General features: G+C 39.6%; 1 protein-coding gene and 1 long non-coding RNA gene across 8 annotated transcripts; one reads left to right on the top strand and one right to left on the bottom strand.

Moving 5' to 3' along the window:
• Window positions 1–51,584: 51,584 nt before the first annotated feature.
• Window positions 51,585–252,660, bottom strand: CCDC85A (coiled-coil domain containing 85A). Of its 7 annotated transcripts, XM_043603430.1 has the most exons (7): window positions 252,389–252,660; window positions 244,809–245,757; window positions 90,599–90,675; window positions 64,246–64,380; window positions 61,100–61,219; window positions 57,437–57,535; window positions 51,585–53,399 (listed from the first exon to the last, which is right to left on the bottom strand). In XM_043603430.1, exons 1-7 carry the CDS (start codon window positions 252,653–252,655, stop codon window positions 53,310–53,312), a joined length of 1,737 nt encoding a protein of 578 aa, XP_043459365.1. In that variant the 5' UTR covers window positions 252,656–252,660; the 3' UTR covers window positions 51,585–53,309. The 7 variants fall into 7 exon arrangements, with proteins under 7 accessions (XP_043459365.1, XP_043459361.1, XP_043459366.1 ...); XM_043603426.1 differs by lacking the exon at window positions 57,437–57,535; XM_043603431.1 differs by lacking the exon at window positions 64,246–64,380.
• Window positions 129,389–132,928, top strand: LOC122496868. The gene is made up of 2 exons (XR_006300973.1): window positions 129,389–130,416; window positions 132,586–132,928. It is a non-coding gene; the product is annotated as an uncharacterized LOC122496868 (long non-coding RNA).
• Window positions 252,661–288,358: the final 35,698 nt, after the last annotated feature.

The following is a 288,358-nucleotide window of genomic DNA, read 5'->3' as shown; positions in this document are numbered from 1 at the left end:
GGGAGCTCACTTTCTTGACCTCAGGAGCACTATACAACTTCCTCTTTGGGGAAGAAAATGATGATGATGACAATGACATGGCAATAATGTAGGAATATTAGTAACCTTACTTTCTTTGAGATACTCAGAAAAATTTATTAAAAGAAGACATTCGCACACAAACACGGGATTTTAAAGAACCTATAATTATCTGGACCAACCCTCTAATTTTACATACGAAGAAACTAGGACTCAGAAAAGTGAACTGACTGGGGTGCCTGGGTGGCTCAGTCAGTTGAGCGTCGGACTTCAGCCAGGTCACGATCTCACAGTCCGTGAATTCGAGCCCCGCATCAGGCTCTGGGCTGATGGCTTGGAGCCTGCTTCTGATTCTGTGTCTCCCTCTCTCTCTGCCCCTCCCCCGTTCATGCTCTGTCTCAAAAATAAATAAATGTTAAAAAAAAAATTTTTTTTAAATAATAAAAAAAAGGGGAGCCTAGGTGGCGCAGTCGGTTAAGCGTCTGACTTCAGCCAGGTCACGATCTCGCGGTCCATGAGTTCCAGCCCCGCGTCAGGCTCTGGGCTGATGGTTCAGAGGCTGGAGCCTGTTTCCGATTCTGTGTCTCCCTCTCTCTCTGCCCCTCCCCCGTTCATGCTCTGTCTCTCTCTGTCCCAAAAATAAATAAACATTGAAAAAAAAATCTTTTTAAATAATAAAAAAAGAGAAAAGTGAACTGAATTGCTCAATTTTACATATATACAATACATCTGAATACAAGTGTGGCCCTATGGGATAGGTTCAAATGCGTGTTATGAAGCTCTGCATCTGATTGCTACAGAGTCACATGACTCAAGTAGTTAAGGCTTATCTCCTGTCCCAAGTGGGATAAGGACTGATGTATTTCCTCCCTCAGTCAGGAATTCCACCTGAGATAGAGCTCATATGTATGTCTGCCTGTAGAGACATTTGTGAGGATCTGGGGAAGACAAATATATAAACTCAGAGAGAAGTTGATGGCAACAAGGGAGCCAACTTAGAGGATCCAATTATCCATAGCATGCTGATGGCATCAGTCAGGTGGAAGAAAGACTCCCATTCTTTTCCAGTTGGAAAATAATGTTCTTCCTTAAAGACAAGACTAGTCATTTTGCTCTAAGCCAACTATCTGCAATCACGTTTTCTCAGATCTGAGGGTGCAGTGGAATTCTGTGGCTAGGATGAGGCACCTGTCACTGGCACCGGCACAGGGATTTTTAGTACTTGGCCTGAAGAGTCATCTATTAAACAGCTGAATATTGAAGCCAGGACCATCCAGCTGGAAAGTATCATCTCTTTCCTATTCTTTTTAACATGGAGACACGTGGCTCCCCAATAACGCAGATATTTAAAGAAAATCGTGTCTTTAAAAGGCAGTGACTGTTAACCATGAAAATGATTTCATTCACTTTTGTTCTGGAAATATTTTAACATTTATTCATACTCAATAATATTTAATACTTACGTGTGCCTCCCGCAATATCAGAACTCAGTAGGTGTTTTTTTTTAAATTTTACGATAAGATAATGCGTTTGGTGGCAAAAAAGATGAACAAAACTCTGTTTGCCCTAAATGTGTTTACAAGCTACTACTAATAATATTTTACACATACAAACTGGTAAAATGAAAGAGGAACCCAATCTAGGGGGATCTGAGTTTGTTAAAGGCACATAAAGCATAAATATGTGTTTCTAACTATCTAGTGTTCAGTTCTTAGTATCTTCTTTGTGTGGGAGGGCTGGAAACATGTATAGGTACTGGGGACATTTTGTATCTGGATCCAGTCTTTAGCTATTATTTCCTTGTTTCTCTCAGCCTTTGAGCTTTACTGAGGATATGTAAAAGTCAAGGAAGAGATATAAGGGGTAATTCAGACCATCTTCCATCAATATATTTTTAAGTACTTGTTTTTACTCTGAAGTACATACTTTTTGCCCCACATTTTTCACAATCACCCTACAAGATAGGTATATGTCTTACATCCATTTCATAACTCAGGCTTAGATATGCTATGTGACTTGCCCAAGGCTAGTCAGTCAGAAAGTGATAGAGGTGGGACTTAAGTCCAGCTCTGCCTCTCTCCAAAGCAGTACTCCAGAACATCATATGTTACCTCCTGCTGCAACTAGCCACCTACCGACTCCTTTGTCCTGATGTGGTATGAGGAGTGGAAGTAGAAGAGGAGAATTGTTCCAGTTTGAACCAAAAATTACAGAATTAGGATATTCCCCGGCATGTCCACAAAACTGGTGGGATGGGCACTCTAGACATAGATGACAGAAAGCTAATTTGCTATGATTATTGACTCTTGGGGGATTTTGAAAAGCCCCACGTTAAATTCACAAAATGCTTTTTACAAATTCACAAGGCTCAGATATCCACTGCAATGTGTTCAGACCCAGGCAGGGCCCACAGACTTAGTTTAAGAATGTCAGTTCGGAGCGCCTGGGTGGCTTGGTCGGTTAAGCGTCCGACTTCGGCTCAGGTCATGATCTCATGGTCCAGTGAGTTCGAGCTGACAGCTCAGAGCCTGGAGCCTGTTTCAGATTCTGTGTCTCCCTCTCTCTGACCCTCCCCCATTCATGCTCTGTCTCTCTCTGTCTCAAAAATAAATAAACGTTAAAAAAAAAAAAGAATGTCAGTTCTAGGGGCACCTGGGTGGCTTAATTGGTTAAGCATCAGACTCGGTTTCAGCTCAGATCATGATCTCATGGTTCCTGAGTTTGAGCACACGACAGGCTCTATGCTGCCGGTGCAGAGCTGTTTGGGATTCTGTCTCTCTCCCTCTCTCTCTGACTCTCCCCTGCTCATGGGCTCTCTCTCTATCTCTCTCTCAAAATAAATAAACGAACTTAAAAAAAAGACTGTCATTTCTAAGGGAAAAAGGCAAGCTTTACACATTAAGCAAATCTTAAGCATAGTGTGGTATCTCCTACTCAATTTTGTCTGCAGCCCCAGCTGCGATCCACTCCAATTCCATGGTAGTGACTGTTGAAAGGGGGGAGAAGAGGGAAAGAGTAAACCCTTATAAGGAATTGGGATTTAACACAAGTTACTTTTGTGTAACAGAGAAAACCACACACATAAGATGAGAGTGCCAAAGCCTACCTCATTTAATCCTAAACCCCACAGAACTTTGGTACATTAAATGAGAAATTTGAGAAGTGGTATTGGGGTTTTTCATCATGAAATAACTGGCGTGATCTGCTAGACTTCCAGGAAAAATTTCAGAGTTGGTCCTATAGAAGGAGAGAGACACAAGAGCCTTCACAATAGTCACAAAACACACACACACGTGTGTATACACACACCAGAAATAATAATAATATTATTTGCTGTTTGCACAACTTTGGAAGGGGAATTGAAAATGAAGAAGGCTTGACTTAGCTGTGAAAAAAGAAGTGGTTCATTCCAGGTAAGAAGACTGCTATGTGAAGAGATGAATGATATAACTGTTATCCAATATGATCAAAGACCAAAAGCACCACTTTAAAAATAAAAAGACTTGCGTATCTTATAATAACTCCCCTTTTTTCCTCTTTTGTAGAGGACCCTCTGAATTCGAATGAAGCTACACAAAATGCATTTCTCAATGGATTGCTTCTCTAAAACCGTGAATGTATCATGTAAGAGCCTCGTATTCTTTATTATAATTTGAATAACTGTCAAAATAAAATGTTAGTTGCTTCTGTAGTCAGAACAGTCCCTTTAGACTGTGAAAGAAATGATAATTAAAGACAATCCCTGCTGGATGCCATTGATCTTTCACTCAGGATTGAAATCTTTCTGTAGGAAATCAGAACCGACATAATCAGTTAACATGTGCATATAAAGTGTCAGTATGCTATGAGTATTTAATTTCAAATGCTGATAGAAAAAATAGACTGTAGCATTTAAAAATTTTTTTCATGTTTTTATTTATTTTTGAGACAGAGACAGAGCATGAACAGGGGAGGGGCAGAGAGAGAGGGAGACACAGAATCTGAAGCAGGCTCCAGGCTCTGAGCCGTCAGCACAGAGCATGATGCGGGCTTGAACTCACAGGCTGTGAGATCATGACCTGAGCTGAAGTCGGACGCCTAACTGAGCCACCCAGGTGCCCCGATTATAGCATTTTTAAAAGCATTAGTACTTATTAATTTGTTCCTTCTTTGCTATAAATTATTTAATTTTAATGTATTTTCTTTTTTTAATGTTTATTTCTTTTTGAGAGAGAGAGAGAGAGACTGAGAGACAGAGCGCAAGCTGGGGAGGGACAGAGAGAGAGGGAAACACAGAATCTGAAGCAGGTTCCAGGCTCTGAGCTGTCAGCACAGAGCCCCATTCGGGGCTCGAACTCACGAGTTGTGAGATCGTGACCTGAGCCAAAGGTGGACGCTTAACTAACTGAGCCACCCAGGTGCCCCTAAATGGCTTAAGTTTAAAATGAGTAGAATGTATAGCTGTATATAGATTACTTTCTTTTTTATAGTTATATATATATATATATAATCACCTGTATGCTACAAAATTTTATTTGTTATGTTTTTCTGTGGTCTGGGAGTAGTTCTGATGTTGTTTTTATAGGTTTATATCATAAGCTAGAAAGTGAACATCTTGCCATGGAAATATTTTCTATAGGAGAATTTACAATGTAAATCAACAGCTATAGTGATAAAACACTATGGCAGCACGACGATGGATGGAGTTTTGTTGTCCCTTGTTGTTGTTGTTTATTGGTTATATAGGATTTTGTTTCTGTTCTTATCAGTTTAGTTTCTTTGCTTTTGGCCACTGGAAAGGTTTTATCTAACTCCAGTTCCATTGACTTCTTTTGGACACACCTTGCTCTTTTGTCTGCTATGTTAATTTTAACTGTTATTTTGCAGTTGATATTTTAAAAAATCTACTTGGAGACCACAATAATTAATTTGTTCATCAAAAAACCCCACCTATTAGGCACCTATCACATTCCAGGCACTGTTTTGGGCACTCAGGACACAAACAGGAAAAGACTGTTGAGTTCATGAGCTTATATTTTATATACAACCTAGTAAATAAAAAGTAAATGGTAGGTTAGTATGCAAAAAAGATGATTAGTGCTATGATCAAAGTAATAAAATGGGGCACAGAAAAGTGGAACAAGAGTGGATGCAGTTGCAATTGTACACAGGGTGGGGAGGAGAGGCCTCATCGTGGTGACCTTTGAGGAAAGAATCAAAGGACTCAAAGAAGTTAGCAGGGGGAATGCCATAGAAAGGAGCACTCTCGGAGACATCTAGTACAAGTGCCCTAAGGTAGAATTATGTCTCCGGAGCTCAAGGAAGAGAAAGAAGGCTGGTGCTCCTATAATGGAGTGGGCGAGGGGACAAGGAAGAGAAGAAAGGGTCAGAAGATAATGGGGGGACTTGCAAGCCCCCACAAGTGGTTTGGATTTTACTCTTAGGAGGACAGAAAGCCTTTGGACATTTTTGAAGCAAAGAGTGACGTGATCTAACTTAAGTCATAATGGCTTCACTCTGGCTGCTCTGTGGTGACAACAGAAAGGGCAAGGCTCCAAGGAAGGTCAGATGGAAAGCTGCTGACACGTTCAGGTGTGAGAACATGGTGGCACAGATCAGACAAGTAGCTGTGGAAACAATAAGTGCTGGGATAATAGATACGTTTAAAGGTAATGCTGTGGGATTTGCTGATAGGTTGAGGCAAAGAAAAAAGAAAGAGAAGTCAAAGACAGGCCTGAGGGTCTTGGCATAAGCAACCAGCAGGATGGAGATGTCATCACATGTACAACACGTAGCCAAAGAGTAGATTTCAATGGAGCAAGAAGTCTAATAAAAAGTGGAGATTGGGCTTCTGGTTTCTTATCTGGCATGTAAGAAGCTCAGAAATCAGCACTCCATTACAAGTAAAAAGCTAAACCAGCTGAAAAATCAACAACTCTTCTTATATCCACTAGGGATGCAAGGTCACAGGGCAAAGAGATGCACTCAAAATTGGGGAGACAGACAGATGAATACACAGAATCACAACTCACTGGAGAAGAAATCCATGAACAGAAGCACCGTGGGAACCAGTGCCAGTGTAAGAAAACCTGACCTGCAATTGATGAATTGCTGGAGGCTCAGGGCAGGCAAGTTTGAGTTTAAAACGTCTGGGGACCCAGTCATGGGGTACCCACACACTTGTGTGAGTTTTACTTCCAGGAACTTACCAGGTTCTCACAGTAAACATCAGAGAAAAATCCCTTTGTGCTTTCAGCAGGGAAGGAGAAAGGGAACATTTTTAAATACACCAGAGCATTCTGCTCTTAATAAGGCTTGCCTTTAGGGAAAACTATTTCACTAGAGCCTAACCTGCTGGGGTTTTATCACAGCACAGCCTATTGGAGGAAGGGGAATACCCAACTACTCCCTCTAGCTATTCTGTCTCACCTAAGGGAAGAACTATGTTGAGAAGTGCTGGTAAAATTCATAGTCGAAGGCTCAGGCTCACTGTAAGTCTGAGACCTATTCATAGACCTTAGGCTGCTTACCCTCCCCCTCACACCTCACTACCACATTACTAAAGGCTTTTTATCTAGTACATCATGTTCAGCTTTCAACAACAAAAAAAGAATTACAAGACATACTAAAAGAAAAACAACAACAACAGTTTTGAAGAGACTGAACAAACATTAGAACCAGTCAGAAAGGACAGGAATGTTAGAAGTACTAGACGAGGAATTAAAAAACAAACAATGATTAGCATGCTAAGGGATTTAATGCAAAAAGTAGAAAACATACAAGAAAAGATGGATAATGTGAACACAGAGATATGGAATTCTATAAAAGAATAAAAAATAAATACTAGTTATCAAAAACACTGTAACAGAAATGAAGAATACCTTTGATGGGTTCATTAGTAAACTTGATACAGCTGAGGAAAGAATCTCTGTGCTTGAGAATAGGACAATAAAAATTTCCAAAACTGAAAAGGAAAGGTGAAAATCCAGGTCATATCACCTGGTAAGCCACCTGGACTAGCAGAAATACTAGTTAAGATTGAGAGGAATTTAAAATATGTGATTGAGGAAAAAGATAATGAAAATCAACCACAGTCTTGGGACCTACTGCAGCCATAAGGGTGGTAGCTCATTCTGTTAATTCTTGTAAATTTTTCCCTAGAAATTATGATGACCACCATCTCGAAAAAGCTGTGACTTAAATGTTAGATGCAAATGATCAGAACAATGCAGAGGATGCAACACTAGTGGAAATTGTTCATGTTATACCCAGATCCTGTTTGGATCCCTTTATCATTTCTGTCTGCCCACCTTCCAGCTTTTATGCAATTTCACCTCCAGTGGGCTATACCTGTGACACTTCTTTGGCCTGCTCTCCTTGGGCTCCCAGCGTCACTTGTGCAGAAAGCTAGAAGTATCTGGACTTTACATTGTCCCCCTCACCATGCCTGCACCCTTGTTCCATATCTGCTCCTTCACAAGGGACAGATGGTGTGGCAGGATGAAAGTCCAGCTTACCTGCCTTGGCTCAGGACACACTTTAAGGTGTGATTTATATTCCAGAATTCCCCTGCAGCATTAGGCTAAAGGTACCTCCAGAAATTATGCCCTTGCTTGTTTTCTTCTCCCTTCTTCTCATGTCTCCTTCATTTAATTCCTGGTTACCCTGCAGAGCACTTCCTTTATACAACAATTCTTAGCTTAGAGTCTGCTTCTGGGATGCTTAACCTAAAACATTTTGCTGTAAGCTTTCATTGCACTTTGCACTTCTACTTCACAATACTCAACACATGGGCAATCGCTTAGTCAAAATCTATCTTTCTACTAGTGTACAAACTGCTTAATGGGGGGACTGGGTTGTCCCTACTGCTGCATTCCTATGTCTAACCTAGTTTGCGGCACATAGATTCAAATACATGCTGAATTATGAATGAACAAACCAAGAGGGTCAATATTAATTAATGAGAATTAATGACATGTAAGTTTTTTAAAGGAAACAATGCCCTTTTAAAAAAGTAGATTCAGTGAAATAAGATAGACACACAAGAGTTATTACTGAAAAATAGAAGGCCTTAGGAATATGCTTGTCAGTTTTCAACCTTCTCAGCATTCTTTATATTGTCTATTCTGATCACTTTCCTTAAAAGAGAAGACAGTATCAAGATAGGAGCCAAGCAGCTACCCAATCACACTGGGTACCAAAGTTATTCTAGTCGTTCTTCCCCTTAGGTTCCATCCTTATAGCTACAATAAACTAAAGGATGTTCAGAATATCTGATTATTTGAGCAACATCAGCAAGACATAACACATGGTGAGAGCCCCAAGTCACCACTGCTGCTGCTCATGTCTGCTGAGCGAGGCCTCAGCAAATGGTTCAGGTCATTAGAGCAGTAAATACAGGAGAGAAAACCTGTACATTAACTGACACACAGGGAGCTCTTCATTGGACAGAAAAGGACCTGACAATCTCTTGGTGTGTGTTCTCAGTCATTTAATGACACCATATTGCTGCAAGTGGGTTTCCTGAATAATTTTAAGGCAAAGAATACAGAAGAGAAGGACACATGGAAAAAAAATCAGTCAGTTCTCTCCACTAGCCTGTCTAGAATTTTAACTACTAAACTAAGCCAATTTGAATTCTTTGTTTTTTAAATCTTTTTTCAAGTCCTCTTCCTCCTCTGTGAAATGAATACACTTCATGCAATATAAATGCCATTTTTGAGCTGTCACATGGAAAAAGATGTATTCATTAATCATGGGATCTTGGCTCCAACTTGCACCATCTTCCTTTGGAAGCCAAAGAAACTTTGCTAAGATAAAAGAAATTAGGGTCCCTGCTGCAAGTTGAACAGTATTAGGGAGGAAAAAGTCATTGTATATTGTCTGTGAAGATATATTCTTTATAAAAGCCTCACGCTAACATTTTAGAAATAGCTATCCAGCTAAGAAAAGAATGAAGACTATGCTTGACTTTACCCACTAAAAGAAAAGACAACTCAGTTAATTTTTAACTCAGTAATCAAATCTTTATTCAAGTATAAATACAAATTAATTGTATTAAAAATATATAATTTGCGTGTTCCAAACTTCAGATGAAATGTTTGTTCGTAGAAGCAAATGTAAAAAGGAAATAAAATCCTATAGTTCTTAGCAGTGCTGTCCTATTTTTGATTTGCTTTCATTGTGGTTGATTTGGAAGTTCCTTAATGCTGCTCCTGTGGCTTGATGGTCATTTGATAAAGGCAGCCTGATGTTTAAGTTTTTAAATTCTTGAATTTATACTACAGTTCTGTCAAAAATAGTCAATGAGCTTAAAAAAGAAGACACTGGAAAGGTTAATAGACATTAATAAATCAGGAGAGGAAAATAAGGATGAGAAAAAAATAAGAATTCAAAGATGCTAACAGTAGTGGTTAATGTTATATGACTGAACTTCTAAACTTGGATCTAGACTTCTTGACAGGCAGACAAAAGGTAAGTTTAAACACACCAAATAAGAGAGGGGGGAAAAAATCTTTAACTAATTCATTATATGAGACAGAAGCATCTTCCAATTATAAATTTTAGACTGAATTTTTCATCTGAGATTGTATATAAGAGATCCTATTTGATCAGTGGACATTATGGTTGGTAACATTTTTATAGCTAACACATTGTCATTTCACAAAGCCATACTTGGTTATTTAATGCAATGGAGTGAAGGTGATTCTATGAACCAAGCTTATATGGCAAGTTCTGGTGATCTAATTTGTCTTACTAACAGTTTAAAATTACCAAAAATAGAGAATATTTTATTTTTCTTAAGTGTAAATTTTCTCAGCCAGGCTTTTGTTTAGAGCTAGATGAGAGAAAAATTTGATTATACTGACTAGTGATTTAAAAGCAAATTTCTATACTGACTGTGCATTGAAGAAAGTTCCCCATTTTTTGGAAACCAAATGAGCAGGTGGATAAACTGATCTTTTCTTATAGCTACTGATGGACAACCTACCATTTGTCTTTTGATTATGTGATTAAGTGATGCCCACAGGTGAGCTTTTGTTAGAAAACCAATAAGTCTTGTTAGGAAAAGATTTTAGATCTCATCCAATACTTAAATAAGCCATGGAATTTGATGCTCTTACTTTGCAAGACATGATGTTAGCTTACAGAACTTTTTCTTTTTCAGAAACTACAGTGACGCCAGTGATAGCATTTTCCATTGCTACATGATCCTGTATGCTTTAGCTATAACAACAAGAATAGTAATGATAATAGCATTATTTATTGCAAACTTACTTGTGGAGCATAGTTTCCAGCATTTTACAAATAACTCATATAATCTTCAAAAAAAATACATGAATCAGACATTATTATCTCCATTATACAGGTGAAAATACTGAAGTAGGAAGCTCAAGGTCACTAAGGCTAATAAGGAGTTGGCGCTCAGGCAGTGTAATTTCAAGACTGTGCTCTTAACCACTATGTTTAAAAAGAACAGCTATAAGAATTAGAATGGGAAAAACACACTTATCATGTAATACTTATCATATAATCACATGACTGTCTACAATGGAAATTCAACAGGATACACAAATTAAGCATTCTCCAGGGCTACTTTCTAAAAGATCAACAGAGGAAAATAAACGGTGCTCTTATACCTCTGTAATAACCACCCAAAAAAAATGTAATAGAAATGAACATCTCATCCATAAAATCAACAAAAACTGTAGGGCATCTAGGAATAGATGCAACAAAAGATGTGTAAGACCTTCATGAATAAAACTGCAAAGCATTATGAAAAGATATAAACAAATCTAAATGAAATCAAGGAGTCATGGGTGGGGAAACTTAATGCTCTATTTTAGATGGCTAGATCAATCCAACTCAATTCTAATCAAACTCTGAAGCAGGATTACTTATAAATGTTGATAAATTAACCTCTAAAACTCCTATAGGAGAGAGTCAAGATTGAAGAAAAACAAGATATCAAGATATAAGGAAGATGCCGCAATTTTAAATAATACAGTGAGTATTGGAGGAGGTCAAGGAGAGGATGTGACCTCTGGTTGATCCCAGAGCTGAACCTGGCAATTGGAGGCTCCTCTGCAGCCCCCCAGCACTGTTCCCACAGTTGGATCCATTTTCAAGTACTGTAGCTTTGAGAGAGAAATGTGCTATTGAGAGCATCTGGATGGAACACGTGACTCGCCCAATTAAGGCCTCTTTATAAAATCCTAAGAGTCGAGCAGGCAGGTGTGAAGATCTACCTAGTCTGCAGCCACCCAGGACAAGTCTTGTAAGTTCTCTTGCTTATTAAAATTGACACTTAACAGTTTGAAGTGTCCTGCCCCTTTCTTCTGTCTTTCTGTGTGTGAAGCCAGTTTCAGATTTCACTCAGGGATTTTCAGAGACTGCAGACAAACAACTAGGGACCTGGCAAAGAAATCAGAGGAATGGGTCTTGGGGAAAAAGGGGTCTTGGAGGGAAATCCTGAGTTGGGTTTTGACCTCTGTGTAGGGAGGGGTGGCTGGTACGTTAGATGCTTATGGATCCCCACATGAGTAGAGGAATGTCTCAAAAATGCCAGTTGGTCTAATGTGCTAGTGTGAGGAAAGCAGAGAGAGTGTTGTGCAGGGAAGGGAAACTAAGGGAAGCTGCAGCGAGCTGGGCTTTCCTGTGGGCAGGAGGCTGAAACTTGTGTTGGAAAGCTAGAAGAAGAGCTGAGGTTAGAGAAGGACTTGCATACGTCCGCTACTTTCCTTTGGGGCTACTAGACAAGGTAGGAGAGCAGGATAACTTGGAGACCTTCGCATGCCTTTTTATAGAATGAGGAGGGTGCTCAAGCTGCCCCAGATTAAGGTCTGAGTGCTTGTGACAAAGACTGATTGGGATGCAGAGAGGTGGAGCCCCTGGGAAAGTGAGGAGAGTGAACAGGAGGATGTTGTGTTGATGGTGAAACAGATAAAATGTGACATGCTGTCCCATCCCTGATGCAAAGGAAAGCAAGAGCAGCAACAATAACAACAACCCCAGCTAGCAGGCAACCCCCAATGCAGACGCCATTCGTGATGAGAGAATATATGCCTGCTGAATTTAAGGATACAGAAGCCAAGTTCCAGGAAAAGGCCAGGATCTCACATGCCCAGAGAGTTCCCCTTCAAGGGTCAAACTTCTCTACAGGCTAGAATAATCCAATCCATAAGGAATGAGTACCTTGAACTCCCCTCTCCTCACCCCAGCACCCTGCAGACACTGCCTTCAGGAAGGATGTGTGGTCATTTTCTTGTCCCTCTACACTGTCAGAGAAAGCCCATTTTCCACCCAATATCCCATAGGCACACAAACCAAACCTGGATACACAACCTGGCCTTTTGCTGGAAATATATGTGAGGAAGGGGGTGGGCATTGAACCCACAGAAAATTCAATTCCCAGGCACTATCTTCACGTTTTGGGGAGTCATTAGGTTGGATAAGATGTGCATTGTTCCAGAAGCTGTAATTTGTTGACCAAGAAAAGAGGCAGAGCTATAATAAAGCATTTATTTTGGGGTCTCAGAATTGTAATTCAGGGAACACAGATTTTGGACAATACTCCAAATAATCCTCCCCCTGCCTCATGCTGGGGGAAAAAAAGTCAAGGGTTCTTAAAGACAAAAGGGAATGCTATGTTGTATGTTATTTACAAAGAATTTTGATTGGTATTGGTGGCAGAAAACTAATCTTGATTGAATATAATTGGTTGCTAAGACTATCACTAAGCAAAGTCTCCTACTGTAGCAAGTTGCTTTGTGTTTAGGCTGTGTCCTTGGAATATTTGCAGTTTGGTTCGGTTTGAAAGATCGTGGTTCCTCTGGTGAGGAAGTGCATAAAGCTCATCTTATTAGTGGTCTTCTAGCTCCATTTAAAAATTATTTAAATTCAAGTTAGTTGACATACAGTGTTGTGTTGGTTTCAGGAGTAGAACCCAGTGATTCATTACTTATATATAACAACCAGCCTTCATTCCAACAAGTGACCTCCTTAATGCCCATCTGCCCACCTACCTCCCTTCCAGCAACCCTCAGTCCTGGCTCCATTTTAAAACCCCATGACATAAATGACCCCAAACTATCACCTTTCACATCTCCCCCTTTTGATCAAGATCTTTCTTGGAAAACGTCTGATCAACTACTTATTTAGTCCCATGTCACTGGAATGGACCTGTCCAAGGAAGTCCTATCCCACATCAGGAGGATTTTTAAACGTTGAATGGTTTGTTTTAAAGAGTCACTGTCATTAGAGTCAGACCACATTGAGCAACAATGTGGTAATCAGAAAATGGTTCTTTGGAAGTGTCCTCATCTAGGGCTTCGTTAAGGTGCCTGGAGGTTTAGGTGAATCAAATCATGGAGTGACCATAATCAGATCTTTCTTAGCAAGGTGATGAACATGAGAGCAATTAGCAATAATCTAAAAACACTGCGGACAACAGGCATCAATCTAGGGTGTTAAGAATGTTTGCTTATTAAATATCTAAAGACTCAGTAGATTTCAGTGTGATAGAGCAAATCTAAGGAAGTAAAACGTCATGTCAATTGCTGGCAAGTTGGCGAAGCCAGTACAAATTCATACTTTGCATTTTAATAAGATTCGGCCCAAAGTAAAAAATGGAGTCATTGGCAACTCTTTTCACATATTTTTCCTCTTTGCTTATGATTTCCTGGAGAACACCTCAATTCTTTGAGGCCAGAATGGTTTCCTTACCAGTTCCAGTCCATTTAGTCCCTTGGTGGGGGTCAGGGGTGGGGCAGGGGGAGTCTTGGGGGAAAAAGCCAACTGCTAATTCCTTCAATTCTTTTGGTTCATATCCATCCTGATGAAAAGCGTTTAATTTGGTCATCTGTGTAAACATAAGCTGTGCAGTTGGGGGAGTTACAGCAGTAATTACAACTTTTAGTAAGCCTTTTATTAACCTAACAATACATATTAAGATTAATAGTAGTAGGGACTCCTGGCTGGCTCAGTCTGTTGTGTCTGTTGATTTCAGCTCCGGTCATGATCTCACAGTTTGTGGATTGAGCCCCGCATTGGGTTTGAAATAAATAAACATTTAAAAAAAGATTAATAGTAATAAACCAGTTTGTGCCATCCTTCTTAACCATGATCCTATTCCTGATGATAATCAACTAAAAAGGTAGAAATAATCTCCAAATCCTGGCATGTGCTTTGCCACAGCTAATAGGTTGATAATACCCGTTACATTTTTTAGTTCTTGTGTTATTTTGCCAGATTAACATTAAAAACATTTTTTTTAAGTTTATTTACTTTGAGAGAGAGAAAGAGCAGGGGAGTGGCAGAGAGAGGGAGAGAGAGAATGCCAAGCAGGCTCCATGCTGTCAGCATAGAGACCCACGTGGGGCTTGATCCCACAAATGGTAAGATCATGACCTGAGCCAAATCAGGAGTCAGAAACCTAATCAAGTGAGCCACCCAAGTGGCCCAAAACAGAATTCTTCTAAAGGGGCACAAGTATATCTTTGTTGGGCCATTATGATAACAAGTGCACTTCTATTTTTTAAGACAAATTTTATAAGACAACTTCTGCCATGCTATCAATTTGAGTTTGTTGTTACTCAAATGGTTGAACAGAAACACTAAATGTGGCAGCCATAATTATGGACAGGTTTTATACTGCCTTCCCAAGTTTGATACTCCAATCCAAGGAGAGAAGTCTTGGGCAGGGGCATGACCAAGGCCCTTTCTGTCTACAGTTGGGTTATTGGTTGACATCCATCCAAAAGTATAACCTTTGCAGCTTTTCCAAAGCCTTTTGGATTAATAAGAAAAGGATCTCCTATTTTGTATATGAGCAGTAGAAGGAAGAGTCTAATGATGGCATCAGGGGCAACCCCAACACACTTTTTCCATATAATAGAAAGATTGGAGTAAATATTGGTGCACAGAAATCCCAATAGAAATACCAGAACCTTTGGGTAACAAGGCATAAGTGGGTTCTTCTGACCACTCTTATATCAGTTTCAAAGAAAGAAATGTCATGATCAAAAATGTAATCATCCTTATAGTACATAATAAGATTTATTAGAATCATGTGAGTGATTGTAGGAGCATCTTCTATTTCTATGTACTTGAAGTAATAAATGAGTTTGATTCTTGGGAGTCAGATTTGGGGTAAGATATGGGCTGTTTCCAGGAAAAAGTTAAGTGGAATTAAGCTGCTACCATTTTTCAGATTTCTGATTAATTCTCCCTATTGTCCATTAAGGGGAGCACATCTGCTTCCCAATATCTAGTTCCTTTATAAATTTCATTTCTCCATCATAAGGATACATTAAAAGAAACTACATAGCAGTTGTGTAGACTTCAATGTGGAGTGAATTCATGATCATCTGAATTCTATAAAAACCAACTGTTCAAGGGAAGATAACCTAATGTCCTACCAATGCCATTTTTATTTTTAAAACATGAGGAAAGATCATTAGTCAATGTCCAGATTTGAGAGGTACTCTTATAAGCAAGGGTAGCCCAGTGGAAGGCAATTATATCTGAGGCATGTTTTCCAGACAGAAGTTGGTAAGTATTTTCAAAGACTAGGGGACAAGGACAGGCCACTCCAAGATGAGCCACTTTGATGTGAAGATTATTTTGAGTTGAAGGCGATTCACTCTGTAGGCCCAAGAGAAACTTTTTGTCCCCTCTTAACTACATAGAAGAAGAATCTAAATTGGGGGTATTCCACAGAATAGTGGCTATTACCAGAGATAAATTTTATGGATTACCCATTTGCATGGCAAAACAAACACCTAGTTACCACACATCTGTTTTTCTTATCATCTGAGAGTTGTATTCCTTACCTTCAAAGTCCTAGACTCCTACTCCCTTTCCTTAGTTCAGGATGACGTATGTATATTTCATTTTGCCTGACTATCTTTGGAATCTCCATGTCCGTGTGGATTCCCTGTACACGGGAAATTAGATTTTCTCCTGTTAATTGTCTTAGGCCAATTTTATTCTTAGTCCAGTAGAAGGACCTAGAAGGGGACAGGAAATTCTTCCTGACTGTTAAGATACTTTAACCCACTAGACACTGCCACAACTGAGAGATCCTTGGGGCATCTGACATACAGCTAGCAGAAGGTAAGATTTCTTACCAAGTCAGTGTCCCTCAATCTGTGTGAGTTTGATGGAGTGACAGTGTTGAGAGTCTTTTTCGCTAAAGTTAGGTTAGCAGGAGAAAATACTTGTGGAACTAGTTCCTCGGGCTTAAAGACTATGGTTAAATATGGTAGAGTACTCTCTGGCCACTGATCCATTTTCTTCCAGAGATGGTCTTTGTTTTTCTTTGTGTCTTCTAGGTCTGTGATAATGTGAATAGGAGATAATGGACCTCTTGGAAGCCAAAGCCACAAAACTGGTGAGCACTGGTTGAACACTTAAAAGGTGTTAGAAAACTTGCCAACTACTTATAGTTAGTTAGGGTAAATTGGACATGGAATGGATTAGATTGACACTAGGTCATCTGCCAACCTTAAGAAAACTTTCGTGCATAGAAATACACTGTGAAGCAACACACAATCCCCAACCCCACAGGACATCCTTCTCGGTGTTGGTTTAGCTCTGAGAGATGCAAGCTCTGAGAGATGCAAGGCTTCAATAAAGCTGTTAATGTGTATATACCAGATGATAAGATTTTTCTTTTTGTCTCGCTCATGTTCTAAGAGCTTGGTTTTGTGACTACTGAAAATAATCTCTCTAGTCTGCACCATCTGGAGAGGGTACTTACTGGGGTGTACCTTGGTGGCCAGTTGAATAGAATGGAGGTCTGAGTCTAGCCATACTAGTTATCAGAAGACTGTCATGAGAAGTCCCAGCCCTTAGGAACTTTCATTGCCTGTTAGTGCTGGAAAATATCACTTGCCTGGTGTACAGCATTAGCAGGTGGGTGAGACTGAAGGTGTCTGACATTTTCACAGACCAGACCTCCATTTTCACTGCATCATCCTTACTGCCTGTACAAAAAGGGCCTTTGCTTTTCAGATGTTGCCATGTGAACTGGGGATATCTTTGGCCCTGAGGCCTCAACGTAGCCCATCCCAAAGATGTTGGCAAAAGCCCTTGGAATCATCAAGACAAAGAATTCAAGGACCAACAAAACACAATGGATAAATAACACAAGCAGGAAAGTTTATTAAAATGAAAAGTACACTCTCTCAACCTTGCCTATTCTCATATCCTGAGAGCGTGAGAGCAAGAGAGAGAACAACCTCCATGCCCTGGGTTTTGAGTTTCTATCTTTTATTGACAGTTGTTAACTAGGGGATGAAATATTCACTACTTGGGGTGGTAATTTCTTAGAAGCAGGGTTTCATGCCTTCCCCCCCCCCCCCTCTTATTTGGTCAGGGATTTCTGGACTACTTTGTCAGCCATCTTGTGCCTGTGTGGTTTGATCTGGCTTCTTGTGGCTCTGTTTGAGAGTGCTGCCAGGACAGACCTCTGACTTTCCCAATGACTGGCTCTGACTTCTTTGCCGGCTTCATGGTGTCCTGGGAGAACCTAACTACCTCTAACACAGACTAATTTTGGAAGTAAACTTTTGGATCATGGGGCTGCATCATCTATGCTCTCTCTGGATACTTCTTGTGGTTTTGGTTAAGTCATTAAAAGACTTAATGGTTTGAGTTACTATTGAAATTAATAAGATCCTACTTTTCAATGGCCAAATGATGGATCCTTTAAATTGGCAGTATTTAAAATATATATTTTTATAAAGAGCTCTAAATTGTCTTATTAGTACTATAGCAAGCCTTAGGGACTCCCTTGACAAGATAAAAGAACAGAAATTAAACTTAAGATAAAAAATGTCCATATCCAATGTAAAATCCCCTTCTTAAAACCTAGCCTCATCTTGCCTTTTCCTACAAGATTTGCAGAGATATTATTTGACTGTATTCACAATCTTCCCTTCACAGCAGAAATAGGTGACCAAAATTTCTCTTGGGCCTTCCTACAGAAATGATCAGTGGAAGACCAGTATTCATGGGGTAAAAGAAGCTAAGTTTGAATTGTATATCCAAAAAAAAAAAAAGTCTTTTGTTATAAACCTGACAAAGGTACAAATCTTTTTGATTCTCATTTTAGGTAAAAAATCTACCCCGCTATAAAGAAGCAGATTTAGTTTAAAAAGACCTGCCCCTTAATATTCAGGCTGTAATCCAGGTCTCTGGGGAAATAGAAACAACAGTCTTTTTCGTAAAAATCCCTACACAACCAGAAATACAACTCTAGAAACTAATCCAAAGCCCACCTATCTTTACTAATCTCGAAATCTCACCTGTTCCTCTCAAAATGTTTGCGGATATCATAAAAGATCAGGATACTGGAACAAAATTGTCCTATTTAAGGGGAAAAGGATGAATTTTAAATAGAAATTACCCTGACTCCCTAGAGGGATTTTTTTTTTTACATTCTTTATCTCTTGAAATTACAAACCTCGCCTTTGAAATCGCCCACAATTACCTGAGGCTGATGGAAGAAAAAAAGGTGGGAAGAGGCCTTATTAAAATACAAACTGCTAAAAGGGCTCTTGTGCCCAGGCTGGAGCACCTCTGATAAGAGGTAGATTTGTCCAGTTATGCACCTTGGAGAAAACTTAGATACTCTCTCTGTGCCTTGTGATGTAAATTTTCTACCCCTCCCCTATCTTCTCTAGGACCTAAGAACCATTTCTTGAAATGCAAATTTAGAAGTTTTTCATCAGGGGGAAAAAAAAGGTATTGGAAAATGGAGCCTGCAATGTCATCTCCACAAATTAAAACAAAAGCTCTAAGATTTTGTTAGCATTGTGCCCGTGTATTTGTATGTGTGTCCATGTACATACATTGTAAGTGTGATTTTTCTCTACCTCCAGATGGTGTTGCTAAAATTAATTTGGAAAAGAGTTTTATTTAGTTGGTTTGAGGGCAAGGTTACTTGTAAAGTTTGGGTATTCTAAAATTCAGAAAGATGAAAACAACCTAAATGTTTTTCAAGTTCATGTGATCTGAGAACTCAGCACTAATGCTAATTGAAGGTTGTGGGTTTAATTAAAATAGACCTGTTTTAGGGTTATCAGCATTAAATATAAAACTTATTCAGCATATGTTCACAGAAATTCAAACAAGTTCAGGTTATCTCTGTTGTAAAATTTGTCAGGAAAAAATTTAGAATGTTAAACTGCTTAATGTCCAATAGGTTTGTGGGTAGTGTAAACATAATTAAGAACAAACAAATAAAACAAAAAGGTCCATAGGCAAACTTTTAAATGGCTTCCAAAATTCAAACTGTAAAGTTTTGCTGAGTTAAAAATCAGTAAGGTTAAATTCACTAAATATCTATCTCCTTTCTAAATAAAGACTTAATGTTTCATTATTTTATCTCAACATAAGTTTATCTACTTTCATCTTACTACAGAAAAACTAAAGGTAAATCTGTGTCTGCTAGTACATTCTTTCAATGTGCCATAAAACAGGTTTACTATGAAAAAGCACATGGTTCTACAGTTTGAATATATTTGTATATTTGCTAATCTAAAGAATTCTGATGACACATAGTTCACAATTGTTTATTTGGTTTTCTTTAGAAAATAAGAGTCTCTAAGCATTAAGAAATCTAATAAATGTAGTTAAGATTACTGAAAATAATCGAACTCTATGCAAGTAAAGTTAAGAGTTTATAGCAAGAAAGTATGAGGAATATATTTTTGAGGATCAAAAAAAAATTTTTGGTCCTAAAATGAGACTGATTATTTATTTAAAGAAGGAAAACTTAGAACAAAATCTGAATGTGAAAAAAGTTTTAGAAGGTTTATGGAGAAAGTATATTTTGAAAGAAATCTTACGTGTGATTAGTACTGGCTAAGATTGGGAAAAATTTAAGTAAATTAGTTTTAATATCAAAAGTACACTGGTATAAAATTGTTTTTGTTAAAAGAACAAACTTGAACTATTGATATGCTTTTAAGATATTCTAAACAAAAATTTTTCTTTACCTTTTAAGTTATCTGACAAAAAAAAAAAAGGATTCTATGTTTTTCCAAAACTTCCTGTTTGTCAGGTCTTTGATTATTTAAAAAACAAACAAACAAAACCTGAGTCTTAATATTAAAAGAACTAAAGTTTGCTTACAACTATGCAACCTTCTGTATTTGCCTTTGATATCTTTTACTGTCACTTTGGTTAAATGGAAAATTATTTCATAATCTGTAATCAATTTAATCAAATGTTCCAAAACTTCTAATATTTTTAACTGTTTTCCAAAATTCTAAAAGTCTTTTGACCACAATCTAATGTGTTCCAAAGGGCCTATGAAACATTTCAAAAATTTCATGATAGGGGCATCTAGGTAGCTCAGTTGGTTAAGTTTCCAACTTGAACTCAGGTCATGATATCACAGTTTGAGTTCAAGCCCCATGTCTGGCTCTGTGCTGACAGCTCAGAGCTTGCAACCTGCTTCTGATTCTGTGTCTCCTCTCTCTCAGCCCCTTCCCTGCTCATTCTCTGTCTCTCTCTCAAAAATAAAGGAACATAAAACTTTTTTAAAAAATTTCATGGGAAACTAAATGAAACATGCTCTAAAAGCTATATAAAAGTTTTTTTACAAATGTGCTTCAGTGATCCTCAAGGAGGGAAAAAAAACTGAGCACAGCTTTCTGATAACATTAAAAATATAAAACTCAGGGCACATGGGTGGCTCCATTAAGCATCTTCTGGCTCTTGATTTCAGCTCAGGTCATGATTTCAGTTTGTGGGTTTGATCCCTGCATCAGGCTCTGCACTGACAGCAGTCTGCTTGTGATTCATTCTCTCTCCCTCTGCCTCCCTCCCTCCCTCTCTCCCCTTCCCTCTCCACCTCTACATCCCTCCCTCTGTGCATGTTCTCTCTCTCTCAAAATAAATAAGCATTAAAATTATAAAACTCAATTAAGTAAAAAAAAAAATTTTTCCAGAAGTAGTGGAAAAACTGGATTCAAACAAAACAAGAATTAATAACATGGGACTTAATAAACTAAGGAGGATAATTCTAGTTTTTATGCTGTTTGAAACCTGGCAGACTTAAAAACAAACAAACAAACAAACTTGTTTTTCCAGATTTAAGAACATCTTCTTTTAAGCTAACTTCTTCTAAGCAATTTGGTTAAAATACACCTTTGTGAATAAATTGAAATCATTCTGAGCCCTCCAGAATTCAGAAAGTGAATATTCTTAGATTTTTATGGTAGTATATTTGCATAAGTTCAATAAGAATCGGTTTTCCTTATGACAGGACACAACTGAAAACATTATCAAAGTTTTGATTACAATGTCCTATTTGAGAGAGACCTGTATAGACTCAGATATGGCCAGACAGATTGAAGGAACTAAGGTTGACTTTATGAAGCTGATAAATCCTCTTGGAAATATCAGTCTGATGCCTTTCGTACAGGGTTTCCAGCAGCCTTATTTGGTGCGTAAAGAAGGTCAGTTCCTGGCAGGTGCAAGAACCTCGAGATATGAGGGACCTTGAGACAAAATGAATTTATGGCAAGTATTTGGCTTGGATTTTGGCCTTGAGAGGCTATTAAAAAGTTCAGTCTAGAGATTCCTTATGAAAAGTTCCAGCAGAGCAGCTTTGAAAGAGCCTATACGATCAATTGCTCTTCTTGCTGGGCTCAAATAATCAAAGTGTTTCTTTTGAGACTAGACTTATTTTGCAAACAATTAATCTGGCTATTTTGGGTAGAAATGAGGATGATTTTAGGGAGAAAATGTAACACCTTTTGTCAGTATTACATTTTAGTACTGTTTCTTATAAAGTAGACTGGATCCTAATTTCTTCTAGTGTTTTCCGAAGCCTGGCTGCAACTCTAAATACTAACGTTTAAAATTTTTCTCCTACATTTCTGACTTGGAATCATCTGAGAACTAAAACTGCCCTTTTTTTTCTGAAGCCCTGTGAGATGAGTACTAAGTAATATAAACTTGAGACAAATCACCACGATAGCTTAGTATAGGCCATCTTTGGGTTTATTGCTCTGTAGGCCACTCGAAGATCACCAGAGACCTTGAACTATAAATAAGGAAGATCAGATTGCCACTGCCTGCCCTCACTGTAGCTGAAGATGCTTCAGGCTTGACCTCTACAAGCTTCTTGACTGGCTCCCCTGAGAACTCAAACTGGTTTATAATTTGAGCCAATCATAAACCATTGCTTTGTTTCCATAGAAATACATCTTATTTAATACCTGATTGCTTGAAAACACACCTGAAAGGAGATCAAACTAAACTGAAGTATTGTCAACACTGTTTCATCTTACTGAACCAAGCTCCTGGCTTAAATTTTAATGAGAAACTTCAGGGAAGTTTCATAGAAGGGAACTGTGGGGGCACAGGGTAGGCCACCTTTGACATTGGGATTATTTTGAGCTCATTAAAGGCAATGAGTCCTCTGCTGTCTCAAGAGAAACTTTGTATCCCTCCCTTAACTCCATAGAAGAGTTCCCATTGGGGGTCTTTCTCAGAATTATAATTATTACCAGAGACAAATTTTATCTGAGTGACCCATCTCTATAGCAAGACAAGTACTGAATTACCCAACATCTTCTTTTCTTATTGCCTGGAAATTTTATTCCTTCTCTTCAAAGTCTCAGACACTTATCCCCTTAGTTTACAATGACCTACCTCATTTTGCCTGCCTTTGGAATTTCCTTGTCTGTATGGATTCTCTATATGTATTAAATTTTATTTTCTCCTGTTAATCTGTCTCCTGGCAATTTGATTCTTAGTCCAATAAGAAGGAGCTTGAAGGGGGAAAATCCTTCTGACAACAGCAAAGGAGAATCTTACATTTTTGATGGCTAAATTTTCCATCCCTCTAGGGATTGAGGCCAGCCTATTATTCAGGCGTTTCATAAATATGATTTTTCTCTTGCACAAATCCAACATTTAGGTTTGTAAAATCAAAGTTTTTGCAGGGTAGGGACAAAAGGATATAATAAGGCTTAACCATGAGTAATGAAGGTCACATGAAAAATTGTTAATCCAGTGACTAAAATTAGTCCTAACAACAGAGGCCTTTGTAAGAAAAACTTGAGGAAAAAGATATGTTGGCTAAGAGGAGTTCCAGGCAGGACAGAGCAACAAAAAGTATTAGATTCAGTTTATGGGGCAAATAACCAATAGGAAAGTAGTAAGTTCTTCTAATATTATAAGACTTTATCAATTAAGGAGGCCTCATATGTATAATGTAGCAAAAAGTATTAGGATACTGATTAGGACAAACTCAGATCCATCAACAGTTCTTAATGACTAATTTCTCTAAGAATCTTAGGGTGCTCTCCAAGTTAAAATGCAAAGCACAAACCCATTCTTGGCATTCTTCATTTCAGGCAAAGAGGTCTAAAAGGAGTACAAGAATACATGTAACCATTGACATCCTATTTCTTCAGAGAAAAGCTGACTAAAGAGCTTTCCCAGTAAGATAAGGAAAAAGGGTTATAAAGACAATAAGTTAATCTTCTAAAAAACAATATGGAAATACACAGGACTGGTCCATTGTTTTGGGGAAGGTGTCTCCCAACATGTCCTCTGCTTCAACTCTGGGTCAGTTTGAGTTTTAGGTCTGTTATAGGTTCTGATGCCCAGTGTAGGGATGGAGCTTTCTTTAAATGAGAAATATGAATCCATGCCTTTGAGTTTAGCTGCATAAGGGTTAGTTAAGAGTACCCGGTAGGGTCCTTTCCATTAGTGTTATAAGGCAACTTTGTGGTGATGTCTTTTCAGTATACAAAATCTGATGTTTTCATCTCCCTGGAGCATGCCAAGAAAAGATTTTTCTCCAAAGTGTATGTAAGGAGGAAAATAGTCTTTCTTTACCCTTCAAAGTCTTCCAGATGGATGAAAAATTAAATTTAAATGAGACTGATTAACAGGAGAAAAACCCAAAGGTTTACTGTGTGCATATAGATGTCCAATAATGAAACTGAGACCTAAAGAAATGAGACTGTTTTTATACTTTTTTAGACAGTGGCAATAAACCTTTGAAGAATCAACAGGACAAAGCATTTAATGTTAGGAGCTTCAATTGCTAAGAAATTCTAAACAGAATTTGGGCTGTGGCAGTAAATTAGTAAAAACTAACAAGTATTGCTTATACAGCCTTCTGGACCCTGAATTCCTTTTGTTTGGTGATAAGGATGTCTCTTTACCTCCTGGTACAGGGAGGGAAACTTATTTTTTTTTCAGGGGGTATAGAGAAGGGTCTGATGTCCTTCCTGCACAGACTAGATCTTAAGGACTTTGACTTGAAATAATACACCAAAGTGGCACGTTTTAGGTGGCCTGCCTTTGGCCCCAACTTTCCTGGAAGTTTGAGTTGGTAGATTGTTCTGTCTCATTGAACCATTCTTTTAGTTCTCACAATAGGTAAGTTCCATTAAATTCATCAGGAAATGGTGATACAAGTGTGTTCTCAAATTTAGGCTTGTGGTTCAAATAATCAGGTATTAAATAAGAGGTATTTCTATGGAAACAAAAGAAAACCAATGGTTAATAGTTGGATTAAATTTAAAAACCAGTTTTGGAGTTCTGAGCATTAAGCCAGTCAGGAAGATTTTTAGATGTCAGGCTTGAAACAGCTTCAGATAGATTTGGATGAATTCCTTTCTTCTCAGGTCCCCCAGATATCCTGAAGTTCTTGCACCTGCTAGGCAGAGACCTCCTTTACACTTCTGATAAAGTTCCAGGAAACCCTGTGTAGAGACCAAAGGCAGACCACCCTAAGATGGGCTACTTTGGCTTGAACATTATTTTGAGTTAAAAGCATCCAAATGGAGCAGAATCAGGAAATCTTTTTACCTCCCCCTCAACTGCCTGCTTGTACCAGGAAAAGAGCTATTAACAGAGTCCTCATGACCTAAGAAACTTCTCTGCATAATAGAGCACCTTTGTTTTCCAAACATCTCCTTTCCTCTCTTGCTAAGGGTCTTTCTCCTCTCTGTATCCTCAAACCCATACCCCTCTCTTTAGCTCACATAGGATCATGTTGCTTCACTGTCTTTGGAATTTCCATGTATGTGTGGATTCCCCAATATGTCCACTCTTAAATTTGATTTTCTCCTGCTAATCTGTCTCATGTCAATTTGATTCTTTATCCAGCTTAGAAGGACCTTGAAGGGTAAAGGGAGTTCTTCCTCCCCAACACTTGTAAGCAAGGTATAAGGTTGTTTTTCCAAGAGGATTTATTGATTCCATACAGTCAACCTTAGTTCCTAAAAACTGTCTAGTCATATCTCCTCAAATATGGCACTCATGTCAAAGCCTTGATAATATAATGAATGTTTTCAATTGTGTCCAATCATAAGAACAGATTTTTACTGAAATATAATAAATATATTGTCATGAAAATACAAGAATATTCATGGAGAGTTTCTGAATTTTGGAGAGATCAGTTGTGAATATACCTATTCACAAAGGTATATTTTATCAAATTGCTGTAAGTCATAGTTAAGAGAAAAAGTTTTCTTAAATCTGGAAAACCAAAACATTAAAAAAATAAGCAGTATTTCAAACAAAAATGTTATAAAAACTATCCTCCTCCTTGGAGGATGTTACTCATGTTACTAATTCTTGTTCTGCTTGAGTTTAACTGTTTCACTAGTTTTAGAAATTCTTACCTACTTTAGTTTTATGATCTAAAGGTTATCACAAACCTGTACTTGGAGTTCTTTCTGTAAGTCTCACTGAAGAGGAAACATATTTGTAGGAAGCTGTTGTAAAGCATCTCAGTGAAAGTATAACCATCTGTAAATGATAAAAGACTTAAAATGGCCACACAGATGTGATTAGAATTCATCACAAAGCAATTGACAAAGAAATTTGGTTATTTCTGTGACACAACTTATAAGATAGTAACATACCAGGAACTCTCAGATTTCTAGGAGTTGCATACAATTTTTAGAACACTTATTTTACTGCACTTACAGAAATATAATGTAAGAGGGTTTAGTATCACTTATTCAACAATGCCTCCCTTGTAATTTAGCATAACAACTAAGCAGAATTATTTTAATATCTCTCTTTAATTATGAGAAACAATCTTCAAAATACTCAAGTGATCTTCTGCAATATTTCAGTTATATTGTGGTCAAAAGGTTTTATTTTAGAACATGATTTTGGAAAGTTTATTTTAAAAAATTGAAAGATTTGAACATTTGACTAAATCAGATCACAGATAATTATGAAAAAATGTTTATTTAACCAAAGTGCCAGTCAAGGATTTTAAAGGCAAAACAAAAGGTTATATAGTTGTGACTAAAACTTAGCTCTTTTAATATTAAGAAGACTCAAGTTTCTTTGAATAATCAAAGATCTGATAAAGACAAAAAGCACAGAATCCTTGTTTTCTAGGTAGATTACATTAAACATAAGAAAAGCTTTGTTCATAATTTCTTGTAAACTGAAACTAATAATCTGGAAACTTTTTTAACAGAAAAACTGAATTCTTATTTCGCACCAGTGTATTTTTTAAATTGTTTCTAACTTCAATTCCAGTACAGTTAACATACAGTGTTATATTAGTTTTGGGTGTACAATATAGTGTATCAATGATTCCATACGTCACCCAGTGCTCATCATGACAAGTGCACTTCTTAATCTCCATCACCTATTTTACCCATTCGTTCCCCACCTCCCCTCTGGTAACTGTCAGTTCTCTGTAGTTAGGAGTTTATTTTTTGGCTTATCACTCTTTGTCCCCCCTCTGTTCATTTGTTTCTTCAATTCCACATATGAGTGAAATTGTATGGTATTTGTCTTTCTCTGGCTGACTTATTTCACTTACCATTATACTCTAGTTCCATTCATGTTGTTGCAAATGGCAAGATTTCATTCTTTTTGTGGCTGAATAGTATTCCATTGTATATATATATACACCATATCTTCTTCATCCATTTATCAATTTATAGATACTTGGGCTGCTTCCCTGATATGGCTGTTGTAAAAATGCTGCAATAAACATAGGGATGCATATATCCTTTCAAATTAGTATTTTTGTATTCTTTGAGTAAATTCTCAGTAGTACAATTACTGGATCATAGGGTAATTCTATTTTTAATTTTCTGAGGAACATCCAGACTGTTTCCAATAGTGGCTGTACCAGTTTGCATTCCACCAACAGTGCACAAGGATTCATTTTCTCCACAACTGCTCCAATATTTCCTGTTTCTTGTGTTGTTGATTTTAGGCATTCTGACAGGAGTGAGGTGATATCTCACTGTAGTTTTCATTTGTATTTCCCCAATGATGAGTGATGTTAAGCACATTTTCATGTGTCTGCTGGCCATCTGTATGTCTTCTTTGGAGAAATGTCTGTTCATATCTTCTGCTCATTTATTAATTAGATGATTTGTTTTTTGGTTGTTGAGTTTTATAAGTTCTTTAAATATTTAGGATATTAACTCTTTATCAGATACATCATTTGCAAATGTCTTAGTAGGTTGTCTTTCAGTTTTGTTGATTGTTTCCTTCACTGTGCAGAAGTCTTTTATTTTGATGTAGTCCCAATAGTTAATTTCTGCTTTATCTTTAGTTTCTCTGTAATAAGGAAGTCAAAAGTAGGTAAACCTATGTTAAATAGTTAAAGTTTATGATTTATCTTGTTTAGAAACGACCTAGATACTCAATGAATTCAACCTAATTCCACCTAACTCATCACTTAGCAAAACTTCAGGATTTTAGGTTACCAAAATGATTTGGAAAGCTGTTTTAAAAATCTATCTAAAAATTTATTTCTTACTACGCCTGTTTAATTTACTTGTTCTTAACAATTATGCTTAGATTATCCATAAAAACTTTAAGAGACCTCAAAGTCAGTCATCTTCCCATGCTAATATTTCTTTTAAACATTTTGTAAACATTACAGTAACAATAGTAACTTTAAACCTAGGCAAAGTAAAAGGTTTTATTTAAGTTTTAATTTTAAGGCTGATAACTTTGAAGACATGTCTATTTTAATTAAACCAACAACCTTAAATTAGGTTTAATATTGAACAGTTTTTCAGATTACATGAACTTGAAAAACATTTGGGTTTGTTTCTTAGAGTTTTAGAATGCCTGATCGTTATTACAGCTTGCCTTTAAATCAACTAAGTAGAGCTCTTGTACAAGTGAATTTTAATAATACCATACAGAAATAGAGAAAATAATCTTACATTTACAACATATATATGGGCATATATGGGCGTATATGAAACACACGGGCATATACAAACCAAAATTTTATGCCTTTTGTTTTTAACTAATATTTGTGAAGACAGCAGTATAGATCTGATTTCCAAATACCTTTCTCTTTTTTCTAACACCTTAAGGTCCATATTTCAAAGAATGGCTCTTAGGTCTTAGAGAAAATAAGGGTAGAAAATTTGCATTATAAAGGCATAGGGGGAAAGTATCTGAAGTTTTTCCAGGGAGAATTTTTTGGAACAAATTGGCTTCTAATTAGAGGTGGTAAGCCTGGGAATAAGAATACCTTTATCAGTTTGTGTTTTAAAAAGGCCTCTCCTTCCTCATCCCCTTTTTAACTTCAGTCTTGGGTGGTTTAGGTTGTGTTTATATTTCAAAAACATGAAATAATGTATAGCGATAAGCAACAAAGAAAAAAGATGCACTTTTAAAAAAAAGATTTGGGATGATTGCTATTAAAATTTTTTTTCTCTTGGGGCGCCTGGGTGGCGCAGTCGGTTAAGCGTCCGACTTCAGCCAGGTCACGATCTCGCGGTCCGGGAGTTCGAGCCCCGCATCAGGCTCTGGGCTGATGGGTCAGAGCCTGGAGCCTGTTTCCGATTCTGTGTCTCCCTCTCTCTCTGCCCCTCCCCCGTTCATGCTCTGTCTCTCTCTGTCCCAAAAATAAATAAACGTTGAAAAATTTTTTTTCTCTTCAGTACAAGGTAATTTTGTTCCAATATCCTGATCATTTGTAATATGTATAAGCATTTTTGAGAAGAAAAGGTGAGGTTTTGAAATTAGTGAAGATAGGTGGGTCAGATTTGTTTTCAGAGTTACATTTCTGGTTTTGCAGAGATTTGCAAGACAAAGTCATGTTTTTCATAATTTTGTTCAAAGAACCAGATTACGTGCTGAATATGAAGGGATTGACTCACTTTTTTTTCCTTGGTGTAAGCATAATGTTATCTTTTTACTTCATTTTTTTCCCCAGTGTTCCATTAGTTTCAGGTGTATAATATAGTGATTCAATAATTCTATACATCACCTGGGGCTCATCACAAGTGTGTTCTTTTAAAAAATTTTTTTAATGTTTATTCATTTTTTGAGAGAGACAGAGCACGAGCAGGGGGCGGGGAAGAGAGAGAGGGAGAGACAGAATCCAAAGCAGGCTCCAGGCCCGAGCTATCAGCACAGACCCCAGCGAGGGTCTGGAATCCATGAACCGCGAGATCATGACCTGAGCCAGAGTCAGAAGCCTAACCACCTGAGCCACCAACGCACCCCAACAAGTGCGCTCTTTAATCGCTATCACTTAATTAACCCAACCTCCTACACTTCCCCTCTGGTAACCATGAGTTTGTTCTCTGTAGTTAAGAGTCTATTTCTTGGTTTGCCTTTCTGTTGCTCTTTTTTTTCCTTTTGCTCATTTGTTTTGTTTCTTAAATTTCACTTGGGAATGAAATCATAGGATGTTTGTCTTTCTCTGGCTATTTTGCTGAACATTGTACTTTCAAGTTCCATCCATGTTGTTGCAAATGGCAAGATTTCATTTCTTTTTGTGGCTGTATACTATTCCAGTGTGTGTGTGTGTGTGTGTGTGTGTGTGTGCGTGTGTGTGTGTATATACACATATGTGTGTGTGTGTGTGTATACACACACACACACACACATCTTTATCCATTCATCAATCAATGGACACTTGGGCTGCATTCATATCTTGGCTATTGTAAATACTGTTGCTATAAACATATGGGTGCGTGTATCCCTATGAATTAGTTTTTTTATATCCTTGGGGTAAGTACCTAGTAGCACTTACTGGATCCTAGGATAGTTCTAATTTTAACTTCTTGAGGAAACTCCATACCATTTTTCACAGAGGCTGCACCAGTTCACATTCCCATGAGGGTTCCTTTTTCTCCACATGCTTAGCAACACCTATTGTATCTTTTTTATTTTAACCATTCTGACAGGTATGAGCTGATATCCCATTGTAGATTTGATTTGCATATCTCTGATAGTAAAAGATGATGAACATCTTTTCATGAGTCTGGCCATGTGAATATCTCCTTGGAGAAATGTCCGTTCATATCTTCTGCCCATTTTTTAATTGGATTATTTGTTTTTTGGTTGTTGAGTTGTATAAGTTATTTATATATTTTGGAAACTAACCCTTTATTGGATATGTCATTTGCAAATATTTTCTCCCATTCTATAGGTTACCTTTCAGTTTTATTGGTTTTCTGCTTCGCTGTGCAGAAGATTTTTGTTTTGATGAAGTCCAAATAGTTTATCTTTGCTTGTTTCCCTTTCCTCCAGAGACATATTTAGAAAAAGTTGCTAGGGGTGCCTAGGTGGCTCAGTCAGTTAAGCGTCCGACTTCGGCTCAGGTCATGATCTCGTGGTCCGTGAGTTCGAGCCCTGCGTCCGGCTCTGTGCTGACAGCTCAGAGCCTGGAGCCTGCTTCAGATTCTGTGTCTCCCTCTCTCTCTGACCCTCCCCCGTTCATGCTCTGTCTCTGTCTCAAAAATAAATAAACATTAAAACAAATTAAAAAAAAAGTTGCTATAGCCAATGGCAAAAAGGTTACTGCCTGTATTCTTTTCTAGGATTTTTGTGGTTTCAGGTCTCATGTATAGGTCTTTAATCTATTTGAATTTATTTTTGTGTATGGTATAAAAAGTTCAGTTTCTTTCTTTTGCATGTTGCTGTTCAGTTTTCCCAACACCATTTGTTGAACAGATTATCCTTTTCCCATTGGATATTCTTTCCTGCTTTGTCAAAGGTTAATTGACCATATAGTTGTGGATTTATTTCTGGGTTTTCTATTCTGTTCTGTTGATCACTGTGTCTATTTTTGTGCCAGTTTTATACTCTTTTGGTTACCACGGCTTTGTAATGTAACCTGAAGTCTGGAATTGTGATGCCTCCAGCCTGGCTTTTTTTTTTTTTTTCAAAATTGCTTTGGCTATTTGGTGTTGTTTGTGGTTTCATACAGATTTTAGAATCGTTTGTTCTAGTTCTGTGAAAAATGCTGTTGGTGTTTTGATAGGGATTGCATTAAATGTGTAGATTGCTTTGAGTAATAAAGACTTTTTTTTGAGAGAGAGGGAGAGAGAAAATCCCAAGCAGACTCCATGCTCAGCACAGAGCCTGATGTGGGGCTTTATCCCACAACCACGAGATCATGGCCCAAGCCAATAAGAGTCAGACACTTTACCAACTGAGCCACCCAGGCACCTCAGTGTAGACATTTTAACAATATTTGTTCTTTCAATCCATGAGCATGGAATGTCTCCATTTCTTTGTGTCATCTTCAATACCTTTCATCAGTGTTTTATAGTTTTCAGAGTACAGATCTTTTCACCCCTTTGGTTAGGTTTATCCCTAGATATTTTATTCTTTTTGATGTAATTATAAATGAAATTTTCTTCTTAATTTCTCTTTCTGTTGCTTCATTATTAGTGTATAGAAATGCAACAATTTTCTGTACACTGATTTTGTATCTTGCAACTTTACTGAATTCATTTATCAGTTCTGGGAGTTTTTTGATGGTGTCTTTAGGTTTTTCTGTATGTAGCATTATGTCATCTGCAAATAGTGAAAGTTTTATTTCTTCCTTACCGATTTGGATGCCTTTGATTTCTTTTTGTTATCTGATTGCTGTGGCTAGGACTTACGGTACTATATTAAATAAATGTGGTGAGAATGGAAATCTTTGACATCTTTGTCTTGTTCCTGACCTTAAGAGAAAAGCTCTGTTTTTCCCCATTGAACATAATGTTAGCTGTAGGTTTTTCATATATGGACTTTATTATGTTCAGGTATGTTCCCTCTAAACTTACTTTGTTAAGGGGTTTTATCGTGAATGGATGTTATACTTTCTCAAATGCTTTTTTTGCATATATTGAAATGATCATATGGTTCCTATCTTTTATTGATGTGATTTATCATGTTGATTGATTTGCAAATATTGAACCATCAGGGTGAATGATTTTTTAAATATATGGTTGGATTCAGCTTGCTAATATTTTGTTGAGGATTTTTGCATCTGTGTTCATCAGAGATAAGGACCTATAGTTATTTATTTTTTTGTGATGTGTTTATCTGGTTTTGGTATCAGGGTAATGCTGGCCTCATACAATGAGATTGGAATTTTATTTCCTATTCTATTTTTTGGAAAAGTTAGAGAAAAATAGGTATCAACTCTTCTTTCAATATTTGGTAGAATTCACCTGTGAAGCCGCCTGTTCCTGGAATTTTGCTTGTTGGAAGTTTTTTGATTACTGATTTAATTTAATTGGTAGCAATCAATCTGTTCAAATTTTCTATTTCTTTCTTCTTCAGTTTTGGTAGGTTATATGTTTCTAGGAATTTATCCATTTTTTCTAGGTTGTCTAATTGTCGGTATATAGCGTTTCATATATTCTCTTGTATTTGTGTGTGTGTTTTGATGTTGCTTGTTATTTCTCCTCTCTCACAGGTGATTTTGAGTCCTTTTTCTTTTTTTCTTGATAAGTCTTGCTAGAAATTTATCAATATAACTGGTTTTTTTCAAAGAACTACTGGATTCATTGATCTATGATTTTTTTACTTCCTGTATCATTTGTTTTTGCTCTTACCTTTATTACTTCTTTCTTCTACTCATTTGGGGTTTTGTTTGTTCTTGTTTTTCTAGGCTCTTTACATATAAGGTTAGGTTGTTTATTTGAGATTTTACTTGTTTCTTGACATAGGCCTGTATGGCTTAAACCTTCCCTCTTAGAACCCCTTTTGCTGCATCCCAAATATTTTGGACCATTGTGTTTTATTTTCATTTCTCTCAAGGTAAATTGTTATTTCTTCTTTGCTTTCTTGATATATCATGCATTCTTTAGCATGTTATTTACCCTCCATGTATTTGTGTTCTTTCCTGATTTTTTTTCCCTGTGGTTGACGTCTATTATGTGTTTCATAATGGTATAGTTGGAAAAGATGTATCTAATGGCATCCATCTTTTTAAATTTGTTGAGACTTGTGGACTAATATGTGATCTCTATTCTGGAGAATGTTCCATGTGCACTTGACAAGAATGTGTATTCTACTGTTTTAGGATAGAATGTTGTGGATCTATCTGTTAAATCTAGCTGGTCCATTGTGTCATTCAAAGCCATTGTTTCCTTGTTGTTTCTGTTTGGATGATCTGCCCATCAACATTAGTAGAGTGTTAAACTCTTGTATTATTACTGTATTACTATCAGTTACTTCCTTTGAGTTTGTTATTAACTGCTTTAGGTATTTTGGTGCTTTCATATTTGGTGCATAAATACTTACTATTTTATAATTTCTTTTTGGCTTGTCCCCTTTATTAGCATATATTATCCCTCTTTCTCTCTTGTTACAGTCTTTTTAGTCACACCTGTGCCTTTGAATGGAGCATTTAGTCCATTGACATTGAAATTATTGAGAGGTATGTTTTTATCGCCATTTTGTTCTTGTTTTGTGGTTGTTTGGTTGTTTTTGTTCTCCAATCCTTTCATCTCTTGCTTCTTTTATGGGTTATTGGCTTTTTTGGTGATATACTTGGATTCCTTTCTCTTTATGGTTTGAGATCAGTTACTGGTTTTAGATTTGCAGTTACCATTTGGTTTCTATATAACAATTTCTGCATATAGCAGTCTATATTAAGTTATCATTTTTTCTTTTTTTAAATGATGTATTTATTTTTTAAATTTACATCCAAGTTAGTTAGCATATAGTGCAACGATGATTTCAGGAGTAGATTCCTTAATGCCCCTTAACCATTTAGCCCATCCCCCCTCCCACACCCCCTCCAGTAACCTTCTGTTTGTTCTCCATATTTAAGAGTCTCTTATATTTTGTCTTCCTCCCTGTTTTTATATTATTTTTTCTACCCTTCCCATATGTTCATCTGTTTTGTATCTTAAAGTCCTCATATGAGTGAAGTCATATGATACTTGTTTTTTCTTTTTTCTTTTTTTAAAAGTTTTTTTTTTAATGTTTTTATTTATTTTTGAGACAGAGAGAGACAGAGCATGAGCAGGGGAGGGGCAGAGAGAGAGGGAGACACAGAATCTGAGGCAGGCTCCAGGCTCTGAGCTGTCAGCACAGAGCCCGACGTGGGGCTCGAACTCACAGAGTGTGAGATCATGACCTGAGCTGAAGTCGGATGCTAACTGACTGAGCCACCCAGGTGCCCCTGATATTTGTTTTTCTCTGACTAATTTCCCTTACCGTAATAACCTCTAGTTCCATCCATGTAGTTGCAAATGGCAAGATTTCATTCTTTTTGATTGCCGAGTAATACTCCATTGTATGTACATACCACATCTTCTTTATCCATTCATCCGTTGATAGACATTTGGGCTCTTGTTATACTTTGGCTATTGTTGATACTGCTGCTATAAACATTGGGGTGCATGTGTCCCTTCAAAACAGCATACCTGTGTCCCTTGGATAAATACCTAATAGTGCATTTTCTCAGTCATACGGTAGTTCTATTTTTAATTTTTGAGGAACCTCCATACTGTTTTCCAGAGTGGCTGCACCAGTCTGCATTCCCACCAGTAGTGCAAAAGAGATCCTCTTTCTCTGCATCCTCGTCAACATCTGTTGTTACCTGAGTTATTAATGTTAGCCATTCTGACAGATGGGAGGTGGTATCTCATTGTGGTTTTTGTTTGTATTCCCCTGATGATGAGTGATGTTGAGCATTTTTTTTCATGAGTCAGTTGGCCATCTGGATGTCTTCTTTGGAGAAGTGTCTATTCATGTTTTTTGCCCATTTCTTCATAGGATTACTTGTAGATTTTGGTTACCAAGCCTTTATCTGATAGGTCATTTGTAAATATCTTCTCCCATTCCATTCGTTGCCTTTGGTTTTGCTGATTGTTTCTTTTGCTGTGCAAAAGCTTTTTATTTTAATGAGGTGCCAATAGTTCATTTTTGCTTTAGTTTCTCTTGCCTCTGGAGATGAGTAAGAACCTGCTGCAGTGAAGGTCAAAGAGGTTTATGCCAGCTTTCTCCTCGAGGATTTTGATGGCTTCCTGTCTCAACATTAGGTATTTCATCCATTTTGGGTTTATTTTTGTGTATGCTGTAAGAAAGTGATCCAGGTTCATCTTTCTGGATGTCACTGTCCAATTTTCCCAGCACCACTTGCTGAAAAGACTGTCTTTATGCCATTGGATATTCTTTCCTGCTTTGTCAAAGATTAGTTGGCCATACGTGTGTGGGTCCATTTCTGGGTTCTCTATTCTGTTCCATTGATCTGAGTGTCTGGTTTTGTGCCAGTACTATACTGTCTTGATGATTACAGTTTTGTAATACAGCTTGAAGTCTGGGAGTGTGATGCCTCCAGCTTCGGTTTCCTTTTTCAAGATTGCTGTGGCTATTCAGGGTCTTTTCTGGTTCCATACAAACTTTAGGGTTATTTGTTCTAGCTCTGTGAAGAATGCTGGTGTTATTTTGATAGGGATTGCATTGAATATGTAGATTGCTTTGGGTAGTATCGACATTTCAACAATGTTTGTTCTTCCTATCCAGGAGCATGGAATCTGTTTCCATTTTTGTTGTGTCTTCTTCAATTTGTTTCATAAGCTTTCTATAGTTTTCAGTGTATAGGTTTGTCACCTCTTTGGTTAGATTTATTCATAGGTATTTTCTGGTTTTTGGTGCAACTGCAAATGGGATCGATTCCTTGATTTCTCTTTCTGTAGCTTCATTGTTGGTGTATAAGAATCCAACCGATGTCCTGTGCGTTGATTTTATATCTTGCAACTTTGCTGAATTCATGAATCAATTCTAGAAGTTTTTGGTAGAATCTTTTGGGTTTTCCATATAGAGTATCATGTCATCTGCAAAGAGTGAAAGTTTGACCTCCTCCTGGCCTATTTGGATGCCTTTTATTTCTTTGTGTTGTCTGACTGCAGAGGCTAAGTCTTCCAATACTATGTTGAATAACAGTGGTGAGAGTGGATATCCCTGTCTTGTTCCTGACCTTAGGGGGAAAGTTGTCAGGTTTTCCCCATTGAGGATGATATTAGCATTGGGTCGTTCATATATGGCGTTTATGATCTCCAGGTAGGCTCCTTCTATCCCTACTTTCTTGAGGGTTTTTATCAAGAAAGGATGCTGTATTTTGTCAAGTGCTTTCTCTGCATCTATTGAGAGGATCATATGGGTCTTGTCCTTTCTTTTATTGATGTGATGAATCACGTTAATTGTTTTATGGATATTGAACCAGCCCTGCATCCCAGGTATAAATCCCACGTGGTCGTGGTGATTAATTTTCTTAATGTATTGTTGGATCTGGTTGGCTAATATCTTGTTGAGGATTTTTGCATCCATGTTCATCAGGGAAATTGCTCTATAGTTCTCCTTTTTAATGGGGTCTCTGTCTGGTTTTGCAATCAAGGTAATGCTGGCTTCATAGAAAGAGTTTGGAAGTGTTCCTTCCATTTCTATTTTTTGCAATACCTTTAAGAGAATAGATGTTAAGTCTTCTTAAATGTTTGGTAGAATTCCCCTGGAAAGCCATCTGGCCCTGGACTCTTGTTTTTGGGAGATTTTTGATTATTAATTTGATTTCCTTACTGGTTATGGGTCTGTTCAAATTTTCTATTCCTGTTTCAGTTTTGGTTGTGTATATGTTTCTAGGAATTTGTCCATTTCTTCCAGCTTGCCCATGTTATTGCATATAATTGCTCATAATACTCTTATTATTGTTTTTTTTAATTTTTTTAACGTTTATTTATTTTTGAGACAGAGAGAGACAGAGCATGAACAGGGAAGGGTCAGAGAGAGGGGGACACTGAATCTGAAACAGGCTCCAGGCTCTGAGCTGTCAGCACAGAGCCTGACGCGGGGCTCGAACTCACTGACCGCGAGATCATGACCTGAGCCTAAGTCAGCCGCTTAACCGACTGAGCCACCCAGGCGCCCCCTCTTATTATTGTTTTTATTTCTGTTGTGTTGTTTGCAATCTCTCCTCTTTCATTCTTGATTTTATTTGGGTCCTTTCCTTTTTCTTTTTGATCAAACTGGATAGTGGTTTATCAATTTTGTTAATTCTTTCAAAGAACCAGCTTCTGGTTTCATTGATCTGTTCCACTTTTTTGTTTGTTTGTTTGAATAGCATTAATTTCTGCTCTAATCTTTATTATTTCCTGTCTTCTTCTGGTTTGGGGTTGTATTTGCTGTTCTTTTTCCAGCTCCTTAAGGTGTAAGGTTAGGTTGTGCATCTGATATCTTTCTTCCTTCTTTAGGAAGGCCTGGATTGCTATATACTTCCCTCTTACCACCACCTTTGCTGTGTCCCAGAGGTTTGGAGCTGTGGTATTATCATTTTCATTGGCTTCCATGTACTTCTTAATTTCCTCTTTAACTTCTTGGTTAGCCCATTCATTCTTTAGTAGGATGTTCTTCAGTCTCCAAGTATTTGTTACCTTTCCAAATTTTTTCTTGTGTCTGATTTCAAGTTTCATAGTGTTGTGGTCTGAAAATATGCACGGTATGATCTCAATCTTTTCGTACTTGTTGAGGGCTGATTTGTGTCCCAGTATGTGATCTATTCTAGAGAACGTTCCATGTGCACTGGAGAAGAATGTGTATTCTGCTGTTTTAGAATGAAATGTTTTGAATATATCTGTTAAGTCCATCTGGTTCAGTATGTCATTCAAAGCCATGGTTTGCTTGTTGATTTTCTGTTTAGATGATCTGTCCATTGCTGTGATTGGGGTGTCGAAGTTCCCTACTATTATGGTATTATTATCAATGAATTTCTTTATGTTTGTCATCAATTGATTTATATAATTGCATTCCACCACATTTGGAACATAAATGTTTACAATTGTTAGGTCTTCCTGATGGATAGACCCCTTCATTATGATATAACGCCCTTCTTCATCTCTTGTTACAGTCTTTATTTTTAGTTCTAGATTGTCTGATATAAGTATGGCTACTCCTACTTTCTTTTGGTGACCGCTAGCCTGGTAGATGGTTCTCCACCCCTTTTATTTCAATCTGAAGGTGCCTTTAGGTCTAAACTGGGTCTCTGGTAAACAGCATATAGATGGATCTTGTTTTCTTATCCATTCTGTTACCCTATATCTTTTAATTGGAGCAATTAGTCCATTGACATTTAGAGTGAATACTGAAAGAGGAAATTATTGCCATTATGTTGCCTATAGAGTTGGAATTTCTGGTGGTGTTCTCTGGTCCTTTCTAGTCTTTGTTGCTTTTGGTCTCCCCCGCCCCCTGTCTTTTCTCCCCTCAGAGAGTCCCACTTAAAGTTTCTGGTTTACTGGTCATGGACTCCCTTAATTTTTGTTTGGGAAACTTTTAATCTCTACTTCTATTTTGAATGACAGCCTTGCTGGATAAAGAATTCTTGGCTGCATATTTTTCCAATTCAACACATTAAATGTATCCTGTCATTCCTTTCTGGCCTGCCACGTTTCTGTGAATAGGTCTACTGCAAACCTGATCTGTCTTCCCTTGTAGGTTAAGGACATTTTTTCCCTTGCTGCTTTCATGATTCTTTCCTTGCATGAGTGTTTTTTTAATTTGACTATGATATGCCTTGTTGATGGTCAGTTTTTGTTAAATCTAATGGGAGTCCTCTGTGCTTCCTGGATTTTAACGGCTGTGCCTTTTCCCATGTTAGGAAAGTTTTCCACTATGATTTGCTCACATAACCCTTCTACCCCTTTTTCTCTCTTCATCTTCTGGGATCCATATGATTCTGATGTTATTCCTTTTTAATGAGTCACTGATTTCTCTAATTCGTAAATTGTGCTCTTTTGCCTTAGTCTCCCTCTTTTGTCGGCTTCATTATTCTCCATAAGTTTGTCCTGTATATCGTTGATTCGCTGCTCTGCCTCATCCATCCTTACCGCTGTGGCACCATTTGAGACTGCAGTTAAATTATAGCATTGTTTAATTTCATCCTGACTAGGTTTTACTTCTTTTATCTCTGTAGAAAGGGATTCTAATCTATTTTCAACCCCACCTAGTGTTCTTATTCTAAATTCTAAATTCTGTTTCAGACATCTTGCTTGTATCTCTGTTGATTAAGTTCCTGGCTGTCATTTCTTCCTGTTGTTTCTTTTAGGGTGAATTCCTTCATTTTGTCATTCTGAAGGAAGTAAAGGAATTAATAAAATTTTTAAAAATTAAAATTAAAAAATTAAAAACACACAAAAAACTTAAATGATGCTACATTCTAGGTGTGTTTTGGTCTGGTTGTTGAAAGGAGCTTGATAGATTGGAGAATAAAGGAAAAGATAAGAAATGAAAAAAAAGAAAACAATTTGAAATACTGAAAAAAATAATACAATGAAATAGAATAAAATGAAAAGATGGAAGTAAAGCAGAATTTGAAAATTTACCAAAAAAAGTAAAAAATAGAATAGATAAAAAAATAAAGAAAAATATTTTTAATAAAAATGGCGAATAAAAATGATTTTTTTCTCTTCTGTATTCAAGAATAAGAAAAGAAAAAGCAAAAAAAAATTCAATAGATGGGCCAGCGAACAGACTGTAATACGATTGAAATCACATCGGTTTCCCCTAGACATCAAACTCTGAAGCACTTTATACTCCATAAGCTAAGCAGGTGGAGAGATGTGTGGTGTTCCTGAAGAGCAACATTGGCCCAACTGCGAGGGGTTTAGGGTAACAGCTCCGTTCTCCACTAGATGACGCTGCTTAGCTTACTGGGGTGGATTGTTGTGGTGCTTGTAGGGGTGTATGCTCATGTACGGGAGGGATGAAAATGGCATCACCCAGCTACCCAGTCTCTAGTATCAGAACTCTGTTCTCCCTGACCAGTAATTACTCACCCCTCCTTTGTCTCTGGCTTCCGTCTACTCCCCTTTTACTGTCCATGACCAGTCCGTCAGGTTTCCAGGCAGCATCTCCCTCTTGAGTTTTTTCTCAGATGTGGCTGTGTTTCCCAACTCCTCACTTCTGAGGGACTGCAGCTTTGACCCATTCTGACTCTCTTGGGGAGAGCCTGACTGAGAAATGGCCATGTGCCCGACCACCCCCAGGAACGTTCTCAGCACCGTGCTGCTGCTGATGCCCAGAGACTGTGGCTGGGTGCCAGCCTGCCCCAGAAAAAGTTCACATGATTGTGTAGCAGCAGCATTTCAGGGATTATGGTAAATCACAACACATGTCTGGCACCAGGCTTCCCACTTAACGTCCTTGTTCCAGAACCAGTGAATGTGGTTGTTCTCCAGGATCCACTGGGACCTTTGCCTGTGGGGTGGCCACACAGCCTCCACCAGATGTCCTCCCAGGAAGGGAACTGCCTCCCCCCTTGTGGCCCGAGGAACTCTTGAACCTCACTGTCTGCTCTTGGGGATTCGCCCTTTCCACAGAGCACTGCCAGGTATTGAGCTGCAGAGTGTCAAACTCTGCACTCCCCTTGTTTATAGAGTCTTAATGGAATTTAAATCTTTTCCTTTCTCTTTTCTCCCTTTTTTTTGTTGAGTCCCTTGTGTGTTCTTTCTTTTCTCTCTAGCTGCTTTCAGGCAGGGGGATGCTTTCCCATACTCTCCCCGCCCCCATCTCCATCCTCTCTCCACAAGCAAAAACATCTCCCTGCCCTCCGTGGCTTCTCTCTGCCCCAGTTCATTTCTCTGTGCCAGATATCTGCTGAATTCTGTGGTTCAGGTTATGCAGATTGTTGTGTTAATCCTCAAATCAGTTTTCTAGGTGTGCGGGATGGTTTGTGTTGATCTGGCTATATTTCAGAGACAAGAGACACAAAAAAACCCTTTCATGCTGTTCTGCCATCTTGGCCCCTCCCTCTTACATGGATGATCATTTACATTTGAACTCATTCTTTTCTCCTTCCCACGTTTTAGGTATATGGGGTCTTATTTTACATCCATTTATTTTGTGAGTTCCTTGGCTGATATTTTATAAAAATATTCATTTTGACTGCTTTTGTGCTTCCTACTTTCCTACTGTCATTTTTGCACTTTCCTTCCCACCCAAAAAGTCCCCTGTAATATTTCTTGCAGGGCTAGTTTAGCAGTCATGAATTCCTTTAGATTTTGTTTGTCCGGGAAACTCTTTATCTCCCCTTCTATTTTGAATGACAACCTTGCTGGATAGAGGGTTCTTGGCTAAAGAATTTTTCCTATTCAGCACTTTGAATATATCATGCCACTTCCTTCTTGCTTGGAAACCTGCTTAAAAAAAATCCATTGATAGCCTTATGGCGTTTCCCTTTTATGTAACTGTCGTCTTTTGTCTTGGTGCTCTTAAATATTTTTATCTCTATTTTGCCATTTTAATCATAATATGTCTTGGCGTGGATCTGCTTTTCTTGATTTTGTTGGGGGCTCTCTGTACCTCTTGGATCAGTATATCTGCTTCCTTCCCCAGATTAGTGGAGTTTTCATCTATTATCTCCTCAAATAAATTGTCTACCCTCTTTTCTCTTTCTTCTTCTAGGATTCATGAAATGGTAATGTTATTATGTGTCATGGAGTCATTGAGATCCCTATGTCTATTCTCATTCTGTATAATTCTTTTTCTCCCTTTTGTTCAGCTTTATTACTTTCCATTACTTTGTCTTATAGGTTATTAATTCATTCCTCCTCTTCAGCCAGCTGTTTATTCCATCAGGCATGTTTTTCATTTTGTCTATTAAGCCCTTTATCTCTCTTATGTTGCTCCTTATCTCTGTATTAAGGATCTTATTCATTTTTTCAACTCTTTCCTCAAATCCAGTGACTGTCTTTGTGATCATTGGTTTAAATTCCCTATCAGGCATGTTACTTACGTCTGTTTCACTTAGATCTCTTGCCATGGCTTTGTCCTCTTCTTTCGTTTGGAACAAATTCTTCTGTCTTCTAATTTTGCCTAAGTCTCTGTGCCTGCTTCTCTGTGTTAGGAAAGTCTGCTAGTTCTTTTGTTCTTGATGGTAATGGCCTTATGAAGAAGAGGTCCTATTGTGCCCTTCAATGTAGTGTCCCCTATTCCCCAGGGCCTGGCACTTCAGGGAGTGTCTCCTATGCATGCTGGCATCTCGTGCTATTATGTCTTCGTTGCCTTATTTTTCAGGCCTGTTGTCTGCAGTGGCTGTCTTTACCTGTTGTGGGCAGTATTTGGTCCCTGTGGTGTTAGTTGACAACTCCAGGGCCACCTTGGGCTTCAGTTTAGTCAGACCAGTGGTTTGCCACAGATGCATTAGCACCAAATTGCAGGGCACTTTCCTCATGTTGCCTCTTGAGAAGTTTTCTTTGGTGAATAGGCCCTAATATCAGACTCCTAAAGTGCAGGAAGGCAGGGCTTTGTCTAAGCAATGTTGGGTAGTGAATGTTGGCACTCAACTGGTTCCTACAGGCGTCCATGTATTTATGCTTGGGTGGGGCATGGATGGGGGTGGTGAGAAGATAAATGGCACCTGCTAGCTCCTTTTTTTCCTGCAGAAGTCCCTCAGGGAACTCTGCCCCTCCCAGATAGGCTCTAAGTTTAGAAAATAATTCTCCCTCCCATATGCCCAAGCACTTTCCAAACTGCTGCTTCTATGCTCTATCTCCCATGGCTGTTTGTGATGCTGTCTCTTTAAGGGTAAGGACTCAGTTCCCTCTTGCCTTTTGGGCTCCTCAGAACTGAGTCTACTGATGTTTAAAATTCCCAGCTTAAGTCCCACTAGTTGTAAGAATTCACTTACACTTCTATTTGCCACTTCTAGTTTTCAAAGGCAAATGTTATGAGGATTTGTCTTCCCCTTGCAGGCTCCCTGGTGTGACGGTCTATTTGTCTCTCTTCTTTGTGCCTGTGTCTTTGTCCCTACTTCAAATGGTCCCACAGGTCCTTTAGCTCCTGACTGTATCTCTGTCCTTCCTATCCTCTTCTCTAGCTTTTTGGTTGTGGAGTTTGTACTGCCAGGCTTTGGGTCATTTTCTGGGTTATTTACACCGATGTGAGTGTTATCTACTTGTATCTATGGGACAAGGTGAGCTTAAGGTCCTTCTACTCCACCATCTTCCCAGCCTTCTCTAGGTCTTGTTTTTGTATCCATTCAGTTACCCTATGTCTTTTGATTGGAGCATTGAGTCCATTTACATTTAAAGTAATTACTGATCATGATGTACTATTGCCATTTTGTTACTTATTTTCTGGTTGTTTTTTTGGTGGTTCTCTGTCACTTTCTTCTTCTCTTGCACTCTTCCCTTTTGGTTTGATGGCTTTCTTTAGTGCTATGCTTGGATTCCTTCCTCTTTATTTTTTGTATATTGTTGATTTTTGATTTGTGGTTACCATTAGGTTCATATGTAACATCTAGTATGTATTGCACTCTATATTAGTTGATGGTTGTTTAAGGTCAAATACAACGTGAAAACACTAAATTTTTCCTCCCTCTCCACATTTTATGTATCTCTATTGCAGTCTATATTAGTTAATGGTTGTTTAAGGTCAAACACATTGTGAAAGCACTAAACTTTTATTCCCCTGTCCACATTTATGTATATGATGTCATATTTTACATCTTGTCATATGATGTATTCTTTGACTAGTTGTGGTAGATGCCATTGACTTTACTGCTTTTGTGTTTTAAACTCTTAGGATTGCCCTACCTTTATTACATGTTTGATTTTACATAGGAAATGTTTTCCTTTTATCCTTTTCTTATTTCTAGTTATGGTCTTTTCTTTTCACTGAAAGAGTTCCCTTAACATTTCTTGTATGGCTGACTTAGTGGTGCTAAACTCCGTTAGCTTTTGTTTGTCTGAGAAACTCTTTATCTCTCTTCAATTCTGAATGATAACCTTGCTGGTAGGCATATTCTTGGTTGTAGATTTTTTTTCCATTCAGCACTTTGAATATATCATGCCACTCTGTTCTGGCCTGCAAACTTTCTGCTGAACAATTAGCTGATAGCCTTAATGGTGGGGGGGTGGCAGGGGGGTTCTTCTCTTATATGTAACTGTTTGATTTTCTCTTGCTGCTTTTAATATTCTCTCTTTGTCATTATTTTTTTCTGCCATTTTAATAATTATGTGTCTTGGTGTAAACCTTCTTGGCCTTACCTTGGCTCTTTGAATCCTGGACCTGGATGCCTATTCCTTTCTCCAGATTAGGGAAGTTTTCAGCTATTACTTCTTCAAGTAAATTTTCTGCCCCCTTGTTTCTATTTCCTTTTTCTGGGATCCCTATAATGCAGATGTCACTATGTTTGTCATTTTTCACTTTTTTTTTTCCTGTTCAGCTTGGTTTCATTACCCTGTCTTACAAATCACTGATCCATTCTTCTGCATCCTCTAATCTGCTGTTGATTCCCTTTAGTGTATTTTACATTTCATTTGTTGTATTCTTCCTCTCTGACTGTTTTTTTTTTTTTTTATCTCCTGTTGGATTTCTTACTGAGTTTATCTACTCTTTTCTCAAGTCAGGAGAGTATCTTTATGGCCGTTACTTTGAACTTTTTATCAGGCATATTGTTTATCCCAATTTCATTTAGTTTTTTCCTGTGATTTTTGTCTTATTTCATTTGGGACATATTCCTCTGTCTCTTTATTTTGCCTAATCCTCTGTGTTTATTTCTGTATACTAGGTAGATAGTTATGTCTCTGATCTTGAAAATAGTGGTCTGGTATAGAAGAGCTCCTGTAATGCCCTGTATTACAAATCCCACCTTGTTTACCAAGACCAGATGCTCCAGAGATAGCCCATTGGTATGCTGTAGGCACCCTCCTATTGTGGTTAAGCACAATTCCTATGGACATGCTGGTGGTGTGGACTGGCCCTCAGCCCAGCTGGCTGCAATGATCTTCTTTGCTTGCTGTGGGCACACTGGGCAAGGGTTGATTGCTGAACTGTTGAGAGACCTAGCTGCAGCCTCTGTAAGCTTCCTGGTGGGCAGGGCTGGAATTCAGCCTAGCTGTCTACATTTAGCTCCTGGGACAACTGTAGTACACCAAAGGGCAGGGCTTTCTCCCTACATGGCATGCTAGAAGGCTCAGCAACAGGAAATTCAGGCATATTGATGTGAGGGATTATCTCCCCTGCTCCCCAAGGTAGGTGTCACTTTGGAATGGTGCCATCCCTCCAGGGCTGTCTGTCAGGTCTGGTGGGGCAGGAACTGTTTTGGAGCCCACGTGTCTGGGCAGGCTTTTTGGGTGGGATGGGTCTGCAAGGAGATACCCAAGAGGGTCACTGAGGTGCTAGGAAGTTAAATAGTGTTAGAACTAGTTCCTGCAAGGGTGTGGTGTGTGTGTGTGTGTGTGTGTGTGTGTGTGTGTGTGTGTGTGTATCTATCTATCTATCTATCTATATATATATATATCTAACTAACCCTTGGTTAGTTGTACTGGGGGTTTGGTTTCTGACTATGTCTCTGCCCCCCCTACCCCTTTTGATGTGGCCTTCTCTTTTTGACTGGTTGTGGAAGATCTGTAATAGATACAGTTGTTGCTTCATTATGTCTATGAAACTAGGTGAGCTCAAGATCTTTCTACTCTTCCATTTTTCTTGGATATCCCTGTATATCTTATTTATAAAGCATTTTGTCTGATGTTCATGAAACAAAACTAATCTTGACTGAATATAATTTGTTGCTAAGACTGTCACTAAGCAAAGTCTCCTATTGTAGAATTGTGCAGATTTTGCAGATTCTGGAGTCTTTGGAATACTGTGGTTTGGCCCATTTCAAAAATTCATAGTTTCCCTGGTGAGGACTTGCATAAGGCCCATCTCCTTAAGGACCCCCTGGCTCCATTTTAAAACACCTCTTGCCATGAACGATCCTATTTCATTTCATCTTTTACATATTGATAAGGTACAAGCTTATCCAACCCTGACATAGAAAAGGTGCAAGACTGTAGGCTCTGAGTTCTTTGGATAACTTCTGTCTTCCACTTGGCACAGTGCTGTTTTACCCTTATACTGTCTGATCAAGTAAGAGCACATGTGGGACTGGGGATCATAGCAAGCCACATTTGAGAAGGCAAAAATACTTAAGAAGTAGATTAAAGTTCTGGGCATCCCCCAAGCAGGACCACCCTCTGAGTTAGATGTACCCATGACTCTGAAAGGTATGGGTTAGGTACTGTGGCAGAGGACAACAGAAATAGAAGAGTACCCTTAGGGTTTTGGTCCTGGCTTTGGAAGGGGGCAGAAACCTTGTACATCTATAGAGCAACATCTGTAGATGCATCCTAGCAGTGTGCATTCCTCCAGTAGAGCTACTCAGGAAGGAACAGGTAGGAAGTTCTCTTCCAATCAATATGTGGGTTGAGAATATATTTTATCCACTCACCTCTCCCATGGCTCAAACCCCACTTTGACAATGTGGCATGCCTGTTTGTAGCAGGGGAGCACCATGTTTGCCAGCTTACTGTCTTTAGAAATGCTAGTGCTATTAGACACTGTAAATGCCCACACACCTATTTCTAATGTGGCCCCTATGGCCTGTAGAGAGGGAATAGGGGAAATTCCAACACATGTCTACAAACGGATTCAGTTGAGGCAACCTGACCTTATGGAGTGCAGTTACTCTTCTGCCTAATACTGACACGATCTAGGTGGAAACCAGAATGGACCACAGCAGCCAGTGGGCTGAACTCAGAACTGTTTGGCTGATGATCACTCATGAGTCCTGGTTGTTAACGCTTTGCATTGATAGCTGGGCTATTCTAAGTGATTAACCCTATGGCTTGGACAATGGGAAACTAAGGGGTGGATGATCATGATTAAGCCCTTGTGGAGTCAGGGTATATGGAAAGACATTTGAGTTGCCTGTAAGAGCCTAAGGCAGTCCTCACTGCCTTCCATGTCCTGGCTCATAAGGCACTGAAACTCACTGGCAATCAGGAAATTGGTGCCCCAGCCCAGGTATGAGCCCTAGGAATTGACATTTCAATAGACACAGCAAATACAGACATATAGAAAGTGTCCACCATAGCAGCTAGGTGGGATGGCATGTTACCAAGGATGCCAGATTACTGTTGAAGTACAGTGACTTGGTTAATGGACTAATAGCATGTCCAATGTGTTCTAAATGATGCTTAAGGTAACTATCAAAAGAGTCTGAGTCCATCCACCAGAGTTCCCAACTGGTGAGGGATTGGTAGATTGATTACATTGACTATCTTCCTCTAAGTGAGGGTTCTAAATTATCTTGGTTTGTGTGGACACTGTATCTGGCATAATCCAAGCTTTCTCCTATTGTCATACAAACCAGGCTGCCACTATTAGGGGAATAGACAAGCTGAGCACCGTGTGTGGATACTTTCATCAAATAGACAGTGATCAGGGGCACATTTCAAAGTCATGATATATAAGATCGGGCAGTCTTCCCTTTCTGCTGAGATTTCGCCTCAGAACTATTTCACCATTTTGTCCAGATGAATTGGAGGATGGGAAAGGTTTGGAGAACAGTGGAAAAATAGATGGAAAATAAGTAAAAGGAATGCCGAGGCTAAGAAGCTCCTCTTGCTAATTTCTTTTTATTTTATCACATAAAGAGAAAATAGAACTTCTTTATTTGTGACAGTAGTCAAAGCCTGTTTAAAGTTGTTTAGACACACTCTTTATTTCAGTAAAACTAAGCCATTGTTGTATTCTCTAATTTGCTGTATTAGGAGACCATATATCCAAGTCATGGCATATAAAGTGTACAATTTTATTAAGTCTGTAGCAGAATCCCAAATCAAACAATTTTATAAGAATAAGGAAAAATTGAATCTACTTGAGAGTCCAAACTCAGAGTGGACTCCAGACAAGGTATAATCAATGTTCCAGCCACCTTTCTCCACTATGCTCTTGACTCTACCTTTCCCTGCGTGTGTTCTCCTCAGGATGACTATTCTAATGATGCCCAATATGACTGGAGGCAATAGAAAACCCTTAGCACATCCAACACTAGACAGGAAAAAAACCTCTTCTCTACCCGTGAAATAAAATTTCTTCCAAGAGTTTAAATGAGTCTTGTTAGGTGTAGTTGCTACAACTGGACCATAGGAATGCCATATGTTGATTGGCTCAAGACTGGCTTCTTGAGCCAATTATTAGCAAGTAGGATGAGACGATGAAGGCAAGCTTGGAGTCTGGGCATTAATCAAAATGCAGCTCTGGAGCTGGAAATTGCTTCTCTAGATTCACTTGAACAGTGTGTGTGTGTGTGGGGGGGGTATGTTTCTAAAGCAAAGGAGGGCTTTCTTAGGAGGAAAAGAAAAATTAATCCTTGGTAACCAATCATTGTGTTCACTATGTGAACACAACGGTTAGACTTAGCCTGGGGAATGGTGATGGTATAAAAAGAATACCCTACAGACTTATTTGGCCTGTCAGAAACCCATTCCTACATTTCCCAGATTATTACAATGGGAAAACATTTTTTTTAATCTAAAATGCCATGTGAAACTTATGTAGCTTGGCCCAAATCCAACAATAAATCCATAGACTCAAAGGCCACTTCCAGATACTTTCTGCTGCTTTTAGCATATGAGTCTGTTGCTATGGCCGTTATGATGTTATATATTGTAAGCTATCACTTGAGAACAGGATCTAGAAAACTAAAAGTCCTGGGATAGGAAAGGGAAATTCTTCGTGGTAATGAGACCAGATGAAATAATTACTTGGGCATGAAAACTATGAAAAGCACTACTGTAAAAATGAGAGGATCTTGTGAGACTAGTATTTTATCCTTCCAAATGATTTTGAGATAGCCTTTGACATTACAACTTAAAATAGGACAATTATAAAACAACTGGGGGGGGCACCTGGGTGGCTCAGTCAGTTAAGTGTCCAACTTTTGGTTTTGGCTCAGGTCATGACTCACAGTTCATGGGTTTGAGCCCTGTGTTGGGCTCTGTGCTGATAGTGCAGAGGCAGAGCCTGCTTAGGATTTTCTCTCCCCCACTTGCTCTGCCCCACCCTCTCTCTCTTCCTTGCTCTCAAAATAAACTTAAAAAAAAACTAGGAAGAGAAGGGTGGAAGAATGAAGGGAAATGGTAGAGTAAGTGAGAGAGAAAGCACTGTGGGAACAATAGTCGCCATTTCTCTTAACTTTCAGATTTTTAAAAATCTGAATTCTGGCAAAATTTCTTGGCTTCAAACCTGCAAAATTGCTCTCAGCGGTGTCCTTTCCACTGTATAACCAATATATTGAGTTTTCACACTAACATTGTATTCCCAAGATGTGAAATTCTTTATAATGAATGCAATATTTACCATCTTTTTTGAGAATACTGGTCCTACTTCTGAAGTTCTCTTAATTATTTTCATTTGTACAGATTTAATTTTTGTGCCTCTGATTCAAAGTTGAGTGGCTTCCCTCCAATGTTGGGTGCTATTTGTATACCTTAGTATTGAAATTTCATCATGAACCGCCTGTGTTTCCCATACATCTTGCTTGAAGAAATAGGTCAGGGTGCTGGGTTTGTGAGATAGTTGAGTCTGAGGTGTAAGGGAGATGGTGGGACAAACTTGTAGGCAGGCTGTGTTAGTAGCTAATGATCTGGACACAGAGTATCCTTTTTCCTCTGGGTGTTAAGAAACTGAAGACTTTGCTCTGTGTCTCCAATTCAAATATCCTTACTCTCTGCTCTGGCCTAGGAGAAATTATGTTTTGTTCTCTTCCTGATTCAAGGAGGGAGAGCATACGCAGGAGTCAAAATGCATAGCTACTGTAAGTCCCCCAGGATCCCAGGCATTGCAGGTTCAAACTTTGTCTTGTTTGGAGCATCCTTGAAGCCATTCTGCATGTTCAACAATACCCTTCCTCATGTATTTTGAATAATGAATTCATTTTTCAACTGGATACTGTGTCTATCATTTTTTAAGAATTTATCTTAATTGATGGTCCCCAGAGTACACTATTTGTTGTTTTCTAGTGGGATTATAAATTTATTAAATCTCTTTTCAATCATTTTTAGAGTTTAAGGCAAAAGGAGGGAGCTACAGCAGATAATCTGCCATTTTAAGTAAAAGTCTTTATTCTTATTTCTTTGTTTATTCTTGTATTCTATGTTTTCACAGTAATATGGAATTAAGTAGTTGTGGAATTTTTTTCAAACATATCATTCCTATGAGAACCAGATAAATATCTTTTTGTTTTCCTCCATTTTCACAATTACCATCTGTGATTGACCATGATAAGGCCTGCAGTAGGCTGAGAACAGAGCTTGAAAGTGCGAACTATGCAGCTAGAATCTTTTTATGTGTTTAATAAACCTTTCATGTTGATGTAGTTCCCTCTCCCAGCCTAATGGTCTAATAACATTGTCACAGCTCATCGCTGGCTCCTATGTCTTGGAAGACTTGCCATTGTTTCTTGTGGATTGCCAAGACCATGAGCTTTGGAACTATAGAGGCTCTCAAGAACCTTAAAACACTTCCATAGATGTTGTCTCCTTTCAGCATGTCAGGACACAGAGGCTCAGCAACATTAAGTTGTTCAAACTTGCAGAGCTAATTATAGTGTTGAATGCTGAACTTGCTGGCTCAAAGTCTGCTTTGCTAAGCCAAAGAACCTTTATTCAATGCCATACTTAGTAAAGATACTTTACATTGGCTCCCGCCAATGTGATGTATGATACCCTCACATCCAATGATGTATTACTAGATATCACATAAGATCTGAATTTTCTATAATGCCTTGAGCATGTGCTAGAAACTTAAAAGGCACTCATTTAAAAAGCTTAGATTCTGATTGTCTGTCATCTTCAAGGCTGGAAAAAATATTCTTCCAAGATGTGTAAATTAACCTTTGTTCCAGAGAAAATAAGACCATAAACTGGTCACATGAGAGAATGATGCACATTTTTATTGATAAATATATCAGGCAATGGCAAGACTCAGGTCCTGGACTATCTAGTATGTCATTTAAAGTTGGGTCTAAAGCTCAGTGTAGGAAGCTTTATTCCAGAGTCTTATTAGTAGTTTCTCAGAAGTATGTGTGTTCTCTGAGCATGTGTATAATGTGTGTTTTCCAGTTTATGTCTTAGTCATATATGTAGATTACATCTTCCCCCACTAATGTATGTTAACTCTACAGTATTTCCCCTTAGTATTTTCCCTCCTGATGACTGCTTTAACAATAGCTGAATTAAATTTAATTTTAATCTATATGAATTTAACAAGTGAAAGGTTTTATAACACTGATTTTTAAACATTCCTAAATACCATTCTAAATTTTTAACTACATTATAATGGAGAATGGTGTGAATGGAGGAACCTGAATGTTAAATATAAAACAAAATGTTTTTAAATATGCTCATAATGAGGGATTTAAGATAATCATCTGGATTACCATCATTAATACCATCATCTAGGAACAATATGATATTTAGCAACTGACTATTAGAAATCTACTCAATTTAGGAAAAAAAATTTGAAGGAAAAAACACTGAGATTAAATAATTTATTACCATTGCTAAGATGAACACATATGTGATACTCGATTTTATGCAGGACTTTAAAAAAATAGTTTTAATACAGTATCAAAATTTACACAAGTATTTTGTCAAAAGACCAGTGTTCCTTGTATTAGCTTCTGCAGTCTCTACTGCAGGCACAAAAACTTGTTTTAAATGTCTTCAGAGCGTAGGAATACAACAATTTAAGGATGAAAGCTTTTCTACGAGAGAAGGTGTAAATATAGCAAGCAATTTTCTTTTACAGAGTAATAATATAACATTTCAAAAGAAAGATAAGCTTAACTGGTAACCCAATTTCAGTAATTAGATAATTCTATAGTAAATTAATTCTATAGTAAATTAATTCATAAATATTTTCTGAAAACAGAGGGCTGTTTTTTCATCATAGTAACATTTAAAAAAGTATAACGAAATACCTTCACATTCCTTGACCAATGACAATTAATATACTATAATGAGTCCATTATGAAAACAACAGCAATGATGAATATCTGCAATGAATCCAATCTGAGTAATTGAGAAGAACTCTAAAAACTGGGAATTGTTGCATTCCTACTTTTATAATCTTAAACTACAATAAAAACTTAGCATTCTGTCACAGGCCTCTTGCACATTCATACAAGAAACTATCATTGCATTTGAAAAACACAAAATACCTATCATAGCATTTCCAATACACACAGTCTAATATTATATATATATACCAAAAATAAGAAACTAAGCAAAGCTAGCACACCTCTTTTTCAAACCTCAAGCAATCTGAACAAGAGCTTTTAGCCTCAATAATGAAAGACATGCGTCAGTTTCATAAAACGTTAGCTGCTGTAGGCAAAGAAAGCTTTTTCATAAATGCAGTGCAATATTTTAAAGTTTACATAAAGTTTATTAAATATAACAGCAGATCTAGAAACTAAATTGTAGAAATTGACATCTCACAGCTGGAAACACTTAGAAAAATTATGTTTGCTTGTTCTTTAATTGGAATTAATATTAACATCAATGGCTACATTGAATGAATATGGAAGTAGATATGCCCCCAAGATGTGTCTTCATGAATATAGCAAGATTAAAAGAAAAGCTATATTTATCTTGATCACTTGAAATAAATGGTACTCTCTGATAAGCACTCTACAAAAAATCTTGCTACCCTTCTGGCTGGTAGAGAATTTATGGGGTAGTTTTAGCACCTCAAAAGTCAAAACAGAATCCCAGAAATCTAATCTTGCCTTACATCCAAATTAATTATGCATCAGGAACTCATAATTTTTTGACTATAATACAAGAAATAGGTGCCCAACTCTCAGATTTGGAAAGCTGGAACCCACCTCTTCCTCAACACATCATGGTAGAAAACTCCCACCATTCTGTGCAATGAGTCAACTCTATGAAAACCACTGAGGCCCTACTGGACTCTTCTAATCTTAGATCTTAGGAGTCAAAAACATTTTAACTCTAATGAAAATATTGGTACCAAAACGGTGATTTTCAAAGCTGTTTTAAATTAACTCGAGATGGGCTACTGTGGACATGGAAACCAGAGACATGACATACAGCATACTGAAAGTGTTAGAGGGAAAATATGTGCAATGTACAATCACTCCATGTTATTCAAAGAGTCCAGGTGTGCAGAAACCCACTTTTTTCTTCTTTTATCTCTCTCTGGCAGTGGTGACCTCCTGTTTGAAAGAGTGCCTTTCACATTGGTCCTTTGTACTGGTTTCCAGACAAATGTTGCCTAATTCCAGGACAGGAACCGGCAGCATCTCCAAGTTTCCTCCATACAACCTTAAAAAAGGTAAAAATTAAAAAAAATAATAAAAATAAACATCTTAATTGCCTTTTCCACAAAGAGATTTGTGGTTTTTAAAGGGGGATCTATGAGAGGGGCAAAGAGGAATGTGAAGACAAGAGACAAAATAACCCCATGAATGAGCTCAAACATGATGAAATGTGATGGAAGTTTCTAAATCACAAGAGTTACTCAGTAGAGGGAACTACAATGCTTTGTAATAATCAGGGCCAAAATTAAAGAATGATGTGCCAACTGACATGAGTGGTCCTCAACTTGGGCTGTACACGATGCACTTGAAGAACCTTAAACAGTAACTCCAATTCTCAGATTGACTGCATGGTAAAGGGGAGGCATGTTCATCTGTATTTTTTCTTAAGGCTTCCAATATAATTCTGTATAGCCAGAATTAAGAACATGTGAACAAAATCATCTTGGTTCTTCTATACATCTTGAACACAAGGGATACCAAAATGTTTAATCCACTAAGGAAAATGGAGTTTTTGTTCTTGAGTTATTATTAAGCCCTGAGCTGGTAGGACTTAGGGCCACTAGTAAATTTCCATAGTTTTCCCTACAGAGCAGGGGCCTCAGTCATAGCTACTGAGTTAGCTACCAAACTGTACTACCTCTCAGATTATCAAAGCAGAGAGCAACCAAATGCAGGAAAAAGAGAAGAATAAAATCAAGAATCCCCCCAATAGATATAATACATAAAAATGGGGCCATTTTAGAGGGAAAGTAGCAAAAGGTAAGGTTACGAAAAACGTAAAGCCACTGAATTCATCAGTGATACACCAATATGCTAATGTGAACTGGAAAATGCACATACACCCCCTCCCCCCCCCACGTGGAAAACAGTAACCCTTCTTGTGTTTCACAATAAGGATTAATTTCGGATTGATTCATTCCCTAAAAATTTACATTGCTCTTACATGAACACAAAACTGTTGGTTCATTAATTATTGATAGACTTTTTTTTGTTTTTGAATTTTTAAAAAATAGATCCTCTAGGGAAACCTAATACTAGTCATGGTAATATATAAGAATATAGGATTCTGTCTACCTTCATTTCTAAGCCAATGAAACCATTAGTCTCTCTTTTGATGGACACCACTAGGCAGTAGAAATAACCTGTTCTATTTGAAAAGAGTTGTACTGATGGTCTTTCAATATTAGAAAAGGAATGCTCTAGCAACAGATGGCTCAAGCTGTCCACAAGGAAGGTAGGAATGTCCCATTTCTTAATAAATAGACTGAAAAAATGCAAACACTGAATCAAGGGGTCCAAGGATGCTCTGGACCTTGCTTTCTAGCCCTTACATGGTATCTACACCTGCCCCGAATGTTTTGAATGTCTCATTGAGAAGCAGAGGATAGACTCAAAGACCTGAACAAAGCATAGACAAAAAGCATTAGAGGGTTACAACTCCAAAGTGCAAGCCCTCCTCAAGTACTCAAACATAGAATACCATGGGCCTTAACCCTGAAATTGCTATGTAGTGAAAGAGTCAGAGAAGGCAAAACTCTGAAACGAGCCAATGGTACTAAGGTGGACACAGAGTAGTGACTTAGTATTGACTAAAAGAACAGAATAGGAAAAAAAACCAGAATAGGTGGGTGTCTGAGGTAACCAGTCAACTTGTTCAGCTCTTCCCAGGGAATTTACAAAAGCCAAACAGACCTAAGATAAATATGCTGCACTATAAGAAATAGTAAATGTATTTTTGTGGCACAGTTTGGGAAGAGAATGAAAGCACTTCTTACTAACCACTAATTACTAATCAACACGATGATGCTAACAGTCACTTCATTGTACACTGGTTGACAACTGATCTCCAGAAGGAACACCAGAAACTGAGACCAAACTTATTATCCTAAATTCTACCTGAGTCTTATAACTGATCTCACATTATAAGAAAACTTTACATTTCTATTAAATTGTTACAAAAGCACATAGTTTCTGGAATAGGTTTTATAACTTGAGCTAGTTTCTAAGAAATTATCTATGAAAATACCTCACAATTCGTATTTCTCGTTGCTCTCTAGTATGCACGGAGTTCAATGTTCATATAATTTATAATGGTAACACAAACATTTTAAACCAACACTTTTTTCTCTTGGCTTTTAAATAGTTTCCAAATATGAGAGTGCTAATTATCAGATTTGGCCTCACTTGTATTTTTTTCTTCAAATTTTGGGACTCAGACAAAAGTAGATAAGTAAAAGGAACTTTTAGGAAGGCAAGCTTTTGGCTTCCTGAAAATAGCTCCTGCATGGAAAAACACCACTACCACTGCATATGATCTTTTGAAGCATTTTTGAAACATTTTTGGAAATCTAGGCAAACAAAGATCAACACGAGCTAATCAAGACCCATTTCATTAGTATGTCTCTTGTGTGACTAAGAAATGAATTTTCTAGTTCAGAAGTCTTGTATCTAAAACGAAAAGGCAAGAAAATAATCCTAGCATGTGTTTTTACAGAAATTCAGGCAATTATGCAAAAAGGAGAGGGTCCCCTCTGGAAGATGCTTTGCTTTTAGAAGTCCCCAGATTCACCACACTTGGGAAAGGGGTGATTGCTAGGACTCAAGAGGAGATTGGGGTATCGTCCTGACTTCCTTAAAGAAAAAATTGATCGAGCAATTTTATTTTGGGAATTCAGTCTCTTCTAATATAAAAGGCAAGTGTGGAGATGGTACCCAGGGCTTCCTATATCCAAATTCCCCAGGGGCTGGGGTGAAACCTAGACATCTGGATTACAGAGGACACCCATGTACTACTTGGGAGAATTGCTGTGGGAGGATCTTCTCTGTGGTCTCTTCTGGCTCTACAATTCCTCATGTCTCAACTTTAGTTCTCATTCCATAATCAACAGATGAGAAGCAACAGGCATGTTTAAGGTATGTAGCTTAAATTTTTGAATGTATCTGAAGGAAATATTCAAACGTAAAACTTAAGAATAGGCTGAACAGCTACAGAAGGTGAAGAGTGGTGGGAAATTATGACTTCCAGAACTAATGACCTCTTGAAAATAGACAAAAATAGATATGCAGAAAAGAAAAAAACCAGCAGACTAAAACTGTGGCCCCACCACATATAAAATGCCCACAGGACTTAAAACATTTACCGGATTCCAAGAACATCTCAACGAGGTAGATACATGAGAATATTTGGTTCTAATAGCTTAAAGGTAATTCTAGTCAATTTTGATATCCTAATGGACAAAGAATAGGAGGATAAAAGTACAACATAGAGCCTATTAAAATCAGTGCTTAATCTATGATTTTTATTTGAACAAATGGCTTCCTCTATAATATTTAGCTTTTTAACAACTTCACCAATTATATTCTTGATTAAATGATATATCCATGCATATTACTCAAAATTTAGCCAGGGATTAATAATAAATACAAATCACATTCTTGATTAGATATGTATCATGAAAATAGCATGTCAATTCTTTTACTGTGTTTCTCTAATTTCATAGATTTCTATGTGTATCTCTTAAGTTCATATTTATTTCTAAATTTCTGAGCTTTCATCAACACTGAAAGGTAAAGCTACTACTTTGCAAAACAGGCAGCGCACATATCATATGAAGAACCAAGAAAATGTTACCTAGTAAGATGATTTTTCCCCCAAGTATAGCTGTAAATAAGTCTGAAGAAGGCTGTGTTTTATCACAGGCTTTTAAACTGAGTTTTTGGTACCTCTTAAAAGTATGAAACAGAAACCCATTTATCAAAACTAGCAACACAATATCTTCAACAGTAAATTATGTAAAAATGTTCCTGGATCATTCTGGAATACAGAATTGGCTGATTATCGGTTACCTGAATATTTTATGACTGTTAATAAAGCTGCAATAAAATATGTTAAAGATCCAAACAAGGGGAATTGGTTTTATTTTAATATAAAAATATCAAGGCATTTGGCCAGCATTATAAAAAGTAGGTATTCATAAAATGATAACTAAGCTGCAATGGGGCTTTCAACACAGAATACACAATAAAGCACATTAAACTTACATTGCACATTTCTCTGACTATAGCTTTTTCTGTCTCACTAAGGTCATTTTCATACTCTTTACCCTGTTGACGATCTATAGTTTCCTGAACATCCAAGACCTGGATATGTTGAAAAAGAAAAGCAAATTTCACATGGAAAAAAACTTGTTAGTTTAGTTTATGAATTAAACCATAAAGGAGGTCCACTTTGCAAAACCTTTTGGTTTTCCCCGTCTCTGCATATCAGAGTGGATTAGTACATGGCACAATCTTTTAAAATGATTGTTATGAAACCTACTAGGAATCAATTCTCGATTTTCAAATGGTCTTTAAAAGCAATCTATTGTATCACTAGTAGTCAATTGAATTCACTAATATCTAAAATAATTAGATGCCTTAATTAATTTGGTCATTAAGATAACTTGCCTGTGTCAACCATTTGCAGAAAGTCAGTAATTCTTGCTCCATTGTAAAGATGAGCAATATAATTAATTTTATGCCAAATAATCCAAATGATATGTAGACATGGCCTATAGAAAAGACTAAAAGAGATTGTAGTCAAAACCCAGGAATATGTACGTAAGAACTCGAGGTAACATTAGCACTACTAACTTCACAGTTCTTGCCTGGACATGTTCCCAGGGACTAGAAAAGGACTACGGAGATGGTTCTTAGATAATATCAAAGAGAAAAACTGGCTCCTTGTGAAAATATTTGAGCAACACTTTCAGCATTTTTCATTAGAGCAGTGTTGGGATGAGATGCTTTTAAGCAATCTTAGAGGCATGAGATTCCACTTCTCTAAGTTATCTCTAAATGGATTCAAAATAATATTTCTTGAAATATGCCTGTAGAATTTTCATGCCATACTTTCTATAGGTCAAAGGGGAGAAAACTTTGGTTTTGAGTGTTGTCTGTTATTTTTTTCTGTATCAGCTGGTAAGCCAAAGCACTAATGTAGCAAAAAGACAACCCAAAACAAAGAAAAAAAAAACACAGAAAAAAAATGCTTTTCTAAAAGCTCTTCTATGAATCCCACTGGACTGCGACATTGCTAACCTCCTTGGTTCTGTGGTCATCACGGTCAATGCTGATGGCCACACCTAAAGGTATTACCTGAGAATTGGCACTAATGAACAGTTGAGCCAAAATAAATGATTTAAACATGAAGTGGACCCTTCATGTCAAGTTCATACATAGTCTATATGGATTATTTACTAGTATTCAATCCTGAAATAATCTAACTCACAAACTACTCCCTTATTAACTCAAAATGTCTAGCCATTATTACTATGTAGGTACTTTAAAAGAGGATATCACGGTAGTAAATGAAAGCCTCATCCTGGTACTCAACTTAGAGTCAGTTCACATTCTTTATATACTTACAGGAAATCACTGCCTATGCTCAGTGAATATTCATAGAAAACTTAATTCCTGGAACAAGCTCATTTGCCTACAAATTCAATGTCTAATGCACCTAAGACAAGTGTACTTCAAATCAGTTAATTTCTACTAAATGAAGTGAAGCTCCAATTAATAGGATGAATTTTAAAGCAAGATAAATGTGGTGTTATTACAAGTGGGCTAATTTCTCAGAGTGATTTACAGCACTTTCCTCCCAAACCATGACCACAGAGTTTATCAAAGCCTAGAGATTTTTTTTTTTGGAGATGTATCAGAAGATGAGAAACTGAACCATTGTTCTAATTAATCCTTTTACAACAGAAAAATTTTATGACCTAAATCAGCTCTAGATCTGTGGGCTTTTAAAAACAAAACATATTGAATGGTTCCATTTCTTCTTTTGCACTGAGATTTCCCTAAGATGCATTTCCCACAGGCATTATTTTCCCTAGGCACATATTTCTGTTTCACGACACAGTTAACTCACGGAAGCAAACATACTCTGTATTCAAGAGCCTCCACTTATCCAAGAAAGATGCTTCAGTTGCTTGGTGTTACCCATTTGCCAACTGAGGGCACTTAACGTATTCTGATTATAACATAATATCTTCCTTTCTTGAGATAAAATTTTATATGAAAATTAGAAAATGAATTCAGAGAAAATTGAAGAGCTCCTCCTTGCCCTTCCCTTCCTTTTAGGCCATAGGAACACAGCTGCATTGACAAATTTGGGAAAGATTGCAAGGCTATCCTCTATGCTGATCTGATTCAAATTACACTTGCCATTTAATAAGGCATCAGGCCGAAACAGTTTTCAGTTTGAAAAGTAGAGCAATGTGTTGCTTTTGGAGTATGTGCAGACACAAACACTACAGGATTGAAGCCACTCTCATTTTTTATTTCTAAGATGCTTTTCAGATAGCGTCTGGTTCATGCTCAAATAACAGCATGTTTAGCATGCTGTTCATGCTTAACAGCATCCAAATGCTGTTGCAGAGAGCAAGATGTTGGTCAGGTGATAAATCAGCAGCCACCAGATGCAGGGCGGAGCCCCTCATTCGGGTAGGCCTTCCCAGGTAAATTCCTCTTGGTTGTTCACTTGGTGAGTTATTCCAACCAAGACAGAAAATGCCAAGTGCATTGCACTGGCCACCAGCACAGTGCTGCTACCTTCACTCAGGAGCAATCAGTATGTGCTTGGGAGGAGCAACTCATTTCATTAAAGTTATAGCAAAATATAATGAGGGGGCTCAATCTTCTGCTAAAATCACATCAAATAAATATTTTAAATTTCTCCTCTACTTGCTTTCTGCATGCCAGAGAAAAGTGTGGCCCATTCCAAAAGAGTGAATCTTCAGGTTATTATTGATAAATCATTCTAAAACCAAAACACTTTTTAGTAAAGTTGTGAAATTCTTGTGGCAAGAGCAGGACTGAAGCATGCTACCTACTTTATGGCTCAGAAAGGTTTCACCAAGGCTACCTGTTAGGAATTACAGATAATCTGAGGGACAGGATTTCATACCTTGGAAATGATAAAACTTGAAGGGACTGTCTCAATTTTTAAGGTAATGTTTATTGCCTACATCAGTTTCTCCTCTTAGATAATATTTATATTGTTATTAATTTTACTTATGGCACTTATTTATGGGAAAGCTCATTATTGGTAAAGAAAATAAATGATACATTTCAGCTAAATCTTTTTTGAAATTATCACAGAATCTGAAGTAAAAGATAAAAGTAGCTTTATGAAGAAGACCACCTATTTTCTAATACTCTACGGAAGAGCATTAACTCAACTTTGAACATCTAACTTCTATTTAATGGAGGATAGAGTAGGTTTTTTATTTCAATGTCTTTCAAGTTGCACAATGTACCTCAATTGCATAAAGAAAGAAAAATATGATAACCTTCCTTATTTTGCCTATTAACTTTCTATATTTGAAGACATGCATACTATAAACACCGCACATAAAATACCCAGAACAATATTTTACACAAATGGATATACATGCACATCAGACTTCAACTTCGATGCAGATTGATATGAATCACATTACTCAAGACAAAATGATAAAACCAGAGATTCAACCATAAGCACTCAAACCCGTTGTCAATTTAAAAACAAGTACACTTCAAAAATTAAAAGAGTTACACCATAAGGGGGTCAAAAAATAAAGTATCTATGGTTAAAACAAGACTGTGAGGACTACCAGACTAAAGCAAACAAGCCACAACACAACTGAAGTTCTGGATAAACGGTTGTACACAGTTGGTTACCTTAAGAGAATGTACCACAGGTTCAGGCTGCTGAGAAGGTGTGGTATGTCCACTGAAGCTAGCTGGAGAGGTGGGTGGACTGTTACTCCCATCAGCCCCTGATGACAACCTAAAAGAACCCTTAGTAGAAAATCAACAACTTTGTTATTAAAACAAAAGTCGTTTAGAACTGCATAGATGTCATTCAGTATTCAATTTCACTGCCAAATGAAAATTAGCTAGTTTGTTCATTTTTTTCTAGCCTGTCCTAAGATGCTATCAACCTGTTAACTAGAATACACTCGCTGCTTGACCAGCAAGAACACTTAACCAAGAGCCATCACGATGCATGTCCAGATGTCATTTCTGATTTGCCAAAGAGAGCAATGCCCCCTAAGGAATGCCCATTAAGAATATTTCAGGAATGATTCTTGAAACTTAAAGATGCTCAAGAGTAGGGAATTTGTGAGTTAGCAGCTGAGTTAAACATGCTCACTCAGCAAGACAAATGCTATATTCCATATGTCTCCGAAAATTCGGACACATCACATTCTGGCATTGGAGAAATGGTGTGTCTTATAAAACCCTTCTTTGAAGTAAAGACCTACAGTGGAGCATTTTTCAAAGAGATTCATCCAAATTCAACATTTTCTTTAAGGAAAAAAATATTTTTGGTTTTTTAAAAAATGAAAAACAAAACAGGTCACAAATTAGATATTTGTACTTTAGTGACTCTTTGACTTAATTGCTGAAAAACCAGAACTTAGGCCCTATTAATTTGGCCTGTGAGGGTTGCAGTCACCCATACAGTAACTGGGAAAAAGTAAAACTTCAGTTACTTCCCCTCCTAGAAAAAAGCAGCCAAATGGAAAGTCTCCAAACCTGTTTTTAGGGTGATCATTACACCCAAAGGGCCTGAGAGATTTTAATTTCTGTCCATCAACGAATCTGATTTTTTCATGCCTAATAGATTAATAACTGCTCCATTTCACTCAATCCTAGGACTCTAATACCCTGAGAAGGAGACACTGAAGGTACATGTGTGGATTCACAAACGCAGGAAACTGCGATGAGACGTTTATTTTCCAGCACCCACAGAAGTGTTTCTGTGTTGTGCACTTTAGTGATGGGAGGGAGAATCTGAGAGCAGCAACAGTGAGAAATATGGGTTTTATGCAAACCATACCATTTGTAGAGAATCTGACAATCCCCTTCAATTTTTACAAAAATTATAATCTACGCAATTTGGAGTACCTTCCCCCTTCCCTGGTCACTTCCTTTCTTCCCGTGTTCTTGAAGGCTATCCTTGCCACCTCATAAGCCAACTGAAGCCATGTTCTTTTCCTTGCTCAAAGAGTTATACAATCAAAGCAGGTCCTGCCCCCGACCCTCACTAATCAACGGGGAGAGGAAGCTGTGGGATATGACGTTTAGGGGACTTCCCCAGTCTGTCCTCCATTGCTACTAATGATTACATTAATAGCAGGTGATGACACAGGAAAGCCAATTATAATAGCCCTAACCCCCTCTGGGGATAAAGTGTATAGGTTTTCCTGTATTTGTAATTCAGATCAAATCAGACAAACAATAGAAGGGAACTTAGTAGAAACTTAAAGACGGTTAAGGGGCATACCATTCCCCCCACAACTTGACCACCAAATTGTGGTCATCCTCATCCTCTGTAGAGATGCAAGTTTTCCAAAATGAAGGAGTTATAAAGGAAGCTATTCTCCGAATAGCTCTGGTCTTCTACTATTCTCTTTCCCCACTGCTACCACCGTTATGAACAGTTTTGAAAAGGCTTCTGAGGTTATGCAGAGTTCACTTCAAACTTCTCATTTAGGACCCACTACTGCAGTACAGTTTTCCCTCTGACTGGTAATCTAACTGGGCAGCCTATAATACTCCCCCTCTGGGCTTCCCTCCTTCCAGTTCTTCCTTTCAAACCTCATGCTGCCCAGCCCTTCTGTTTCAAATGTTAGCTTCCCAGACCTGGCAAAATGGCAGACATATAATCCTAGCATGCTTTTACTTGGGCAAGGGGCCTCTATCTTTCAGGGCTTTTGGTTTTAGAGAATTTCTAAGATCAATGAGAAGTAGCTTCCCTAAACCAAATCCTCTGGGCAATTTAGCACTGTTTAAACTTAAAGCGAGTCCTGCTCTACCTTTAAACACTCTTTTATCTCAATAATAATAATAATAATAGCTAAAATAGGACCTGCACAGTGGGGAAAACTCATTCATGAATTAAAGTTGTCCTTCAAATGTGCTTAGTAAGCCAAGGACTAGTAATTACAAGAAAGTTCAAGGTTCATATTTTATGTGGTTTTTGTAAAGTTGCAAAGGTAAGCAAGTGCCTGGTAAAGTTGTCCACCAACAGGTGCTCAATAGTTTTCTAGATTATAACACAACAAGCACTTCCTTCTATCCTGTCTCATTTAGTTACCATAAAATAAAAGGTTATATATCTATGTGCTTAGTAGAATCAGACCAATATTTGGAGAGTTACCTAGGTTCAATCCATACATACTCTCAGTTGACTAGTACATTTTCACAGAAATGTTTTTTACAATGTGCCGAGTGAAATACTAGTAAAACAAATGATTTTAAACAGTCTCTTCAAATTTATTACAATAACATTAAGTCTATTTATTTAAATTGTAACCTGACTGGCTCAGGAGATAGGGAACTTAAAAAGAAGAAAATCTTAATAAAATTGGAAACATGACTCAAGGTAACTGGTTTTCAAACCACACATGATCACAAAGTGCATGCACCACCTCTTGGGTGGGCAATTGATTTTCACAGGCAAGGAATAATTTTCTGGGCTGGTCTACAGACAGTTCCTTTTCATGGCCCCGGACCTTTTAAACTCCTTCTTATGAAAGGTGCAGGGTCCCTTTGATCTTCTCCAATGCTTGGGGTTACTCAACTTTCAACCCCAACCATGTTCGGTGGGGGTGGGCGGGGGAAGGACGGACACTGACAGTAACCATTTAGGAAATGAAAGGCTCTACTCCCAGCTTCCCTTCCCAGACTCAGACACACACAACAACTTTCTTTTGTGTGTACAGACTTGTTCTCTCCCCCCAGTGTAACTTTGTCTCTAGCAACAGAAGCCATCTGTATGCACAAGCAAATGCCGCAGCTGGCTCGTCTTCACTCACCGGGAGAGTGGGCAGGCATCGTCCTATTCCTCGGCACCCTTGCCACCACTGCAAGACCCGCCGGGCTCTGGGCCCCCAGCCTTTCTCCATATTTGAGCTGTTTCTAGTTGGAGGTTGCCTTCTATTCTGGGTGGCCTTATATTTGGAACAATATAGTACAATCACTCAGAAAAATACTGTTTCCCAGGTCTCAAGAAAGCAGATAGAACAAGAAGCTTAATGAAATGAACCACAATGACCACAATGGCAAGCTGTAACATGCACCTCAAACTAGGGGAAAAAATGAAAATAAAAATAAATTGTCTATTAGAACTAATTCTTAAGCTATCAAAAAGAAGTAGATGATATTGCCAAAATTATAAGGAAAAAAACCTAAGTGATTTAGACAACTTTGTTTATTGGTTTTACTTTGAGAAATACAGAATTAACTGCAAGGCTTCCATGTATTTTAAATTGTGTAACCTCAGAACTTAACAGAAATTATTTGAAACGTAATTGGGAGCACTATGCTCTTTTGTTAAGACACACAAGGTAGGTCGATATATTCGATAATACTTAGAAAAACTGACAGCGTGTCAAATTCTCAGCAAAATTTCTGCACATTGAAGAGTATGTAATGAATTAAGAGGTCATCATTGCATTAAAATAACTGTTTTACAAGGGACATATACATCATTATCAAAATTTCTATTAAACAGTTAATCTCCAAATTTCTACACTGGTTAGAACTAGAGATAGCAGATAAATAAATTTTTCCCCTAATTTCAGTTTTTTTCAGCATAATTCTACTCAAATCATCAGAAGCAAAATGAACTTACTTGAACATAATTTCCTCTCCCTAACAACTTTCTCTAAGACCTTTATCTAAGTGTGTCATGTCCTAAGGAATAAGACAATTTTTTTTTTTTTAACTATAGAGAGGCACCTAGGTGACTATTAGTTGAGTGACCAACTCTTGGTTTCAGCTCAGGTCATGATCTCACAATTTCATGGGTTCAAACCCTGCTTTGGGCTCTGTGCTGGCAGCATGAAGCCCACATGGGATTCTCTCCCTCTCCCTCTCTCTCTGTCCCTCCCTCACTCACACTGTCTCTGTCTCTCTCAAAATAAATAAAATAAAAAATTTAAGATATATAAAATTCAGGGGTGCCTGGGTGTCTCCGTCAGTTAAGCATTCAACTCTTGATTTCGGCTCAGGTCATGATCTTGCAGTTCATGAGTTTGAGCCCCGCAATGGGCTCTTCATTGACAGTGTGAAACCCGCTTGGGACTCTCTCTCCCTCTCCTCTCTGCCTCTCCCCTGCTCGCTTGCTCTCTCTCTCTTTCTCTCTCAAAAATAAATAATAAACTTAAAACGTAAAATAAAATATAGAAAATTCACAATAGTCCCAAAATTCTAGTGTCTGAATGTTTAAATTTAGGAGGCTGAAGAATGTTTTTCAGTCATAATTTTTCAGTTCTCACTGATCTCTTCTCTTCCAAGTGTGTACTGTGTTGTGAACAGCACTGGTCTGTCACCCTTCTTTAACATTTGGGAGCTGAGCAATAAAGAAAATGTGCCATGGTCTTAAGTAAAGTGAAAAAGAGGAGTGGTACTCACAAATCTCTCTTCTGAATCTATGGAATCAGTACCAGTTACCTGTTAAACAAGTCAGCTACACATACTCCTCATATATAACAGAGAAAATTATACATTTGGACTATGACAATCACTTCATTGTAGCAACACAGATTTGAAAGTGGCTCTTTCAGTAATCATTTCATGTGTCAGTGTCTAATTTCTTTCCATCCCCAAAAGAATTCTATCCAATTATTTATAATATGGTTTATGGCTTAAAATCCACCTCTCACCCCAATGTGTAGAGTTCTAATTCTGAGATGGTCATCAAAAAGTACCATAGATTTTTTTTTTAATGTTTATTTATTTTTGAGACACAGAGAGAGAGACAGAGCATGAACAGGGGAGGGTCAGAGAGAGAGGGAGACACAGAATCCGAAGCAGGCTCCAGGCTCCGAGCAGTCAGCAAAGAGCCCAACGTGGGGCTCCAACTCACGGACTGTGAGATCATGACCTGAGCTGAAGCCGGAAGCTCAACTGACTAAGCCACCCAGGCGCCCCCTAAAAAGTACCATAGATTTTTTACGAACAAGTCTTAGCTCCATTGGTTCCCTTCATGACTTATGCATCTCTCAGATCTTGTGTTTTCGGATTCAATGACTGAGTAAGACATAGCCAGAGTCCCACTTTCATTCTTCCTTAATGTGTAGTGAGATCGAACCTCTATGCCTCTCCATTGTACTAAGCTTATTATCATAACCATGAAATCTAAGGTAACATCTCTAACCATGTAGAAGCGTGCTGGAAAGAGTAGCCGTTTCACTATAAAATTTCCCTACTTTTGGAAAGTAGATACAACATGAAATAATAGCTGTGCCTTTTAGCATCTTGCAAAGGGTTCCTTTAAAACAAATTAAATATAGACTGCATAGTATTATTAAATCTCATAGGAGGGAGCAATATACATGGACCAGATTTTTGTGGAAGTATAACCTAGTTGATGGTATAACCATTTCTAAGGGAAAGATACTCTTAGAATCAGGATTATTGACTTTCTACTCCTGTTGGGAGCTTTTTAAAAAATTTTCCAGGTCATGGAAAAATGTGTTCTGGACTGGCCATCATGCTAGCCTTCAAATAAACTGAATGGTATTTATGTACTAATGAAGGCTTGGCTCTTTGCTAGCTCTACAATTGTCAGCCGTGCTATTTTCTGAAGACTGTTTCATAAAACATAGTAAGTAAGCCTTCAGTACCTCCGTATACAGAGTTGTTTCTGGCAACTTCAGAGATTCAAGTCGGGGAACCCAGATCTGGCTATCAACCAGGACAGTTCCAAACCTTAAAAAAGTCACTTTCTATTTTCTGACAAGTTCGCTTTTGCTTAATTTTGTTTGCTGTGGTTTCCCAAAATTCCAAATTCATAAACGATGCTTGAATGACCTTACTATTTCAGTAGAAGTCTGTGTACTCAGCAGCCACTGTATATACAGGTACGTGGGGTAACCCATAAATTAATTTAGGTATCATGATGGACCACTCTAAATGCTATGGCAAAGTAATGCTCTGCATCAAGACTGTGTGGGAGGTAGATTACAGATCACTTACTATGTGGTAAGTACTCATTATAGAAATCATGAATTCTAATGCTGTAAGCAAACTCCTAGATCAAGAAACAAAATTATCCCTCACTATCACTGAAGAAGATAAAATATATTGGTACTGTTATGCCTTTTATCACATGATATGGAAGACATTTTCCAAGAAAATTGAGATTTGGGATATTTTCTAGTATTGTCCTTATAATAATAGACTTCTTCAGAATTAAGGGGAAAAAAGCCACTCAAATTTTTTAAAAGATCATCTAAACAATAAGAAAATGTATTACTTAGGGCTTTGCTGAGTAAAATTATTATAATTAATAATATGAATTTTAAGAGAACCAGCAAGATGAAGCAATTGTGATTAAGTGGTCTTCTTGCTATTTTATGGTTATATTTTATATATTGTTATTTTAATTAACACTCTGGAAGTTTCTATTCTTTTGCTTTACAAAAGAACATATTAAAGTCTCTAACACACAAAATGTAATGTTTTTATATTTTATCACACAAAATGCAGGCTTGCCACTTAGATATAAATCAGATGCAATGCATTTGTAACAAACTTTGGAGCTCAACCCTCCTATCTATTATAGGAAGCCAACTATGGAAAGCTAAACATTGATCAGCTAAAATGGTTTCCTGTTAGTTAAAGATGTTCAATTTTTAATAAGTTCTGAAGCTAGGTCAAACTATCACATAGTGCATCATGCCTCATCAGAATGCATACCTAGTTTGGGAGGAAGGATGGATTTTCTCTCCTTATTATGAGGCAAGGGCGGCTGCTTTGCTAATCTCATCAGGAAAATAATTTGTTCAGTTTGACCAGTCTTTATTCTGAAATACTACAACATTTCACTAGCACACAAACAGAAGCTTACGAGAAACTGTAGAGGTAACCCTGACAAACTTTTTCTAAAACATTCCTGTGAATCAGTTTCAAAGTACTAAGACACCCTCAGCTTTGCCCTAATACATGATATTCAGTTGACTGTATTCAAAGAAAAGCATGTTTTTAAATTTTAAATTAACTAAATAAGGGATCTATTCAATACTGATTTAAAATGTTATATAATTGCCTGGCTTTTTAGATATTCATTTATTCACTTAACTAATTTACTAAGCACTTACCAAAGGTAATAGCCCATGCTATGCCACGTAGGTATCTAATCCAGTAACTTTTTGTTTAAAGAGTTGCACAGTAAATTCAAATAATTGACTCTAGGGTCACACTGCCTGGGTTCAGAGTCTTGATTGGACACTTGGCCTCAGTGTCCAGTGGCTCAGGAAACTGAGCCTCAGTTTCCTCATCTGTAAAGTGTGGCTAATAATGGTACAATGGTCCCTCCCTCTACGAGGTTACTTATATGAAAAGAGCTCTTAAAACAGCATCTGGCCCACATTAAATGTTCTGCAAGTACTTGCTGTCATTATCATGAATGTGTTTGCTAATCAACACATTTTATAACTTATTTGTCAATCGACTTTCACATATTTATTATTGACAGCAGTAATTCTCAACCTGGGGCAAGTTGGCCTTCCAGCGGAGACATTTGGCAAAAATGCAGACATTTTTAGTTGTTTAAACTGGGTGATTTCTTTTTTAATGTTTATTTATTTTTGAGAGAGAGAGAGACAGAGACAAAGAGGGAGAGAGAGTGTGTGAGCAGAAGGGCAGAGAGAGATGGAGACACAGGACAGAAGCAGAAGCAGGCTCCAGGCTCTGAGCTGTCAGCACAGAGCCTGATGTGGGGCTCGAATTCATGAACCACAAGATCAAAACCTGAGTGCAAGTTGGCCGCTTAACCGACTAAGCCACCCAGGCTCCCAAAACTGGGTGATTTCTATGGGTATTTACGGGTAGAGGCCAAGGATGCTGCTGAATGCCTGATGATGCACAAGACCCTCCCCACAACAAAGAATTATCCAGCCCCAAATGTCAATAGTGCTGAAATTGAGAGACTGATTTAGAGAAGAACTGTGTTGGAAAACTATAAAGCAAAATTTCTGGTGACAGCTCCATAGCAGACTTTGCATATGAGGACAAGTAGCCCATGTGATCTGGATGGAGCTTGTGATGATTTTAAAGGAAATTCACTAAGCTTCACCCCTCAAGTGGTCTAAGTATAAAGACATCCATATCTCCACCCCAAGTAGGAAATTACTCTTTTTAACAAAAGGATAAGAATTAAAAATACCCCAAACATCCTACTGTTAACAACGCTAGCAGAAACAAAATACAAATGGGTAGCACAGGGCAGTGGTCCAAAGAACAAAGAGCTCCCTGAGTGGAGAGGAGAGCATGCTGCAAGCACCTTAAAAATCAAGACACCAATCCCACAGAGAGTAAAATTGGCAGAAGGTGCTTTGTGGAAATTATGAAAGAAGATAAAGCTTCCTTAGCAATACAACAGGTAAAGATTCTGCAATCAATTTTAAGCAGTCACACCAGGAAAGAATACAATTGCCAGAAAATAGAAATGAAAGCCCTCACACGTGAAGCATCCCAGTGCAGAGAGAAAGCATTGTGTGACGTGCAGAGGGAAATCAGAAATCCAGACATGAACGGCGACCATTTTTTCCTTCACACACGGCTAAGGGTTGTACTCTGTTTACATGTTTGTCTCCTCAGTAGGTAGAAGACTCCTTGAGGGTGTGTCTGAGTCCTAACAGTACTTGGTTACTAAGCTCCTACTACCTACTACCTGCTAGGACTTTCCTAAATGCTGTAATTTACAAGATTATTAAGACTAGCTAAGATGAGCTCCTACTACATGTTAATACCTATCAAGACACTAACTGTTGGCCTGGTGCTATTCTCAATAATTTATGTTCCATAATTTTGTTGTTGTTGTTGTTGTTTATTTGTTTGATTGGGATCCTGGAGATCTCCTTCTGTTCTGTGTACCCACTGATTAGCTCCTGGGCTGCAAGGAGATTCTGGCGAGGATCAGGTTGTCTGGAATGGCCCATGGTCTTGGCGGGAGCTGTGAATATAAATAACTGATACAGATGAACTGGTGTTTGCCAGCTGAACATCAGCTCCGTGTTCATTTGACTTTCTCCATTTAAGGTACGTAACTGTGGCCACAACAGTTACATAAAATCTGCATCTAGAATAATACCCAAGGATTTTGAAACTTGGGATTTTATCAAAGTCTCCTAGAGAATTTGTTGAGAATTACTGACAATTCACTTTGGAATACTATAGGAGTCATGCTATAAATGAAACACAGTAGGGCTCCAGATAAACACAGTTATTAAGAGAATAGTTTATTTCCTCTTCTAACTTTCTTGAGTTTGGGTTTCTGTAATACTTTTCTGGATCTGTCTTTCTTGTCCTATCCCAGTGTGATCCAGGATGTCACTCCCTTCATTCTGGTTCATATTCATTCATATTCATATCCTCTCTCCATCTCTAATACTGGAATAGGTATCTTGAAAAGTTGCTTAATTCTTGGTTCCACTAATGAACAAGTAATGACCATGTGAACTTTACTTTCACTGTTTAACAGATGAGTATAAGTGTTACTCTGACCACTCCCCTTCAGATGAGCTGACAAAACTCTTGTTCATAGCTCAATGTTAAGCCCTATCACATTTTACAGTACTATTTCATATATCTTGGAGCTCCTTAAGGTCACTGTACTTTGTAATCATGATGATTAGCACCCTATCTGCACACAGTAGTTGCTCAATAAACTTTGTGTTATAGGATGGTCAAAATCTATGTGTGAGACTGTGTGGCTTTTCCTTTGTCATTACAAAAATAAGTGTATAAATGCTTTACTTGTGTGTCCATACACTTGGTAATCAGAAGATACTCAACTACTTGTCAAGTAACTAAAGCACACTTGTAGAGTGCTAGCATGGCCTGAAAAAAGTGAAAGGCCATTTTTGTGATGGTCTGTATTTTGGCAAGTCAACACAAGTTAAACCCCACCTAAATTCCCATTATTTTCTTCCCCTCATTACCCAGTTACTCATATTTGAGCAAAATAAATTTATCCTGAAAGTATTAAATTACTTCTATTTCTAAAGCCACAGTAAAGCTCAAATATGTTAAAACAGTAACTGGACAGATCACTAGAGACACTTAGTAGACCAAAAGTAGAAAAAGACTTTATTACCAGGGCATCCAAAGTATATGCTGATTCTCACCACAATGATTACGTAATGAGAAACATGAAGTGGTGAAAACAAAATATCATCAAAAGAGATGCTATCCTTAACTTCATTAAGGGTAGGCCAATCTGTAAGTATCCAAGTGTTCCCAGCTAGGGAAACCCAGAAGGTAATATGTATTCACTCATTCTTCATTTCTATGCCAAATAATGGCTAAGATTGAGGTCTGTGGAGTCACAGAAGATGTGACAAAGAACTTTAAGGCAAAGAATCTGAAATTTTAGACATCACCATGTTCAGGGAAACAGAAGTGGTTCAGAAGGATGTGAGGGACAGAGTGGCAAGAACTGAGGCTGACATGAAAGGCAGGAGGTTCATGGAGAACCTTTTATACCATAGGAAAGATTTACAGTTTATTCCACACAGAGGCATGAGCTGTGACAAGACCTGATTTGTGTTTTATAGATCTGTCTAGTAATGACGTGGAGAATGATCTGGATGGGACAAGACTAGCTGGGATGAAGTCCAATTAGGACATTGAAAGAGAAGTTCAAGTGAAAACTGAGCAATGACTACTCATTGCTCATTAGCCAATGGCAGAAGGAATGAAAAGGATAATATTGACAGACTAAAGGGCAGGACCCTAGGAGCCTTAGTGTTGATTTGAATGTATGCAGTAAGACTGAAAGAGGAATCAGGGATGGCTCCCAGCTTTCTGGCTGGGCACCAGCTAAATGGCCATGCTGTTAACCAGGCTAGAAAATGCCTGCAGAAGTAATGGATCTAACTCCATCAGATTTGAAAATCAAGATCAAAGAGGTAATTAACAATATAAAGCCCCAAAACATCTTTCTCACAGATACTCCCACAATGTTTTTCTTCTGACATGTGAGGGTTTGTAAAATATTTAAATTGTAAAGGATTTTAACTTCATGTCAGGATGAGAATATCCCATGAAGTGATATCATGTTCTTGGGAGAATAACAAAGTAATTTTTAAATACCTGTGACTCCAGGTGAAAGTTGCAGATATATAAATATAGTCCCTCCCCCCCCAAATAAGTGAATGAAAGTAATTACAGAAGTTAACAGGATACTTTTTTACAAGAATCAGAGAGGGCAAACCCCAGAAAAAAGGGATCTTGAAAGGGCTAAGACAGCAAATACCCTGTGTCTCTGTACTCTGTAGCCAGAATGACGGTAGACAAAGAATAACAATGAAGGCCTGGTTTAAAAAAAAAAATAGCTGTTAAACAATAGGTAGGAAATGTGAACAATTATATTTACGTACATTCGGTTTCTAAGTAATGAGCTTATGTGCTTAATTTTTCTCTTTTTGTTAACCATACAATCCCCAGTGAGAAACACGGAAATTTCCAGGAAAAATAAGAATGATACATTTAAATGGCTTTTCAATCAGGTTGATGTTAATTAAACAGTGAAAATTGGCGGTATGTCTGTTGAGAAAAACATATCTGAATACTTCCAGGCATGTAAGAATGGGGGTCGAGGAGGCCCGAGTGGGACAGAGAGGGCACGGAGCTGAATTGCCAGGATATACGCAGAGGCTAAAAAGGAACGCTGCTGGACACTGCATTTGGCTTGCAGAGCAGAGCCAATTAATGATTGCGTTAAATACCTCAGCACTACCCCCTCAGAGCCCAGTAAAGACATGAGCAGAGCTAGGGCCCCAGGGACTAAACAACTATCTATTTAAGATAAATTCTTGTTGAGTTGACTAAGAAATATTACTCTGTGGGGTGATGCTTGCTGCCCTGCCTTTGGCAAAAGGAAGGATCTTTTTCTTCAAGGAGTGTTCCAGTACGCAAAGCTCACACACAAAGTGGGAAAGTCAAGATGAGAGAGAGGAGGACGGAGAGGCAGAGTCAGCTTCCTCCAAGGGCAGCTACCTCTCTCGAATCCATATTAATACTACAATAAGTGAGGCTGCCTGTTGGCCTGTGGTTCTGCGCATGCCATTTGTTGGAGGCTCTCTTGTGGAGTATTCACAATGATTTCATGCTTCAAGTCTTACAAAAACAAGACTGGCCACAATGAATACAGGCAGTGTAACCTCTGCCTACATGGTGGTAATAAAATCTCTAGCAGGGAGCAGTGAAATCTCCCATTAGAGAGAACACCATCAGAGCACAAAAGGAAGCTTCTAGAAAGCATGAGCCCTTTTTCAGACACAGTACTTACTAGGAAGAAAGATAACGAGGGACTTAAAAATTAGATTCATCTGTGCCCTACCTCATAACAGATAATTTATGGTGAAAACCAAGAGTTTTGGATTCGAATTATAAATGCTCATTTAAGTAGATAATATTCCGAAAGGTAGGTTGAGGAACCAACCATTATAGAGTTCAAGTATAAAACAACTTTGCAGAATTAGTACACAAGTCGGTTCACAAATCATCTGTAATTCTGGGAGATTAAAAACAGTTGAATGAGCCTCTCCTTCCAGTCTGCATTGTACTCTCTCCTTCCCTATCTTTAAACTTCAGAGTGTCCCAGGGCACAGCCCACAAACATCTTTTTTCTCAGCACTCATTCAACAGGAAGTCCTAATTCAGTCCCCTAGCCACATATTCTTACAAATTTGTATCTCCAGCCCTGACCTCTCCCCTGACTTTCAGATGTATACATCTAACTCTGCAGGTGACACCCCCTCATGGATGTCCATCTCAAATGTAACCTGTCCAACACAGAACCTGTTCCCCCAGTCTTCTGCACCTCCATAAACACCACCACCGATCATACAGTCACTTAGATCAAAATCCAAGAAGTCATTCTTAATTCTTCGTGGGGCTCCCACCCTGTACTACCACTAGGCTGCCAGTCACTGTACAGCCTGTGTAAACACTTCCTCCTGGGGTTCTCAGGGTCCAAACTATGAAGCCATATGCAGCCTCTTTCTCTTATGTTCCAGATCCAACCTATCGTCAAGCACTCTCAACTCCACCTCAAAATATTCTGTCAATGCAACGCTGCCTCACCATCTCCACCCTACCTCTTAGTTCAAGCTGCCACTAGCCTCTTACACTACCAACCTAGCTCACTAATGAGTATCCCTATGTCCTCTTCCCCTGCCTCTACCTTCTTCAGTCTGGTCTTTACCCAATATTCACAGTGACCTTCTGATAATGTAATTAGATATATCACACCCTTGCTCTATTCCTCCAATGGCTCTCTGTGAACTCAGACCCAAATCCAAACACTTGACTTTGGTCAACAAAGCCCACAGCATCTGTTACATGCCTGTCTCTGACCTCACCTCCTGTTATTCTCGGTCTCGTTCTGTTCTAACCACACTAGCTTTCTTGCTCCTGTTTCCTCATGCATGCCTAGCTCACTCCCACCGCAGGCCCTTGCTGTTCTTACTTCCTGCGATGTTCTCCCATACTCCTATTGGTCCCTCCAGATGTTATGTCCTCAAAGAGTCTTCTTCTAACTCCATGTAAAATACCCTCTTTCACTCCAGTTGCTCACCAATGCTGTGCCCTGCTTTTGTTTCCTTCACAGTGATTATTACTTCTACATATTACATATTTATCATTTTTAAATAATATCCCACTAAAATGTAAGCTGCATGAATTTCTTATTCAGGGCTGTATCCCCATTGCCTAAAACAGTATCTGTATACAAGAGGTGCTCAAAAAATATCTGAAGGGTAACTATTGAAAGAATGGTCAATATGAGCAACCGGCCTTTCATGGCCTACAGAAATCCCATTCCATATTTGTTGGTGGTCATTTTGGTTATACTGAGAAAAGCAGGGGAAGGCCACTAATCACCTATCGTTGAATGAATAACCCTGCATTAATCTGACAATAACTGTCAACGTTTCTCATTCCAAATAGCAAGGTCACTGCTTTTGTCTAACCTCTATGAGATCCTGGGGATACAAGATAGCATAAATAGCTGATATTGAAAATGGTTTCCCCTCATCCATGCATACAAACTCTGACCACAGCTAATGCCACAAACCAAGTCTGCCTGGTTAAAAATTTTTATTTTTCCTGAAGTCTCTAGTCCCAAAATTCTGACAGCATCACCCAAGTAAAGGACCTGGCTGAACCTTAAAATGCATAGCTAAAATTTCGGGGGAAGTTGTGAAAAGTGACCTCATGAAGCTTTAGAAAAGGCAAATTTTAAAAAGAAATTTTTAAAAGTTAGAATTTTTACCAGAGTATCATCCTGGAAAACAATCAGGTTAACCAATAATAAGTTTTACTAAGCTACCCAGAGCAGTCTTAAAAAAAAAAAAAAAGTCAAAAGTCTTTTGCTAGCTCAAGAAATGACCCAGAGACTAATAAGCTCCATAAGCTACCCACTGCCTGACCCTCAGCAAGTCACTTGTCCTCAGTGGAGAGTCTTATCAATTAGCTTCATGTGGTGGCAGTGAAGGGTGACTAATAAACTTGATTGCAAGGCACTTGGAAAACATTAAGTGCTATAGAGAAGCTTCATAATTGCCAGATTGCCATCAGTTACCATGAAAGCAATGAGAATGCATCTGGCTTTTTTTAAGCTGCTTTCCACCCCTTGGCTCTTCTGATGTCAACGAATCCTAGTGATAAAGACAAAAGGATCAACGAGGATTCTTCTCACCTTCCTGTAGGTCTCCTCCTGATCCACAGGAGACATGATGGAGATGCAAACTCGCCTTTGCACTCCTTTGTTCCTTCCAAAGAACCTTGCAGATCCCCATGAAGAGAGACTGCATGAATGGCCAGTTGAAGGCCTTTCCTGTTTGTCCTTTTCAAGCATAACACAGACCATCATTAAAAACCAAGTATTTGACAAAGATCATGGAAGAAGAAAATATTAAAATACAGAAAAATACAGAATTCACTTTATTCTGACTAGCAATCTCCCAATTTCTCATTCTATTATGCAATGTCCTCACTTAAAGAAAAAGGGAGATTAATTGGTTTCTGACCTCCTTTGAAGCCAGAAATGGTTTTCCTCATTCATGATAGGGTTTTAGAATTTCACTTGTCTGCAAAGGGCTATATAGCAATTCGTGTTTTTCCCAAGCCACCAGCCATGGGGTATCTATTTTAAAAACAACCCTGCTCCATATTATCTTTCCAGCAATATAAGACATGCAAGGACACAAAAGTAATATAATCAATCACTCACCAAAGTACAGCTTCAATCATCAGACATATGTGTTTCAGAGTACAGACTTCCTCTCCATTAGTATCACAAGTGTCCTTCCTATAGGGGAGGGCTTGCCTTTTCAAGTCAAATGCAAGCATCTTGATCTCCAACAAATTTTCCTCCCAAAACTAAGTGGTTTGTTGGAAAGAACATCTTTGTCTCTTCTCAACTGCTCCTCTGGTTTACTCACAGCACTTTTCAAATCCCAGATATTGATAATTTAGGGCAGGTTTGGGGCTGATAGGACAAAGGAACTTGAAACAATGAAAATATAATACTTAGAGGAAAAATTCTTTGTATTTAATAAATTCTTTATGTACAAGTGATAATTTCCATAACAAACAATAGAATAGACTAATTTAAAAAATTTTTAAGAAGGGCAGCTCCATAGGTTGAGCTTCTGCTTTCGGCTCAAGTCATGATCCACTGTTGGTGGGTTTGAGGTCCGCGTTGGGCTCTGTACTGACAGCTCAGAGCCTGGAGCCTGTTTCGTGTTCTGTGCGTCCCTCTCTCTCTCTCTGCCCCTCCCCTGTACATGCTCGCACTCACTCTCTCAAAAATAAACATTAAAAAAATTTTAAATATTAAGAGATGACCCAAGCTATTAACAAGTTATTTCAGGGTAGTCCAGGGGTCAGCAAATTACTGCCCTTTAAATCCAGACTCTTTTACCTGTTTTATCAGTGGTTTATTAGAACACAGCCACACCATTTAGTTACTCTGTTTTCAGCTATTCTGGTGGTACAGTGGCAGACATGAGTAGTTGCAAAACACCATATGGCTCACAAGTTGGAAAATATTTACCAACTGGCCCTTAATTTAAAAAGCACCAAGCCCTAGTATAGAGGATAAGAAAGTCATTACAGATTGGAATAGTCTGGGAACTTTTTGGAAAAAGAGGCAAGTGGCTTACAGAGAAACTATAATTGAACCAGAAGTGATAAGTGTTAAGTAGACAAATATTCTTTCCCGACTAATCAGTTATCTGAGGACTAGAAATGTCCTTAAGATTAATAAAAGAACGAGATTTTCCCATGCTGAGAAAACCATTATCAGAGCAATGAAATCTCTCAGTGAATAGTAAAACAGATGAACTCAAAACTAAACTGTGTTTCTTGGCTAATGCCCAATTCAGACCCCAATGATACCATACCAAAGGTACATTATGGATGGTGATGGTGAAGTTAGTGGTGGTGATTGGTGGTGTTTTCATCACTATCTTGCTTCAGAAGAAACATTTGCCATGCGACGAGTTTCAGCAAAATGGGAAGAACGTTAGGTTAGTAGTAATGGAAAATCTGGGCACAAACCTTGCCTCTGCCCACGAGTGAACATTCTCTTACCTGCAAAACAGAGGTCATCCTAGGGGCCAGGGTCAGACGGGAATCAGCATCAAGATGGACTCAGTGTTAGTCCGATACACAGGACCTCAGGTGACACTCAGGATGTGGTTACAGTGCTTGTGACAGCAACAAGACTCGAGAGTAGAATGGATGACTCAACCACCCTCATCCTGTGTGCTGTCTGCACCGTGAAGCAGACTCAACTGGAAGGGTCACAGATTCTTGTAAATCATGCATTTTGCTGTGGCCCAAGCTGTATTTCTCACAGGAAGAAAGGTCCATTTTAGGCTGCAGCCCCATCATTTCAGAGCTTATAAAAATAAAAGAATAGGGCACTATCCCTTTCATGACCTACAATGTCTCTCCTTGGGCCCTGAAGATTTAAGATTCTGGACACTTAAGACCAATAGGATTGATGCCTTCAAACAGAATGAACACAAAAGATATATCTAAAAAGCATAATTTAATAAGGTGATAAAGTATTAAAAATCAATGTGATAGCAACACTGGACATTTTCTACGCTTAAAGAGCAAAGTTCTATTGATTAGTAAGTCACTAGAACATCATTTACAGCCCTGAGAGACCACCCAGAGTTGAGAGCTGTCTTAGGACACTCTCATGACTGATTCTGAAGAACTTTGTCGATATCAAGATCATGAGCAGGGTACTTGTTTTAAGTGAAAAACGCTGGAGAGGTAACTGCCTTTACTTGCCATCACATCCATCTTGATCTCGTTCTCAAATGTTAAAGGCTCAGTATAACTGGTTTCGCTCACCAAGAGAATCCTCTTCAGCAAAATGAATGCCCATGATGCCACATGAGCCACCCTCTTCACAAGTGAGCATTTCGAGGGTCCAGTCTTAAATCGACCTCTCTAAAGTTCTTTTCAACTGGCAAAGAACCTGACCTGCCGAGACCGACTACTGTACCGTTTGCTGAACTCATCAACAAAGTGCGTGAATTTTGCTGGCTTAAGGGCTCATGCATTAATAGCAGTGGGACAGGAACAGGGAATGGAAAGTGAATGGGGCTGGTTCCAAACAAAGTAACAAATTTCCAAATGTAAAGTTGCTGAAGCCTCCTCCATCTAAAACTCTTTGTCAAACAGATGTCAGCCAAATTCAAATTGTCGCTTCTGTTAACTTTTGGCACTCAATACATGCTTGCCACCCAAAAGGATAAAGACCTAACATTCCCACACAATTTATTTGCAATTAAGTTTACTGTAGTTGTCATTTATTTCTGAGTGTGTATTTTATGTCTTTCTTGTATGAGACTCCTATAGTTATAGATATAAAATTTTCTAGCATATGAAAATATTTCAATAAATTATCTTTTTGACATTAAGATACACCTGCCTTGGGTGTCAAAAAACAGCTGAAATATCTTGGCTATTAAAAAACCTCCTTTCTTGGAGCCAGCTTTTATGTAAGTCCAGGATGGCTCCCAGCTGGTCCTAGGTTTATTAGTTATTTGTTATCTGTCAAACATTAGAACTTAATGTCTTGCATGTTGTTCTGTTGCAAATGAGAGGCATTTTAGGTCAAAAAAAATGGTACCAAATTTGTTTATTTGTCACACTATATTTGAGTCAGATTTGTATTTCTCTTTGATTCTTATGTTTCTATATGCAATCTTTTTTCCTAATAAACTGCTAAGAGTAGCAGCTAGATTCATAAAACTAGCAAAATAATAATTAGTCCAAGAGTTTTAAGCAAGGTGATTAGCGATCTCCTTTTGTGTTTAATTTTTTTTTTAATATTAATTCAAAAGTTGCTTCTATTCCACTAACCTACATTACGAAAGTTAGAAAAATCTTAAAGAGGGTAAAAATTCTGAAAGAGGGCTTGGTTATTTGTGTGTCTTGACTAAGTGCTCCTGAATCACAAATATCTAAGTTGAGTCCATTTTTTTGAGGTTACTGATAAACTTGAGGACAGGAAAGTCTCCCAAAGGAAAGAATTAGACCAGAGAGAGACCCTTGAGTAAAGAGTAATGGAGTACTTTGAGAAGGGAGGAACACTTTTTGAATAGATTGGTCCTTCATTAATAGTAACTCTTCTTCCCCACCTTCATTTCTGGGTTTAACGCTAAAACCTGTGGGGGTGGGGGAGTATTTTCTCTTAGGCTTTGGGTCTGGAACAAGGTAGAACCCAAGCAGGAGTGGGGGGATTTTCTGAGCCCAGACATGTTGGGAGCCAGGGGAATGGCCAGGACATCATTATACCAGTAAGTCAACAGTCAAAGTCAGGAACAGACTTAGGAGGACAGGTGAAAACCCATATACTTGAAGGTAAGCTGAGAGACTTGGATTCCATCTGTCTGACCCCAATCTGCGCTGGTGTGGCCTGAGGAAACACAATCTTCTGTTACTTCTCTTCAGTAATGCAGCATCTACAAATGTGGGTGATTGTTTTCAAAACACTCCACTGCTTATTGACGTAGAAACCACTTTATAGAAGTTTACTGTACAGAATGAATCCAATTATCAGATATCCTTTGAAAAAAGTATTTTTTTCTTTCTCTAGACATTGTTCCTTCCATGTATCACAAGTCTAGCTGTGATTCATATGCAAGTCCTCTTGTTTTTCTCCTTGGCCTATTGTACCGCAAAAATAGTAACACGTGATATATCAGGTCTCTGTCCTGTCTTTTCCACAATTTTGACTTATCTCAGAATTGAATTCCTGACAAGTAGGTTACATTTAAAAATAAAGAATACAGATTGTTTCTGCAGAAATTGCAGGTAAATAAAAGTTAACTTTTTAACATTTCTTCTATTGGTATTCCTTCATCATAATTAAAAAAAATTCTCTCTGAAATGTCAGGTCTCTGTTTATTCTATGAAATCCTTGAAAATATTTTTAAATGTGATTTTGAAAAATGTTTACATTAGTGGATGTGCTCAGGAAAGAATATCCTAAGTTCAGGTGATCTCTCACTATCACTTGTACCAACTTTTTATTATTTTATTATTATTATTTTAATGTTTATTTTTGAGAGAGAAAGTGAGCATGAGCAGAGGAGGGACAGAGAGAGGGAGATACAAAATCCGAAGCAGGCTCCAGGCTCTGAGCTATTAGCACAGGGCCTGACATGGGGCTCAAACCCACAAACGATAAGATCATGACCTGAGCTGAAGTTAGATGCTTAACCAACTGAGCCACCCAGGCACCTCTTTTTTATACCAACTTTTAAAAGGTAAGTCTGCAAGTAATAATACAGAATACGTAAACCACACCTAATATGAATATTCATACTTTTGGGCTCTCTTCGAAATGTTGTGTTCATACAGTCACACACTGGATTTATTTATTTATTTTTAATTTTCTGTTTTTAATCTTTATTTATTTTTGAGAGAGAGAGAGAGACAGACAGAGTGCGAGCAGGGCAGGAACAGAGAGACAGGGAGACACAGAATCCGAAGCAGGCTCCAGGCTCTGAGCTGTCAGCACAGAGCCCGACAAGGGGCTCGAACCCACGAACCATGAGATCATGACCTGAGCCGAAGTCAGACGCCTGACTGAGCCACCCAGGCTCACCATTCACACAGTGGATTTAAAGTACAGCTCCACCATGCTTGCAGGACAGCACAGAGAGCATGGCAGAGGAAGGGTGCTGTGCCCTCTGGAAATGACTGATAGTCCATCCATACCTCCTATTAGTTTCTCTTTACAACTGGCAGAACCAACTCAACCTTCACTGTATTATTTCTCCATCTGTGCTTGACTGAAGACCCCTTCATTCTAGGACTGGGACACAATCTTTTTCTTTTTCTCCCCCTAGAGCTCAGAATGATCAGGGCTGGAAGGAACCACACTTACCAATGAAGAAACACATGCCTTTGTACCTGACCAGAGAGAAATCTATAAGCATTTAAATACTCATCTTGTTGGGGCGCCTGGGTGGCGCAGTCGGTTAAGCGTCCGACTTCAGCCAGGTCACGATCTCGCGGTGTGTGAGTTCGAGCCCCGCATCAGGCTCTGGGCTGATGGCTCAGAGCCTGGAGCCTGTTTCTGATTCTGTGTCTCCCTCTCTCTCTGCCCCTCCCCCGTTCATGCTCTGTCTCTCTCTGTCCCAAAAATAAATAAACGTTGAAAAAAAAATTAAAAAAAAAAGAATAAAAATGAACACGAAGGGACACTAACGTATCTCATCTCTCAAACTACACCTAAGCTCACACAACTCAGACTGGTATGTGAGCTCCTCTATATGCATATTAATGTGATAGGAGCCTCGAAGACAGATACCCTTGACTATTACTTAAATAGCTATCTGATGAAATTCTATTAACTTTAGAACCCAATGAGGTAGAATAACCCACAGTGACATGAATATGCACCTATAAATAAAAGACCCAGTGTTGTAAAAAGTTGTAGTTTGAGGGAATTTTTAAAATCAAAATAAAAAGGACATGCCTATTTTGTGTATATATTACACATATATGCAAACTTTGTCTGGATAAAAAGTCATGGATTTGCAGAGCTGAGCAGAACCTTCCATATCACCAATGGTAATACTCTGTTACTCAAAGCGTATTAAGTTCACAAAGGTTAAGACCTATCATCTTGGTCCAACGCTAATTATGCTGAGTCCTAGCTCTTCTAATTCCTATTCTCTGTTCTTGCATATTCATGGGGACTCCTTTAATTACTTGGTAACTAACAGAGTCCAAAGTCACAGCTGACTATATCTCAGCTTTCTAAAATTAACTCAGTTATGTTTTGCTTATTTTTCACACTATCCTAGCTTAAATATAATTTAGGAAAGTTTCAAATAACTTTGAAATTTATTTACTTAAACTGTCCTATTTTATCAAAGAACAATTATTTGCCTATACTAGAGTTATTATCTATATTCTAGTTAGGCAATATGGATATTTCCTGTATTACATTTCTATTTGTCTACTATACATTTACAAGATAATATTAAGAGGCACCAAGTTTAATTTTTAAGGTGTTATAAGCACATTGATCCCTTTGCTCAGGCTGCAGCAAAAACAAACAAATTAGAAGTAGAGACTTTTAAATGAAAAATGCCTGAATCCACCTGTAGGAAAGGTCTGCACCAAAAAGAAGGATGGGGCAGATGGATCCCTGTTAGAGAGGTAGTGACCTCCAGTAGGAAATGGAGATCAAAGTGAGGTTTCTCAAATGGGAATCTTCACTTCTTTACAAGCTTCAATTAGACTCAAGTTTTCACAGTTTAATGTATTATATATATATATATAATATATATAATATATATAATATATATAATATATATATATATCTCCACATTTCATTCCCATATCAAATACTATACAATTTTTTCTATCTTCTTTTTATTTTTTGAGAGAGAAAGAAAGTGCCAGCTAGGAAGGGGCAGAGAGAGAGAGAGAGAGAGACAGACAGACAGACAGACAGACAGACAAGTCCAAGCCGGCTCTGCACTGTCAGCGCAAAGCCCGACTTGGGGCTCTATCTCATGGTAGAGCTCTATCAGATCATCACCTGAGCCAAGGTCAAGAGTCAGGTGCTTAACAGACTGAGCCACCCAGGTGCCCCTCTTTTCTATCACTTTCTAGGAGACTGTTTCCTTACCATAGTAGGAAAGAAAAGACTGTTCCATCTTTTTTAATTTTTCACTTTATTTTGGATTTAAAAAAAAAGAATAGAAAGCCATTTCTCCACGGCAACATTAATTTCTCTTATAGTTCCATCTCAAGTTTTCCCCAAATATTCCTCCATATTGCTTCTCATTCAAATATCTATGATTCTAGTTGATATTACTACACAGCAAAAATTTTTGCTGTGAGAGTCTTATTTTCTTTTGTGACAAATTCTGCCAAGGACAGGTAACCAAAATGCTGTTTTTATGGCTATTCCAAATTTAAAAAAAATTTTCATATGCCCTAGTGGTACATTATCATGCCAGTATAGATAGAAAAAGGCAGTACTGTTAAATAAGAATGGATATCATAGTCCCTAATAATTGAGTGTCTTTTAAATTCAATAATTCTCTTAATAAGTTTAATAAGTGGCATAGCTGTATTTTGTTGCATTTCTATTTCATCTATTTTCTCTCATTAGCATGAAAACTTCTCATCATATATCCAAGATTATCAAACAAGATCCCTCAAGCATGGGGGGGGGGTCACAAAAGAATGCTATAAACCCCCTCCCATGATTTAGATGTTTTTCCTATGAATTTCACTCTCTTCAATATTTTCACTCATAGATTTTAGCTTTTCCCTAATCCAGGCTCTATTGATTCAGGTTCTCCAATGTGACTTTTCCCCTATAAATGTATTTTCCATATCTATTTGTCTCTTTTTTTCCAATACACCCACACCACTTGGGTAGCTCCTGTCTGCCCTCTGAAAACTCCATTGAACTATACATAAAAGCTTTTTTTCCCCTTTCTTTACTTCTATAAATCATGGTGATTTAGAGAAAATGGCAATCCACAAGCATTCTTCCTCTGGTGGAGTCCATTTTTTCCCAAATAGGACTCCAGCAGCAACCAAGCATTAATGGATTTAACTAATTTCTTCTATCAGTAGCATCCAGATTCACCTCTGGTTGTGTAACAACATACAGTTGTATCTATGAGAAAAAATTTTTTTTTGCACAAATTACTCCTCAGGAGTGTCAGAATGGTAATTTCCATGCAAGTAGCAATGGAAGAACAGGAGCACCACTTGCTTTAAGCACCTGTAAAGCACTATTCTGTCAAAGCCTGTTTTTTGTGCAGTAGTGGCTATTTTTTTTTGTCAGAACAACTCCAAACCCTAGAAGAGCCAGATATTTATGGCTCTAGAAGACAAAAATGACTTGAAAAACAGAGTTAGAAAATGTGAAAAAGAGAGAGAGCAACAAAATAAATATCTCCATGGCGAGAAAAAGGAAAAGCTTATGAGGGAAATCTCTGTGTCAGGAAGAATCCTCATTTCTGTCCAGGACACTGGTCCTCTGCATTGGCACACAGGTGAGGGAACTTTTCTTCGGGGATGTGATGCTGGACCTGGGTCGTGTTGCCATGGAAGTGACAAGCTCAATTTCTTTAGAGCCCTCCTCAGCACTTCTGGCAATGGTGACAGATTCTTTTCCTTTGTTCAGAAATTGCTCTGCAAACGGCCCTGCCTCCTTCCCAATGCATTGCATTGTGAAGCCACACTGTAACCAAATTACACGAGAAGATTTTTCATTTCCAGTCCTAAAATTAGACTCTTCTGTGTGTGCTAGCACAACAGAAATAGAAACACTTGCTGAAAGGAGCCCACACAGTGGTGATCCGAGTTGCCACGCCTTTCAAAACAGTTACTGAGCACACAGCACATGGACAGTCATCGGACATTAGACACGTCAGGGTGCCTTTACCGATTCTAGAAAATCTGTCAAAAGTTACTCTCAAGAGGTGGGCAATTTGTTTTGCTGAGGAACTCTGGGCACAAAGGATGCAGAGTGCTTTCCAGGTAGACGTTGGTGCCGAAGCATTTGATGAAAAAGAACAGATTTCCCAGTAGGATTTTTCACAAATGTACTTAATTGACTTTAGAATCACAGCAAACTGCTGGTTTCTTGTCCCTTCTTGATGCAAAATCCACGCTACATCCACAAAATAGGTGAGAAGAGTTTAAAAATAATAAATAATAATTTTTACCTGATGGTTACATCTGAATGTGGACTGATTTCTTCAAAGGACAGTTTTATTTATAATAAAATCATCAGATAGGTGTTCTCTACCATTCACTTGAAGATATTTTCTGGCTGAGTAGACCTCATTGCAGATATAGCACATAAATATATTAGCTGGGTCTGGATTAAAAATCCTTATGACCATCAAGGACAATGGAATGAGAGATCCAAGCAAGATTTTTGAATTTGAGCTAAAATAATAAATTTCGTGGGTACCTTCAAAACCACTACTAGAATTCTTTGTTCCCCTACCCACCTAGCTCCAATTCACTCTGAACAGAAAGGCCCTCTCTTATCACACTCTGTTACGTATGAATCTCTCACACAGGTATGGGTGGGTATGTCTGTACAAAACTATGATTCTGAAGTATTTTGGAAATGTGTCAGGGAGGAGAAGACTCTGTAAAAGAATAGAGTGTCTAATAAATCTTAGATGGCTAAGCAAATCCAACATTAATTTTAAAGTATTTAAAAGAAGAATTTGACGATAAGACAAAAACAGATTTAGCAGCTTAATTACACTGGATGCCATTCATTGCATTAAATGATTAAAGGAGGTGCTATGTATATGCTAGAAAAAACACTGAATTGGCCTACATCTTAGCTCGAGTCCGTCCTTTAATAGCTGTCTGATCAAGTACTCCTAACATTCTGTGACTCTTGTATGCTTTACTTAAAAAATGGGGTTGTCCAATATGATATATTAGGTTCTATCCAGCTTTGAAAATCTAGGACTTTTTTATCCACACAAAGTTTGTGTTTATGTATAAATGTCCATATGCAAAATAGGTGTGTTCCTTTTAAATTTGATATAAAATTCCTTACAACTACTTTATACTACATGGGGTATTTTACGTGTAAATATCTATCTATGTCATGTGGGTGACTCTACCTCATTAGATTTAAAAGTTATTAATAAAAGTTCATAGACAGCAGTTACTCTTATTAAATACACAATCTTCACATGGGTTTATATCATATTAAATATGTTCCCAGTGGAGATCACAGACCAGTCTAAGCAGTAGCATTCTGTGTATTATGAGAGGTTAGTTGCAACCCTATAGTTTTTATATGTAACCAGTAAAAAAATGTTCACATTAGTTTATTTGTTCAAGAAAGAATATCCCAAATTCAGGTGATCTTTAATGATCATTTATACCAACTTTCAAAAAAACATTTTTAAGATTCACACATGTTGTCACATATGGCAAGATTTCCTTCTTTTTTTAATGGAATGACATTCCATTATATGTATATACCACATTTTCTTTATCCATCTCTGGATGGACATTTAGGTTGCTTCTATACCTTGGCTTCTATGAACAGTACTGCAATGAACATAAGAGTGCTAATATGTCTTTGAGATCCCGATTTCAATTCTCTTGGGTAAATATCCAGAAGGGGGACTGCTGGATCATATGGTAATGATCACTTGGTAATATGCCAAGTGAAATAAGACAGTCATGAAAGGAACAAATACCACATGATTCCACTTACATGAGTTATTTAAAATACTCAAACTCATAAAAGCAAAGAATAGAATGGCAGTGGCGAGAGGTGGAGGGGAAGAGGAGATGGGGTGTTACTAATCACTGTGTAAAAAATATCATCAGATATGGAGGATGAATTAAGTTCTAGAGATCTAATGTATATCATCATGCCTATAAATAATTGTTATACATTTAAAAGCTATTAGGAGGGTAGAATTCACATTGTCTTCCTACCAAAATAAAGACTTACATAAAGACATTTTCTTTTCAAGTAATCCCTAGCAAATAATACTGCATTTTCTGAAAATAGTAAGACTGTTATTACTTTACGATTCCTTTGAAATATTGTGTTCACTAACTAGATTTTGCTCGGTGATTCTCATGAGATATTGTAGAAACCATGCAGAGCAAAGAGCTACATGCTCACATGGTGTCCGTACTAATATTCCAACCACACCTTCTGTGGTTCCTCTTCACCACTGGATAGAACTGATTCTATCTTCACTGCATTTTTCTATTTTCTCTGGAATAAAAAAAACCTTCAGTCTGGGACTTGGTAACTTGGCTTAGATACAAAACTGGGCCCAAGCTTTATTTATACTTAGGCCTACGAGAAGCTAGGAGGAACTGTGTCATTTATAAATTAAGAAATTGAAGGCTTTGCATCTAACCAGAGAGAAATCCATAAGCACTTATTACACTCATCTTGTTGACTTTTAAATACGTATTGGTAGGGTGAAGTTGTGGCTCTCAGCTAATTACATACAATTTTATATAAAGAATAAAATAAGCATCAAGGAGATTTCTTCCTCCAGGAAAATGCTGTACATAATTAGTCTAAACACTCAACTATCAGCAAAGAATCTGGTCACAGCCACAAAAGGTATCCGATACACTTGGAATTCCAATTGCCAGCTATGTTCTTACTCCTGTTTATCTAAAGTCAAGAGGATATATTTTTTATGAGCTTGATAGTAAAAAAAGAATACCGTCTAATAAAGGCACAGGGAGCAAGTTCTTACAATGGAAAAATCAAGTGTTCAGACTCAGATCAAGTGCTGAGACTAATTTATGCAGGGATGTCATCTTGTCACATTGAATTGACCTTGCAAAGCAGCTAACATCATGCAGTCAGAAACAGTTTCTGCAGTGAAATCACGTAATTGTTTGTAATAGTACCAATAACATCCAAGAATAAGTTGTATATGCCTTTGTGTTATCCCATCCAAATCTTAGCCTGCCACGAGTATAGAATTCTCACTGCTCTGAGATTCTTTCGCTGTTTTCCGTCCTCACATCTCCTCCATTGCCTGCTCATTTCAGTTGTATTTATACAAGTACTTGCAACTGGTGGTCCTATCATATCTATCTTAGCTATAAATGAAGGCAACACTCTCAGATACACAAGTTTAACAGAAATCTTGTTTTTGAACTGCATTCTTTGCATATTTCAAACAATGGATTTTCTTTCCATTAAAGTACAATGGACATGTAAAGAGCCGTTTAATTATAAAGCATTGTCTTTCCATTTTAACATCTCTGAAATCAGCAAGAATCTGACATGGTATAATTGACAACATCTTTTTTCTTTCTTAGTGCCACAAATGATAATGGTGCATCCCACATCAATGACATCTTAACATCGTCTTTCCTAGCCATTTTTTATGGAGAATAAAGAAAAAACCTTTTTTTTCATAGAAAATAGCAATACATTTAAAAACACATGTTTTGACACTGAAAAGTTGCTCAATTTCTTCTACTTCTGAACTATGCAAGTACTATGTATTTAAATATGTATATACCTGATATAATAAGTACAGCTGAAGACTCTTCTGATTTCTCTTCAAGACCTCTAATATAGTTTCACAGATTTTTAAAAATCAATCTTGCAATCATTTTCATATTTGTTGTGCCTCTTCTTAAATAAGATAGCACACATGCTAGCATTTCAATGTTTGACATGAGCCTCAATTCTCACTCAGAGAGAAACTAAGACACAGATCTTTTTCTTTTCCCCCTCTTTTCGTTTACATTCCCAGTTGCCTCAGAGATGGTATAACCATATAGAACACTCACAATAAACTAATTATATTTTTAAGTTTCTTGGAACAGAAAGAAGTTAGATGTTTTCAGTCAAAGGCCCTGGCGTCATACTGTGAATCCAATATAAAAGAACAAATGGCAAAGGAAATTTTAAAAATGGAAAGTAGAGAAGAGCAAAGAGAAAACTACCAGCAGTATCTTATTTTATGATGCAAATAATCCCTTCTGTCAACACGAGTATTGACATATGTCTCAATTGACATACGAGATGGGAGAGAAGTAGATTCATTTCATTTAATCTCATAATTTGTAGCCAGATGGCTGGCCAGTGGAAGAAAGAGAAAGACATTCTTACATGCAGTACCTGACAGACCAAATCATCATTAATGAGCAAAAGTGGTTTAAAAACAAAATAAGATTTAAAATATCTTCACAAAGCATTAATGCTTATGTATCTTCTCCTGAATTATAACCAGTCTCTGTTTTTTTTCATTTAAACTACTATTTACTTAGTTTTTTTAGGGTTTAATTTTCCCTTAGTCACTTATGAGATAGAAATAATCACCAGAATGTGGAAAGAACACTAGCGACTAAATGCTTAGAAAACTCCTTTTATAAAATATTAGATTACTGCCTACATGTCTGTAAAGAAAATCAACCTAGATTCAGGAGATTTGCTCAACTCCTCAAAATTTCCCAAGAACCACCGCCTCAACCGACATCATTCTCACCAAGATACTTCAGCCCATAGAAATAATTTTATAAGTAAAATATATGGCAAGGCATTAAATCCCAGAAAAAGTACCACTTTATATCCACCAGGGGAAACAAAGTAAGCCCCAAAGTAAAACTGTCAATTACTGTCATTGCGTTGTTGCACTGAAAGAGTTTAATCATATCATGAAGAATTTTAGCAAGTACTAATTTAATTAATACGTGAAATCTTTAAACTACCTGCAGCTTCCCTTAGCTCATAAATTAGCAAATTTTTTTATTTAAATAAGAGTCCCTTCCCTATATTCACCAACTACGTGCATGATGTATCTGAATAGTCCTATGCAAGCATTTTCTACTTCTCTTCATTTTCTCTTTCTCTTGTTTTCTTCTTTCAAAGTTACTTTGCATTCTTTTTTCAGACATCTGCATCCTTTGGTATCACACTTAAGAATCCAGAGAATATGATGGTCATTATGGAAAGCAATCACACTCTACATTGATGAATGACTATTTACAAAATGATTTCTATCATTTAAAGGAAAGAATGTAATTGAGACTTTAAATTCCAGATAAAATGCTACAACTCAAATGACACTGACTAGCTATGAGCTACTGGAAGTCACCCACCTGGGGCAGCATGCGATTTTCTTCCTCCAGCTGTCTTACTCTTGCCTCCAGCTGCCTAACATAGGACAAGGTTGATTCTAAAATTAAAAAGAAAGAACTCACATTATACACACAGGTCTTGTTTGGTGCACTGTCAGGATATTTCTGGTTCGATTTATTCACATCAGGCAGTGACTGCATAGTTTAAAAAAAAAAAAAAGATTTCTCCCCAGAAAAACAGGAACACAAGCCATTGAAACCACGAGCACTTTGAACAATTGTGCAACGTTAAGGACAGTTAGGGGAAGTTATAGGCGGTGAGATGGCAGGCTTTTGTACACTGTGCAACCCTCAGAATGTTAGACATCTTGAAGACACTTACTCCCCTTTCTACTTACTTTGTGCATTTTGAGCTTTCAGTGAGCTGTCCCCCATGTAAGACTTTTTATAATGTTAATTATAACCAAAATAAATTATAAGTCATATTAAAAACAAAATAAAAAATATTTCCAACACCCAGCTCCCTTCATTTTCCCAAATAAATACTTCAAGTCTTAAGAGCAACATTTATTCTTCTCACCAAACTATAGGTATTAGGACTATAATCCAGAGAACCGCTACAAAAGGGCTAAGTGGAATTGAAGCTACATTTTGACTTTGTTTGGCAGAGTGTGGCATAGATCCAAGCTTTCACCAAATCTTTAGGTAAGCCAGGGGGGCCGACTTTAAAACTCCTTCTTGTTTTCATTTCTTCACAAGCTCAGGTGTGTACTGAAAGGTAAGAATCAGCATCATGCTTAGAGTCTGTCCCATGTGAACTCCAAAGTTTATACCTTTTTACCTCAGGAAAGGGCTCATAGGCAAAGGAAAGAGGAGTTTCATTCTGAGGAACAATCTGACAATAACTCTTCTTCATTAAAGCAAAAATATTCATGCGGATCATATAGCAACATAGTAGCCATTGATTCATGAACCAAGAACAAACCTATTTCAGGAATAGTAAAATGTACCTGATGATAGAATTCCTCCAGCATATTTCCATAGTTAATGTGAAACCTCAGTGCATGTTCTTCAGCTTCAGAAACATAAAACGGCAAGAAGCAAGACCAAGACGGTAGCGCATTTAAACGGTAAATATTTGGTGCCCCTAACAATCTGAAGTTAGAATGGATATTGATGCAAATTAATACCTTGATCTGAAATTCATCACGGAAACTCTGCTTTATAATTTTTATATGGAAATTGGTTATATGAACTCAATTCCATTTTTGTGACCTTCAAAGCAGTAAGATAGCATTTAATTTTTCTAAAATACAGAAGAAACTTTAGTCTTTAATTTGTAAATGTAACAATTAAGCTCATCCCTGACTGGTTTACAGCATGCCTGTTTTCACAAATATTTGCAGAAAGTCCCTATCACTGATGTTAATATAACAACCCACTGATTTTCCACCAATGGACAAGACTTAGCTTTAAGCATCCCTCATACAAGACAGAAACACAAGATAAAGGCAACTGAAGACATTTCCTAGAAATATGCTCTCATTTTTTTAGATCAATGAAATGTTAAATGTTTGCTTTATGGACTCTTCCAAATGGCAAACAAATAAATAAATACATAAAGCATAAATGAATAACAAACATATTGATTTCATGAATCTACTTTAGCAAATGAATAACTGATCTGCAGATCATCAAAATATGAATGTATATTGCCTGATTTACACAGTTTTGTAAGCCTCACTCTCTACTCTAGAAAAACAACCACTTGAGAAGGGCTATCCAGGTGAAAGTTTGCTCAGAAATGTTCTGCTTAAACCATGAACAAGCGTAATTCTTTTCTCCTTTGTTCATAATTTATACCTTATCTTTATTGTCCCTATACTGCACTATCCCCAAAGCAGCTGAAATGACTCTATACAGAGTGACTCAGGTGACATTTGAAAATGCCACTGAATACATTTTAATTCAGTAACTATCTTCAGTCACTTTAATCTACTCCTCTTTTTAAGTTTTTTCAGTTTACATATTTGATGGCTTCACTAGGCGTCTACCTATATTATGAATGTCTCATCATGTCACTTCAAAATAAACAGGGTAGATTCCTGATTTGGAAAACAGTCCTTAACTCCAATTTTTAATGTCAAGTTACAACAGATGAAGTTCACATCTTTGTTTCCAAGCATTCACTGCAAATATGGGCTGGGACAGGAAAAGTTAGCAAACATTTTTAGAGAGGTAAAATAATCTTCAAAAGTTAGCTGTATAAGATAAAGGCAAAGCTAAGGAGAGTTGGGAGTTCATTCACTCAACACATACTTACTGTGTCACTGATTTGTGTCAGGCACTATTCTAGGTTTGGGATGAAGAGAAGGCCGGTTATTGCAAGACTTACTACATTTCTCAGAATACAAATTCTGTTTTAGGATTACATGCCCACATTGTTCTGTGTTCCAGAAGGCCCTGTTGTTCCAGGCGGTCTCTGTTACAATTTTTACCTAACAGTGAATGGATACCACAATGAGAAAATTCCTCAGGGGATGGGGGTGGGGGGAGAAGGAAGCATAGCTGATGTGCAGGCATAAATGAGAGAATTCCTGCTGTTCGTTCTTTCATTCATCAAAAACCTAATTACATAGTTCCTTAACGAGAATGGAATAGGCAAACATTTTTTTCTGGAGCATCTCTGGTCCTCAAGTCACTATATAAAAAGCCATTGAAGAAACTACCCAATCCTTCCACTGTGACATGAAAGAAAAATAAGCATTCGTTTTGTTAAGCTTTTAGGATCGCAAGGTTTACTTGTTACTGATCCATAGGCTAGCCAAACCTGATTACTAGTACATAGCAAATACTGGGACAGTAAACATTTTAAAAATAAGACATAATAGGATTGAGTATAAGAAACTCCATTTTTTTTTTGAAACTCCATACTTTTAAAATACATCACATTCTACATCCCAATTCCGGCTGAGCACTAGGAAAAACACTATAATCTTATAAGAAAGAAAAGAAGCCCCTTTTATGCCACAATGTATTTGGCCGCGTTGCTATAACCCCTTCCCCAGGCTGCTTCTTCCCTTTGCTTCCTCATTCAAGGGACTTCCAAAATGGCATCAACTATAAAATAAGCTGGTTTTCCATTACATGCAGGGAATGAGGACTATAGTTGAGTGTTGACCTAAGAGAAGTATCTGACAAATATTGGCATTCCTTTCTTTTCAATTGAGGTATAGTTGACATACGATGTTCTATTAGTTTCAGGTGACAGCATAGTGATTCCCCAACTCTAGACATTATGCTGGGCTCATGGTGTTTTCCATTATAAAGTGATACCTGTACACACACACACACACACACACACACACACACACCCCTGCATTAGAATATACTATAATTTGAATTGATCACCCACATTTTATACCAGTGGCTGAGGCTGTTAGAACTTAGATTTCAGAATGTCATTTTGGATTTCAGAGCTCAGGAGGCTCCTGAAAAACAGCCAAGCACTATGCCATACTCTACACAGATCTACAATGTGTTCCGGAAGGATCCTGCCTTTCAAAAGTATATAACCACTTGTGCGGGGGGAAAGAAAAATAAAGGAAATGGTAAGGTAATATGAAATTCAGTGCTAAATCATGTGAAACATAAACACAGAAAGAGATCAAAATTGGTTGCAGTTCTTACGAAAGAGAAACTTGAGCTTAATGCATCAACGGAAGTTTGACAGGCCAGAGAGATCCAAGTGTAGCCACAGGATGGACAAGGACCAGAAGCCAAGAATGATAGTGTTGTAAACAGGGAAGAGAGAAAGGAGTCACACGGAGGAAGAAAGAGGGACATACTGGGGAGAAGGAGGAAAGGCCAAGCTGCTTCCCACAATCAAGGATATGAAAAGCTAATATCAAAACAGTTATGCAGATGATGATTTGCTTTCAACGTCCCCCCCCCAAAAAAAGAAAGATATTTTCTCTTTGCACCATGGGAAACCAAGAACATCTATACACGAGAAAAGCGAGGTTAAGCAAATATACCAATGTGAAAACCCTATGACATTGTCTAGATGTTCTCCAGGTAAACCTTGGGTGTACTTCCAAGCAGAAACAATTTATTTCCATGTATCTTACTTTTCTTTGAAACTACATGTAAAAGTTCACAGCACCTCCCATGATAAACCAAGTGTAAGAACCAGTCAACAGTCACAAAACTTCCACCAAATTCTTATCTTCTAAATGGTTCCAATTTTCAAACTGGAATGTGCCGTAGAGGTTTCCAAGTTCAGCCTATCCCTGATCCCCTGACTCATTAGGCAGATAAGAGAACAAAACCCAGAGGGTAGTAAACTTGGCCCCTAACAATGGGGATTAAATACATTCAGAAGAATTTGTTCCATTGCTGGGGCATCACGGTGATGGCCATCTTGGATCTTCTAATTATTAAGTGATACCAAGCTTCTTACATAGATAAATTCCAAGTTCTCCTTTTTTTTCTTCCTGATTTTATTTTTTTCGGGACAGAGAGAGACAGAGCATGAACGGGCGAGGGGCAGAGAGAGAGGGAGACACAGAATCGGAAACAGGCTCCAGGCTCTGAGCCATCAGCCCAGAGCCCGACGCAGGGCTCGAACTCACGGACCGCGAGATCGTGACCTGGCTGAAGTCGGACGCTTAACCGACTGCGCCACCCAGGCGCCCCTCTTCCTGATTTTAAATATTCTAGATGGATCTTTACTGAAAATAAGTTGGTGTCTTCCTTGAACAATATCCTGGACTTGATTTCACTTCATTTTGCCTGAAATACATTCAATCATATAAAGTAGCTGGTCTTCTAGTTTGAAAATACGCTGATCAAAATGTTAAACCCTCTCACTTCCCCCTGCTTTCTAAAGCAGTGTTTCTCTCCCTAGGGGAACACCCACCCTTGAAATCACCCACGATTTATTCTGATTATTGTACATGAAGGTTTATTGTTTGTAGTTGCTACAGTCTAAGGTTTATCAACCTTCTGAGTGGTTTTGATTAGATGAAGTGCCATTGTGTCTCCAAAATTTCAGGGTAGAAAATAAAATCTAGTGATAGTCCATTCTAAGACAAATTATAGCATTTGGAAGAGTGCACACAGGAGGAAAATCACTTGGAAGACCATTGTGACCATGGGCAGATAAGATGGTAGCTTCTCAGAGGCTCTCCCAGACTTAACCCCTTTCAGCCAGAGAGTCAAACGGCCACGTGATTTCAAATCTGGAGGCAATCTCTCCAAGAAAACCCAACTTCTAAAGACGCTGCTTGGATTAGTTCCAAATTAATCCACCATCCACAGGCTTTTGCACATTCTTAAGGAAATTACTTCAGAACTATATTTTTAAAAAATTATTACTGTTCTGACTAGAATTGTTTCTCTTTCTTCCTCAGGCAAGCAAAGGTCAGCCTCCTACTTAGAATTTATATTAGCTCCAGAAGTATAAGTGATTGCATTTCTCACTATAATTTGATGTTTTTCTTATTTAAAAAATCTTGTTGGAATCAGCATTTTTGGATTTGCCTGGATATTTCACTCAGACTACCTTATTCATGGGCAGAAACAGGATTTTGGTTTTTTCATTGGGAGGCTTAATTGTCCGAAATAAGTAAAAAATGATGTCAGGTCTTGCTCTACTCCGTTACCTATGAAGCTAATTTTACTCTTCTCAGACCCTTCCTTCTGTGCCAACCTGAAAGACATAGGAAATATTTTCTATCCTGTTCCTCCCATGTAGAAACTTGGTCACTGGTTATTCAATGGCCCCATGTTCCCTTAGGTCTGAGTCTCTGACACCTTCCCTTGGCCAATAACTCACTCCACTCTGCCTAGTGCAATACTCTTTATTCTTCTGTGCATGATATGAAAAGTAGCTCTCTAACTATTAGAATACCCCAAGATTGGAGTATATTGCTTTATATGATAATGGGCTTCATGTTAGTGGAGGTGTTTGGAGAAAGTAAGATGCCACAGAGATTTCTACCAGTGGCTAGAAATCCACTGTTTGAAGTGGCTGTTTGAAGTTCAGTAATCCTAAATTTTTAAATTCTTCCCATTCCATGAATCTCTTTTAGTTTCACTTCTTCTCACCTCATTCGCTAATGATTCAGGTATTGAGTGTTGTGTGACTTCTCTTTACCTACTTGCTTGTGTTATTTCATGTTTTCATTTTTTGCCCAAATATGCTACACGAAAATATTCCCTAAACTTTGCACAGCGACTGGTAGTCTTCCCTGCAGGGGTTTAATACAGACTTGTTGAGTTACTTCAATATCAAGACTTGTTTGCCTGTGCCAGATGCTGTCCTAAATACCAGGGATATGGCAGCAAGACAAAGTGCGAAGAGTCTGTGCATTCATGAAGTTTGCATTCCGGTGGGGAAGACAGGCAATGAAAAGCAAACGCGATGTTTTTTGAAGGAGACGTGTGCAAGGAAGACAAGACAGAGTACTGGTGTCGGGAGATTCAGGGATGTGCAGCTATGGTAGGGAGCAGGGCTTGGGAAGATCTCTGAGGACCGGGACCTATGAACAAACCAAGTATGCAAAGACCTTGGAGTTTTAGACATGAGGTAAGTTGAGTACACAGGCCCAGGCTGGGAACACCTTTGTTCTGGAACCTGGCTGTGAAGGGGGAAGTAATAGGCAACGAGACGGATCTGTTTGTTTGGTCACCTTCCTCCACTGTCTAAGTTTTTCAAACCTTGTCCTCTTTTTGGCTGTTGACCTCTGAGGCCTAGACTTAAACCTTTTGGCCATCAGGCTTTCCCTGTGACAAAAACCTCTGCAGTGTGTTTGGTTCCATGCTCTCACACACCCCAGTTCTTACCTACTCAGAAATTCTATTGACCCTCCCCTCCCCTCTGCCCCCAGAATAGACTGAAAACCCAACCTCACTGTGGTCTTTTAGCAAGGTTCCTGTTTCTACTCTTGCCTCCTCTCCCAGGTTCATTTTCATTCAAATTCTTTTTCAACCCACAGCAGCCAGGGTTTCCTTTCCAAAATGCTAAGACTGGTCACCTCCACTTTGATCACTTCTTTCTCTACTCAAAACTTTGCAGTAACTCACCATTTTGCTCCACATAAAAGGCAAAGTCCTTAGAGGGGCGCCTGGATGGCTCAGTCAGTTAAGCGTCTGGCTCTTGATTTTGGCTCAGGTCATGATCTCCTGGTTTGTGGGATTGAGCCCCACATTGGGCTCTGTGCTGACTACACGAGGCCTGCTTGGAATTCTCTCTCTTCCGCCACCCCTGCCCTCTCTCTGTGTGTCTCTCTCTCAAAATAAATAAATATTTTTTTTAAAAAGGGCTAAGTCCTTAGGAAGTCCAGCAGGGCCCCACATGATCTGGCCTGGCCACCTGGGAGCCGTCCCCTTCATGCCAGTACACCCTCTGTTCCAGCCATGAAGCTTCCTGTCCTGAACACCCCAGGCATGCTTTTGATTTTGTCCCCACTTTCTGGAATGCTCTTCCCCCAGACAGCTGCTTGACTGACTTCCTCACTTCCCGCAGGTCTTGTCCAAACTTCAGCTTCTCAGTGTGATTCACCCAGTTCACCGCATTTAATCCTGCCACTGGCCCCCACCTCCACCCCACAGTCCTGATCCCCAAGCCTGTTGGACATTTTTCCAAACACTTCATCACCTTCTAGCATATAACTTAACTTGTACACATGTTATCTCTCTTGTAGAAGTTCTGTCTCTCCCCATCAGAATGTAAACTCCACATAGGGACCTTTATGTGTTGAGTGATGCCTTCCAAGTGCCTAGAATAGTGTCTAGTCCAATAAATATTTATTGGCTGTGCCAACCAGTTATGCAGACAGTGCCCTGAAAGGGAATTACTTCATAGTACAGGTCTACACTTTACAATCACTCCAGGAGAGACAGGATTTGTATTTAATATCAATTAAATCAGAATCAATATCAGAAACAGAATCAATATCAATTCTGTTGTGCCATTTGAGACAACATATGGTATGTTGAGAAACATACCATAGGACACTAAACTTTGGATGAAAACTCTGCAGGGTTCTCAAATTATGTCATAACAAATCATTGGTGGGTAACTTCAATAAGAGGATCTGTGCTTTCATCAGGCAGGTAAAAAGTGTGTGTGTGTGTGTGTGTGTGTGTGTGTGTGTGTGTGTGTGTATGCGTGCGTGTGTTAGGGGATTGGAGAGGAAGGGAGAACAGGAAAGAGGAAAAGACGGAAAGAAAAGGAAAGAGAGGGGATAGAGACAAAGAATAGAGAGACAGAATAACAGCTGTGGGGATATACAAAAATGGACCATGTCTACCACTAACATCTTAGAATATAAATGTCCTTCAGCTGGAAATCTGCTTTAGTAAGTAAGGTTGCCTTTTGTTTAGAATGGCACCTTCCCAGGAACATCTCCTCCCGGCCCCTCCCAGCAAGGGGCATCCTGAGGGTGCAGGAGCACGCATACTTTGGAGGCACCAGCAGGTGTCAGCTGAACCTGAGTGAGGGGCTCCAAGCTGTCAGAGAGCAGCTGGAGGAGGGCGGTGGGCAGTGGTCCATATCAAAACAGGCTATGTTTCTTTGAGAAGGGAAAAACCTGTCATTCCAAAGTTAAAGCAAACAGAGCAACGTGCTCTCCTGCTTATTTCAATTAGAATGAAGGCTGAAAATACTGCATCTTTTTCCAAGAACGCTTTGACAGAAAACATCATGAGTGCTATTTTCCCAGTGCCATCTGAGTGCTGTGTTTTTTTGAACGAGTCCAGATTTTGTCATCCTTTTCCTATAAAAGAGTAAATAGTTAAATGGATATTGAAACCTGATGATTTGTACATAAGTCAATTTAGAAATCAGAAAAAAATTATCGGGGGTCTATATCCTAACTTTTCTACCAGAAAATAATCACCATAAATTTGTTCTAGTCTCTCCTCTTCCCAACTGAAAGTGTCTTTAAAGTGGGAGAAAATGGCATTTGTTGAATATTTGCTGTCATCCACCTGGCCTATTCCTTGGTAATTGGCACCTGGTTGTTTCTGCCTCCATTTCTCTCTCAATAGAAGGTGGAGGCTTCATGTAGCAAAGTCTTGCCTTTATAGTTCTTTTCTGAGCTGCCTTATGACTAGCACAGAGCTATGTGCTACAAGGTGTTCAATAACTTATTGCTCAACGAAAGAAAGAATGAATGAATGAATGAATGAATGAATGGCCCATGATTTTGGTCCCAAGCACTCTGGCTGCTACTCAAAGTTTGTGCTCCCAGGATAGTCTGAAGCATTTAACTCAAAATGCAGTCAGATTTGCTCCTAGAAAACAGAATAATATGCAGGGCGCCTGGGTGGCTCAGTTGGTCAAGCGTCCGACTCTTGGGTTTTGGCCCTACTCATGATCTCATGGTTTGTGAGTTTAAGCTCCACATCAGACTCCAAGCTGACAGTGAGTAACCTGCTTGGGATTTTCTCTCTCCCTCTCTCTCTGCCCCTCTCCCTCCCTCCCTCCCTCCCTCCTTCTCTATCTCTCAAAATAAATAAATACACTTTTAAAATATTTATAGAAAACATGATAACATGTAATCTAAGCTGAAGTCTGGCTCAGAGGAACTTTTTGTGCCCTAAAATTATTTTCACTTTTACTATTGCCTCTGAAAGCATCAGCCCCACAAAGGAGGTACAAGGTAAATAGCAGTAAATGGGGCAAAAGGAATGGGGACTACATGGAAAATATTTCAAACTCTAAAGAGCTGTTTAGCATGAGTACCATTTTAACAGCTATTCAGGGTTAAAACGTGTCTTACTTTCCATGTTACGTTGCTGCTGATCCTGTCATTTCCCAGAGAAAAGAACCACCTTTTCCCAATGCCAGAGGACAAAAAAGAATGTCATTTTAATAAATGTAACCACTTTCTTTAATGTATGTATTCCCCTTGTAAGTGTATCTTGTCAGTATTGTCAATGCATGTGCAAGGAAGTACATCTGTAAAAAAAAAAATTTACAAAAGACAATAAAACCCTCAAAAATGTTCCTTTCTCTTCAAATAATTACTTTCCCTTTTTTGTGTATATTGAGATATTTTTAGAAGCCTATATATGGTTGTTTCCACTGTCACACTTGTCAACAAAATAAAAGTTTTACCAAATTATACAGCAAAGCATCATTAATTTGGATCCCATCATTTGGGAATTCATAAAACCTTTATTCCATTTAGCCTATAGATGCTCTCCACCCTGGCTATGAAACAGCTGGGAAAACCACTCACAGTATGACAATTAAGGAATAGTGGGCTTACATAAGAAAAGCTAAGTTTTCACCATGTTTTAGCATTATCTATGCACAAAGTGATGCAGACAGATAATGGATGAATCTAGGTAGATAATGGATAGCTTAGATAAACAAAATTGGAAAGATCACATACTTAGGAACATTTTTTTGTATGTTAGCTATTTTGGTTTATTTATCAAAAAGCACTTTTTTTTTCATTTAAACTCAAGTTAGTTAACATACAGTGTAGTCTTGGCTTCAGGAGTAGAATCCAGTGATTCATCTCTTACATATGACACCCAGGGCTCATCCCTAAAAGTGCCCTTAATGTCCTTCACCCATTTAACCCATCCCCCACCTACTTCTCCTCCAGCACCCCTCATTTTGTTCTCTGTATGTAAGAGTCTCTTATGCTTTGTCTCCCTCTTTTTATCTTATTTTTTCCTTCCCTTCCCCTATGTTCATCTGTTTTGTTTTTTAAATTCCACCTATGAGTGAAATCATATGATGTTTGTCTTTCTTTGACTTATTTGATTAGCATAATAACCTCTTTGTATTCACAAGTCAGTTAACAGGTATTTGAGAACTATGTGCTAAACACTCATGTGCTACAGACACTCATTGAAAACAAACAAAAAGGGTTCCTCCTCTCAATGAACATTCTAATATGGAGGACAGACTTGCATACACAGACACATAAATAACTACAGTGCTCTCCCAGACACTCTCAACCATTTTATCTTAGACCTAGATCATCTGAGAATATCTGTGGCATCGGAGCTAAAACTTGAATTTGCAAAGTCAAGTTGGACTGGAGTTGAATTGGAGGTACTCAAAAGCAAAAAGAATGCTTGGCCAAAGCCAGGTGAAGAAGCTAAGGGGAGAGGAAAGAGTTTCACGCTGGCATAGAAGGAGACCGGATGCACAGTGTGCGTCAGGATTTTGTACTGTTTTCAGTGAGAAGGCATTACCGAAAGGAGCTTTGCAACTATAATGTCACACAACTGATTTACTTTCAAATCATCTTCCTGGCTGCTTTGTGGAGAAGAGAAGAATGTGGGTAAAGGTGGAATGATGGCAGAGGGGGCTTCTAGGTGTGTACGGAGAGGACTGTGTGTTGCAAATGAGCTATAGCAGTGGTACAGAGAGCGCTGGCTGCATTCATCACGTCTCCTAGAGGCGGTGGCCACACAGCATGCTCATAGAGTAGAGGTGAGGTATTATGGGAGAAAAGGGATCAAAGACATGGCTACAGTTTTGACATGAATGGAGATGGCAGTGGCAATCATGGGACTGCCTGTAGTAGGAACACGATTGGGGTGTTAAATCAAGAAGTTTATTTTGTTCATGTTAGGCTTAACATTTAAACCAGAAATTAGGTAAAATATAGAGTGGGTACTTAAATGCATAAGTCTGGAGCTCTGAGAAGACACTTTGGGTTTTGGTATAAACGTGATAGTCAATAGCAGAGAGCCCTTGTCAAAAGGAAGCCTGAATGTTGGAGCCTGGTCTGAATACAGAAGCCTGGTAGAGGCAGAGCCACAGGGCAGACACCCCTCCACAATCCCCCCTCTCTCCCCAGCCCTTTGCCTCAGAAAGCTGAGCACCACCCAGTCTCCCTGGTAGACACGGCCTGATCTTCCACATGGGTACATTTTAAGGAAATGTCTTTATCCATCTTCACTCTCACCTCTGTTTGATTCCTAAATCATTCCTCCCACATTCTTTTTGATCTCCTTCAACTCCATTTAGCATGCTGCCCCTCATTTTTTTTTTTTAACCATCTTGGCCCCTTGCCCTCCCACAGTAATTTTTGGAAGGAGCAAAGTAGAGCACAGTGGCTAGGAGTGATAGCTCTGAGGATTTTAATTTTCCCTCATCAAACATAGATATTGAAGAACGTGATCTTTAAGACTCTTTAAGCCTCACCATTCCTTCGATCCCATTTGCAACTGCACCAAAAAACAAAAGATAACTAGGAATAAACGTAACTAAAGACAGTCTGAAAACTATAGAACACTTATAAAAGAAATTGAAGAGGACACAAAGAAATGGAAAAGCATTCCATGCTCATCGACTGGAAGAACAAACATTGTTAAAATGTCTATTTTACCCAAAGCAATTTACATTTAATGCAATCTCTATCAAATTACCACCAGCATTTTTTGCAAAGCTTGAACAAACAATCCTAAAACCTGTATGGAATTGAAAAGACCCCGAAGAGTCAAAGCAATCCTGAATAAGAAAAAACTGGAGGCACCAAAATTCCAGATCTCAAGCTATATTACAAAGCTGTAGTCATCAAGACAATATAGTTCTGGCACAAAAACAGATGCATAAATCAATGGAACAGAATAGAAAACCCAGAAATAGACCAACAACTATATGGTCAACTCATCTTGAACAAACTACTAAAGAATATCTAAAGGAAAAAGGACCGTTTCTTCAGCAAATGGCGCTGGGAAAACTGGACAGCAACATGCAGAACAATGAAAGTGGACCACTTTCTTACACCATACACAAAAATAAATTCAAAGTGGATGAAACACCTAAATGTGAATCACAAAACCATCAAAATCTACAGGAGAACATAGGCAGCAACCTCTTTGACCTCGGCTGGAGCAACTTCTTACTAGACACATCACCAAAGGCAAGGGAAACAAAAGCAAACATGAACTATTGGGACCTCATCAAGATAAAAAGTTTCTGCACAGTGAAGGAAACAAAACTAAATGGCAGCCTATGGAACGGGAGAAGATATTTGCAAATGATATATCTGATAAAGGGTTACTATCCAAAATCTATAAAGAACTTATGAAACTCAACACCCAAAAAACAAACAACCCAGTTAAGAAATGGGAAGAAGACATGAATAGACACTTTTCCAAAGAAGACATTCAGATGGCTAACAGACATGAAAAGATGCTCAACATCAATCATCATCAGGGAAATACAAAGCAAAACCATGATGAGATATCACCTAATACTTGTCAAAACGGCTAAAATTAACAACTCAGGAAATAAGAGATGTTGGTGAGGATGCAGAGAAAGGGGAACAATTTTGCACTGTTGGTGGGAATGCAAACTGGAGCAGCCACTCTGGACAACAGTATGGAGGTTCTTCAAGAAACCAAAAATAGAACTACCCTATAATCCAGCAATCCAGTAAACACTATTAAGTATTTACAAAAATACAGATTTGAACCCCATGAACAGACATGCATCCCAATGTCTATAGCAGCATTATCCACAATAGCCAAACTATGGAGAGAGCCCAAATATCCACTGATTGATGAGTAGATAAAGAAGAGGTGGTATATTTATACAATGGAACATTACCCAGCCATAAAAAAGAATGAAATCTTGCCATTGCAATGACATGGAGTTAGAATGTATTATGCTAAGCGAAATGTCAATCAGAGAAATACCATATGATTTCACTCATATATGTAATATAAGAAAAAAACAGATGAATGTACGGGAAGGGGGGGAAGGAAGAGAGGGAAACAAAGGACAAAAGACTCTTACTGATAGAGAACAAACTGTGAGTTGATGGAGGGAGGTGGGTGGGAGACAGGCTAGTTGGTCATGGGCATGAAGGAAGGTATTTGTTATCATGAGCCCTGGGTATTGTATGTAAGGGATGAATCACTGAATTTTACTCTTGAAACCAGTATTGCATGGTATGTTAACTAAAATTTAAATTAAAAAAAAAAGAGGGGAAAAAAGGTAGATTAAAGCTCAAAACAAATGAAAGTAGATTAGAGGTAAAAAAAAAAAAAAAAAGACCCACCACTCCTAGGTAACAATTATCCAGCATTTAAAACTAATCCTTACTAATGGTTTAACCACTAAAGGCAGACAAGGTAGGATTTCTAACAGTAGATGTGTATTTCTGTTGTTTCATTTATTCATTAAATACACATTTATGGAATATCTACCATGCATAAGATCTTGAAGAAGAAGAGAATATTTAAGGCAATGTTGTAGTGTTCTTTTTTTTTTAAGTTTATTATTTTTGAGAGAGAGAGAGACACAGAGTGCACAAGTGGAGGAGGGGCAGAGAGAGAGGGAGAGAGAATTCCAAGCAGGCTCCTCCATGCTGTCAGTATGGAGCCTGACACGGGGCTTGAACCCACCCACAAACCATGATAAGAGATCATGACCTGAGCCAAAACAAAGAGCTGGCCACTTAGCCGACCGAGACATCCAGGCATCCTGACAATGTTGTAATATTCTGAGAAATGGAATAAAGCACACCCATGTGATAGATGCATACCAGTTCTGATTATGGCAGCTAAATATGCTTGAGGCTTGTTTACATTTTCAAATACTATTCTTTAAGAATACCTCCTTACAGATTTCAATTCTAACTCTGTATACTTAAAAACTCCTTCTACTAAAGAAAATCAGCAGGTTAAGAAAAAACCATCTTCACATAATGGAATATTCGTTGATGCCATTGATGAGAACAAAATACTGAATGTGTGCAAAAACAGGGAGTCAAAAAACTATAAAAGCACTACTTAGTCTAAATAAAATGATAGTATTCTCTAGATAAACTTCAGATAACAATTTTTTCTGCCAAAGATAAAATTGATATAGGAAATATATTCCAAAAGTCCTACTGAATACAACCAATGCAGAGCAACTTGAACATATTCATCCTGTTTTTTACGTCCTTTTGATTTAAAATTTTTTTTTCAACGTTTTTTATTTATTTTTGGGACAGAGAGAGACAGAGCATGAACGGGGGAGGGGCAGAGAGAGAGAGGGAGACACAGAGTCGGAAACAGGCTCCAGGCTCCGAGCCATCAGCCCAGAGCCTGACACGGGGCTCGAACTCACGGACCGCGAGATCGTGACCTGGCTGAAGTTGGACACTTAACCGACTGCGCCACCCAGGCACCCCAGTCCTTTTGATTTTAGATACACTTTACCATAATAAAATAGGGACCAGTAGGGTGATGGCATTCTAGCTAGGAATATTCCTGCTGACCTCAAAGTTCATTTGAGCTCTTCTAGATTCACGAGTATTCAATCATTTTGTCTTCACTAAACAGTTGCTAGGCAACAACAGACTAAGCAATTTGGCCGAGCAAGTAAATCAGATGATACAAATAATGGCTAATAACTTTAACTTGATTTATCATGTATCAAACACTTTGCTAAAAAGGCGTATGTATTTTTCACATGCATTAATGCATTTAATCCTCCGGCAAAACTACAAAGCTGGTGTTATTATCCCCATCTTAGAGATGAAAGACTAAAGGCTTAATGATGTTTAGTAACTCCTCAAAGTCACGAAGCTAGTGAGTGAACTCTGGACCTCCACCTGAGATCTGCCCCAACAAAGCTCACATCTGCAGCATCATGAATACTCCTCTTTGCTAGAGAACACAGGTCCTGTGGAGACACAGAGTGAAGGCTAAATAAAGCAATTATCAAAGAATTTAGCCAGCACCAGTACAGTCTGATTTAAATTCTCTTATAATTGAGCACTACACCGTCACTCAGCTGATGCATTTATTGACAAAATGAAAGCTATTTTCCCTAAGATGCAAATAAGTGCATCACCTCTTTGGTTCATATGGTGATGCCTTCAAGTAAATAAGAGTTAGCCAAAGTGGAGACAGTAAGTTTCACAGTCAACAAAACCACCAAAGCATCCCAAGCTAAGTGCCTGGATATGCTAAGTCATCAGTGTACTTAATACATGCAGATGCCATTTACAATGCAATCTTGAAACTTTCACAAACTTCTTAAACTCAAAGTCTCAGAAATCTTCAGTCTTGAAAGAAAATGACGACAAACACTAAGGACAGTCTCTTCTGGCTTGTAAATATCTAATTTTTGTTTCCTGAATCTCTCCTGGATCCTCTTCTGAACAGCTGGACAATCCAATAAAATGTTCACTCTGCTTAATTTAATGTAACTGCTATCAAAGCTGCTAACATTCTTCCTGGTGATAACAAGAGATAATTTGATATAAATCACCTAACAGAAGTAATCACAGGCATTTGGAAAAAGTTTGGTCATTCCTCCAAATCAAATATCTCAATGCACTGTTTTTAATGTAATCATCCTTGTCCACAAAATCCTATGGACTCTGGAATTATGTATCAATATTTATGCTACATGAAAAATGAGTTGGTACATTAAACTTCTATACCTAAAATAAGTGTAATCTTCAAATAGTGATTTCTCAATCTCTGTATAGCCCAAAATTATACATACCACAATCAAAGGGATATTTTAAATTCATCTTTTGCCATACAATGAATCTATTAAATTCTGTTCTGCTTACACTAATTTTCAGATTGATTATGTATTACCCAAGAAATGTTATGTACTGTATTATAAAATGACATTCTTAAGTCAATGATTTTTATTCATGCTCACAAAACACAAGAGTACTTCCTTAATCTTCAAAGCAGATAGAACTGAAACTCTTGAAGGTTTCACTGAGTTACTTCTTGTCAGTGCCTAGTCATCCTAACTGTTCAGGGAAAACCTTAAATTATAAATAAAAAAATAGACTTATAAATTAATAAAAATTGAAGAAGAAATAAATCCTAAAATGGACTGTGAACTCTACGTTCCTCAGGGAAGGTACTGTGTGTTATTCATCTTTATAACTCAAATCTGGCACCGACATTAAACTCTAAATAGTTACTATACTAATGTGCATGTTTCTTCAACATGGAAACAATGACCTTTGAGTATTTTGAGAGTTAAAAATGTCTCGGGACACCTGGGCATCTCAGTTGGTTAAGTGTCCGACTTCGGCTCAGGTCATGATCTTATGGTTGTGAATTGAGGCCCTAGTCGGGCTCCACGCTGACAGGCGGAACCTGCTTGGGATTCTCTCTCTCTCTCCCTCTCTCTCTCTACTCCTTCCCTGCCTGCATACTCTTCTCATGCTCTTTCTCTCAAAATAAATCAACTTAATAAAACATATTTAAAAATTTAAGAAGTAATGTTTTTATACTTTTGGGAAAATTCTATTCAAATAAGATATCTCAGGGCATGCTGGGTAGAGGGAGGTTGGCCAAAGAGGTATCTCCTGCCTGTGTATCCCCCTTCAGTTAATAATTAACATCACTCTATCCTGGCTCCTCTAGGAGTACACAGCTATGGGGACACCATCATTGTGCGAAGCGAATTACAAGTCTATTTGTTCTCTGAGAATAAAAGTTATGCAATAACTTAAAATGATGCATTAAAGTAGAGGGTCTGCTAACAGAATTGCTTATAAATACATCTCTCTCTCTCTCCTCTGTGTATGGCTCAGCTTTCTGCCATTAGCAACAAAAACCCAAATGGGACTTCTGTTTGAGGCTACTGGCTTGGCAGATTTACTGAGAAAGAACTTCTTTAAATCATCACATTAGACTCAAGAATGGGACAAGATTAATTGTTTTTAATTTCCAGTCTGTCCTTAAGAAGTATCCAGGAACATTAAGGTAGAATACAACAATATTCTGTGCCCCGTGTATATTCAAATCTATAAAAAATGATGGCTACCTCTTATATTTACAAATATATCTTTTCATAATGACCATTTTAATGAACTGATCTATAGGTAGATTAATCTTCTCTGTCTAAATAACAACTCACTTGAAATTTATTTTCCTATTGCTGTCTATGCAGGGATGACAGAGAAGTCAATCTATCATTGAGAGACACCAACTTCTCCTATTCTATCACTCCTATCAAGCTAAGAATTTAGCTCCTAATATACATGGAGAAAAATGAACTGCTTGGAAGGAGTGCATATAATAATTCTAAAGACTGTGACCCTCAATTCTATGTAAATAAGATAAAATCAGTCTTATTTTTATAGAGGCTTAGAAATATAATTGCTTTGTGATCACCACCATCACTGCATATTATATATATATATATATACACACACACACACACACACACACACACACATACAGGGAGAGAGAGAGAGAGAGAGAGAGAGAGAGAGAGAGAGAGAGAGAGAGAGACATGCAAAAAAAAGTTTCAAAGCTTAGCCAACTCCTCCACATCAGATCAGAGAAGGTTCTAGCCCAGGAAGGGAATAGCAGATGGAACTTTCTCAAACCCACACAGGGTCAGGAAATGCCTGTTACTATCTTCTGCTCACTCTGATCTAAACAGCAAGAGGCTGCACAGTATCCCCAAAGTTAACTTCAACACAGAGCCTCCCTGGAGCCCTGACCCAGCCTCCTTCCCAGTGGCTGGACTCGGTCTCCATTTCTTACATTGTCAAAAGCTAAGTTCTGTCTTGCTGTTCAGTCTCTCGGCACTGAGGTCTAAGCTCACTGCCCAGTGACTCTGTGTGTGGGGTCCAGTGAACTCCCGAGCCAATTTCCAGTACATTTCACAGGGTCTGGTCTTTGGCTCTTGGGTCTTCTGCATGACTTCAGCATCATAGTGGCATTAGCTGTGTCCATTGTTTAATCTGTTGTGTTTTGCAAAGATCTTACTCCATTTTCATCAGCACTTGGAAAGTGCACACAATATTTGTTTTAAAACAGCATTTACCAATGATGCGTTCTTTTAACTGGCATTTAAAAAAATTTTAATGTTTATTTTTGAGAGAGAGAGAGAGAGAGAGAGTGAGTGAGCATGGGTTGGGGAGGGGTAGAGAGAGAGAGAGGGAGAGACACAGACTCCAAAGCAGGCTCCAGGCTCTGAGCTGTCAGCACAGAGCCTGATGCTGCGCTCGAACCCACAACTGTGAGATCATGACCTGAGCCGAAGTCAGCAACTCGGCCAAATGAGCCACCCAAGTGCCCCTAGACTTTGAGTTTTAATCCTGGCTCTCCCAGCTTCCCTGTGGTCTTGATGGAGTTATTAAACTCTTGTGTCTCAGTTTCCCCATTTGTAGAATAGATTAATAATACCATCTACCTCCTAGGAGGAAGATCAAGTTACTGTGTGTGTGTAAGACACCTAGGACAGTATATACCCTAGCTGTTATTATTACAAGCCTCCCCTCTAGCACCAAATGTGGTTGGCTGGCTCACCACCACTGGCTCTCTCCAATGGAATCTATTACTTGCTTTGCTCTACCCTCCTACTTCAGTGCCATGATGGCAGAAAGAACTACGTTCAACATTTGTGTAATCTTCTGTGCCAATGCATTCCACATACATGATGTTCAGCCTAGCTTTCTTATCTTAGACCTTCATGGGCAGCTGTGTCAGCCATCCACACTAACATTGGCAAGTAATAGCAACTTTCATTGAGTGCACCTTAACTACTGCATCGAGCACTGAACATCCGCAGAGGGAATCTGTGAAATGGGAGTGAAAATCAGATGAATACAAATAGGTAAAATTAAAAAGAAAGTAAACGCCTATGCTTTTGAAACAGCACTGATTAAATGGCTAAATGTGCCTGAAATTTCTTTGCCAATTGTTAGTGAACTGACAAATTACACCCTGGTTGTTAATGAACACTGTGTTTAGGTCAAAACAAAGGTCACATATAAGTAGATTTATATATTCAATAAATATTTGACAGTTCCAGATACTGGGGTATGGGAGAAAGCAAACTAGATAATAACAGATAAGAAGAAAATAAATGAATTAATGTCAAACATGTTAAGGGGAATGAAAGAATGATCAGATCGTCAAGGAAGGCCTCTCTGAGGAATGGGCATTTAAATTGACAAATACTAAATGAATGAGAGGCAGACATAGCTACAGGATAAACATTCTAGACAGAAGGGGCAGCATATGCAAAGACCCTGTGGTGGAAATGAGCAAAGTTTTTTTGTTTTGTTTTATTTTGTTTTTTAATTGAGAGTATAATTAGAAGAGTATTAAGAATGAAGTCGGCATCTGCCTCAAACCAGCTTGGTCATTAGGGTCATGTGATCTCTTCCACCTCTAAAGTTCTGTAAACCTCTATGAGAAGTGATGTATCCATAGGTACAGATTATATTGGCTCTAGCACTTTGGTCTGACTATGCAAAAATGCCAGAGGAAGGCATTTCAGTAGATGATCTACACAGCAGTCATCAGCCTTCATTAGAAGAATAAAGATGATGGACTGGATTTTAGAAACTTTGTGGTGATCTAGTCAGCCTGAGAGCACAATAGTATGAGAATCCCACACCTTCATCTCAGAAGGACCACAGGACTCAGGATGAAGGTGATGTGGATAACGTGGAACTAGAGATTACATAGCAATAGGCAAGCAGATCCACAAACCACTTGGAATTTTATTTTAATTCCTTTTCGTCAGCTGAGAGAGATTTTAAAAAGTTTAAACTCCAAAGATTATTCAAGAACATCAGTCAGACTACCCTGCTGGGGGTTTGAAACAAACACCCTTTTCAAGTTCCTTCCGGAAAACTCATTTCCTATTATGAAAACAACTCCAGTATTTCAGGTAAAATTTCCTCTTAATGAGGAAAGAGACGAGTCTGGGGACAGATGAACTGAGTTGCTTGGCTAAGTATTTAATTTCCCACTTAGCTTTGCAAGTCAAGATAGACAGCCTTAATTCAAACATTAATATTCATGAAAAAATGGCATAATGTTTCATTTGGAAAAAAGATTTGGGGGAGATGCTGTATCCAGCAATGCCAGCTGACTTTCTGAACTGCAACATGCTACTATAGGTGTGTTCTTTAATACAGAAGGAAAACTCCAATTAACGTAGAATTTATTTTGTGAAAATATCTTTACAGATAAATTGCTCAAATGGATGGCTAGGAAACCATAGCAACTATGTATTTTAATTAAAGTTTGCTGCTTCAAAGGAAAATCTTATATAATTGGTACCTACACATCTTTGCTGAATTGGCTTAGCTATGGGAAATACAGGCTTTTAATAACAGGAAAAGAAAAATCTTGCACTTTACGATCTTCCATTTACTATGTGCATCTTTTAAACTCTTATGAGATAGCCTGAGTTAATTCTCCAATATAGCTAAAATTTGCCCTATGAATAGAAAGTCCACTTGAACACAAAACAGAAAAAAAATATAGAATTCTAATTTAAGAATGGATTTCCAGCCATGGATAACACACAAAAAAAGACATTTAAAAACCCTTTTGACAACTATTATTATTAATACTTTCAATTTATTGACTGTCAATGACATCTGCGTACTATAGAAAAGTGCCATTTTGCGAATAACTGCCTGAAACAGTGGTGGGAATCTTTAACCACACATTTATTTAACAAACACTTATGGGCAGTCAACCATGTGCCTGTACTGAAAAACACAAAATCCTAACAGAGCATATTTAATAGAACATTCCCTTACTAAGTGCTTTCAGGACACTTTGTGTTTTACCCCCATGATAGTATCATCACTATTCAACAGATAGGGTGGGTAGGATCTAGCAAAGATTAGTGACTCTTTCCAAGTCAAGTACGATGATTGTGTCTACACCAGCAAGCTAGTTCAAGCCTTCAAAGGAACTGAGCAGTTAGCTTCATTAACAGCTCTCAATTTTTGTCAATAAAAACAAAGCCAAAAACAAAGCTCAGGTGAATCACTGGGCTGATCTTTCTATGCACTCAGCAGGACCAAAGGGCCTTTGTGGAGGTCCTTGGACCCAGTCAAAAGCAGAACTACAATGCCAAGGCTTTGTCTAACTAAATATGTAAGAGAAAAAAATGCAAGATGGGATTGGATCATTTTGTCTCTGAAATCCAAGAACAGGTTATAAAAGATTCATATGACTTGTCCGTATAACTATATAAGTGTCCTGGCAAAGATTAACGGTTAAAAGCTACCCAAGCCAAATTTGGCACGGGGACAGTTCTTAGGATGATTCCAAATGAAAACTGCCAACATTTTATTGAAGGGTATAATTTCATTAGCAATCAAGTAATCCAAATCTCTATCTATGTTCTTTTAACAAATACATCTCAGGGATGTATTAGTTATTAGGATTACTTTATTGTCAACAGTACATTCCCCTGTCACCACTCAATTCTGGTCCCAGGTCTCCCAACACTGAGCCCACCACTGAGCAGACTCCTTCTAGCTTATCTGCCTGAGTCCACCAAGTCTGCTTGTCCACCAAGCTGGGACAGTTCCAACTTAACCCTAAGCTGGGAAGCTGGATTTGTTATTCTTTCAGTCTGCAGTTACTCTGTTGACACACATTCATCTTCCCAGGTCCTACCTATCCACCTGCCACCTCAAAGAAGGAGTTCTCAGTATCCTCTCCAGGACATAATGCACTTCCTAGCACACAGCAGGGTTTCCAAAGTATTGTATTTGAGGAGGTTTGATTTGCTTATGCATTTGCCCATGTAAATATTGTCCCTTTTCTTTGCAAATCTACAAATTCCACCTAGTTTTCAATAGCTGGCTCTCAAGCCCTTTCATCTTAGCAGTGCCACCCTTCCCCAAGTTGGCCTGTAGTGGTCACTTCCATCTCTGAATTCCTACCACAGTTTCCCTTAACTCAGTGACATGCTATGTCAATCAATACTGGATTCCATTCTAATGTATCCATATAGTGGTCTTACCTCCCCAATTGCATACATTCCTTGAGGGCAGGAGCTTGGTTGACACCCCACTGTGTCTGGCACAATGTTAGACATGTGGTATAAATGGCATAAGTGCTTGCTGAGTACATATTGTCAGTCTTAATGTCATTACCGTAAGTAGATTCATTCACTAAAAAATAGTCACGTTTACTTCCGCCATTTATCTTATGAAATTTTCCCAATCCCAAAAGGCTGCTGGGAAAAAAAGTCAAGCTGTTCTTGAGTTATGTATACAAAATGCAGGCTGATGAAACAATTAGTATTTTTTCCTCCTCTTGATTACAAAATGTTTAACCAGATTGTATTTAAGGAATTACCTCAGCCAACCCCATGGGAGGTGGGGTGATAGGCAGAATTCCAAAAGCTTATTTGTAAATCAGTTGTTTAGAAAGAGGAAAACACTTTCCCAGTGAAAGAAATGCTCTAGGTGGGGGGTGAGTTTTTCGGAAGTCCCTAAGAGATGAAGTAAAAGGGGCTGGAAGAGAAGCAGATCTGGGGAGGCTGACTTTATGCCCAACACCAAGGCCCTGAGAGGGGAAGGAGGAACAATTACAGGCACTCTCCACACCCCTTCCTCTGTGCTGTGATCTGGGAAACAGGGACCAACGTTCCTCTGCTGGGGGACAGGAAATCCCTAACAACAGTGGAGTCCCAACAGGAAGATTCAAGAGGAGAGAATGAAGGAAAAACCAAGTTAAAATTCAATGGAAGGAGCCATTTGTGGCTACCCAATTGGACAGGCCATTTGTGTTATCAGTGGCCTTATAAATGAATGGTAGACATACCTGAAGGTATGCTCAAACAGCAGGCATCTGAGAAATCACTGAGACCAGTCTTTCTCAAATTGTGAGTTTCCAAACTCTAGATCCCCTCACCAAGTCAACAGCTGCTCTGGGGAAAAGACATTCCACGGTCCATCAGTTTGAGAACCACCAGACTAAACAGAAATCAATCATGGATCATCATTGGCCGCTTTAAGATAATAATGAACGTTGTAAATCTTGGCAGTGTTAGAGGGAGCTCTACTATGCAGCATCCCCCAAACTATTTTAACACAGAGTGCTTTTTGTAAAAGATAATACTCTGCAGGCTAGAGGTTAGAAAATGCACATCAACCTATCCATCCTCTGCATTTTACACATGAGGAAATGGAGATCAAGAGAAGCAAAATAATTTCTTGACATGGCAAGGTTAATATGTGGAAGAGCAAGGGACCAGAACTTGGAACTTTCCTATTCCAGGTCACTCCTCTTTCTCCTATAGCAGCACACAGCTGCTAACTCCAGGTCTGACCCAGGTTCACTTCTTGCAGGCAGCTGTCCCTCAGCTACACTTCTCTCCTTGTGATTGGAGGACCTGCCTTCCTCCTCCCTCCATGGCTAAATGCCCAAACTCATTCAAGACTACCCTTGACTACTGTCCCTAATCTATTCTTCTTATACCAGATCCAGTCTCAACTGCCAGCTACCTGGATCTCTGCAGATTACCTGCCTCCAGAATCCCCATCACAACGTGGCTGATCATCAGCCAAAACACAGCTGCTGCCCTTAATGGACCTCTTCAGTAATGGTTACTGCTTGCAGCAATACGATCTCCTCATACTACGCACTCCCTTCACAGGCCCAGCCCTAACTATCGGCCTAGAATGCTCCCTCCTACCCCTGTAGCCTCTGCTGGGTCTAACCAAAGTCCCTGCCCTCCCTGTGACTATCTGGTACTCACATTCCACCCCTGTTCCTCTGCCACCCGCCCACCGAGCTATTTGTTGCCACAGGCAACATCCTGTACAGTGCCTGGAGGACAACCTTCTGCCATAGCAAGTATCCATGGCAACCAGATGGGGCCAGCAAATAGAATTCAAGTCCACAGACAATTCCCCAAAGTTAGCTTAGCCAATAGATGATTTATCAGAGCAGTGTATGTTTGGCAAAACTGAGCGTAGTGGCCTCCAAATCCCCTTTGTAGCACCATGGTCTGCTGGGCAACGACATGCTTTAAAGTGAGAGCCTGGAAAGGACAGGCAGCAGTCCTAGCCTTGCCTGGCCTGGAGAAAAAAAACACCGCCTAGTAAAGGAAGCAAATAGGGCAGGATGCAAATCATGTTATCAGTCCTCCTTATTCCCACTTCAGCTTCAACTAAATGTATTAAGGGTCTATGATGTGCCAGGTAATATAAGGAATATAAAGAAATATAACACACATGAGATTTGCACAGGCTAGATAGAAAAATAAAACCTGTATGGGCAAAAAGATACACATGCTTGCAATGACTGGCAAAAATAGAGGACAAAGTTATCACAAAAGGGAGCAAGATTAATTGGCTACCGGCTCGTACAAACAATAGCAGCTATGAATATTCAGAGAAGTAATGCCAATTCCTCATAGATGAACATAATAAAAGACTTTCAGAATGCAAAGGGCAATAAGATCAGCTGACGCATCCATCTTTCCTTAAAATGGGCATGTTAAGACTTAATGCATGAGAGGATGAAATAAGATGGTATAGAGGAAGCATTTTGGAAGCACAAAGAACTCTACAACTTAGCCAACACACTTCTGTGTTTCAGGATCAAACCACAGACGCACAAGTCTATCTTTTTGGTACAATACTCCAGAAATAATACACTGGCTCCATTGAGGGACTTGTGAATATTGTCAGATTTTCAAAATTCAAGATGAATGTAATTAGTATGTAGAAGGCACTCAGTATCAAGTAAATGTTAAAATGCAAGGGCTGTGCAGATAGTCTTTCCTTTTGCAAAGTTGAAATCCTTAAAATCACTTGATGACGTGGATGCTCATAAAGCAAATCATCATTCCCACTGAGACTGTACTATAACTGGATGTTTGTTTCTGACCAAAGGTCTGGTATTACAGCTGTCACAAATAGGATCTACAGTCTCGTGAAAGCAAAGATAAAATAATCATAAATCTTGACAATCATGCAAAGTAATAAAGTTATTCTTCAAACCCTATGATATGGGCATCATTCATGGTACACACTGATTATACAAAGGACCTCAATGCATTATAAATTGTACCTCCATCACAAAACACAATGCAGTGCTATTATATTATAAATTCAAACCCAAGCAACTGTGGTAACTACAACAAACAAACATTTAATTATCAATGCTTTTTCTTGCCTTTTCAGCACTGCCTCCAGGTATTCAAACATAGTCCTAGAAATTCTGATTTAGGCTCCCATTTTCTCCTGAACCAGGCATGCCTCATAACAAATAGAGGCTTTTTTAATTTTAATATTTATATTTGAGAGAGAGACAGAGAGAGAGCATGCATGCATGAGCGGGAAAGGGGCAGAGAGAGAGGGAGACAGAGAAATCTGAAGCAGGCTTCAGGTTTTGAGCTGTCAGCACAGAGCCCAATGCAGAACTGGAACTCACAAGCAGTGAGATGGTGACCTGAGCCAAAGTTGGATGCTTAACTGACTGAGCCAACCGACTAAGCCACCCACGTGCCCTGTGAGGCTTTCTTAATCATTTTATCAACTAAGAGCTGTCATTGAAGAAAAGGGTAGCTTGCCACTGGTTGGAATGCAAACTGATACAACCACTCAGGAAAACAGGTTCCTCAAAAAGTTAAAAATAGAACGACCCTATAACCCAACAATTGCACTACTAGGTATTTATCCAAGGGATACAGGTGTGCTGTTTGGAAGGGACACATGCACCTCAATGTTTATAGCAGCACTATTGACAATAGCTAAAGCACAGAAAGAGCCTAAATATTCATGGAAAGATAAATGGATAAAGAATATGTGAGATTTATATATGTATATATATATATATGTGTGTGTGTATACACACACACAGACACACACACACACACACATATAAAATGTGTATTACTCGTCAATCAAAAAGAATGAAATCTTGCTATCTGCAACAGTGTGGATGCAACTAGAGGGTATTAAGCAAAATTAGAGAAAGATAAATATCATATGACTTCACTCATGTGGAATTCAATATATAACATAAGGGATAGATAAACATAAGGGATAAATAGATAAACATAAGGGAAGGGAAGGGAAGCAAAAATAATATAAAAACTGGGAGGGGGACAAAACATAAGAGACTGTTAAATATAGAGAACTGAGGGTTGCTGGAGAGGTTGTGGGTGCAGGGATGGGCTACGTGGGTAAAGGGCATTAAGGAAGACACTTGTTGGGATAAGCACTGGGTGTTATACATAGGGGATGAATCACTGGAATATATTCCTGAAATCATTATTATACTATATGCTAACTAACTTGATATAAATTTAAAAATTAAAATTAAAAAACATGTTAAAAAAAAAACTGAAGTGGACAGGTTTCAGGAGGATTCAGTAATGCACCCAGAACTGTCCACCTTGGAAATGGCTGAATCAGGATGTGAACTCTCTGGTAGGTCCTTCCTTGCTACCCAGGAGCTGCGCTCTACGTGTGTCAGAGGCTGGTGCATAATAAGTACTCAGTAAATGTGATTCTTTGATGAGTTAAAAGTAAATATATAAATAAAAATTTACTCCTTGGCCTAGCAAAAAAAATAAAATAAATAATAAAGAGGAAAAAATGAAGAAAATGGTGCTTGGCAGATATTTGCTATTGATAAGAATAGAAATGGTGGTGTTTCTACACCTCATAAATTAGTCTATAGGTCACTGTTACGGCAACACTGTTCTTCCTGTTCTTCTACTTCCTGCTTTCGTCAAGGTAGAAAAGCAGATGCCCAACACTACACCTGAACGGTGCCACCAGGAAACCAGTGCCCTTGACCTCCTTTATGTCCTGCAGTCTCCAGTTTATTTCAGCTTCTGAGTAAAGCAGTGCTTTTCAAACGTGAACCTGTATTCAAATCACCTATGGATTTCCTTGAACTGTAGATTTTGGCTCAGTAGTTGTGGGCTGGGCTGGCACTCTTGCTGCTACTCTGCGGACTACCCTCTGAGAGGCAAGGGGTTAGGGTACCACGGATGCTGGAATCCCTGCTCCGCCCTGCAGCCGCTCTGAGAGCCTGATCAAGTAACACAGCCTTCAGATTGGTTTTTTATCTGCAAAAGGGAAATTCTACTGCTGCGTTTGTGGAATGATAATAAAGATAAACTGAACTCACATAAAAGCTCCTAACACAGTGCCTGACACATAGATTCTCATCAAATATTAGTTACCTTCCCTTTATTGCAAAGTCATTAAAAACAACCACAACCACAATGATTAGCAGATCATTAGCTTGAGCTTTTAGAAGCAGTCTGGAAGCAACTGTCAGCAAAATTGCTAAAAGACACCAAATGTCAACATCTTACGTTTAACAACTGACGAAAAGTGTCAAATGGGGAAAGGCATTGAGACCCACGGAATAGTATGAATTATGCAGATGAATGAGGGCAGGAGAAAAACAGGAAGCAGTCACAGAGGAAGGTTACGCCCAGTGACTGACACCAGAGTTTGGGACATTCAAGTTTGTGTTCTCTTTCTCGCTCAACCTCATCACCAGAGATTACCAAGAATTCTGAAGAATGTTTAAGAGTGAAAATATAAATCAAAATTATTCTTTCCTTCCTTGTGTTGCAAGTCAAAACACCGGCACGTAACAGTAATGTATCCATGGAAATGGATAAGGACACTACCACTGAACTTACAGGATATTTAGGTGGAAAAGGTCCTAGTTCACATTTTCTTCCTGAAAGTCACCAGCATTGCAAGGATCAAGAGTTTCTTGAAGATCTGAATTCAAGAGAGAGACCAGGGCTTAAGCTGTGGAATAGGGATTCTGTCGTCTTTGTTTTCAGTCTCTCCAGACCTACAGATTTGAAGTAGAAAATCAAATAGAACTAATCCTGTCTTCCTGAAAAGCATGGGCAGTTGCCCTCACAAACTTGCTTCCATTTTGCTTCCTGGAAGAATTCCTGGCTGCTTCTTTTTCTCAATGGTTTAGAGTGCTAGAAGTCCCTACCCAGTTAAACGTTATGGGGACAGTGGTAACAACAGAGATCCCATTTTTCTTTATCCATTGTTGGGACAATTCTTAAATGGGCATTCTCAGATGCAGTCACATAAAGATTTAAAAAAATTAATAATCAGAGTAATGCTGAAATCAATTAATAGTGTGTTCAGATGATCCATTAAAATTGAAGAAGATCAATTTTTTTGTTCCTTTGCTTGATTAGTCTGGTTGAATTGATTTAGTTCTTAATATAGAATCATCATGGTGGTCCAACTTTACAAAGGCCTTGTTATAAGTTAGAATAGAGGAAATCCATTTTGCCTAAAAAGAATTGTTCTCAAGTTTCTGCTACATCCTAGATAAATACTGGGATTTCTTATTGCTTCTGGTAGTGGCAGTTGACAGGAATAACAGAAAGCTATTTTCCACCCAAGAACATGTGTTAACCTCCTCAGGATCCTAACCCTGTCCTTGGTCCATCAGAAAACTGCTTCTTATATTTGGGGGTAGCCCTCTTCTCTGGACTTCCTTACCACCTTTGTCAAAATAAGCAAACACTGTTCAACACTCAGCTGCCCCTGTCTCCCCCAAGACTGTAAGTATGGGTTAAACTGGCTGAAACTAGAGAAAGCAAATGACTCTAACCCTGTCACAGTTGGATGGGACTAGAAGTATGTAATTTCTTCAGGCCTCTAGTTTTTCATATGTCATAAGGGACAAAATGAGACCAAAGTTGATGATGTGAATAGTATGACTTCTCCAGGGCTTTGTACAAATGTTTCAAGGGCCAAAAACTGAAGGAGAAAGAAAAACAGTATTTTTCTCTATTAGGCAAAACGCCCATTACGTTATAACAACTTAACAAGCAGCCATAGGGGTGCCTGGATGGCTTGGTCAGCTAAGCATCTGTCCAACTCTTGATTTCAGCTCGGGTCATGAGCTCACAGCTCTTGAGTTCAGGCCCCACATTGAACTCCAAGCTGACAGTGTGGAGCATGCTTTGGGATTCTCTCTCTCTCTCTCTTTCCCTCTCTCTGTGCCTCCCTCCTTTCCTCCCTCCCCCTCTAATACACTTTAAAAAAAAGGCAGCCATAAAGTCTAGGCATAGAGCTGACATTCAGCCAACTGTGGTACAGTGAAGCCAGCCTCAAACCCCATCACCATCCTTTTGGGCCCTCATCTAGTATAATGGTCAAAGTCAATGCCAACCTTTCACCTTGGGATACTCCATAGCTTCTTTATTTGTTCAAGTCCTTCCTGAAGCTGTTGTCTAAATGTGACCATCAAAAGATGAACCATTAACAAGCAGATTCCTTTTTCTAGTTCACCAAACTCCCCCCAAGTTTATTTTCAAAATCATTTCCGTTGTTAATCAGACGTTACACACAACCTCACTACCTCTCACATCAGCATTACTATTACTTTCTGAGCAATATCTTACACTGTGGCATTAAGGAAGCCATCATGATAGAATAAAACATTTTAGACACCAAGCCCATAATGCCAACTAGGGTCTGTGAAGCTTTTGTGATAATTAAGCAGGCAGAGTCACTTTCTGGGTGGCAAGCTGAAGCTCTTAAAACATATTTACAAAAGTGCTATGCTATGATCTGTGTAACTGCCTGTCAGATTTAAAAGCGGAGACTGAGGTCAAGAAAAATTTATTTTTAACCATTATGAGGACTCATGTCATAAACCACTTATTTTCTTCTGAATAGTGCCTGAACAAGAAATAAAATCTAAAATCTTATGCTGTAATTATTTTCCTATGGAAAAGTTTTGTTACATAAGTTCATATATTATGTTTTCTATATTTCTTTTATTCATAGAAGGAATGCCTAGGTACCCATCTGACCAAAACAAATCTCTAACTCTAAACACAAAATTATCATATTAATAATACTTTCTCAAATTCTGTAGGAAGCAGTTTTAAGATCCAGCTGACAGTTTGGAACTTTGGAAGCTAGGGAACCCGCCTTTCCATTCCACCCTCGAAAGGAAGTTCTGGTTTCTACAGAAGACTCCCCACATTCTTCCCAAAGGTGCATCATTCTTTCCCTCCCTGAAATAGCCTGTAAATTACAAGGCTGGATTCCATCTTAAGTCTGTAGGACTCCAAAGCCATACAGAAAGATCCAGAAGCTGGCTTTGGAGTACAGTATGCATGCATACAGATTAAATGAGACAGTGCCTGGGGCGCCTGGGTGGCGCAGTCTTAAGCGTCCGACTTCAGCCAGGTCACGATCTCGCGGTACGTGAGTTCGAGCCCCACGTCAGGCTCTGGGCTGATGGCTCGGAGCCTGGAGCCTGTTTCCGATTCTGTGTCTCCCTCTCTCTCTCTGTTCCTCCCCCGTTCATGCTCTGTCTCTCTCTGTCCCAAAAATAAAATAAACGTTGAAAAAAAAATTTTTTTTAATAAATGAGACAGTGCCTGATGTATATCTGCCAAAAGACTCGGCTCAGTCAACATCCAATAAATACATACAAGTTCTGTTTCCTCTTACTCACAAATCAATGCCATTCAGGCTGAAGCCCCTACTTTGCTTGCAGTAAATGTTAGTATCGACAAAGAGAGAACCTTACAAGTAACATAGTGGGCATTATTAAGTTCACTTTTCCAGTTGAGGGAAACTGAAGCTCAGAGAAATTTAATCTCTCCATCCCACATCAGTATTCACACAGCTAGAAGGAAGCACAGCCAGGATTTGAATCTAGGTCCTTCTGAGTCCAAAAGAAAGCTCAGTCTTGCTAAATCCCATCTTAGGTAGATCTTCACAGCTTCACGGTGCGCTAAGGAAAACCCACTCCCTAAAATGACATTGGTTGAATCCAAAACCCTTGGATAAATCTATTGATGAGAGTTCCCTCAACACTGCCCTCCATTTGAGTCCAAAAGTAGAGGTAGGGGAGTAAGGGGGAGTTCTCTCTACAGAGGTAGAGACAGCTTAAACTATGGGCTTCAGAAGAGGAACATTTTGATGAATGTAAATCTCTCTCTTGTGGAAGTAGGTGAGATGTCCTTCAGTAAGTGAATGAATAAACAATCAGTGGCACATCCAGACAATGAAATAATACTCAATGCTAAAAACAAAATGAATTATCGAGCCATGAAAAGACATGGAGGAATCTTAAATGCATATTGTTAAGTTAAAGAGGCCAATCTGAAAAGGCTACATACTGTAGAAGTCCTACTATAGGACATTCTGGATAAGGCAAAACAATAAAGGCAGTAATAAGATCAGTGGTTTCCAGGAGGGGGGTGGAATGATCAAGAGTCAGAGCACAGGATTTTTAGGACAGTGAAAATAACCCATATGACATCATAAAGATGGGTATCTGTCATTATACTTTTGTCCAAACCCACAGAATCTACTATACCAAGAATGGACCTAAAGTAAGCTATGGACTTTGGTGATTATGCTGTGTCCATGTGGGTTCATCATTTGTAAACAATGTACCACTCTGGTGAGGGGTATTTATAATGAGGGAAGCTATGCATGTGCTGGGGCGAGAGTTAAATGGGAAAACTCTATACCTTCCTCTCCATTTTGCTGTATTTTTAAAGCATCTTTAAAAAAATAATGTCTTAAAAAAAAGTCTTGCTGAAAATAAAAAATGTCTGAAAATGGTGAACTACATTGGCTTCTCATGACTAGTTCAGGGAAATGTCAAGATGTACCCAAGATGGTCTGGCCTGTGCTCAAACTGCCAGGTCAAACATCCTCCTTAAATATTTAGTCATGCTACAAGAATACAAACAGGATGATCTTGGAGTGAATGAACTTTAGGATGGGAATGACTCATATAAAATGTACTTCCTAAAGACACTGAACTGTTTGCTGTTGACAATGATGTCATCACGGCTGTGTCCAGAAAGGCCTTTCTTTCCTGCACTGTTACAATCCAGCTTACCTCAGTTGTCTATAGCCACTGCTGAAAGCACTCAAGAACTCAGTTCTCCGTATGAATCCTGTCCACCTGTCTGTATAGAACAGATGTATTTGGAAAAGATTTGCCTATGTAAATCAAAGTTTCTATATGTCAAATCATTTTATAACAGGCTTGCTTTAGTCTTATGTATTATATCTTCCTCAGCAATGCCAGAAGCAGATAGGAACATCGTGGTATCGAAAGAAGTAGAACTAAGTATCAACCACTACAGGCTTTTCCATCAACTCTGCCCCCTGCAGGCCAATGCTGGAATACCCATTGGCTCTGTGTGCAACCTAAGCTATCACTGGATCCACCATCTTGCCTCCCTAAGGTAGACAGTCTAGTGTGTGAACAAGGTATAGGCTTTGAAGCCATGGAGACATTGGTTCTATTCCTGATGCTGTTGACTATTAGGAACACTACTTTGGGCAGTCTTTAGTTGCCTTCAGGTTCCTCATCTGCAAAATGAAGATATCAATAGCTTGTAGAATTACAGTCAGAATAAGAAATGAATAACTGGCACAAAATAAACAAATCAATGGCATGTCAATTATTATTACTTTTATATGAAGACCTTGGTAAAGAAGGACAAATTCAGTTTTCATACATGTCAGTCAGTATAAGAAAAGGGGCCATTTATTCAATAAATACTAGTTCATTAAATTTCTATGCTACCTCTCATCATTGATTTAGGAACTAGGGTTACTCCTGTGAATTAGGCCTCCATGGAGCTTAACTCCAGGAGAAAACTGATCTGACTGCACTTTACTTGAACCCAGTTTTTGTTGTTGTTGTTGCTTTCAAATATAGATAATTTCTGCACTATGGAGTTAATACATTTCATCATGGTAAAGTTCATCATGTATCATTTTTCTTGCTTTGCACACTTACAAGTAGGCAATCCTTTTAACTGGGAAAATTATAACAGGTAATAACATTAAGAAAAATGAGTTAAACATTTATTATGATATAGTATTTATTTATACAGACTCCAGTTTTGGGGCACGGGGTGGCTCAGTCAGTTGACCATCTGACTTTAGCTCAGGTCATGATCTCACAGTTCACAAGTTCCAGACCCACACTGGGCTCCGTGCTCATGGCTCAGAACCTGGAGCCTGCTTTGGATTTTGTCTCCCTCTCTCTCTGCCCCTACCCTGCTCATGCTCTATCCCTCTCTCTCTCTGTCTCTCAAACATTTTAAAAAATTAAAATGATAACAAAAAAGACTCCAATTTCTTCTACAAAGTGCTAGAAGTAAATTATAAAGATAATCCCCTAGATTTCTTCAGTTTAGGCTACAGCTGAACTATTTTTGTTTAAATGCTTAACTTTATCTCCAGCTTAAAAATCTAAATTATTAAAAGAATTGCATACATTTTGAATCTAGCAAAACCACTCCTGAATTTTCCATTAACCTGAGCTAGGCAAAATGCCTCCCTAACATAAGAACAGTTAGGAAAGGAAAAATACAACCTTCTTTGGGCAATAATCTCATTAAGTCTCACAGTATCCCACTGTATATGTAACATCTTGTCCAGAAAGACAGGAGTTAAACTTTGCTCACTGCCCTAACCCAGCACTGGGCCTGAGCCTGACACATAGTAGACATTCAATAAATATCTTTGCCTAACCAAGTGGCAAACATGCTTACTTAAAATTTCAGTATCTCTGGCAGATCTCCAGCTAGAAATGTATGGCTCATGCTATGGGTTGAATGTTCATGTTCCCTCAAATCCCTATGGTGAAGCCCTATCCCTCGAAGGGATGGTATCTGGAGGCAGGGCCTTTGAGTGGCAATTACGTCATGAGGGTGGAGCCCTCATGAATGGGATTAGTACCCTTATAAGAAAAAAACATGAGATCATCTCCCTCTCCCTCCATCATGTAAGGATATGCCAACCAGAAAGAGGGCCCTCCCCAAAACACGATCATGTGAGCATGCTCATTCTAGATTTCCAGTCTCCAGAACTGTGAGAAATAGAGGGATGCTGTTAAGCCACCCAGTCTATGATGTTTTGTGAGAGTAGCACAAGCTAAGGCCACGGCAGGGGTGAATAAACATAAAGAAATCCTTTCTAATTCATATCTTTTACTAACTTAAACTTATAGCACCACAATGTTTCTGATTAAACTGGAAGTAGGATTGTATAAGTGGTTGCATAAAGAGTTAAACTTTGAAGATTTCTATGTAACATTTTCTTTTTAATTTTTTTTTAATATTTGTTTATTTTTGAAACAATGCGAGAAACAGAGTGCAAGCAGCGGAGGGGCAGACAGAGGGAGACACAGAATCTGAAGCGGGCTCCAGGCTCTGAGCTGTCAGCCCAGAACCCCACGCGGGGCTAGAACTCGTGAACCGTGAGATCATGACCTGAGCCAAAGTCGGATGCTTAACTGAATGAGCCACTCAGGCGCCCCAAAGATTTCCATATAACATTTTCAACCCAACTGAACAATTGCTGTTTAGGAAGATGTACCTTCTTGTTGTTCTGTAAACCTCACTTACAGTACATGGGAGAGGCTACGGTCTTCCTGTTCACGATCATTGTTGCAACCATAACATTTTGTATAGCTCTGGCACCTGGCAAGCATTTAATACAATTTTTGTGAAGAAAGTGAAAAGAGAAAAAGAGCAAGAGACAAGGAGGAAGTTTCTTTTTGGAAAAACGTTATACTTCAATTGAAAAATGCATCAATCTTCAAATTGTCATTTTTGGTACCTAATGTCATTATCTGGGAAACAAGAGTACTTGATGATTAGATCAGAAATGCTGATTACAGAATCAGAAGTACTCTATGCTGAATTAAATTCAGCAATTAATCAGCCAATGTGCCTGCTTGTAAATATCAATATTGAATTTTAAGCATATAAGCCAGCCAATCAATTAAAACCAACACCATGACTTTGATCAGTGAACGTTGAGATACACCTTGCTGAATTGTGCAGGTAATGAAACTTAAGTCATTGTTGCAGCCTGATAAAAGGTAAAACTGAGGCAAATTAAAATTTTGAAAAGTTTATTTGCGCAAACATCAACCGAAATCAGGCAGCATCAAACCAAAAGTGGTTAGGAGAGCTCCACCAACAGGAACTAGGAGTAAGGTTTTTATAGTGAAGATGTGGAAGCAAAGCAAAGAAGTTATTTGATTGCTTAAGCAGTTGCTTTATTTGGCCAATTCCAGTTGGCTGTTTGTAAACAGCTGTTCATGAGTTTTGCTTTCTTATATTCAGCTGTATTGACTCTGATTTAGGTTTTGGTTCACTTCTGTAACTGACCAAGGCATCAGAGGTACTTGAGTCTAATGGTCTCCTCCTTTAAAAACCTTAACAAGCTTGATCTTACTCACTTTGAGACAGATACTGATATTACAGAATCTTTTGGAGTCATTATCTACTGGCTGTGCCCTTGGTTTTTGAATAAATCTGGAAGTAGAAGTTGTGTACTACAGAGATTATGCTCTCAACTGCAAACACAGAGCAGTATAGTTAGTGTTTAAAAGCACAGCAACCAAGAAACAAGTGTTGGCAAGGGTGTTGAGAAAAAAGAACCCTCGTGCACTGTTGATAGGAATGCAAACTGGTACAGCCACTATGGACAACAGTATGGAGGTTCCTCAAAAAGTTAAAAATAAAAATGCTATATGATCCAATAATTCTACTACTGGCTATCCACCCGAAGAATACAAAAATACCAATTACAATATCATTATGGCATCATTTACAATAGCCATATTATGGAAGCAGCCAAGTGTCCATTGATAGATTGATGAAGAAAGAGGATGTGATGTATACATACAATGGAATATTACTCAGCCATAAAAAGAATGAAATCTTGCCATTTGCAACAACATGGATAGATCTAGGGAGTAGAGTATTAAGTGAAATGTCAGAGAAAGATAAATACCATATGATTTCACCCTTAAGTGGGATTTAAGAAATAAACCAAATGAACAAAGAGAAAAAAGAGGCAAACCAAAAAACAGACTTAACTCTAGAGAACAAATAAGTGATTACCAGAGGAGAGCTGGGGCAAGGGGGTAGGTGAAATAGGTGAAGAAGATTGGAGTACACTTAGTTTGATGAGCACTGAGTAATATTGAATGGCTAATATAGAATCACTATATTGTACACCTGACACTAATTTAACACTGTATGTTAACTATACTGGAATTAAAATTAAAAAGTAAGTACATGAGAGAAGATGTTTTGTTGCAGCCAGTATTGTCAATTCTTTGACAACTCTTTTAACGATATGTGAATTAAACACAGGAATAGAGACTGCCCAAGTTCAAATCCCAACTCCACTACTTACCATCTGTGTGACCTAAGGCAGGTTACTTGACATCTCTGTGCTTCAATAAAATGGGGATAATATCTACTTCACAAACTTGTTGGAAAATCAGTAAGTTAATACCTGTGAAACACTGAAAATACTATCTACTAAATTGTAACTGTTCAGTAAATGTTAGCCATTACTAAAAAACCTATGTATTCATTTCCATTCCTTAAAGTGATAATATGTCAGTAGCATTATGTACTAAATATTCGTGACAACCATTATTATTTTCTTATTTTCTTTTTTAAAAATTTTTTTTAACGTTTATTTATTTTGAGACAGAGAGAGAGCATGAATGGGGGAGGGTCAGAGAGAGGGAGACACAGAATCTGAAACAGGCTCCAGGCTCTGAGCTGTCAGCACAGAGCCCGACGCGGGGCTCGAACTCACCGACCACAAGATCATGACCTGAGCCGGAGTCGGCCACTCAACCGACTGAGCCACCCCGGCGCCCCTCTTTTTTATTTTCTAAATAATCCTGAAGGTAATCTTCCATGGATTGTGAAAACAAACATTTAAAAGCAATTTTAAACATTTTTAAAGGAAGCTTAACTGGGGCGCCAGGGTGGCTCAGTCGGTGAAGTATCCAGCTTTTGATTTCTGCTCAGATCATCATCTCATGGTTCATGAGATTGAACCTTGGGTCGGGCCTTGTGCTGACAGCACGGAGCCTGCTTGGGATTCTCTCTCTCCCTCCCTGTCTGTCCCTCCCTTGTATTCTCTCTCTCTCTCAAAATAAATAAACATTTTTTTTTTAAAAAGCTAAATTGAAGTTAGATATTTTCTTTAAAGTATTTGAGATGTGTTTCTATTTCATAGATTCCTAGATTCTCCCATGGGTAAAACTTAGAGTGAGAATCAGGTGAATTTATTTATTGTTTGTACACTTGCTATTTTAACATTTCTGAGTTTCATTTTCATCACAACGTTATTACGGTCATCCCGACAGTTCTTCCCATAATTTGAATTTCCTATTGTGCTACCAGCACAGATGCAAATAAAATCGCAAGTGTTCTTTCACCTCATAATTAAGTCTATGTGGCCTGGTGAACTCTTGTATAAATGCACCAGTCCTAGAGGAAATCAGCGATGCCACTGCACAAAAGTCAAGCTTGCTTGCATATCCTATTCCTCAGATTTAAAATTCATCTCAGAGCCCATCTCAGTGCCATTGTTTAGTGTTGAGCATGATAGTGTTTCAAAAACATTATGTGTTTGAAAAATCAGTTTTATGCATTCTTCTGAAGTCTAAAAAGCCCCCCAAAAAAGGTGCTATCTTCAATTAAAACTGCAGAATCAAAGGTGACTCTTGCTATCAATGCACTGGTCATGAAATGGGATAGAATTCCCCATAACATGCCTATTTCCTAATGAGAATGCACCTACAACAGCCCAGTTCATAGCAATGCAAGGAACCATCACAACTGCTACTTAATTGAAATAACTTGTGTAACCGATTTCATTTGATGAAAACCACCAGGAGACAGAGATCTAGCATCCATGCTTTCCTCTTTGTGTTCCAATCTTTATCTCTTTCACAGCTTCCCCTGGCTTTACTTGATAGGATGAACTTCCTCAACTCTTAATAATGTCAGTTCCCCAAAATGTCCTTGCAGATTGTTAGCTTCTAAGCAACCTTCATTAGGACTCGTATCAACAAACAGATTGCTTATCCATTAATGATGCCAGAACAGAACAGTGTAAACCATACTTTACACTTACCAAATAATTGCTCTTTGCATTTGACAAAGACAGTTCAAAACTTTTGTGGATAGAATTTTCTTCCATTAGCCCAAAAAAAAAAAAAAAAAAAAAAAAAAAAAAAAAGCTCATGGTGGTTTCTCATCTGCACTATGAACACATCAATCATTCAGAGGGGAAAAATAATAGCTCAGTTCCTGTAAAGACAAACTTGGTATTTTCCCAAATTTTTTGCTTAAAGCCATTACCACCCTTAGAATGCCTTTACTGCTTGCTACCCTTCAAAAAAAGCCCTACTTAATCTTCTGGGGTCAAGGGTCAAATTGAGCTCTTCCCTACTTGTAGAAGTCCTTGCTGACCTTCCTTCTTGTCTTCATGCAACAAATACTGATTAAGCCTGTACTCTATGTCAGGTCTCGAACCAAGAATTGAGGGTGCAACAGAGAGGAAAACAACTGATGCCCTCTGGGTTCCTGTAGTCTCCTACTGTGTCTTTTGAACTATTTTTAGCTTAACCACAAAAATCATGTGCATGCTTTCATCTAAACATTACATTATGATTACTTACTACGTGCCAGGGTGTGGGGGATACAGGGTATAGAGATGATGTAACCTTAGGCCTGAGGCAGTTTACTCTGAGTCTAGCACAGGGAATAGACAAGTAAAGAATTACAATGCGATGAGATGCAAACGTTTCTGTGTTGAGGAGACCAGAGATGACTTCACAGTGGCAGCACACAGACAAAGGTCAAGGGCCCTGTACTGTGATGAGAGAGCAATGGCAGAGACACAAGGGAGCAAAAGCAGTGCCAGGGAAGTGGCAGAGAGGCCAGCAATATGGGCAGAGGCCAGAAGATGAAGAATCCCTGCCTCTCTTTATCAGGTCCTTTGGCCAGGGCAATGGAGAGCCACTGAAGAGTAATAAATGGAAGAAGACTAGACCAGATTGCAGGCTAAGGATACAACAAGTTAAGAAACTAGTGCAATACTTAAGAGGACAGTATAATTCTTTAAGTAGCTGATGAGAAGGAAGAGAAAAATATTTGGAGAACTGAATGATCTGAGGACAGAGTCCACACGAGGGGTGAAGGAGGAAGATACTGAACGTGAGAGATCTGCATTCCCATCTATGCTTTACCTTCCTTGATGGTGAGTGCCAGGTTTCAAACCACCTTTGTATCACTATGCTCATGGACTGCAAGACAGCACATAGAAGCGGGCTTCCATACAGTTAGCCAATTGATTGTTTAAGAAAACAAACCAGCAAAATGTTTAACTGGTTTGAGCTAGATCTGGAGAAAAAAAACAAAAGAACTAAGATACGATGAAATAGAAATGAGGAAAATCAATTTTACTAATAAGATATTGAGTAGTAATATCACTTCCAAATGATTGAAATTTTATTTTAAATGGGGAAGAAATTATTCCCTGGAAAGTTTAAATCTCTTTCCCTATTTTTAGCCCTACAACATGTACATTAAAAAAAAAATGTTGTAAGCTTTTTGGGATCTGTGATTTAGAATCCTATATATGCCCAAAATGCCTCATATGTGGAAATTACTATATATACATACACATATATATGTATATGTATATGTATATATACATATAGTATATGTGTAGATATATAGTATATGTAGATATATAGTATATATATATGTATATATATGTATATATATATATATGTGTATACACACACAGTATATGAAAAGAAACATTTCTTTGACAGTGCAATTATCAGAAAAAGATTCAATCAAAAATCTCTAAGCCCACTAAAAATCACCCACTTTGCAATCATCAGCCTGTCCTATGAGTTAGATACTACAATCAGCCTCTCAGAAGACAGACCATACACTTCAGAGTCACACAAGAGAATGAAGGCCCAGTGAGAGTTCACATTAGTAATATTTTATTACATCCTAGACAGCCCTAAACAAACTTCTTGGTTTTTCTTCACCTTCCCTGAGCCCTGTGCTATCTTCTGTGTTACTTATCACTTCTGGACTTCTGTTTATCTCCAAAATGAGGACAGAAATAGTTCTTACTTCATAAGGTTAATATAAGGATTAAATAAGTCAATATGTATAAGGTGATTAAAAAACAGTTTAAGTGTTCAATACTTCCTATAATTATTATTATTTTTTTGATGGACCTAATCCTATGACAAAAGTCCAAAGAATGTTGAAGCTCTGAATTTTGTGAGAAATCTCTGACTGGGAACCCAATTGCCATTGTTTCTAGCAGTCTACAGGCTTTCCACTTGTGTCAAGGACAGAATATTCCTGGAGTTCCAGGATAGAAATCAGCAGGTCCACCCAAAGGAGGCATGGAGTGTGAAGAGGAAAAGCCCTGGCCTAGGAATCTGGAAGCCTGGCCTGACTCCTCCCATCTTAGCTATGCTTGACAGGGAGCACATGGCCGAACTTCTCCCCAGCTGGGGTTCTCAGCTCAAATGCTCTAACAAAGCCTGTTTGTTTCACTTACCTCACAGGGTTCATAGGAGCATCAAATGAGAGGAAAAGGATGGAAATGCAATTTACTAAAATTCTGTTCTTAGTTCTCAGAACTGGGCTGGCTACAGAGAATGGGGAAGAGGAGGGCTTAGGGGAGCTGACCTAACAGACACGGATAAACCTGATGCACATGCACACTGTGAATCTCACACATATTTGTAAAAACGAGCTTTATGGCCAAATTATGGTATTACTCTAAGCTTAGGTTTACACCAGAGAACAGTAGAAACAAAGATATCTTTGTATTGGAAAGATGGTATCTAAATACCTTAATCTCTGTCCAGATCTCTCTGTACTAAGCAAATGTACAAAACCAAATGTATTTCTCCCAGACTATTTTCCTCCTGTGATCAAGTGGTTAGTTTCTCTGGCCCAAACTTCCGGAGGCCACACCTTTTTTATTTTCTGACAGGTGGGAAAGAGGAAGGAAATCTCTATGGGCCGAAGTATCATGTGTTACTTACTCTCAGTGGTTTACAACCCTGTCTCCTTCTGGCCTACCACCTCAACAGCAGTCAATTTCTCTTGGTAGCCCCTCCTTATATGTTGCCTCATCTTATCTATCCAAGTATCTTCTTCTCCTGCCCTAGGTGAAGCAAAGCCTTCATTCTGAAGGAGATCTATTTACTTTCTTTTAGATTCTACCTTTCGTGTGAGTCCTTCTTTATGCATAAAAGAGCCATTTTGTGTTTCAGCACCTAGAAAAATTCAGATTCCACACTGTCTGTAAAGTTTCTCAACACCTCGACCACCATCTCCAATGACCTTTCCCTTTCTCACTTCCTATTCACCTGGGGCTTGTTAGGATGTCCTCGGAACCACAGTAGAGGGGACGGCCATCTTGCCAGTGCAACCCAAAAGCCCCGAGTAGCGTGCCAGAAGGAATTGGAGGTCAACCAATCACCTAGCAACAGCACGACCTGACGCAAAAAGGCCCACCTGGACCTAAACCCGGAACCCTTGCAGTTTAAAAACCCCACCCCACCACACCTGGGGGCGACTTCCTTGACTCTCCTCCTCTCTCTCTCTCTCTCTCTCTCTCTCTCTCTCTCTCTCTCTCTCTCTCTCCCTCTCCCTCTCTTCCCCCTGAGTCACGGAACCTCACCCAAGACCTTAGTTCCCAAATAAAGCCTTTGACTGCTAAAATTTTTTAGCCTCTGACTCCTATCTTTACCTGCCTTACGCCTGACCCTAACATTTGGTGCCAAAACCCGGGGAGAGGTAGTAGCTCGCTTCCCTTGGCTGAGCTTCCTCCTCGCCAAGCCAGACGCCAACCACCCCACTCCCAAGCGCCTACAGAAGCCGGTAGTAGGACAGACCCCTCCTTCCCTCCTCCAACTACGGCTGATACCCATGAGAGACTTCTCGCAAGTCAGTCTCCTTTCCTCCCCACGCCGCAAGGCCCACACGCCAATAGGCCCCTTATTGCAGCGCGAGGGACGCCTCGCCCTGCCAGCCAATGGGGAGTAACGAGTCTAAACCGCCTCGATCTCTTACCACCCCCCCCCCCCCCCCAATGTCTGTTAAAAAACTTCCAGCTCCTGGGCTTACAAGGCGAACTTTGTCATAGCCGACTCATCCGCCTTTGCACTGTAGTCTGGCCTCAGTACAAATTAGATAATGATTCTCAATGGCCACCCGAGGAGTCTTTTCAATACCAAATCTTAACCGATCTGGACAATTTCTGCCATCGCCGGGGCAAATGGGGAGAAATACCCTACGTCATGGCCTTTTGGGACCTCAGGTCTCGCCCCAACCTATGTTCCTCCTGCCCCTCTGCACGCATGCTTCTTGCCCGCCCACAACCTTGCCTTACGCCTGACCCTAACAATGTTAATCACCTATTGTCCACAAAACGATTATTTAGCCAGATACCTATCCCCTGTGTATCAGAATCATGGGTGGCAGGAATGGATGGAGATTCCCAGACTCTAGTCTTAAGAAATTCTGATGTGGGAAGATGTGGCCAAAGAAAGTATTTTAACCAGCACTCTAGGTGATTCTGTCTCAAGTAGGAGGACAGTCATGCTCCGAGAAAGTGTGCTGCCACAAGTTCATCCTTAAACAGAACTTTGCACTCTCACGTGTGCACACACACTCAAACACATTCAACACACCTACATAGCACATTTAGTGACCACTCAGTAATTTGATTTGCCTCTGAAAGATTTCATGCAAGTATTATTTTGAGTGGAAAATATTTCTAGTGTAGAACTTTTTATTATTTCAGTAAAAGCAGCATCCAAAGTCTATAGGTTCCTGATTCAGGGCAGGTAGGACTGGCTATTGTCCTTTCTAATCTGCAAGGCAGCTGGAGCCTCATCTTCTGGGTCAGACAGACGGTAACTGACCACCCTCCGTTGCTAGGATTTTTTTTTCTCCTGTTCACGCTGCTCATCCAACCATCAGCCAAATTGCCAGGAAATTTGTTTCCAGTGGCAAAGCTAGAAAACAAAAGACGTCTTTGCGCTCCAGAAAAGAGTGCAGCCTTGGGATACCAAGCAGAGATTATGAATTTTAATTCTCCACTGCAGCTCAGGCGCTCTCAGGCAAGAACATTAGAAAAGGCTAATCAAGGAAGAAATCAGCAGGGGGCATGTGTGCCGTGGATCACTGATAGCACTCTAAACTTAGCACTGCCAAGGCTAATAGCCTCCTTATATCCTCTCCTCCCATTAAAGATGCCCTGAAAATAAGATACCAAAGACTACTGCTGCAGTTATCACAGTTAGCAAATTGGCAGGTGATATTCGCTAAGTGCACTAGGCCAAGAGTTGAGGATTTCCTGTGTACCCTTTACTCTTTCAAACTGAGTGCAGTTCTAAGAGGAGTAAGAGCAGAGGTACAAGCATAAATAATGCATGAGAACTATAGGTGTGGCAAGCTTTATTCTGACCCTCCACGCTAATGCATGCCTAAGCCTGGTGTTTGCTACAATGTGACTGGATTTGCTACTCTGTGCTTCCAAAAAGGTTAATGAGAATGCCAGAATTGAGAAAGAATCTGAACCTGTGATCCAGTCCTTAGCCTCTCCCCAGCTGTTCTGGACACACTCCGTTACAGACCCTCCCAGGTTGCTCTTAGCCAGACCTTTGAAATTTGGCTAGTTAATAAAATCACAGCATTTCAAAATCCAAAAAAAAAAGTAAATAGAACTTATTGTATGTGTTTAAACACTCTGCTAGTAAGATCCCAAATGTCCAACCTTGCAAAGCTTTGTTCCCAGTTAAATTAGTAGCCTCTCCTGTTCTCCAACTGTCCTCAAATCTAGGGTAGTGATGTCACCATAGACCATTCAAATGATCTCTGGACTCAAGTTGTTTCAGAAAGAGTTGAAGAAAATCTCAAACTGGAAAAGGGATGGTAGCCTTAAAACATTTTCCACCAACTCTTCACATCCTCAGAGAATACACGATATCATATATATTGAATCCATTTTCCTTAAGATTTCTGAATTAAGGAAGATTCAGCTGAGCTCCAAAACAGAATTCAATCTAAATACTGAAAACGGTGCTCCTGGGTGGCTCAGTCGTTAAGCATCAACTTTGGCTCAGGTCATGATCTTGCGGTTTACAAGTTCAAGCCCCACGTGGGGCTCTGTGCTGACAGCTCAGAGCCTGGAGTCTGCTTCAGATTCTGTGTCTTCCTCTCTCTCTGCCCTTTCCCCACTCATTCTCTCTCTCTCTCTCTCTCTCTCTCTCTCTCAAAAATAAATTAAACATTTAAAGAATACTTACTGAAAGTATTAATATTCTCCTTTAACTAAATGCGGACCAAAAATCACTTTTTCTCCATAATGCAGCCTATCATGTGCTTGAAATGACAGCTCTCATGCATTTAGGTTTCTTTTAGATCTGAAATTCCATGAGGCCCCCCAGGCCAGGGGGGTGTCTTTCTAGAACTTATTCACACACAAGAACCCTCACTTCTGCAATTACCTCTGTATGTAACTCAGAGCATTGGGTATCAGTTTGGTGCAACTCAGTCAGCTTCAAATTACCAGAAAATATCTCCTTAGAACAAGATGCAATTCAGCTACTGCATCCATAAACAAGGAATCATCTTTTCTCAACATAACATCAACCTCAGGAAGGTTCCATGGTTATGCAAGATGGTTCTGGTACCCGGGGCATGACCTTGTAAATCTCTTCTGCAGTCTGTGTGCAATGCCACAGCTGGAGAATCACAGCTCAAACCTTTCCTAGAGAGGAGTATGGGGTTGACAGTACATCACAAAGTCTCAAATATGGAACAGGCTGGCAGGTATTACCATTTCACAGCCCCCCCCCCTTTTTTATTACACAGCCCTAAACACTTCCAGTGGTTGGTGCCATGCTCCAGCTAACCATCTGCCGAGTGCATCCCAATTTGGCCAAGTGGCTGACGCTTAAAGTAGCTCAGGATCCAGTTTTGAGCACCATCACCCAAGGCCACCAAATTATCTCAAGCAGCAAGCTCTGACACTCACCTGGATTTAGTGAACACAGATTTTTCTAGCCAGTTTCTGCTATTGAAATGGACTGAGTATAGGCCATACCCTCGTCCTTTGGGACGTCACTGCCTAACACAAAAAGCCTACCCATCAGGGGCCACTTTCCATGGCCCTCCACTGTGATTCCACTCTAAATATATCATCATTCAGTCAATGAACTCTTGTTTGTTAAGTAGCTACATCACAAATGCCCCAACTCTTGGCCCCAAAACTTGAACAACTTGAATACATGCTTTGGAGACAAAAACATACCTACGTCATACAGAGGTCACAAATGGGAAACAGGCTAATACAAAGGCTGGTGTCCACAAGACCTAAGAGAAGAACATGGTTTTCTAAGCACAGAGACAGAAGAGAAGCATTGCCTGTCTGTTGTCCTGAGTAAGTTTCTCCAACGCATCCACACTCCACTTAACATGCAGGTAAGAATCCAGTTCAATGAAGCAACCTCGTCTGGCGGGCTCCTCACTTCCCTTGATCATTTTAGTACCACTGTGGGAAGCATTTGTAATGCGCTTCCAGACCCAGGCCCCCACCTCTCAACAAATAAGTATTTCCTCCGTAAATCCCAGAGAGAGTGCACTCTAGGAAAAGCAGTGCTTGCAAAACATCTGTTCATTTTTCAGAATTCAGAATGAAGTGACTAACCCCTGATATACAATAAAAATGATTAAATGCAAACACTACTGAGACTCTGTAATAAATATTTTATGTATTAATATGTTTTCAAAAGTCTTATTTCATTTTTACTACTTTTCTGTACGGCATTATTCTATTTTAGAATATGCAATGAAATGATCTTCCATGAAAAAAAAAAGTAGGCATTTCTGTCCCATTTTAGATAAGCAAATGGATAATTATTGTGCTATTAATTTGTTATGTAAATTGTTTAAATTGCTAACTCTTTCCTCTTTCCATTATTAGATAGCATTCATTCCTTCCCAAGGAAAATGGAAAATTCTCTTCCAAAGTAAACTGTTTCCTCACTCATCCCCAAGATATACAATCCAAGTACTCTTAGGATTATTTTACAAAAGCAGCCATAAGCTTTAATAAAAGCATTCAGTATAGTGACTGCTTAATGTTCATTCAAAGTAAAAATCACCTAATATCCCTTCCCTAATCCAGAACCGCCCTCTTGCTTTAGGAACAAGCACCGGGTGGAGACTACCTGAATGCCTCCATATAATAACATCCAGTGCCTGGCGATCTTGAACTGCCTTCTCCTTCAACAGGCTTAGGTATGTTTCAGTATCTCTTTTTCTCATTTACATTTGCTGTTTATGGAAAAAGGGAAGCAGAAAACTACTGCATTCCAGAGAGTTCTCAGTAGGTAGGTTATAGTTTCATAACATCCTGGCACAGTTCAGCAAAAATAAATCTTTTTCTAAACTATTAATGACTCCTCCGGATAAACCTTTTACACAGGTGCTGTTATGGTAGCCAAGGTGGCACACCTGGTTGTCAGACACGTGTTTAGAAGTTTCAAGTAAGTGGGAAATATTGAGGAGGAGAATAAAGAGAGGCAATGAAAACAATACCCATGAGATCCTGACGGTGTGCTAAAAGTTCCTGATGTTATTTTCACATAGAGGAAAGGAAAATTGCTGCTTGTAGGTTACACATTTTAGAAATTGACTTCTTTTTCATTTTTCAGGCTGCCTGCCTCCCCTTCCTTATCGATAAGAAAGATGTCAACACTTTACAGACTTAATTAGAAAGTAGTAGAATACACCGTCAGATTTGCAGAATCCTGACACAGAAATCCACAGCACCTGGGCAGTGACACTGGCAGCTTTGCACCCCACCCTCTACCAGGCCTTTGTCTGAATCTAAAAGCTAGTATGGTGTGGGACTAAGAGATTCCCCCACGCACCTCCTTCTTATTCTATCCCTCAAAGAGTCCCCTGCCATTACATAATGATGCGAAAGCTCATGGGAACAAGTTACTACACAGACACCATCTTCTTCATTTGGACAGAAATGATTTGGAACAAGAGTGAGGGGCAGCAGAATTCCTCACTCCCAGAGAGAGGGCTCACTTCTCTTTATTGGAGCCAGGTACTTGGCAAACACACAGATCACCAGCTCAGTGAGGGCCCTTAGGGTGGACTCCAGCAGCTTCCTTTAGAAAGAGGTCAACTTCCTTGCCTTTAACCACATGGAGGCGGAGTTTCTTCACCACAGAGAGTGCAAAGCTTCAGCGCGCTATTCATCAGTTATGCTTATGTTACTGCCCATGAGTAAGAGCTGGCACTTTGTAAAGAAACCAACCCATCTTGGAAAATCACAGTTTAACAAACACAAAGGGAACCCTTGGTTTTAGGTCTCATTACATGAAAGGGAAAACAGTTCAGAATAAAGATCAGAAGTAAATCTTAAAAATAAGTATAAGAGAAAAGCTAATTTAATAATTGTGCTTATCAACTGACTTTTTTAGAGGCTATGAGGTTTTTTTGTTTTTTGTTTGCTTGTTTGTTTGGGGGCAGTGGCATTTAGGGAGGTATCTGTTTCATTCAACAACCACCAAAAGAAAAAAAGAGAAAACCGATAAATTTTTAAAAGCGTGGGTAGGAAAAACAAACTTAGCAACTAATATCTGACACACTCCTTCAGCAGTCTGGACACCATAAATATGATGTTTTGAATCCTACAGTCACAACAGATAATGCACATGATTCAATGACTCAGGTTCCTGCTCTGCTGTGTTTAGTCCTCATGACTGCCAAATTCCTGTAATTATCACTTCCCCAAACCCCACCAACCCCTCCTGGGTATTCCAGTACCTAGCAATTGGAGGTACTGCCTTAGGAACCACCATGTATTTCCTCACAGCTCAAACTCTCTTTGAAACAAGTCTTATGTTGGACTTAGGGTCTTAACTGTGGGGTTTTCCAGACGTTCTCTCCTCCTGCCCAGCAATGTGGACACATTATCACCCATTCATATATAAATCTCCACATATGGAAGATGCTTAGGTATGTGTTTTATCTGTCATCATCAGTCAGTCCCTGCATGATTATATAGCAAGTGACTGGGCAGGGGGAAAACAAAAAGATGTGAATCCTGAATTTTGAATAGTTACCTCATTGGGATGAGCAATTAATTCCATGAGGCAACTCCCAGATTGAGGTGACGTGTCAGGGACTGGATGCCACTGGCTATAACTAGGCCTACAGAATAAAAAACAAAACAAACAGAAAACAACAACAACAGCAAAACACCATGACCTGGGAAACTAATTTTAAAGTTCCATCTCTCGTATACCCTTAGCTTTTCTCTTCATAGAATCCTCCAGACTAGCACATTCCAACTGGTGCACCTGGTGGGCAGCAAATGGGTCACTAACACACCACAGATATTATTCCCCTCCCCCACTGGAGCAGCTGTCCAGTGCCCACGGGGGCTAAGTTCTGACTCTGGTCTTCTCCAGCTAGGGGTGATCTGGGCCACTCACTCCACTGTGCTCTACAAATACACATTTTCTATGTGTGCCATGACACCAAAAGGCTGCAGTGCTGTTCTGTTCTGCACTCCTCCCCTCCCACTGGGCTATCAACTGGGTTCATAGGGTTATCCGTTCTTTTTTAAAAATCTGGGGAAAGATACACCTTTATAGACTTGCACACTACCTCATTTTTAGCTTCTTTTTATAGACGATTTCATCAATGTTAGCCATAATAGGATGGGAGAATATCTAGCCAGGAACCAATATACTCAATGCCTATATCCTGTCTTCTATGTCAGTGCCTCCACAGCTTTCTTTGGAAAACAGATGCATAAATGGCATATCTAAGGAAACTGTGCACCAAATGTGCACCTGGTAACACGGAATGGGTCACATGAAGTATTTTTATTTTTTGCCTAGGCTTGAGGTGGGGTCATGTGGCCTACAATGACACAAGCAGGCCAGAACAGTTTCCTATTTCCTCATCCTACCTTAAATCCAACAGGTTATTCACATCACCTTTTCTTCTCAGGGGACTACAATGGAGTTGTGGAAAGTAGAAGGATCTGTAACTCCCTCTGAAGGGCAAAATGGCAAGGTTTAGACTAGAGGGAAATGAGAAAAAAAGAAGGTTGATCCTTTCTCAAGTTTAGAATTACACCCCAATGCAAAAATGTGTCTTTGCTGCAACAGTAACCGTTATTACTGAGGCACTGGTTTTACTGAAACATGGCCTCAATCTGCCTAATCCTTGCCATCTCCATAAGCATCACCACAGTCCATGCTAGCTTTTGCCATCTCTCACCTGGACCTGCACCAGCCTCCAACTGGCCTCTATGCTTCTGCTCCTTCCCCTACAATTCTGTGTTCAGGAATCAGCGTGGGCTTCCAACATGCAAATCCGGTTATGTCACCCCTCTTCTTAAAACCCTGCAAAGGTTTCCCTTTTTGCTTTGAATAAAAGCTAAAGAGGGAACTCAGTCTGCATGGTCTGACACGTTCCATCTACATTTCCAACCTCATTTCATGCAATGCAACTATTAGTCTGCAAACCTCCAACGACATTGGCCTCTGAAGGCGCTTCAAATATTCGTCTCCACTTAAGGGCCATTGTACTTATTGGTCCTCTGATCTTCTCCCAGATTTTCAAGGGAATATATCATCTTTTCATCCTTGAAGTTTCAGCCTAAACATCATCTACTCAGAGAGGCCTTCTGTGACAACACTAGCCAGAACAGCCCCACCTATTATTACCTCTCACAGTCATTGTCTCTTCACAGCACTTACCACCTGCTGTTTTCATTATCATGGATGTATTCAGCCCCTTATATCTCTACCCCATTCATTAATGCCCTGTTGTTCACTATTATGTGCCTAGCACCATGCTTCAGAGTGAAGGACCCTCTCAGAACTTGCCGAATGACTGATACAGGAATAAATGAGTATCCACAATATGCATATTTTGTTGCTGTTGAGCCTCTACTCAGGCTCAAACTCAAGATTAAGACATCAAGATTTTTTAATTTTCTATTTTACTGTACTTATCAAATTTGTCTCTAAGAAAGCAATACATTTAAAATTTCAAGACAAGAATTTCCCAATTTATCATCAGTTGTGCTAATAATGACTACTATACAACCCACAACATTAGTTCTAACAATTATCCCCTCAAAAAGAGAGACATGATCAAAAGAATCTAGGAAACACTCCATGTTATTTCCTTTTTCGCCTTGGAAATTCACAATGCACATTAGCATATTAAAGGCTCCAAAAGAATGATAGTAAAGAAGCCTGATTAACTTTGTCTAACCCAAGATTTTCCATACTTACTTGACAGCAGAACCTTTTTTTTCTTACCACTACAATTAATATCCCTAAGAACTAGTATGTTTTTAATGTTTATTTCTTTTTTGAGAGAGAGAGGGAGCACAAGTGGGGGAGGGACAGAGAGAAAGAGGGAGACACAGAATTCTAAGCAGGCTCCAGGCTCAGAGCTGTCAGCACAGAGCCCAATGCAGGGCTCAAACTCACAAGCCATGAGATCATGACCTGAGCCGAGGTTGTACACTTAGCTGACTGAGCCACCCAGGTGCCCCAAGAACTAGTATTTCAAAGAAAACAACTTGCAAACAAATTTCAAACAAATATATAGAATAAAATGCTAAATGTAGTGTTTTTAAGAGACCTTCACTAGGTTCAAGATAAAGATACTGGTGATAAGAATTTGAAACACTAACAATGATAGTTAAAAGTCATGATCTCTACACCAGAAGATAATTACATAATTATATACCATAATCACATGAAAATTATCTACACTATTTACATCTTCTGTTTATCTTCTTGACAGTTAAATTGGTCACCTTCAGTGACATGTTACTAGTTTAACCCAGCGCTAAGTAAGTCTGGAAGCATTATACAGCAAAATTGCACCGTGAATGCAAATATAATTCATTTGACCTCATTTGCCATAGCATAGCTGAGAGGCAAAGAGTCATGCATATTTAATCATAAACACAGGAAATGACAAAAAGCTTTTCTTTCCACCCACCACAAAAGATGGATTTTCATAGGGCCCCTCCCAGCAAAACCAGAAAGAAAAGAGAGATGTCACGTTAGCATTAACATGGATTATATAGTTAATAATTAAGAACCAAAATAGCTAGAATGACAGAAAGATAATGGATTAAATCTAAGACTGATCTTTGAGTGATTATAGACAGAGATTAAGAACTCACTACAACTGAAATGTCAGCACTGATACAAGAACAAGAGAGGGGTACTATAGAAGGACGTGACCCACAGAAATGCGAAGCAGAGCAGACAAGAGAGTAACTCAGAACCAGATAACAGCCGGGAATGAGGGTCTGGCTGAGAACCAGTTCAATCACTACCCCCGACTCCTGTGGAATAAGGTCTCACTGCTAACCTGCTACAAAATAAGTTCTTCAACTTGATCTATAGTTGAAATATGAACTATTAATACAGAAAGCACCTGACAAAGAGATTATATTTTACCACTAGCATGTTCTTATAGGACTAAAAAGAATGTCATGGTCGCCTTTAAGCTTATCCCTTCAAAAATAAAATTGTTAAACTTCGCTACTTGAGAATTCGTGACAATTCACACAAGAGAGCTGAAGTTTACCACAAGCTCTTTACAGAGCATGTAAACAAACGAGCAGGGGGAAGGAAATGGCAGAGATGCCAGAGGAGGGTTCTTCAGGGTCTGGTGTGTGCTTACACCCAGACCCACCTCCCACTGTCCCGGACTGTCACCTTTACCCGTTTAGGACTTTATACTCTGAGCATCCCAAACTACGTTGTTTCCCAAACATGCCATGTTCTCTCAGGATGCTCCCTCTGCTCAGAATGCCTTTCTACCATCCAGATCACCTCCTCTTGCCCAGCTAAATCCTACTTATCTTACAGGGCTCAGCTCACAGGCCTTCTATGAGCTCCCTTTTCAGTCTGGGTTAAGTGCTTCTCCCAGGCCTTACACAACTATATCAGAATATTTATACTATGTTGTATCATCGATTTTACTTAGCAATTTATTTGTCAGGTGTATATCCTCAGTGTCTGCCATAGTGAATATTCAGTAGTGACTGATAAATATAGGTAGAATGAATACATGAAAAAATACATTTGTAAAAGAAGACAGAGAGTGATAATCTGAAACTGAATTCAGCCGATATTCAGAAATCATGGGTTCTGGTGACTGCTGACTTACGAATAAACATTCGATATGCTAATTACAGTTTGGGCAGCCTATACCCAGGAACCCAGCTCTATATCCCAGGCCTCAATGTCTTCCCAGTGATACTCTTATACCATCTCTACTTACTACTGACACACTTAATGCTATGTTAGTGAAACTTTCAGCAACTAAAAGGTCACCATATATGGGCACAAGGCTCTTGGCACACAGACCGTTAGAAATAATGATCACTTTTCCACTGCAAAGAGCAATGGCCCCCCACAAGTCACTTGAACTATTAGTGCAGACACTAAACTACAATTTGCAAGGTTCACTGACTAGGAAAATGGTGTTAATTGTGGTGCTCTGGTTTTAGGATCTACAATTTAGGCACAACCAGATTTGTCCTAAATGTATATGTGTATATATACATATACATATATATATATATATATATATATATATATTCCATATACACATATATATTTACTTTACTTTAATGATGGTAGGGGGAAGCAGAAACAGAGCCCCAGGAGATGAAATGTGTTTCTCTACCGGCATGTTCTGCAATATGCCACTAAACTTGGTTCTGAAAATGTCATTTTCATGCCAAATTAAAAGTAAACATAATTATGTGTAATACTTCAAAAGTACCTAATTAAAACACTGAGGCTAAAATATGCAGACAGACATAACTAATTCTAACTTCATAATAATTTCATTATTTACTTATTGAAAAGTGTCAGTCAAAAACATTAAACTAGTTTGTGTTTATAAAAAGAGCTTAAAAACTAGCAGTGATTTTCATTATAATTCATTCCTGATTTTCTGCTTTGGGAAATATATAAGCATCTGATTATTTTGGTACCAAAAGGGAGAAAAAAAACAAAGGCAATTTTAAGTATGGAAAGGTGGTGAATGAAGATAACCCTGGTGAGTCATGATGAGCTTGCTCCAAATAAAAACACTGATATTGTGACCAGATATAAAACTATCCATCACACTAATATAAAGACTTCAATCTCCCTCAGTCCACTCCATGCCTCCACAATGAATAATTACCATGGCATTAGTGCCCTCTCCCAGGTGTGAGGTGTCAATCATCCCCAAAGACACTGTATTCATAACTGAGGCTGACGCCAGGCTCTGTAACAGAGTCTCCAAGAAGGGCTACAAGGAGATAGGGGCTTAAAGCTTCCACAGTGAATCCCTGCTATGATTCACGGAAGTTCTGTGGGTAAAAGAGAAAACCAGAAGATAATAGAAAGGAACTTAAGAGGCTTAGAGTCCTGCTCCAAATTGGGAAGAAAACTTCACACTCTCAAAAGTATTTCACTTTTATATGCACACAACACCGTATGTTACATGCTACAATATCCCTTTTAATAAAACCAGGCAAACAATAAAAAATGAAAGAATTTGAAAAGGCAAGAAAAGGAGAAATAATAGGGTTGGATCCAAGAAGAGCCACATAACTACTGGGTCCGAAAGTTGAGCTCATCATATATCTGGTAGAAGAGGAATGTAGGATGACACAGAATCAGTCATAGAACTCTAACATGCTTTCCACAGGGAATGTTCCGTCTACTTCTAGTTATGACAGAATATATTGGAACTGGAGTTGTCCTCCTGGCATAAACTAAAATGTTAGATGGAATACTGGCAATTGTTTCCAGACTAAGACAACAGAAAATGAAAAAAAGTAGTCTCTGAGAGAAGGGTAGGCCGCAAGGTGAGCTCACGTTTGCCCTGGCTTTATACCTGGGAGAACTTTCTGGAATTGGCACAGGGAGCCAAAACCCAAGCAAAGCACTGTATCCCTGAGCTGGGGAGATGGAGATTGGAGCTTGTGGCCACTCAGGCAACTGGACTTTGTGGGGCTGGGAACTGGGGAGGAAGGTGCTTCCTAGGGTATTACCCAGAAGTTTGGAGTTCTCTCATCATCCTTGACTCACCACTGGGTTGTACAAGTGTGGAGTAAGGCAGTGTCAGGACTAGAAGAGAGTAGTTGTTGCCAGGTTGAAACATGAGCAAAGTTTCCAGATGCTGGCCTGTGCTGAAAGACAGCGGAGCCCTGCTATGGCCAGGGCAGAGGAACCTCACCGAATGACTCAGCATTCAGTTAAGGCCACAGAAGGGCCATACCTGTGGAGAAAAAGAAACACTCCCTAAAGTAAGGAGCCAGGCCTGTTCTGACTAATAACAAAATCTAAACTAGACCAGTACCCACAGAGAAGAAAACCAATTCCCACAAGATCTAGAGAATCTACCAGTAAATTAACCACTGGCCAGAAAAGACAATCTCCTTCAAAGAAGACCATGTACTTAATAGTTCCTACAAGAATTATCCTAGTTGTGCAATATATATAATAAAAAAAATTACAAGTCATATACAGAAGTAGAAAAATGTGACTCATAATAAAGAAAACCAAGCATTCAATATAAAGACACCCAGAGATGACCCAGATGTAGGAATGAGTAGACAGGATTTTAAAATAGTTATTTTAAATATGTTCAAGGACTTACAGGAAACTATGGACATATGAGTGAACAGATGGAAAATCTCACCAGATATACAAAAAATAAAGAAAACCAATTCTACTACTGCAATGTAATAAATTTAAAATTAAAAATTCACCAAATGGGCTTAATAGCATATTGGAGACTAAAGACTAGAGGATCAGTGAACTTGAAGATAGACCAATAGAAATTATCCAATTTGAAGAACATAGATAAAAGTCCTGGAAAAATAAAATATTGCCTCAGTGGAGACAATCTCAATAATACCAATGGTCTAACGTGTAATTGTTGGAAGAAAAGAGAAACAACAGGGCAGAAAAAATATTTAAGGAAATAATAGCTGAATATTTTCCATTTTGATAAAAAACATCTACCTACAGATTCAAGAAGCTCAGGAACCACAAACAGATAAACACAAAAAAATTACAACTAGCCACGCAATGTTAAACTGCTGAAAACCAAAGATAGAGCAAAAATTATAAAAGCACTCAGAGAAAAACAAAGACCCTACTTACACAAAGGAACAATGATTCAAATTGCAGCTGACTTTTCATCAGAAACACTGAAGACCAAACAACAATAAAACAGCCACCTTTACACTTTTTTTGGAGGGGGGGGGGAGAGAAAACCTTCTAAATCCATAATTCTATACCCAGTAAATATATCATTCAAAGTGGGGGTGTAAGAAAGACCTGCAGCAAAGAGAAAATCTAAGAGGATTCATCTCCAAAAGACCTGCGCTACCAAAAGATATTTCTGCAGGCTAAAAGAAAATACCAGTTCAAAACTCACAACACAGGAAGGAAAGGAGAGCACCACAAATGGTGAACATGTAGGTAAATACAAAATACAACCTTCCTTTCTTAGTTTCATTAAAATAAAACTTTTTAAAGGCAAAATAATGCCCTATGCCACATGGTTTACAATGCCTGAAGAGGTAAAATATGGGACACAACACAAAGGACAAGCAGATAAATGTAATTATATGATCAACAATTTCTTACATTGTGCATGAAGTGTATAGTATAGATTCTGAGAAGACTGATAAATTCAGTAGGTATAGTATAATTCTCAGAGCAATGATTTAAAAATATAAAAGGGTAAAGCTAAACATTTTGATTAATGGTAAATTAAATATTAAGTAAAAATGAAGCAAAGGGAAAAGAGAAAAAAAGTAATATTGGACAAATAGAAAGTTATGGATTTGCAACTACGTTGATGGAACTGGAGGGTATTATGCTAAGTGAAATGAGTCAGAGAAAGACAAATATCATATAACTTCACTCATATGAGGACTTTAAGAGACAAAACAGATGAACATAAGGGAAGGGAAACAAAAATAATATAAAAACAGGGAGGGGGACAAAACAGAAGAGACTCATAAATATGGAGAAGAGGTTTACTGGAGGGGTTGTGGGAGGGCGGATGGGCTAAATGGGCAAGGGGCACTAAGGAATCTACTCCTGAAATCATTGTGGCACTATATGCTAATTTGGATGTAAATTAAAAAATAAAATTAAATTAAAGAAAAATAAATAAAACATAAATAAATAAATAAATAAATAAATACAAGAAAAAGAAAACAGTTATGGGGTGACTGGGTGGCTTAGTGGGTTGAGCGTCAGACTCCTGATTTTGGCTCAGGTCATAATCTCACTATTCTTGAAACTGACCCCCATAACAAGCTCTGCGCTGACAGTGTGGAGCCTGCTTGGGATTCTCTCTCTCTGCCCCCCGCTGCATGCTCTCTCTCAAAATAAAATAAACTAAAAAAAACCTTAAAAAACAAAAAGGAAACAAATGGTTTTTCTCAACCCAATCATGTAAAAATACATTGAAATGAAATTAACAAAATATTTTAATTAAAAAGTAGAGACTTCCAGATTGAAAAACCAAAATTCAAAGATATGCTACCAGGGGCGCCTGGGTGGCTCAGTCGGTTGAGCGTCCGACTTCAGCTCAGGTCACGATCTCACGGTCCGTGAGTTCGAGCCCCACGTCGGGCTCTGGGCTGATGGCTCAGAGCCTGGAGCCTGTTTCCGATTCTGTGTCTCCCTCTCTCTCTCTGCCCCTCCCCCGTTCATGCTCTGTCTCTCTCTGTCTCAAAAATAAATAAACGTTAAAAAAAAAAATTTAACAAAGATATGCTACCAGAAAGGGACTAAAATAAAAATGTATGAGGTCGAAGTAAAAGAACAGAAAAACATACACCATGCAAATGATATGGATTTAAAAAAGATGGTGTGAATATATTAACAATAACAAAAGACTTCAAGTCAAGGAATAATACTACAGATAAAGGATAATTCATAGGGACAAAAGGTAGGTTTGTCAGAAAGAAAGAACAGTTATAAATACTTATGTGCATAATAATAGTACTTCAAAATAAGGGAAGAAAGAGGTTATAGTACAAAGAGGGAGAGAGAGAGACAAATGCAGAATCATAGTTCAATATCCCAACACACCTCTGTCAGTAATTGACAAAACAGTAAACCAAAAATTAGTAAGGATTTAGGCATTTTGAACATTATCAACTAATGAACATTTAAAAACCATTATATCCATAAATGTCAGAATTCACATTCTTTTCATGTGCAAATTCTCTAGAAAGATCAATTAAAGTCAAAATAAATTTCAAATTGTTGAAATATTAAAGATATATATATCAAACAGAATTAAATTAGAAGTCAATGCAAATATCTAGAAATTCCTCAGTATTTAAAAACTAAAGACACTTGTAAATAACCTGTTTATTAAACAGAGTTTATTAAACTGTATCACAGAGAAAACTGAAATTAATGAATGATAGCACACACTATATCACCATGTGTGGGATACAGGTAAAGCAGTGCTTAGAGGGAAATGCAGAGCTTTAAATACCTAGTAGAGATAAAAGGCTTAAAGTCCATTATCTACATTTCAAGAAGCTAGACAAAGTGAAATAAAAATTAGACCCAAAATAATTAGAAGGAAATGATAAAGGTAACAAAATAAAATCAAAAATAAAGAAAAACAAGCTAAATGTTGTTTATTGAAAAGATTACTCTAACTGATAAACCTTTATCAATACAGATTTAAAAAAGAGGGAAACACAAATGGCAAACATCAGAAGGGAAAGATGTAAGATTCTATAGATCCTACAGATACAGAAACCACATACCAGTAATTTTAAAATTTTAGATGAAATAGACCTACTCCTTGAAAAACACAAATTACCAATATTGATTCAAGAAGTACTAGCATAACTCTGATGTCAAAATCAAACAATCATTTTTTAAAAGTTGCATACCAAAGTTCTTCATAAAAATAGGCTAAACATTTTTAAATAAAATATCCTAACCCAGCAAGATGTAGGAAAAAAAAGGCATGCGTAAGTAGGTTTATTCCAAATACACATTTGGTCTAATAGTCAAAAATCAATGTAACTCACTTTAAGAGAATAAGAAAAAACCTATCATCTCAATACACACAGAAGAAATATTTGACATAATTAACACCCATAGATGATGAAAACTCAGGAAACTGAACAGATAGGTACAGGATTATAAAGGACATCTACAAAAAAGTGACAAGGTGATGGAATAACTCAGATTCACATGCAAGAAAAGGAATCTAGACACAGACTTTACATCCTTCACGACAATTCAAAATGCATTACAGACCTAAACATAAAATGCAATACTATAAAACTCAGACCATTAACATGGGAAAAAAACTAGCAGAACGTGAGTATGGTGATGACTATTTAGATACAACATCCAAGACATGAACCACGAAAAAGCAATTGATAATCTGGACTTCATTAAAAACGTCTGCCCTGGAAAAGATGGTGTCAAAAAAAGACAAGCCACAGACTAGGAGAAAGTATTTGCAAGAGACACATCTGATAAGGGGCTATGCTCTAAAATATACAAAGAACCTTTACAACTCAACAATAAGAAAAAAAATAACCAGATTTGTTTTTATAAAGGGCCGAAGATCTTAACAGATACATCATCAAAGAAGGTAGCAAATAAGCACATGGAAAAATGTTCCACATCATATATATGTCATCAGGGAAATGCAAATTAAAACAATGAGATACTACCACATTCCTGCTAGAATGGCCAAAATCCAAGATGCTGGAACAACAGGAAATCTCATTCATTGTTTGTGGTAATGGAAAATGGTACAGCCACTTTTGAAGACAATTTGGCAAGTCCTACAAAATTAATATTCTTACAATACCATCCAGCACGAACAGTCCTTGGTGTTTGCCTAGGGAAGCTGAAAACCTGTGTCCACACAAAAACCTGCACATATATATTTACAGCACTTTTATTCATAACTGCCATCACTTAGAAATAATCCATTACATCCTTCAATAGGTGAAGTGATAAACTGGTACGCCCAGACAATGGAATACTATTCAACACTAAAAACAAATGTGATATCTAGTCACAAAAAAGGCATGGAGGAAACATAAATGCATATTACAGAGTGAAAGAAGACAATCTGAAAAGACTACATACTGTATGATCACGACTACAGGACATTAACAAAAAGGAAATACAATGGAGAAGCGGAAAAGATAAGTGGTTGCCAAGGGCTTGGGAGTGGGGGAAGGAATACAGAATAGATGGAGCACAGAGGATGTTTGGGACAATGAAACTAATATCAATTTTGCTATCTGGTAATTCTATTATGGTTATGGGGTGGGGCGGGGTGGGGGGTGGGGGAGTCCTTACTTCTCCTAGATCTGAGAGATACACTATATACATATATACTTTACACCAGGGATTTCCTTTAAAAAACTCTAGAATAATACTTCTAAATAACTTTTGCAGTGAAAATGTAAAGGATAAAAAGACAGCTAACCATTTCAAGATTTGAGGTTACAGTCCCATAGGATTTGAGGACTGATAGTTTTCCATCTTTTAGAACTCTAAAAATCACCTCCTGTTATGTGGCAAAGGTTATTTCAGCAATGTATGTAACTGGCTCACACACACACAAAAATACTAGTGGTGAATAATAAATGTCACAAAACAGACAAAATTAGTTAGATGACAAAAGAGAAATTAAAAAACCTCAATCACACTAAAAAAAACAGTGACAGGTAGTAGTAGAATATTGAATGCTTTCCCTCTAAGATGAGAAAGGACTCCACCATTTCTTTACTTTTAAAAAATTTTTTTTTACATTTATTCATTTTTGAGAGACAGAGACAGAGCGTGAGCAGGGAAGGGACAGAGAGAGAGGGAGACAAAGAATCCGAAGCAGGCTCCAGGCTCCAAGCTGCCAGCACAGAGCCCGATGCAGGGCTTGACCCCACGAACTGTGAGATCATTACTTTAGCCAAAGTGGGAGTCTTAACCGACTGAGGCATCCAGGCACCCCAGGACTCTATCATTTCTATTCAACATGATACCTGAATTCCTAGCATGTACATTAAGGCCATAAAAATGAATAATATAAATTAAAAAGAGATACAAATGTCTTCATTTGTATATCATTTATCTTACACAAAAATTCTAAATATTTTACTATACTACTAGAATAAGAGAATTTAATTGTCACAGGATACAAGGTTAACATACAAAAGTCAACTATATTTCTCTATACTTACAGAAAAAAAAGAAAATATTTTAATGGCATTAACAATACTATAAAAAATCTTCAAGAATATATTGAAGAAAAGATTTGCAAGACCATTATTTTGAAAAATACAAAAAAAAAACTGCTAAGAGAAATCAAAGAAGCCTAAATAAACAGAGGGTAAAAAGAATGGCTCAGTAGCATTAAGATATATACATTCAACACAACCTAAATCAAAATCCTATCAGACTTCTTTTAAAGATAAACTGATAAATTGATTCTGAAATATATTTGACTTCAAATGAACAAAATAATCTGAATCAAAACAACAAAGTTTAGAGAATTCACACTACCTGATTCCAAGACTTATTATAAAGCTACAGTTATCAAGACATTGTTGTATTAATAGAAGAATAGACAAACTGAACAGAGTCCAGAATAAGAACTATACAAATATTGTCAATTGATCTTTGACAGAGATGCCACAGTAATTCAATGGAGAAACAAAAGTCTTTAATAAATTGTGCCGGGGTGTGTGGGTGGCTCAGTCCGTTAAGTGTCCGACTTTGGCTCAGGTCATGATCTCACTGTTCACGAGTTCAAGCCCGGCGTTGGTCTCTATGCTGACAGCTCAGAGCCTGGAGCCTGCTTTGGATTTTTCGTCTCCCACTCTCTGTTCTTCCCTGCTCGTACTGTCTCTGTCTCTCAAAAAATGAGTGTTAAAAAAAATATTTATAAACACATACATAAATACATACATACATACATGCATGCATGCATACACAAATTGTGCCAGAACCTGGATATTCATATGAGGGGGAAAAGAAGAAAAATCTACCTTATGTTTTCTTTTATGACATAAGGAAAGGTTTAACTTGAAATAGATCACAGATCTAAAGGTAAAATCTAAAATGATAGTTCTATTTAAATACATAGGGGATAACATTTACAATCTCAGAGTAGGCAAAGATTTCTTAGAAAGGATAAAGTGCAAACCAAAAAACATGTTTAAATTGATATACTAAACTTGATAAAAATTAAGGTTTCTTGTTCATCTATTAAGAATATTATTATTACATTATCGAAGAAAATGACAAGTCAAGGCTGAAAAAAATTTGCTATATATACATGTCAAATACACATGTCCTATATCTGTTACACACATGCCACAGAACTACAGACTATAAGAACTACAACTCACTAAAAAAGATGGAACAGTCCAATAAATAGGGCAAAATACACCAACAGACACTTCACTAAAAAGATACACAAATGCCCAATCCTCACAACGTCAAGTCTTTGACATCATTATTCACCAGAAGAATGGAAATGAAAACTCCAAGTGACGATTATAAACCCGCCAGAATGGCTACAACTAAGAAGCCTGAAACTACCACATGTTTATGAGGATGTGGAACAACTGGAGCTCTCAGACCCTGATGACAATAGCATGAAAGGGCATAACTTCCAGAAATCATCTACCGATTTTTGCAAAACTAAATTCCAACACACACCTACCCTATGACCTACAATTTTACTCCTAGGTATTTACTCAAAATAAATGATAACATAGGTCCACAAAACACGTTGCACATGGCTTTATTTGTGGACTAAAACTGGAAACACAAAAACCAAAGAATACAATCATGTATAAACAGATTGTGTTATATTTATATACCTGAACAGACACATATTGTTTAAAAAAAAAAAAAGAGTGAACTGACGATACACACATCAACATGGCTTAACCTCAGAAACATGTTTAGTGAAAGACTGCAGACGCAGGAGTAGATACTACATAACTGTACTTATTTGAAGCCCCCCAAAAGGCAAATCTAGTCTCTGGTGCTATAATAAGAACAGTGGTTGTCCAGATGGTTTAGGAATTGAATGTAAGGGGGGACAAGGTTACTTTCGGGGGTGATGGAAATGTCCTACATCTTCACTGAAGCATTGGTTCCACGCAAATACCCTTTTTCAAAACTCATCAAATTACACACTCGTGATACATGGATTTCACTCTTCAAATTGTTACCTAACAGAGGTCAGAATATAGGACATCTTAAAAATACTAATTTTTAATGCTACAGGAAAATGTAAAGTTTCATTAGTTCGTCATTGTACCTAGTTAATAACACAGCTTGATTAGGACATTGTACTACCTCTTCACCAAACGTTTGTGTGTCATGTGTAGGAGAGAATGAGAGAGAGAGAGAATGGACCAGAAACAGCTTCTCTGTTAGATGTATTTGCTAACATTATTGCCTCTCTCCCCCACATCATCCACATCATTCTTCACTGATAATGTCTAACACTTAAGAGGGAAACAAGGATCTTCTCAGTGGCTGCATCCTGATTCCTATCACTCTTAGCAAACTGCTTGGATCTTTAAGCATCTCACTCTCTTTGACAAAGAAGTGGCCCACCCAAAGGCATGAAACATTTTCAAACACTAAGTTACACTGCACTTGAGAGGTCTTTAAACACGATCTAAATTGCTCAGTCTATGGATGAGAAAACTGAAGTCCAGAAAGGATAATGACTCTAACTAAACCATATAACCTCGGGGTTAAGAATGAAGTGCCTTGCGCAGCTGGCTCAAGGCGGAGCCAATTCCAAATGCCAGGCCAGTGAAACTGCATGAACCATCAAATTCTGCAGAAGTGAATGGAAAATGCTGCACAGAGCAAAAAGGTTCTAAGAAAGGATGACAGACACCATGTTTTAAATAAATGCATGCCTTGTGTCAAGAGGGGTTGAAGACAGTTGCAAAGTAGTTTAAAAGGGATTTTAAAACTTTGGGATTAATTTTTCTTTCAGGTTTTGGATTTAAGGTTTAGGGGTTGATATCAGCAAAATTGCAACATAGGAATTTCTAGTACTCATCCCTCCTCCCCAGAAATATTTATTTGAATTGTCTGCACAAGAAAATACCTTCACAGGAACGAAGGATTGCCAAGTGAGGGATTACAGCACCTGGTCAAGAACAGGAACAAGAAAAGCATATTCAATAAGGTAGAAAAGATAAATTCAACCTACCCACATCACCCCTCCTCTAAGCCCAGGCAGACCAACACACAGAGAGACACACTCCCTGCAGAAGGAGAGTGAAGTCAGTGCTTGACATCACCATGGATCCCAGAGCCAACCCACCTCAGCAACAGGTCAGCTCCTACAGTCACAAGTAGTATCATAGGAGCTCTCATAAACCCAGCACCCCAGCTCAACCCTAAGTGTGCATTTCTGTTCAATGAACAAGAAAACAAGTCATCTGAAATCACATCCACTCACAGGAACAAAAAGAAAAGAAAATGGAAAGAATGAGGGAAGCCTATGTGAATTATGGGATACCATTAAAAGAAACAATCTATGCATTACTGGAGTTCCAAAAGAAGATAGGGAGAAAGGAGCAGAAAACTAATTTAAGAAATAATAGGGGCACCTGTGTGGCTCAGTCAGTTAAGCGTTGAACTTCAGCTCAGGTCATGATCTCACCGTTTGTGTGTTCGAACCCTGTGTCGGGTTCTGTGCTGACAGCCCAGAGGCTGGAGCCTGCTTCAGATTCTGTGTCTCCCTCTCTTTCTGCCCCTCCCCTGCTCATGTTCTGTCTCTCTCTCTGTCAAAAATAAATAAACATATTTTTTTTTATAAAGAAAGAAATAATATCTGTGAACTTACCAAATCTGGGAAGAAATTCAGACTTCCAAGTTATTGAAGCACCCCAAAGACACATTATAATAAAACTGTCTAAAATCAAAGACAAAAACAATTTTAAAAACAGTAAGAGAAAATTAATTTCTCCCTCTTCAGGCTACAAGCGTATTTCTCAGTAGAAACCTTGCAGGCTAAGATGAAACAGGATGATATATTCAAAGTATGAGACAGAAGACAGACACACACATGCACACATGCATGCACACACAAACCCTGACAACCAAGAATACTTTACCCAGAAAAGAGTTCTTTCAAGGATGAAGACTGATTGAGGCTTTCTCAAACAAACCAAAGCTATGGCAGAGTTCATCACCCTGCCTTACAAAACATGCCCGAAGTTCTTCAAGTTTAAATGAAAGCACGATAATTAACGATATGAAAACATATAAAAATATCAAACACAATGTCAAATGTAAGTATATAGTCAAATTCAGCATACTCTAATACAGGAATATGGTAGAATGTTAATCACTTAACTCTAGTATGAAGGTTTAAGGTACAAAGGAATTAAAAAGAACTAGAGTTACAATAGTTTGTTAGTGAATACACAATGTAAAAAGAAGTAAATTATGACATTACAGAAGTAAAATATGAGAGGGGGAGAAAGGGTAGAATTTTTATATGTGATCAAAGGTAAGTTGTTACCAGTTTAAAATAGATTGCTGTAATTATAAGATGTTTTATGTAAGCCTCATAGTAAGTACAAAGCAAAAGCCTAAAGTGTATACATAATAGAAAGAGATGGGAAACAAAGCTAACCACTATGGAAAATTCACAAGAATGTCAGCAAAAGAGAAAGAAAAGAACAAAGGAACTATAGTCAGAAAACAATTAATTAGATGGTATTATTAGTACTCACCCATCAATAATCACTTTAAATGTAAACAGATTAAATTGATCAAAAGCATCAAGTGGCGGAATGGATTAAAAGAAAAAGTCTCAACTATATGCTGCCTATAAGAGACTCATGTTAGTTCTAAGAACACACATAAGTTCAAAGTGAAGGGATGGAAAAAGATATTCCATGCAAATGGAAAACAAAAGAGAACAGGGGGTAGCTATGATATTACCAGACAAAAATAGACTCTAAGTCAAAAACTATAATAAGAGATATGATGATAAAGGGGTCAATTCATCAAGAAGGTTTAACACCATAAACATACATGCATCTAACACTGAAACAACTAAATATAGTAAGTAAATATTAAAAGATCTGAAGGCAGAAATAGATAGCAATGCAATACTAGTATGGGTCTTTATTATCCACTTTTAACAACAGATAGATTATACAGACAGAAAATAAGGAAACACTGGACATGAACTCTACCTTAGATCAACTGGACCTAATATATACAGAACATCCCTCCTAAAAGAATACAAATCCTTCTCAAGTAAACACAGAATAGTCTCCAGAATAGATCAAATATTATGTCATAAAACAAGCTTTAACATAATATTAAAATCACACCAAGTATCTTTTTTTAACCATAATGGTATAAATTTCAAAATCAGTAACAGAATGAAAAATGTAAAATTCAAAAATTTGGATATTAACACACTCCTGAATGCACAGTAAGTCAAAGGAGAAATCAAAAAATATCTTCAAAGAAATAAAATGGAAACACAATATACCAAAACTTATGGGATGCAAAAAAGTTCAAAGTGAAAAAACACCTGCAGTAAGGAAAAAGAAAGTTCACAAATAAACAACCTAATTTATACCTCCAGGAACTATAAAAAGAATAACAAAGTCCAAAATAGGCTGAAGAAAGAAAATAAAGATAAGGCAGAAATTAACAAAGTAGAGATCAGAAAAACAACAGAAAAGACCAATGAAACTAAGAACTGGTTTTGGGAAAAGATAAAATAGAAAATCTCTTAGCTACACTAAGAAAAAATAGACAAGCCTCAAATAAAATCAGAAATGAAAGAGACATCACAACTGACAACGGAGTTAAAAATAATCATGAGATGACTATAAACAATTATATGCCAAAAATTTTGATAACCTAACAGAAATGGATCAATTTCTAGAACATACAAACTACCAAGAGTGAATCATGAAGAAACAGAAAATTTGAACATATTGATTACGAGAAAGGAGACTGAAACTGTTATCAAAAACCTACCAAAGAAAAGCCTCGGACTGGAAGACTTTACTGATCAATTATATCAAAGATTTAAAGAACTAACATCAATTTTTTTCCAACTGTTCCAAAAAAGTAAAGAGGAGAGAACACTTTCAAACTCATTTTACTACACCAGCATTACCCTGAGTCAAAAGCCAGAAAAGAACACTACAGGGAAACTACAAACCAGTATCCTTGATGAATATAAATGCAAAAATGCTCAAGAAAATACTAGCAAACCAAATTCAACAACACATTAGAAGGATTATATATCCTGGTCAAGTGGAATTTATTCCAGGGATTCATGAATGGTCCCACATACACAAATCAATAAATGTGACACAGCACAATGCCAGAATAAAAGATTAAATTCATAGGATTCTTCTTAATAGGTGAAAAAACATCTGATAAAATTCAAAAACCCTTCATGATAAAATGTCTCACAAAAGTAGGTATAGAAGGAATGCACCTCAACATAATAAAGGCTATAAATGACAAATCCACAGCCAACATCATACTCACCAAAGGTCAAAAACTTGGCCATTAAGATCAGAAACAAGATAACGATGTCCATTCTCTCCACTCCTTTTCAGCATAGTACTGGGAGTCCTAGCCAGAGCAATTAGGCAAGGAAAAGAAATAAGAGGCATCTAAATTGGAACAAAAAAAAGGAAAATTCTGTTTGCAGACGATATTATCTTATATATAGAAAACCTTAAAGATTCCACCAAAAAACTGTTACAATTATTAAATGAATTGAGTAAAGCACAGGATACAAAATCAACATACAAAAACCAGTTGTTTCTATGCAATAACGAGGAACTCTCCGAGGAAGAAATAAAGAAAATGATTCCATTTACAAGCATCAAAAACAATATTGAGGAATAAGTTTAACCAAGGAGGTAAGAGATGTATACATTGAAAGTTGAACATGACAAAAATAAATGGAAAAATAGTCCATGCTCATGGATTAGAAGAATATTGTTAAAATATCCACACTATCCAAAGTGATCTATAGATGTAATGCAATTCTTTCAAAATTATAATGGAATTTTTCACAAAAATAGATCAACCCTAAAATTTTATGGAAGCTTAAAAGATCCCCCAAGTGATCCTGTAAAATAGAATGAAACTGGAGGCATCATAATTCCTGATATTAAACTTTATTACAATGCTATAGTAATTAAAACCATATGGTATTAGCTTAAAAACAGACACACAAACCAATGGAACAGAATAAACAGCCCAGAAATAGATCCACGTGTATACAGTCAACTAGTATTTGACAAGAGAGCCAAAAATACTCAGTGGAGAAAAGATGGTCTCTTCAATAAATAGTGCTGGGAAAATTGGATATTCACACGCAAAATGAAATTGGATGCCTTTCTTATACCACTCACAAAAATCAGCTCTGGGTTAAAGACTTAAATAGAAGACCTGAAACTAAAAAACTACTGGAAGAAAACACAGGGACAAAAGCTCCTTGACATCGTGGCTTAGCAAAAATTTTTTGGATAGGACACCAAAAGTGCAAGCAACAAAAGCAAAACAAACAAGTGAAAAGTGCATCAAACTAAAAAGTGTCTGCACAGAACAATCACCAAAATGAAAGTCAACCTATGGAATAGGAGAAAATACTTGCAAACCAACTGATAAGGGGTTAATCTCTAAATACATAGAGAACTCATACAACTCAATTGAAAAGAAATCCAATTAAAAAATGGGCAAAGGGCTAAGAAAGCAGAATATGTCCCTCCCATGCCAAGCCCCTGAGACCGAGTGTTGGGCACTGTTTAAAAGGACAGAAATGAGGTGAGCCTCAAGCCAATCATCAGCTTGAAGAATTCAGCAGAACAAGACTCAAGAGCACTTTCTTAGATATCTCTAAGTGGCCAGAAAGCTCCATGATTACCCAAGTTATTATTAAAAGAGCAGTTCAACATAGCATGTTTGAAGGCTGTGATTAGAGAAAAATTAAACCATTTCATCTATGTACTCTGTCCTGTTCAATTCAAATAATCAGTTTATGTTATGAAGAAATCATTTTCTTGGTTTTCTTCTTCAAAGGTTGAGGAGAACAAATAACCAAACCAACAGAGAATCTGGAAATTGGCATGGTGGAAAAACATAAAAGATACAGAGGTTCTAATGACACTACACAGACAGTCACCTACTAAGCCTCCAGCCAGAGTGGATGTCCTGAGCTCCTGACTATATATCCACCTGTCTACTGGACATGTCACTCCAGTTTTTTTTTAAAGCTCCCCACACTCAGCATATTCAAGACTGAAACTGTTGTCATCTACCCTCACCTCACATTCTCCTGTCCTCAGTTGATCCAAGCATGTAGCTCCAGTGCCCTTCCCAGCCTTCATTAGCTCTCACCCAGCCTGCTGCTTTCCCTCAAACTCTCCCTCCTCCCAGCTGCTCCTCTCAGTCATCGTCCATGCTCCCATCACACTGATACTGCCCAAAGGCAAATAAGATTACATTATACCCATACAATCCTTCAAAAACTTCCTGGTACCTTCTTCGGCATCCAAGGTCCTTCAAGATAGGGGCCATGCCTACCTCCCCAGCTGCATCTCCCACATGTCCTCACATGCTTCTCTAACCCCACCAAGCTGTTTGGATCCCCACGACCTCTCGTGAGATACTTCTCTTGTATGTTGTTGCCTCTCCAGTGTCTTTTCATACTATCTTGTCTGAGTTACTTCAACTCACCTTCCTAAAATCAGAGAAGAGTTACCACATCTCAGAAACCTAGCTGAGCTATGTGCTATTATCACTACATTACAATGTTTCCAAAGAAAAGACTATACAGGGTAGCTCCTTAGGAGACTAGACTGACAGTCTAGAACCTTTTCTTGCTCAGGTTAGCACATTCTATGCTGAGCAGAGAGACTTGTACACTGAAGGTGCTTAATAAATGTTAGCTGAAAGAATAAAGACATGAACGAACCAACAAAGATATGGATTCTGTCAAGAATGTCTTCCAGAAAATGCTGAAATGTAATATATGAGGCAATTATCATTAAGCAAGGTAAGCTTTGAATCCTGCCTATGACTTTACACAGGTCACGTGAATTTTTTATGCTCCCCTGTCTCCACTGCCAAATGGAGAGATTGGTTAAATAATCTTTAAGGTATTATTCTCAACTTTAAAATTCTATAGTGCTATGATTCTGTTAACACAGAATCAATAAGGAATTTAAAGCAAGAGAGATTTCAGTTGGACATAAGAAAGAACGTCTTAAGAAAATGAGGATTTTCTGTTCCCAGAGTTTTCAGGAGAAAACCAAACAACCATCTGCACTTTTAAGAGGTTTAATCATGCCCTGAAAATGAGAAACCATGTGAGATGATTTTTAAATTTTACCTCCTTTCCCACTTTGTAATTTTAGGATACAGACATCAAAGGTACAGGTAGAAGTTCCCAATTAGGGAAGACCAGGGGAAATTTTATTCAAGAACTGCCACACGGGACCAGGATCCAGCTTCTTCATTTGAGCTGCTGAGCTATCATGAAAGAATCAAAACAGTCATTGAAGGCAGAAAGACATGTCAAAATGAGAGGACTGTGTGGCCTTAGAGCAACCTAGCAACTCAGAGCATTTGTCTGCCCTTAGAAGGTCTGTAGACTATATTCCCTGCTCCTTGGATTGTATGATAATTCTGAGACCTTAGGGTTCTTTTGAAACAGGATGATGCTTGCCCAAGCGGTCACTGGTTTGGAATTGCAATCCAGATGTACATCAACCTTCAAGTTAAAATACACTCATTAAGACTTAAAAACTGCCTGGGTCTCTCTAATCACTTAGCCTCAGGATGCAGTGTATCAGGAGCCAGTAAGCAAAATGAAAAGCACTAACAAAAAAAAAATAATTCCTAGGTCCATAACCTTGAAACCCAATCCATGCATATTCCTGGGAATAATTCTACATTTACACCCAAAATCTTAAGTTAAAAGAAAAAAAGAAAAAAAATTAATGAGTTTCTAAATTTACCTAATAGGAATATAAGAAGGGGAGGTGCCCTATATCTGTTTCATATAGTGTGAAATTGTCTCTAAGCTATCAATCTCACTAAACTGATTAAGTGTGAAATAGTTCTTTCCTGAACCAAATTTAAGGAGAACCCTACAGAGGATGAGGAAACATCATGAGGCTAGACCACAAGATCTTAGTTTTTCCATCCTATTGTCTCAGAGTCTATTCTCCCAAATTGCAAAACTAGACATACATATGGTCCCCAAACAGAAGGACAGATTTAATAAGAAGTTTCGTGATGAACTTTTGCCTCCTGTTTCCCAGAAAGGAGAACCAACTTCTATTTTGTTTGCTACCAAGTGAATTGTGTTCCCCCAAATTCTTATATTGAAACCTTAACCACTCATATAATGGTATCGGAGGATGGGGCCTTTGGGAGATAACAAGCTTTAGATGAGGTCATAAGGGTCACTTATGATGGGATTCGTGCCCTAATAAGATGAAACTCCAGAGAGCTGGCTTTTTCTCTCTCCTTGTCCGAATGCACACTCCCAAGGAAAGACCACATGAAGACACAGCGACAAAGTAGCCATCTGCAATCCAAGGACAGAGATTTCACCAGACATCTAATTCTGTTGGCACCTTGATCTTGGACTTCTGGTCTCTTGAAACATGAGAAATAGGGGCGCCTGGGTGGCTCAGTCGGTTAAGCGGCCGACTTCGGCTCGGGTCATGATCTCGTGGTCCGTGAGTTCGAGCCCCACGTCGGGCTCTGTGCTGACAGCTCAGAGCCTGAAGCCTGTTTTGGATTCTGTGTCTCCCTCTCTCTGACCCTCCCCCGTTCATGCTCTGTCTCTCTCTGTCTCAAAAATAAATAAACGTTAAAAAAATTAAAAAATAAAAATAAAAAAAAAAAGAAACATGAGAAATAAACTCCTTTGTTTAAGCCATCTCATCTATGGTATTTTGTTATGGCAGACCAAAATAAGACACAGATTATGCTCAACAGATTGTGATAGTTAACGTCCTTTGTCAATATGGCTGAGTTATGGCACTCAGATACTTAATCAAACACTAGCCTAGATGTTTCTATGAAGGTATTTGTGGAAGTGATTAGTCTTTGCAATCAGTAGACTTTTATGTAAAGCAGGTTATCCTCTACAATGTGGATCCAATCAATTGAAGACACAGAGAACAAAGACTGTAGTTTCTCAATAAAGCAGCAATTATGCCTCAAGACTACAACAAACTTTGCCTGAGTTTCCAGCCTATTAGTCTGCTCACATTTTATACTTGAACTCACATTACCTAAATTTCCAGTCCGCTGATCTGCCCTATAAACTTCAGTCTTGTCACTTCTCCCCAAATGTTCCTTAAAATAAATATCTCTATTTCTTTTTTTCCATGTGTATATGCATAGATAGATAGAACACACACATATATACATACACACACACACACGTCCATATATGCTCTTTGATTCTGTTTCTCTGTAGAACCCTGCCTAATACACAAGTCAAGCAGAATGGTGTAACACAAACACAGAATAAATAATCAGTGATGGGGTAGAGTGGGGTAGGGAATAAGAAGAAAGAAAACAACACATGGATCTTTCCAAAGTTATCCACAAGGATTAAGGTAATTATAGAGTTTACTGAAATATAGGATAGTATTTTAGACTTAACTGATTTCACTGATAAGCAATGATAGTTAAAATAAAATTTAGTATTATCTACTCTGATATGTTTACTTTAACTTTGTGTTTTGCTTAGAAATAATAATGGCCCAGTTTTCTTACTTGCAGTTTTCAATTCATTTAGCTTTAGTATTTGCCATCAGGTGTGCCATATGCCTGACAGAAGATCTGGGCTGCTCCAATAAGTAAACATCAGATATTCTGTCAACTCCATTTTTTTTTCTTCTGGAGTCTTCCCTCACCATACATTATGTCCCCGTCACCCTACACCTAGGGCTAGCTCTGCTACACAGCTGTCATCCTGGGACTTCCTTTCTTCTTTCTCCAACATTGCATTGTCTTTTTTTTTTTTTTTCCTGGAAGGCACAGCCTCCTCTAGATTTATTCATTCATTTTGTTGAAGAGCATCCTTAAGTGACTTTCCAAGAAAGTTTAGATGGAAGGTATACTTTTAAATACTTTTATTTCTAAAAGTATTATTTTACTTCACACTTGATTGATCATTTGCTTGAGTATGAAATATTAAGTAGAAGATAATGCCCCCTCTATTTTAAAGGTATTATTGGGGCGCCTGGGTGGCTCAATCGGTTGAGCGTCTGACTTCAGCTCAGGTCATGATCTGATGGTTCATGGGTTCGAGCCCTGCGGCGGGCTCTGTGCTGACAGCTCAGAGCCTGGAGACTGCTTTGGATTCTATGTCTCTCTCTCTCTCTGCCCCTTATCCACTCGCATTGTGTCTCTGTCTCTCTCGAAAATAAACATTTAAAAAATTAAAAAAAAATAAAGGTATTATTCCTTTGTGTTCCAGAATCTAGTGTTGTTACTGAAAAATCTGACTCCAATTCCTTTCTGTTTTTCTTTATTTTGTCTACCATACTGTGGAATTCCACAATGGTTTTCTTTGGTCTAGGCTTTACCCCCATATACTAAGGCACTCAGTGCACCCTTTAGAAGTGCATGTCTTTGTGCATTTTGAGGTGTTCAAAAACACAGGTCTTCATATTTTTTAAAAAATCCTTCTTTGTTGATTTCCTTCCCTCTTTTTTGTGGTCTCTTTCTAGAATTTATATGGGATTTGGCCTTCACAAACAGATCTCCTATCTCCCTATCTTTCATCACTATTTTCAAGGTTTTTCTTTTTATTATTGTCCAAATCTTCCTTTGACTTTATTTTGACTAAGTACATTTTTATGTATAAGATCTCTGGTCTATTCTTTCATTATTCCTTTATCATCGCATTCTTTTAGTTCATAAATTCAACACTATCCCAATACTCTTTAGGAGATGGTTATTTTGACATTTTCTTATTTCCATTTTCTTTATTTCCTTTTTTTTTTCTTTTTTCAATTTGTTCGTATCAGTTTCTCTCACTCTGAAAGTTTTCCTCTAATGCTCTCTAAACTTTGCTGCATATTCACACTTACAAGTTAAGGCACAAAAAATTCTCTGTGGATGGTTAGAATATATGGGCTGGTACTTTGCCTTGGAGTCTTCAATGAAGAGCAATCAACCAGAGACAAGTTTTTTGTTTGTTTGTTTGAGAGGCTCTCAAATATAAGGATCTGGAAACCTCTTCATCCAGGAATCATTCTGTTTCTGAAGACACTAATTTTCTACTCTCCTGCCTCAGAAGTAGAACCTTGTAGATTTATTGAATCTCCTTGTTGTTCAGTCCTTTGACTTATCTTAGTCCTCTGTGTTATATGTGATATTCCTGAGCGTGGAGCTTCCCAGTTAATTTCTCCAAAGAAAACTCAGCTCTAGGGTCTAGTACATAGGGATGGGAGGCTGATGAGAAGAGTATCATGTGACTATATCATGTGGAGAGGTAGCCAAAGATCCAAGTTCACCCTCCCCCCACCATTCCTTATGAAACTTCTGAATAAATGTATTTTGGTAGCTTTCAAACCTATCTCACTGCCACCTTCTGTGGTACCTGTTACTTCTAAGACCATTAGAGACTGTATAAGTTGCATGTACTTGCTATTGGTTAGTGGACCCCTCTCAAAGATGGTACTACCATAGCTTCCTTTGTTTTGCTAAGTTGGTGACTTCTCTTCTTGCTGCTTTTTACCTTGCTACACTTTACTGAAAGCTACTACCCACTGGTACCCATTTTCTTTAACCTTGGGGAGTGATAACGCTTAATGAGTTTACTATTGTTTGGTAGTATTTTGGGTAAAGAAGGAGAGAAGAGAAAAGCAAGTGGTCAATTTGTCATATTAAATTATGTACAAAGGGGTGCCCTGGTGGTTCAGTTGGTTAAGCATCAACTCTTGATTTCAGCTCAGGTCATGATATCATGATTTATGAGTGTGAGCCCCCCATCAGGCTCTGTGCTGACAGCCTTCAGCCTGGTTCAGACACTGTCTCTCTCTCTTCCTCTCTCTTCCCATCCCTTGCTTGCGTGCTCTTTCTAAAAATAAACATTTAAAAAATATTTAAATTATGTCCAAAGCCCCAGACTATCTTATTAGTCTCATGATATAGCCAGATGACATATTTGGAAGTGAACACTACCAACCTACCCCTACCTTCACACCACTTGACTTTCCACCAGGGTCCTTGTTCTAGGCAGACAAGAGGCCTGGAGGGAAGCTTACAAATCCAAATGCTGCAAAACATGAGCCTCTACCCTTCACCTCATGAATGCTGTAATTTCTCAGACAGCAAGGACTGGGACAGGTAGGGCCTGCCACTGACAGAAGAGCCAAGATTGGATATATTTCTGCCCCCGAGTGTACGATCTTTATGCTATATCTGAAGCAGCCCAGCCCTTGACCTGATCTAAGGCTTCTCTCTTTCCCAGACACAGAGGAAAGGCTTTTCCCTTTTTCTCTGCCTCATCTCCCATCAGGCATGGAGAGCTGTCCAGCAACACAGACCTTCTAATTAGTCCAAACTTTTGGGATAGAATCATGAATCAGGAGCAGCCTGAAAGGGAGGAGGAAAGAAACTAAAGGACTTGATAACCCTGGCCTGTTTCTTAATAAGGCAACCTTTAGCATCTTTGCCCTGAAACTCACTCACATACATCTGATACTGTTGTGCAATGTTGTGCAACCTGTTGTGGGAAAGCAAAGGCCGCATAAAACAGGGCAGGGAACAGTTCTGGTTCATATACGATACCTCCCACTTCCAGTTAATGCTCTTGCCTTCTTGGCATCTGAGCCCTGCCAGCCTAGCCCGTCAGACATGTCTGATCCTCTCCACCATAGCTTAGCTGTCTGGATCCAATCCTGTGCTTTCCCTAAACACACACACAGAGTCTACCAACTCTCCCACAGTGCACTGCCCAATGGTAATCCATTACTCCAATTCTTCTCTCTACTGAAGACCAGTTCTTGGCCCAAATCTATAGCTCCTCAGAATTGATCATCTGACTCTAGCCTCTTAACTCCAGTCTAGGAAATCCTAAAGGAGAGGCGATGTAGTATAATAGTAACAGATGACACACTGGAGCCAGACAGACTTGGGTTTAACGCCAGCACTGCCATTCATTAGCTGTGGGATCCTGGGCAAGTTATTGCATCTCCTTGAGCCTATTTCCTTATCTGGAAAATGGAGATATTAATAAATTCTAATTCAGAAAGTTGTGAGGATTCAAGGAAATAATATAGCAACTATCAATTAACAGAGTACATGAAACAGACCAAGGACGTGATAATTATTAATCCGTCCCATCAAAGCTAACTTGAAATAGTAGCAAATTCAGTGTTTTCCCCATGGTGGACTGCACAGACTGTCTGCAAAGCATCACATGGACCCTGCTTGCCTTGAGTTCCTACGTTAATTACCTTTATCTTTAGTGCTGATTTCTGGATGCCTCTAAATCCCTCGACCTTCAAATACACAAGCAAAGCCAATCTTTTGGATCCACTACAATGTAAGATAGCAAAAACATAAAAATGGGAGTTTATTAGTTAATTTGAACTTGAAAAATCACCACAAAAATAACTGCTCTAGGTTTAACAGTTCTTGATTTAAATGGAAAATCAGCTATGCTCAGGGGTACACAGTAATTGATATAATACCGCAGATATCCACAAAGTATCTATTCCATTTCATCCCAGGTGTTTAAATGGGTGTCAGATACTATTCCATTCAAAGCTTTTCTTGTTCTTCAGTATTTTCTGATCACATTTTCTTTGGAGATCTGAATAGTACCAACACTCTACCCAATCACCCAGGACTTCTTTTAAAAGTCAGCCTTCAAAGATACCTTACGAATTAATAGCATAAACTTTTTTAGGTATTGTTATTTGCTATCAAACTACACAATTATATGAATAATACTTAAGAAAATGATGCTAATTCTTCCACAATTCCTAAAGTTGTCAATTTCCAATCAACAGAATAAATCAAACCTTTCTGAAACATACCTATAATAATTAGTATAACAGAAATGTACAAATCAGACAATCTGGATTGACACAAATACATGTATAAATTCACCAGCCAAGATCTTCATAATTCCTGCAGTGGAATGAAAACAGCTGGGGCATACATGACAGACTATTTCTGCACAATATGAAACTGCCACTCACTTAGTCTGACAATGCCATTACTATGGGAAAGCATTTAGCAGCTCAGGCTCCTAACAGCATTCCAACTGACAGATATGCATACCCCACGATGAGTATAAAATAAAAATCACCAGCAAAGCTAATGTGGAAGGAAAATATAATAGTGCTGTTTATGATAATGGATCCTCAGAGATAATACAAGGGAATGAATGGGTGTTAACTCCCAACTCCCATCTTGTACCCAGAGTCAGCATAACATTTGCATATCCTCACTTAAAAAAAAAATTAATAACAGCTTTCTTTCCTGGTACCTTTTCAGCAAGGAGGAGGGTAGTGCTAATGGGGAGGAGTGGGACAGCCTCAATTAAACACAAAGGGACTTTCAATCACATGCTTAAATTATGAGAACTGAATGTGACCCTGGGGATAGGAGTTGGAGAGACAAAGTGCCACACTGTTTCTCTGGAGAGCACTCTTGGTGACAGATTTGATGAATCATCAATACATATTAGATAAGGCAGATTTACTGTGACTGTAACAAAGCTTAAGCTTTAGGACTCTCACTTTCATGGGCCTCTTTCAACAACCTGGGAGAAGTTCTACCCATGTGTTTGTTCAGATTTATGTTTCTGTAAATTCTATACAAGTGAGATGCATTACCACTACCATGAAGATGGTTTCCTTCTATTCCTTTCTCCTCCAAACACCCTGTGAGACACAGGCACATGCACCCTTCCAGGTGGCATGGTAACATCTATGGGCATTTGGAATACAGCTAAGGAGCAGTTGAGTTGGAAGTACATTTAGTTGGCACTTAACGCTTCTACGTGAGCTAAGCTATTGCTTGGTGTGCAGGTGGAGAAATGGCTTCCAGGAATGCTCCTGTCCTAATTCTCCCTGTGTCATGACCCAAAGATACAGGGCCAGAAATGGCAAAATAAACTTCCCAGGACCAAAAAGGAAATAGAGTGGGGAAGGAGAAAACAAGACTTGAAATAAATGTTCAGAACCAGAAACCAGCCTATTGCAATGACTTTCAAATCTTACAGAAAGATAATTCACAGTGAAAGAAACTTGATGGAGTTTCCCAATTTAACAGCAATGCTGAAAACTGTATATGACACTATTAATAAAATGTAAAATTTTCCTCAACTAGCAATAAAAAAAGTCCAATCAACAGAGAGAAAACAATTATATTTCTAATCTCTCTGTAGAGAATATTACAGAAGCCACTGTTGTATGAAGTGATCAAAGACCATGCAGCCAAAAGTATTTTTTCAAATGACAGACAATGGAGCCATTTAATTAAAATATTGCATAATTTTTCTGGATATATATGATAATAGTATTTCTCAGTTTTTAAAAATATGTCATTTGCTGTGATTTCTTTTCTGATTCTAAATATTCTACTTTACCCAGTATCTTTTGTTCTCCTTTAAGATGCCCTCCAAAATTCCATGTTTTAGGCACCACAAAACCTGGGTCTGCCTTTGCATCTTAGATCTTTGTCTTCAACATTCCATAGGATGAGTAGCACTCCTGATACATATGTGGAAGCCCCAGGAACTTAGAAACTTGACTTGGTGTTAATTTGAATAGTTCATGTAAGTCTTCTAAAAATATATAATACAATAACCAAAATGTATTAAAGGCAAAATTTGATGTATATTTTTCTCTATTTTGCACATCAAGCTTCAAGGGCATGATTTACCCATCACACAGAAGATGTCAAAGTCTAGGAGATTTATCCCCTTGAAATTAATCTTAAGAAAAATTATTATCATAGGCTTTCTAAGGCTAGCAAACTTCACACCAGACATTAGCTGTTACACCACTGCCCATTTAGCCTTTTTCCCTAAATTACGTTCATGGAGAAATTCTAGATGTTTCTAAACTCTGGTTATTAGATATTGGTTAATTAAGTTTATATCAGTGATTTGGTGGGAGGAGGGATTCAAAATAGTCCTGAATTACACTAAACCCAGCTCTCTAGTGTTTCTAGTGAAATATGGGTCTACTTGGCTATCTTCTGAGGTTAACATAGCCAGTTTTATACTTTATGAGGGTTGTAAGCACTCAAAAACCCTGCTCAAAAGCCCCCCAGGCTCACCCTGGATACCAGCATGCCAGAGCCAAATCCCATCTGGTCCCAGTCAGAATGAATGCAAGGTTCTATGCACTATGATGAACGCACCAATTACCTTTCTGAAGGAGAACCAAAAAAAGTACATGGATAAAAACAGATTAAAATTATTTAGGTATAGACCATATGTAAAAAAAAAAAAAAAAAAAAAAAAGCACTTGAAACACTATCATTCCCAAAAGGTTTAATCAATCTTTTTTCACAGATTTGAGTTTTTGTGTCAAAAAAAGAAAAAAAGGCATCAGAAATAGCAATACTGGTTGTTAACGAGCTCTGCCTAGGGAGCTGGCTTGAATCCTGTTCTGTAGCCTTGGCCAGGGATGGTGAGAACTGGCAGGAAAGTGGGGTCTGGGGGGTGGAGGAGGAGAAGTTGATCTCTATTTTTAGGGCCAGTGAAAATCGTTCCATTTTAGAACAGTTTCTACTTCGCAGTTGGAAATACCACAGACCAAGCCCATGAACATATTTCATGGTCCGTAAGTACATACTACACTAAGCTTTACATGGCAGCTTAAAAAAAAACGGTATCTTCATGTGTGCAAGAAGATTCACAAATTAAAAACATCTTCAAAGATCCTGTTCTCAGCAGGGAATGGGTCCTACAGCTACTCACTTTTTCTGCATAGCTAACCCTCCTCCACTGCCTGCCCCCACCCCTAATGTTAATGGCCCTCCATCATGTTCTTCATAGAACAGCAGTAGAGAAGTTTTCATTAACTGCCAATATATTTTAAATATCCTCATTTGTAGAAAGTGCTAATAATCCTTCTTAATGAAGAGGATATCACTGAGGGTCAGGGCTTTAACTAGGTGACAATAACAGCCACAGAGAGGGAAAGGGACAGAGTCACAACAGGCAACAGGAAGCTGTTAACCCATGTAAGACTGAAAATACAAAGCCATGAAGGCTAAATTGTAAATGTTAAGGCTCTCTTCAATTCTTTTCATATAAATCATGGTTAATCTTTGCTAGTAGCTGTGTTGCGATGACTGTTCTCCACAGAAGAAATTAATAAGCTGGTTCAAGTGTAGGCAACTTTGACACTGAGGCAAAGAGGCATCAGAAAGGAGGACAGCTTTTCTTTCTATGGTGGGTCCTTCCCCCTATCAATGCCTTCTTTCTCCCTGTCTGGCTCCCTACTCCTTGGGCTTGTTGGTGGCATGCATGAGCAATGGTTGCCTGAGTCTCCCTCCACCCCCAGCAATGACACTCTGGTTAAGTCACACAGTTATATGCACTATGGAGAAAAATAAAGGAAATTAAGAGGCAGAGATAACGCTTGTATGAGGAGGCTATTATTGTGCTATTTTATACAGGCAAGTCCAGAAAGGTCTCCTTAAAGAGGAGACATTTTACCAGAGATCTGAATTTATAATGGTCTAACCATACACCATACCTGAAGTTGAAAGGCGAGGGAACAGTAGGTGCAAAAGCCCTGAGGCAAAAGCACACAGGGTGTGAATGTAAGGATGACCTGGAGAGGAGGAAGGGGAAGCTTGCTGGGAGAGGAGGTCAGAGAGAAACAGGGCCAGATCACAGAAGGCTGACCTCTTTAGTCCTGTCAGGACTTGTGCTTTCAGACTGTAAGAAGGAAGCAGTTAGGAGGGTTGTGAATAGCAGTATGGCCCAAGGACAGGATCGTGCTGGGTGCCATGAGAAGGATGGTTGGGAGCATAGGTTTCAGCAGGGACCCCAGGTAGGAGCTGACACAATGACCCCAGAGACAAAAGATGGCACCTGAGACCAGAGAACAAGTAGGGGGAGGGGCGGGGAGAGGGCAGTTCTGGATAGGTTTTGAAAGCAGAGCCAATAGTGTTTGCTGGTATTTTGGTTATGAAATTTCAGAACTTGACATGATGTGGGAGTCATGGGTGACCTAGGTTCCCGGTCTGGGAAATGAAAAAGAGGACGTTACTAACTACAAAGACTGATTGGGTAATGGGAGAAGCAGGCTTTGTGGGGACTAGGATATTACAAGTTTGGTTCAGGACATGTTAACTTTGAAAACCTACTGGATAGTCCAGAAAAAGTATCAAGTAAGCAGATATAAAACTCTGGAGTTCTGGAGGGAGGTGAAGGCTATAGACAGAATTTGAAAGTCAAGAGCACAGACCCAATGTATAAACTCACTGTATAAACATGTGAGACCAGATGATATCACCCAGGAACGAGTGGAATCAGAAAAGGGAAGAGCGTCAAGGATTCAAACTCTGGGCAGTCCAATGTTTTATTTTGTAAGTTGGAAGCAATAAAAATAAATCAGGAAAAAGGGCTGAGAAGGAGTCCCTCATAAACTGTCCTGTTTACCCCATTGTAAAAGGAGAATGAATCAGTTCACGGTTTTCAAGAGCCAAACTCTCTACTGTAGGAAGAAGGCTGCTAACGTGTCTACACCGTCCCACTCATCACTTTCCAACACAGACTGCTCCCATACGCACAGGCATACTCTCTCACTCTCAAGAACACACATTCACACACACCCTCACATCCAGGTTGCACCTCTACAGGACAAGCCCAAAATACAGCTCAAGCACAAACTTAGGAGAACATACTAGGGGTTATTCTGGCTAGGGCTCCACAGAGGCAGGACACCCTCAGAGCAACACTTTACTCACCAGAGTTGGGGGAAGGGATCAGGGAAAACTCACTGGCAACTTCAAGGTCCTGTCCCAATTGCATTATACAGAATGTTTTCCCAAAGGGAACAAAACTTGAAAAGAAAATTATTCCACCTGTCCCCAAACATTCATTCAAGTTTAAATGAAGAATTTGTATCTTAATAAACTTTAGTACTTAATAAACCTTAGTACTTTAGTACTATCTTTAAGTACTAAAGATAGTAAAAGCCACTATCTAGAAGCTCTCTCTAAGTGTGTATGGAGTACAAGACAAAGAAGTCCAGGGTATCAACTCCCCTCATGCATCAAGACTTCAGCAATCCCTGAGGGTGCTGGGCCTCCATGAGGGAAGTCTGTACCTCTGGATTACACTGCATTTCTACAAGATATCACAGTGCCCAAGAAAGGTCAAGTTTTACACACTCTAATTAAGTACTTTCACTTGCTTTGTGCTGCTTGCAGTATTCCTAGTGCTATTCTGATCTAAGCATTCATTTGGTCCCTGCTGGTCTCTTTGTTAATCAACGCTCTAAGTGGTCTTGAAAAAAAATGTTCTGAGGCACCTCTTATCTTCCAAGCAACGTAATTGAAGCTGCAGTCATCCTCTGCCAAAGTCAGAGATCCAATGTGGGGAAAAGTGGGTAAACCAAATGCCCTGTTTAGAGGCATGTGGCTAAGCACTTAAATTTTTGATTTGGGAACTACTATGCTGGCATCAGATGGATATTCTCTGTGCTATGGAGCTTGCCTGTGAGGACTTCATTGGAAAGCATAAAACTGAGAAGAGACAGTGATGCCCTGCCTTAACCTTACTTTGAACACAAGGTCTGGCCCTGCTGCAGTCTCTCACAAATACAACTGCTGCTAGTTACTAGACAGCACAGAGAACTTAATGAACCCTTAGCAACGTGTGGATTGTTTATTGATGGCCACCACTGGGGATGAGAATCTCCCTATGCGGTGAAGACAACTCTTGATTATCTGGAGATACTTGAGTTACACCAGTTTACCCAGCAGTACTTAATGGCCCAATCCCGGCCTTCTCAGCAGGAAGGGGGGGAAAAAAACCACACAAACCAACCTTACAAAACAAGGAAAGTGGAGTAAAAGCCAATTTTACATTAGACTGAAAGAGAGAGACATTTCCAGCAATTAATTACAGGAAAGAGTCAAACAAGTCTTTATGAGCAAACCTTATTATTCGGTTTGAAATAAATAAATCCCCTATACATCTGATGCACTCCTTCATACCACATTTAAAAAACAAAAAAATCCAAAATCAACATTAGGTTAATTTGGAATAACCCAAATTAACCCTTCTGTTATCCAAACCTCAAAGAAGCCCTTAAAGAATCAGTTTAGGGGTGCCTGGGGTAGTTTAGTCGGTTAAGAATCCAACTTCAACCCAGGTCGTGATCTCACAGGTTCGTTGAGTTAGAGCCCCACATTGTGCTCTCTGCCATCAGCGCAGAGCCCCTTTAGATCCTCTGCCCCGCTGCCCCCCGTCCCTCCCCTGTTCTCTCTCTTTCTTTAAAAAATAAATACACATTTTAAAAATCCTTTAAAAAATCAGTTTAACATACAGAAGGGAATGGTCATTGCACAGCTATAGGAAATTAGCCCACACTTCCACTGACCCTCTCACATTTCCTCTACAGTCCAATTCCTATTCCAAGCCTGGGAAATTTCATCATTACAGTGAAACTGGGCTCATGCTCTGTTGTCTCCTCTTAGCTTCAAAGTACTCTAAAACTCTCCAACACATCATGTGGCAGATATTCACTAAATACATACTGAATGAGGGTATGGTTAGTTGATATCATTAGTTCTTTCCTGGTTGCCAAAGGAGCTAGGGCAGTGGCTGCTGAAAAGGGGAAAGTGTGAAGGGCCAGCACACTGGGTTGGGCTCTGGGCAATTGAGTGCTATAGCATGTGAATCAAAGAGGATAGAAAGAGTTGACAAAAGTGCATGTTACCCACAACACAATTTGCCTCAAGTCACTAGCATTGATTCTACTTTTCAAATAGCAAATTTATAGCAAGCTCATTCTCATTTCACCAGACGGTAAATAAGACCTTAAGAACAGGGGCTGTCCCATGCACATGTCATACATCATACCTTGCGTATGTTTAATGCTTGCTCATTAAATGTTGGGTAAGTTGAAGTAAAATGAGGCATAGATTTTTGTGAATACCACTAAAATGATCCCACTGGGGTACAATGTATGCAGAATTTCAGATGGCTCAAATGAGGTAAATCTTAGCATATGAATTTGGTTAACTGACGTATGAATGTTCAAAATGGCAGGACTGTGCCAGAATGACTTTGGATGCAGTAGGATGTGCACACAACATTCACAAAGGAAGGAAAGAGGATGAAAATGCCGAGCCTACAAACGACCTATCTTGCTGCTCTATTTCTCTCTGCAAAGCTTCAGGTTTCAGTTCTAGCCTAAGAATAGCACCAAAATTTGTATAGCCCTGTGGTTTTCAAAGTGCTATCACAGGTTTCTCTACAATCTCCCTTATGATGGAGGTTTCACTTAAGACACAAGGAAAGCTATATTTCACAAATTTCCCCAATATCACCCAGAACAAGGCTGATCTGGGATGGAAATCCAGAGTCCTGATGCCTATTCAGGTCTGTGGCAACTTCATCATAAAACCAGATGCTCGTCTTTAAGAGATGAAAACAAAAGTAGATTTGTACAAAATAGTTTTATAACACTAAGTGCATTTAAAAAAATGTTCTTGTGAAAACCAGATCTATGAGACACAGATCTAATAAAGATTAAAAACCCTGGAACAAGATACAAAGACCATTCAAGCTAAATGAGATCTTCAGCCAACAAATTAAACCACTAGAGATGTTTTAAAAAGGACACTCATGTAGGTGTCCAAACACCCTCATCGTTATACTAAAGTAATAACTAGGACAGGTACGCTACATATACCTGCAAAGCCAAAGGAGTTTATATCAACTCCAGGCAACCTCACTCCCAAGAGAGGCTTCCTGGCACTAGCACCTAGTGAATAGACTAGTCGGGTCATGAATGCAACACAATTACTAACACAGCCCTGTCCTGCTCATTAGGCTAAACTATGGTGCCACAGCACATTGCTACTCCCGCTGGTAGATAAGCTACCATGACATTAGAGCAACTCAAGAAAAATAGGACAAATTTATCATGTTCATGGAAGCCCAAATAAATTAGTTCAACTAAAGTTTTATTTCAAGCATGACTTCTCACATAATGGGCAATGGCAAAACAGCATCTTAAAAAGAACACTGACCAAAAGAAATTCTTGTGATTCCTTGTCAGAATCTACCTTTATTTATTTAACCATTGCCCCCAGCCCAATTCTAATCTCCAGGAAAGCCAAACTCTAACTAATCCCTCTTCCAGCAGGAGGCCAAATGGTGTTTTAGGGAGAACATGCATTATTGGTCACCTTCTTTTGTCTGTTGCCCTATATTTTCCCTTCCTTTTTTTTTTTCCATACTATCTTGCTAGACATCAAGATGCATACTGACTCTCATACTGGTATTTCACTGCTACCCATCAGCCATCCAGTTCTCTGACCCTCTGGTTCCCTTCACATCCTACTTCTCTTCTTGTCTTAAATGCTAGCATTTAAGCAGGTTTACCAAGGGAGTATTGAGGCCTCAGCAACATAGATTCTTAAGGAAGGTTTGGTGAAGACAATCCAGCTATCAAACTGGCCCTGAAAATAAGTAACGGGAAGTTCAGCATTCATTGTCCAAAGACACAAGAAGAAATCAGACCCTGTGCCATTTTAAGTACCTGAAGAGGCCAAATTTGGCAAGAAGGACAAAACAGCTTTGTGGTGTTTAGTCCATTAAGGGCAGGACTTCGGTCAATGGTGAGGCTTCTAGTCCCTAGAGATTAGGCTCTATGAAGACCCAGGAATGTGACAGAGGGCCAGCTATGCAGGCAGAGTTTCAGGCAATCTTAAACTCAGGGACGAGCACTAAACAGTAGCTGAAGCAGATGCCCAGATGGAGTCTACACACGGCAAGGAGATTGAGTGAAGATTACCACTCTACAGACATGCAAAGGCCAGGATTTAGCATCTCCTTATCAGACATGGGGGTACAGAAGCAGAACTAATTCCACCTCCACCAGTGGACCAGCAGCTCCCAGTGTGCACATTCATCATCCTACTCAAGTTGGCTGAGGGATGGATGGGTCAAAGATGGAAGAGGGAAGCCTAAGAGGGCATGGCTGGAGAAGTGGTGCTGGGGACACCAGGGCACACCAGCTCTGTGGCCACAGCTGTCTCTTGGGACTCTTTTGTTCTCTACCATCAAGATATTAATTCCAATATGTCAGCATCTTGGAGTACAGAGGAATGAAGCAATGTGTGCTTGCTTATGATCCCGTCTATAGAAAATGAGCCTCAACCAAAAACGCTGTCAACAAGGTACCCCAACCACGCAGATTCCCAAATTCCTATTTGTTAATGTTCCTGCTCTGTGCATCCTCAGCATTACATAACCTCAACTGGTTAAGCCCACCATTGCAGGAAAAAGCCATAACCCAGGTTATTACAAATATAGGATATCCAACCTCATCTGGCCTTCAAGATTACCCAAACTTTATTTGATTTATCTCACCTTGACTCTGAACCATTTGATCTTTAAGATTTCTTTTAGGGGCACCTGGGTGGTTCAGTGGGTTGAGAGTCCAATTTTGACTCTAGTCATGATCTCACGGTTCGTGGGTTCAAGCCCTGTGTCAGGCTCTGTGTGACAGCTCAGAACCCAGACCCTGTTTTGGATTCTGTATCTCCTTCTCTCTCTGCCCCTCCACCAGTGATGCTCTGTCTCTCTCTCTCTCTAAAAAATAAACACACATTAACAAATTTTTTTTTAAAAAGATGACTTCTTTTAAACTTTCTCAGAGGCCTTAGCTCTACATCTTACCTATCTATTCACTCTTGCAGAGGACTTTCACATTTTGAGAAGATTGACGAAATCCAACTTCAAGTGCTCCAAATTTCCTTCCATTCTGCTCCAAAAGTTCTCAGTATTTTTACCTCCTCCCTCATATATCAGGAAGAATTATTCCCTGTTCTTGCCAAGCCAAACCCAGACCTTGTTTCTTCCCCCCTGCACTTTGCAAAGTCATAACTTTATCACTTAGTTCTTTTCTTTCATAATTCAACCTCATATTTTTCTACTGACTTCATCTGTGTCTTACTTATATTCAGGTTTCTCCTGTCCTAGGTCCTATATTCCCTTTTCAACTATCATGCTATTCCACCAAAGTTCTGGTATATATACCAGAGTCTATACTGGGATGTCAAACAGTCTCTTCCCAGGGACACCTCTGTCCATAATTCTCTATGGATAAGGATTCAAGCCAAGGCCAGGCCATGGCCAGTGGTGAATCAGGATGGAAGGCAAGAAGCACTGAGAGTGCTAGGCACAGGACCTTCATCTTCATCTTCCTTCTTCACCTTCATCTTCCTACCCCCACTCACCCCTGCATTTCTTAAAAGGCTCTTAATGAGATCTTAATGAATGAAACCAGACATTCTTTCATTCTTCATTTTCCTTGATGCCCTCCTTCTGCAAACTCTTCCACTGGCTTCTAGGTCACTCCATTGGCTTCACTCTTCTCCCTCCCTGGGCATTCCTCCTTGATCTCCTTCCACAGCCACACCTCCTCCCTCACCTCCTCACTGCAGGTATGCTGCTGGAGCCTGCTCTCCACTTTCCTCTACATCCTCATACCCCACCTTCAGAAACTGATTCACCCCTTCAATGTCATTTCCATGGCTCTCAGGGCAACATCTCAAGGGGGAACATCTGATAAATTCTAATATGTCTGTGATTTAAGAATTATAAATCCAAACTTTTTACCTTAGCTGATGCCAAATAAAAGACAGCCCTTCCTCCTGACTTACCAATTTCTATTGATCAGAAGGATTTCAACAACTTATCACTATCTTGAATCCCCTTTCCTTTCCCTCCATCAGTTGCTAATATGCAAAAGTGTGACATCCACAACATCTTTTGTATCTTCTAACTTCATGTCAGGTTCAGAGCACAACTCTCCTTGGTCATGTCTTTATAATTTCTCATTTAGATAATCAGACCAGCTCCCTACCTCAACTCCTTGCTTCCAGTACCTCTCCAAACCTATCTTACACATACCTGAATATACACCTGATTAAACTTCTTAAACATAACTTAGCTCCTCCTCTCAGAAAGTACCAACTTCTCACTCAGGCATCTAAAAGCTGCCAACTTATGCTCAAATCTGCCTTCCTCCCACATACTTTTCCTGTGATTCTTCTACTCCTATACCTTGCTTCTTTCTGTCAGAATACAGGACTACATACACCTTGCCTTTTCATACCTCCTGTTTTCCTCCCACTGCTTTCTGTCCTCACCACTACCTTCCCATTTTCCTCTCTCACTATTCCACCATAATTTAGGTTCAGTTTATATTGAGGGCTCACTTAAATACTACCACTATCTCCCTGATACATACACATATATGATAGGTGTATATACGATACACACACACACACACTCATTTACTTTGCAATATATATATATATATTTAATATAAATACAAATATAAATATATCAAAGTGAATAAAAGTCAACAAGAGATTCACCATATGGTAACTTCTAAGGTCATGGGTCATTTGAGTTATTCTACATTCATGGTCTGGGAAGGGTGATCCTATATGGCCTTCAGATGAATGTTCTCCCTATAACTGAGCTCTCTCCTTTTCCTTCTCAAATATTTTTGACACATTGAATCTGGAGGAGATTACTACCACTTTTTTTTTTTAACTTTCAAGCACAAAGTGAAAAATAAATGACATTCATCTAGCAACAATTTACAACTGCTGTCTGATTTTAAAAAAATATTTTCAGGTGAGTCTGCAGGGTCGTTTACACTTTTCACTATTTCTGGAGTCACAGGGAGCTTACTAAATGTACGTGGCAGTCATTCACACAGCTTAGGCATTGGGCCAGGAGGTCTAGATTTATCTGGCTGGGCAAGAGAGTCAAATCCAGCCAAACAATACCTGAGTCACCTGTGTGGCTCCTAAATTGGGATAAAAATGGCCTGCCCTCCTTTGAATTTTTAAAGTGAACACAGAAGACCTAATCCTCTAAAAAAAAATCTGACTTAATGCTGCAAATGAATTCTAACAGGTGTAATTCATTCCCTCCTTATGCATGAGTTATTTTAGTCAACCACTTTATAATTGAATTTTCTTTAGGCAATTCACAGCTAGGCTGAATGACAGGTTTTAAAGTGATAACACTGATCAATAGGCCACCAAGGACACAGTGTGCCCACTTAACAGTTACAATAAGCAGGTCCCTGACACGTGAAAGATCCCCACTAATTAATTCTCCCACACAGTCCTACAAGGTACCTTGACTCTGCTTAAGAAGATATGTAATCAATCCCACCCAGCAGATTGGTTCTATGTTCCCACAAAAACAGAATAATAAATGCACAATTATTAAAAATGCAACATTTACTATTGTTTTAAATTTCCTAAAAGTAGACCTTTCACAGGGTCCTCAGTAGTTATGGCTTGTAATCAAGATATATTTGAATTCTGATTATCTTGAACTAACTTGAATATTTACTCTTGCTGTGCAACTTATTATGTATTTCAGGATTCTAAGCAGGAAACCTCTAAGGGTCTTGAATTCTATATAGGCTAGGTACATCTTTTCCTCTCTTCTACCAACCCCTTCATCACCTCGAAGATACCTATTTTCGAAGTCTCCTGCCATCTATTGCTCTTATCTGTAAGAAAGAAATAGCCCTCTTGTTACCAAGGCTAACCCAGGATTCTGTCTGCTATGGTCTCCCCCTAAACGCTTATCTTCCTGTGTTTTCATTTTCTCTTTGTCCATATAATCACAATTCTAACCAATCATCATGTCCAGGATTCATTCACTCCCTTCCCCAAAAAACCCCTAACCCATGATGTTAGTAATCTTTAATAATGATGGAAATAATCCCTTCATTTCTTTCTCCTTCCTAGAAGATCACCAATGACCTCCTCCATTCCCCAACCCAATGACTTGGTCTCATTCTCCATCTGCTTTAATGTCTATAGCGTTTCACAGTGCTGGCTACGGCTTCCTACTGAAACACCCCTTCCTACTGTTACTCCGTGTGCTGTCCTTTGATTGCTTCTCTTCTCTCTGGAGGAGTCTGGGTTTTATGGTGTTTTGTTTTTTTTCCTGGTACAGCTGCATGGAATGGTTCCCCAAGGTACAGTTCTTATCATCTTTGTTTTTGTTTCACCTGTCACTCCTTTTTGTACTGCTCTCAAGATGCCCTCTCCAACCCTCATTTTTACAAGCTCTGGTCCTGAATTTCCAGCTGCTTCTTAGACGTTTTCTTCTAAAAAAAAAAAAACCCAAACTAAACATGACCTCAACCAGACTTATCTTCCCTCCCCCTAAAATTGTCCATCATTTCCTTAACTTTGTAATTATACTTTAATTCTACATTCACCTAGGTGCTGAAGACCACCTCCTTCTCCTTGACTCCTTCCCCTTTTTCACCACCCACATTTTATAAGCCACCAAATCAATCTGAGATGTCATTTGCACTGTCACTGATACATTCTACTCCTTTGATATGCCATAATCACACAGTTATTATCACCTCACATAGAAAACTATACCTTCCAGTTCCCTGCAGCTGGTGTGCTAATGTGATCAGTCTGGCCAATGGGCCATGAGCAGTATTTTACTTCTGAATGGGCAGAGAGAAAATCAAAGCATGAGAACTCCAGGTGTTCTCATGCCACAATGACTTTCAATGCTTTAGAAGGAGAAGACTCTATTTAGTGGGGTCCCTGATTACCTATGATTAGGGCCTTACCATGCTATATCATTCATGTAGGGGGAGGAAGAAACAAACCTCTGTGATACTAGAATCTGGGGCTTAATGTGCTCCTCACACATAACCTGGCCTGCCTTCTCTCTTGTCTTTTCAACCTGCTCTACCAAGGCAATGCTTTTCTCACCATCCCCTCTTGTCCAAATGATACTATTCTTGCAACTTAATCATTACTTCCCCAGGGAAGCCTTTGCTGATGTCTCTTGTTAGAGCCAATTCCATTTTATATGTTTCTCATAACACTGTACATTTCTCCTTTATGGTACACATCATTGTCATTTGTCTGTTGTTTCTTTAATGTGCATTTCCACTACTAGCCTAGAAGGTCTCTGAGATCAGGGACACTGTACTTGTTTTAGTTCATCATTGAAACCCAAGGTCCAGCACAAATAAAGAAATTAATAAACACTTCCAAATTGAGTCAATGTTACTTTTCTTTTTATCTACAGCGTCTAATACAGCTCTTGGCAGAACACTTGGTTATTAATATGAGGGAATGAATCGGGATGGAATGATCATAAACAATAGACATTGGCATAACTGTGTTATCACCTCTATTCAGTTGTTTCAGGGTAGGATCCACATTTTTATCCTTAACACCCCTGCTACCATCACTAGCTCAAGTAGAGAAGGAGTCACTAAAAGCTGCAGAGTCACCAATGGGATTGTAGGGGCACCTCTGAGAACTTGCTAAGAGTGCTTTATGAGCTGTGAACATGTATCAAGTATTAACCCTTCCATATTCATCAAATTCAACAGTTATCATCATTCCTTCACATGCTCAACTACTCCAGAGAACTCCTGCCTGATAAAAGGGAAAATACACATAAGCTAAACGTGCATATGTGCATGTGTATATAGTTGTGTGTATGCCTCTCCTCCTCAAGAATAGAGCTGAGGGGAAGAAGTTAGGAGACACAGGAATTAATGCAACACATTCTTTTAATACCCAGCTTACCAAACTGTGACTTGGAGCCATCACAGCCAACATGTGCTTGGATGGGCACAAAACTAATAACATAAAACTGTTCTGTCAACTTTTTACCAAATCTATATTCTGTGAAGCCATTTTGGTTGAGCTGGCAGATGATCTCAGCAAACTGACATTACCATTTTTTCATGTTTCCAAGCCAGAAACATCAAAGTCATCCTTGACACCTTCCTCTTCGGGGTTTCATGGCTGATCTAATAACAAGTCCTGTCAATCTTTGCTCAAAAATAGCTCTCAAATCCACCCATTTCCCTATACTGCTACCAGCACCCTGGACCAAACCACCCCCCCTCCCCAGCTTAGAATACTGCAGTAACCTCCTAACTGGTCTCCTCATATTCACCAAGATCCCTCTTCAATCCATTCTCTACTCCACATCCAGAATGACCTTTATAAAACATATGTCATCCCCCAACTCCACTGTTTCTAGGATGAGTCAAAACCGCATATGATGGCCCATGAGATCCAGCATGGTCCAGCCTTACCTTCCTCTCCAGCCTTATCCTGTGCCCAAAAAAACCACTTCCCATCCCACGCTGCTCTTTTAGTTCCTCAAAATGCTTCCTGCTCCCTCCTGTCACAGGATCCCTTGCCTGGAAACTCTCCCCTCAGTCTTCACCTTAGCTCCTGCCCTACTCCTGCCTCAGCTCTCAGCTCAAGCAAAACTGCTTCAGGGCAGCCTTTCCTGGCTTTGTATTTGACTCCTGCTCCAAACCAGCCTGCAATGTTAGAGGTGGCAATTATAGAAGTTAAAATCCTTCAAAAGGGGCTTCTAGGGGCTGGTAAAGCTCTGTTTCTTGATCTGGTGCTAGATACACAGGACCCTTGAGTTTGTGAAAATTCATCAAGCTGTATACCTCTATGTGCATCCTCGTATATTATACTTCAGTGGAAAGCTTTTAAAAATGCCCAGAGCACCTTGATCCTAATATATTTCCCCTTAACTGTGTTATGCCTTTGCACAGTTGCAATTTTACATTATTAGATTAATGCCTAACACTCTGCCATTAGACTGTATGCTCCACACAAGCAGGCTGGGCTCCCTCACCATAACCCTAAATGCCTGGTCTAGGAAAGCACTCAAGAAATACTAGATGATTTGGCCAGTGAAATTCTGATGGGATGAAGCTCACAGAAAAAATAGGTCAAACTGAAGGGCACAGGCTATCTGACACAAGAAACAATGGTCACTCTCTCCCCTGTTGTGGACATTCTATTCTCTTGGGTCCCTCCCCCTCCCCAGTGCTCATGTGGTATGACAAAACACAAGTTCTTTATCTTAGAAAGATTGAGACCTGTGCCATTTAGGCAGAATGAAAGAATCAAGAGGCACCAAACGAGGGAGGGCAGTCAAGGAGTCTCTGTAATAAGAGCAGGAAAAGCGTGGCAAGGCAGGGCAGGCGAAGACGAAGAAAGGAGTGGGCACGGAGACAGCTGTGAAGGAACCAAGCCAGCCACCCACAGCAACACAGCCCAAGGTGGTTAAGCCAAGAGGAAGGTGCCACCTGATACAACATTAAGCATCAGTTTTGTCATAAGGACAGAGAAAGAAAAAGAAACAGCAGAACCCAATGAAAATGAGCAATCAGGAAAGCAACAGGGTGCCAATATGAACCGGCAGCCGGGACGCCTGAGCCACCACACCAGATGCGAAGCCACACGAAGCCTGCCCACATCTTCCCCAACAGCAGTCCTCACTTTTCACTCCTACTGGCCCAAATTTTTCAGAGAATACAGCCACTATTCAGTAAGTATTCACTAAGCACCTAACATATGCCAGGCAATGGGCAGACCCAGGCACACAAACCATCTGCTACCAATCAGGAGGAGGCAGAACTGCCTGAGCTAAGGCATGCACTCTTGCCCTCTGTTTCCCCAAAGTCTACAACATACTGAACTGAGGCATCACTTCTGGGTTCCAGGGGATTCACTTGGGGGAGGAAGTGATGAGACAGACACCTGGCACAAGTAATAATCAGATGAAGAAGAGTTTGGGACCAAAAACGTCCCATAAGGACAGACGGACAGATGGATGGACAGACGGACGGGGACACACACACACACACACACACACACACACACATACCCGAGAACTGAACTAGAGTGGAAAAAACAAAAAGGAATTAGTGTGAAAAACTGAACAGGAGACAGGAGGTCAGGGAGATGTACTGATAATCTAGCTGGAAAGAAAGGAAAAAAGATGACATTTACAGTAAGAGGCTTCTGCAACTAAATCCTTCAAATGCCCTTCTAATATTCTTCTATTTGCTCTGGTTCAATGGACCATCTGTGGCAATAATCAACGGTCACTCAATGAACAGAGATCTAACTGCTTATTAAACAGGTTCAGTTTTTTCAGGATGTTTAATTTTTTTTAAGAAGTAGACTTTAGCAACTTGAAACACAGTATAACCCTTCTAATCCATCCAGTTCTCAAACCCCAGAAAAGAAATCCCTAACTCACAGCTTCTTAGAAAACGTTAAGACTTCTCAATCCTCAGCCTCAATGTCCTCGCTGGTGGCAAGGCGAGGGAGAGGGGGCTACCTTCCATGATGCTCTCTTCCCTGGCCAGTGTTTTCCTGGTTAGGCTGGCTGCCAGGTCAACTGCCAAGCCAGAAGTCCAAGGAGAGTTTTTCCTTCCCTTTTTTTCCTGGTGGGGCCTGTATCATCTTATTTTTGGTACACATTGTAACATTCTTTTCAACAATGTTCCCAACAGAAAATTTGCTTTGCTTTCCAACTTCAAACTAAGAATATTTTCCAAAGGTTGCATATACACAGAACTGGGTGCATGAAAGTAATTGTAAAAATCCATTGTAGTCTTTATGCCAATTACACAATTGGGTCCAGGGGACATTCTATTGCTAATACTTAGGAAAGCATTCTAACTTAAAATCTTTCCATATTTTAAGTGGGCATCCCCAGAACCAACAAGTACCAAGCCCCTAATGAAGAAGTATTTGCTTCCAGAAGCTCCCCGCTATCCCACAGGCCCTTCCCATCTATCTCACTCTCACCATACTGTTGAGAAGAAAACCTGCGAATACACAGAGCTCATCTACACAGCCTGGCCCACCCTTCCTGGCTGTTGGCATGCTGATGGTACTTATTGCCTCAGAATCTCCAAAGCAGAGGCAACGCAAAGAATGAGTCAATGAAGCCATTTAAGTATAGCCATGGCTGGGCCTGGCAATGTTACAGCAAATTAAATTTTAATGAGACACAGAAAATGCTGAACCTTCGGAAAGTTTATCAAAGGAAGGGGCATCTGAAGGACACCAATGCCCCAGGGCCTAAGTGTAGACACAGAAGGATAACTACATGCCAGGGCCACTCAAGGTCAAGGATTTGCACACTACACAGGCATCCAGATGTGAGGAGACCAGCCCTCTGCAAACATGCTGGCTTTTACTATGAAGGGTAAGCAAATTGATGCAGGCCTCTTCTGGAATGTTTAGATAAAAGACATAACAAGGCCAAGTGAAAGATGCTATATATCCAAATGACCTAAATACAGGTGCTGACCAATGACCCATTGACATGGAAGCTGCCTCAGGTGTATTTTCTGAGGTTGCTCTGCAGGGACAGATTCACAGATGGGTCGTGAGAAAGTTTTTTTGTGTGTGCTCCTCCAGATTCTCTCTCTACCCTCCTCTGCCTTGCTCTGTGCCCCGGAAGACTGCATCACCCTAGCTCTCCCTGCTTTCTAGCTTCTCACTGGGCTCCACCATTAAGAGGCCCTGGGACGAGATATGACTCAAGAAAGAAGAACAAGGGTTCTCTCCCTGCCAGGCTGTGCTTTGGCAGTGGGTACATCCCTCTACCTAAGGTAGAGCTCATGTCTGCTGGCCCCTCTCCCCTGGTGACAGCCACCTCCTCCCATTGTTCCTGCATGTCTGATCCATATGGATTGTAACAGTGGGCTTGTCTGGTGTCTGGCTCTCCCCTGATCACTGAACAGCATTCACAGGACACTGGACAGAACGAAACGAGTGAGGATCTGGTACTTAACTACCTTGGTGCCCTCCCTCCAGTGCTACCTTGGGTTGGTGCATTCACCCCTTAACCGATGTTACAGACCCTGCCCTTATCCCTGTTGCCTAGAAACTCACCTGTTCTTTTGGAGCCCTGACTGATACAGGCACCCACCTGCTGTGATCTCCAGGACAACCACAAGAGCTTAAGAGTATGGGTTCTGCCATCCAACTCCCCGACATGAACTCTGATTTTCCCAGGTGTTAGTTAGCTATGTGACTTGGAACATGTGATCAGCCCTCTTCAAGCTTCCTCACGGCAGGTATCCTAACGGAACCCAGCTCAGAGTATTGTCATTACAATTAAGACATGTATGTGACATTTACTATACTTCTTGTCATGTAAAAGTGCTCAATACATGATAGTCATTATTATTATCACAATTATTATTTACAATGATCACTCTCTAGCCCATCCCTGATTGCTACTATTGCCTGAAATCCACGTTTCTGTGATGAGCCTCTACATTGTTAGAAGCCACTGTTAAAACAGAAGTGGCTTTGGGAGTATCTGGGAAATCTCTGTACCTTCTGCTCAGTTTTTCTGTGAACCTAGAGCTTCTCTCTCTCTCTCTCTCTCTCTCTCTATATATATATATATATATATATATATATATATATTTATAAATAGACACATAAATATATATAAATACACACACACACACACACACAAAATCTAGGAGCATCTGGGTGACTCAGTCAGTTGAGCATCCAACTCCGCCTCAGGTCATGATCTCACAGTTCGTGGATTCGAGCCCTATGTCAGGCTGTGTGCTGATGGCTCAGAGCCTGGACCCTGCTTCAGATTCTGTGTCTCCCTCTCTCTCTGCCCCTCCCCATTCACACTCTGTCTCTGTCTCTCAAACGTTAAAAAATTAAAAATAAATAAATACTCTATTAAAAAATAAAAATAAAAATACCTCAGGTAGATAGGACACATTCAGCAGCGAGGACCATATATCGATCTAAGCAGGAATCTGCCCAGAAGTGACCGGCATGTGGGCCTGGACAGACAAGACTAAGTGGACTGTCACAATGGGAGTCTTGGAATGCCAGGGTCTTTGAGTGGGAACGGAAACTTTGAGAGATAGGCCAGTCACATGGCAGAGAAGCCGGCACTGTGAGGGAGATGGATAGGCACCAATGGCTTGTTATCTGCTTCCCTGTTTTTCCCAAGCCATACTGGGCCAACAAGCATGTGAATCTCCTTCTGAGCTCATCACCCCACCCCAGCACCTGATCAGGAGGCCAGGGCTGTCTCCAAACCAAAGGTCACCAAGGCTGGAGATCTGAGCAAGAAAGCCCTTTATGGGGCCAGTCATACCCAGGATAGGTCCTTCACACTAAATCCATCATCCTTCCTGCCAGCTGGCAAAACATTTTCCCTCCAGAGCCAATGTTTCTGTAGAATATTTAGAGCAAAAGCATTTATCACAGTGATATAACTTGACTTCCAGAAATTGAGACATCTAGAAACAGGCATCTGAGTAATAGCACTTATATCCCCTGTCACTTTCTGAAATGATCCAGTGAGAGAGAAAGACAAAGTTGTTGTAACTTTCTGCCAAGCAGGTAAAGCACGAGTACACCTGACATGTCTCCCTGTTCCCCAGCAAATGAAGGGAGCATTTCTGGAGCATTCTTGCTTTCTTCTCTCAATGGCTTGTACCTCTCTAAACAGCTTCTGGTATCAGCAAAACACTGGCTGCAGTTCCAATAGCCCCAGATTTTCCACTTATTTATTGAATCAATGCTTTCTCCCTTTCTCCTGTGATCCAAAGGAGAGGATTAAAAAGGGCTATATTTTACAAGACTGTATTAGAAGAAGAAATTCCTCCTATCTTCAGTGTCCTTCATAGTCTCTTTGATGTCTTTTTAATTTGTTTATATTTTTTAATGGCCTGGTCTTTTCCATTTCATAGTTTTACCAAAGCATAAAAGGAGACACTTATAATTCACCATCAAAACAAGACATAGTTTGGAAATACTCAAACCAAACACTTCACATTTAAACAAGGTGGCTTCAAGGACCCCATTTCTTCCTGTGGATTCCTACTGCATTTAAAAGCTTGAACACTTTTATTGAGAAAAAGCAGGACAACACTCCAAATACTTTAAGATTATAGAGGAACATCCTTTTAGTCATACCAGCTATATGGTCTATGCAAGGCAGAATTGCACAAGAAAGGAGCACCTGGGTGGCTCAGTCGGTTAAGTGTCAGACTTCAGCTCAGGTCATGATCTCATGGTTTGTGAGTTCAAACCCAATTTGGGCTCTGTGCTGACAGCTTGGAGCCTGGAGCCTGCTTTGCATTCCCTGTATCCCTCTCTCTGACCCTCCCCTGCTCACGCTCTGATCTCTCTCTCTCAAAAATAAATAAAAGTTAAATATTTTTTTCAAAATTAAAGAAATTTTTAAAAAAAGAATCGCACACACACACAAAATCTATCAAGTTTCCTTGCTTTTCCTTCCAAAGAACAAAAGAAAGAAAGAAAGAACAGAAAGAAAGAACAGAAAGAAAGAACAGAAAGAAAGAACAGAAAGAAAGAAAGAAAAAAGTACCTATTATATTCCATGTCTATAATCCCCAGGAAAATATTAAAAACAAATTTAAATTTCTCAGTACTTACTTTCACTGGATACCAGTGGGTTACTGTTATTTCTCCCATGCAACAAGTTTTCACCAAAACAGTGCCAACCCAAATAAGGGATCATGACACCAACAGGAAGAGCTCACAATGCTCTGGTCACCTTCAGATTACCCCCTATTATTAGGCAGCCACACCACACCCAGGCCAATCTTCGTTCCCAGGAAGAACCGGAACTATGGCATACTACTGTTTTGAGAGGACATCATTTAACATGCAGCAGATCTGAAACCTCATAATAAAAACCTTATAGGGGCGCCTGGGTGGCTCAGTGAGTTGAGTGTCCAACACTTGGTTTTGGCTCCAGCTGTGGTTCCAGGGTCATGGGAACAAGCCCCATGTTGGGCTCTGAGTGTGGAGCCTGCTTGGGATTCTCTCTCTCCCTCTCTCCCTCTTTTTCTGCCTTCCACTCATTTGCTCTCTCTCTCTCTCCCCCCACTCTGCCCCTCTCCCTCCCTCACTTGCTCTCTCTAAAAATAAATACATAAATAAAATTTCAAAAATTTAGAAAACATTATAGAGTGGAGCCTCAGTAAATTTTCATAGGAAAATATGGTTGAAAATCATAAAAATCACAACCGTTTTAAGTCCCTCACATATACTTGGATTGCAAGGAAGACTAGAATCAGTTGTTCTTTCTCAAAATAAATGTATATTCAGACCATAAAGTCAGAAGCAAAAGGGCCTGAAAACATCAACCTTCAGGGCAGAAATAAATCCAGCAGTCATTGTTTTTATTTTGTTTTCTAATCTCAATGAAAAAAGTCTGTCTGTGCATTGAAAACTACAATGCTGAAATCTAAGTGAACTATCCTATCATATCATGAGTCCCCTCATTCTCTTATGTGTTTTCCTTCCTTCATTACTTTACACTGAATCTATCTTTCCAAAAAACTTAAAAAACAAACAAAAACCTTTTGTCCTTCTTTCCCCAAATGTCACCATTTAGATTTATTTTTATTTTATTTTTATTTTTTGCTTTAAAGTTTATTTTGAGAGAGAGAGAGAGAGACAGAGAGAGACAGAGAGAGAGAGAGAGAGAGAGAGAGAGAGAGTACACATGTGGGGGAGGGGTGCGCAGAGAGAGAGGGAGAGGGCTAAAGAGTTCCAAGCAGGCTCCATGCTGTTAGCCCAGCATGGAGCTTGAACTCACCAACTGTGAGATCATGACCTAAGCCAAAATCAAGAGTCACTTAACTGACTGAGCCACCCAGGTGCCCCACACCATTTAAGATTTAGATGTGGGTACAGATTTAAAAAGTAACACACACACTCTAGGGAAAAGTTTCTTGGCAATAGCATAATTTCTCTCTACCTTCAGGATAGTTTGGTTTTCCAGTGATTCATCTGGAATGTCTAAAACCAAATGAAGTAATTATCCTCTAAAACCTACTCAAGAGTGATGCTATTATTTGCCTTCAAATGCCCATTCAGATCACCGTATCTCCATCGTCTTATCTCACAGCCCGAATTCCAATGAAACTGATTTTAAATATAAAAAGTATTATAAACAATGACTAAGTCAAATTTATTTCAGGAATGCAAGATTGTTTCAACATATGAAAATCAACATAATACACCATAGGAGTAGGTTAAAGGACTAAAAACACATCTGATGAAATCCAACACCCTTTCATAATAAAAACACAACAAACCAGGATAAAGCAAATTTGCTCAACACCATAAAAGATATCTATGACAAATCCACAGCTAACATACTTAGTAGTTAAAGACTAAAATTTTCCCTCTAAAGTTAGAAATAAAATTGGGATGTCCTGTCTCTCTACTTCCATTCTACCTTGTACTAGAGGCTTTAGCTAGAAAAAAATCGGGCAAGAAAATGAAATAGAAAGCATCCAGGTTGGAAAGGAAGTAAAAACTATCTCTCTTTGTAGATGGCATGATCTTATACTTCGAAAATCCTAAAGAATTTATAAATAAAATCTTGGAGCTAATTGGGCAGTTCAGCAAGTTTGCAGGATACAAAAACCAAGTGTGTTTCTGTACACCGGCAATAAGCAATCCAAAAATGAAATTAACAATCCCATTTACAAGGTCATCAATAGAATACTTGGGAATAAATTTAACAAAAGACATGCAAAATATATACACTAAAAACCATAAAACATTGTTGAAAGAAATTAAAGAAGACATAAATGCAAAGATATCCCATGTTCACTAATCATGACTTAATATTGTTAAGATGGGAATACTTCCCCAACTAATCTACAGTCAACACAATCCCTATGAAGATCCTAGCTGACTCCTTTGAAGAAACTGACAAACTCACACGAAAATACATAAATTCAAGGGATTCAACCCAACCAAAATAATCTTGAAAAAGAACAAAGTTTGAAGACTCACCTTCCCAACTTCAAGACTTACAACCAGGCTCAGCAATTAAGACAGTACAGTACTAGCAGAAGAACATATAGATCAGTGGAATAAAAAAGAGTCCAGAAATAAACTCTCACATTTACATGAGTGGTTGTCCACAAAGATGCCAAAAACAATTCAATGGAGAAAGAATCATCTTTCAATAAATGGTGCTGGGACAACTGTATGTCTCACATGAAAAAGAATGAAGTTGGAACTCTATCACATACCCTGTACAAAATTTAACTCAAAGTGGATCAAAAAACTACAAGAGGCAAAACTGCAAATCTGTTAGAATAAAACATAGGTATAAATCTGTATGACAATGGAGGAGACCGTGGTTTCTCAGCTAGGACACCAAAAGCACAAGGAGCCTACGAGCAGGTAAATTGGACTACATCAAAATTAAAATTTTGTTGTGCCTCAAAGGAACAGTAAAAAAAAAAAAGAAGACAGCCTAAAGAATGAGAAAATATATTTGCAAATCATATGTGATAAGCAACACATAAGCAGATTATATGAAGAACTCTTAAAAAGACACCCAATAAAAAATGGGTAAAGGATTTAAATAGACATTTATCCAAATGATACATGCAAATGGCCAATAAGATAGGACAAAATGTTTATTAGTCACCAGTGCTATGCAAATCAGAACTACAAGAAATACCATTTTCACCTACTAGGATGGCAATGATCCAAAGAACTGAGAGTAACAAATGCTGACAAGGATGTGGAGAAATTGGAACCCTTATATGTTGCCAGTGGGAATGTAAAATGGTACAGCTACTTTGGAAAACAGTTTGGCAGTTCTTCAAAAAGTTAATCACAGAGTTACCATATGGTGCAGCAATTTCATTCCCCAAAGAATTGAAAACATATGTCCACACAAACACTTGTAAACAAATATTCACAGCAGCATGATTTCTATAGCCAAAAAAATGGAAACTCCAATGTCCATCAACGGATGAATGGATAAAATGTGGTACATCCATATAATGGACTATTACACAGCCTTAAAAAGAACACAAGTACTGATGTGTGCTACAGTATGAATGAACCTTAAGCATTATACTAAGTGAAAGAGGCAGACACAAAAGATCACATATTGTATGATTCCATTTCTATGAACTGTCCAGCACAGGCAAGTTCACAGAGACAGGAAGTATGTAAGTGGGTAGTAGGCATTCAAGGAAGGGGAAATGGGGAACAAGTGTTAATAGGTTTCTTTTTGGAGTGATGGAAATAATTCAATCTGGGATTACACAGTACTGATTGCACAATCCTGTCAATTTACTCAAAACCTTTTTTTAAAAGCTGACTTTTGGGGCATGTGGGTGGCTCAGTTGGTTCAATATCCGACTCTTGATTTTGGCTCAGGTCATGATTTCATGGATCTGTTCTAAGGCAGAGTCTGCTTGGGATTATCTGTCTCCCTCTCTCTCTGCCCCTTCCCTGCTCATTCTCTCTCTCTCTCTCTCTCTCTCTCTCTCTCTTTCTCTCTCTCTGTCCCTCAAAAGTAAACAGACATTTAAAAAGGTGAATTTTGGGGAGCCTAGGTGGCTCAGTCAGTTAAGCCTCTGATTTCAGCTCAGGTCATGATCTCACAGTTCATGGGTTTGAGCTCTGCATGGGGCTTTTTGTCTCCTCCTCTCTCTGCCCCTCCACCTCAGGGGCACCTGGGTAGCTCAGTCGGTTAAACATCTGACTTCGGCTCAGGTCATGATCTCGCGGTCTGTGTGTTCAAGCCCCACATCAGGCTCTGTGCTGACAGCTCAGAGCCTGGAGCCTGTTTCAGATTCTGTGTCTCCCTCTCTCTCTGACCTTCCCCCATTCATGCTGTCTCTCCCTGTCTCAAAAATAAATAAACATTAAAATTTTTTTTAAATAAAAAAAAAATCAAGGAATTCCATTAAAACCTGGCCATGGAACAGACATAAGTAATATAAAATGACAAGTTGACAAAAAAGATCATTATGATGGTCCTTGAAAGTATGATTCCAAAAGCTTTTGATCACATCATATTGCCAGTTGCTGTCACTGAAGGGTTAGAACAATATGCTCACTGAATGAGGCCAGACCATGCTGTTTGATAATGATAAACACCCTTAGCAAAGCAAAACTCATCCCCTCCCCCAAAATTTTTAATGAATCTTCATCATAAAAATACTTCCAATTTATTTCTCAAATATGCTACATGTCTCAATGTATTTCAGAGCTGTTTCGAACCTACTAAGTGATTCGAATGGAAATGCACTTGGCTACCTCCCAGTAACAGGTAGCTTCCTACCAAGTAATTTTAAAGATGAAACAGGAACATTCCAGAGAAAACCTACAGAGAGTAGTCTGTTAGCCAATACAAGGCATTAGTCAGCTTGGCATCAGAAACATTATTGCTTTATGCCATTTCTCTTTTGGGCTTCATCATCCAAGGGTTTCTCTCTCTTACCCACTTTTGAACAAAGAAAATAGTATGACATGTACCTTGAGTCTCAGGACATTTAATTAACTCTTTTTCTCACCCAAACAGGCTGCCTGTGCATACTCCACAGCCATATAGTGACCTTGACAACTGGCTCAATAAAAGAGACAGTGAAATGTCTACTTGGGGAACCTCAACAGCACACTCTTCTCTTTCAACATTTTAAATTTCAGCAGACTTTAGGGAGGAAATCTACCTCTCATTTCAAGTTTTCTTGCATTTTTTTTAGCTGCCAAGTAAATCTTTAAGCCTAAGGATCCATGTTGTTCTTAGATAAGTATCAAGCGTACAAGTGTGAGGCTCCATCTCATGAGGAAAACACAAAATAAAAATATATAAAGTAATTAAATAACTTATACCAAACATTCGTCTCAGAGCCATACAGCTACAGTTACTAGTGTACATGAGGACTTACCAAATGAATCAGTCCTTTGTGAAAAAGGCTGGTTTTGTGTAGACTGTGCCCATGACTCAAAATAATCCAAGTATATTATTCTTGCACAGCACCTAACAAGTGGTCTTGTACTAGGAAAATGATCAATACTTTGAAGAGAAAATGAAGGAGCATGGGCACAATTGTCACTCTAATGAAGCAAATATCCTCATGAAAACAAAACCTCCAAATAATTTTCAGAGATTTTCTCCATATTCTAAATGTTATCTGTATAATATTCAACCAAATGAAAACACGGGCTACACAGACTGTGCCATGAATGAGTCCTAGACAATGAGCCTCATTTTTAATAAAAGGATATACAATGTTGTGTTTTTTTCATGACCAAGTTGAATGCTGAGTGTTGCTGTTATATGAGCCTGCTACCTCATGACAGCATGGCACAGTGCATGCACAGAGGTAAACAAGAGAGTCGGGCAGACCTGCGTTCAAAGCCCAGCTCTACAACAAACTGGCTGTGGTTAAACTTGAGTTTACCTCTTACTTTTATTCTTTTAATGTTTATTTATTTTGGAGAGACAGAGATAGCGTAAGGAGGAGAGGGACAGAGAAAGAGGGAGACATGGAATCTGAAGCAGGCTCCAGGCTCTGAGCTGTCAGCACAGAGTCTGATGCGGGGCTCGAACCCACGAAATGTGAGATCATGACCTAAGCCGAAATCAGACGCTTAACTGACTGAGCCACCCACGTGCCCCAATACCTCTTACTTTCAAAATCTCAGCTTTCAATTCTGTAAAACAGAAATAATACCTACTTTTTAATTTAATATCCTTTTTTTATTATTATCATTCAATAGTTAGAGGGAAGTGTAGCATCACAGTTAAGATTTCCAGCAAACCAGGGATGAGCTCGAAGCTTGAATCTTAGTTTCACTGTATACTGGTGGCAAGATTTGGACTGAATTTCTTACTTCCCAAATGCATCCTCTTTATCTTTGAAATAAGGGTGAGATGTTCATGTAAACTGCTTAATAAACATTAGCGATTTTTGTTATCAATTATCAAGATTCTTCTATAATTTTTTTTCTCTACTGAATTTCTTTAAGGTATAAATCTACTGAATCTCCATCATGGCAAAAAAGCAACATTATAGCAGAAACACCTGCAGACACCTGCTTTCTGCCTCCTGTACCGTAACCTTTCCAGTCAAAGTAGCTAGGTTTGCCTGTTATTTCAATTTTAACTGTGTAAATTACATGTGCTGAGTCATGACAGGAATCTAAAGAGAACATCTATCTGGCTTTGACGGAGTGCATAAGCCATATTTGAGCGAGTGGCTCTCCACATTGGGCAAGTCCTGTGGTTAGCCCTCTCAGCAAGGATCCAGATTATGGATCTATCCCCAGTGGGAATCCCAATATAAAAGAAATGTCAAAGTAAGAATCATTTAGAAATGCCCCTTTGCACCAAAGCAGCACTTTGTGTGGATTAGGAACCAACTATAATATTTTGATGAGCCATGTAAATAAGTTCATAGGAAATCTGGACAAGACAAAGATAGAAACTACATTCTCATAGGGGATTGGCCCTACTTTGTTCCTATCCTAAAAGACAATCTAGTACCTCATGTGTGACTGCATCATTCACACATTCAGGCATGAGAATAGGAGTAAGAACGATGGTGACCGAAGAAGCCTGGAAAAAATTTGCATAAATGGAAGAACAAAATGCTGAAGCAGCCATTTACAGAGACAAAAGAACTCATTCTAAAGATCCAGGTTCTTTTCATTCCTCTACTCAACTGCATGCTTATTTGATCTTGTCTGCTCTAAGTCATCACCTCTTGTCCTGACACCATGCAGGACATTTTTAGATCCTGAAACAGAATGTGTAAAATGTGGAAGGAGAGTTGAGAAAAAAATGAAAATGAATCTTTAATAAACAGCTACTCTCTCATTATCATCTGTGCCTGAGTGTCAGCTCCAGTGACAGGTCAAGACCAGAAATGGACTTTAGAAGTCAGGCAGAGAACACACCTTGTTATCTCTCCTGGTCTCCCAAGTTGCCTCTAAGTCTCCCCCTTCTCCATTCCATCAGACACATAAATGTGTGACTCTTCTGCTCAGAGACCAGCCTCCTGTTGTCCTCCTAATACCAAAGAGTTGCATGCTAGGTACCAGGGATTGCACAAAGAATCTTCTTGCATTACTCCCAATGCTCACATAACCCTGGAAGGAAGTTAGTTATTCTTCTGTTATTGTTATTACACCTGATATTATTCAATACCATACTTGTATTTCCAAGATGATGACTTGAACCCCAAACAAACTGAACTTCTCACGGTTTCCTATTCAAGCCTTTCTTTCCTTTTGGTTCTTGCTGGTGACTTTCCCTGCAACAGAAATGCTCTCGTAGTTACCATGTACCTCTGTTTTCAAAGGGGGTCTCAAACACACCTCTTCCACAAGGACTTCTCATACACTTAGCCAAAAATAGCAGTTTCTCTTAATTATTACAGATTTTTTTAAGTATCACCTTTATGGAATTTCCATGTGATTTTATACATCTCTCTCTCCTCTGCTAGACTGCCCATTTGTCAAGAGACTTAATATCAGGACATCAATGCCAGTGTTTAACATTAGGTGCACAACACATTTTCTCGAGAGACATCTGATATATAAATACTAACTTTGAGGAGAAAACTTCATCTCTTTTTTCATATCTTGCACATTCTGCTTCTCTTACTGATTAGTTCTGGCTTTTCCCTAATTTACCTTTTTCATTCATGTGTAAAGACCAGTATCAAATAGGCCTCCTATGGTATTATATTTCTTTTTCAAATTACATCTAATGATGGTTATTTCATCAAAGCTCTGGTTGGTTCTATAGTAAGTGAACCTTGACCAAAAAAATCACAGGAGGAATCTATGCAGAAAACTTCCTGTGCCTACTCTATTGACTATTTCAAGTAATGAGATTATCCACATTTTTATTGAGATAAGTGTGCAAATTAAAAGTCCTCAGTATTTAGCTTTATATCTTTCTCCTATCACTCTGCACACCATGGAAGATGGCATTTCATAAAATTCCACTTTAGATATTTTTAGCTTGTTCACAGGGCTCCGTGGAAGTTTAATGGAAACTAATGGCCCCAAAACCTTACATCTGTTTTGACTTGTTTCTGATTTTAGTAAGCGGTTTTTCACAACCTGAGATCAATTCATTTATGTCCAGGCTTATAGGTATATGGGAACATTTACTAAGTTATTTCTATCAGCAGAGATGATAAAAACTGTTCAACCTTTCATAATATGGTAATTATTATTCACCAAATAATTAGAGCCATAGTGTCTTCCCTAAGTCAGCAAACAGGCAGGACAAGAAAAGAACATGTAAATACTCCAGTGAAGGAAGATGAATACGTAATTAAGGGGTTAGAAAGATTAGATCAATTCTGAATATCTTTAAGAAAGGTCTAAGCTGGCTTGGGACCACATGCATACTTCAAAGGGAAATGAAACCCAGAGAAGAGAAAACAGTAGATGATAAATCATGAGTGACAGAAATGAAGCAGGCAACTTTGAGAAAAACACTGAGGAATTCCAAAAGAACCCAGATGGGGAAAAACATGAAACCCAAGAGAAAATGAAAATCCATGGAGGTTTAATGTTTTTTAAAATCAGAAAAATAATTGTAGCCAATACATTTTGAATAGATAAGAGCAGTACTTGGAAAAGAAAGGCTAAGCTAGCTCAGAGGGTGGTCAGTCCAATTCAATGCTATTTCCTGAGATCCCAGTAAGGGCCAGATAGCCATGCTAAGAGCTGCTGAGCCCATAAAGACAAGAAAGAAAGACACACCCTGCCCTTCAAAAGCCCAATGCAGTGATGGAAACAAAGTGAGCACCACACCTAAAACCCATGAGAGATGGCAGATTGAGAGGACTGTCAGGAGAGAAGCACAGAGATAATGAGGAAAAGGAGAAAGCTCGCTTATAAAACAAGGAACTCACAAGCTCGATTGAGCAGGCACATTATTCTCATTCATGGAGAAACAAGAGTTCCATGAACATCCAAAACAGCAAGATGTATTGTATTAAAAAGCAAGACGCAAACTTCGCCATTTTAATGTGGTCAGGCTGGGAAGAAGGAATTTGCAAATAAAAAAGGACCAGAACAAGCAATACTTGTGCCTCAGTGTTAACCACACTATCAACAAATGAAAGATGTTCTAGTTAGTATTTCAGTGGAGAGCGCGCTTTTCAGGTGCTGCACCAATGAACTTTTAGAGTAAATTTTATCCCTCAAGATCTTAGCACCGAACTGTGAAAATAATACTTGAAAAATAACTCAGCCCTTGGTGCATTTCCAATCTGATTATGCATCAGCTGACTTTTCCCCTTTTCTTTTGACCTAAAATGTAAGGAGAATCTTTTTTTTCCTTGCAGACTGCAAAACAGGACTCAACAAAATGGGGTCAACTCAAGCAAGCATTGGTTAAAAAAAACAAAAAAAAACAAAAAAACAAAAAAAAAACAGAGCAACACATCCAAAAACCCTTCTCTCAAGGAGCTTAGAGTAGCTGCAATTCAGAGGTAGTCATTAAGACCATTCTTAGATTCACAAATACAGCACTTGAAAACTCTTATAATATTCTTTAGAGCAGAGATCAGCAAACTATGATCCTTGGGCTAAATCCCATTCACTGTTTTTGTATGTCCCAGAAGCTAAGAATGAGTTTTGCATTTTCAATGGTTGAAAAGGAAGTTCTTTAAACATATTTTGTGACACGTGAAATTATCTAAAATGCAAATTTTAGTGTCTATAAATAAAGTTTTATTGGAACACAGCCACATCCATTTGTTTATATATTGCCTATCATTTGTTTGGCACTGTAATAGCAGAGCTGAGTAGTTATGACAGAGACCTATTGGCCCAGAAACCCAGCCTAAATATTTACTATCTAGTTTTTTATTTTTTTTGTTTTTTTTTTAACAGAAAAAATTGGCTGACTCTTGCTTTAGAGCGTGCCAGGATTCCTCAACACAAATGTTTAACATGTATTCCCTCTGCTATTTTTCAAAAGGATGAGACAAGAAAGCTGTGTAGTTTCATCATTGCAGAACAGGCTCTATAGTCAGAAAGACAGGATTCCAGTCCTCGCCCCTCAGTCACCAGCTATGTCATCTGCCAAATGACAACTCATCAGAGCCTCAGTTTCCTCTTCTGTTCAGGAGAGTCCTCTCAATCCACACTAACCCATCAGAGCCTAAGTTTACCAAAAGCTGGACAGGTTGGTGAGTTCTTGCCCTTGCCTTCTCAGTTCACATGCAAGCCTTTCTTCTTCCATATGCATATTTCTTTATTTAATATTTATTTTGAGAAAGAGAGAGAGCACATGTGCACGTGCAAGTGGGGGAAGGGCAGAGAGAGAGGAAGGCAGAGAATCCCAAGTAGGCTCCACATCCTCAGCCTGGAGCCCAATGAGGGGCTGAATCTCATAAACTACAAGATCACAACTTGAGCAGGGATCAGGAGTTGGACACTTAGTCCACTGAGCCCCTCCCCCGGCACCCCTGCACATTTCTGACACATTTATATTTGAACACAACAGGCATTGGTCATACATTAACACAAAAGACAAATCCCAAACCGCAAATCAACTGTATTCCTCTTACAAGTCATTCTTAATACCTTTCAAGGCACAGAAGACTGTGAGTATAATCATGTTTTCATTACTCAACAAATAATTTAGTTCTCATGATGTGGCAGGCACACCGCCAACAACAGAGATAGAGCACTCAACCACCACATTCTGTGCGGGAAACAACCAACACATATGTGTACCCTTACTTATATTCACATACATACACCTCCATTTCATATATATATAACATATATTTTAAAATCTATATATGGGAGAGGCAGAGTCAATGCAGTGGATGTGAGGGTGAGGAAGTACAAGAAATCAAATCCAAGTAGCAGATTTTTGGCTTGAACAAGTGGTGCCATTTCTAAGATCAGCAATTCCATGGAAGCAGCAGCTATGGAGAAGAAATCCAGAGTCTGGATGTGGGCAAGTTTCAGATACCAACTAGATATCCTAGTGATAATGCTAATAGGGTCTTTATATATGAGAGTCTGAATCCTGCTGAGAAGTCATGGCTATAGGTATACTATATACAAGGTATTTAATATTTAATGTTTAATATTTAATATTTATTTAAATATTTAAATCCATGCGACCAGATGAAATTACCTAAATATGTAGGTAAGAAAGGGAAGGATCCAGAAGAGAATCCTCCAACACAGAGGTCAAGCAGAAAGAGGGAGACCAAAAGCCCCAGTATAAGAGAAAGCCCAGACAGAGAAGTAGGCAAGAGATCATGCTTTGCAACTCACTTAAGTGCCTAAGTGGCTTTCAGTAGCTAAAGAATAGGAAAAAAGCACCATCTGAACAGGGAACAGTTTGTTCTTGCTCTTTTCTTATTTCCTCCAGCATTCCTCTACCCAGCACCAACCTTGCCCTCTCTGAAGGCTAGTGGAGGGGGAGGGGGGGCAGAACCAAGTACTGAGTGACAGCTGAGGTCCTTCCATTCATGAAGCTGACATTTGAATAAATGAAAACACAATAAACAAGAATAAACAAATACACCAGAAATTTTCAAATGAGATTGTTGCTTTGAAAATAAATAAATAAGTAAATAAACCAGAGTCAGAAGCAGAGAGGCTTCTCTAAAATTGGGCGCTCAGGGGAGGACTCTGAAACCTGAATGACAAGAGGTAGTAGCCATGGGAAGAATAGAAGAGGGTTCCATTTATGCCTTTAATATCTCATTTCCAACATCAAGCTTAAAACCACTGGAAAATAATGGGGGCTTTGCAGTTTAGCAGCAACATTTCTAATAGCAGGAAAATAAATATGAACTCCTGGGATTGCCTATAAAAGGAATGAGTCATTACTTCTTTTATGAGGTTTTCAATGACTAATTAAGAGAGCAGGGAGCACGGAAAAGTAACAACTGCTTGTACTTTTACTGCCTGCGTCCAGGAATTACATCATCTGCCCTAGGTATCTAGCCCTAGAGTAAGTCTATGTTCCTAAATGATCACTCATGAGTTGCTAATATCGGAAGCAGAGAGGGATTTATTCAGTTCCATTAATCTAAGTAATTGTGTAAATTTCATCCAGCCTCAAGAAAAGGAAACTAAAGATAAGCTACAAAGGGTAGAATGTTGAATATGTTGGACTCAGTGTTGCCTAAGACCTTGCTTAATTTCACTGGCTGATTCTGAAAAGGGCACTGTCCAGTATTTTTTTAAAAATTGGCCCAACAATATGTAACTCAAGCATAATTTTACAGACAACATTAATATCTGTATCAACCTCACCAAAACTCTGACAATAAAGAAACAAATTTTCTTAGTGTAATATCAGAATCCAAATTCAGTTATGTCTTGCTAGAGCTAAAGCAAAGTTAGCTCAAGGTGAAAGCCTTATTGATTGCCTGGTGAAAACCCATTTGTTGAGACGGGTTCATCTTTGCCTCAGATAAGACACAAAGACCACGTAGGCTCTTTAAGTCAAATGTGTCCCATATAACATTTTGAAAAATTGATCACTTTTCATATTTCATTTGGAAGAAAAATCTAGACTGATAGATTTGGTTGTTTGTAACTGTGCTTCAACTTGATTCTTCTATCTTTAAAAACAAAACAAACAAAAAGTTTATGGTCACTTTGAGCAAAAATCAGAGGTCTATGATAGCAAATGTGCAGCTCCTTTTCCTCTCTCTTACTTTCCTCCTCCTCTCCTCTATAGCCGGGGCTCACCACCAGTGCCCAACTTTTCACAAGACTTGACCAAACTAAGGTCTAAGAAGACTGGCAACCACTGACCCAGAGTTTTTGCCATGATTACTGGCTACAATGTTTATAGTCTCACCTAAAAAAAAAAAAAAAAAAAAAAAAAACCCAAAAAACATGCTTCAAGGTCTTCTAGTTAAAAACTAGAGGGAACATTACATATGTCCAAAACACTCAGCCAATCAAAAGGAGAAAATAGCCTATCAAAAGGAGAAAATAAAACAGTTGTAAAATAGTACAGAAATTCACAGACATGAGTCTATCTCTTAATCTGATAGGATTAAGCTCCTTTTAAGCAAATACTGGAACACACACACACACACACACACACACACACACACACGGGATATGAAATGGACAAATGGAACTTTAGATACACCCTAAGAAAACAAAATTTCAACAGAGGGGATAGGGGATAGGCCATAGGCCCCGAGGGCAAATTACAGCCTGATACACACACATACCCAACTCAATGGAATATGTGTGATATTCCTCAGACACTCCTGGCTACCCAAGAACAAAGGGAAGGTGTTTAAGTCCTTGCCATGGTGATGTGGGAAACGAAGGCAAATGAAAAATTAAATTCCCTTACTGCCTATAGCCCATTGACAAGTCTTTACAACCAGCAGAGTGACCTCCCTCTAGGAGCTCAGCTGCCTCACGGATGACATTTTGCTGGGGCAAAAGAGAACCTTAGCTTAACATTAGCCCATCCTCGAGTATCTTTAAGTCTACTTCCTTTATCTCAAGATAGATGCTGGCAATCATACTCCATCCAAGTTTATGCCCCCCCCTCCCAATACACATCTAAAGGGTGTCATTACTGAGGTTTTATTAAATGGTAATAAATGGCATTTCCCTAGCAACAGCTCACCCCTCAAGGTCCTAGAAACCTTGCTTCCAAAATTCCTTAGAGACTTACTCTATCCTTGACCCCCTCCCAACCTGAGGGCATATAATGAGTTGCCCGTCATGACCCTAGTGCAGCTCTTCCTGCCCACGCATCCTGGTCCCTGCGCTTTAATAAAATAATCTCTTTGCTCCAAAGATGTCTTCAAGAATTCTTTCTTGGCCATCGGCTCTGGACCACCCCACCATCATCCCCAAAACTTCATCACTAGTTAAGTTGGTACAAGTATCCAAGCCACAGCAACCCTGGTCTTTAGTAGGAAAATCCTTTGCCATTGGCTTGGTTTTGCATAACACAGAATCCTAATGGGGAAGAAGTTTAAGGTCTTCAGAAGGCTTTGCAATCATCACCAGGCATCCAGTTCTCTATTTCAGCTGTGCAATGGCAAAGCCTTAATATGAAAACTCATTTTTTTCAGTAATGAAAAGCTTAATATTACTGTCCAATGAATATAAAGTTTAGAAGGTATATAAAAACTTCTCTCAATTTGATTTTGCATCTCAATACGGAGAAGTAGAAAGGAAGTAAAGAAATAGGAGGATAAAGAGGAAGATAATTTGTAGGCTTTTGTGTTATTGCCTTTTAATGCCTAATATTAATAATAAAAGCAAACGTATAGTTGTATACTTACTGTGTGCCAAATAGTGTGATGTCTTATTTAATTCTGGGAACCTTATTAAGGGAATTACTATTATTATCCTCACTGTGTGGATAAGGAAACTAGAGCACAGAGATGTTAAAAATTTTGTTCATATCACAGAGCTTATAAGTAGCAGAGTCAGAAAGTAATATTAGGTTGGCTGGCTACGTAAAGGAAGTTCTTAGCTACATAGTTATTCCTTGATGCTCAATGGGGGAACTTTAGTCCTCAGCTCTGCTCTGTGCCGTGTCCTTGAAAAAAGTAACTCAATCTGTCTGCAATTTGGTCATTTCTAGGATTCTGAAACAGGAAAGCACTGGTGGGCACAGTACTGAATCTTTCACAATTCTTAAAACCAAGGCGAGCACATTTTGAAAGAGGCATTCAGACCATCAACAAACCTCATAAAGCCCACAGGATGGGGATGGGGGTAGTTCTGAAAAAGATCTTCAGGGCCTTGAACTCACAGGGGAGAGAGGTTAGATCTTGGTCAATAATGAGTAGACTGAGCAAGTCTTCAAACCAGGAGCCCACGTCTCAGCCAGAATGTCTACACAGCTCAAATAGACAAAAACCACTTCCTCCTTAAAACTTCTCTTAGAAGACAAATGCAAAAAAGATACTGATTCCATGGTCCGTTTTCTTCTCCCTCCAGGCTATTTTTCCACAAATAATGAAATCATTTTAATTAAAAAAAAATGAATAATAAAACCCCGGATTATTTTTAAAATCTGAAAACATTATATCTTTCCTTCTGTTGCCAAGCAACACACTTTTGCTATGATACAATTTGAGGCCTTGATTAACATTCTCAGTTGTATAGAAAGGATATAGAAACAGGATATCTTGATTACAAAATGAAGTTAAAAAAAATAAATTAAAGAAAGGAGAAAGAAGCAGGGCTCCTATCGAATCATTTGATTTTTATATTGGAAACAGTAAATCCTGGGTTCTTCAACCTCAGAAAACTCAGTTTGCAGAATAATAAAGGAGGATTCTGTGCAGCCACTTGCATTGCTGCAGCCATGTAAAAACACAGGAATGTCACTCTTCATACATGAGCTGTAATCATGCATTTTCAGTAACTGAATGATTTTCATTATTAGCTTTTCCACCTTTTAGTGCTAGGATTCGCCTGGTGCAATTGTTCAGGATGCATCCCCTAAGTTAAGTATTCATATAACAACAACAACAACAAAAAAGCCACCAATACTTGGGTACAAAACTCCAAAGCTACAGACCCAGCCCATCCTAAGAGTCTTCTACTTGAGCTATCAAGTCAGGTATCAAAACCTTGGGCCAAACTTTTAGAGAGAGAGGTCAAAGTTGTGACCACCATGGTCGTTGCATTCCTTAATCCTACAAACCCAATGGGGAGCGTGAGAGGGAGGATTGAGGAATGATTACATTCAGGAGATACAATGAAGATACAAAGTTCAACAAAACAGAAGGAAGAATGGAAATTAACAGTATCAAAGTTAACACCAAATGTAATATAAGAGTATGCATTGAGGTTAAGATGTCAAATTGGGAAAATACGATTTCCTGAGTAAGAGATCTTGGACTTTTAGCTGAATGGAGGTTTAATATAAGGGGGGCACAGTTGCTTAAAAACCATTTGCTAACTAAGTTCTGTGCATTGTGCTAAGTGCTTTTGATGCTGCCATTTCTATGTGACAGGCATCCATTCACACATCCATTCAATGCATATTTAATGAGCACGCATGATGGTCTACAGCCACTATTCTAAGAATTCAGTAACTGACATTAGGGAAAGCAAAATGAATACGGTTCCTGTCCTCATGAAATCCATAGGCTAGAGGAGCTCCCGTGCTTATCATCCTTATTTTATGGATAAGGAAATTAAACACATTCAAGTAACTTCCCCCACAGAGCTAGTAAGTAGCATGCCTGGAACTTTAACTCCAATGTCTTTGACTCCAAAGCCTAAAGTCTTTTTTTTTTAAGTTTATTTAATTATTTTGAGAGAGAGAGAGACAAAGAGCAAGCAGGGGAGAGGCAGAGAGAAAAGGAGAGACAGAACCCCAAGCAGGCTCCCCATTGTCAGCGTGAACCATAAGATTATGACCTGAGCTGAAACCAAAAGTCAGATGCTTAACTGACTGAGCCACCTAGATGCCCCTCCAAAGCCTAAAGTCTTTTTTTTTTAAATTTTTTTGATGTTTATTTATTTTTGAGAGAGAGAGAGAGAGAGAGAGAGAGAGAGAGAGAGAGAGAGTGAGCGCAAGGGAGGGGCAGAGAGAGAGGGAGACACAGAATCTGAAACAGGCTCCAGGCTCTGAGCTCTGAGCACAGAGACCGTGGGGCTGGAACTCACTAGCAGTGAGATCATGACCTGAGTCAAAGTTGTACACTTAACAGACTGAGCCACCCAGGTGTCCCTAAAGTCTTAACCACAGTTCTTTACATATGACTTGGAAGGTACTAATTCCATCATACCCTGCCATGATATCACACTTGGAAAATTATACTCAGTTCTGTATGACACATTTTAAGAGGGGTATTGAGTTCCTCTCGATACATTCCATTTTGTCAATCAGGAAAATGAAATATCTGGAAAATCTATCAGGACTCTATCTCTACGTTGCTTAACCAGGAAAGATTTAGGTGGAGATGTGATAAACATCTTTACATGACAGAAGAATTTTTACTTTGAAAAATTAGGAGATCTACTCTATAAAGTCTTAAGCACAGAACCAAAGGACATAACTAGAGGGAGGGTAGCATGGGGGCAGGTTTCAGTCCTACATGAGGAACTTTTTGACAGAAAGTATGTTAAAATTTGATTATTGGTGGCTTTACAACAAAATAAGGTCCCATGAACTAAAATTCCTCAAGTGGAGAATGGCCATTCTCCATTCATGGTGGCATGGAGGGTATGTGTTAACTGGAGGGTAGATCAAATCATTTATAAAAATCCATCCACCTTAATATCCTAGCATTCTAAAACAAAGTCATATACTTTCTTTTCTGACACACACACACAATTCAGGTAGCTGGACATATTTCTGTATATAGAAGGAGAAAACCTCTAATTTTCAATTTTCTTTTTATTTTTTTTTAATTTTTTTTTCAACGTTTATTTATTTTTGGGACAGAGAGAGACAGAGCATGAATGGGCGAGGGGCAGAGAGAGAGGGAGACACAGAATCGGAAACAGGCTCCAGGCTCTGAGCCATCAGCCCAGAGCCCGACGCGGGGCTCGAACTCACGGACCGCGAGATCGTGACCTGGCTGAAGTCGGATGCTTAACCGACTGCGCCACCCAGGCGCCCCTCAATTTTCTTTTTAAATTACGTTGACTATATCAAGAAGAAAACCTCAATTAGGTATCAATGTATCCTTAACAACTCCCTTTAACACTTGTTGAAAATACCAATACAACAAAATAGTCAAGAAATGGCAGGAGTGGGATAAAGCCAACCCCAGAGTTGAGAGTCTAAGTGGAGTTGATAAATATAAATGAATATTCAAAACGAAATTCTCTACCAGCAAATCTAAAAGGCTTCCTTCCAATTCTGACAATATGTAATCCTATCACAAGGCCACTGAGCATAATGGTAACTTTTAGTCTATGTGAACTGCGCTCCCTCGAGTGGTTCAATGCATAATTTGCCAGGCCATACGGCCCAACCCTGCCTGTCCTTCATAAACCAAGAGAACATGACTGACCCTCTTCCAGTTAGACACATTGAGTTCCATTACCACTGATGCCCAAGGCTTCATAAACTCAATTTATCTTTCACCAACACCTCATGACAGCTGATGGTACATAATTACAAGACTGCCTACCACAGTGATCACACTAACGATTCACTGGCCCACTGCTGAGTAAATAACCAAAGCAAGATTCTTGTCCAGTTAGGACAAAACCCCAAACCAAACGCTCACCATTAATAAAATAATAATTTCTTTTAAAAAGCTCATGCTACTATTCTGACCATTTTTTTTAATAAACCAGCTACAAAAGGTAAATTTTTTAATTTTTTTCAACCTCTCCTTGACTTGCAGTTAACATTCTAATAGTGAAAAATTGCTTAAGATTTCCCACACATGCAGTGGTATTTATCTCTCAGCATTTTGTCATCCTAGAATATCATCTGCTGAGATCAGAGGGTACACCTACTAGCAAGGAGACTTAACTATGGTGATGAAAATCTGAAACAGTTACAGAGGGCAAAAAAATAGATTTTTTTTAATGTTTATTTATTTTTGAGACAGAAAGAGACAGAGCATGAACGGGGGAGGGTCAGAGAAAGAGGGAGACACAGAATCTGAAACAGGCTCCAGGCTCTGAGCTGTCAGCACATAACCCGATGCGGGGCTTAAACTCACGGACCTGGAGATCATGACCTAAGCCAAAGTCGGATGCTTAACCAACTGAGCCACCCAGGCGCCCCAAAATAGATTCTTTAAAAAAGTGCCTAATTTGCAACTGATATGATCTGCTATATGGAAAACTCTAAGGAATCCATTAAAAGACTATCAGAACTAATAAATGAATTCAGCAAGATTGAAGGAAAGAAGATCAATAAACAGAAGTCAATTCTACTTCTAAATAGCAATGAATAATCCAAGCAATCTAAAAATGAAATAATTTCACTTATAAGTGCAGCAAGAATATAACACATGAAGAAATTTAACAGAAGTACAAGACTTGTACAATGAAAACTGCAAAATATTACTGAAATAAATTAAAGATCTCAACAAACGGAAAGACATCACATGTTAGTCAGAAGACTTGATATTTTTATGCTGGCAATAAGCCCCAAATTGATCTACAAATTCAATGTAAACCCTGTCATAATTTCAGCTGCCTTTTTTGAAGAAATTGACAAGTAGATACGAAAACACACATGGAAATTCAGGGAATCCAGAATAGCCAAAATACTCTTGGGGGAAAAAAACAACAGAATTGGAGGATTCACATTTCCCCAATTTCAAAACTTACTATACAGCTACGGTAATTAGAACATTGTGGCACTGGCTTCAGGACAGATATAAAAAGCAATGGAAGTGAATCAAGAATCAGAAATAAAACCTTAATTAGGTTAGTGATTTCTTTATCTTTAAATTTTTTTTAATGTTTTTATTTATTTTTGAAGGGGAGAGGAGACAGAGCATGAGCAGGGGAGGCGCAGAGAGAGAGAGAGGGAGACATAGAACCTGAAGCAGGCTCCAGGCTCTATGCTGTCAGCATAGAGCCCAACACAGGGCTCAAACTCAGGAACCGTTGAGTTCTTGATCTGAGCTAAAGTCGGACGCTTAACCGACTGAGCCACCCAGGTGCCCCAGGTCAGTGATTTCTGACACAGATGTCAAACCCATTCAATGGGGAATAGTCCTTTCAACAAATGGCTCCAGAACAACTGGATATCCACACGCAAAGTACTAAATCTGTACCCCATACCTAACACTATACACAAAGATAAACACAAAATGGATCATAGACCTAAATTTAATAGCTGAAATTCTAACGCTTTAAAAAAAAAAAAAGAAAGAAAGAAAAAATAGATGTATATCTCCATGAGCTTGGTTTGAGCAGCGGTTTCTTAGGCAACAAAAGAAAAAAATAAATGTACATTGGATTTAACTGAAATTACCTTTTGTGCTTCAAAGGACACTATCACAATGAATACAACCTACAGAATGGGGGGGGGGGGAATAATTGTAAATCGGATAAATGTTTGTATAATAAAGGAGTTGAATCTAGAACACTTAGAAAACATTTAAAACTCAATAATAAAGACAAGCCAGTTTGAAAATCAGCAAAATACTCAGAGACTCCAAAGCAGATGCACAAATGGTCAATAAACATGAAAAGGTGTTCAAGATCATAAGTCATCAAAGAAACAAAAGCCAAAACCACAATGAGATACTTCATACCCATTAGGATGGTTATAATAAAAAAACAGACATCAACAAATGTTGATTAGGATGTAGAGAAATGGAACCCTCACACGTTGCTAGTGGGAATGCAAAAATGGTGCAACACCTATGGAAAACAGCTGACAGTTCCTCAAAACGTTAAACATATATAGGTGTCATAAGACCTAGCAATTCCACTCCTTGGTATTTACCCAAGAACTGTGAAAACCTATGTCCACACACAAGAACTTTTTACACAGACATTCATAGAAGCATTGTTTATAAGAGCCAGAATATGGAAACCCCAATGTTCATCAACTGAGGAACAGATTTTAAAACTATGGTATATGTGGGGTACCTGGGTGGCTTAGTTAAGCATTTGACTTTATAAAATTTTTTCCTAGTGTTTATTTTTGAGAGAAAGTGAGCCAGCAAGCACATGCACAAGTGGGGTAGGGACAGAGAGAGAGGTAGAAGCTGGTCACAAACAACCATGCATTATAGGATTCTATTTATTTATAGAATCATATAAATATGTGATTTTTTATTTGATCACAATAAGCAAATCTATAAATACATAAAAGATTAGTGGTTTCTTAGAGATTGTGGGGAAAATGAGGATGGATAAGGGTTAAATAGGAATTCTTTTAGGGGGAATGAAAATGTTCTAAAAGTGTTTGCAGTGATGATTGTACAAGTGTGAATATACTAAAAACCACTGATATGTATACTTTAAGTGGGTGAATTTTATGATGTGTGAATTTTATCTTAAAGATCTGAAGAGAGTGAGAAGAAAAATACTAGAGAGAATGGAAAGAAGAGGTGCAGAGAGGAAAGGAAGGAAAGACACGAAGTACTACCAGACAGCTGAAGTGAATTCTAGAGGACTTATTTAGGGGAATGGAAGACCCATCTCGTCATGTCTCTCTTAAATCTCTGATGCAACCATTCCAGATATTTGTATGATCAGACTTTGGGGCAGCAACAGCGATGGTCAAAATAAGACCAGGTAGTGAGCACTTTCAGAATTAAATTCCCCTTTAGATTTCTGATTTTGGGTACTGGCTACAAATATCAGATTGCAATTTATGTTAGTATGGTCAGAAATTTTTTCCTTCTTTGACCTAAGTAGCAATCCTTTAAAATGGTGATTATTGTATCAAAGATGGAAGCAATGATCTCAACCTATATTTTCAGAGGATGAAATGGAGACTAACTAATGAGGGTCATTCATTTTGTAGGGCTCTGTAGAACAGTGTTTGACAAACCATGGCCCGTGGGCCAAATTGGACTTGTTGGTCTGTGTTTGAAAATAGAGTTGTATTGGAAAAGAGCCATGCCCATTTGTTTACATATTGTTTCTGACTGCTTTTGTGCATAGTTGAATACTTGTGACCCAGACCCATGGCCTGCAAAATTTCAACTATTTACTGTCTGGCTCTCTGAAAAATTTGCTAATGGATGTTCTAAAGCAATAGGACCAAATCAACTTTTTAACAAATGATTTGCATATCCAAATTAACACCCTCTACTTCAAAGCATTCACTTAATTAGATGCTTTATGTTTATTTCAGTGATGCCACTATCGCTCAAGGCTTTTCTGAAACTCCACTTTGAGGGCATCTTTAAGACTTGAAATGCATGCTTTTTAATAATCTAGCAGTGGAAAACCTTGGCACTTCTAAGTAGGTAGGTAACTATCTGGAACCAAGGTGGCAAATCAAGATGGGTTAAACTATCATTGGTTTAAAATCAAGTGGAACTCTGAAACAAGTCAACTGACACTCTCATGTAGCATGTAAACTGCCTTCAGAAGCAATTTCAAATGGGTTCCAAAAATGATTTTTGAGTAGAGACAGAATCTTTGGAATAATTATTGAACCTCCTACTGTCATTATTTTGAAAAAGAAAGCTCATTTGGATGTATAAATTCTGGTATATTGGTTAAATCAGTCTCTTCACTTCCCAGTCACATCTCATACTGGGGACTTAGGATACATTTATTATCAACGGGTGGGAAAATGTGTCTGATATGCCCCTGAATATTATGTGCCAGGAAAACAGATTTACAAAGACATTAACTCTCCATGGTTCAATTATCCTTGATGGGCTACCTAATAGCTGGAGGGCCTGTGCAGCTTCTTCCCTGACTGGGTCCAGAAATTCATTCTTCTATAAAACAAATGTTCCAGCTCAGTGGTTCTAACAGGGAATACTCTTCTGTACATAACTGCAGGTTTAAAAAAGGAGGTCCCTGCTTTCTAAGTCTTTTGCCTAAGATACACCATAACAAGGGTCATTTCATTAATTTCACAAGTTGGCAATCACTTCTAAAATGATAAATAGATGGGGTGCCTGGATGACTCAATTGGTTAAGCTTCTGGTTGTTGACTTCTGCTCAGGTCATGATCTCACGGTTTATGGAATCAAGCCCTGCATCAGGCTCTGCATTGACAGTGGGGAGCCTGCTTGGGATTCTCTCTCCTTCTCTCTCTGCTGCTCCCCTGCTCACTTGGGCTTGCCTGCACTTGCTCTCTCTCTCTCTCTCTCTCTCTCTCTCTCTCTCTCTCTCAAAATAAATAAAAACTTTAAAGAAGTAAAATAAAATGATAGAGGCAAAGATCTTTTCTCAAGAGTTTATACTGCACTGTTCACCAAAGCCAATGCAAATGTATCACCAGATTTTCTAGTTTTGCTTTCCTTTAAAGTGTGGTGAAAAATAAACAAAAACCTTTCAAGAGTGAGATATATATAACCTAGCAAAATCTTTAATTTTTATAATTTTTTCCAAATATGTTATGATTTTCTCACCCATCCCTAGTTTGACAGCAATTTTCATTAGACAAGTTGCCTTTACCAAATCTTTCCATAGCATATGATTTCCTTGTCATAAAAAAAATAACTCTCAATTACAATTATAGTTCATCAATCTATGCAAGATTTCATTAAATTTCAAGATTTCAATAATAAGTGCAATGGACACAAACAGGTTTGGGAATACACACAGCTGACTCCTGGTAAGTAAACAATTCAACTAGTTGGGAGAAATACACAAGTTTACCAAGGAGCATCCTTCTAGCTGCAAGTGCCAAGGGCATCAGTATGTTTTACAGCAAAAATGGAAAGCATCGGTCTGTTAAGCAGGTTACGCGGAAGCTGGCTAAGTGAACATCTACTACAGGGTAAGTGTATATGTGGTACACAACTTCATGATAGGACATAAATGCCTTGGCAGTTGCAGGTTTAAAATGCCAAAAGAAACTCTGCACATAGGCTGATTCTATTCTTGAGTGGCTGTCTGGGAATCCAAACGCATCTGAGACTGCTCTATGAAACGATTTGTGGCTCATTTCTTATTCATAAGCTAGTGCTGGTTATTAGTGTACCAGGAAATGGAGTCAGAAAAGCAAAGAACCACAGAAAACATCATGAGAATGAAGACCTTAAATGTGTATGTTTTCACAGAATGCAAATTTGTTTGGGGAAAAGATCTGCTTCTCTAGCAAATTGCACTGTTAGAAGGTAGAGGAGGGTTGGTAACACATCCTTTGAACTGAGAAGCCACTTTGAGACTGAAAAACAAAGCAGGCCATCCCATAGTGTTTATGCGAGGTTCTGTTCAGAGTAACTTACTGATGGGGCAGGGGGTGGGGGTGGGGGCTGATCAGGTGGACAAAAGATCCAAGGCTACTCAAGAGGCATAATGGTGAGATCAAACGGTAATTATCTTAAGTGATGCCTTCTGTGAACCACTTTAGGGAAGCCAAGAACAAGTCTTCCAGCCAGGGCTTGCATTCAACTCCAGGGACCTGAACAGGTAGCCCTGAGGAGGTCATAGAATGGGCATCAACACAAGGGAGAACCAAAAATGAAGTCAGTGTTGTCAGCACTTTTATACACAGAATCTTTAAATCTTAAGGATTAGTCTCAACGAAGTCTTCCTTCCCCCCTACATGATCCATTCCAGTGGACCAAATGTCCAGGGAAGCAGAAAAAGAGGTGGCAAAGGCTTTGGTGGGAATGGAGAAGCCATATAAGAACCAAGAGACCCTACATCCTTGGCCTCCTGCTAATTTCTTTCCTTCTAGATTCATGGAAAAAGTTACTACAAGCTATTTTTGGTAGCCAGGAGATCAAAGAAGTTATCAATGGAGATCAACTTTTATTGCTATTTTGTTAGATAAAGCCAGTCTTACTTAGCTTTCAGACAATCCATTTGTGGTCTGTCCTATCATTAAGCACACTGACATTTCTGAAAAGTGATCTTCCGGAATGCCACTTAGCTACTGAGAAGAAAGGATGAAGTACAGCTGTCTTCTCAGAAATGTCTGACCTGCTAAACTGTCTATAATGAAAGGAATATTAAATGATGGAGTTTCTGGAAAACAAAGCATCACTCCACGTGGTTTTGTTGTCTTAGCTTATTCTTTGAAATTACATTTATCTTTCTTCAGAATCATTATTAAAAGGTAAGCTGTTCACAAAAGTTTGGTTATAGCTTACGGACTAATCACATTTTATTCTTGGATATGTCTGTGTTTTTAGATTATACAAGCTTGGCTTCATTAAAAGAAAAAAATTCTAGAATGTTTATTCAGCACAGGGAAATACTTGATTTACAAGCCTTTTAAGTGAAGAATATAATGATGGGTAGTGGAGCTTAAGATTAAATTAAAAAAATGGAATTAAAAGGGATTATAGAAGGCAGTATTTATATCTACATTGGCAAATATATTCACACGCAAGAGAGAATCTTCCAAGAACACAACATGTCAGAATTCCCTGTGTCTTGACTTCAGAACGCCATGCTTTCACGCATACATTCTGCTATACTCTAATGACCTTCTTCTTCTCGATGTAGCAAATTCCAGAATCTTTAACCCTTCGAAATTAATCTCAATGAAGCGCTCCTTTGTCCCCCACATCAGTGGCTCTGTACTCCTTGTTACTAGGGATCACAGTATTTCTATTACATTGCTCACACTGTATTGTTTCTGTCACCCTTACTGTATTTCAGTCCAATGAAGCAAGGGACAAAGTCTTAGTCTAAGTTTTATCTACCCCAGGATCTAGCATTAAGCCTGCTCTATAATGGACATTGGAAAAATATTTACTAAATGGATGAAATAGGAAAAGAAAAAAAGGTTGCTAATAAAAGGGCAAGAGTAAAGTTAACAAACTGTCAGAGTGGCATGGCAGTATATTATGCACACTCAGTGTGGTCAACAGAGTTCTACACAAAGGCCTCAGAGCACAGAGCAGGGGTTAACAGCCAGCAGTGAGGCTAAAGGATGAGGCCTGAATCTTGAGAAGCAAGTGGAGTGGAGGGCATTGCAGACAAAGAAAAGCAGCAAATGCATACAACATCCTGAACAGTCAGAAGGGCAAGGAGGAGGTGGAATTTGTGTCAGGCATCACAAGCACTCTGCTACTGCAGCAGGATGAAATAGGGGGTGGTCACAAAATAAGGCTAGACACTTGAAATGGGTGCACTTTATTGTAGGTAAATGATACCTCAATAGAGAGGATTTTTTTTAAGTTTACTTATTTTGAGAGAGAGCGTGCTCACATGCATGGGGCAGAGAGAGAAGGAGAGAGAGAATCCCAAGCAGGCTCTTCACTGTCAGCACAGAGCTCAATGCGGGGCTCGATCCCACGAACCATGAGATCATGACCTGAGCTGAAATCCAGAGCCAGGCACTTAACCAACTCAGCCACCTGGGTGCACCAAGGGGATTTTAAATACAAGGTCAGATCATCTTTTTTTTTACTGAGCCAAGAGTATCCTCTAACATTATTTCTTCATATTTCTGGCAGATCTTTTCTCCATGATTCCATAGAGATCCCTGAGAGAGGAATCTGTTATTCATCTTTGTGTTAGTCATCTTTATCTCACAGAATATCTAACAAGGCATGGAACACTGTGGCACTCCATTCCATTGCTTTTAGCAGTGGACCTCATGGTCAGGGGAGGGGGGCAGACACAATGTATCTGTGAGGGCACACATGCACGCACAGGTAGATATACACAAAGTGAGCCTGAAGGCAAACAACAGTCTAAACAAAATCCAACAAAGGCACCCTGCTTTACTACCAACCTCTTCAGTAAACCGATGCTGACAATTGACCTTGTTAATATAGTAAAAGATAAAGAGAGGGCTTGGTGAATTCCAAGCCTCACAGTTTGGGAGACGACATCTCACAGACCAAAAATGTAAATAATAACTAGCATACCTTTGCAGAGAAAAGGATTTTATCAGTTCAGTGACACATTTAGGTCCTCCTTCTCCTCTTATTTCTGGTCCTCCCTAAAGATGTTAACTGAATGGGGGAGCCTGGGTGGCTCAGTCAGGTAAGCAAGCATCCAACTTTGGCTCAGGTCATCATCTCACAGTTCATGAGTTCGAGCCCCACATCAGGCTCTGTGCTGACAGCTCAGAGCCTGGAGCCTGCTTTGTGTTCTGTGTCTCCCTCTCTCTCTGCCCTTCCCCTGCTGGCATTCTGTCTCTGTCTCTCAAAAATAACGTTGGAAAAAAAAATATTTTTTTAAAGTGAACTAAATGATTCAAGAAGTCAAATACAATTTCTAAAAAAAAAGTCACACTAAATACCACTGGGCACAAGACAACTTGTCAAGCTTCTTCAACAAATCAGTGTCACAGGAAAAAAGGAAAAAAGGAACTGAAGGAACATGGCAACCAGATGCCAACAGAGAACTGAGATACAATCCTCACTGGACAAAGCAGCTCATGAGGATAGTTGAGGGAATTGTTCATTTGAATGTGAACCGTAATATGTAAGACATAAATCCATTGGCATGAAAAGTTGGTGATTATTAAATGGGGGAAAAGATATTATAAAATGGCATGCAAAAGAGGATCTTTTTTTTTTTTTGGCTAAAAAACAGGTACACAGAAACAGACCTGATAAAATGTATTGTTAACGGTAATCTCTAGTGGTAGAGATTTTCTTGTATTGTAGAATTTTCGAAATGTTTACCTATTGCTACTGTAATAAAAAGACTCTGAATTTTTAAAAAAGTAGGGAATGTCTTCGCGCTTCTTAAACAAGTATAGTTTTGGCTTTAAATATTTTAGATTACTATATGAATACTAGTGTTCCCATTTTCAAGTTAGTTTTTAAACTCTTCTTCCTCACAAATAGAGGATACTAAGCACTATATCCACTGTCCCAATGTACGATACATTTGCTGAGATTACTTAAAAGCATTTTGACTGGGGAAAATTTTACACTGCTGAAGTTTATTCTCATTTTTTGTTGCTTTTGTTTTGGTTTCTGAGCAAGATTTTTCACACAAGATGTTGTATCAGACAAGATGCCATATGTCCCCGAACCTCAGCAGGAACAACTCAGAGCCTGTAAAACAAATTTAATGATGCTTTTCCATAAATTGACTTCCCTATGATCCTTAAAATATGCACATATTTTAAGAAACCAATAATGAGGCAAACCTAATTAAGAAAGAGATAATTATGACTAACAAAAAAACATTGGCAAATCACGTTCAAAGATGTATATTAGGATGTTTGCCATGATTTTCATGTACAATGTAATAACTATACATCATAGGCTTTAATCCTTGGATAATTAAGATACACTACATTAAGCTTTTAGACAGAACATCATTATTTTCAGAATTTTGTTTTTACTCCATATAGAAAAGTCTTCTTTCCTTCCATTCTTGATGTTTATAATTTTGGGAAGAAAACACCTTACAAATGCTGGCTCTCTTTACATGGCATCATAACATGTGGATAAAAAAGCAAAATCATTACCCACTTATTTTAGCTTCTAACATCAAACATTCATCTATTTTTACAGCATCAAAAAAATGTCATGACTTCCAGTTGAAAATGGCTAAGCAAAGAATTCATCTTCAAAACCACCAAAAAATTTAAATATAGAAGAGACTTCTTTGGGACAAGAACACAGAGGCAACTCCAAAAGGCAAACTACAAAGCACACCTCAACAAGTCATAACCCTCCTCATCCATTACAGGAAACAGATTACCCTAAAGCTCAGGTCAGACTAGGCCTTGGGGAGAGGCCCACCCAAGGTTTAGGGCAACTAGATGGAGAGGCATAGGTCTGCAGGGGGTGGTTATGGGGAACATATCTGGAGGTAAGAAAGAGGCAGAAGATGCCACAGAATGTCATGGGAGACACAGCTCACACAAACCATTTTCACACCTGCATTGGTGTTACCCATGACCTACACTTAGAGGAAGGAGCCAGTCAGCAGGAGAGTAGGTGTCATAGCCTCTAACTTCAGTGTCTTTGCTGTGAGTCCCATCACCTGTTCAAGGTTAAATCTAAGGGAGGACAAACACACATGGCAAAGGCAGTAACCTATTTGGTGAGAGGACTTTTGAAACAAAAACTAAAATGGAAACTTCAGATTATCCCAGTTCCTATTTCCCTTGCCCCATGAGTAAAAATGAACAACACAAGAGAAAACACACACACACACACATGCACTGAAACAGAAGATTCTCTCAGGGAGATAGTTCCCCATGTCTGCTGAGAAGTTTTAGATAAAACTGCTCATGAAACAGAGAAACAAGCTCAAAGGTATGTGTGTGGTGTGGGAGAGGGGGTGGAGTTCAGATAAAAAAAAAGACATGAAAATATTACTGAGATGAAAACATTAGGAAGAAATATGTGAAATAAATACAGTTAAAAATCACAATAAAAAATCAGGTGGATGGAATTAAGTTACCATAAAAGGGAAGGAGAGGGAGACAACACACATATAATTGGTGCTTTGGAAGTAAAGAATGCAGAAACGTACTGTACAATAGGTCCCACTGGTCAAGAAAGAACAAATCAACACATAAATTAAATATTAGGTCACAGCTATCACATTGACAAAAATGTTAAGTCCTACAAATAGTGGTTATCAGCAAGCATATGGAGCAATGGGAATTTCATCCGCGGCTAGTGACAAGAGAGTGTTACTACTAACATCTACTCTGGCATTACCCCTTACGGCTGAAGACAGACACAATCCAGGAGTTAGCAACGCCACTCCAAAGTACACACCCAACAATGGCACACATGCTTGCATGCATGTGTATACATGCATAAAAATGTTCCTAACAGCTTTTTTATAATTGCCAAAAACCAGTAACATCCTTAAGCCCATCAGTACAATGGGTACACATTTTGTGGAACATTCATGCAGTGGACTACTATACAGCAGGGGTCAGCAAACATCTCCTGTAAAGTGTTAGATGGTAAATATTTTCCACTTGGAGAGCCTAGGATCTCTATCACAACTACCCAGCTCTGCCACGGGAACACAAAGGCAGCCACAGACACTACATAAACACATTAGCATGATTGTGTTCTAATTCAACTTCATTTATCGTCAATGAAATCTGAAGGTCATAATTTTCATGTCAAATTTTTCTTTAGATCTTTTCAAACACTTAAAAACATAAAAATCATTCTCAGCTTGTAAATCATATAAAAATAAGCAGTGGGCTAGACACTGCCTATGGGCTAGAGTTTACCAACCCTTGTTTATACAACGTTAAAAATATATAAATTGCAACTACCTATACAAGATTGGTGAGTCTTAAAACAAGATTCAGCTTCAAAAAAACAAAAAGTGAGCAAGTTAAAAAAATACATACTAATAAAAGGAAAATCAAATGATCACATAGAAAAAGATCAGTATAGAAAAAGCATTTAGACAAAACCTAATACCCATTCTTGATAAAAAGTCTTAACAATAAGAACTCCCTTAATCTCTGAACAAAGAAGGGAATTTCAACTTGATAAAAACACACATCTACAAGAATCCTACAGCTACTATCACACTGGATCCTTTGCCCCTCAGGGCCAGCACAAGGCAAGAATGTCCTCTCTCCCCAAGCCTAGGCAACATCACACTGGACATCCTACCTAGAACAATAAGGAAATGAAAAGTATACAAATTGGAAAGGAATAACACTATCTTTGCTCACAGAGGACATGATTGTCTATATAGAACATACAGAAGTGGAGGGAAAAAAACCCTCCTGGAATTAAGAAGCCAGCATAGCAAAATACAAAGTTAATGCATAAAAGTCCATTGTTTTCCTATATACCAAAAATGGACAATTGTAATTTGAAATTTAAACAGTATCATTTACAATAAATGGAGATATGCTGTGCTTATAGATTTATAAAACTTAATTTTGTTTAGAAAGCAACTGTTCCCAAACTGATCTATAGGTTCAAGGGCATCTCAATCAAAAGCCCAGTAAACTCTTTCATGGATATCATCAACAAATAACTTCAAGTTTGTGTGAAAATGTAAAGACAGAAGAGCCAACACAACACTGAACAACAAACTTTAGGGACTCACAAAACCCAATTTCTACAATTACAAAGCTACACAGTGATCAACAGAGTACAGAATAAGCAAAAGGACAGATGGATATATCAGTGTAACAGAATAGAGAGCTCAGAAATACATAAATATGGCCAACTGATCTTGGACAAGAAGCAAAGGTAATTAACAAATTACCAACAAATTGTGCTGTCTGTCGGTATGCAAGAAAGAAAGAAAGAAAGAAAAGACACTAACCTTATACCTTTCAACATGGATCATATATCTAAATGTAATATATAAAAGTAAAAAAACCCTAGAAGATAACATAGGAGAAAAACTAGGTGACCTTGGATTTGACTTTGAATTTTTAAATATACCACCAAAAGCAAAATCCATGAAAGAAAACATGTTAAGTTAGATTTCATTAAAACTGAAACACTCTGTTCTGCAAAAGACACTTAAGAAAATGAAAAGACAGGGGCTCCTCGGTGGTTCCGTTGGCTAAGCGACTGACTTCGGCTCAGGTCATGATCTCACTGTTCACAAGTTCGAGCCTCGTGTCAGGCTCTGTGTGGACAGCTCAGAGGCTGGAGCCTGCTTCGGATTCTGTGTCTCCCTCTCTCTCTGCTCCTCCCCCACTCACAATCTGTCTGTCTCTCTCTCAAAAATAAATAAATATTTAAAAAAAAAGAAAATGAAAAGACAAGCCACAGACTGGGAGAAAATACTTACAAAATACCTATTGGGAAAGGAATTGTACCCAAATATACCAAGAATTCTTAAAAATTCAACAATAAAACAAATAAAATAAATACCTCAGTTGTAAAATGGGTTAAAGATCTGAACAGACATCTCACCAGAGAAGATTTTCAAATGGTTAACACACACAAGATGTTCAATATCATTTGTAATTAAAGCATACATACAGTATGAGCTCAAGTAGGCTATACTTGCCACCAGCAATCAGGTCCTGAATTGGTACAGACTATAAAGAAAACCAGAGGGTGGGACCTCTCGGTCAGGACACAGGCACCTCCATGGGAAGAAGGGGCTGGAATGGGAAAGGGGATACCAAGGAGCTTCTAGGGAGGCAGATAGGATTTGTGTCTTCACCTGGGTGGTGGCTACTTGAATTCTTTGAACTGTCATTGTAGTTTAATTCCATTTAATTCTATTTCCTCTGTTACATGTTATAATAAGAAAGCTAAATATTTTAAAGATGTAATAAAAGATAATTTCTGGAAATTAAAAAGTGGCCACATCAACAGTCCCTCTCCATCCCAGGAAAAACTTCTGAAGCATCAACAGCAAGACATACACAGGGGAAGTTCACTGGAAAATTTCCAAGGCAGAAAAGCAAATCACATTTATGGGGAGGAATAAAAATCAGGTTGCCCAGGATTTATCCACAGCAATCCTTTCAAAAGGGTGGGGGGTAGATTTATCTCCATTTTGTACAATAATTTCTATCCATCTGCCTTTCATCTATATTAAGTGTGGGGAGAGGTATAGAAAGTTCACAAAAATGAATGGTGTTTATTTCTGGATAATACAATTTGAGGTCTTTTTTGTTTTTGTTTTTGTTTTTTTTTACCTTATTCTTTCAATAAATTTTGTATTATGATAATGTGCCACTATTGCAAAGATAATGAAGTCATTATTCTTGGGGGGAAGAAGGAGGTATACCACTTTTCATGTTGATGAGGTTAGAAGTCCAGACTCAAGGCTCAGACTGTCTGAATGTGAATTCAGGTCTACCTTTGATCCACAAATAAATTCAATGGTTAACTATGATTTACACAAACTCTTCCTTTCCCATTTTTTTCTTTAATTGTGCCATCTTCGGGTCACCTTAGATACTAGCTATCATCTAGGGAATAATACAGGAATTTGGCCAGCAAATTGAAAGTTCACCCACTGGGTAATTAGCATGCAGATAAAGGCTTTCCCCTTTGCTAGACTGATTCTCACATACAGTTTCCAAGTAGTGTGGCCATCAGTGGAAAATTCTAATAATTCACCAGAGACATTTACAGTACACTTATCAATGGCAGATATCAATCTAAACGTTTGATATATGTGGACTCTTAACATTCCCAACATCTGAAAGAAAAGAAAAGAAAAGGAAAAAGAAAAGGAAAAAGAAAAGGAAAAAGAAAAGGAAAAAAGAAAAGGAAAAAGAAAAGGAAAAGAAAACTCAGGCCCAAAGAGGATATGTAATCTGTCAAAGGCCACATAAGTAGCAAGTGGGGAAGGCAAGACTGAAAATCCTGTCTGACCTCAAAGCCTATACTCTTAATATGTGACATATACACTAATGTCAACTTTTACATAGGGCACTTTGCCCAACTATGTAGTACTGTCCTAGGAGAACATTCGCAATCACCGCATACTGTCAGTCGAGCCCAGTTCCCAATGCCTCTCCAACTTTATGGGACATACCTAGTGCCACATCTCCTTCCACCCACCTGCCACACATGCATGCTCCTCGCCAAAATTCCAATTGAATACTGAGGGTTGCCCCACCCAAACTGGGTCATACGTGATCAGGTCACATTTATGAGAACACACAATTTTGGGTTTTTCTATTTTCAGTTATTAGACTTTGCTCCTACTGTGTCTGAGTTGAGGCAAGAAAGAAAAATCGCTTCCACAGCAACTTTTTAATACTTGATATAAATACTCTTTAATATCCAGTCATTAAAAGTGCATTAGTCTCTTTTCAAGAGGTTCCTAGAGAGCATAATAATAAAAATTTTAAGAGGCAGCTCAATCCCTGTTTGGCCTAGATCCTAGAGTCTGAGTATTCAGACAAAAGTCATCTATCTCCCCTCTTCCTCCAATCTCCTAGAAAAAGGCAATTCCTAGAAGAACTTTTGTTTGAAACATAAGTAATTTTAGCTTCAGCTCTTGGCAACACGAAGAACCTGCTGCCAATCACAGCCAAATCTCAACTCTTCATAAAACAAGATTGTGGGTCCCAGTTGTTACTGTACTGCCTTGCTACCCAAGCCTGCTGAGCTTGTATTCACAAGGTGGGAATGAAATACAGGTAAATGTGAAATATTGGCCTAATACCCTAATAGCAGGCAACAGGGGCCCAGACTAAGCAGGGAGCTTGAAACGGAAATTCTAGACATACTTCAAGCACATTCAAGTGCTCATTTCTTCTCTTATAAAGAATAGTGACCAAGGTGATCCATTTGAAAGTTGTCATCTGATAAAAGGGTAGAGCCTTTTTTTTTTAAGGGTAGAGCCTTAACCAAGACCGTAGAGTCAGTTGAGAGGTCTTCTCATTTCCTTCCCTTGATGCTGATGTTATGTCTTCTTTATGTTCAGTTAGCAATGATTAACTTGCAATATGAGGCTTACAATTTCCTAAGATGCTGAGATTAAAATGACAAAATAGGAAGGGGCGCCTGGGTGGCTCAGTCGGTTAAGGAACTGACTTTGGCTCACATTGTGATATCAGGGTTCAGGCCCCGCATCCAGCTCTGTGCAACAACTCAGAGGCTGAAGCCTGCTTCAGATTCTGTGTGCCCCTCTCTCTCTGCTCTGCCAGCTCACACTCTGCCTTTCTCTCTCTCTCTCTCTCTCTCTCAAAAATAAACATTTTTCAAAAATGACAAAATAGGGAGCTAAGATGTGAAAGACAGGGCTATCCAGCTGTCTGTTTGACAAACATAAAATTAGGTGCACTATTATTTCTCCTCTGGAGGAAGGACAGGAACTAACATTTATCAACTGCTACTCTTATCTGGTACCTATAAGTTTGTAAGTAAAGGGAGGCTCTGAGAAATGAAGTAAGCTGTCCCTTAGGGTATGTACCTTGGGAAGAAACTAGAACCAGTATTTGCAGAGCATGCCAGGTTTCCCAACCCGTGTCCCACCTACTATTCATGATAATCCCAATAGAAGTTTTGGTAGAAATTCGGGCTGCTCACTTAAGGAACTAAGAAATGTGCAGGTGCACACAAAGGTTTTTCCTGACATTTACCAGGGAGGGCTAGATTTACCACTTTCTACTTTTGTAATATACACAAATATATCGTCAAGACACATATTTAGAAGATCTTCATTGTTCTCCTCCCAAATACATGGTATACGATCCCTGTCAGTGTGAAAGGCACAGACAAGGATTCCTTCCCTGTCAAACACAAAACTGGAATAGGGTCCTCTATCCTAGAGCTGAATAGAATGCTATTCAGCAAGAATAATTCTGGCAGGGAATCACCGGTAGGTGATTGGTCAGTGAGCCAGGCATTCCATAAACATTTACCAAAAGTCCTACCTATGCCCAGCATGGATACATGGAGACAAGAGATGGTTTTTGCCTTCAAGAAATCTGAATTCGAATTGGAAAGCTAGGTGGAAAATAATTATTACAATGGATAACGGCATGCTACAGAAACCCAAATATGGATCATTTAGCACAGAATGGGAAAGACAGATGCCAGCAAAGACTTCCATTCTAGGATTTAGCCAGGAGTATCCAAAGAGTGCCTGAAAACAAGTGGCCAGTTATGACTGGTGCACTGGAGTGGGGAGGAACAACTTGGAAATGAGGTCTAAGAGGTAAGCTGGTTCCAGATCAGATAGGACCACCTGTGCCATTTTACAAAAAGGAGAATGTTTTATCCAGAAACATAGTGATGACATAGTCAGTTTGTTAGCAGGGAACTAACATGATCTGATGGAGGTTTTAGGAAGATCACTCTTAAAATACAGGACAATTTGGGGCACCTGGGTGACTCAGTTGGTTAAGCATCTGACTTTGGCTCGGGTCATGAGTTCACAATTCATGGGTTCAAGCCCTGCTTTGGGTTCTATGCTGACAGCTCAGAGCCTGGAACCTGCTTCAGATTCTGTGTCTCCCTCTCTCTCGTCCCTTCCCCTGTTCATGCTCGCTCTCTCTCTCTCTCTCTCTCTCTCTCTCTCAAAATAAATAAATAAACTTAAAAAAATTCTTTAAAAAAATAGAGGACAATTTGGAATGGGGAGAGATTATAGATAAGCAGAATATCTAGGTAGATGGGCTACTAACAGAAGTCCCAATTATGTGGGTCTGAGCTAAGAGAGTGACAGTGGACAAGGAACAGATAGAAGAATATTTAGGAGAACAAATTGCCAAATTGATTGCCAGTGTGGGATGATGGGCAAGGAAGAGACTGAGAGGACACCCAGTATCCATCCCAACCAGGACAACTGTGATAGCTTCACTGGAAGGACAGCATTAGGTGAACATGAAAACATGTAATTTTAGATACTTTTCCTTAAGTATCTTTTTAAATTTTTTAATGTTTGTTTATTTGTTTATTTAGAGAGAGGGGCACATACACAAGCGGGGGAGGGACAGAAAGAAAGGAGAGAGAGAATACCAATTAGGCTCTGCCGTTTCAGCATAGAGCCCTACACGGGGCTCGAACTCAGGAACCACGAGATCATGATCCAAGCTGAAATCAAAAGTCAGACAGTTAACTGACTGAGCCAACCAGGCACCCTGTAAGTGTCTTTTTAAACTGTGGTTGCTTTAATTCTAAACTCCTTGTGGCATAGCACTCCTAAATAAGACTTTATTATTTATAATAGTGATAACACCCACAGGATATTTTTTAAATAATTAAGAAAGTAAACAAATGACTTGGCCCATAGTCTCTAGAATAAGGAAATGCAGGAGGAAATGCACATATCCAAGGTGAAGAAATAAGTTAGCGACTACTTGAGTAAGATAGCCCCCTTCTACAAGTGCAAATACAGAACATGGCCAACATGAGCGTGAATCATATACCTCAGTGGGCTATCTCCCCCCAGCAAAACCTCATACACCACTTCCGAAAACAAGTTTGCAGTATGAGCCTACATTGCCTTCCACTCTTTCCCTAAAGGGAATACTTAGATTTATCATTATAAACATTGACAGAAGATGATCTCTAAATTCTAATTTTAGTTAGAGTTCATCTAAAGTTGGAAGTACTAAGGAAAAGCAATAATCCCTAATGCAAATGTCCTTAGGGACAGATAACAGAAATCAGTAAAGGGATGCCCAGGTGGCTCAGTTGGTTGAGCGTACGACTTTGGCTCAGGTCATGATTTCACGGTTCGTGAGTTGGAGCCCCGCATCGGGCTGTCTGCTGTCAGCACAAAGCCTGCTTTGTATCCTTTGCCCTCCTCTCTGTGCCCCTCCCCCACTTGCATTGTCCCTTTCTGTCTGTCTCTCTCTCTCAAAAATAAATAAGACATTTGAAAAAAGAAATCAGTAAAACAGCCTGGATGCAATATAATGGGGGGTGGTGAAGACTAGAACAAAAGAACCAGTTTGCTCCCCTCGTTGATCTGAAAACATGGGTTGCCAACGTTTTGTACAATTAGCCCATCAAGAGGTGGAGTCTCTGGTCCTTCTGCTTACACCTTGTTGGGTTTGAGATTGCTGAGATCAATAGAATACAAGACAAGTGACGCAGTATGATCTCAGAGGCTAGGTGCTAAGAGGCCAGGCGGCTTTTGCCTTGTCCAGCTGGAACACCTGATCTTGGATCACCGTGTCACGATCTAGGCAGACAGACTACTCTGAGGCTGCCATGCTGCAGAACGCACATAGAAAGAATACATGGAAAGCCTGGAAGCTGCATACCTATCTGGGGGATTCCCAAGAAGCCTCAAGCCATCCTGCCCAGGCACATATGTAAATTACTACTCCTTCAGAGGGTTTTCCCCAGCCACTGTGGAATAGAAACAAACCACCCTCACTATGCTTTGTCTGAATTCCCAACTCCCAGATGCCACGAGCACAGTGAAAGGGCTGCTATTTTACAATACTAAGTGCCAAGATGGTTTGTCACACAACAATGGAAAACTAGAACATCTCAAGAGAAAGGTAGCTGCTGCTCTATTGCCACTGACCGCTCCCATGTGGGAGCTGAGGGCCATGTGTCAGGAGACCCTCCCATTTATTAAGAAAAGTCAGAAACTCGGGGCGCCTGGGTAGCTCAGTCGGTTAAGCATCCAACTTTGGCTCATGGTTTGTGAGTTTGAGTCCCGCGTTGGGCTCTGTGTTGACAGATCAGACCCTGGAGCCTGCTTCGGATTCTGTGTCTCCCTCTCTCTATGTCCCGCCCCCACTCGTACTCTGTCTTCCTCTCTCTCTCTCTCTCAAAAATAAATAAACATTAAAAAAAAAAGTCAGAAACTTGTAAGTGATTTTTCCCATTGTTAGAACACTGCGTGGGCCAAACAAAACATGACTGTGACTGGATTCAGTCCTTGGATTACCAGCTTGTAGCTTCTCAGGTCCTATATAGAGATGCGTCCTTGATGACAGCCACTTTTAAAGGGCACACGGTCAGTGGTTCAGACCACCTTGCCATTGCCACTCTGCACCATACCAGCTTTTGTTGCTGCTTTTCCTTAGACAACACCAGGCTGACAGGCAGCCCTCGTAAAGGCTGAGAAATTCCAAAAATATTCCTAAAGACACTCCAGGATTTGCTTTAGTTTTCAATCTCCAACAGATCAGAAGATCCTACTCTAACACCTCAAGCCATGGTTAGGACAACAAAAGCCAGAGGACAAGTTTGGAAGGCACAAATAGGAGCTCAAGCAGCATGGCTGGGATCCAAGACCTATAAAGCAGAGCAGGAACTCAGTTATGGAATCAAAGGTGAGCACAGAGCCTGGAACAAAGCAGTAGCTCAATCAAAAATCAATGTATAAGTGAATGATGGATAAATACCCATTTTGACAGATGACTTATCTAGCCTTTCCTTATGCTGCATTTTGGCCTCTCTGAATACGCAAAGCAACCATCTGATCTAGATTCATGTAAGGTCGTAAACTAATGTAAATTGTTAAGAACCTAGAATGGAAATAATCAATTCTCCTAGGTTGCATCCAGTATAGGTAGTTCATTACAGTTCACTACAGATTAAAATCTTTGCCCAAAATAAAAGTATTAACCAATAAAGGCCATTTTCCTCTAGACTACTTAGTAGGGAGTCCTGTATCCAAGCCAACATCTAGTTCCAAAAGGTAGGGGGGGAGGGGAAGAACAGACTCTTATTTGTATCTTTGTAATTTTTACAAAGTATCACCCAGGCCTAAATTAATCTTGTAAATGACTAGGATTTTGTTTGTCTGTTTTAATTTTCTTTATAAGAAGCAGAAAAAAGACGGCACAAGAGACTCTGCAAGATTATTTACTTTCAAATAAGTTGCATTCAATAAATTAGCATTCTATTTACTTTCTGTGAAATCACTGTACCACAGCCATCTGTACAAGTGAGCTAGGATATAATTACCCTATCAAGACTGAATATTAAAGATGACTTGGATGTGAACTCAGATAGCGCAGTCAAATCTGCCACCTTCATTCTGTGATCTGGTCAGAGGGCCTTCAGAAGATGGCTCAGGAGGCCCAGACTTTGACACCAAGGTCAAAAGATTTCTTCCTCTCCTTTCTGCCTGCATTAGACCCCAGGCCTGCATGCCTAAGAAACCCCTTGAAATGGGTGATGAATGCCTACAGTCTCCTGCCTGGGTTATAAATGGGGGACTTTTGAGATCTGATATGGGATATCAAAGGAAATCCTAGTTTCTTCAGTATTTAGGAGTGGATGCTTGAAAACCATGAAGTGTCAAGAGTTTACAAGAAGACCGGAGGAGACATCCTGGAGACTAAGAACCCAGGCTGCCAGCCGTCCTAATAATGACCCTTCTCCTCCACATCCCTTTCATCAAGCATTCTGGGTGAGCCTGGAGGAAAACAATGGGATACCCTGATTGTCATCCTGAACCTATAAAATCACTGTGAAGGTTTCTCTGAGTCAGGCTGAGCTCAAGACCATTGCTTGATTTCATGGCAAGTGCCTCACCACGGTGCCCAATAAATTCTAAGATTCAACTCATCAAACCAGGCTTTTCTCATTCTACATTAATCTAGGATTCCAGGAGTTGTGACTGCAGGAAAGTAAGGGCTGCTATGTTGCTCTAACATAGCACTGCTCCAAATTACTCTGCTCACTCTCTTCAGGGAGTTAAAGTAGGTGTTGGTTAAACTTCAGGGAGTTAAAGTAGGTGTAGATCAGGCATCTGTTTGTGTGTGTATATGTGTGGAAGATGGAGAGGAGAGACCCAGAACAGAACTTCATTTTATAGATAAAATTAGCAATTTATTTTTTCTGAGCTAATCAAATTTAGTATCCTGAATATTATTCAAAACTAGCTCTTAAATAAATAAATCCTCCTAGAAAAACTCAGAATTGAGGCAGACAGGCAATTAAAGGAACCTCAGATGCAACCTTTTTGAAAGGGAACCTACTCAGGTCATATTTACCTAATTAAGCTATTAAAATGGAAATTCTGCCCAGATAGGTCCATAGCAAAGGAAGGAGAAGGAAGATACAACAGGAAACAACTAGGCCTTTGGTGGATTCAAGGATAAACATTGTCATCCTTCTGTAGCAAATTGTTATTCTCTAGGAAAAAACATTAAAAATCATCAGCACCTCAGCAGTTATGGGTACAAGTGAGCTAAAGCTTGGTTCCCTTTAAAGCATTTATATTTTGTTCCTCTCCAGCCCCGGAAGGCACCACAAAATAAAGACATGGTGGAGACTAAGGAAAAGAAGCTAAAGGTCAAGGCTTTCGAAGATGTGCCAATTAGAATGTTTACCTTAAAAAAAAATAAAATCCCCATGCCTACAAGCTGATTGTGTGTCTTTATAACATGCCTATCCTTACAGATGTGACCAAATATGCACCCTCTGTGACAAGAAGAATCCAGAAATGGTGTTATCTGGGACCATCTATTCACTAGTCCAGAAACCTGGCTGGTGTGTCCAAAATAATTGCTTTTTGGACCAAACCTCCGGATTGGACCAAAGGTTTTCAAACTTTGTAAAGTCAAGTTTGTTCAAGTAAAAGCTTAAGCAGGAGTGTGAACAAACCAGGTGAATACAGGGTTGCCTTGGGGGGAAGGGTACCAGTGGTCTGGGTGAAGGGTGGGGGGCAGAGCCTGCCTAGTCCCCCTTGTTCACATCAATCGGTCCCCAAAGAGGCTCCACAGACCCACTAGGGCTCAACAGAGCCAAGTTTGGAGATGATCTGAGACTTCACAACCCCACAAGCTAAAAGGAGGTCAAAATACTAAAGCGGAAAGCCATCAAAATGAATATGACATGTAAAGGCTAAATTAGGTTAAGTTAACTCTCTACACTAAGCAAAGGGTCAACATGTTTCAAGATTATTTTGCTCTCTTTATTGTTTTAACAGAAGTAGCTTATTGATTTTTACTTAGCCCTATCTTTCTGCCTTTCTGGCAATGAGGCCATATTTCCCCCCCAAATCTTATAACATCTTTATTGCTGACTCAGAAGATAGTATTCAGGAGATGGATTTTCTTAATTGATAACCCTCACAGTAAAACTCCTCCACTAAAAAGAAGCAGTAATTCAGCATAATTTTTTTTACTTTACTGGGAAAAATACATATATATATATAGATATAGATATATCTATATATATCTATCTATATATATATATATCTATATCTATATCAGAAGAGGTTGATACGATGGCATAAATCAGGGTACAGAGATCCTGTAAGCCCTGATCATTGCACAACTGCCTAGCCCTGGAACCCTTAAGGAATTAAAAAAAAAAAAAAACCTATTAGAATTAAACTGAGTTATAAAATCCCAACAAGAGTTTAGTTTGTTTTGTTTTGTTTCAATGCTAAGAAACTAACTCTCTAGGTCCATTTAGTTTAATTACAAGTTCTAGAGAATGAAGAACATTTCTCATTTCTCCCCATTTGGAAATGCTGCTTGTAGGAAGCACCCATGCACAGCATTTAACACTCTGTCTAGCCCCTATTTACTTTCTGAAACCATCTGCCACCACCTAACAAAGACACCAGCACAGATCTACTCATGTCCTCATTCCTTCAACAGCATCAGTTCCATCTCTCATAGACATCCCCATCTCCTGGGCCACCCTACCCAAAAGCAGGCCCTCCCTAGGACTCAAACTCAACATGCCTCTGTAAGTGGCCAGCCCTGTCATGGCAGCCAGTGAGCCATCTCCCAGGCCCACAAAGGCCCACAACACCAAGGGTTCAGTCTGTTTGTTTTTTGGCTCTGGGGTTTTTTAGTTTAGTTTTGTTTTTATTATAGAGAGAATGTGTACCAGTTGGGGGGAAGGGCAGAGGGAGAATCTTAAGCAGGCTCCACACTCAGTGCAGAACCTGACTCAGGGCTCAACCCCACGACCCAGGGATCATGACCTGAGCCGAAATCAAGAGTCAGACTCTCAACTGATGGAACCACTCAGCCTGCCCCCCCACCCCACCCATTCTGTCAGGTTCCTAATCATATACCTTCATTGTTATTTACATCCTCCCATGGTTGTGTCAGACCAGGAACTCCTAGCATGAGGGGGCTGTGGCTCATTTGTCTGTTCTACCTCATGGAGTATCCACCCACACAAAATAGACAGTGCTTGTTGAACAAATGAATGTGGTTAAGCATTATTTCCAATCATCTCCCATCTACACATGGAACAGTGCAGAAATATACAAAGTAAGTGAGCCATGAACGGACTTTGGTTTTCTACTACTGCCCATACTCGTGAGTCTTTTATCAACTCGTGCTTTCCCCTACTGTCACTTATGTTTGTTTTACCATGTTGTTTATCTCAGGACACACTCTGATTAGCCTTTAATTTGTTGTAATAAATCTCGATTATCTCTGGCATTGTTTAGAACTTGTAGCTGCCTCATGAGTCAAGGCAATGATTTACAATGAAATTGCTATAGATTTTGCCCTTCCTCTCACTTAACGTTACCCTCCCAATTACATTCAAGAGCCTTGCTCCAAACTAGTTCAAACAGCAGCTACAAATTAATAGGATTAAAATGAAGAAAGGAGAAAAGGTCTTCATTCTGTCCAAAGGTTTCAGAAAAAGACCACCAAAATCTGGTTAGGTGGGACATAACAACATCACACAAAGAGCCTGGTGCCACGTACCTGTCATTGGTTTACACTCCTCTAAACTTTCATTGATAGCCATACTCTCCCATCTGGTACAGAGATGGCAAAGAAACTTGAGAAAAATCCAGTCTACAGTAGAGTAGAAAGTGAAATCCTTCACTCCAACTTTCCAGAGCACTATTCCAATAAGCAACATGGGAAAATATGTAAGTATCCAAACACAGGCTCATGTTTCATTCATGGCCAGTGCACGTGTAGTCCACCCTCAATGACCTACCCAAGCAAAAAAAAAACTGGACATCAGGCTGACTCTAGAACTGTACAAATTCCAAGTCACCTCCACTACAGCCTCCTTAGCTCCTTGTTCACCAACAAGGTGTTCAAACTCATCAGTGTGGCCACTTCAAAGGGATTGGGTCTATTCTGACACTGCTAGAAGAACTTCTGCAACCGTGACAAGGTGCCTATAAGATGATGCACAGATTCCATTTATCTCAGTGTTCCTCAGGTTGCGCCATGCACAGTGAACTTTCTTCCGAGGCACAGAATCCCTCTCAGATACCATCCTTGCTGGTCTCCTTTAGGAGCCCAGCCCCAGCAGTACAACCACTAGAGGAAGTTGGATGGGTTAGCAAACAGAGGAAGGAACCCCCAATCTAAGCTGGCCAGACCCACAAGCTCATGAATCAACTTTCTTCCTGCCCTGGGGGGAAAAGCGGCAAGAATAGGGTAGTGATCCATGGATCGTGATTCCTGGCTTCCACCGGGCCACACAGATCACGCCTAAGTGAAACGAAGTGAATGCTGAGAATTCTGTTTACCAACATACATACCTGGTAAAACCAGATTTCCTACAATGGCAAGGATAAAAATAAAGTCCCAGAATGCATCAGACACTAGAAATGTACTTTGTGTTACATTATTGAATCTGAACTCTGGGCTACATGTTTCCAAAAATGGTTCAATGGAGATGCATCAGTACAATGTTGCAGCTATTTTTCTTTCTTTTTTTTTTTTTAAAGAATGGGAAAGTCCAATTTTTTTTTTTTTTCATTTTAGACAAAGAGGCTAAACGGAGGGGAGGGGTAGGAATCCCAAGCAGGTTCCATGCTCAGCACGGAGCCTGATGCAGGGATCAATCCCACGACCGTGGGATCATGACCTGAGTGGAAACCAAGAGTCAGATGTGCAACCAACTGAGCAACCAGATGCCCAGGTGCCTGTTTTAAATGCTCAAATGATCTTTTATGAAATGGTGTTAGATGAGGATTATTTTATAGTTCACACCTAACAGAAGTAAAAAGTCGGCAATTCGAAGTTTATGTTTAGGTCTTACCTATCTGGAAAATTTAAATTCTGGGACTACTTGCTTACTCCATCCAGAGCCACTTAAGTGAGGGAGAAATTATTTTGCCCACAGAAGCTGGGGATGTGCTAAAGGTCACACAGCAAGAAAGTAGCAAAGTCAACTTAGTATATCCAAATCACCAGCTAGGCACATAGGCCAGGATGCCTTTTTTTTAACTTTTACAATTATTTATATTGAATTGGTGGTGACTCCAACAATCTAGAGGACTCCATATGAACAACTCTGAGGTCATTTTCTCCAGGAATGTACTTATGTGATCAATTTTTTTTCCAATTGTTTAACATCCTTTTGATTATAGTTGACACACAGCATTACATTAGTTTCAGGTGTACAAATAGTGATTTAGCCTTTCTACACATCATGCTATGCTCACCAGAATGTTGTCACCCTACAATGCTATTACACCTTTGGCTATATTCTCTATGCTGTACCTTTTATCTCTGGGACTTATTCATTCTTTAACTGGAAGCCTGTATCCCCCTGTATCCCCTCCTCCTCCTCTTCAGCCATTTTGCCCATTCTCCCGAACCCCCTTCCCTCTGGCAACCATCACTTTGTTTTCTGTATTTAGAGGACTGGATTCTGGTTTTTGTTTTTTCATTTGTTTTTAGATTCCACATATGAAATTACATATTTGTCTTTGTCCATCTGACTTATTTTATTTCAGTAGGTTTTCAACAGTGGCTGCACCAGTTTGCATCCCCACCAATAGTGCATTAGTGTTCCTTTTTTTCCACATCCTCAGCAAGACTTGCTATTTGTCTTTTGGATAGTAGCCACTCTGACAGGCGTGAGGTGATATCTCATTGTGGTTTTAATTTGCATTTCCTTGATGATGATTGATACGGAGCATCTTTTCACATCTTTTGATGCCTTTGAAGTAGTGCATTACGCTACATAACTCCATGAGAGTTTATTTTTAAAGGTTTTTAAATATATTTTAGAAGACCTATCACTTCTACTCACAATTAAAATAGAATTTAGCTAAACGAGGTTTATAAAATTGTTTCACTGCTTTAAAGCTTTAAATAAAGCTTAAATGCCATATGCCAATTTAAGGGTGGGTATCCATTTCTTTAATACATGGGTGAAATTAGATGCCTACAATATAAAAATAACTAAATAAGCTTTGTGAATAGGTATAATAGTACAGGCCTAGCCCGCTTTTTAAAATGAATGCCTATTGTGCACATGACTGTATAGGCTCTGGTGAGAGTAACGTTTCCGTCAAAGAAAAATTTTTGTCCTAGGCCAACAAACCCCAAAGTGGGCAATTTTGAGATTGCACCAGGAAAAGTCAAAGACATTAAGGGTGAGGACCATGTGGCACGTGGTTTTATGATAAAATGAAGACCAATACTTGTGTCCCCCTTAAGTGTTAACAGGACACTAAAAATGAACAATTTTCAAGCCTGTTCTTCCACAGATTTTGAAAAGCTTGAGGGTGCCAAACAGTTTCTCATGAATGTCCCTATACTGGGGGAGCTATTCGTGGCAAACCACCTGGACAATGGTTATTTCTAGACCCCTAATTGATCATAATGCTAAATGTACTCTCTTCCAAAGTACCCTCATATGTAAAATCTGCAGCTAAATTCAGCCAATTCCCCCCATAGGGCCACGACCACAATTCTGGTTGGTTCTCGTAACAAGGAAGTGGGCTGCCCATTAATAAAAGACAGGTGCCTGTTAATGATGTGTACTGGCAAACAAATCCTTTGAAATTCTTCATGGCCTTGTCCCCCTCACACCACCTTGGTCTGCTATTTTCACGTTCTTTCTTATTGAAAGTGGACTCTTATCTCACTTTCCTAGTAGCTGCATCTAATCCATCATTTGCCGATAGGACTCATAACTTGCCTTTCAGGATCTTCTTATTCTGTTTGAACTGGCACTTGCTGTCTAGGGAACTAGAAGAGATGCTGAATTAATGAGCATGGTTAATTTGAATTCTCAAGAGTGGTTCAACAGACCAGGCTGCTTCGAACAGAAATCTGCAACTCAGATATTCTGACCTTTTAAATGCCATCAAAAGTGTAATGTAAGTGTGCTTTACTTCTGCCTATAGTAGCATAAATCAGAATAACTGGCTTAATTAGTTTTGTTTGCAACAAGCTGAGTTATTAAAAAACACAGCTCCTTGAGAGCAGTTGGTGTTACCATCTGGCCCATCCCCTTGCTCCTGGTCTCTTTCCCTTCTGTTACTTGCAATCCAGAAGCTGACACTTCTCCAGACACACAGCCATTTGGGCTGTGAATGCAAGTGGATATGTGAGGACAGGACTAAGGTCAGTCCATCTTCACAAGATTATTTATCTGGAAGGAATATGGCGTTGAAGTGGGGAGGAGTCCACGTGGAAGGAAAAAGGGCAGTAAGGTTTTGGCCTCTTGGCCTAGGAGCAGACTACTCCTTCCATTAGGACTACACTTCAGTAGTTGTCCATAGAGCTATGAACGCTCTACCCCATGTGCCCTCAGAGTTTCCCAAACAGATGTGAGGTCACCAGCTACACCACCAGGTCTACTCAGTCTACTGATGTTCATCTAGTCTCATTCTTATCATTGCGGTGCTCTCATTTTCTGGAAAGCCTATTCACCAGACTCGAGTGGAGAACCATTCTTCCTCCATTTAGGATCATCATTAACATTACTCCTACTTCAAGCGGCCTCTAAGTCTAGAGGATTAAAAGTCTTTCTTATAAAATGAATTCTGTGCCTTTGGGAGTCAGCTTGATGTTAGCCTCCTGCTAACCAGCAATTGGCCTGGGACAATTCATGGAACTTCTTTGGAAGTCATTTTTCTCCCTCAGAAAATGGGCAGTTGAACTGGATAAAATACAGAGTACTTTACAGATTTGTGTTCTATGATTTTCTGACTTCCTGAACCAAATACAACTATAGTGTCCTAATTTCTTTCTGTTCATCAGCATTAGGAGATCTATTCTCCATTGAATAAATACACATGCATGTATATTTGTGCTTACATTTGCATATAAATATTCATCACTAATTAGGTATTTCTAATGGAAAGAGTACACCTACCATGCCCCCAAATGCAATTCATGCTTCTCATCATTTTTGAACCAGCTAGCAATTATGGACCCTCAGGAAGCTATAGTTATATACAATCCAGATCAGGGGTTTCTTCTAAAAGCCAATAATTGTCAGGAAGAGAAGACCTTTCAGTTTCTTTAAAAAAAAAAAAAGACTCAAAGACAAAATTATACTTTTAATGCAATAATGAACACACTGGACTAGAGAAACCAACTCACTCAGGAAGCATCAGAGACCTTTGAATTCAGGGCCAAAAGTTAACCCAAACATTCCATCCCTGAACTATATTAGCAGGCAAAAATATTTTGTTTGCGAAATTTTGAAATGTACAGAATCACCCCTTTGTTTTATGTAGCCGAAAATGAAATTGACAGATAAAAAAGTCATTCATTCTTAAATTCAATACATTTAATGTTCTATTAAATACACATACAAGAATACTAAGTACAATATGGGCGTGTAGGTATATGTACAGACAGTACAAATAGAAATAGTCTTTGAGCAATTACCAAACCCAACCTTTCTCCCTAACATAGTCCATCTTATAGAAAAGCCTACAGTAGGCCTAAGTAAGGATCTGCATTTAAAAAAAAAAAAAAAAGAAACTAAAATATTATTGCTGAAGTTTTTATTTATCTGGTAATTGAATGTGTGCCTAGTTTCAATCCAGGTCCAATCCAGGTCACATCCCAGAACCTTCTACACCTTTCTATAAGGATTCAGGTACACATGGGTGCCTGGGTGGCTCAAGTTGGTTAAGCATCCAACTCTTGGTTTCAGCTCAGATCATGATCTCACTGTTCGTGGGAGCCCTGTGTCAGGCTCTGCACTGACAATGCAGAGCCTGTTTGGGACTGACTGACTGACTGACTCTCTCTCCCCCCCCCCTCTCCCCCCCTCACCCCCCCCACCTGCTTGTACACATGTTCTAAAAGGAAATAAACATTAAGAAAAAAAGGGTTCTATAATACAAAACTCTTTGTTATGTGAAAACTGTAAATGGCCACCCAACCATGTGGGAATACCCAGTTACGGTCTTTTATCTTGAGGACAAACCAGTATTGCCTTCACAAGGCCAATAATGCAGTCTGCTATTCCTCTGCCACTTTCTCAGACACCTCTCCTCTCTGATTAAAGATTTTCTTGCTCAGAAAGAGCAGCCACTCTTGTTATTGGCAACTCTTGAACAGTGTTCTAAAGATGAGGTCATTTATATCAGGGGCAGCAGTAACCTGAACCTGACTCTTCTGCAGATTAGAGTCTCTTACAAATTAAGAGCTGAGATTTCATGCTTGTATTGTCAAGTGTCCTGCGATCTAGATATTAAATGCCAAATTTCCTAGAACTCTTAAAAATCAACTCATTTCGGAGCATGAAATAGTCTTTATTTCTTAAGTATTCAGAACATAAAATATTCTTTCTATTTCCTAGAATCAAATTTAAAATAACTTTAAGTGTACACAGTTTTTCCCATAAACATTACATACTAAAATATTATCAAGGGCAACCTGGTTGTGCCCAAATACCCAAGAAGCAAATATTTCTGAGTTTTTATATTACAGCAGTATCTTAGTTATCTTAAGTATAGTCAAGACCCAGAAAATAAGAGAAGCCTTGAAAAGCCAAAGTACTTAGTGATGCGTGGCACGTGGCCCATGCACTATAGCTCACGCATTTTACTGCTAAAAGGACACTTTAAGGTCACTCACTCCTACTTTAAAAACAATTCTAATCAATGTGGTTATCCACTTTCCCAAGGTATGACCAGCCATTAGAGAGAGAACAAAACTCAGAAACAGCAGTGAGAAAAGAAGTTCAAGTCGGGCCAGCGAACGGCAGCAAGGACTTCTGCTGGTACTTGATGTGACTGAAAATCCATTATTTACAAGTAAATATTGAGCAAGAAAATAATAGTCATGGGGGGTGGGCATCTGATGTAAGAACTCCCACTTCTACCTACCAGAAGAGTCTGATGCCTCTAAGCATCAGAAGTGGCTAACATTTATGAAGATTTTAGACCTTAAGGTAATAAATTTGTCCGGAAAAGTTACTCTATCAAGTATACACTGACCCAATAGGGCTACACAAACTTTGTTATTTTTAAAACTCTGGCAAAGTTTATCTTCACATTCTTTTTTCCAACCAGTGGAGTTTGACTAAGATCACTACACCAATGCCTCCAGAACCATCTATCATTGCTGTGAGTAGATGTATATAGCCTTATAGAAAAATCACTGTATTTGTACTCATTTGAAACCTTTGAAAAGTTATCCGGTGAAATGGAATACTCACCCTGACTTTTCACTTTTTCATGCTTTTTAAAAATTATTTCAATTAAAAAGATAAATGAATCACTAATTCAATGATTTTTTTTTTTTTTTTTTGCAGTTTTATCTTCTTGCAATGAACCAAAAACACATTCAGTTGACTTCAATTGGGTCTAAAGAACATAACTATAATCAGCTCATAGCAGCAACTGGCTTACATGACTAGATGCCAGGTGCATTTGAACACTGGTTTGACTAAACAGAAGCAAACTGAATGTTTGGCACGGTTCACATACAAATTTACTTATTAATATAAATATATACACAGATAATCTCCTTTGTGGAAAGAAAAATGGTCCCCTAGATCTAAAGAACTTCTATGACTTTATTATTGCCAATGGAGTTAAAAACCTTAAATTCTACTAGAAAATACCTTTCTAGGTTTTCCAATAATAACCTGCCTCTCAGCAATTTCTTAAACTAGATTTCCAAAACCAAGCTTTCTCTGTCACTAAATCAAAACGTATTCTCATGAAAAATGCACTAAGCTTTGCACACACAAGTATAGTACGATAATTGATTCTATTTTTCAAAACTTCTTAAACTATTGTCTTATCGAAATGTGTATGAGGCTACCAAATTACCATACCTAAAGCTTAAAGATAAAAACCTCATCTACTCCTTTATCCACCTACATGCTAGTTCACACAATAGAAAATACATTCAGAGATGCTAAATTTAAATCCGTTGTTGGTATTCTGTAACTATTGAAATTTTTCTCCCAAGAGACAATTTCTATTGTCCAAATTCATTCATAAATGATGTTCTAACTTTTTCTAAGCAAAATAAAAGATTTATGAGAGCAATTACTCATGCCATAGTGCACCACTACTTAATTTACAGACAACCTTGCTTCAGAGGATTCCTGCTGTCCTCTTCCACACACAGGTTATCTTACCCCTCATAGACAAGGTCATTCTGTGTTATCAGTGTTTTTCGTTTGCTCATTAATAACCTCAACAGAGAATAAGGAGAAATCTGAAAACTCAGAGTAAAACTTATGAGCTAGGAGATGTGAAATGCAGCAGTCTCGGTGGGAAATATTCATTAGCACTGCAGGCATTGCGTGATCTACATGCACCATCGGCTTCCACTATACAAGGGTTAGAAATCCATGTGCTTCTCTTTCAGTTTGGATGTGAAGGCTTTAACAAGTGGTTCTGAACTACTCAGATGCCAGAGTCTCCCCGAACTAACCTAATAATCTCATCCACCAGAACCACAAATTTTCAACCCATACCCCAACCATACCTGAGAACCTTGAGAGTGGGGAAAATGAAGTTTTACAGAACCGGCTGGGGTCAGTCCTTCTCAATCCCCGAATTCAACAAAGGAAGGGAAGATGTTAACTTTCTTATTCCCAAAAAGCTTGAGCTCTTCATCACTTCTCCAGCTCTCTCTCATTCTCACACCCTCACACACCCCCTCTTATACAACACACACTCACCCAGGGCAATGGTTTTCACCTGGTCTACTCATTAGAATCACCTGAGAATCTCTTCTTTCAATGTACCCAGACACAGGGCAGACCAATTCAATATGCATGTGGAAGTGGGGCCCATGCACTGGTAATTTTGCAAAGCTACCACAGTGATTGTAATCTGCGGCTAGATTGAAAAACACTGTTTTCTCTGAAGGAGTGGTTTTGAATCAGGGGCAATTTGACTGACTCCCTATCCCCTGGGGTCTGGAGACTTCTTTGTCATGACAGGGGGATGCGTGTGGGTAGAGCCCAGAAGGCTGCTAAACCTCCTGAAATACAGAAGACAGCCCACTCTAACAAGGAATGATCCGGGGTCCCAATGTGAATAGTATCGCTGTTGAGAAGACCTGCTCTAGAGAAAGAACTGGTGGAGAAACAGGGAGAAATAGTCTGCTCTCTCTCTCTAGAGATATCCTCACAAAAGAAGTTAGGATGCCCTTAAGAAGGTTTCAGGAGGGAGACCACAACCCTGACTCTCCATCCAGCAAGGCTGAGGGTAGTTCTAAATGGACCCTGCCCAACACAAATGAACAGTTTCCTTGGGGGTGCTCTCATTGACCAGGCTGTTGTTGAAGGAGAGCATGAGTACTGTTCACTGAAATGTGCCCTAAGACCACAAAGTAAACAAGACCCACCAGGATAATTATGCAATTTTTTTAGAAGACAGTAAACAACAGAGGACCGATTCTTCATTCCTTCTCAGTTGGTGATAACCAGCAATACGTGCCCCTAGAATTAAAATAAAACTACCTTTATTACTTTTTCAGCTGGATTCATAATGCCCAAGAGGTGAACTACTTGTATGGGCTTCTGAGCATCAGAATCATCTTTGCCTGGAAAGTCAACAACAAACAGCTATTGCTGGAAGGACCCTGAATCATCCACAACAACCATGACTTAGGCCAAGAAGCTACCTATTGAAAAGCAAAGATCTGCCAGCTGATAACTGGAAGCAAAACCACTTGGTTTCATTGTGGAAGGGAACATTTTCACCTAAGAAAGTTTGACCCAACCTTGGATTTCAATGGGATCAGGGAAGTGAACGCCCCCATTCGCAAGAAGGCTATCCATTTGTGTACAGGTCTAGATAAGTGGCTCTACAATTACTTTAATTACAAATCTGGTACACAGCAAATAACCAAAATGAATAGACAAATGCCTTAATGTCTACATGTAATCATGTTTAATCTACTTCCTCTTTGTGCATGGAATTCTCTGCAAATTGAAAGGAAACAGTTGAATAAAGAACTTCTAAAAAATGCATTCACCTCATGCATTCATGAGGTATTTTTTTGTTTTGCCTTTGCTTTTGTTGTTTTTCAATCATCTAATTTAAACACGGCTATATAGTCTTGGATATTTTTAAGAGAGGAAAAATCCCCAAAATTCATTTTTGTATCCAGTTGGAATTTAAATTAATTGTCTTAACCAAAGGAACCTCTTGGATACCAAGTTCATCAACTACTGGGTTCACTGAGTTTGTCATAAGATGTAAAGATGTCCAAGGCACTGTTAAATAAAACAGTACAGTAATTGTTTTCACTGATGTTCCATTAGCATGTGTATGTGTGTCTTTTGGAGGGAAGGTTACAAGTAGGACAATATTCTGCATTACGTTTCATTTCGGTTTCATTCTGCCATAATGAAGACACACTTCCCACCTGCTTTCACCTACTACTTTTTCTTCAAAAACATGCAAGTGATAAAGGAGCATAATGCAGGCTGAAGGCAGAGTGCAAGTTAGCACATCCCTCCCCCAGGTGGGATATGTGTGATATTCCTCAGGCATTCCTGGCTGCCCAAGAACAAAGGAAAGGAAAGAAAACAAATGGTTAACTGATAAAGATCACAGTCAGGCAGGACATGGGTCTCCATCAGTTTACAAATATCTTAGTAAATTACAAGAAAAAAGGCAATCTTATCAATAGCCTAATCTCCAGAAACCTGTAGACTCAGTTTCCAGGAGCCCCCACATCACCTTTCCATAGTGATTTGGGGAACAAAGGCAAGAAGGAAATGGCAGGTAAAATTATATTTCTTTATAACCTGCAGCAAATACTTGAGGCAAATATAGAGTAGAACATTGCTCCAGGAACTCCCTACTGTCTTAATGTTAATGTTTTGCTAGAGGGAAAAACAACCTTAGCTTGACAATGGCTAGGCCTCCAGTATCCTTGAGTCTTCTTTAGCATACGAATATCTCTTTGGAAATTTTCCATTTGCCTTTCCGTCTCCAACTCCATAGTATAATAACCAGTCACTCTTCACAGCTCCAGTGCAGCTCTTTCTTGCCCACAGGCCCTGTCCCTGTGCTTTAATAAAATCCCCTTTTTGCACCAAAGATGTCTTCAAGAATTCTTTCTTGGCCCTTGGCTGGGGAACTGCCCACCACCCCAGAACCTCATCACAAGTGCTCACCCAAAACACTCATTATCTCACACCAACTCCAAACAGAATGACTCTATAAATGACTCAGCAGATCTGCAATTTGGGATTTACCTTGTGAATGGTTCCTACTTGTTTCTATGCCAATGATTCAACCAAAGTGTGCAGGGATTAAGAATATGAAAAGTCATGTCTTACCATCCGTATCAAAAATTAATTTGTAACAGCAGGATAAATTCAAGCTACCAATGCCCAAGTTTATAGGCTGACGATCCATAAACATCTCAATGTGCCACTTATTTTCCAACTAATTATTGAAATAAAAATGCAATGCAAATGCACTACAAATATACTTTGGTAAGGATATCAATTGTCAGAAGATAACTTACATAAGAATGAGAAAACCTGAAGTAAACATAAGAATTAAATACAGTGTTACTCTAAATACTGCATCTATGTCACATCAAATTTTTAACTAAAGAAAATGGTTAAATATTAAAAATCATTTGCCGGACCATGAAGTTTATCTGAATCCGGGCAATAATAAACCATGGTGTGATGTCATCCACATCTAGAAATATACCTTACTTTATGCAAGGCATTGCTTAAAAATTGCACCTGAAACCTCCTCTTGTGAGTTAAATCGTGCCTTCATTAAACTAGAGGAGTTCTTTATTTAAAAGAGCACACTGGGAAAGAAAAGAATTGTTTCCTAAGTGAACTACCTGCCCCCAAGTAATTTGGGGGGGGGGGGGATCAAGATACAGAGTTTCCCTAAAATAGTGCACATGTTTACTTCTCATGCTCATTAAAAAGTAATTGAGAAATGGAAAAGCCATTAACTTGACCTTCCCATTAACCCATTACTCCCTGAAGACAAGCTTCCTGGCCAATGGCTCACCTCACCACAGTAACACAACTAAGATATCTTTTTAAATGACTTTCATCTCTTGTGAGAAGTGCACAGCCAAGGCTGCCCACAGCAATCAGGGCAGCGTCTGGGTCGGTCCTGGAAAGAGCGAGGGGAAGGCGCAACTTACAGAGTAAGAGCCCTGGCCAGCCAGCCAGGAGGCCTCAGCACCCACAGGTGGCTTCTCCCAGCTTCCACCTTACAACCCAACCCAGAAAGCAGCAGCATTTCATCTTCCCCATGCTTTCCATTCCATTTGCACTTAAAAGAACACTGGATGCATTAGAAGCCAAGCTTCAGGACTCAATTTTCAGCACTAGGAGAAAAGGATTAGGATAAAATGGGATCCAACAGGTAAATCCCCAGGTACAGTATTGAAAATTTACCCCTTCATGTCACTGCTAGCATTGGCCACGTCCACCACTGCTCAGAGCTCACTGCACGGAGACTCTGTAGCAGCTTTCAAATAAAGCAAAAAACCTCAGGTATTTTGGATGAAAAAAACCCCACAGTTTATAAAACCAAACATTTTAGTTCTAACTCAACCATAAGTAACAAAAAAGGATTGGGAGGGCATTTTGGTTTTATTTGTTTGTGTGTTTGTTTTCAGAAACGATTTTTTTTTTTCCTCTCTGGAATTCAAAGTGATTCTAGAACCAAGATGCAGAAAATGAAACCTCTTCCAAAAAGGTTTAGGGTCAGGTTTAGAGCCACCTCTGCAAATGCAGTGGATGTTACACTTTGAAAACCAAAGGGGAGTCTAAATACATCAGTACCTTTTAAAGAGGAACGTTTAAAAAATTGGGGAGGCCACCTCACAGTGTAAAAGAGCATGCTATTCAAAGTACGTTTAGGGGAGTCTGGTGGGGGTGGGAGATTTTAGAGCATGGAGGGAAATCATTTGATGTGTTTCTCATGCAACCAACAGGAAAAAAATTCTCCAGGTAAAGTAAGATCTATAGGCATTCAGAAAACATGGCCCCAAGCCTGTTTGGGGACACCGTATTTCTTTTTCAATGTTATTGTTTTTCATAATAAATACTCATTTATTTATGCACATAAGCTGTTAACTGGATTCAAAACCACTCTGGGTCAGCGGCTGGATGAGAACCCCAGTAGGAAACTGCACACAACTAGAAAAACATTCAAGTTCAAGATGGAAGAACCTTAGCTTGGTTCTCTGTTTATCTTCAATAGGCACACATCTCCTCCTGACCACTCAGGGTCCCATGGAATTATCATTCCTCTCCTTCCCCTAACTCCTCATCCTCTGTTCTTCTCCAGGATTATTTGACTGATAACTGTACAAACTACAACAAATGGAAGGGAAGAAAGACAGCGAGACTCCTCTCCCCAGCCCATCCCCGTCCAGCGCCTGCACTTCCTAATGTGGCTGGAAAGCCCTTCACGGTTCATAACTCTCTACTGAGCTGTCCCAGCCAAGGCAGCTCCCCGGCACGTACTGACCCACCGTTCATGCCACTGTAGACACTCCGGTGATGGGGTGACACGTCCTCCTGCGCCTGCCTTCGGAGGGTGCCCTCCCTGCTGCCTCCGCCGCTGCCTCCGCCCACATGTTTGTGATCAGGGCTCCCCCCATAATGCTGTTTGAGGTGCTCGGGGCTGGTGCCCCTGGGTCTGGGTAGATGCTCCAGGCTCCCACCGAGGGCGTGTTTCTGAAGATGCTCGGGGCTCCCTCCGCTGTGCCTGGCATGTTCAGGGCTGCCCCCAGGCCTGTGCTTCTGAAAGTGTTCCGGGCTCCCGCTCAGCACATGCTTGGGCAGCGTCTCGGGGCTGCTCCCGGGATGTGGGTGCCTTTGCTGTTCGGGGCTGCCCTTGCACAAGGGTTTGTGGTGCTCGGGGCTGGGTCCTTTGAGTGCTTTTGGGTGATCCGCGGTGCCGGAGGCTCTGGGTTTCTGGAGATGCTCGGGGCTGGTGCTCCTGTGCTTGGAGTGCTCTGGGCTGCCCTCGCCCCGGGGCTTCTGCAGGTGCTCCGGGCTGCCGCTGCTCGCGTGCTGCTTGTGGTGGTCGGGGCTGTCGGTGCTGCCGGTGCTGGAGGTGCTGCTGCCGTCGCCCACATCCCGCACGTAGGGCGCCGTGGAGGCGGTGAGCTGGCACAGGCTGGCCTGGCTGTCGATGGAGCAGCGGCTGCCCGCGCAGCCCGCGCCCTTTTCCTCATCCAGCAGCACGCAGAGCTCTTTGAGCTCCATGTTCTCCTTCACCACCTCCTCCTGCTTCACCTCCAGCTCCTTCAGCTTCTGCAGGTATAAGGCCACTTCCTTGTGCATCACCCCAGCCGTGTAGCGGCCCAGTCTCTGCCACTCCCGGGACACCCTTTTGCCTTTCTGCCGGTCATCGTCCAGGAAACAGCAGAGGTCTCTCAGCTCCTGGTTGTCCTCCTGGAGCTTCTGGTTAATATCCTGAAGAGAGAGACACAACCATTCAAGGGAGGTGCACATCTGAGGCATCATCAGGCTCAGACCTGCTGGGAGGGAGGCTGGAATTGGCGGATTCTCTGTGATGTTAGGGGAGGAGGTGAGAAGAGGAGAGGAAGCTGATGACCTGTAGCCTTGCATAAAAATAACAATAACGGGCATGGGTTATGCCCCCTGCCCAATGCTTACTTGCATCCTGTCATCAAATTGTCACCAAACACTTGGGGCGATAATGATTATTATGGTTCTTTTACAGAGGGGGCGACTGGCCCTCACTAAGCTTCACTTGCCCAAGGCCATCACGTCAGTATTTAGGGAGCAGTCAGTTAATTAACAAGAAACTAGTAAAAAGCAAGGACCCTGTGTACTGCCGTCAAGGAAGAAAATGGCTGCTGTGACCGGTGAAATGCTTAAAAGCTCTGAGGCAACAGGCCTTCCATCAGCACATATATGCACTGCCTGGTGTTCAGCCCTTGACATGGGAGGAATGGCCCCATTCCCTCAGGGGACCAGCACAATTGCCCTCTAGTGGCATTTCCATCCTGCACCCCCAAGCCCTACTTCCTGTACCCACTGCATGTCTCCCAGGCATTCCACATGAAACACAAGCAACACCAAGCTCTTGTGTCATAGCCAAGCTCTCCTCCCCAAATTGCACCTCTTAGTAAACGCCACCTCCACCCATCCTGCTGCCCTTTCTAAGAACCTGTGGTCATGCCAGCTCCTCCTTCTCCCTCACCTTCCACTTCTGAGCTAAATGGGTCTTTTGGACCTTACCTCTGACATTTCGCTCGTCTTGTCACTCCCATACATAACATGCTTAAAAGCACCTTACTGCCCTTAGGATAAAGTGCAAAATCCAAGTCTCCCAAGACCCCCAATCCTCTTAACCCAGTCTATTTCTCCTGCAAAAATGGTGGTCCACTCATTCAGTCACAAGTGTCTAGTAAGCATCTATTATGTGCCAGGTATCAGTCCAGGTGCTAGGGACATATCAGTGGCCGCAGCAAAGATTTTGACATCCTATGGTGGATGTCAAATGTCAGATTTCATTCTGGTGGGAAAGACTGGCAAAAGGCCAGTATAGAGCACAATACCATGTCGTGGTAAGTGCTGGGCAGAAAACTAAACTAGGCTAAAGGATACTATTCTTTAAGAGAAGGCACCTCACCGACAAAGGAGAACATTTGAGCAAAGACCTGGGTGAAATGATGGAGCAAATGTTTGACGGAAAATGATCCCAGGCAGAGAGAAGGGCAAGTATTTGCCCTGAGACACATGTGGCTGATGTCACAGTGAGACCAGTGTGCCTAAAGCACAGGGAGCGAGGGGGCAGAGCTGGGAGAGGAGGTGGGAGAGATGAGGCCCAAGGGGGTGAGTGTTGCGGCTGGGTAATGCTGGGCCTTGGCAGCCACGAGGACTTTGGATTGTTGGAGCCCTGAGGATAGGAGTGAGGATAGGGTTCATTTTGTAAAGAACCACTGTAGTTCAGTACGGAAAACAGACTGATGGAGGCGGGCGGTGGATAGAAGAAAGGGAAACAAGATAAGGTAAAAGCCAGGAGAGATCACGAGGAGGCCACCAGGCTAGTCCGGGTAGAGGGAGACGATGGCGGCCTGCACACATGGCAGCAGCGGAGGGGGTGAGACCTACCCCCCACCCCCACATCATGCACTGAGCCACACCAACAATGGCCCGGTTTCAGGGCCCAAGGAACAAGCCCTTCCCCTCTTTCACTTGGAATGTACTCCCCTAACCTTCTGTACAACCTAAAGGTCTCACTTCGTAAGTCACTTCCCCAAAGAAGCCGTCCGTGACCACAACCCCCCTATCTAAAGGAGGTCACCTTGTACATCACCTCCTCGATTTCACCTCTATGGCACTTATTACAGTTATTGGTTTGGTGGCGATGGACCAGGGGCAGTTACGGGGCTGCTACCTAAGATCTCCCCTGCTTTACAAAGCCGGAAGACTCCTGGTCTTGTGACTTGGTCACCCAACCCAGAACTAGAGGCACTCAGAGTGGACACTCAATCCCCTTAAACTCAGATTCGCTCCAACAGCTCGCCTGCTACTTGTGAGAAAATAAACTATAAAACAGCCACACCCTGCACCTCCTAACAGTCTTGAGGTCTAAGATGGGAGTCATTTCCAAAGCCTGAGGAAGAAAAGGATCTTGTGCAGCGTGGTTCCAACTCTGATTCTAACTCTTGGCATCCTGACTATTCTGTCTCCGTGTTTCTGATGCCCGTCTCTTCTTTCACTTCTCACTGCCACTTTCTGACCTCAGGCCTGGCCGTTTCCAAACACCTCCACCTGGCCTCCCTGCCTTGGTCCGCCCCATCCTCAAGCTTTCCTCGCCCACCGGATCCAAGCTCTCCTTGGCCAGACTGCTCTTCAAAATCACCCCCTTAATGTTATGTCTCTCCTGCGGCAGCCCAGCACTTCCCTTCACCAGGAAAATGAATAAACCCTTTGGCCAAGCCGGGAAGGCTTCCTCTCACCTTTCCACCTTTAGCTCCACCTACATCAGCTAATTATGAACCCTGATTACATCTAACTTCTCCACATATGAACTTGCCCAAGAGAAGAGATTCCTCTGACAAGTCTCCCCTAGCACTAGAACAGCCACTGCTTGCAGCAGCAACAGGCATACATGAATGAACGAAGTAACTTTCCCACCCACTGCTTACTGCCTGTAAGACACTAGCTGGAGAACTTACTGGGCATCATCGTTTTTTTCTTCAAATGTAGATGTCTTAGCTTCTGGGGGGACAGAGTCCATTCCAAAGTCTTTTTTGTGTGTGTAGTTGACGTGCCTGGCACGGTGCCTTGCGTACAGGAAACAATATATGTTTATGGACTGACCAACCTTTTAAAGCCCTAGGTCAGTGGCCAAAACAGGATATAGCCCCAGCTACTGAGAAAGGATTTCTTATTCTTGTTTCAGTAAGCCCCTGAGAGGTTGGAGTCTACGGTTTTAAGGGAATAAATGATCTGTTGACACTGATGCTTTAAGGGAAATCAGAAGCTGTGGATATTCAGAAAAAAGAACACTAAAAAATTAATCTTTCTAAGCTTCAAAAATTATTCTACATTTAGTTGAATCCTGGCATTTCATAGGAAGTTCAAGCCATGTTCTTTTCCATTTCCAAATGAACTTCCAACTGCAAATACTTCCTTTTGACTACACACAACTACTCCTGATTTCTCCAGAACTGGGAAATAAACAGGACCTATGTTACCACGAGCTTCATGGAGTTAATGCCTTTCCAAATGGAGTATGGCATATACTGCCCAGAATTCCAGTTGGGGTCAAAGGGGTATTGGCCCATTTCATTTTCTTTATCAGCACTCCTTCTTCCAAGAGTAAATAATAGTCTTGGGAATACAAATTTGAGCTATTTCCTTTTCCTTCTGTGGAATAGCTAAGCAACCAATTCGATAATAATCTTATAAGCCAGCTCTTCAAATCTGCCACATTAAGATCTGGGCTTTCTTTTTCAAAACACGAAGTGTCCTTTTAACATTGCCACTGGCCACAAGATGTTATCCATCTGTCTAAAGTGGACTTTTAAAAGATTAAACCCACCTTACGGCATAGCACTCAAAGTTTCAAACATAAGACTCTCAAGTACTATATCTTTGGTGAAAGAATTGTTCTAATCTGTTATTTTTCTTCATTACACGGAGGGGGATTGGTACGTTGGGGAGCAAAGAGGAACATTTATGTGATGCAGACAACAAATCTACAGATTCAGTGCCCCCAGATCTGCCCCCTGTCCCCTGAAACCCCAAGTCAGAGCAAGCTGAGTGTTGGTATGTGCACAGCAGTGCATAGATATGGTTCTCAGAATCCAATTCCTTATAACATCAGAACCAAAATCTCCTTTCTTCACCCCTTTCAGGATCACATGCTCTAACTACATAATGTCAACTCGCCCAAAGAAAAGAAAGCCGCCTATTTTAAACATTTTATATCTATGTGACCTTGAGAAAGCTATTTAACCTCATCTATGTATCATTTAATCCTTGACAAACCTTTTGTGGAGTTAACATCCCCATTTAGCAGATGAGAAAACTGAGGTTTGGAGAAGTTAACAGGTGCCCAAGATGTCAGACTCCAAATCCTTCATCCTTCCACTGCCCCATCCCGCTCTGCCTCTTAAATGTTTAAACACAAACAAGTCAGCCAGGGCTTGGTTGGACCCAGTCTCATGCCCCTCAAAGGAAAAGAGTGAGTGCTCGCATCTCCCTATCTCTATAGCTGCAGTATCATCTAGTAGCCTTGAAAATATTTAGATGCAATTGCCAAAGCGGATCACAGATAGGAGCATAAAAAAAAAAAGAAGTGTTGTGGCCTTAATTACCCTAAATTTACAGTCCTCAACTGAGAATCCCAAACCATCAGAGCCAAAAACAAAACCAAAAATCCTTCCTTCTAGTTAAGCTGAAATAAATGAGTGTACATATCATTTACTCGGGCAACCACATTAATGGATCACTAGGGTGTCAGGGATGTTCAGAAAGTAACCAGCCCCATCTCTCTGAACTTGATAAGGAGATGGACAGGAAAGCCTTTTTAAGCCAGGTCATGAATATAGACCACCAGGAGGGTGGGATGAAACTGCCTTTAACTGGCCTAATAGGTATTTTTCTAAATGAGGCTACTAGAATGAAAACCAGGATCCCCCACCACTCACACATAGCACACCCCCCAACACACACACACACACACACACACACACACACACACAGGCAATCCATACAACCCAAAAGAACCTACAAGTATTTCTGAGTTATTATGTCAATGCCCCATACTATTCAAATCTTTAGGAAATTAATTGATTAATTACTTAGTTAAAAACTCTTCCAAGTTACATTATAGTTCAAACCATGGAATAAGATTAAATTAGAGAGTTATGAACTATACCTTTGTCCAGCTTTGCCTAAGAAACCCAACCCTGGAGATGCACGGCTACACATTTACACGCCCTTTCCTGATGACAGTATCTACCATTTTTGTAGTCAAGTCCAGTAAAACTTCCCCTACATCATCATAACGTATTGTCACAACCCCCTAGGAGATGGTTATTATCACTTGCATTTTATTGATGAATAAAACGAGGTTCTGATAAATTAACTACTCAAGCTCACCGTCCTGGCAGATGAGGATTCTGGATGCACACCCACCTCTGAGATGATATTCCCACTACGCTAGCCTGCATCTAATCCCCCAAGAGTGTGGTCTGGTGCTTAATAAATACTCCGTTAGTAATGAATTAAACCAAAGGAGAGTGTAAGCCTTGGGATTTTTCTGACTGTGGGATTTTCCTAACTGCACCCACTCTAGGTTAGGACAGTGACTTGGGGCCCAGGAAGAAGGCCATCTCCACCTGCACCGGGCCCAGCACCCAGGTAAGCATCTGGGATCGGCCCCCTGCACTCCTTTTGGCCCCAGAATCCCAGAGCTGGAGCCCTGAGGTAATTAGGAAAGTGTCTACTGCCCGAGAAGTGGGGTGGGAGTGCAAAGGGGACAAGAACAGCATGTGCCTGCAGGAATTTTCTCCCTGACGTCCCTTTAGTGTTTTCGTTTGTGTCAGGCTTCCTATAAACAAAAGCTGAACAATGAGAGGAAGGAATACCAGGAGGCACCAGTGCAAGCATCGAGGAGAGGAAGTTTGTGGTGCTCCCTGGCAGGGCGGATCCCGGCCAAGGGTCTCCCGCAGCCAGGCTGGCCAGCACACTGCTGTCACACTCAGAGCTCTCCAAGGAGAAAAGAAGTTGGTGGGGTTTTGGTGTTCTTTTCTTGCTTATTTATTTATTTATTTATTTATTTATTTATTTATTTATTTATTTTTGTTTCTAATAGCAAAGAGGGAAGGCTACTTCAAAAAGAAAACATCATTGGCTGACACTTGGGGTGGTACCTTTCAAATCCCCTTGTCCCCTTCAATGCTAGATGAAATTATAATCAAAGTCGGGGGTGGGGGGGGATGGGGGACAGGACCCCGGATGACGCCATCTAAACTGAGAGGAAGGAAAGCACCGGAGCAGGTAGAAAATGAGAAGACAGAGCTTAAGCTCCTCTGCACTGGATGACACTCGCCAGCTCCGAAGGTGGCGCCTGCGACTTTTCCCCAGGCACCCCGCCAGTCCTCCCCAGCATTGGCGCCCTTTCCTCATCTGCTGGAGAAGTCGTGGTTCCTGAGCATCCGTACCGCTGACTCCCAAGGACAAAGATGCCCTGGACCCGCTCCCTCGCTCACCTTTTCCCTTGCTTACTGTGACCCGGCTCCCCAAACCACTGATTTTCCAGGCTTCCTAGGAAAATAAAGGTTCTGCATGCCCATCACCTCCCTCCCTACTTTTCAGCATCCTCGGCGCCCACTCCTGCCACAGAGGTCAAGTGAGAGCTCGACACTGGCTCGCCCTATATAGGGAAGGGGGGACCAATCGCTTCCAAAGTTTGGAAAAGTTTCCAAAGGGCTGGAGATGGGGAGCAGGGGGTGCTGACCAGGAGAATGGGGAGGATCACCTGTTGACGGAGGGAGGGAAAGTTTGCCTGGACCCACCTCCCCGGGGCGCCCCGCTCCCTGCCCGGCCCCGCGCTCACCTTGAGCCCGCGGATCTCGCCGAGGTGCAGCTGCAGGCGACGGTTCACCTCGCGGATGAGGTTGCTGTGGTCCAGCATTGCGCTCACCTTCTCGGCCTCGGCGCGCCGCAGGCTGCGGATCAGCTCCTCCTTGCTCCACTGCAGCAGCTCCTCGTCCGACACTTTGGACAGGTCCTCCACGGCGGCGGCGGCGGACGGGCCCGCAGAGGCTGGGGGACAACTTTCCGCCGCCGCCGTCGCCGCTGTGCCTCCGGCCGCCTTCGACATGGTATCCGCGCGGTGGCAGGTGCGAGTGGGTGGAAGAGGCAAAGCGACTCCCGAAGGCGCGGGCGCGGCGGGGCCGCCTCCGCCCACACCCCTGTGCGCTCCGGCGAGTCAGCTGCACCGCCCGGCGGCCGCTGGGTTGGGGCGGCAGGGGTCGCGCTGAGCGGCCATCCTACCTCGCCATCCCGGCGCGCGCGCCCGCGCACCCCCAGGGCCGGGCAGTCACCCGCGCTCTGCTGCCGAGGCGCGTCCCAACTCGGCGCAAGTCCATGGTGAGGGGCGCCGGGGAGCGGGCGCCGCCGCAGGAAAACCTCGGCGAGCGGCGGGGACGCCGAGGGACCGCGCCCCGACTCCCCTGCCCTCTCCTCCGCCCGGATTCGAGACCGTCGCCCCCCACACTCTCGCACACACGCGCGCACTTTCCTCCCCCTTGCCCAGCTGCAGCTCCGTCTACACGGCGCTCCTGGGGGAGTTAGGGCGCTCCGGGATCCGCGGCGCCTCCTGGGTTGCTCGAGCGACGCCGCCGCTGCTGCCCGAAGGCTCAGCGCGGCTGGCCTGCCTCGCTCCTCTCGCCGCCTTCGCTGCGCCCGCCGCCGCTCCTTAGGCTGCTCGGGAAAGCCTGGGATTTGCAGAGCCGAGCCGAGCCACGCCGAGGTAAAGGCTGGACCCGCAGCAGGAGAAGCCTGCAGCCGGGGCCATCTGCAGCCAGCCGCACCTCCCGCGCGGGCCGGACGCAGCTGCTGCTAGATCGCCTCCCGGGCTCCCGAGGCGCGCTCCCCGCTATCCCGCCGGGGAAGGCCGGGGGCGCGGCTCCTCCAGCGCCGGGGCGCGGGTGGGGCGAGATGCGGGAGACGCGTGAGAAGCTGTGCCACCCGGGCTCTGGCAGGCTCGCGCGCGCCACCATGTGGTGGAAGGAGCTCCTTCCTCCGCCCCCTGAGCGCCAGGCTTGTCACCAGGCAAGAGAAACAACAGGGGGCCAAAATGAGAGACGCGTGGTATTTCCAAGGACTGGAGGTCAGGGAAGAGAGACAGGAGGACCTAACCGTCTGTTTCTACTTTGGAGAATGGAAGAAGAGGTCAATGGCAGAAAGGAAGGAAGGAAGGAAGGAAGGAAGGAAGGAAGGAAGAGCGGGGGTGGGGGGTGTGGGAAGGTGGGAGATAGGTAGGATGGGAAAGGAAGCTTTAAGAAAATCCCAGTGCTCTGAAAAGGGGAAAGAAAGGCTTGGGGCACTGTTCTTTAGGGACCACCCACGCCCACCCCAGGCCTTTGTCTTTTCTGACAAAGCTTCTGAAGAAGCTTCAGGGGATGGTATTGGATCTTTTAAAGTTTTATTTGAAAAACAAAAGCCTTAACTGGAAATTAGAATACCTTCCCCTCCTGTTTCCCTAGCCCTGGATTTTAAGGTCTGCACAATCACCTCCCATCTGAGCAAAGGACAGCCCCTCAGGGCAGCCCGAACTGCCTGGCAAGGAGATTTCCATTTACCTCCTGCAGCGAGCTGTCAGTTCTTACTGGTTTGGCTTTTTGTGATGGTAATTTTGAGAAGGGGGTATTCTGTGTCCCCCCGGTCAAATCTTTGGGCTACAAAATTCCCCTTCCCACCCCCACCCCCCAATTCTACCCTCTTGTTGCATGGAATCGAACCTAAACTGAAAGCAAGTGATTTTGGGTTTTGTTTTTCGTTTTGGGTTTGTTTTGGGGTTTTTTTTGTTGTTGTTTTTTGGTTTTGTTTTGTTTTGTTTTTTGCCTTGAGAAGTGGATGCATTGGGTCCCAGGCATGTCATTTTAGATGAATACTTTCTCCTCCAGGATGGAGACAGAGCCAGAAAACCGTAGGGACTAGCCCCACAGGGCTTTGGTAAGCCTGGGTGCGGAGGGAATAACCACCTGGTGGGTTGAAGCTTTAAATTTGAGACCCTCCACCAACAGGTCACTGTGTGTTCCTTTATAAAGCTGCCACCTTTTAAAAATCACATGGGAACTTCTGAGATTTAGCTTCCTGCAGAGCAAAGGAAGGTGGTGCTAGAAGAGGGTCTTAAAGTTCCCCTTAGCTTGATTACACTTGAGACCTGTTTCTTCCAGAATGTAGGTCCCTGACCTCTCTTTTCGTATAGCACTTACCTTGTGGATTCTTTCTCTGCTGCTTTGAGATGTAAATCACCTCCCAGTTTCACCACCCAGGAACGTCCTTCTCCAGGACGTGGGAGCCATCCTGGGAAATGTAATAATCAAGGAAAATAGCGCCCCCCCCCCCCATCTCTCTTAAAGAAGAGAAGCCTAACTTCACTAAGCGCCAATCAGCAAACATCAATGGTCTAATCATACCGACCAACTCAACTTTCCCTTCCCTGGCCCACTGATAGTGTCCTCCAGTACTTTCCCAGTAGCCCACCCCAGGGCTGAAAAACCCTCTTGCCTCTTATGCCAGAGGAGTGGAGTTCAGGCGCCATCTCTCTCTCTCTCTCTCTCTTTCTCCCTTTCCTATTACAATAATCTTGCATAAAGTCTTCCTTGGGTTTAACTACATCGATTGAAATTTGGCTTTGATCCCTCCCCTTCTCTCATGTACACACAAGGCTTTCCTCGACACAGGTCCTGAGACTTCTTTTGGCACAAGAGGAAGAAATGCAAGTCGGAAAAATATGAGTCCTGTGTCTGTCACTGGTTAATTCTTCTCCTTGAACAAATCATCTAACCTTATTGGGCCTCAGGCAGCTAATAAGATAATGTACATGAAGTGCTTTATCAAGTTACCTACAGAAATGCTACTTGGTTGATAATTTGGGCAGCCCACCTTCTGGAAATGGGAGCCACCCACCACATCTGTGTGGTTTTTTGTTTTTTTGGTTTTGGTTTTGTTTTTGTTTTTTTTTCCTCCATCAGGTTTGTTCTTTAAGAGTCCTGTTTCAAAATCAAACAACCAGCACCCTTCACCACTAACACTCTCAGACATTTAACACCTATGCGGCTATTCAAAGGCAGATCTAGATGGCTGAAAGGAGTGACTGGACCTATGTTGAGAGATCAAGGAAGCAAGAAACCAAAGAAAAATTTCACCACAAATGTATATGCACTAGCAGCTACTTAACTCTTGGGCTATATCACCTTGGTGAAGTTTTATTGTTTCTTATTTTGGTCATGGACTCAGGATAGTAATTGAATGAATAATGTTGCTTCATGTTGTTAATGTCATGTGTGGTATCAGGAACTTGGCTGCTAAAAACAGAAAACTCAAAAAACAGTCACTTAAAGAAGGCACTTATTTTCTCTCACATAACTGACATTCAGTTGAGGGTTGGTATGGTGTCCTTATATCATCGAAAAGACTCCTTCTCTCTGCTCAGCCATCCTTAGTATGGTTGCCTCCTGGCAACAAGATGGCTGCTGGAGCGCTGGCCATCCTTCTACATTTGGGGCAGGCCAAAGATATGAGCAAACGGCAACAGTACACGTGCTCCCTTAAAAGGTTTTCCTAGGGCACCTGAGTGGCTCAGTGAGCTAAACATCTGACTCGATCTCAGCTCAGGTCATGATTTCATGCCTCATGAGTTTGAGCCCCATATCTGGCTCTGTGCTTTTGTCACAGAGCCTGCTTGTGATTGCCTCTCCTCTCTGCCCCTCCTCTACTTGTGCATACTCTTTCTCTCTCTCAGAATAAATAAATAAACTTTAAAAAGAAATATTAATTAATTAAAAAAAATAAAGCGTTTTCCTAGTAATACGACCCAATGAATCTCATTTATATCCTAATAGCCAGGGCTTGCCATGTAACCACCTCCCACCTGTAAGGGAAACTAGGAAACACTTTTAAAGGTAGGCACACTAATGCCACAAATAAAATCAGAGTTGTTTCAATAAGAAATAAGAAAACAGATATGCGATGGAAACAGTTTTGCCTGCAGTCTCAGCAGTAGACCCTGGGTACAGTAAATGGAGGAATCTAAAACCCAGCCCTAAATGGCTTAAGTCCTTAAGCCCTGATGGCTTTATCTCGTCTGTTGTTTTGAATTACCTCTGTTCCATCACCACTCACTATTGCCTCACTAGGTCTCACCTGACCCTTCTCACTGGTCCCCCTGATGCCAGTATCACCTCTCTGGAACCTGATTTCCACACAGCTGCCTAAGTAAACTATCTACAAAGTCAAGTCCATTTGCTTCGCCCCTAACATAGATTGAATCATTGCTCATAGTTCTTCACAGCCTCCCAGTGTAATTCATACCACATGTGACTTTGTGGTAGCTCCCACAGAGCGGGTAGAGTTTATCTTCCCACCCCAGGGATATTGTGCTTGACCGTGGGCTTGCTTTGCTAATGGAATCTGGGTGTATCTGAGAGGTATGCCTTCTGTTTGTCCCCTCATCACCCTGTACTTCCACAGGTTACTGACAGAAGAACTAACTTTGGGTAGCTGTTGTTCCTTCAGTCTGGGCCCCAGCCAGTGCCACCCCAGGCATTTTATAGACCTGCACCCTGATGTAGAGCCTCCCTCCCATCACAAACCCTTGCATCAGTGTACAAGAATATATAACTGTTACTTAAGCCATGGGGTTTTGATGAGATACATTATGTGGCATTAATGCAATAGTTAGCAGATACACCTCCCCTACCTAAATCTCTTCAGTGGCATCTCAGTACCTCTCCATAGAACGAAGCCATATTCCTTAGTAGAGTACATAAGATGGGCACAGTCTGGCCCTTGCCTCCACCCCCATCATACCTTGCCTCATATCTCAGACTTCACCAGTGCCAAACTGCCCATAGATCCTGCCAGCACTCTCCATCCCTCTGTGCCCCCTGATGCTATTCTCTCATGCTTGCAATGCCTCTTCCCTCTGGACAACTCCCACTGGATACTTCTACTGGCATCATCTCCTCCAGATCCCTGGCATCAGCCCCTTCTCCGATAAAGGCAGAAGGCAGTATTCCTCTCCACTCCCATAATCTCCAGTGCATACCTCTAACCTAGCACCTAAAACAGAATATGGAACTACAGGAAATTATAGGTGAAAGCTCATATTAACCCAGCCAATCCCAACAGAATAGTTTAGCTCCAGCTAGAATTTAATGTAATCTCTTTTTCACTTTCTCCAAACCCTATGAACTTATGTCACACCCTATGAAACTTCTTGATGCAATTAGAAATGCTGTCGAGGACATTGCTGCGTATATCCCATATGCCTTGTTATGATGTGGTATCCTAATCCATGGGGTTACTTGGGACCCATTAGTTTCAATCTCACAGACACTGTGAATTATGCAATTGGTGTGCATTTCTCTTTGCATTGGCTGCTGGGAAGTCAGATATAAATTGGTGGCCCACCCTCAGCAATTTAGATAAGACTTAAGGAATATGATTTGTTGACTAACCTGACTTCTATCATTTTCTTACTTCCAAATTTCTCCCTCTTAATTTCTTCCATCTTGTTCCTTATGTACTTTTGTAAGTTACCTGATACACACATACATATGCACGTACATACATGCATATACATATATATACATATATACACATGTATACAAATATGCATACATATACACATGTATACATAAATATATATACATATATCCAGAAAACAGAAGGAAGGGGAAATAGGAGAAAGGAGGTCCTGTCTCCAGTCATAGACCTTATAATGTTTTCTCTTTCTCCTTTACTTTGAGGTCTTCTCCCCCTAGTAGCTCCTAAACTCCATGAAGACAAGCCCCACTTCCCACCCTAGAGTCAGCATTCAGTAAAAGAGGGAAGGGGGAGGGAAACAAGCTTGCTCAAGGCCTTTGTTCAATTCTTTTATCCCCCTTGTTTGGAAAGCCTCGTCACCTGCATCACATATATAAGACCTCTTCCTTTTGAAAATATTAATTACCGTTTAGTGTATGCTATTTTAGAAGTCACATGAGTGCTATGCAATTCAGAAAATTCTTTTAAATTGCCTAAATGTAGAATAATATCATGTTTTAATGAGTTAGCCTCAAATAGCTGTAAGATCCTCTCAGGTGATGGGTTTATTCATTGATGATGCCAGACATAAGTAACCGTATTGCATGAACAAGGCTGCGGTTTATCTCTTCGAATCTGTGTTTTGTCAGGTAATAGGAAGCTACTGAAACATCCCATCTTGCTCCACTAAGAACCAATTTCCCAGGGAATACTTTGACACTCAATGCAGTGCACTGGATTTTTGCTTGGTGATCTAATTCTGAGTCCAGATCCAGAGAACACGATCATTGTGTGGAAATGGGAAGTAGCTGGGAATCCCAGCAGTAACAGGAGCCTCTGGTGGTGGTGGATATTACTGATGGATGCCTGCAAAACACACTGTCACTGTGAGCCTCTGTGAAGGTGCTTTGCCTCGGTCCAGCCCCACAAACCGAACATTTAGGAGCTTGCTGGCCTTTACTGTATCTTGTTCTGTCAGCTACGACGGCAGAAACTGCCAAGGGAAGGTTGATTTGACTGCCAGAGCACCCAAGGGAGAGAGGTCCAGCCAGCCTGACCCTCAGAGTGTTGAGATCCCAAGAGTGTTCTGAGTCATGAAAACGGCTGCTCTGTCCCCTCCCCCAACAGCTTTCTGTGGGTGCGGTGGGGCATGTGTCTCATGGAGGAAAACAAAAAGCAGGGGATACTTCAGGAGCCCCTATTTCCGATTGTTTGTAAAGAAAATGAATAGATCCATTTGATAGTCCCTGGACCATTAATGCCATTTCCAATCTTAGCCCTCCCCTGGGTGTCTTCCTCACAGATTCTCAACCTTGGCTGCATATTAGAGTCACCTGGGGAGTTCAATACATACCAATGCCTGGGCCCCTCCCTAGAGATTTCTGATTTAATAAGTCTGGGGTGCAGTCTGCCTATTGGGGTTTTGTAAAACTCCCCACGTGGTGCTGCTAGGCAGCCGTTTGAGAATTACTCTTGTAGATGGTGTAGAGCGCTGTCCAAGAGAAATATATCACGAACCACAAATGCATGCCACAGATATAATTTTAAATTTTCTAGTAGTTGCACAAAACAAAAAGAAACAGGTGATACTAATTTTAATATATTTCACTTAATCTAATATATTCAAAATGTTATTCAACATGTAATTAACATAAAGATTGTTAGTGAAATACCTTGCATTTTTTGTCGTAAGACTTGATAATCTAGTGGGTATTTTACATGTAAAGCATATTTCAATCCAAACAAGCCATGTTTCAAGCGCTCAGTAGCCACACGTGACTACCAATATTGTGACCAGAAATAAGTGGCTACTGCATTGGATATCACAGCTGTAGACCATTTGGTTGGGGCTGGGAGTGAAAGAATAAGAGTGGGACTCATGGTGGGCTGAATAATGAATGACCCCACCTCAGATATCCATGTGCTAATCCTCAGAATCTGAATATTACCTTTAATGGCAATAAGGGACTTTGCAGGTGTGATTATATTAAGGCTCTTGACATAGAGCAACCATCTTAGCTTTATCCTAGTGGATAAATGCAATTACATGTATGCTTGCAGGAGGGAGGCAGGGAGATTTCACAAACGGAAGAGGCATGTAATGTAACCACAGAGGCAAAGATTCGAGTGGTGAGTCAAGGACTGCCTGATCCTCCCCAGAGCCTCCAGAAGAAACACAGCCCTTCTGATACCTTGATCTTAGCCCTGAAAGACTCATTTCAGATTTCTGGCCTCTTGTGAGAGAATAAATTTCTGTTGTTTTAAGCCACTAAATTTGCAGCCTCAATGGGAAACTAATACAGCCCATTTAATAAAAAAGCACTTCCTTTTGATCTGTATTATTGTAGTTATCGCAGTCTTTCTTCTTTTATTGCTGGTTGGATACCTATTGATTTTTTTTGTTTGGAGGGCAGGGACCTGTCTTATTCATTGATGAACCCTCCACCACTCTGAGCAAGTAAAGTGTTGCAGGAGCACAGTAAAGCGGCTGAAGCTCAGCCTCAGAAATGCCCAGATTCAGGTGCGCATTCAAGAAAAGCTTGAAAGAGGGGCGCCTGGGTGGCGCAGTCGGTTAAGCGTCCGACTTCAGCCAGGTCACGATCTCGCGGTCCATGAGTTCGAGCCCCGTGTCAGGCTCTGGGCTGATGGCTCAGAGCCTGGAGCCTGCTTCCGATTCTGTGTCTCCCTCTCTCTCTGCCCCTCCCCCGTTCATGCTCTGTCTCTCTCTGTCCCAAAAATAAATAAACGTTGAAAAAAAAAATTTTTTTAAAAAAGAAAAGAAAAGCTTGAAAGAGAGGCCACCTCCTGAAGAGGTCTTTATTGGGGAAAGCGACAGATCACAAACATCCCAGATGTCCATTGGAATGCCTGCCTGCCTTATCAGTTGAAATGTCTTTGAGAAGCTGTGACCCTGGAGTAGAGAAAAGGAAGAAAGTACTAAAATCAGGACTGCCTTACAGGTCTGACCTTTGAGGCCAATTCCCATGGAACTGCCTATGCTTGCCTGTCCCCATGCAGACCCAGCCCCATGTGACCTGGGAATTTCCAGCCCCTTTCCTAAGCTACCTAAAATAGACGTAGTTAAGAGTCTCACAAGTGAAGTTGCCCCTTCACACATTTGCTCAATAAGATAGCTTTCCTCCTAACACCGAATCAGCTGCCCTGAGCGTGTGCAAGTTTGATTAGGAAGTCCCTCTTTGGCTGTTTCTCAAAAAGCCAGTCCCTGGCAGCATGCATAACACCTGAGATATTGGCTTATAATGCCCCCATTAATTAAAAATGACAAATGATAAAGGAACGTGGGTGATGGGCATTGAGGAGGGCACTTGTTGGGATGAGCACTGGGTGTTACACATAAGCAATGAACCATGGGAATCTACCCCCCAAACCAAGAGCACACTGGACACACTGTATGTTAGCCAATTTGACAATAAATTAGATAAGAAAGAAAGAAAGAAAGAAGAAAAAAATGATAAATGACAGGCTTAAAATTGAGGTACGCTCATTGCCTTTCAGAATGGAACTTTCCAAGATGCCATAATCACATTGTGATTGAACAGGAACTATCATGGATGAGGCACAGCACCTTAAGGAATCAATGCTGGGACAGACATTTGTATCCTGTTTTACAGATGGGGCTCAGGCCACACCCACACAGGCAATGTGGAGCATCATCCTGGTGATCACCTTCACCAGAAGAGACAGGAGGGGTTTGAGGACACTGCAGAGGGCTCTCAGGCCCCCAACCTTCCACGCAGCCTTCACGGAGTGGTGTAGAGGTCTTCACTGGCGTGTTTGATGAGACCCAAGTTATTGGCATTAGTGGTAGAGCAAGCAAAGAATGAGAAGAGGCTCCGAAATTGACAGAAATGGAGTCTTTATGCCTTTGCCACCTAAAAAAAAAAAAAAAAAAAAAAAAAAAAAAAAAAAAAAAAAGAAAAGAAAAGAAAAAAGCCCTAATTGCAGAATAATTTGCAAGGGAGTTGTAATTGTTTCTTTGGTTTGTCTGGGAGCATCTACAGATGTTCATAAAGTAGGCTCTTTCCCAGGGGAATGTTCACATATAATGCTCTCTGCTGGAGCACCACTATGATGCTGGGTAATTCCTATCCCTCCAAGTCACAGCCTAATGTCACTGCCCCAGAGACACCATCACTAATCAGGTCATCTAGAGGACCTACTCCTAAAAAAATAAAATAAATAAATAAATAAATAAAGGACCTACTCCTTCATCATGAGTTCACCACTCTCATAATACTTTCATCCTTTGCAGTTATTTCTAGTTTGTTTACTTTCTACTTTGAGCTGGGAGAGGAATGAAGGAAGGAGCTGTGTGTGTTACACCTGACCCGAAAGATACTCAGCACCTCTGTGACTGGATAATGGGCAGATGTTTAATATTTGTTCATCAGCACAGCAAGCCACTAACTGCTCTGTGCTTTGTAACAGTACAGATTCCCCCCAGGAATGCTAATTCATTTCACCAGGGACGAGGCCTTGGAAATGTGCGTTTGAAGGTTGCTTCTCGGCTGATTCTGATGCGATCAGTCAGTACAACAGCATGTGGAACAGACCCCTGTGTCTGCCTCCCTCACACCATTTCTATTTGATCTCTTTGCAGTGAGAGTCCTGGCAACAAGCTCATTCACACTCATCTCAGGGTCTCTGAGATGCTTGAGAGCATCCTATATTCCTATTTGCATTGAAACCACTTGTCTGTCCATGAGAAGCCATGAATTCGATTATAAGGCTAATGTTACCTTCTATACACTGTGTTTGACACAGTTTGGGAAGAATATTCAGAGAAGTGGAGGAAGTGTGTGTTCTGGAAAGCTCATTCCAAGTTCCTTGGAAACTGAAAGTGACATACATCCTTTGGGGGCTTGTAAAAGAACTGGAAGCAAGAACGCCTAAGTTTGACCAGATGAACTCTAAGCAGGCTTGCATGATGGAAGAACAGTCTTAAACACTCTTTCAGCAACAGATGGGCAGCAGTAGGGCATTCCAGCTGCATGGTGGTGGTGGCATCAGCAGGAAGAGCAGAGAAGGAATGAGCACCTGATGAATGAACTTCACTCTGGGCCTTCACTATTCATAATGTGTTCTGTGGACCAACAGCAGCAGCCTCATGGAAGACCTTGCTGGACACGGAGAAGCCCCATCCCCACTCCAGAACTACTGAATGGGAATCTGCCTGTTGATGATCTCTGGGCAACTGATAAGAACATCAAATTTTGAGGAGCACTGGCTTACACCAATGGCAAATAGGAGCTTGGTGGACTAGAATTTAGCAATTACTAGCTTAGAGGAAATTCCATTGTGGCCATATTCAATCATGTCTAAGTAGAATGTGAGCCAGGGAAATGGGGCTTATCACTCTTGCATTCCTGAAAGTCTTGTTTCCTTGAGGAGGGTATGAGCTAACTGGGGTCAAGGAGTGTTCACTAAACTCCTTTTTTCCTCACAGAGTGCAGCGTTGGGAACTAGAATTTGGTTTTTGGTAGGCGGTAACATCAGGTAAAGGTAAGTCTGACGGGTTGACGGGTTGACTGAGATCTGCCTCTGCCATTTTCTCTTTAATACTCTTGGCCTAGAACCTGAGCCAACCCTCCTACGATGATGTGTGAATATGAAGATCAAAAATTTTAGAAAATGGTTTAGGAATCTGTTATTCATTCTTATAAACATAATGTCTATTCCCATGAGCTAGTCTGTCCAGAGTTGAGGTTGTGGCTGACTGTGTTGCTTTAATGTGTATAAATGCCCCAGAGGCAAGGTTACATAACAGTATGAGAAATCATGAAACCAATTTGGGTAGCAGCTGAAAAACAAAAACAAAAACAAAACATTGGTTCTCTAGTTCATTGACTTTCATCTTCTCCCTAGGGCAGAAGAAACTCTCAAGTGTATCATAATATCACTGGTACTCTTTCCCCTCTCCCCACCTCTTGCCCCACAGATAATCACCAGCAATAATTCTTATTTTGAGGGCAATATGTCAGGTACTACCAACATGACCTCACATTTAGCCTCTACTGCCTTTATCTGTGTAATACCACAGTGTCCTGAGAACGTGCAGTTTGAGAGCTTTTTTAGAAAATTACTGAACAAAACCCGAGATACATGTGTGTGATGTGAGTGTGTGTGCATTTGTATATGTGTGGGTTCTTGACTGTACAGCAATTAGAAGAGACTTTGGACAATGAAAGTAGAAAACTAGATTAAAATATATAATTCAGCCCAAATAAATATGGCCATTTTCTCATGAAATTAAAAAAAAAAAAATAAAGAAATCTGTACCAGCAGGGATCTCTAGTATTTGTTCTTTAAGGAAAGTATGTTCCTGATTATACTGTTCTATTTTTTTTTTTTTTTTAGTGAAATGCTTAGAAAGAATTCACTAATGTTCTGAGAGTTCCATCAGGCCCGCATGGAAGGCTAGAAAGAGTGCAGGAGCCTGGACAGCTGCTCAGCTAGAGGACAAACCTCACCTCTAGCCACCACCTAGCCACAGGGACATCCAGCTGTCCGTTCTGCAGCTCTGTTTGCACACCTTTAAAATGAGAATGATAACAAGCATCAGTCATCCTTTTTTGTATTAAAACAATGAGAGGAGCTTGTTTTGAAATGTGTAAATTGCATAACCAAAATGCAAAGTTTGAGTAATTTCTGTGGATACTACTCATCTCTGTTTTGCTAAATCTCCCTCCAGCAAGCAAAGGCATCCTCAGAGTTCACCACTAATGTAGCAGAGAAACTAAAGCCCTTAATTGCTTCTATTCCTCAGGAAGAATCACCCATATTCTAAAATTCATGCTGAGACCAGGAGCTTTACAGCACAGCCAACTCTAAGCTACATGGAAATGGATGGGGCATTTTTCAAATTATGCCTTTCAGCCCCCTTCCCACCTCTCCTTACCCAACCCCATGCCCATTACCAGAGCCACTGGAAAACTGCATGTGAATTAGCAAAAGGCACCCCTTTCTTGAGTGGTATTTTAAGTAGTGTATCTCATCTTGTATGTAACATAAGGAATTAGCCATACAGTTATGGAGGCTGAGAGGTCCCAAGATCTACAGTCAGCAAAATGGAGACTCGGGAAAGCTGACAGTGTAGGATTCAGTCTGAATCCAAGTCCAAAAGCAGAAGACCAGTGTCCCAGCTCAAGACCTGTCCCAGTCAGGCAGAGAGCAAAGTCTCCCTTACTCCACGTTTTATTCTAGTCAGGCCTTCAGTGGACTGGATGAGGGTCACCCACATAAAGGAGTGAAATCTGCTCTACTCAGTCTACGGTTTCAAATATTAATTTCATCAATAAGCACCCTCACAGACACACCGAGAACAATGTGTGGCCAAATATTGGGACACAATGACCCAGTCAAATTGACATATAACATTAACCATTACAAGTAGGGTCCATGGTGGACCACAGGCTGCATTCCAATCCCCATCTGCCCATCACCTGGGCACACTGGTGTAGAATACAATCTACATTAACAAACACACGGTGACCCTGTCCTCCATGTTAAGGACTGCTGTAAGAAATGACCTCTTCTCCAGAATCAGGGACATTGTAGTCCCGCCTTTGTGGCTCCTTCAATCCCAACAGAGTTTCTGGACTGATCATGTTTTGGGCTCCACATAATAAACCCACTAAGGGTATTTTATGTTACAGTTTGTTTGAACACAGCCTCTCTTTTTTACCTGGGATCACCCACACAAGCCTCTGAGTTACATGACTTCCATAGGTCAAGGATACAACGTTGAACCCTTCCTTTCATTGAGAGAAGCACAGCGCCCCCCAAGACTGGCGTGTCTGGGCAACACTTTCAGCTTTCCCTCAGCAAGGCATGAGAGAACAGAGGAAATCTAAAACAGCAGGAAGAGGACTAAGAAAACACAAAATAAGCCCGCAAAATAAGGAACCATGTAAATGAACAAGGAGATAAACAGAAATAACAACTGACAAAGCATTCGATGAGTACTGAGTCCCAGAAATGGCACTTGTACAGAACTGTAGCATATGGAGTGAATCATTGTTTACCAGCCTTGGACAGGCTGCTGTCAAGTTTCAATGCATGTGCAACAATTAGGAGTGGAATGCTCAGTGCGTGGAGAACCATGATATAGGACCAGCTTCGGAAAACACACAAAACCTACCTTTATCATGTCTCCAAAAAGAAGGGGGTGGCATGTAAAATTCCCCATTTAAGGCTCACATGTACAATATATAAATGTTTCATGAAGCAAAGGGTTGGAATACATGGCAGTTCCAAGTGAGTAAAAAAAAAAGGTTTAGATGTTGTTGGCTAAGAAATATAAACAATGCCACCAGGGAAAGCTGGGAAATACAGTTCTTGCTATGGTAACAGGTTTAGAACATGACTCTGATGTGGAAATGCAATTTTTTATGCTGGAAGAATAAGCAGAAATTGCTTTACCCGCAAATATATTGTCAGTGTCCACCCCCGAGATCTGAAAACCTGGAAATGAACGCAGACCCAAGGAGGCAGAAGCTTTGAGAATGGTGCTTTCCGGTGATTTTCTAGGCTCAGAGTATAAAATTCTGGCCTTCTGACTGCCAAGTGGATCACTGTCATATGGAGATGTATGTGCTGCTACATCAACAGCTAGTCTTATAGAAGCTCAGCTTAATCGCCGTGGTTGGGAAACTTGGTTCCAGGCCAGCCTGCCCAACAGAAATCATGGACGGGGCTCCTGAGTACCCTTAGGATTCAGGTCTCCACTTGGAGAGCTTGGACCTCAGTCTCCTAGGTAAAGAGTGTCACCATCCCTGTCCTCCTCACCAGCCTAGCCACCTTGCCACTTAGGCTGGCATGCCTCCCTTCATGCACACTTGTGTGTCCAATGGCTACCACCAACCTCACCTGTCTGGACCTGAACTCCTGACAGACTCCCAGCCTCACTCTCCCCACAGACTCCCTATCTTAGCAAATGGCAGCTCCATTCTCCCAGCTACACAAGCCAAAAGATTCATCCTTGACTTTTTCTCCCACACCCCTCCTCTAATCATCTGTAATTCTAATGGCTCTGCCTTCAAAATAAACCCAGAATGTGGCTGCTTCACATCACTCCTGTTATCACCCTAACCCAAGCCACCAATGCCCCTTGCCTAGATTATTGCCATAGCCTCCTAACTGCACAGCCTGCCTCTTCCCTTTGCCCCTCTTGGTCTATTCTCAATACAGCCTAGATATAAATCACATCATATCACTCCAATATGCAGAGCTCTAATGCCCCCAGGTCACTCAAAATGAAAGCCAGAGTCATTAAAATGACCTATCTGGGCCTTAGAATCTGTTCTTGCAGCCTCTAGTTGCCAGTCTTGCCTTGTCTCTGTTACTTTCCCCTTTGTTCACTCTGCTCCAGCCTCACTGACTCTGTCCCACTTCTTTTAAAGCACCAAACTCAGTCCCACCTTCGGGCCTTTGCATTCGCTGCTCCCTCTGCTCATCTGTCCTGGGTGTCTCACTCCCTCGCTCTTCAGGCTTTCAAGTCTCAACTTCAACATCACCATAAGGGCCTCCTGCTCACACTGCTTAAAATGTAACACCCTCTCTCCAACACTTCCGAACCCCCTCACCATGTGGATTGGCAAAGAGAGGGAGGCGGGCGGTCTCTCCCCACACTACCCCTGGGGTCCAAGGCTGTTTAATGTTTTGCCACCTTGTAGCTGCACTATCTGGAACATGTGACCTCCTAGACCAGGGAAGGGAGGAGAGAACTTGGAAGTGACACACTGGCTCTAATGTGCCTGGAAGTAGGAATGGCACATACCAGTTTCCTGCATAGTTCATCAGTTTCAGTTACTCCAACAGTTTTACCTCATTACAAGAGGGCTAGGAAGTGTAGTACTCTACATGCTCACGAAGGAAAGGAGAACAAGACATGGGTAAATTCTATGTCATGAACTATGAGCTCTTTCCTTGGAAATCCTGCATTGCTTGAGCAGTAAGGACTTTTGTCTCCTTATCTTATTGGCCTAAGATTCATCCTAGATTGATCCGTTTCATTCATTCATTCAACAAATATTTTTTAAGTGCCTCCTATGTGCCAGTCATTGTGAATTATGCTGAGGATACAAGACGTGAGGTTAGCCTTGTGTTCCTAGCTGCAGTGCCCCCATGGAGGGTTGGAGAGGCAAACCCCAATATGACTCCATCTTCCCCCACCTAAAGTCAATGGATGCTGCACATGCCCCATTGGGTGTGTGTGCAGGATGGACAGAACAATCTTACTCTTCCCAGGAATGCTGATATTCTAAGGGGGTGCTATCAATGTAAGCGTTCTAAGAGTTCTTGCAGCCCTTTCAGAAACTTACAGATGGATTGTAGATGTATGTAGCCACATAAGTGATCACGATGTCCTTTGTTCAAGAAATAACAACACATAAATGTGCATTTGATCTTCTTCTCTGGAAGTGAGCACAAGTTCCTTCTATTCTGGACCTCAGGTAGACACTATGGAATCTTTTGCTGCAATTACAGGCAAAAATCTAAACATGATTGCAACACAAGGATAGAGTTTGTTTTTAGTGTAATGTTTAGGAGTGGAGAATGTAAGATAACACAACAGTTAGGAATGCAATTTATGTAAGTTAAAAACACATATTCTCAAAACCACAAAACACTATATATCCTTCAAGGAACATGCATATACAATATGTATGTTAAACATACTAGAATAGTTGCTTATGGAAGAACAGGGGAAAAGAGTGGGGATCCAGATGAAAGGAGGGGAAATGAGAAAACAAGAGAGCATCCTAGGATGGACCATGGTACCAATGTGCCATCAAGTGAGGAATATTATTAGGTTGTCAAATACAAATTTTATATCTCATTTTCCTTTCTTGAAGGGGCACGCAAAGAAAACATTTGTTGAATAGACTAATGAAAAGGCACCAATGTAAAATTCATCTTTAGAGCCATAAGACAAATGGACAAGGCTTCCTTCTGTCCTTCCATATTCTATTTTCTGATCTCAGCCCCGAGTTAAGTCTATAAGTAGAAGACAATAATATAGCATGTCTTGTCTAACAAATGAACAAACAGAAAAAATTGTAACCCTCTGTGTTAGCAAAGGTGTGGAGATAGGGGCACTTTCAAGTTACTGATAAGAATGTAAAATGGTACATCTTTCTGAAAAGCAATTGTTATTGAGATCCAAAAAAATATTTATAGCCTTTAACCCACAACTTCCACTTTCAGGAATTTATCATAAGAAAAGTAACTTATGTACAAATTCTATGAGCTGATGTTTGAGGCAATATTACTTAAAATAACAGAAAATTGCAAATAACATACACGTTCAGCAGTAGGGGACTGGGTAAATAAATTATTATATTACCTATTCGATAGAGTTGTATATAGTTAAAATGTAACAATAAGGGGGAACTTGGGTGGCTCAGCTGGCTAAGCAACTGACTCTTGATTTCTGCTCAGGTCATGATTTCATGGTTCATAAGATCGGGCCCTTCATTGGGCTCTGTGCTGAAAGCATGGAGCCTGGTTGGGATTCTCTCTCTCCCTTTCTCTCTCTCTCTGCCCCTCCCTCACCCATGCTCCCTTTCTCTCTCAAAATAAATAAACATTTAAAAAATGTAATAATAAGAAAATTTTTGTAATAGATTATTAAGCAAATACAGCCTTCTAAAATATGCCATAAAATTCCAATTTTGAAAACAGGAAAGATGTACATAAAATGTTCATGGCAGGTATCTCTATTAATATATTAATTGAATGAACATTGAGTGGTGAAATTATATATGGTTTTTATACTTTTTTGTTCTTTTCTATAGTGGGTATGTATTTTAATTGGAAAATACTATAATAACAAACATCAATGAGTATATCAGATTGTAATTCCACCTGTTATACTATATCTCAAAGGCATGAAAGGATTTTTCCACACTGAATTTTTTAAATTGTATGCTTTCTTATTTACAGAATTGGCAGGTCTTTTTCATGTGTGCACTTCAATCATTACTCAGTCATACTTCACTGTGTCACCCTGAGCTACTGCATTATTCCCACGTTAATTCCCACGTTAAAGAGAAAACCATTTTGAGATAGGACTGTGGATAAACACAATATTCTTGTCAATTTTCTAAATTGGAACCAAGAATTCATTAAACATTTTATGAAGGTTCTGTTTGTGATTAAAATCAAGGGAATCCATCTTATCATCAGTGTGATTGTTGTACAGTTCAGTCATGTCAGGACAAAAAAAACTGACAAGGCATTATGACCCATATGAAGCTAAGAGTTATATTAAAACCCAGTTTGGCTTTTACTTTACTAATCAAGAATAAATGTCATTTAAACATTTTTTTTACTCTGAAATATAAAACCTTGAAGAGATAGAGGGATAAACAAGAGCTGGATGGGGTCAAAATCCAACACCAATATATTCTCTATTTTTCTTGAGATAATAGCTAGTTCCAGTAATTTGTCACGTCAATAACTGAATCTTCTTGAGGGAAAAAAAACTTCACCCACAAAACAAAAACTAGCCTGGATCCAGATTTAAATTTTACTGAGAGTAGATGTTACCTTAAGAAATCATATTTTTTAATTTTTTACTTTATGGATATAGCAATACAAAGAAATGTGATCTTTTCAGTCTACTAAGCACACATCAATACAAAAGCAAAGCATGTTGGTAGAGGAAAGGTGTCATATTCCAAGGCAAAAAGTTTGCAGTTAACATCATTTGGAGGATAATATTTTGTAATATCTGGTTATTATTTTAAGGTGTCACTAAGGTTTAGAAAAGTACATGAGTTTTTGTTAATTTGCATTTGCAAATCCTTCGACCACCTGTTCCTTTGGACTACTAAGTTGTGTTATATAGATTGCTTGAGTTACAATGAACAGCCTATAAGGTCAGATATGTTTAAAACTCATAAATGCAACTAATGTGAAAAACATTAAGAAATCAATTTTTAAGTCATGCTTTTTCAAAAATAGTAACCATGTGTAGATCTGTAGCTCCTATGATATCCACTTCTCCAAATCTGAGACCTAAATCTCTTATACGACATACTGTTATGAACTGAATGTGTTCTCCCAAATTCATATGTTAAAGCCCTAACCCCCAATGCAGCAATACGAGTATACCCCACTATTTGAAAGTTGTTATACCACTTTTATTTTATGAAAGACCTACAATACTACAGTAACTGCTTTTTTAGTAACAGTGAAAACCCTCATCAGATTTTTTTCACTTAGTGAAGACAGGCAATAATGTAGGTCTTTTGTAAAAGTGAAGTGATGTAACAAGAACTTTCCAACAACAGGCAATAGTCTTGGATTTATGCCATTTCAGGATAGGAACACTCTACTTTTGGACAGCTGGGGATTCCTATATTTGGCAATGGGGCCACTGAGGAATTAATTAAGGTTAAATGAGGTTATAAGGCTGAGACCCTGATCCCATAGGGCCTTATCACTCTTTCTCCTCCATAACACAAAAAAAGAAGTCATATTCATACAAAAGTCAGCTGTCTATAAACCAGAAAAAGAGCCCTGTAAGAATTGAACTGGCTGGAACTTTGATCTTGGACTTCTAACCTCCAGAACTATAAGAAAATAAATGCCTGTTGGTTAAGCCATCTAGTTTATGGCATTTTGTTATGGTGACCGAAGCATACTAATAAATAATTATTTCACGTAATTTATATATTTTATTGGTGCTGTGTATACAAACAGATCTGATTAAGGTATTAACTGATTGGATTCTACTAAATATATAAGCTTCTTCTACTATCTAGACTTTGAATCCATTTTTCAAATTGATGATTGCAAATATATGGCATTGTGCTACCATTCTCAATTCCTAAATAAATGGTGGATTACTACTTGATTAGAGCATTCAGTCCTACTGAACCTAAACCAAACTTTATAATCCTTGTCAACAATCCAAGCAGCCACCATCAATAGATATATATATTATCTGTTTGCCATTCATGTATTAGACTATAAACTCATTGAGTGCTTGGATACTATCTTATTTCTTTTCTATAGTCTATAAACCTTCACGTGGCAGAAGCTGAGTAAATTCTCACTGAGTTAAATAAACTGCATTCTAAATATAAGCCTTCTATAAAGAAAGTTCCCTACACAGGAGCTTTGGGTCCCAAGTCAAGATAAACTTGTCTTGACTCTAAACAAATCCATGGGAAAGAAAGTATCTTGTGTACTTTTAACTTCGACTGAATTTTCATCAAGTACAAATAATGAGTCATAACAATGAACATAATCATAATCCATAATAACAATGTATAATTCATAATAATGATTAGTGCATTAGGCATCATTATGTATGAAGTTCAAAGCTGGAAGATGCAAGGACACAAAGGATTAGAAAGCTGAGTCCCTTGCCTTGAGGAATGTCCCATCCAGTTGAGATAGGAGATTCTTACACATGAAAATCCCACTCACAATAGGAACAGAATGTGACAAGTACCACTGCCAACTATATGGTTTTGATAATAGGAGCATAAAGATTCAGAAGAAAGAGGGGAAGATTTTCCTATAAGGCTAAAAGGAAATTTGATAGAAAACCAATTTCTGCAGAGTTCATTTATTCTTCCTCTATTTTCTCATAACAAGTTCCCCTGTGGTCTTCTGTAGATTTATCAGATTAGCTATTCAGGATAGTTGCCTATTCCCCCAATAAAGTCATATTCTCGATACTGCCTCACCCCATCATATACAAAGCAGGTGGAGGAGAATGATTTTCTAAACCTTTAAGCTGCCTGGGAGACGTAATATATCCTCTCTTTGAAGGCTCAGTGCACCATGGTCAAAGTCTGGCCATCCTGATTTACGGTGTCCTCACCCTCAGGGTGCCTGGATGGCTCAGTAAGTTGAGTGTCCTACTCTCAGTTTCGGCTCAGGTCATGATCTCACATTTTCGTGAGTTCGAGCCCCGTACCGGGCTGTGTCCTGACAGTGCAGAGGCTGCTTGGGATTCTCTCTCTCTCCCTCCCTCTCTACCCCTCCCCAACTCACACTGTCTGTGTCTCTCTCAAAATAAATAAACTCAAAAAAAATTTAAGGTGTCCTCACCCTCAAGAGCAGTTTGCAGGAACAGAAAAGATGTGAGGCTCCAAAACCATCTTTTTTAAAAAAAAATTTTAACGTTTTTATTTATTTTTGAGACAGAGAGAGACAGAGCATGAATGGGGAGGGGCAGGGAGAGAGGGAGACACAGAATCGGAAGCAGGCTCCAGGCTCTGAGCCATCAGCCCAGAGCCCAACGCGGGGCTCGAACTCATGGACCATGAGATCGTGACCTGAGCTGAAGTTGGACGCTTAACCGACTGAGCCACCCAGGCGCCCCTCCAAAACCATCTTTGAGGCCCAAATTCTAAAAACTAACAAATTGGTTGGTTTCCTACCAGCAGGTAGGCACTTCTTAGGGTTACACCTCAGTTATTAAGTCACTAATAGAATGTTACTGTTATTAAGTCGGAGCAGAATGTAAACTTTAAGAATTTGGTCTTGTTGGACTAGTGATAGTGAATCATCACTATCCTCTGAATTACCAAGAAAATAGCCTATCACCCATCACACCATAAGCAATAAGCAAATCAGCAGTACATTTTGCTGATGTGGATTATTGGTCAGCCTTTGATTACAGAAAGATTCTAAATCATTCTCTGAGTCTTTTGATTTTTTTTAAGTGAAAACTAGATGAAGAAGACAAAGTATCAAGCTTGAAGACTCAAAATACCCTGTGAGGCTCTGAAACTCATACCAAGCAGCATCCGGAATTTTCAGAGTAATTCACTATAGGAGACACTAAGAGTCGTGCCCCACATTACTTTTCGCCTGGAAGTCATCCAGTTTATTTATAGAATGAGATAAAGGAAAAGACATACCCCAGGCTCCATGCTGGGTTCCATAAAGAGGCATCTCCTGTTTGCCTCTAAATTTAAAAACACACAGAGAGAGTCTTGTTTTCAAGAGATAGAACCACATCCTCCCACCTCCAACCCTCGAACCCCACTGCCTGAGGAACCTAGCTCTTAGGATACACGCCAGACCCTGGCTGATGGAGCTACATATTTTTAAGAATGTCAAAATGACTTCATTGCTGAGAATAGCGGCAATTGGTAGAGCTTCCTCTGCTTAAAGAGGAGAAATGTTTCTATTACCAAGTGAATCACTTTCTCCAGCTGCAAACAAACAACTAAAACAGCACTAAAGGACAGAAATACTACAAAATGGGAGAAGAAGGGGCGAGGACTGCTGCTTTTCCTTTTAGTTTTGAGGAAGTAAAGAAGCAAAGGACTCTTTCTGGCCCCCTCCTCCACCTATCTCTCCCAGCCCCCAAGTGGGGGGAGGAACAGAAGCAAGAGCATGTGCCCAATCATCTCTATCACCAGCTCTCCCTCCCATCACTTGCTCAGCTCGAGAAATCACAGTGTCAGTACATTTCTGGCTGTTCTCAAAAGAGAAATTCCCAACAAGTAAAGAGTTATTTGTCTAGAGCCCCAGGATGAGAAGGAGGAAAGGAAAGAGAAAAGGAAAAAAATTAACATTCTTGAGCTCATAGTTAATGCCAGACACATTATATTCTATTCAATTCTAGCAGTTAGATATGAAACACTGGAGTGAGATGAGACCTCGATTTGAATTCCAACTCTGCCGCATACTAGCTCTTCAACTTTAACCTCTCTGAAAGTCAGTAGTCTTGCCTGTAAAGGGGGATTGCTAATCATCTTCTATGCTTACAGAGAAGATTACATAAAGTACTCTAAACCATGCACACAAAGTACTTAATGTATAAATGGTAGCAAGAATTCATCAAAACTTAGCACCATTTTATATGTGAAGCATACAACTGAGAAGGAGAAGTAACTCTCTCAACCAAGTGATTCCCAGAAGATGGCACTGGTCCTCCTGAGATGATGTTTGACTGGTTTAAAACATCACACAAGAATGCATGTGGCTTTTACAGGCACATGCATTCTCTATACATTCAGGAATCACTTATTCACTGCCTTCATAGTAATGTGCAAAAATGACATTTGAAAGTTACTTTCAGGGGTGCCTGGGTGGCTCAGTCAGTTAAACGTCTGACATCCGACTTCAGCCCAGATCATGATCTTGTGGTTTGTGAGTTCGAGCCCCTCCCTCATCAGACTCTCTGCTGTCAGTGCAGTTCCCACTTCAGATCCTCTGTCTCCCTCTCTATCTGTTTTTCCCTCCCTTTGTCTCTATCTCTCTCTCTTTCAAAAATAAATCAACATTTTAAAAAATAAACAAAATAAAACTTAAAAAAAAAAAAAGAAAGTTACTTTCAGATCCTGCATGTCAGTACTGACCCGGGCCATCCTCTCGGTCAGGTTGAGAACTCAGCTAGGTGAGTTCCTGGTATTTCCTCCCAGACCAGGCTCTCCTGTTACTTTCCTCCACCTCTCTTTTGGAGGATTCCTTTGTACTTACTTCCCCAAATTTCTGGCCTGTACTTCATCAGCAGCACCCCTGCCTACTCCTGAGGGGATTCTCACCCACGGATCTCACGGTGGAGACAGAATTCTCACCAAATATTATACTTACTCTTCTATGTTTCCTGATGCCCCTAAAATTGCAGGGCACTCTGACTAGTTCTGGCAAGTAAAATGTGACCAAAAGTGACAAATATCACTTTCACAGTGAGGCAGATAAAGGCTATGCCAGAGTCTCTGGTCTAATTTCTCCTGTTGTGGAGTACAAAGTCTACACCACTCAGATGTTGCAGATACTAAAATAGCAGAGCCCTGGTGAGCCTGGGTTCCTGAGTGACTGTGTGAATCAGGTCATTACACCTCACCACACTAGATAGGTTGTATAAGTAAACTTCTAGATGTCAAAACACTTATTCCGGGCTGTGTACTATTACAGTGCAACCTAGCATATTCTAATTTACATAAAATTCAATCTCTGCCTGTAAATTAGAACTGGGTCTCTTACTCCTGTCTAAGTCTCCAAGATTCCCACATTGGTCCCCATCTTGTCTTGCCATCTCTGATCCTAGCACACACTGCAGCAGGTGCAGAATGTGAAGTTCTAGTCACCTTCCAAGAGTTTGTGATCCGCATCTCTCCTTCCCTTTCTCCCCCAAATCCTACCTCAACCCCCAAAATGTCAGGAGGTAACCCAGCTGGAGATTAGCTAAGTCACCAGAATAGAGAATGAAGCAGGGACTTTTCAGCTGATACAGAGAGTCACTGGAGCAAGGAAGGGTAAAGTAGAGAAAGAGTTGAGATTTCAGAAAGTGGGTTAAGTGAACTAAATCTAAGAGTTGCTCAGAAGTAGGAATTAAAGTCTTATAGTCTTAAAGCCAATGCTTCAGGATAGAACAATGAGGCCAAAGGGAAAGTGCATCATGATCAAAAGCATATAGTCCTGGGAAATTCCCTCTAGCCCTGGTTGGTGTATGTAGCTCACCTCTACTGGATCAGTGGGAAAATTTGCAGAGGTAATTCTGGCTGGCCTCAAGGATCAGGTGTTCACTAGCACAGAAGCACTGACCAATCTACTGTACCAGGTGATCTGTTAAATCCTATCTTGCCTGTAAATGCACAGGATTTATTCCATGCTCCTCGGGTCAGGGTTCCTCTTCCCCCCACAACCTACCACTTCACACATTTGTCACCAGTGGGCTCCAACCTAACACGCTTAATGACTTGCTTCTTATTCTAAAAGTTTACAATCTTCTTCACTTGTGTAATGCAATTTCCCCAGAATAAGCACAGAGCTAATTGAGGAACTTAATGACTAATTTCTCAAGACAAACAAGATGTTCACATTACCTTTTTTACATTTGGGTTTGTGACCAGATTATCTGATTTGTCTGTGAAAGCAATAATCACACCTTATACCCCAAGTAGCATCAAAAATCAATGTGCAGTGGAAAATGTAATTAGGATTATGAAATATTAATTATCCTTTTGATCTTTTCATTTAAAAAATCCATTCTTCCTTCATTTGCTCTACATTCAAAGCTGAACTATAGATGATGTATCTCTGAATTTACAAGGCTATAAGCAGTGATATTTATAAGATAAATCTGCATATCACACACTGAATATTCAATGAGAAGTGGCAGACTGCCCAGCAGCCCCTCTATTATTGATACCTCACCTATCTGGAGAGATTATAAATCTTTGCATATAGACTAAATTAAATTTGCAATTAAATGTAAACTCAAAAATCCTTTTATTCCAGGTCTCGGGAAGTAGTGATAAGAGATATCGTCACCAATAAGCTTTCTAAAATGATCCATATTAAACAAAGCTAAAAGCTTTTCCCATGAAGGAACACTGACTCACCTCCAGAGTGACTCTCATATCACTAAATTCTACCTGACTTTATTTAAGAACAGATTTATCTTTCAAAAATTGTTTTTTTCACTTTGTGCACATGGGACCTCATATATCCCATTCACCTTCTGCCAGCAAAATACTGCTCATTTCTACTGAAACTGAAGAAGGCAAGTATTTATGAAAATGTGTGCATTTAAAGTTGGAAATTGTAAGAATCTTCAAATTCTAAACCCCTTTCCTTTACACAAAGCTGGTACTACTGTTAGAACCTATGGTGGTTTCAATTTAATTTTTATTGTGCTTTTCAGACCACATACAAGTTTTATTTGATGTTCTTATTGAATGGTCAGTATATTACCTAACAGACAAATCAAGTTGGAATGGAGTAGCTTATCAGAGATGATTCCCCGTTTTACAATTATAAACAGATTCTGTTTCTCTTGTGAGACACTTCTGGGGGTGCCATCCATAGAAAGGTGTGAGCACCCCAGAACCAGTTAAGGCAGCCAGTCTTTATAGAAGGAAGTATGAGGACTCCATTGTCCAGGACCCTGGAGCATGTACCGTCACCCCTTATTCACCTCTATGCTCCAGTGACTTTTTAAAAAAATGTTTACTTACTATTTTTGAGAGAGAAACAGAGAGTGATCAGGGGAGGGGCAGAGGGAGAGAAGAAGACACAGAATCCAAAGCAGAATACAGGCTCTGAGCTGTCAGCACAGAGCCCTACATGGGGCTCAAACTCGTGAACTGCAAGATCATGACCTGAGCCAAAGTCAGATGCTTAACTGACTGAGCCACTCAGGCGACCCTACGTTCCAGTGACTTCTTACTGCAAATTATCGTAACTCTGCCTAAAGTCTTTCTTCTGGCAGTGGGAACACACTCTGCCACCCTCAGAGCATGCTGAGAGTGCTGGGAGGTCATGCCTGCAGGAGACGGCCTCAGCAAATGACCAGTGGGGAGTGGATGGATACAAACCATTTTATTCGTTGAGCTAAGATAACTCTGAACCATGTTTTACACTACCATCTAGAGTTCCCGAGGAGGGTTGAGCTTCAGGTGCCTGGGGAAACTGATACGTTATCCTTCACCAGCTTTCTTCACCTCCCTATTTTACTTCTCGACCCCTTCCTGATATTTCCTCATCACCTCCTAAATAAACTCCTGATAGCTGAATCCTTGTTGAAAGGTCTATGTTTGGAGAAATCCAAAGACAAGTCTTTTGTTCTTCTGAGGATTCAAAAGGGAAATCCATCTGCCTCTAAGTGATGGATACCTAGACAAAGAAGGGTCTGTAATTCTGAGTCCATGAGATGATAAACAACTGAATCAACTCTGTTGCTGACTTGGTTGCTTCAAGTCCTGGGTGGTAGATTTGCACAGAAACATGAATAAGAATACTACCAGCCTTGGAGTCCAACCATGATCAGTGTAGCCAAGGTTAGCCTGAGGGAGTAGGATCATACCCCCCAAGATCTGCAGTAGGAAAACAGGGTTCTATTATATCTCCCTTCACAGCAAGTGACCAGCAACCATAAGAAGGCAATGCAGCACTGAACTTCACTAAGCAACCTAGTTGGTGATGGGAAGCATCAGCTACTGTGGTTACTGAGTCCAGTGATATTCCACTTGGGTACAGAGGTTGGATGAAACATTGTAGCTGTTCAAATTTGAATCCAAATTAATTAAAATTAAAAGTTGAGTTTTTAATTTCGATGAGCCACATTTCAAATGTTCAATAGCCATATGTGGTTACGTTCATGACAGAATGTTCTATTGGAACTAGCCTTCCTAGTTATTGGGTATTTCAGGAAGAGGGGAAGTATCAAGGAAGACATACCAAACTCTTGACAATAAAGGACCTAATGTACAGTGTGGTGGTTACAGTTAACCATATAGTGTTATATACTTGAAGGCTGCTAAGGGAGTAGATATTAAATGTTCTCATCACAAAAAATAAATAGCAGGGGTGCCCGGGTCACTCAGTTTGTTAAGCGTCCTACTTCAGCTGAGGTCATGATCTCATGGTTCATGGGTTTGAGCCCCACATCAGGCTCTGTGCTGACAGCTCAGAGCCTGGAACCTGCTTTGGATTCTATGTCTCCCTCTCTCTCTGCCCCTCCCCCACTTGTGCTCTATCTCTCTCTGTCTCTCAGAAATAAATAAAACGTCTAAAAAATTGAAAAAGAAAAAGAAAAGAAAGTATATGAGGTGATGGCAGTGTTAGCTAATGCTCTAGTGGTAATTGTTTGAGAACAGTAAGTATATCAAATAAACAAGTTGTATATCTTAAACTTACACAATGTTATATGTCAATTATGTCTCAATAAAGCTGGAAAATAATGAGAGATAAGAGGTATTATGGTAATCATTAAAAATATAAAAAGATGTGCCTTATCTGCACCCTAAGTTTGTGAACAGTTATAGAATTACAGAAATTACAGAATTACTGCAAGAGTTTAGAAATTATATAGGCCAGGGGTGCCTGGGTGGCTCAGTTGGCTAAGCATCTGACTCTTGATTTCAATTCAGGTCATGATCTCATGGTTCATGAGACTGAGCCCCAAGTTGGCTCTGAGCTGACAGCTGAGAGCCTGCTGTGGGATTCCCTCACTCCCTCTCTCACTGCCTCTCCCCTACTCATGCTCACTCTCCCTCTCTCTCAAAATAAATAAATAAACTTAAAAATAAAAAAAAATTATAGGGGAGAGGAGCCAAGATGGCGGAACAGCATGGGAGTTTTTTTTGCATCTCGTGTCCATGAAATACAGCCAGATCAACACTAAACCATCCTGCACACCTAGAAAACTGATTTGAGGATTAACACAACAATCTGCACAACCTGAACCACAGAACTCAGCAGGAATTTACCCCAAAAGAAAGAAGACATCCAGGGACTTAATCAACACAGACACAAACAAGATGTCTGAACCAGAATTTAGAATCACGATAATAAAAATACTAGCTGGGGTCAAAAATAGATTAGAATCTCTTTCTGCAGAGATAAAAGAAGTAAAGTCTAGTCAGGATGAAATAAAAATGCTATAACTAAACTGCAATCTCAAATGTATGCCACAGTGGCAAGAATGGATGAGGCAGAGAAGCAAATCAGCAATATACAGGACAAACTTATGGAGAATAATGAAACAGAAAAAAAAAGAGGGATACTAAGGCAAAAGAACACGATTTAAGAATTAGAGAAGTCAGTGACTCATTAAAAAGGGACAACATCAGAATCATAGGGGTCCCAGAAAAGGAAGAGAGAGAAAAAGGGGTAGAAGGGTTATGTGAGCAAATTATAGGGGAAAACTTTCCTAACCTGGGGAAAGGCACGGACTTCAAAATCCAGGAAGCACAGAAGCCTCCCATAAGATTCAACAAAAACCAGCCATCAACAAAGCATATCATAGTCAAATCACAAAATAGGCAAGGAAAGAATCATGAAAGCAGCAAGGGAAAAAAAGTCCTTAACCTACAAGGGAAGACAGATCAGATTCACAGCAGACATATCCACAGAAACTTTGCAGCCAGAAAGGAGTGGCAGGATATAGTCAATGTGTTGAATCGGAAAAATATGCAGCCAAGAATTCTTTATCCAGCAAGGCTGTCATTCAAAATAGAAAGAGAGATTAAAAGTTTCCTAGACAAAAAAAAATAAAGGAGTTTGTGACCACTAAACCAGCTCTGCAAGAACTTTTAAGAGGGACTCTCTGAGGGGAAAAAAGACGAAAAAAAAAAAAAAGACCAAAAGCAACAAAGACTAAACAAAGACTAGAAAGGACCAGAGAACACCACCAGAAACTCCAACTCTACAAGAACAATAATGGCAATAAACTCATATCTTTCAGCACTTAACTCTAAATGTCAATAGACTAAATGCTCCAATCAAAAGACATAGTGTAACAGAATAAATAAGAAAACAAGATCCATCTATATGCTGTTTACAAGAGACCAACTTTAGACCTAAAGATACCCTCAGATTGAAAGTAAGGGGATGGAGAACGATCTATCATGCTAATGGTCAACAAAAGAAAGCCAGAATAACCATACTTATATCAGACAATATAGAATTTAAAATAAAGTCTGCAACAAGAGATGAAGAAGGGCATTATATCATAATGAAAGGGTCTATCCACCAAGAAGACCTAACAATTGTAAAAATTTATGCTCCAAATGCGGAGCACCCAAATATATAGATCAATTAATCACAAACATAAAAACCTCATTGATAATACCATAATAGGAGGGGACTTCAACACCCCACTTACAGAAATGGACAGATCATCTAAACAGAAAATCAACAAGGAAACAATGGCTTTGAGTGACACAGACAAGATGGACTTAACAGATATATTCAGGACATTTCATCCTAAAGCAGCAGAATATACATTCTTCTCCAGTGCACATGGAACATTCTCCAGAATAGACCATATACTGGGACACAAATCAGCCCTCAACAAGTACAAAAAGATCGAGATCATACCGTGCATATTTTTAGACCACAACACTATGAAACTCAAAATCAACCACAAGAAAAAATTCGTAAAGATAACAAATACTTGGAGACTAAAGAACATCGTACTAAAGAAAGGATGGGCTAACCAAGAAGTTAAAGAAGAATTTAAAAAGTACATTGAAGCCAATGAAAATGATAACACCACAGCCCAAAACTTCTGGGATTCAGCAAAGGCAGTTATAAGAGGGAAGTATATAGCAATCCAGGCCTTCCTAAAGGAGGAAGAAAGGTCTCAGACACACAACCTAACCTTACACCTTAAAGAGCTTGAAAAAGAACAGCAAATAAAACCCCAAAACAGCAGAAGATAGGAAATAATAAAGATTAGAGCAGAAATCAATGTTATCGAAACCAAAAAAAAAACGAAAAACAGATCAATGAAACCAGAAGCTGGTTCTTTGAAAGAATTAACAAAATTGATAAACCACTAGTCAGTTTGATAAAAAAGGAAAAGGAAAGGACCCAAATAAGTAGAATCAAGAATGAAAAGAGAGATCATAACCAACACCACAGAAATAAAAACAATAATAAGAGGATATTATGAGCAATTATATGCCAATAAAATGGGCAATCTGGAAGAAATGGACAAATTCCTAGACACATATACACTACCAAAACTGAAACAGGAAGAAATAGAAAATTTGAACAGATCCATAACCAGTGAAGAAATCAATTTAGTAATAAAAAATCTCCCAAAAAACAAGAGTCCAGGGTCAGGTGACTTTCCAGGGGAATTCTACCAAACATTTAAGGAAGTGTTAACACCTATTCTCTTGAAGCTGTTCCAAAAAATGGAAATGGAAGGAAAACTTCCAAACTCTTTCTATGAAGCCAGGATTACCTTGATTTCAAAACCAGAAGGAGACCCCACTAAAAAGGAGAACGATAGAGCAATTTCCCTGATGAACATGGATGCAAAAATCCTCAACAAGATATTAGCCAACAAGATCCAACAACATTTAAAAAATTATTCACCATGACCAAGTGGGGTTTATACCTGGGATGCAGGGCTGGTTCAATATCCACAAAACAATCAATGTGATTCATCACATCAATAAAAGAAAGGACAAGAACCATATGATCCTCTCAATAGATGCAGAGAAAGCATTTGACAAAATACAGCATCCTTTCTTGATAAAAACCCTTAAAAAAGTAGGGATAGAAGGATCATAAAAGCCATATATGAAATACTCAACACTAATATCATCCTCAATGGGGAGAAAACTGAAACTTTCCACCTAAGGTCAGGAACAAGACTGTTATTCAACATAGTATTGGAAGTCTTAGCCTCTGCAATCAGACAACACAAAGAAATAAAAGGCATCCAAATTGGCCAGGAGGAGGTCAAACTTTTTCACTCTTTGCAGATGACATCATACTCAATATGGAAAACCCAAGAGATTCCACCAAAAAACTGTTAGAACTGATTCATGAATTCAGCAAAGTCACAGGACATAAAATCAATGCACAGAAATCAGTTGCATCCCTATACACCAACAATGAAGCAACAGAGAAATCAAGAAATTGATCTCATTTACAACTGCACCAAAAACCATAAAATACCTAAGAATAAATCTAACCAAAGAGGTGAAAAGTCTATACCCTGAAAACTATAGAAAGCTTATGAAAGAAATTGAAGAAGACACCAAAAAATGGAAAAAGATTCCATGCTCCTGGATAGGAAGAACAAATATTGTTAAAATGTCGATACTACCCAAAGCAATCTACATATTCAATGCAATCCCTGTCAAAATAACACCAGCATTCTTCACAGAGCTAGAACAAACAATCCTAACATTTGTATGGAACCATAAAAGACCCCAGATAGCCAAAGTAACCTTGAAAAAGAAAATCAAAGCAGGAGGCATCACAATCCCAGACTTGAAGCTGTATTACAAATCTGTAATCATCAAGACAGTATGGTCCTGGCACAAAACCAGACAGTCAGATCAATGGAACAGAATAGAGAACCCAGAAATTGACCCACAAACGTATGGCCAACTAATCTTTGACAAAGCAGGAATGAATATCCAATGGAATAAAGACAGTCTCTTCAGCAAGTGGTGCTGGGAAAACCGGACAGCGACATGCAGAAGATTGAACCTACACCACTTCCTTTTATCATACACAAAAATAAACTCAAAATGAATATGAGACCTAAATGTAAGACAGGAAGCCATCAAAATCCTCGAGGAGAAAGCAGGCAAAAACCTCTTTTACCTTGGCTACAGCAACTTCTTACTCAACACGTCTCCCGAGGCAAGGGAAACAAAAGCAAAAATGAACTATTGGGACCTCATCAAAATAAAAAGCTTCTGCACAGCGAAGGAAACAATCAGCAAAACTAAAAGGCAACCAATGGAATGGGAGAAGATTCTTGCAAATGACATATCAGATTAAGTGTTAGTATCCAAAATCTATAAAGAACTTATCGAGCTCAACACCCAAAAAACAAATAATCCAGTGAAGAAATGGGCAAAAGACATGAACAGACACTTCTCCAAAGAAGACGTCCAGATGGCCAACTGACACATGAAAAAATGTTCAACATCACTCATCATCAGGGAAATACAAATCAAAACCACAATGAGATATCACCTCACACCTCAGGCAACAACAGATGTTGGCAAGGATGTGTAAAAAGAGGATCTCTTCTGTACTGCTGGTGGGAATGCAGACTGGTTGCAGCCACTCTGGAAAACAGTATGGAGGCCCCTCAAAAATTAAAATAGAACTACCCTATGACCCAGCAATTGCACTACTAGGTATTTATCCAAGGGATACAGGTATGTTGTTTGAAAGGAGCACATGCACCCCAATGTTTATGGCAGCACTATCAACAATAGCCAAAGTATGGAAAGAGCCCAAATGCCCATCGATGGATAAATGGATAAACAAGAGGTGGTGTGTGTACATATATATATATATATATATACACATAGTCTGTCAGAGAAAGACAAATATCATATGACTTCACTCATATGAGGAATTTAAGATACAAAACAGATGAACTTATGGGAAGGGAAACAAAAATAATATAAAAACAGGGAGAGGGACAAAACATAAGAGACTCATAAATATGGAGAACAAACTGAGGGCTACTGGAGGGGTTGTGGGAGGGGGGATGGGCTAAATGGGTAAGAGGCATGAAAGAATCCACTCCTGAAATCACTGTTGCACTATATGCTAACTAATTTGGATGTAAATTAAAAAAAATAATAAACTAAATGAAAAAAAAAAAAACAAAAAGAAATTATATAGGCCAACATCCTAACCTAATGTTTTACAAACTAGCATGAGAATGAGTACCTGTGACTACTGGAAGAGGTAATACATAAATGCTAAGGGAACTATAAAATCCCTATTGTAAATTAAGGAGGCAGAGATTAGTTTTAGTTGGATCAATAAGATTGGCTTCATAGAAAGTGTGTCAACTTCAATAAGCTTTGAAGTATACATAGGATATCAGTAGGTGTAGAAGTAAGGGGAGTAGGGGAACTCTGTTTTAAGACAGAGGCAAGAAAGCAGAAGCCATCTTCAGGGAAAGTTTCAGTAGTCAGATTGTCTCAGTAGTGAACAATAAAGATAGACCAATGGACTGGGGCCGCTTGAAGGAAAACCAAGAGAGTCGAACTGGTCTTTCTCCCAGCACAAAGTCAGAACTAAACACCCTTTCTGGAGAACAGACTCCAGATCATTTCCCCCATTTATCCCTCCTTAGCTAGCTATCATTACGCTATAAAATGGGATTTCTCATCACAAGACCTGTCCCAAGTGTTCTAGTGGCCTATGCTCTCAGGGACAGCCCCTGTCTAAAATTCTGAATGCCATGAGGCTAATTCTGATAAACTACATGAAGGTGGTGCCTCCACTCATCCATTCAGAACAATCAGAATAGATGACTGTTTTGATGGTGTGACTGTGGAAGAATACTTTATTATGATGCTTGGTCCCATACTCCAAAACCTTATAAAATGGCAAATTAAAGAACCTCAACTCTAAATGTCTTAAGCAAACAAGGGATTTGCTGTAAGATTCAGAGAATCAGAGAATCAAAGAGGAAGCTTATCTCCCCAGCTTCGAGCAGAACAGGGAGAGCAGCCCTAAAGACCTCAGCAGAAAACAGATACCTGAGCATCCCCTGGGCTCCCCCGGCCCTGCCTTCATGCTGTTCTCCTGGGGCGCTCCTCATCCTCTCTGTCTGCACACAGGCTCTTGTTACCCAGCTGTGGACAAGGCACAACCGCTGCAAACTTGCCCCTGTTCTGTCACCAGAGTGGGGCAATTCCCATTTAAAAACCTACAAGGGAAAACTCATGGGCCATTTCTGGACCCATCACTGTGGCCAGGGAACTAATGACTTGTAAAATGATGACAGTCCTTGTTTATATCATAGGAGGAGGGGTTGTGGGAGAGGAGGAGTTTCCTCCAAAAGAAGGGGACAGGAAAAGGAAGATATAACTTGGCTCAGACATGACCACTGGGGGCAAATTGTAAGGGTCAGCCACCCCAATGAGAATATAGGATACAGGGAGGTTTTAGAACAGACGTTTGAGGAAAAGGGAGGGCAAGAATTTATAAAAGGTCTCACTATGCTAGACAACTATCCTAAGGTGTATAAGAGGCCTGATGTTAACTACACCTGTCCTTTTTCTACTCCAGTTTTCTAACCCTAGGGCTGCATCAAAGAGTACAATTGCCCCCCAGTTTGCCAAACCCACCCATAAAACGCAAAGCACAGAATTCTGTAAGAACCATGCTGCCATCCGAAGCAAAGCCACACCCTGATTCCCATCCTCTGCTACAATAGCTTCAGGTTATTTTTCAGGCATATTTTGCATCTTATACTAAACAAATGTATCTTCCAGGATTTAAATAATAAACAAATGCAAAATGTATCAGTGTGATGGATAGCAATATATTTTAAGACACAGATATGCTAAAAGTAAGGGTGACCCCAATTTGGGAAAACCACTCCAGGAGACAGTTTTCTTTGGGGAAGACAAGGCCTCCAAATCACATGTGGCATCTGGTGATTGGTGCTCGCTGCAGAGAGCCAGAAGTATTACTGACCTTTTGTAATGGAACCAAGATAAGTTCACTCCCTTGGTGAGTCAGAAACTGCACCAGGTTGAGTTGTTGTACAAAATAAACTTTATTTGCAGCAAATAAGGAGAACACAGGGAATGACCAGCTGTGACTCCAGGAATCCAGAGCTGTGATTCCTTGAGCAAGGGTGAATGGATTCATTTTATTTCGGGTAATGATGAGTATTCAGATAGGGAAGCCTTGTCATCATATGTAGAGGCGGGCATAAGGTCACACATGCATCTTAAGGAAACATGCTTATATACACATTGTATGTTATGTAAACGATGTTTGTGCTCCTTCCTGGGCACATATTTTAATATTATAATCAGGTAAAGGTAGTCATTAGTCATTCTAGAGGCCATTCCATGTTCCATCTATGCAGGTGTGTGTCAGAGGTTAAGTTCACAGTGATCTGGGTGGTCTGGTCTGGCAGGAGGTCTTGTCAGGGCAGTCCTTACCATCAGAGGGGTGGTTTTGCTTTTCAGGAAAAATGTGGGACAAAGTTTGGTGAGTATAAGCAGGTGGGCAGTAAAGATCAGGTCTTAGAATCTAGGTGGTGACACTTTCCGTGGCCTCTGCGATGGTTTTTACATTTACTCACACACAAATGCATCCCTGTAAAGAGAATAAAACTTCCAAAGTCCTTTCGAGAGGAGAGCATTTTTTCAGCTGAATCTTTACCTTCCAGAGAGTGCCCCTTAATGGTAAAAGAGACAGTCATATCATAGCCATCTTGTGGACCAAATCAGAGAAATCACCCCGCCTTCAAAAAGAGACAAGGGATCCAGTACACAGTTTGCTCACAACCTGCATGAGCCTTGGATATCATTTCCAACTGCCAGACTTCTGGATGTTTCCACACTGGCCAAATGCAATTAAAAATTTGGTAGAAACTGTGTAGAAACTAAAAGCAAATGCATAATTTGCCTCTAAAAGCAGATTTTGGTCCTGATTTCCATAGAACCACACTACTGCTAATAATAATACTACCATTCTCTGTAACCAAGGCTTTAAACCCCATCTCTAGAAGCCTTCCATCTCAGCTCCTGTGTGGAGTCATGAAGCCTCACAATTCACCCTAGCTCCTTCCTGGACTGTCTTTGCTCTTCATGCCCACTGGCACATCTTTAATGCCCTGGGGTCCCAGAACCAAATCTGCCCCCCCCACCACCACCTACTTTGGTAAATAAAGTTTTACTGGAACACAGCCACACTCATTTATTCCTGGGTCATCGATGGGTACTTTCACACTATGACAGCAAAGCTGAGCAGTTGAGACAGAGACTGGCTTCAAAGCCCAAAATACTTGCTATCAGGC

The sequence above is a fragment of the Prionailurus bengalensis genome, chromosome A3 (assembly GCF_016509475.1).
Source record: "Prionailurus bengalensis isolate Pbe53 chromosome A3, Fcat_Pben_1.1_paternal_pri, whole genome shotgun sequence".
In the NCBI taxonomy this organism is placed as follows: Eukaryota; Metazoa; Chordata; class Mammalia; order Carnivora; family Felidae; genus Prionailurus; species Prionailurus bengalensis.
The sequence above is the reverse complement of the archived record's forward strand: the minus strand, read 5'-3'. Positions and strand labels throughout refer to the sequence as shown.

Excerpts from the sequence above, each read along its gene's own strand:
- CCDC85A (XM_043603430.1), bottom strand. The coding sequence starts at position 252,655 with ATGTCGAAGGCGGCCGGAGGCACAGCGGCGACGGCGGCGGCGGAAAGT. Across the intron at positions 245,758-252,388 it reads GCGAGATCCGCGGGCTCAAG|GATATTAACCAGAAGCTCCA; the intron begins GTGAGCGCGGGG and ends CTCTCTCTTCAG. Across the intron at positions 64,381-90,598 it reads AAAATCGCATGCTGCCCCAG|GCCACCCAGAATAGAAGGCA; the intron begins GTGGGTGACTTC and ends TCCAAATATAAG.